The sequence below is a fragment of the Aquarana catesbeiana genome, linkage group LG02, assembly GCF_042186555.1.
Source record: "Aquarana catesbeiana isolate 2022-GZ linkage group LG02, ASM4218655v1, whole genome shotgun sequence".
NCBI classification, from domain to species: domain Eukaryota; kingdom Metazoa; phylum Chordata; class Amphibia; order Anura; family Ranidae; genus Aquarana; species Aquarana catesbeiana.
Window position 1 is genome coordinate 753,633,093 of NC_133325.1, and position 288,358 is coordinate 753,921,450.

The 288,358-nt window shown below is 43.9% G+C and overlaps 5 protein-coding genes across 10 annotated transcripts in view; 2 read left to right on the forward strand and 3 right to left on the reverse strand.

Annotated features, from left to right (window-relative positions):
* Positions 1–16,698: 16,698 nt before the first annotated feature.
* On the reverse strand, positions 16,699–23,119 carry DNAJC28 (DnaJ heat shock protein family (Hsp40) member C28). Its single transcript, XM_073617158.1, has 2 exons — positions 23,012–23,119; positions 16,699–17,856 (listed from the first exon to the last, which is right to left on the reverse strand). The coding sequence occupies exon 2, from the start codon at positions 17,828–17,830 to the stop codon at positions 16,721–16,723; it is 1,110 nt and encodes a 369-aa protein (XP_073473259.1). The 5' UTR covers positions 17,831–17,856; positions 23,012–23,119; the 3' UTR covers positions 16,699–16,720.
* Positions 23,120–26,915: 3,796 nt separating this feature from the next.
* LOC141127719 (trifunctional purine biosynthetic protein adenosine-3-like) lies at positions 26,916–96,058 on the forward strand. The gene is made up of 17 exons (XM_073614466.1): positions 26,916–27,060; positions 28,865–28,960; positions 30,550–30,724; positions 38,811–38,922; positions 41,602–41,656; positions 63,708–63,793; positions 63,879–64,017; positions 66,833–67,007; positions 67,114–67,190; positions 70,693–70,808; positions 72,981–73,179; positions 82,342–82,545; positions 84,795–84,926; positions 87,520–87,650; positions 88,370–88,511; positions 89,764–89,837; positions 95,873–96,058. Exons 1-17 carry the CDS (start codon positions 26,916–26,918, stop codon positions 96,056–96,058), a joined length of 2,244 nt encoding a protein of 747 aa, XP_073470567.1.
* Positions 96,059–97,292: 1,234 nt separating this feature from the next.
* Positions 97,293–171,567, reverse strand: GART (phosphoribosylglycinamide formyltransferase, phosphoribosylglycinamide synthetase, phosphoribosylaminoimidazole synthetase). Of its 2 annotated transcripts, none has more exons than XM_073617160.1 (22): positions 168,834–171,567; positions 148,835–148,981; positions 146,039–146,134; positions 145,707–145,881; positions 145,449–145,560; positions 143,691–143,759; positions 141,583–141,708; positions 141,401–141,488; positions 138,624–138,709; positions 137,603–137,771; positions 134,573–134,804; positions 127,890–127,984; positions 123,466–123,575; positions 120,128–120,326; positions 117,993–118,244; positions 116,078–116,230; positions 112,660–112,863; positions 110,134–110,283; positions 108,001–108,131; positions 104,330–104,471; positions 102,520–102,635; positions 97,293–100,214 (listed from the first exon to the last, which is right to left on the reverse strand). In XM_073617160.1, the coding sequence occupies exons 2-22, from the start codon at positions 148,977–148,979 to the stop codon at positions 100,011–100,013; spliced, it is 3,054 nt and encodes a 1,017-aa protein (XP_073473261.1). In that variant the 5' UTR covers positions 148,980–148,981; positions 168,834–171,567; the 3' UTR covers positions 97,293–100,010. The 2 variants fall into 2 exon arrangements, with proteins under 2 accessions (XP_073473261.1, XP_073473260.1); XM_073617159.1 differs by lacking the exon at positions 168,834–171,567 and adding an exon at positions 165,696–166,089.
* Positions 171,568–171,946: 379 nt separating this feature from the next.
* CRYZL1 (crystallin zeta like 1) lies at positions 171,947–233,593 on the reverse strand. The gene is made up of 14 exons (XM_073617161.1): positions 233,477–233,593; positions 228,848–228,919; positions 228,042–228,119; positions 219,819–219,891; positions 210,398–210,442; positions 207,383–207,451; positions 202,991–203,124; positions 191,940–192,051; positions 189,464–189,484; positions 184,547–184,645; positions 176,614–176,732; positions 175,642–175,754; positions 173,828–173,866; positions 171,947–172,807 (listed from the first exon to the last, which is right to left on the reverse strand). The coding sequence occupies exons 2-14, from the start codon at positions 228,911–228,913 to the stop codon at positions 172,708–172,710; spliced, it is 1,068 nt and encodes a 355-aa protein (XP_073473262.1). The 5' UTR covers positions 228,914–228,919; positions 233,477–233,593; the 3' UTR covers positions 171,947–172,707.
* A 15,333-nt stretch (positions 233,594–248,926) lies between these two features.
* The window catches only part of ITSN1 (intersectin 1), a 260,698-nt gene continuing 221,266 nt past the window's right edge, over positions 248,927–288,358 (forward strand). For 2 of the 5 annotated variants that reach the window (XM_073617162.1, XM_073617165.1), the window contains exon 1: positions 248,927–249,092. The gene's annotated coding sequence lies outside the window, so the exon portion shown is untranslated. Of the gene's footprint in view, positions 249,093–261,928; positions 262,070–288,358 lie in introns of all 5 variants that reach the window. The other 3 variants (XM_073617164.1, XM_073617166.1, XM_073617167.1) reach the window with 3 other exon arrangements.

Below are 288,358 nucleotides of genomic sequence, written 5' to 3' on the forward strand. Positions count from 1 at the left end.
GGTTGCCTGTCTTGAGTTAGAGGAGAACTAGGGCTGGAATTATTGCTCACATGTTTGGTTTCTCACGTATGCCTTCGCTTCTGCACACGAGTTCAGCGGGACGGGGCACGTAAAAATTTTTTTTTCTTATTTATTTTACTTTTTACTTTTTGTTTTAACATGGTTCTTTAAAAATAAAATAATAATTTGTGTCACAAGGGATGTAAACATCCCTTGTAATAGAAAAAAAGCATGACAGGACCTCTTAACCGCTTGCCGACCAGCTGCCGCCATTATACTGCGGCAGGTCGGCACGATCCAGCGAACCGTCATAGCTATACGTCGGTCCCTTTAAGCGGGATAGCAGGCGCACGTGCGCCCGCTGCTGATGACCGCCGGCCACGAGCGATTGCGGGCACGAGAGGCAGAACAGGGACATGTGTGTGTAAACACACACATCCCAGTTCTGTGAGGAGAGGGAGATTGTGAGTTCCTACGAGCTGGGAACCACGATCTCTCATCTCCTATAGTCACTCCCATCCCCCACAGTTAGAAAACACACCTAGGGAACACAGTTAACCCCTCGATCTCCCCCTAGTGTTAACCCCTTCCCTGCCAGTGACATTTATACAGTAATTAGTGCATTTTTATAGCACTGATTGCTGTATAATTGTCAATCAACCCAAAAATCTGTCAAATGTGTCCACCATAATGTCGCAGTCTCGATAAAAATTGCAGATCGCCGCCATTACTAGTAAAAAAAAAAAATAATAATAATAATGCCATAAATCTATCCCCTATTTTGTAAACACTATAACTTTTGCACAAACCAATCAATATACGCTTTTTGTGAATTTTATTACCAAAAATATGTAGAAGAATACATATCGGCCTAAACTGAGAAAAAAATTAGCTATTTATTACAGCAAAAAGTACAAAATATTGTGTTTTTTTCAAAATTGTTGCTCTTTTTTTGTTTATAGCGCCAAAAATAAAAACCACAGAGATGTTCAAATACCACCAAAAGAAAGCTCTATTTGTGGGAAAAAAAGGACGTCAATTTTGTTTGGGTACAACATCGCACAATTGTCAGTTAAAGCGACGCAGTGCCGAATTGCAAAAAAAAGTCCTGTTCATCGAGCAGCCAATTCTTCCGGGGCTGAAGTGGTTAAATATGAGATCTGGGGTCAAAAACACTTCAGATCTCCTATTTACACTAAAATGCAATTAAAAAAAAAAAAAAATGTCCCTTAAAGAGTTAAGTGACGTTTTGACGTTGCTTCCGCCCTGCCATGGTATGAAGCCAAGTGAGGGCCATCTTCCCCTCAGTCAGCTCCATACTACAGACCGAAAAGGATCCGATCGCCTCTGCCAGCCTCTCCAGTAAGGTTCGAAGGGCACCGGAGCACGGCGGAAGGGGGGCCCTCTCCCGCCACCAATAAAAGTGATCTCACAGCGAATCCGCCGCAAAGACCACTTTTATCTGAAAGCCGACCACCCGCTGAAGAAGAGGATACCGAGGTTATGGCAGCTGCCCCTTAATGGCCAGGCCATTTTTTGCGATACGGCACTGCATCACTTTGACAATTGGGCGGTCGTGCGACGCTGTACCCAAACAAAATGTATGTCTTTTTTTCCCACAAATAGAGCTTTCTTTTGGTGGTATTTGATCACCTCTGCGGTTTTTATTTTTTGCACTATAAACAAACAAAAAAAAAAAAAACGAAAATTTTGAAACAAAAACAATATTTTTTTACTTTTTGCTACAATAAATATCCAAAAAATAATAAAAAAAAACTAATTTCTTCATCAGTTTAGGCCAATATGTATTCTTCTATTGTACAGATTTTTGGTAAAAAAATAAAATTAAATTAAAAAATCGCAATAAAGGTATATTGATTGGTTTGCGCAAAAGTTATAGCGTCTACTAAATAGGGGATAGATTTATGGCATTTTTATTATAAATGTTTTTTTTACTAGTGATGGCGGTGATCTGCGATTTTTAGCGAGACTGCAGCATTGCGGCGAACAGACCGGACACTTTTGACACTTTTTTGGGACCAGTGACATTATTACAGTGATCAGTAGACATGTGCAATTCATTTAGTTCCAAATTCGTTTTTTAACAAACTTCAACAAATTTGTTAATTCGGAAATATCCGAAGTTCAGAATTTTTGAATTTCTGAATTTTTGCATTTTCGAATTCCAAAATTTGCAAATTGGGAAGTTCGAATTTTCAGATTTCTGAATTCCAAATTCTCGGATTTTCGAATTTCTGAATTTCCAAATTTTCTGAAATTTTAGAATTTTAGAATTTCCAAAAAAACAAAAAACGAACGAAACCGAAAAATTTTTCGGCAGTGCACATGTCTAGCGATCAGAGCTAAAAATAGCAAATGATCACTGTATAAATGTCACTGGCAGAGAAGGTGTTAACACTCTTAAAGGGAACCGTGTAACCGTATGGGGTTTCGTGCAGCGGTGTCATTGTGCCACAGTATATGTGCGTGAGTGTCAGAAACCATGAAATCAGACTGAGACAGAAGTACAGTTAAATGACACTTGTTTAGTAATAAAAGTAAAAAGAACAAACGTAGTCAAAACATAGCCAAATTTCAGTAACCGGAACGGATAATCAGCCAAGCCAGAAGTCAGGGATCAAAGTAGTGGAACAGCAAGCAAGATCTGGAGCCAGAAGGGATGTCAGCAAAGCCAGTCTTTAAACAGGAACACAGGAGATAGTTTCTTGTGATGTGACCAAGGTGAAGGCAGAGCTCCTCTGGACTGGACGGCTTAAGTAGGCAGGACTGACGAGCAGGATCATCAACAGCTGAGTAACTGTGGAGAGAGATGGGAGCTGGCAATTAGCCGACAGCTGAGCGGCCAGCTCAGAGAAGGAAGAACTGAGCCCAGCCCTGACAGTGAGCCTGTCGGGAACTGGTTAAATAAGGATATTAGCCAGTGCATCCCAATGGGAAATAAATTTAAAAGAGCTAATAAAAGTCCTGGGTGGCTTAACTCCAATGTAAAAATGCATATAAAAGCAAAGGAGAAGGCCTTCAAAAAATACAAGGCTGAGAGATCACCATCAGCATTCCAACTTTACAAAGAATGCAACAAGAAATGTAAGGGTGCAATCAGGGCAGCTAAGATAGAACACGAAAGACACATAGCGGTGGAGAGTAAAAAAAATCCCAATAATTTTTTTAAGGGCCAGTTCACACCATAGAAACGCAGTCCGGATGCGTTCCAGATGCTTTTCTGCATGCGTGTTTTTGATGTGTTCCAGTGCGTCTTTGATTCGTTCTTTGTTGCGTTTTTGATGCAGTCCAGCATTTTTTCCCCCTCTTTTTTTCCTAACCTTAAATAATGACATGTGTGTTCCAGTGCGTTTTTTGTGCATTTAGGTGCGTTCCAGTGCGTTTTTGATGCGTTTTACAGCATTCCAGTACAGTTTAGTCCAGCAAAAATGCAGCATGTTCTACTTTTTTTTTCTGGAACTGGAACGCACTGGAACTGCAAGCACTGGTGTGAACTATGCCATTGAAAACCATATAACCTACTTTCCATGTGTTTTTGATACAGAAAAAAAAACGCACTGGACTGCATGTGGTGTGAACTGGCCCTTTTTGAGACAATGCTTTGCCCCCAGCTCCTAGTTGTGCTCCTGCGTTTTCACCCTGTCACATGGCATCAGGAAAGTTGCCCTGAGAAATGCACATAGCCAGGAAATGGCAGCTAGGAATCTGCAGGAGACCAGCATCACTGAGATACAACAAAGAATTGTTGCAACAAAAAAAATATGTAAATTGTAAAGGAAATTATTTGTGATACGCATAGTTTTAGCAAACTAATGCTCCATTCCACTCCACATGCAGTCCAGTGCATTTTTTTTCTGCATCAAAAATGCATGGAAAGTAAGTTATATGGTTTTCAGTGGCTTAGTTCACACCAGTGCTTGCAGTTCCAGTGCGTTCCAGTTCCAGAAAAAAAAAGTAGAACATGCTGCATTTTACCTGTACTGGACTGTACTGGAATGCTGTAAAACGCATCAAAAACGCACTGGAACACACATGTCCTTATTTAAGGATAAGAAAAAAAAGAGGGGGCAAAAAAGTACTGGACTGCACCAAAAACGCGTCAAAAACCCATAAAGTACCATAAAGAATGATGAAGGGAATTTGGTTACTAAGGATGGAGAGATGGCGAAGGTATTACATTTATTCTTCTCCTCAGTCTTCACGAAATAATCGGGGGGGGGGGGGGCTTCAGTAACCAAGACTGCAATGTTTATCCTCATGACATGTGACAGGAAGCACCTCCATGACTAACAAAGGACAGAATTAGCAATAGACTTGAAAAACTTACATTAATAAGTCACCGGGACCAGATGGCTTGCACTTGAGGGTCCTTAAGGAACTCAGTCAAGTAATTGCCAGACCATTGTTCCTTATTTTTACGAACAGTCTACTGACTGGAATGGTAACGGCTGATTGTAGAAAAGCCAATGTAGCACCAATATTTAAAAAAGAGCCAAAATACATCCCTGGGAATTACAGACCAGTTAGCCTAACATCAATAGTATGTAAACTCTTGGAGGGGATGATAAGGGACTATATACAAGATTTTAGTAATAAGAATGATATCATTAGCAGTAATCAGCACGGATTCATGAAGAATTGTTCTTGCCAAACCAATCTATTAACCTTCTATGAGGAGGTGAGTTGCCATCTAGATAAAGGAAAGCCCGTAGACGTGGTGTATCTGGAATTTGCAAAAGCATTTGACACAGTTCCCCATAAACAACTACTGTACAAAATAAGGTCCGTTGGCATGGACCATAGGGCGAGTAATTGGATTGAAAACTGGCTACAAGGGCGAGTTCAGAGGGTGGTGATAAAAGGGGAGTACTCAGAATGGTCAGGGGTGGGTAGTGGGGTCACCCAGGGTTCTGTCCTGGGACAATCCTATTTAATTTGTTCATAAACGACCTGGAGGATGGGGTAAACAGCTCAATCTCTGTATTTGCGGACGATACTAAGCTAAGCAGAGCAATAACTTCTCCGCAGGATGTGGAAACCTTGCAAAAAGATCTGAACAAATTAATGGGGTGGGCAACTATATGGCAAAGGAGGTTTAATGTGGAAAAATGTAAAATAATGCATTTGGGTGGCAAAAATATGAATGCAATCTACTCTCTGGGGGGAGAACCTCTGGGAGAATCTAGGATGGAAAAGGACCTGGGGGTCCTAGTAGATGATAGGTTCAGCAATGGTATGCAATGCCAAGCTGCTGCTAACAAAGCAAACAGAATATTGTCATGCATTAAAAAAGGGATCAACTCCAGAGATAAAACGATAATTCTCCCGCTCTACAAGACTCTGGTCCGGCCGCACCTGGAGTATGCTGTCCAGTTCTGGGCACCAGTCCTCGTGAAGCATGTTCTGAAACTGAGTCCAGAGAAGGGCAACAAAGCTAATAAAGGGTCTGGAGGATATTAGTTATGAGGAAAGGTTGCGAGCACTGAACTTATTCTCTCTGGAGAAGAGACGCTTGAGAGGGGATATGATTTCAATGTACAAATACCATACTGGTGACCCCACAGTATGGATAAAACCTTTCTGCGAAAGGGAATTTAATAAGAGGCGGCCATTCACTAAAATTAGAAGAGAAAAGGTTTAACCTTAAACTACGTAGAGGGTTCTTTACTGTAAGAGCAGCAAGGATGCGGAATTCTCTTCCATAGGCTGTGGTCTAAGTGGGGGAGCATCAATAATTTCAAAAAACTATTAGATAAGCACCTGAACGACCACAACATACAGGGGTATACAATGTAATACTGACATAAAATTCACACATAGGTTGGACTTGATGGACTTGTGTCTTTTTTCAACCTCACCAACTATGTAACTATGAATATTCCAGTCAAGCTTCGGGAGGTATGTAAATGGCCTACAGCATGGGTGTTATTCAGCTTTAGTCAGAGCTGCAGAGTTTGTTTTTATCTACAGGCACCCCTTATTTGCACAGGCAGTTTTTTTGGTAAAGGTAAACTAACCTTTTAAAGCAGAACTTCAGTCCACCTACTAGTCTTTGCATGTGTGCAGGAAATCCTGCAGATGGCTGAGGAACCCTGGCGATCTCGTTGCATGCTGAGATGTTTCACAAGCCTCTTTCTGGACCCAAACCCTGCGGGACACCTGCGCACACAAAACCAGCCAGTAGGCTGAACAAAAAAAAAAAAACTGGGACATTGTATTCTGACAGCGGGGACTCCTGCACATACAATGATCAGCGACTGCAGCCAGCCGATCGAGAAATTTTTTCCAACAAGTCTGTTTTGACAGAAGTTGATCTAATGATGACTTCTATCAAGCAGGCATGTAAAAACATTGATACAAAATTGTCTGCTCCCTGATGAACCGGCTGAATTTTAATCCATCTATTGCTAGCTTTAGTCTTTAAATGAGTTGTTTATTTATGCAACTTGAGTCGCAAGGTGCTGTGTGCAGGCATCCCAGTCAAGTCTATGGGCAACACAGCCGCTCATAAAAAAATATGAGAGTTGCGCTAGTACATGTGCAATTATAAATATACAACCAAAGTGAACAAACTATAGTAATAGGTGCAAACACAAGTAAAGGCAGATAGCAACTGAATATGATCCACCAAAATGTCCCATCAAGGTGAGAAAGCTCAATGTAAATGGTAATGACTCCAGATAGCCCACAAGTAATATAGAAAAAGTCCAGGTGATGATTATTACTTAATCTGTGACTACAGAGGAGGATCCACCACCGAAAAATGGAAGGGGTTACTGCTTACCAAATGGCCATGACCCCCCACCACAGAGGATTACAGCTAGCAGGCAAACTTTAAACAGACAATGGGAGTTCCTATCGGCATCCACTAGAGGTCGTCACACCGTCAGCCACACCAGCAGAACTCATGGCAAGGATACACCATAGAATACAAAAGGGGAGCTCACATAGTGTAAAACCGTAGAGATTTATTTTTAAAATTGTATACATAAATGAACACTTACAAAACGTACGAAGATAAAATAGCCTAAAGTCCGGTTCTTGGCCACAGGAGCGCGGACAAACCCGTCCTCTTGGAAAGCAACACTGTTTGGGGGTGACGTCAGCGCGTCGTCTGGCTCCGCCAACACAGCCGCTCAGCCCAGTTTCACAGACATGGGGGGTAAGTGACCCTGAACATGTTACTGTCCGTCCCCGCACTCCACTGGAGCTGATCACTTTCCATTAGCTTCTTGCCTAGCCACAGTGGTCATGATGAAGTGCCAAAATCCTAATTGCTTCCAAATACTTACTAGCTATTGGAGATGAGCAAATGTACATTCGCTGCTCTCCCTGCACTCTACCTGGCAACATACTGTATGCCATGCTGGTCCTGGGGCCACAGGTGGGATAGCGGAAAACATGGCGGAGGAGTACGACGGGAGAGCAACCATTCAGGGGGTCCATGGAACAGCTGTTTATTTTTTACATTTCCACTATGTATCTTAGGAAATGATAGCAAAAGACTGTGTATTTCGAATTACTGTATTTATTGGCATATAACATGCACTTTCTCACCCTGAAAATCGGGTGCAAATAGTGTGTGTGTGTTATACGCCTATACTGCAATTTGGGCTGCCTAGGAGGGAACGGGGATAGGGGGGGACGAGCGCCGTCAGATTACATAGTGAGAATCTCCTTTACTCAGCAGCCTCTGTAATAGGAAGTCCCGTCTCCTGGGCCAGCATTGGACCACTGTTCTCGCGGGACTTTGTATTAAAGAGGACGCCAAGTAAACAGGAGATTCTCGCTGTATGTAATCTGACGGCACTCGTCCTGCCCCCTCCCTGTCCTCTGCGAGGCAGCAGTAACCTGAGGTGAGTCTGCAGATGGGCACCGATCAGGCTGCATTCATGGCAATGGTGAGGCTGCAGATGGGCATTGATCAAGCTGCATTAATAGGCAATTGTGAGGTTGTAGATGGGCATTGATCAGGCTGCATTCATGGCAATGGTGAGGCTGCAGATGGGCATTGATCAGGCTGCATTGATGGGCAATTGTGAGGCTGTAGATGGGCACTGATCAGGCTGCATTGATGGGCAATTGTGAGGCTGCAGATGGGCATTGATCAGGCTGCAGATGGGCAATGGTGAGGCTGCATTGATGGGCACTTATTTTGGACCTTATTTTGCTTAAAAATTCTTTATTTAAAATTTAACCACTTGCCGACCGCCGCACGACTATATACGTCGACAGAGCGGCACGGGCAGGCAAAAGGACTTACAGGTACGTCCTTGCCTGCCCGCGGGTGGGGGGTCCGATCGGACCCCCCCCCCGGTGCCTGCGGCGGTCGGCAAATCTCCCCCGGCGATCGGTGGTGAGGGGGAGGCCATCCATTCGTGGCCCCCCCCTCGCGATCGCTCCCAGCCAATGGGATCATTTCCCTGCCTCTGTATTGTACACAGAGGCAGAGGAAATGATGTCATCTCTCCTCGGCTCGGTATTTTCCGTTCCGGGCCGAGGAGAGAAGACTGCAATGTGAGTGCACAACACACACACACACAGTAGAACATGCCAGGCACACAAAACACCCCGATCCCCCCCCCGATCGCCCCCGATCCCCCCCCCAATCACCCCCCCCCGTCACAAACTGACACCAAGCAGGTTTTTGTTTTTTTTTTCTGATTACTGTATTGGTGTCAGTTTGTGACAGTTACAGTGTTAGGGCAGTGAGTGTTAGGCCCCCTTTAGGTCTAGGATACCCCCCTAACCCCCCCTAATAAAGTTTTAACCCCTTGATCACCCCCCGTCACCAGTGTCGCTAAGCGATCATTTTTCTGATCGCTGTATTAGTGTCGCTGGTGACGCTAGTTAGTGAGGTAAATATTTAGGTTCGCCGTCAGCGTTTTATAGCGACAGGGACCCCCATATACTACCTAATAAATGTTTTAACCCCTTGATTGCCCCCTAGTTAACCCTTTCACCACTGATCACTGTATAACCGTTACGGGTGACGCTGGTTAGTTTGTTTATTTTTTATAGTGTCAGGGCACCCGCCGTTTATTACCGAATAAAGATTTAGCCCCCTGATCGCCCGGCGGTGATATGCGTCACCCCAGGCAGCGTCAGATTAGCGCCAGTACTGCTAACACCCACGCATGCAGCATACGCCTCCCTTAGTGGTATAGTATCTGTACGGATCAATATCTGATCCGATCAGATCTGTACTAGCGTCCCCAGCAGTTTAGGGTTCCCAAAAACACAGTGTTAGCGGGATCAGCCCAGATACCTGCTAGCACCTGCGTTTTGCCCCTCCGCCCGGCTCGGCCCAGCCCACCCAAGTGCAGTATCGATCGATCACGGTCACTTACAAAACACTAAACGCATAACTGCAGCGTTCGCAGAGTCAGGCCTGATCCCTGCGATCGCTAACAGTTTTTTTGGTAGCGTTTTGGTGAAATGGCAAGCACCAGCCCCAGGCAGCGTCAGGTTAGTGCCAGTAGCGCTAACACCCACGCACCGTACACCTCCCTTAGTGGTATAGTATCTGAACGCATCAATATCTGATCAGATCTATACTAGCGTCCCCAGCAGTTTAGGATTCCCAAAAACGCAGTGTTAGCGGGATCAACCCAGATACCTGCTAGCACCTGCGTTTTGCCCCTCCGCCCGGCCCAGCCCAGCCCACCCAAGTGCAGTATCGATCGATCACTGTCACTTACAAAACACTAAACGCATAACTGCAGCGTTCGCAGAGTCAGGCCTGATCCCTGCGATCGCTAACAGTTTTTTTGGTAGCGTTTTGGTGAACTGGCAAGCACCAGCCCCAGGCAGCGTCAGGTTAGTGCCAGTACCGCTAACACCCACGCACGCACCGTACACTTACCTTAGTGGTATAGTATCTGAACTGATCAATATCTGATCTGACCCGATCAGATCTATACTGGCATCCCCAGCAGTTTAGGGTTCCCAAAAATGCAGTGTTAGTGGGATCAGCCCAGATACCTGCTAGCACCTGCGTTTTGCCCCTCCGCCCGGCCCAGCCCAGCCCACCCAAGTGCAGTATCGATCGATCACTGTCACTTACAAAACACTAAACGCATAACTGCAGTGTTCGCAGAGTCAGGCCTGATCCCTGCAATCGTTAACAGTTTTTTTGGTAGCGTTTTGGTGAACTGGCAAGCGCCAGCGGCCTAGTACACCCCGGTCGTAGTCAAACCAGCACTGCAGTAACACTTGGTGACGTGGCGAGTCCCATAAGTGCAGTTCAAGCTGGTGAGGTGGCAAGCACAAATAGTGTCCCGCTGCCACCAAGAAGACAAACACAGGCCCGTCGTGCCCATAATGCCCTTCCTGCTGCATTCGCCAATCCTAATTGGGAACCCACCACTTCTGCAGCGCCCGTACTTCCCCCATGCACATCCCCAACCAAATGCAGTCGGCTGCATGAGAGGCATTTTCTTTATGTCCTCCCGAGTACCCCTACCCAACGAACCCCCCCAAAAAAGATGTTGTGTCTTCAGCAAGCGCGGATATAGGCGTGACACCCGCTATTATTGTCCCTCCTGTCCTGACAATCCTGGTCTTTGCATTGGTGAATGTTTTGAACGCTACCATTCACTAGCTGAGTATTAGCGTAGGGTACAGCATTGCACAGACTAGGCACACTTTCACAGGGTCTCCCAAGATGCCATCGCATTTTGAGAGACCCGAACCTGGAACCGGTTACAGTTATAAAAGTTACAGTTACAAAAAAAGTGTAAAAAAAAAAAAGAAAAAACACAAACAAAAATATAAAATAAAAAATAATAGTTGTCGTTTTATTGTTCTCTCTCTATTCTCTCTCTCTCTATTCTCTCTATTGTTCTGCTCTTTTTTTACTGTATTCTATTCTGCAATGTTTTATTGTTATTATGTTTTATCATGTTTGCTTTTCAGGTATGCAATTTTTTATACTTTACCGTTTACTGTGCTTTATTGTTAACCATTTTTTTGTCTTCAGGTACAGCATTCACGACTTTGAGTGGTTATACCAGAATGATGCTTGCAGGTTTAGGTATCATCTTGGTATCATTCTTTTCAGCCAGCGGTCAGCTTTCATGTAAAAGCAATCCTAGCGGCTAATTAGCCTCTAGACTGCTTTTACAAGCAGTGGGAGAGAATGCCCCCCCCCCCCCATCGTCTTCCGTGTTTTTCTCTGGCTCTCCTGTCTCAACAGGGAACCTGAGAATGCAGCCGGTGATTCAGCCAGCTGACCATAGAGCTGATCAGAGACCAGAGTGGCTCCAAACATCTCTATGGCCTAAGAAACCGGAAGCTACAAGCATTTTATGACTTAGATTTCGCCGGATGTAAATAGCGCCATTGGGAAATTGGGGAAGCATTTTATCACACCGATCTTGGTGTGGTCAGATGCTTTGAGGGCAGAGGAGAAATCTAGGGTCTAATAGACCCCAATTTTTTCAAAAAAGAGTACCTGTCACTACCTATTGCTATCATAGGGGATATTTACATTCCCTGAGATAACAGTAAAAATGATTAAAAAAAAAAAAAATGAAAAGAACAGTTTTAAAATAAGATAAAAAAGCAAAAAAAAATAAAGAAAAAAAAAAAAAAAAAAAAAAAAAGCACCCCTGTCCCCCCTGCTCTCGCGCTAAGGCGAACACAAGCGTCGGTCTGGCGTCAAATGTAAACAGCAATTGCACCATGCATGTGAGGTATCACCGCGACGGTCAGATCGAGGGCAGTAATTTTAGCAGTAGACCTCCTCTGTAAATCTAAAGTGGTAACCTGTAAAGGCTTTTAAAGGCTTTTAAAAATGTATTTATTTTGTTGCCACTGCACGTTTGTGCGCAATTGTAAAGCATGTCATATTTGGTATCCATGTACTCGGCCTAAGATCATCTTTTTTATTTCATCAAACATTTGGGCAATATAGTGTGTTTTAGTGCATTAAAATGTAAAAAAGTGTGTTTTTTCCCCAAAAAATGCGTTTGAAAAATCGCTGCGCAAATACTGTGTGAAAAAAAAAAATTAAACACCCACCATTTTAATCTGTAGGGCATTTGCTTTAAAAAAATATATAATGTGTGGGGGTTCAAAGTAATTTTCTTGCAAAAAAAAATAATTTTTTCATGTAATCAAAAAGTGTCAGAAAGGGCTTTGTCTTCAAGTGGTTAGAAGAGTGGGTGATGTGTGACATAAGCTTCTAAATGTTGTGCATAAAATGCCAGGACAGTTCAAACCCCCCCCCAAATGACCCCATTTTGGAAAGTAGACACCCCAAGCTATTTGCTGAGAGGCATGTCGAGTCCATGGAATATTTTATATTGTGACACAAGTTGCGGGAAAGAGACAAATTTTTTTTTTTTTTTTTTTGCACAAAGTTGTCACTAAATGATATATTGCTCAAACATGCCATGGGAATATGTGAAATTACACCCCAAAATACATTCTGTTGCTTCTCCTGAGTACGGGGATACCACATGTGTGAGACTTTTTGGGAGCCTAGCCGCGTATGGGACCCCGAAAACCAAGCACCGCCTTCAGACTTTCTAAGGGCGTAAATTTTTGATTTCACTCTTCACTGCCTATCACAGTCTCGGAGGCCATGGAATGCCCAGGTGGCACAAACCCCCCCCAAATGACCCCATTTTGGAAAGTAGACACCCAAAGCTATTTGCTGAGCGGTATAGTGAGTATTTTGCAGACCTCACTTTTTGTCACAAAGTTTTGAAAATTAAAAAAAGAAAAAAAAATTTTTTTTTTTTGTCTTTCTTCATTTTCAAAAACAAATGAGAGCTGCAAAATACTCACCATGCCTCTCAGCAAATAGCTTGGGGTGTCTACTTTCCAAAATGGGGTCATTTGGGGGGGGTTTGTGCCACCTGGGCATTCCATGACCTCCGAAACTGTGATAGGCAGTGAAGAGTGAAATCAAAACTGTACACCCTTAGAAATCCTGAAGGCGGTGATTGGTTTTCGGGGTCCCGTACGCGGCTAGGCTCCTAAAAAGTCCCACACATGTGGTATCCCCGTACTCAAGAGAAGCAGCAGAATGTATTTTGGGGTGCAATTCCACATATGCCCATGACCTGTGTGAGCAATATATCATTTAGTGACAACTTTGTGCAAAAAAAAAATAAATAAATAAATAAATTGTCACTTTCCCGCAACTTGTGTCAAAATATAAAATATTCCATGGACTCAACATGCCTCTCAGCAAATAGCTTGGGGTGTCTACTTTCCAAAATGGGGTCATTTGGGGGGGGTTTGTGCCATCTGGGCATTTTATGGCCTTCAAAACTGTGATAGGTAGTGAGGAGTAAAATCAAAAATGTACGCCCTTAGAAATCCTGAAGGCAGTGATTGGTTTTCGGGGCCCCGTATGCGGCTAGGCTCCCAAAAAGTCCCACACATGTGGTATCCCCATACTCAGGAGAAGCAGCTTAATGTATTTTGGGGTGCAATTCCACATATGCCCATGGCCTGTGTGAGCAATATATCATTTAGTGACAACTTTTTGTAATTTTTTTTTTTTTTTTTTGTCATTATTCAATCACTTGGGACAAAAAAAATGAATATTCAATGGGCTCAACATGCCTCTCAGCAATTTCCTTGGGGTGTCTACTTTCCAAAATGGGGTCATTTGTGGGGGTTTTGTACTGCCCTGCCATTTTAGCACCTCAAGAAACGACATAGGCAGTCATAAATTAAAGGCTGTGTAAATTCCAGAAAATGTACCCTAGATTGTAGGCGCTATAACTTTTGCGCAAACCAATAAATATACACTTATTGACATTTTTTTTACCAAAGACATGTGGCCAAATACATTTTGGCCTAAATGTATGACTAAAATTGAGTTTATTGGATTTTTTTTAGAACAAAAAGTAGAAAATATCATTTTTTTTCAAAATTTTCGGTCTTTTTCCGTGTATAGCGCAAAAAATAAAAACGGCAGAGGTGATCAAATACCATCAAAAGAAAGCTCTATTTGTGGGAAGAAAAGGACGCAAATTTTGTTTGGTTACAGCATTGCATGACCGCGCAATTAGCAGTTAAAGCGACGCAGTGCCAAATTGTAAAAAGTGCTCTGGTCAGGAAGGGGGTAAATCCTTCCGGGGCTGAAGTGGTTAAGTTTTTTTCCTGAAACTTCCCTCCTAAAATAAAGGTGCGTGTTATATGCCGATAAATACGGGTATATAGAAGTTTTATTTTAAATTTAATAAGAGATTTTATAATGGCCTGTACATAACTCCAGGCAATTTAACAGCAGTGCCCCATTCTCATGATGCTACTGATTTTATGTCAGGATATTGCCAATAAAACATAAGCCTGAATGGTGTCACTGAATCTTGGTGAAGATGGTGGGAATGATAAATGATATTCTGAAAGATGTAGAGATGAACTCCAGACAGATATAGTATAAAACACACCAATGAATGCAATTATGTGCACTACATAAATATTAAATGTAGTTTTAATGAAACCAGTGTAAATAACTAAATTAGTCTTGGTATGAGTCTCCTGTAACTCTCTGTACAGCACTGCTCAGACTGGTAGAGGGAACACAGGCATAAATAGAGATTTACTAATACTAAAGCACTCAGAGTCTGGTGCAGCTGTGCATGGTAGCTTCTGTCTTCAGCTTGTTCAATTAAAGTTGTAAAGGCAGAAGGTTTATCTATGCATTAAGATTAAAAAAAAAACCTTCTGTGTGCAGCACCCCCCCTAATACTAACCTGAGCCCCATCTAGATTCAGCGATACTGCAGCAGTGTCTCAGCTGCCTGGGAGTCCCCTCCTCATTGGCTGAGACAGCAGCATGGTGTCATTGGCTTCCGCTGTGGTCAATCAAACTCAGTCAGCCAATGAGAAGAGAAAGGGCTGCTGCTGAATGGACACACGGAGCTGTGACTCGCCTCGGTTGCCCCCCATAGCAAGCTGCTTGCGGTGGGGGCACTCAACAGGAGGGAGGGGACCAGAATCACCAAAGAGGGACCCCAAAAGAGGATGATCTGGGCAGCACTGTGCAAAACCATTACACAGGGCAGATAAGTATCACATGTTTGTTATTTTTAACTAAAAAAAAAAACAACATTTTACAATCACTTTAAGCTTCGACAATAAAACATGGAAGCCGATTGGTTATTATGCAGAGCTGCACCAGATTCTGCACTCTCCAGTTTTAGTAAATCCCCCCATAGGATCTATTTACATTGTACACATGTGCAAATGTATACATGTGTACAGCATAAGTTACTGTCAAAATTAGACTGTTATCACAAATTATTCTAGTTTTGGTATACACAACTGAATGCTGTGAATAGGTCTATAGCATATAAGACTGCTGCGTTCAGATCCGTATATATTAGGGATCTGAATGCAGCTTATGCATGCCTGTGTGCCTGAGCCCTAACTGTTCAGCTGGGATGACTTTTGCTGGTCATGGTTCCCTGAGAAAAGATTGTTGCCTGCATGGCCGTATTCACTAGTTCCCCTTCCTGTCATCATAAAGTTGTACTAAACCCCAAAAAATGTATATATTGCAGCTTACCAATCATTGTGATGGCTGCATTTGTTTTTTCTATGCTTTTTTCTTTTCACCTGGTGATCCAGCTAGTAACACACCTCCTGTATTAGGGTGTCACCACACTGGATGGAGGAGCAACAGAGACACTTTTGGATAGCAAAGTTGCACTAACAGTGACTAACAAATTCAATCTGAACTCCAGATAAAAAGCTAACGTGTTTTGGCTATACAACCTTCCTCATAGCATCTAGGCTGTATAGCCAAAACGCGTTAGCTTTTTACACTGTATCCATATCATGTAGTCAATAAATAGTAACCAGAAGAGTATATCAGGTGGCCAGCTCTTTTTTTTTTGGTTTGGACTATTATATGAGTAATTGGACATCCCAGCTTGTGCACCGGTCTTGAGCTTGTGTATGATTCTTGTTTGTTAATTAGTTTGTCTCATCCCTCTAACTGCCACTTTTGTTGAAAAATAACAGACTTACAGGCCAAATCAACAGGCGAAATTAAAGGAAAAAAGCCTAAAAAAGAAAATGAATGCAGCCACCACTAGGAATAGGAATTGGTAAGCTGTAATGTATAAAAATGTTGTTTCTGTGTTTATTACAGCTTTAAAGTGATTGTAAAGGCTTGGTTTTTTTTTCCTATAAAAAAACAAAAATAAACATGTTATACTTACCTGCTCTGTTGCAGTGGATTTGCACAGAGCAGCCCAGATCCTCCTCTTCTCGGGTGCCTCTTCTGTGCTCCTGGCCCCTCCCTCCTGTTCAGTGCCCCCACAGCAAGCAGCTTGCTATGGGGGAACCTGAGCTGAGTCACAGCTCCGTGTTTCCATGCAGACACGGAGCTCCACCCCCTTTCTCCCCTGATTGGCTAGCTAACTTTGAAAGCAGCAGGAGCCAATGGCACCGCTGCTGTGTCTCAGCCAATCATGAAGGAGAATCTTGGACAGCAGAGACATTTGCGTACATAGAGAGACCTCAGGTAAGTGTTTGGGGGACTGCTGCACACAGAAGGCTTTTTATCTTAATGCATTAAGATAAAATACCTTCTACCTCTACAACCCCTTTAAGTATATGGATTCCTTTAAAAATGACCGGACTCTAAAGGCTAGCCCCTTAAGTTACCAAAATTGAGAGCTTAAAATGCAAAGCAACCTGAAGAGATTGTTAGACAGTTTTTATATTCATTTACTTTCTTTGTTAAATTGATTTATCCAATTTAATAAGATTTCCATAGGACTGGTTTGCTTAAAGTCCATGTCTTTCTTTGCTTTCATCTTAATGGCTGCTTCCATTTCCTCTTTTAGCACACAGTAGGCCTGCTCAGCTCGAGAAATTTCTTTATCGACGTTAAAGTGGATCATTTGTCTGCTCATGAGGGGCACAACCAGGTTAAAGTCATTCACTTTCTTGTTTAGCTTTGTTACATTTTCTCTGAAATTTTCACAGATTTCCATCCATTCCTTTTCCTTTGAATAAGTCATGGGCTCTCCTATTTTCTTACGAGAGGCTATTAAATCATTTCGAAGCTTATCAATCGTATCTCGTATCTCCTTTTGGAGAACGATCCATTCAGGCTGATAACCGTTATCTATCAGAATGCGGTTGAGATTGTGAGTCATCGGGTCAATATGTGGACACGTGGAAAACTTGGTAATGGGCTTTCCTTTGCCACTGAGGTTGTCAAAGTCTCCCTTTGCCATGGACTCTTGGATCAGGTCTTCTACCAAACGTTCTATGGCTTGAGTTACTTTCACCTTTTTATTCTGCCTAACGTCCTTTGCAACCATTGCGTTCTCAGCGTACTCCTGTTCATATTTTTTCTTTCGAAAATCCAGAACTTGGTCAGCTGCTCGGTCTACACGAAACTGGACGTACTGTCTCTGCCGCTGGCTAGGGGTGCCATAACCAACTCCTTCATAACTCAAGTAATGCCTATGCTGTGGTGTCTTGTACTCCGAGGTCTTCTCCTCATCATCTTCAAGGCCTTCTACTGTCTTTGACTTTTGAGCCAAGTGTGTCAGGAGGCTTTTGTAGGCTTCATCAATCTGCATGAACATGTTGGTGTTGGCAGTGATGGCACCGCTATCTGGATGATATTTCTTTGCCAAAAGCCTATAAGAGTGTCTAACTTCATCTGCGGAGGACCCTTCTGGAACATTTAGAAGTTGATAACAGTCCTTGATGCTCCTCTTGGGATTGTAGGTTGAATACATATAGACGGATGGGTTCCATGAACGTACAGAGAGTGGGTACTTTATATTTTGTGGCAAAAAGACCCGTACAAGTTTCATGATGGTAATTCTGTTCTTAAATAATCCTAAAATAATTTTAAAAAATAATTAGATTTGGGCTAAAGAGCTACAGAAAAGTATTTCTATCATTAACGATATTTGAACATAAGACATGTACAAGCTTACTAACATCATCAAGGTACACTAAGTATGCACTGCCTGAAAAATATTGAGTTTAGGTGTTTCCAGTGACTGTGGGTACTGTTAATGCTACAGCGTACAAAGACATTTTAGACAATTGTACTCTTCCAACCTTGTGGTAACTGTTTGTAGCCCTCTTCTGTTTTAGCATGACTGTGCCCCAGTCTACAAGGCCAGCTCCATAAAGACATGGCTGGATGATTTTGGTGTGGAGGAACTCAAGTGAGCTGCACATAGCCCTGACCTCAACCCTACTGAACACCACTGGGATGAATTGGAATGCTGACTGTGAGCCAGGTCCAACACTAGTACCTGCACTCACGAATGTCAAAAGGCTGAATGGGCACCAATTCCCACAGACATCCTCCAAAATCTTGTGGAAAGCCTTCCCAAAGGAATGGATGCTGTTATAGCCCCAACTGATGGAGAGTAATTCCATATTAAAGTAGTATCTATATGCTTAGGGTTTTTTTTAATTAAATGCATTCTATGCTAACGTGCATTCTATGTTATATATGCTGTGCCCAACACTTACAGTATCTCACAAAAGTGAGTACACCCCTCACATTTTTTGTAAATATTTTGTACAACATTTACAGTCCCCTCAAAATAACTCAACACACAGCCATTAATGTCTAAACCGCTGGCAACAAACATGAGTACACCCCTAAGTGAAAATGTCCAAATTGGGCCAATTAGCCATTTTCCCTCCCCGGTGTCATGTGACTCGTTAGTGTTACAAGGTCTCAGGTGTGAATGGGGATCAGGTGTGTTAAATTTAGTGTTATCGCTCTCACTCTCTCATACTGGTCACTGGAAGTTCAACATGGCACCTCATGGCAAAGAACTCTCTAAGAATCTAAGGATAAAAAAAAGAATTGTTGCTCTACATAAAGATGGCCTAGGTGGAGCTCCAGCTGTTGCAGAACTACAAGTCCCATGAGGCATAGCAAGACTCTGACAGCCACAAGCATGACACCCAGAGGCAGAGGCATGATGGGACTTGTAGTTTTGCAACAGCTGGAGGTCTGCTAATTGCATATCCCTGGCCTAGACTAAAAGAAGATTACCAAGATCCTGAAATTGAGCTGCAGCATGGTGGCCAAGACCATACAGCGCTTTAACAGGACAGGTTCCACTTAGAATAGGCCTCGCCATGGTCGACCAAAGAAGTTGAGTGCACGTGCTCAGTGTCATATCCAGAGGTTGTCTTTGGGAAATAGACGTATGAGTGCTGCCAGCATTGCTGACGAGTTTGAAGGGGTGGGGGCGTGGGGTCAGCCCATCAGTGCTCAGACCATACACCGCATACTGCATCAAATTGGTCTGCATGTCTGTCATGCCAGAAGGAAGCCTCTTCTAAAGATGAATCACAAGAAACCCCGCAGTTTGCTGAAGACAAGCAGACTAAGAACATGGATTACTGGAACCATGTCCTGTGGTCTGATGAGACCAAGATAAACTTATTTGGTTCAGATGGTGTCAAGCGTGTGTGACGGCAACCAGGTGAGGAGTACAAAGACAAGTGTGTCTTGCCTACAGTCAAGCATGGTGGTGGGAGTGTAATGGTCTGTGGCTGCATGAGTGCTGCCGGCACTGGGGAACTACAGTTCATTGAGGGAACCATTAATGCCAACATGTACTGTGACATACTGAAACAGAGCATGATCCCCTCCCTTCGGAGACTGGGCCGAAGGGCAGTATTCCAACATGATAACGACCCCAAACGCACCTCCAAGACAACTACTGCCTTGCTAAAGAAGCTGATGGTAGAGGTTATGCACTGGCCAAGCATCTCTCCAGACCTAAACCCTATTGAGCATCTGTGGGGCATCCTCAAACAGAAGGTGGAGGAGCCCAAGTTCTCCAACATCCACCAGCTCCGTGATGTTGTCATGGAGGAGTGGAAGAGGACTCCAGTGACAACCTGTGAAGCTCTGGTGAACTCCATGCCCAAGATGGTTTCCAGCAGTGCTGGAAAATAATGGTAGCCACACAAAATATTGACACTTTGGGCCCTTTTTGGACATTTTCACTTAGGGGTGTATTCACTTTTGTTGCCAGTGGCTAAGACATTAATGGCTGTGTATTAAGTTATTTTGAGGGGACAGCAAATTTACACTGTTATACAAGCTGTACACTCACTACTTTACATTGTAGCAAAGTGTAATTTCTTCAGTGTTGTCACATGAAAAGATATAATAAAATATTTACAAAAATGTGAGGGGTGTACTTACTTTTGTGAGATACTGTATGTATGTTCACCACTGCTGGCTCCAAATCGCACAGTGCCGCTTCCCCGAACTTCCGCTCGGGATCGCGCACTACAAGTTCCATGACTGCTTGCTCACCCATCATACTTCTCAAGCACACTCTAAACACAATAAATAATCTTGGCCGTATATGCATGTGCAGCCTTAGTAGCAGCACCCAAGCAGAAACACTGCTAAGGACCCCGGCCACAATGCTCTTGTGAGTCCTATACATAGCGCATACAAAATAAGAAAGAGTGGCTCCAGGGAGCCACCCTGGAAGTAGGAGTTATGGATACCAAACTTTACAATGTCTTCAACATTTAGTGATACAGCTCTGGTAATTACTACGGCAGTGAAACTGATCACATCATCTGTGCAAAATAATAGAAAGCCGTAAAACATGACCTGTTGGTGCGCCTTGAGGACTGCAGTTAAGAAACACTGTCCTAGTGAATACTTTATAACTGTGTGGGGGATCGCCTAACTGGAGGAAGAGAGAGATCTGTGTTGCTCATTAGCAGGAACACAAGATCTCTCTCTTCCTCAATGGCAGAACGGCGATCTGCCTTGTTTACATAGGCAGACCGCCGTTCTGCCTCTCCTTCGAATGATCAGCGGGTCCTGGCGCCCATCGTGGCCGCCGGACCCGCTGATTGGCTCCCGCTGTGTCCAATCCCAGCCCCAGCGGGTCACCGGCGGCACACACCTGCCCAAGACCCCCAAGGAGGAAACAACATACAGGTACGTCGTTTCGTGCAGCTGGGCCGCCCTGCCGCACGGTGCGGTGGGCAGTCTGGAAGCGGTTAATAAAAGCCTAAAAACAAAAAATGAAATACACCTGAAAAAAATACATGAATTGAGCTTTCCTGGCGCCAACATGGCAGCATACTACCACATGTATACTGCTATGTATTGGCACCAGAAAAGGAAAATTACGATAAGTATTTGATACAATTTTCCATTTTTTTTTCAGGTATTCAGGTTTTTTCAGGTATTTCCATTGAAGTCTGTAGGGCCAAAAACACAAAATTCTGCCTGAAAAGTAGCTCATCTACTTTTTTGAGTGACAGGCATCCAGCTACAGGAGACAGAATGCCAATATGTGAACAGGGGCTATAGAGAACAGCGGAATGTGGCTTGTTAAGCGTTTTGGAGCTTTGAGCATCAAGCTACAAAATGTTTAGGTGTGAATGGGGCCTTATATATATTTGATCAAAACATCTCCTTTGTAAAAGGATGCTATGGGTATCTACTATGGGTAGAACTATTAAGAACGTCCAATTGAAGGAAGCACTCACCACTAGGGATGAGCCGAACACCCCCCTGTTCGGTTCGCACCAGAAAATGCGAACAGGCAAAAAATTTGTTCAAACACGCAAACACCGTTAAAGTGTATGGGACACGAACATGAATAATCAAAAGTGCTAATTTCAAAGGCTTATATACAAGTTATTGTCATAAAAAGTGTTTGGGGACCTGGGTCCTGCCCCAGGGGACATGGATCAATGCTAAAAAGTTTTAAAAACGGACGTTTTTTCGGGAGCAGTGATTTTAATAATGCTTAAAGTGAAACAATAAAAGTGTAATATTCCTTTAAATTTCGTACCTGGGGGGTGTCTATACAGACGTTTTTAAAACTTTTTTTTGATCCATTGATCCATGTCCCCTGGGGCAGGACCCAGGTCCCCAAACACTTTTTATGACAATACCATGCATATAAGCCTTTAAAATTAGCACTTTTGATTTCTCCCATAGACTTTTAATGGGTGTTCTGCGGCTTTCGAATTTGCCGCGAACACCCCAAATTGTTCGCTGTTCGGAGAACTGGCGAACCGCCGATTCAAAGCTCATAGGAGCCCTACTCACCACCCAGATAAATTGTCCAACTTGCTGGAAAATCTTTGTGTGATCTGGCTGATGCTTCATGGTGTCAGGTCCCCAAACTAGGGAAGATTTCTCCCTAGCGCTCGTTCTTGGTAAGGCGTCTTTATGACCAACCTTAGCGATTGCTTTTGAACAGATTAAAGCCGCGTACACACGAGTGAAATGTCTGACAGAAAAAGTCCGACGGAAGCTTTTTGATCGTATATTCTGATCCTGTGTATGCCTCATCCGACTTTTTTTTTTTCAAAAATTCTGACGGACCTAGAAATAGAACATGTTCTAAATATATCCGACTGAACCAATTCCTAACAGGAAAACCGCTCGTCTGTATGCCATTCCGACAGGCCAAAAACAACGCATGCTGTGAAGCAAGTACGAGACGGAAGCTATTGGCTACTGGCTATTGAACTTCCTTTTTCTAGTCCCATCGTACGTGGTGTACGTCACCTCGTTCTGGACGGTCGGACTTTGGTGTGACCGTGTGTATGCAAAACAGCTTGAGCGGAATTCCGTCTGAGTTCCGTCGGAGAAGCCTTCGGAGTTTATTCCGACGGCAAAACCAGTCGCGTAAACGCAGCAAAAAAGTAAAAAGTTGCTAGCTGGTTGATCATCGTCACTGCACTTTGCAGAGTGCTCTGTACACTATTATCAAATGCATTTGCTGGCCACCGACTGTTGATTATTTAAGATTACCAGCATGGAGCGATGCGTAAATTCACGGCGCTATATTAGTACCTGTAATAAACAAATAAAAAGTCAGGTACATTTCAAAGGTGAGGACATGCAATGTAAGGGTACATCCAATGACAAGTCAGATCCAGGTCTGCACAGTAGTGACTGCACAAGTGTCTATATAATATCTGCAATTTCAGAGTGACAGTTTTTTACACTGTAAACTTACCGTGTAAGAGCAAAAATCATATGTGTGCCCCTTCCTTCGCTCTAGCAAGCTGACATGTTTGTTGTGCAGCAAGAGCTTCTGGGAAATGTGATCCTGTATTGTAATGTCACAGCGCCCTCTACTGATCTTTTTATAAAAATGCATCCTAGGCGTTTAGAAGTTATGTGATCAGGTCATGATGAAAACTACAAATCGATCAATAAATAAAATAAAATCTCACTTATTATTCCAACTTTTGAAATTTTTTTTTTTTTTATATTTCAATTTTTATTACATTTTTTTTACATTTAGGACAAACCATACAATACTGTACGAAAAGATATATAAAGCCAAATAAAAAAAGAGTAGACTGTATATATATACACTTTTATCTTTGCTCTTCTACCTTAAATCCCTTTTCTCAATGATATCATTCATCTAATAAACCCTTCTATACAATATTTAGAACCCACCATCCCCACCTTATCCAAACAATAAAAAAAAAAACAAAAAAGAAAAAAAAAACCCAAAACAAAACCCAACCAACCTAACCCCCCCCCCCCCCCCAAAAAAAATGAAAATGATTTGGATTGATGGCTGTGGGCAACACAGACAGTTAAAGTATAACTAAAGGCAAAACAGTTCTTTTTTTGGTCTTGCATAGAGAGAAAAGAGATTAGAACGCCTGTCAGTGTTTTACTGCTGTCTGTGTCCCCGTTAGGGAGATTCACCCTCTTTAGTTGTACAGTTTACAGTTACCATTGAAAGTAAAAGTAAAAAAAAAAGTCCTAAATGTTGGGTTGTCCCCAGAGAGGGGAAAACTTCCAGTAAGGACATTAGTTCATCCCCTCACTTTCGAGGGATTTTTTCTCACTTCCTGCTTTAACTATGTGAAATTTTGGGTTGTCACCAGAACAGGAATAGAGCACAACCCTGGTGACAACTCAGTTCCAGTTGGCTTTGGGACAGGAAGTGAAGGGAAATCTCCCCAATGGGACACAGGTAGCAAGAAAAGACTAACAGGGTTTATAGTCCTCTCTTACTCTATCCAAAATTTAAAAAATGCCCTTATTTCTACTTTAATTGGCTGATTAATTAATGGATGCTGACACATTCAATTGAGAATTAGTTACATTCTTTGTGTTTAGCATATCCTGCCATCCAAATGTATATTAACATATTTCCTAAGGTCTTTACGGTCAGTTTACTAAAGCGAATTTACCCTTAAAGTGCCTTATAGGCAAAATGTTATGTTTTAGATAGGGAATAGATAAAACCCCTATCAGGTTATTACATACTTTCCAACTTTTTGAGATGGGTACGAGGGGACTCCTATTAGTAAAAGTATGTAAGAATAGGGCACACCCTCTGCCACGCCCCCTTAAGACCCCTTTCACACTGAGGCAGTTTTCAGGCGTTTTAGCACTAAAAATAGCCCCTGTAAAGCACCTGAAAACTGCCTCCCCAGTGTGTAAGCCCGAGTGCTTTCACATTGGGGTGGTGCGCTTGCAGGATGGGATAAAAAGTCCTGCAAGCTGCGTCTTTGGGGCAGTGTGGGAGAGGTGTATATAGTGCTCCCACACCGCCCCTGCCCATTGGAATTAATGGGCACTGCCTGAAAAGCGCTTCGGAAACGCCGCATCACGGGCACTTTCAACCCCTTTTTAACATCTTCTTGGGGGTAAAAAGCGCCCCGCTACTGCCTGAAAAGCGGCTTCAGAGCGCCGCTATAACAGGGGTAAAGCTCCACTAACGCCGGCACCGCCCCAGTGTCAAAGTAGCTTTAAGGAGAATTAAACAAGACAAAAAAAAAAGTATAGTGAAACCCACAAGTGCTTTATTTACCACTACTATTACTTTATACTGGCTTTTGAAATTTACAAACGCAGAAATTTAGAAATTGAATGAAAGGTTTAGCACTGGGAAACAGGATTTTAAAGATACATAGTGCATTTTATATACAAATATACAGATCAGATCAAAACAAGGGACAGATTTGGAGGAAAGTGGGACAGAGGGACTTTGTTCTAAATCAGGGTCAGTCCCTTGAATTTGGGGACAGTTGGGAGCTATGTTATTGTTTGTTACCTATGTCTCTTCACTTTCTGTCCTGGACATCCAACAAAAATTAGAAAAAATCCTTATGCCGCGTACACACGAGCGGACTTTGACAGACTAGGTCCGGCGGACCGGACTCCGGCGGACAATTCGACCGTGTGTGGGCTCCAGCTGACTTTTTTTTCCAAAAGTCCGACGGACCTAGAAATGACTCGAGCCCGGTCAAAAAGTCCGCTCGTCTGTATGCTAGTTCGACGGACAAAAAACGACGCTAGGGCAGCTATTGGCTACTGGCTATGAACTTCCTTATTTTAGTCCGGTCGTACGTCATCACGTACGAATCCGTTGGACTTTGGTTGATCGTGTGTAGGCAAGTCCGTTCGTTCGAAAGTCCGTCGGAAGGTCCGTCCAAAAGTCCGCCGGACCAAGTCCGTCCAAAAGTCCGCCCGTGTGTACGCGGCATTAGAATTTAGGGGAATTCCCATCTTAGACATCTATCATTGTAACATTGTCCCCATTGGACGATTTACATTCACTTTTCGTTCTGTTGAAAACTGTAAAGTTTTTGATTTTCCATAACTTTCTATCTCAGTAAAAATGGTCACCGGGACAAAAAGAGGGGCCAATCTACCCAGCGGGGACACAGACAGCAATAATAACTTGATAGGGAATCTCAGCCTTCTCTACGCTATCCAATGCTTTTTTTGTTTTTTAATTGCCTTTACATACACTGCTGTTTTTCTTCTTGCCTGGCTACCATGACCCGGGGTGGGATGTAGTGGTCTGTATCTATTTCCTGTGTTTAGATATTAAGGCTTTGTCACTGTAAATTAACAATGATCACCTACAGGGAGTCCTAGCCTTTTCCCTGTAATTGTGGTTGTTCACAGTAACCTCCCCAAAGTAAGTATACAATGCCCATGAACCTAAACATGTCATTGCATGCTTCAGTGAATGTGTGTACAGTACTCCATCTGGCTGGGTTCTAATAAACTGATATCTTCCGTTCAATGATTTTTATTGTTTCCATAATGCGGGACACAACAATCCAAAACAGGAAACGCATTAAACAGGAAGTGCGTTGGTAAGGCACGCAGGCCAGTGACATATTACAGGTCAAAAACTAGCAGGTGTATGTAAGATAATACCGGCAAATTGAATAAACTGACATTGTATTGTTGTGGATTATGACACTTTGGACATCCTGGATCAGAATCATGGTTGGTCTTCATACTGTCCGCATTTACTTAATATGGGAATCAATTCTATGCATATAATAAATGTATCATATTGGTCTAATGTTATTCACTGCAGTCTTGCTCCTTGCTGTATCATAATGACCCAGTGTAAAGAATGTTTTTAAGGTTAAGGGTGGAGAGTCAGAGGGCTCATTAACACGTCAGGTTTATTCTTGTATACTCCACAACAGGCTTGTAAAGTCACTGTATAAATCCCTTCTTACACCCAACTAGGATGCATTGTAGAAGGTTCCATGGAGAGCCATAAATATCATATATTTACATATTTATGGCATGCAAAGCATATGAGACCACTGGAGGAGCTGACCTATTCTATGAGCCAATACTAGAGCATCAGATAAAGGACAATTCTTCCGAATCATTTACAGCAACACAGCAGGCAGACTCACTCTGAGACCTAGACTAGGGAATCCAAACTGAACGTAAGTAATTAATTCTATCTATCTATCTATCTATCTATCTATCTCATCTATCTATCTCATCTATTTTTCGTTGTTACTTTTTTCTTAAAAAAAAAAAAAAAATGGTATGGTGAAACTCCTTTGACACCAGGAATCACAGCACATGTAACAAAAGATGTGATTTATCTTCAGTTTTTTTCTAGCAACATGACTGACAGAGTCCTGGTGATTGGCAGCAGTCCCTGTGAGGAGAGCCTGTGCTGGAGTCTGGCTCAGTCCCCCCATATAAAACAGGTTCTCTTTGCTCCTGGAAAAGATAGTACACCAGACAGTGGGAAAGTATGTAAGTCAGGTAAGAAAGAATTCTAATTTGGATGCAAATCTGGAAATATTTTTACAGAATGCTAGCTTTTAAAGATTTCCAACCACTGAGGATAATTTATATACATGAAGCGGCCCATAATATTTGGCCCTCAGTCTTTTCATTTTTTCCCCGTCTTTTCTTTTTTTTCCTCCTTCTTTGTGTTTTTGTTAACCTTTGCCTTTTGTTTTTCCTTTGGCTTTGTTTTCACCTCCGAGCCTTTCCTTTGCTTTTTGTTTTCCTTATTTCCTTAATAGTTTCTTAATAATTTCCTTTTCTCCTTTGTTTTTTTTCTCTTATAATTTAATTTCCTTTCTTACTTTCCCCTTTTTCTATGCCTTTTGTTTGGATTTCCTGACTTCCTTTTCTAATTTTTAGCGGGCTCTCCTCTCCTCTCTTCCTCTTTCCTCTTCTCTTCTCCCCTCCCCCCCTTTCCTCTCCTCTCCTGTTCTCTCCTCTCCTTTGCTCTTCTCTCTTCCCCACTTCTCTGTTATTCCCTCCTGTCCTCTCCTTTGCTTTCCTCTGCTTGCCTGTGCTCTTCTCCCCTCTTCTCTGCTCTTCTCTCATCCCCTCTTCTCTGCTCTTCTCTTCTCCCCACTTCTCTGCTCTTCTCTCCTCTCCTTTGTTTTGTTTTCCTCCCCTCTTCTCTGTTCTTCTCTCCTCCCCTCTTCTCTGCTCTTCTCTGCTCTCCTCACCTGTCCTCTCCTTTGCTTTCCTCTCCCCACCTGTCCTCTCCTCCTCTCATCTCTGTCCCCCTCTCCCCTGGTCTCCTTACCTATCATTTTGTTTTTCCTTCCCTGTTCATTTTTTTATTTCCTTTAGGTTTGGTTCTCCTCTTCTCTGTTCTCCTCACCTACCTTTTTTTTTAATTTACCATTTCCTAATTCCTTTTTTTTTTATTTCCTTTGCCTTTTGTTTTCAATCCCCTTAATAATTTCAGTGTCTCCTTTGTTTTCTTTCCTATAATTTCCTGTCTTACTCACCTATTTTCTATGCCTTCTGTTTTCTTTTTCCTGACTTCCATTTCTCATTTTTAGGGGGCTCTACTCTCCTCTCTTCCTCTTTCCTCTCCTCCCCTCCCTTTCCTTTCCTCTCCTCCCTTCCCTTTCCCTTTCCTCTCCTCTCCACTCCTTTGCTCTTCTCTCCTTCCCCCTGCTCTGTTCTTCTCTCCTTTGCTTTGCTCTCCTCACCTGTCCTCTTCTCCCTTCTTCTCAGCTCTTCTCTCCTCCCCTCTTCTGTGTTCTTCTCTCCTACCCTCTTCTCTGCTCTTCTCTCCTGTCCTTTCCTTTGCTTTCCTCTTCTCACCTGTCCTCTCCTCCCCTCTTCTCTGCTCTCATCACCTGTCCTCTCCTTTTGCTTTCCCCTCCTCACCTGTCCTCTTCTCCCTTCTTTTCTGCTCTTCTCTCCTCCCCTCTTCTCTGTTCTTCTCTCCTCCCCTTTTCTCTCCTTTGCTTTCCTCTCCTCTCCTCACCTGTCCTCTCCACCCCTCATCTCTGTTCCCTTCTCCCCTGTTCTCCTTACCTATGTGTTTTCTTTTTCATTCCATGTTCCTTTTTTTATTTTCCTTAGGTTTGGTTCTCCTCTCCTCTGTTCTCCTCATCTATCTCTTTATTTTTTATTATTTAGCATTTTATAATTTCTTTTTTATTTCCTTTACCTTTTGTTTTTATTCCGCTCATTTCCTTAAAAAAATGTTTTCCTCTCATTGCTGCTATACTCAATACAGTGATCAGGATTATTTATAATATTATATACATTTATGTTTTCTGCATATTGTTCTGTCCATTCTCTGAAGCGGTGCTAACAAGTAACTGGCCACTGCTGAAGCAGTTCTGCAAGGACCACAATATCAGCCTTGTAGTGATCAGCCCCATTCCTCTTCTCACTGCCGGTAAGAGCTATTTTTTTCAGTTTTTCTGATAACCGTTTTATCAATCTTTCATGATGCATTTGATTTATGGTGAACCTTTACATTCCCCATACACTTTACCTATTTACATAAAACATTGAGGTATCACCATAAGTTTTTTCCTCACTTTCCCCCAAAATGCTCAGCATATGCAAAGCAAACGGTGCTGTTACTGTGATGCAAATTTCAACTTTTTTAGAAAGTCAACAGCCCAGAGGAAGAGCAAAGGTGTCTTTAAAAGGCTGGCTTCACTTTCTCTAGGCTGTGCAACAAGCAATATTGTAGCATCCACCCTTCTACTCCTCCACACAGGGCCGTCTTTTCGCATGGGCATGCTGGGCAGTTGCCCGGGGGCCCCACTTGCCTAGGGGGCCCCACCTGCCCAGCGACCCCAGCCAGGGCTGGACTAGCCCACCAGGATACTGGGAAATTTCCCGGTAGGCCGCCTGCCCTGGGGCCACTTTGAGTTGCGGCTGCAGCGCTCTTTCCCTTTCTCCTCCTCCTCCTGTGTATCACAGAGCTGGCTGGGTCTATGTTCGGCGGCCGCACTGTAACAAGGTCCCGCCCCCCTAGACCGACTTGTGTAATAGTAGATTGAATCAGTGTTCCACCTATCACACGAGCCGGTCTAGGGGGGGTGGGACCTTGTTACAGTGTGGCCGCCAAACACAGACCCAGCCAGCTCTGTAATACACAGGAGGAGATGCCCGCTGTGTGTATGGGTGTTACCAGGCAATGGTGAGTCTGTATTAATTGGCACAGTGATGCTGCATTCATGGGCACAGTGAGGGTGCAATTGTGGGCACAGTGAGACTGCATTCATGGGCACAGTGAGGCTGTAATGGTGGGCACAGTGAGGGTGCAATGGTGGGCACAGTGAGGGTGCAATGGTGGGCACAGTGAAGCTGCAATGGTGGACATAGTGAGGCTGTATTCACGGGCACAGTGAGGCTGCAATGGTGGGCACAGTGAGACTGCATTCATGGGCACATTGAGGCTGCAATGGTGGGCACAGTGAGGCTGCATTCACGGGCACAGTGAGGCTGCAATGGTGGGCACAGTGAGGCTGCAATGGTGGGCACAGTGAGGCTGCATTCATGGGCACAGTGAGGCTGCATTTTATGGGCACAGTGAGGCGGCATTCACAGGCACAGTGAGGCTGCATTCACATGCACAGTAAAGCTGCATTTGATGGGCAATCGTGCGTGATTGTGTAGACAGGGCCCCAGTGCACTGTATTGCCCGGGGGCTTATAATGCTCTTAAGATGGCACTGTCTCCACAGCTCCATTAGGCTGCAAAGAAATAGTCCTTTGTTAGCTCATGTTAGAGCTTATATGGCATGTTGAAAAGGTTGTTATACAGGGCTGAGACTCTCCTTGTCCCCATATGACAACTTTGTGAATTATTTTGGCAGCATAAGATGGACAAGAGTTTAACATTTTTGTTTTCCCTTGCTCCCTCCTACCATAGCCCTTGGGTAGAGATCCAATTTAGAATAATGTAATATTTGGATGAGTTGGGTGTAAGATGACTCAATCAGAACCTTTGTTCCTTGTTTTCATTCCGAAGGACTTGTGGATGATATATCAGCCTCTGGAGTGAAGTGTTTTGGTCCCACTGCAAAAGCAGCTCTGCTACAGGCCAACAAGAGTAACGCCAAATGCTTCATGCAACAATATGGAATCCCAACCGCAAGATGGAAGTCTTTTACCAACCCTCATGAAGCTTGTCATTTCATCACCTAGTAAGTCCAGACAAAATTAAAACTGCAACATCAGAACATGTGCTGGCATATTGTATCCAGCATGCAGATTTTACTACTATAATTTAATCCTGCATCCCACCAATTCAGCACTATGGAAACCATGAAAACACAGAGGATGATTCACCTTACTGGTTTCATTCTCCATACTTCTTTTTAAGAGTAAAAAATCCCGCTTGAAACCCAAACTTTTTTTTTTTAGCTTTGAAAGAGTAGGAAATAAGTTTGTAGGGACCCAACCATAAGCAGTCATATCCCTACTCTAAATTTAGTACTGCTAGGCTGTAGTCCGCCTTGGCCTGAATTGATAATTCTGCTTTCTGTTGGTTTTTCCCTAATCTGTGGTTCTTGTTTGTGTCTGCCTGTTTGGGGTTTGTCCCTGGCAACAGTGTAAGAGGATACAAAAAACAGAGTTTTGAATATATATATATATATATCCCCCTAGACAATCATGAGGAGGTTTATTGCCAGTGGTACATCCTGGGAGAGGGTTCTCAAAGCTCTCTTGCCTCCCAGGCTCTGCCTTGTGAGTGTGTGCTAGTTCCTCACCTCCCAGGCTTGCTGTTTGGAGAAGACCCGTGATTGAAAAAGTAGGCCCATGGCTGGTGCCTGAAGCTTGCATTGCCCTGCCAAAGGTGTTGCACGAGAGGAGTGAAGCTGGGCTGTAGACAGGAGAACCAGGGTGAACTTCTGCTGCAGACGGGTAGTCCAGAGCAGCTGCATACAAGCATACAATAGGAAGCCTGGTGGCTTCTCCAGTGAGTATAGCATGACAACAAGTCAGGGTAAATCTCTCTTAAGTGAGATAAAATCTCTCATTTGGGGATTTCTCTTCACCTCCTGTTCCCGATGACAACGAAAAAAAAATTGATTGTCCCATTGTTTTTTTTGTCTTGGTGATGGAAGTCATCAGGGAAAATAGAGAACATCAATCTCCCCAGTGGTTTCACAGAATTAAAAAAAAAAAAAAAAAAAAAACTTGACAAAGGCTCCAACCCTTTCATACTATCCAAAATTTAAAAAATAAGTTTTGGCTTTAGCTACACTCTATCTGCTCTGTGAAATTGAGAACACTGATGTAAAGAACTTGCCATCAGAGCTATAAGAAGCAGATCTTTAAGTACTTTAGAAGTACTTCAGCTTCTTGACATCTACTATAATATATATATATATATATATATTTATGGTCGGAGCCCTCCGTCCTGAGAGATATGAAGCACATAAACACGTCACAAGACTAACAACATAAAATAGACCTGAAGTGTGCCCTGGCCTGCTGTATGGTAAACCCAGATCTGCTGGGTGGTATGCCAGAGAAGGGCGCAAAAAGACTTGGTTAGGGAGGTAATGATTTAAGTTTACTGACATACTACAGGGCAAGCTTGCCAAAGGCTTGTGACATTTCTGTTTGTGGATTGGGAATGTATCGAGCGAAGCAAGCGAATTTCCACCTGTCCATCTTCTTGATGACGTGGTCCGGGACCCCGTTTCGTGAGGCTGCTGATGCTACTCCAATGCGAAAGAATTTCCAGAGAATTGTCCGGGGTCAAGGCCTAAGTTGGGCAAAAGATTTCTAACGTGTCTAGTGAACTGGTTGCTACTTAGAGGGCTAGTAGGGAACGGTAGTAATGGCTGCCCTCCGAGAGGTCGGGCAGATGAGCTAATAACTGGTCTAGAATGGCCACGGGGCACCAGGCGTTATGAGTCTGGGAAGTATGATATCTATACCGGGACCAGACAGTTGTGTTTCAGACGCCATGAGGTGCCGGATGAAGTAACTTTGGTGGCGTGTCAGGTGGAGTCTATGTAACATGTTACTGGGGCCAGTGACCGTGAATTCACTGGGGCATAAGAAACCGCAGAAAGCCAGGTAGATGGCTGCGTGAACGACCGGGCTGAAATTAACCCAAAGGGGAATGTGACAGGATGGTAGACCTGTCTCGGAATATGGCGCTGGTCGCAGGTAGGCGTTTACTGTTGATTTGGAGTTGTCTGTGACTACCGTGCAGTATAGACTTGACCGCATGGGCGGCAACCAAAGATGGTTTGGTAGGATTTTGTAAGGAGATGAAATGCTGGATGCCAGCTAAGTAGAGACTAATGGTATAGTGTGAAAATGCCAATTGTGTGTGGCAAGATGACATGAAGGCCAGGATGTGATGGAAATCTCCTGATACTGCCCCAGGGTTTGAGGCTAGGAACCTGTCATGGATTTTCCAGGCAGTACGGTAGGCCTTCAGGGCGTTGTGAGAAAATGATAGATTAATAAGGCGGGTAGCATTGTGAAGGTGTTTGTTTTAATCCGAGGTTAGCTACGACCAATGTGGGAGAAGAAACATGGTCGGGTCGGTTCCAGATCCCTGCGAAAGAATAACGCAAAGTTTAAAACGGGTAGTGCGTCGGCCAGAGTATTGCATTTGCCTGGGATGTAGATGCAGCGAACATTATTTGGTGCTGTGGGGATAGTTGCACCATCCTGCTTAGGAAGGCCATGATGGCCAGCGAGTTGAACCTGCTTTTATTTATAATACTAGCTGTGGCTTGGTTGTCTGTGGTAAACGACAGTGTTTGTCCTGCCCAGTTACTGCGCCAGACATGAGCTGCTGCAATAATGGGGTAGAGTTCAAACAAAGAAAAGGACTAACTGAAGCCGGGAATCGAAAGGATTTCTGATGGCCATGGCCCTTCAAACCAAAGATAGCCAAAAATTGACGCGAGGACCTGTGGAGGCTGCGGCGTCCGTGACTACCTGAGATGAAGAGGGAGATGCTAACGGAATGAACATTGACATACCATTCCAGTTGATGAGAAATTCATTCCATCTGGGCAGATCCGCTATTTCTGGCACGTCTAATTTAAGGATTTAGTCAGGAACTTGTACTTGGGAGAGAAACACTAGGAGGCGTGAGATAAGGGTCACCTCGAGTCTGGTTTTTTTTTGTGCTACTAAAAAAGATGAAGTGGGCTGTATGAGCGCCACTGAGTGTGCTTGCAGAGATTGCAAGGAGTATATGTTGAGATGCATGTTTGCAGCGATTGCAAATGGGTATATGCTGAGATGCATGTTTTTTTTTTTTTTAGCGATTGCAAGGAGTATATACTGAGATGTGTGTTTTTGCAGCGATTGCAAGGGGTATATACTGAGATGCGTGTTTTTTGCCGTGACTGCAAAAAATGGGTAAATGCTGAGATGCGTGTTTTGCAGCGATTGCAAGGAGTTTATACTGAGATGCGTGTTTTGCAGCAATTGCAAAAATGGGTATATGCTGAGACGCGTGTTTTGCAGTGATTGCAAGTGGGTAAACACTAAGATGTGTGTATTTGCAGCAATTGCGAGGAGTTTATACTGAGATGCATGTTTTGCAGTGATTGCAAACGGGTATGTGGTAAGTTGCGTGTATTTGTAGCAATTGCAAGGAGTTTGTACTGAGATGCATATTTTACAGAGATTGCAAAATGGGTATATGCTGAGATGCGTGTTTTGCAGCGATTGCAAGGAGTATATACTGAGATGCGTGTTTTTGCAACGATTGCAAGGAGTATATACTGAGATGCATGTTTTGCCGTGATTGCAAAAAATGGGTAAATGCTGAGATGCGTGTTTTGCAGCGTTTACAAGGAGTTTATACTGAGATGCGTGTTTTGCAGCGATTGCAAGTGGGTAAACACTAAGATGCGTGTATTTGCAGCAATTGCAAGGAGTTTATACTGAGATGCATGTTTTGCAGTGATTGCAAACGGGTATGTGGTAAGATGCGTGTATTTGTAGCGATTGCAAGGATTTTGTACTGAGATGCATATTTTACAGAGATTGCAAAATGGGTATATGCTGAGATGCGTGTTTTTTTTTTTTTGCAGCAAATGCAAGGAGTTATGATGAGATGCGTGTCTTGCAGTGATTGCAAGGAGTTATGATGAGATGCGTGTCTTGCGGCGATTGCAAGGAGTCATGATGAGATGCGTGTCTTGCGGCGATTGCAAGGAGTCATGATGAGATGCATGTCTTGCAGCGATTGCAAGGAGTCATGATGAGATGCGTGTCTTGCTGTGATTGCAAGGAGTTATGATGAGATGCGTGTCTTGCAGCGATTGCAAGGAGTCATGATGAGGTGCGTGTCTTGCAGCGATTGCAAGGAGTCATGATGAGGTGCGTGTCTTGCATCGATTGCAAGGAGTCATGATGAGATGCTTGTCTTGCAGCGATTGCAAGGAGTTATGATGAGATGCGTGTCTTGCAGCGATTGCAAGGAGTTATGATGAGATGCGTGTCTTGCAGCGATTGCAAGGAGTTATGATGAGATGCGTGTCTGTGAATGTTAATGCTTTAATACACGTAAGGCTGAAGATCTGAATCCTAAGATCCACTGTATTCATAAGCGCCGATGCAACTAGTTCAAACCGGGCTGAGGTGTAAGCACCGGTGGGGTTTATTTGTGAAAGATCAGTCGAAGAAGTTTTGTATTGCCAGGATCCGAATCGTTGTGCTGGTGCTGCGATTTGGACTCGGATCGGTCGGTGGAGTTGTACGGTTGGTGGAGTTCGTATTGCCGAGGATCCGAATCATTGCACTGATGCTGTGACTAGATTCGGATCGGTTGTGGATGTGAGATGACGAGGGGGCTTGTATGGATTGCTGGATCCGAATCGCTGAGCCGGTGCTGCGACTGGACTCGGATCGGTTGGTGATGCTTTGTATTGCAGAGGATCCGAATCATTGAGCCGGTGCTACGACTGGACTCGGATTGGGCGGTGGGGTTTGTAATGCCGAGAATTCTGCATCATTGAGCCGGTATGGGACTGGACTCGGATCGGTCGGTGAAAGTTGGGTTGGCAAGGATCCGAATCGTTGAGCCAGTGCTACGACTGGACTCGGATCGGTCAGTGACGCTTTGTATCGCAGAGGATCCGAATCATTGAGCCGGTGCTACGACTGGACTCGGATCGGTCGGTGAAAGTTGTATTTGGCAAGGATCTGAATCATTGAGCCGGTGCTACGACTGGACTCGGATTGGTCAGGGAAAGTTGGGTTGGCAAGGATCCAAATCGTTTAGCCAATGCTACAACTGGACTCGGATTGGACGGTGGGGTTTGTAATGCTGAGGATTCTGAATCATTGAGCCGGTATGCGACTGGACTCGGATCGGTCGGTGAAGTTGGGTTGGCAAGGATCCGAATCGTTGAGCTGGTGCTACAACTGGACTCGGATTGGACGGTGGGGTTTGTAATGCTGAGGATTCTGAATCATTGAGCCGGTATGCGACTGGACTCGGATCGGTCGGTGAAGTTGGGTTGGCAAGGATCCGAATCGTTGAGCTGGTGCTACGACTGGACTCGGATTGGACGGTGGGGTTTGTAATGCCAAGGATCTTTAATCATTGAGCCGGTATGCGACTGGACTCGGATCAGTTGGTGAAAGTTGGTTTGGGAAGGATCCGAATCGTTAAGCCGGTGCTACGACTGGACTCGGATTGGATGGTGGGGTTTGTAATGCTAAGGATCCGAATCGTTGAGCCGGTGTTACGACTGGACTCGGATCGGTCGGATGAAAGAAGCACACTGTTGGTGAGTGCTTGTGTATGCTGAGGATCCGAATCACTGAGCCGGTGTTGCGACTGGACTCGGATTGGTCGGATGAAAGAAGCACACTGTTGGTGAGTGCTTGTGTACGCTGAGGATCCGAATCATTGAGCCGGTGTTGCGACTGGACTCGGATCGGTCGGGTGAAAGAAGCACACTGTTGGTGAGTGCTTGTGTATGCTGAGGATCCGAATCATTGAGCCGGTTTTGCGACTGGACTCGGATCGGTTGGATGAAAGAAGCACACTGTTGGTGAGTGCTTGTGTATGCTGAGGATCCGAATCATTGAGCCGGTGTTGCGACTGGACTCGGATTGGTTGGTGATGTTTGTATTGCCAAGGATCCGAATCTTTAAGCCGGTGCTGCGGCTGGACTCGGATCGGTTGGTGGACTTCGTTTTGTAGAGGATCCGAATCTTTGCGCTGATTATGCGACTAGATTCAGATCGGTTGTGGATGTAAGGTGACGATGGGGCTTGTGTTCCGGATCCGAATCGTTGAGCCGGTGCTGCGACTGGACTCGGATCGGCTGACGGTGTTAGTGGTTGAAGGGGCTTGTGATTTGCTGAGGATCTAAATCATAGGGCCGATGTTGCGACTACATTCGTTGTAAGTGACTTGTTCCCGAAGGTGGCTTGTGCTTATTCATACGGTTCTTACCACCTAGTCGGTAAGATACCAGTGGTGCCGAGTGGAGGCTGTCATGAGTCGTAACATCGCGGATGCGACTGGGCTCGAATGAGGAACGGAGAAAGGCAGTAAGTACGGATGTGCGAATAACCGAGTAAGACCTACAAAGTTGTAGGTGGTTTACGAAGGGGAACATAAAGTAACGGTTCGGTAGCAGGAAAGCACAAGTGCTACCTGCGACAGTGAGTGTGGGACAATTGATGAAAACCTACGACCAATCTTGAAGGACATGCAGTGAGTTGGTAGAGTCGGCCTCTGCAATGCATCTGATATGAATCAGTTTGTAAAACGTATTAAATTAATCCGATATAAATCGGTAGTAAGGAGTATCTGATACAAATTGGTTGTAGAGTGTATGCCATCCCTTACTGTGAAACTGAACACCTATCAAGCACCCATCCCCCCAGGCTAATCAAGTGCAGAGAAGGCACCAGGTGGGCTCAACCACACCCCAATCAGCCACAGAAACCTATACAAACAATACATGCTGATCTTCTAATGAATGAGATGGCAACCCCATGGACCATGAATTTTATAACCAGTGAAGCCTATTGCGAGTGATATTGAGAACGACCTATAGTGACTGGAGGCTTGGGTCTACGAATGAATCGTATATTTGTCAGAAGGAACTTTACGAATGTACTATGCCTGTGCCGAATGATGTCGGGACATGAGCGACAACACTCCGGGGCAGGTTCTTTCACGAAAGGGGTGCAGGATAGGAAGCATAATAAACCGCAAGATTTTGCACATGACATGAAAGTTTGGATACTACCTGCGACCGTGAGTGGGAACCGCCGACGAAGACCACGAATGAAAAGCCGGAGTGCACCTGCGATTGAATGCACAGACTGCCGAACATGAGGTGAGCTGGGAAGAGTCAGCCCTGTGATGTGAACTACCGCGCACTGGAACCGACACAGACCATCCTGGGTGGTCTGGTTAAATACCCTCCAGGCTCCTCCCATAACTTCAGGCCAGTAAACCGGCCTTCCTATATATATATATATATATATATATATATATATATACAGTATCTCACAAAAGTGAGTACACCCCTCAAATTTTGTAAATATTTTATTATATTTTTCATGTGACAACACTGAAGAGATGACACTTTGCTACAATGTAAAGTAGTGAGTGTACAGCTTGTAACAGTGTAAATTTGTTGTCCCCTCAAAATAACTCAACACACAGCAATTCATTTCTAAACCGCTGGCAACAAAAGTGAGTACATTGTAGCAAAGTGTCATTTTTTCAGTGTTGTCACATGAAAAGATCTAAAAAAAAATTTACAAAAATGTGAGGGGTGTACTCACTTTTGTGAGATATTGTGCATATATACAGTATCATTTAATTTACTGACAAACACAAAGGGGCACAATTCCTCCCAATGACACCAACAATGGGGCAAATGTTCTTCCACTGACACCAAGAATGTGGCGCAATTCTTCTCTGACACCAAAGATGGGGCATTGTTTACTCCCACTGATGCCTGGACATATTTTACTCCCAATAGCCACTGTCCCCCAAAAAAGTGTAAAGGACAGTAAACAGGCCCTTTCTTTAGAATGTTTGGAGACAGGCAGAACTGTGGAAGGCCACTGATTTGTTGTCTTGGGTTTCTGTTCTTTGTCCATGGTTCTTTATCCTCTAACAAAAAGGTCAGTAGTGCATTATGTTGGCCAGAGATTGCCCAGGTGACTTTGCACTCTCACTTACTGTATGGGTACATCTTTGACTTAGATAATATGTACCGTACATTAATAAATGAATACTTATAGTTTGTTCTTATAATCAAGCACAGATTTTCCAGTGCTGGTGGTAAAGACCTGTGTTTTCACATCAGGCGAATGCTTGTATGTCACCCGGGATAAAGATGAAGCATGTAGAGCTGTCCAGCACCTCACAAAGGTAAGGTTCATTTTCAGCAAAGAAAACTAATGCAGCCATCATATCTAAGAATTGGTAAGCTGCAATATAAAAAATGTATGCTTTTAGGTTTAATACAGCTTTAATCAATACAGTAAAACCTTAGTTTGAGAGTAACTTGGTTTGAGAGCATTTTGCAAGACAAGCAAAATTTTTTAATAAATCTTGACTTGATATACAAGCGATGTCTTGATATACAAGTAGCGTCATATCACAACTGGGTATAAAAGAGAAGAGAGTCCTCTCTAATATGGTTACATTTAATGAAGGTACAACATTTAGAAACATATTGCTACACTTAGAGGCGCCTCTCTTCTCATTTATAATCTGTAGCTCCTGCCGGGTTTTGCTTCTAATCCCCTTGTGGAGGCTTCCATTTGTGGATGGACATTTTATGGTTACACAACCTATCACATTGCTATATTCTTTTTATAAATACTATAAACTGAAGGACCTATGAATAAATGGTTGTGGAATGAATCATTTGAGTTTCCATTATTTCTTATGGGGAAATTTGCTTTGATATACAAGTGCTTTGGATTACAAGCATGTTTCTGGAACGAATTATGCTCGCAATCCAAGGTTTTACTGTATATCATAATCATAGGAATTGTCTATGATACTTGGCACCATCTAATAGCCAAATGTGGTATCATGCAGTGCCTTGCAAAAGCATTCACCCCCTTGGCTTTTTATCTATTTTGTTACATTGCAGCCTTTAGTTAATCTGAATTATAGGTGATGGATCAGAACACAATAATCTAAGTTGGTGAAGTAAAATTAGAAAAATATATACATAAAACTATTTTTCAGAAATAAAAAACTGATAATTGGCATGTGCGTATGTATTCACCCCCTTTGTTATGAAGGCCATATAAAGCTCTGGTGCAACCAATTACCTTCAGAAGTCACATAATTAGTGAAATGATGTCCACCTGTGTGCAATCTAAGTGTCACATGATCTGTCATTACATATACACACCTTTTTGAAAGGCCCCAGAGGCTGCAACACCTAAGCAAGAGGCACCACTAACCAAACACTGCCATGAAGACCAAGGAACTCTCCAAACAAGTAAGGGACAATGTTGTTGAGAAGTACAAGTCAGGGTTAGGTTATAAAAATATCCAAGTCTTTGATAATCCCTAGGAGCACCATCAAATCTATCATAACCAAATGGAAAGAACATGGCACAACAGCAAACCTGCCAAGAGACGGCCCCACACCAAAACTCACCGACCGTGCAAGGAGGGCATTAATCAGAGAGGCAGCACAGAGACCTAAGGTAACCCTGGAGGAGCTGCAGAGTTCCACAGCAGAGACTGATGTATCTGTACATAGGATGACAATAAGCCGTACGCTTCTGAGTTGGGCTTTATGGCAGAGTGGCCAGAAGAAAGCCATTACTTTCAGCAAAAAACAAAATGGCACGTTTTTAATTTGTGAAAAGGCATGTGGGAGACTCCCAAAATGTATGGAGGAAGGTTCTCTGGTCTGATGAGACTAAAATTGAACTTTTTGGCCATCAAAGAAAACGCTATGTGTGGTGTAAACCAAACACATTACATCACCCAAAGAACACCATCCCCACAGTGAATTATGGTGGTGGCAGCATCATGCTGTGGAGAAAGCAGTTGGGACTGGGAAACTGGTCAGAGTTGAGGGAAAGATAAATGGTGCTAAATACAGGGATATTCTTGAGCAGAACCTGTACCACTCTGTGTGTGATTTGAGGCTAGGACAGAGGTTCACCTTCCAGCAGGACAATGACCCCAAACACACTGCTAAAGCAACACTTGAGTGGTTTAAGGGGAAACATGCAAATGTGTTGGAATGGCCTAGTCAAAGCCCAGACCTCAATCCAATAGAAAATCTGTGGTCAGACTTAAAGATTGCTGTTCACAAGCGCAAACCATCCAACTTGAAGGAGCTGAAGCAGTTTTGCAAGGACGAATGGGCAAAAATCCCAGTGGTAAGATGTGGCAACTTCATAGAGACTTATCCAAAGTAACTTTGAGCTGTGATAGCCGCAAAAGGTGGCTCCACAAAGTATTGACTTTAGGGGGGTAAATAGTTATGCACATTGACTTTTTCTGTTATTTTGTTCTATTTGTTGTTTGCTTCACAAAAAAAAAAAAATCTTCAAAGTTGTGGGCATGTTCTGTAAATTAAATGATGCAAATCCTCAAACAATCCATGTTAATTCCAAGTTGTGAGGCAACAAAACATGAAAAAATGCAAAGAGGTGTGAATACTTTTGCAAGGCACTGTATGTTTCAAATCACTAAAAAACATTCAAATGGCACTGGAAAAAGCCTAATAACATTTGGGGTTTTTTTGGGGTTTTTTTTGCACCATTTGCACTAAACAGATGTACATTTGCTTTCTCTGGGTGAATTGGTATGCAAATATTTTATAAATACTTCACTAAGTGTCCTCACATTTTATTAGGTTAAAACATTTATGGATCTGTTGCATAAGAGGGGCTTAGAGGAAAGCCATATACAGTATCTTGCCTCTAGCTATTAATTTGATTCCAGCTGACCTTTTTTCAGCTCGTAAAATAGGAAATTATTCTGACTGGATAACAGGGCAGAATAGACAGTGCTCTTTCAGACCAATTTAATGTGTCATTTAATTATGATTTTATGTCATTTTTCCAGGATTGGATACCTGGAGATTCTGCAGTGCCGTTAATTGTTGAAGAGTTTTTGCAAGGTGAAGAATTCTATGTAAGTCTCTAGAGAATATTTCTTCTACTTGTCTAAAGTTTCTCTATACTTTTAGGTGTGTGTGCTAAGGGACAGTTCATCTGTGAGCTGCCACTTAAGGATTTGGATGTAACACAGTTATTTGCACTCATTGAATTCTTCATTCTCCATACTAAATATTTGTAAAGCTGCCCATACATGGATCAAAATTTGGCTGGGTCAGTAGGTACCGGCCAAACTTTGGTCCATGTATGGCCGTTCTTGTTCATGAGAAGTTGATCTATTGATTGACTTCTCATAAACCGTCTTTTTGGAAATGTTTGCTTTCATCAGCGCATGCAGCCAATCAGCTGCAGCACTGATCAGTGTATTCTGACACTTTCAGAATACAACGACACAACAAGGATTCCTGCATCCACCTCAAATTTCTGGATGGGGGAATCAGTTAAGTTTTTACTCAACCATCTGACTGAATGAAAAAAACTGACCCATGTATGACCAGCTTAACATGTGAAGTTGGGCAGCATTTTACAAAGGCCATACCCTTACTAGCCCTGGCTAGGACACTATTTGCATGGAGTTTGCATATTTTCCCTGTGCCTACTTGGGTTTCCCCCAAGTTCCCTGGTTTCCTCCCAAACTCCAAACACATGCTGGTAGGTTAATTGCCTCCTTTCCAAATTGTCCTTAGTATGTGTATGTATGTGAGATGAGGACCTTAGATTGTAAGCTCTTTGAGGGCAGGGACTGTTGTGAATGTACAGTATGTAAAGCACTGTGTAAATGGTGAGCACTATATACTGTAAATACCTGTAACAAATACATTTTCATTAGAGACTTCTAAAAATAATTTTAGTTGAAAAAAAAAACAGGATAATTATTGTACATTATTAATTTGACATGTTATATTGGTTCATTAGCTATGGGATATCATCTACTTTCCCTTTCTAGTACTTAGCTGCCCCTACAGATTTTGTTTCTCTGCCTTTTTCCTTCAGAACTATAATTTCTTATACTAATTTATATACCCCAACATATTACAGTTAGCACCAAATAATCGCAGTGGCTTAGTGGTTAGCAGTTCTGCCTTGCTTCACTAGGGGCTTTGGTTCAAATCCCAACTAAGACGCTTGTAGGCAGGTGCCTACTTTGGGTAATATCTGGTTATGTTCTACATCATTTTGTCATCTACTGTATGGCCTTGTGCTGGTTATGTTTACTGTGTATTTTACTGCTAGGCTGCTCAGAAGTTAGGAAGGGGTTAAGGCCGCCAGCTCTCAGGTGTTCATGGGTCTGTCCCCTTGCGGTGGGCTATAAATACAAGGGAAGGCATCCTTACTGGGCCCTTGAATGAGGAACTACTGCATGGAGGACTACTGCCACATGTAACTCAGTTCTCTCTTTTGGGGCTCCTCCTTGGTGGGTACCCAGTTGGGGTACAGAAGGCTTATGGACTTTATTCTATGAACTTTGCACTATTTATAAGGTATGATGCTGGGCAGCCTAAAGTTAGGATGAACTAGAGAAATTTATGGAGGAAATCTCTAAAAGACTTTGTTTTACTGTGTGTGACTGAAAAAGTTTTAAGTAAACGTTCTGAGGTTCGCAAAATGGTGAAGTTACCTAAAAAGGGAATGCATGCATGGCGTATCAAAGAACAGGGCTAAGAATGGGGATGAAGAGAAGTCAGTGCAGATGCATTACAAAGGTCTAACCTGCAGTGGAAGGAGAAGTGTTTGTATTGCTGTTGCTGTTGCTAGGGGCAACCTGAGTAATGTTGGGCGTTTAAGCAGCCAGCCAGCAGGAAATCATTGGTGACATGGTAAGGTGACAGAAGGCCCTGGTAGTGAGGGGGTTTGCCTGCTTGGCTTCCTCTCTAGCGACCTGTGCCCCATATACAGGGAAAGGGCACCACAGGGTGTCCCATGTACCAAGCCTCAGAGGTCATGGAGGAGAAGTGGAGAGTGAGTGATAGGCCTTGGGGTGGAAAAGCTTGGGAATATGTGAAGTTACTTTTTTCTGTCAGGCAGAAGGCTTGTAATGTCACTGAGAGTGGTTGACATGTTGAGTTGTGCTGGTGGAGTCTGGTAAAGGCTCAGCAGTATCCACTCAGAAGTGTTGCAACAACTGGGAGAAGCTAAAGAGCAGCCAAACATGAGGTGTGCACAAAAAATAAGAAAAACATACAGAAAGGGGAAACTGTTCAAGTAAAACATGCTCGCCGCAAAGACAGAGTGCTCCTTAACAATGATCTCATGTGACAGCAGCTTCAGCCTGTAAGTGTAGGCATTAGCAACCACTATGAGTGGGTCACCACTTGGGCGTTAAGCTCCACCCACACACTATGCGCATGGAGTTTGCATGTTCTCCCCGTGCTTGCGTTCATTTCCCCCCACACTTCAAAAACTTGCTGGTAGGTTAATTAGCTCCTGTCTAGGGATGAGCTTCGTGTTCGAGTCGAACCCATGTTCGACTCGAACATCGGCTGTTCGATCGTTCGCCGAATTGCGAACGTTATGGGCCGTTCGCGCTAAATTCGTGTGGCGCGTCACGGCCCATAATTCACTGCGGCATCGCAGTGCATTGCTGGCTGATGATTGGCCAAGCATGCACTATGACCCGCATGCTTGGCCAATCACAGCGCTGTCAGTAGAGAGAGCTGTAATTGGCCAAAGCCAGGGTGGCTTTGGCCAATTACGGCTCAGGGCATTTAGTACACACCCCACACTATATAAGGCCGCCTGCACGGCGGCCCTGTGTAGTGTGTGTTCCGGTGTGCTGAGAGATAGAGAGAGAGAGAGACAGTGTCATTTGATTTGAGTTAGATAGATTAGGCAGAACAGTCAGTCAGTTAGCTGCACTTACAGTGTATTGTGTATATATATGCATCCCAGGTGTTGCATATATATATATACACTGTATTCAGTTTAGCTAGATCCGTTCCTGTTATCTTCTATCTAGACTATTTACATTTAATGCAGTGCGTCCTGCTCACAGTGTTCAGCTAGATCCGTTCCTGTTATCTTCTAGACTATTTACATTTAGTGCAGTGCGTCCTGCTCACAGTGTTCAGCTAGATCCGTTCCTGCTATTTACATTTAGTGCAGTGCGTCCTGCTCACAGTGTTCAGCTAGATCCGTTCCTGTTAAATTCCTACTGACCGGCAGGCTTGTCTGGTTACAGTATATAAAGCTACCTGAAGAAAATTACAGGTGTTCTATTTGATCCTATTAGTACCACGGTCAGGCAGCTAGACTATTTACATTTAGTACAGTGCGTCCTGCTCACAGTGTTCAGCTAGATCCGTTCCTGTTATCTTCCTACTGACAGGCAGGCTTGTCTGGTTACAGTATATAAAGCTACCTGAAGAAAATTACAGGTGTTCTATTTGATCCTATTAGTACCACGGTCAGGCAGCTAGACTATTTACATTTAGTACAGTGCGTCCTGCTCACAGTGTACAGCTAGATCCGTTCCTGTTATCTTCCTACTGACAGGCAGGCTTGTCTGGTTACAGTATATAAAGCTACCTGAAGAAAATTACAGGTGTTCTATTTGATCCTATTAGTACCACGGTCAGGCAGCTAGACTATTTACATTTAGTACAGTGCGTCCTGCTCACAGTGTACAGCTAGATCCGTTCCTGTTATCTTCCTACTGACAGGCAGGCTTGTCTGGTTACAGTATATAAAGCTACCTGAAGAAAATTACAGGTGTTCTATTTGATCCTATTAGTACCACGGTCAGGCAGCTAGACTATTTACATTTAGTACAGTGCGTCCTGCTCACAGTGTTCAGCTAGATCCGTTCCTGTTATCTTCCTACTGACAGGCAGGCTTGTCTGGTTACAGTATATAAAGCTACTTGAAGAAAATTACAGGTGTTCTATCCCAGCTTAGTGCAGCTACAGGCCATTAGTATGTCTGGAAGGCCAAGAAGGAGAGGCAGACAGTCACAAGCCAATAAGAGAGGGCAAGCAGGCTCTGTGTCTAGTGCTGGTCGTGGAGACGGTGCATCCTCATCAGCACGTGGCCATGGGACACGCTTGGCCTTTTTTTCGGCAGCTGGCCATGTTGAGCCGCAACATGCGGAAGACTTGGTCGAGTGGATGACCAAGCCGTCCTCATCCTCCTCATCCTCTCTCACCCATGCCCAGGGTGCTTTGTCTGGCAAAGCAGCGGCCTCTTCCCTCAGCTCAATGTCATCAGTGACTCCTTCCCTAGCTCCACCATGTCCTCATGAGGATTCCCTCGAACTGTTTGACCACAGTGTTGGGTACATGCTCCAGGAGGATGCCCAGCGTTTGGAAGGCTCTGATGACGATACTGAGCTCGATGAAGGCAGTAACATGAGCGCGGACAGAGGGGGTGCCCAAGAAGGACAGCAATCTGGCAGTCATGCTCCCCCTGCTGCAGCATACTGCCAGGTTTGCTCCAGTGATGAGGAGGGAGGGGATGATGAGGTCACTGACTCAACGTGGGTGCCTGATAGGAGAGAGGAGGAGGAGGAGGAGGAGGAGGAGGAGGAGGAGGAGGAGGAGGCGGCAGCACATCACCAACGAGGCAGGATGCCCTCCAGGGGCCAGCCTAAGGGCAACACATTGACTGCATCACACCCCAAAGCTCCACATGTGCAGGGCGCTGCAGTCTCTGCGCGTTATTCAAAAAGTTCTTTGGTGTGGGCCTTTTTTGAGACGAGTGCATCAGATCGCACCGCTGCTATTTGCAACATATGTCTCAAGCGTATCTCGCGTGGCCAAAATATCTCCCGCTTGGGTACCACATGCTTGACCAGACATATGTTGACCTGCCATGCAGTTCGTTGGCAAGCGTATCTAAAAGACCCACACCAAAGAACAAAGAGGATCTCTCCTTGCTCCTCATCAGCTGAGATTTCCAACCCCACTAGACCTTCAGTCCTCTCTGAGACCTGCAGTGAGAGGAATGAAGGTGTAGAATTAGGTGTGTCACAGCCAAGTACTTGTGGGCAATCTGCTTTTGGTACACCGACGTCAGATTGTACCAGGCAAATTTCCCTGCCCCAGCTGCTGCACCGCCGAAAGAAGTTTGCTCCCAGCCATCCACATGCCCAGCGGTTGAATGCTAGCTTGGCAAAATTGCTAGCACTTCAACTGCTGCCTTTTCAGTTGGTAGACTCTGCCCCCTTCCGTGAGTTTGTGGAATGTGCGGTTCCTCAGTGGCAGGTACCCAAACGCCACTTTTTCTCACGGAAGGCGATTCCGGCTCTCTACCGGCATGTGGAAGGCAATGTCCATGCCTCGCTGGACAGGGCGGTCAGCGGTAAGGTGCATATTACCGCTGACTCATGGTCCAGCAGGCATGGACAGGGACGTTACCTAAGTTTCACGGCGCATTGGGTGACTCTGCTGGCAGCTGGGAAGGATGCAGGACAAGGTGCAGTAGTGTTGGAGGTTGTTCTGCCACCACGCCTCCAAAATGCTGATTGTGACACACCTCTCTCCTCCACCCCCTCCTCTTCTTCTTCCTCCATGGCCTCTTCCTCGGAACCAGCGGTGCTCCGTAGGCGTTCAAGGGGCTACGCAAGTACGCAGGCCAAAAGATGCCATGCGGTGCTTGAGCTGGTGTGCTTGGGGGACAGGAGCCACACTGGGGCAGAGGTTCTGTCAGCTCTGCAGGGGCAGGTTCAGAGGTGGTTGACGCCACGCCAACTTAAGGCAGGAATGGTGGTTTGCGACAATGGCACCAACCTCCTCTCTGCCCTCCGACAGGGACAAATGACCCATGTGCCCTGTTTGGCTCACGTCCTTAACTTGGTGGTGCAGCGGTTCTTGGGCAGGTACCCGGGCTTACAGGATGTCCTGAGGCAGGCCAGGAAAGTCTGTGTGCATTTCCGCCGGTCATATAATGCCAGTGCTCGGCTGACGGACCTCCAAAAGGAGTTTAACCTGCCCAAGAACCGCCTAATCTGTGACATGCCCACCAGGTGGAACTCAACGTTGGCCATGCTGCAGCGGCTGCACACGCAGCAGAGGGCCATCAATGAGTACCTGTGCGACTATGGCACCAGGACAGGGTCAGGGGAGCTTGGTTTTTTTTCCCCACGCCAGTGGGCCATGATCAGGGATGCATGCACTGTCCTGTCACCATTCGAGGAGGCCACGAGGATGGTGAGCAGTGACAGTGCATGCATCAGTGACACTGTCCCCCTTGTCCACCTGTTGGAGCACACGCTGCGTGGAATAATGGACAGGGCACTTGAGGCAGAACAGAGGCAGGAAGAGGAGGACTTCCTTAGCTCTCAAGGCCCCCTTTATCCAGACAGTGTTCCTGCGTGCCCGCCGATCACACAGGAAGAGGACGAGGAGGAAGAGGAGGAGGAGGAAGATTGTGTCAGTATGGAGGTGGAGCCTGGCACTCAGCATCAGCAGCAGTCTTTAAGGGATCAGTCCCAAGAAACACATGGACTTGTACGTGGCTGGGAGGAGGTGGCTGCGGACCATGTCGTTCTTAGTGACCCAGAGGACTCCGGACCGAATGCCTCAGCAAACCTACGCTGCATGGCCTCCCTGATCCTGCAAAGCCTGCGTAAGGATCCTCGTATTCGTGGTATCAAGGAGAAGGACCAATACTGGCTGGCAACCCTCCTTGATCCACGTTACAAGGGTAAGGTTGCGGACCTTATCTTGCCATCGCAGAGGGAGCAGAGGATGAAACATCTTCGGGAGGCCTTGCAGAAAGGTCTGTGCAACGCGTTCCCAGAGACTGGGAGGTTACAAACTCCTGTTTCTGGACAACGTGTTGCTGAGGCTTCGGTCAGTCAAAGAAGGAGCGGTGGAGAAGGTGGCCGTCTGACCGATGCGTTCAGACAATTTTTTGGTCCGCAGCCCCAAGGTATGATCGGTTCCAGCAACCATCGCCAGCGTCTGTTTTACATGGTGCAGGAATACCTAGGGGCAAGATCAGACTTGGACACCTTTCCCACCGAAAATCCTCTGGGTTACTGGGTCTTGAGGATGGATCACTGGCCAGAGCTTGCACAGTATGCAATTGAGCTACTGGCCTGTCCTGCATCCAGCGTTCTTTCGGAACGCACATTCAGTGCTGCTGGAGGCGTGGTAACCGATCACAGGGTGCGTCTGTCCACCGACTCGGTCGATCGGCTGACCTTCATAAAAATGAATGAGTCTTGGATCACCACCAGCTACCAAGCACCTGATGCTGATGTAACCGAATAATTTTTTTTGAAATCTCAGATCCCTTCAAAGACTGCCTATGCTGATGCTGAGTGACTATCCCTGAGTAATTATCCTCTTCCTCCTCAATCATCACGCTGATAGCTTGTAAGAACATTTTTGGTTCTGGGCGCCACCACCAGTGCCTAAGGCACAATTTTTCAGCCCCTGTTTAACAGGGGCGTGTAATTACAATTTTTGATGTAATACTTTGCAGCAGGGCTCGTTCCTGCATTCCAACTAGAGTGTCTGTGAGGGGTTGCAGTGTTGTGGCACCAGCACCAGTGCCTAGGGCCCAATTTTTCTGCCCCTGTCTAACAGGGGCGTGTAATTACAATTTTTGATGCAATACTTTGCAGCAGGGCTCGTTCCTGCGTTCCAACTAGAGTGTCTGTGAGGGGTTGCAGTGTTGTGGCACCAGCACCAGTGCCTAAGGCCCAATTTTTCTGCCCCTGTCTAACAGGGGCGTGTAATTACAATTTTTGATGCAATACTTTGCAGCAGGGCTCGTTCCTGCGTTCCAACTAGAGTGTCTGTGAGGGGTTGCAGTGTTGTGGCACCAGCACCAGTGCCTAAGGCCCAATTTTTCTGCCCCTGTCTAACAGGGGCGTGTAATTACAATTTTTGAAGCAATAATTTGCAGCAGGGCTCGTTCCTGCGTTCCAACTAGAGTGTCTGTGAGGGGTTGCAGTGTTGTGGCACCAGCACCAGTGCCTAAGGCCTAATTTTTCAGCTCCTGTTCAACAGGGGCATGTAATTACAATTCTTGATCTAATATTTCACAGCAGGGCCCTGTGAGGGCTTACAGTGTTGTGGCCACAGCAACACCTAAGGCCCAAATTTCTGCTGAGTATATAGGGCAGGACCCTACTTTCAAACATCTAACTTACAAACGACTCCTACTTGCAAACGGAAGGAGACAACAGGAAGTGAGATGAAATCTACCCCTAGGAAGGGAAATTCTCTCCTGTAAGAGTTAATATGGGAAAACAATTTCTCCTTTCCACTGATGCTTTCCAATCCTTGTTCCACAAAAAAACCCAAATTTTCAAAAAACATTTTTCATTGGGACAAAAAAGTGAGGTGAAATCTTCTGAAGAGGAGGAAAGACAGCAAAACAAATGTCACAGGGGTGATAACCCTTCCCTATGTTTTCCAAAAAGCTTAGAAAAGATTTTTTGGCTGGAGCTAAACACGTTAAAAATGTTCAAAATTACAAACAGATTCTACTTAACAACAAACCTACAGTCCCTGTCTTGTTTGCACCGCCTGTATACTGCTGTTCAGAGTATATAGGGCCTGGTGGCCCCACACCTTTCCTTATTTTAATTTGGGTGCGGGGTTCCCCTTAATATCCATACAAGACCCAAAGGGCCTGGTAATGGACTGGGGGGTACCCATGCCGTTTGTCTCACTGATTTTCATCCATATTGCCATGACCCGACATGACATTAAACCCGCAAGCAGTTTTAAATGAGATTTTTTTCCTTTAAAAATGACATTTGGTGCAGGGACTGTTCTAAACATGGGAAACACGCGTCACTTTACAGGCATACTATAGACACCCCCCAGGTACGATATTTAAAGGAATATTTCACTTTTTTTTTTTTACTTTAAGCATCATTAAAATCACTGCTCCCGAAAAAACGGCCGTTTTTAAAAGTTTTTTTTGCATTGATACATGTCCCCTGGGGTAGGACCCGGGTCCCCAAACCCTTTTTAGGACAATACCATGCAAATTAGCCTTTAAAATGAGCACTTTTGATTTCGAACGTTCGAGTCCCATAGACGTCAATGGGGTTCTAACGTTCGTGCGAACTTTCGGTCCGTTCGCGGGTTCTGGTGCGAACCGAACCGGGGGGTGTTCGGCTCATCCCTACTCCTGTCTAAACTGGCCCTAATACAGTATGTGTATGCCTCTATGTATGGGAGATAGATTGTAAATTTCTTAAGGGCAACGGACTGATGTGCATGTAAAGTGCAGCATAAACTGTCAGCACTATATACATACATGCAATAAATAATCCATATCAGTCTCCATCCATGGAGAAATGTAGAATCTAATGTCCCAACCACAGCCATACACACACAACAGGGCCAGTTTGGATTAATTTACCAAGGCCAATTTACCTCCTGCTACGTTCTTTGGTTGGAGACCAACAGGCCAATTGACAGCAGAGCTCATGAAGGTGCAGGGAAAGCTTCATTCAGATTTTACTATACCTTTTCTGGTTCAGACCTTGGTTGTGACAAGCTGAAAAGGAGTGACCGCACACTCAAACTACATGTGAAATTTGTGTACCTGGCAGTTAGATGCATAAGAACACTATAAAATGTGTATTTTCAAAGAGTTGTACTTGTAAAAACCATAATGGGTAGGAGCAGATGTACCTGTAACTGTACAAGGCCCTCCTGGTATTTTGGGGGTCCATTTACAAAAAAAAAAAAAATAGGTTCTGATGACTGCTGGGACCCCTGTCTGTCATGTTGACTTGAACATTGCTATCTTCTACAACAGGGGAGAAGCGGGGGGATTCTTTGTGAAGTACAACCCCCCTGTTTGATTGGGGGGGCCCAAAAAATGTTCTTGCACAGAAGCTATGTCCAATACTGATAATGGAGTTAAATTAAATTATATTATATTTTTATTGCCACTTCAGCTATACTTAGTCCCTATTGAAATGTTATTTATTGTGTGATAGTAAGTATTTTTATTAATGTTCCTATAGTGCTTGGGAATCACTGATGGGAGTACACTCGCTCCTCTACCACCCGTGTACATTCAGAAACCTTCTGGAGATTCCCATAAAGTTCAGCTACTTTCATCTTCAGAAAATCCCACGGTGAGTTTGACAGGTCTACCCTCTGTCATAATAATATAAAATACGGATTAACATTTCCGCCTATACAAGTGTGAGGCTAATCAGGAGAAAAACAATCTGAGCTGTATTTTACCTGCCTGCTCTAGGCACACCTGAATGACAAATCCCTTTGTACAGCTACCTGCCTTGTGTTATGTGATTAGTAAAAATGACATTCTGAACATGCTTTTGAAGTTGTCTGCTTAATAAATAGAGCCACTTTTCAACCTTACTGGCTACCAAAAGGAAGTATAATTTTTTTTTTAGCTGTACAGATACTCCTTGTTTAACGACTTACCTGTTTAATGACCACTCGGACTTACTAACAGCTTTCCCCACCCGAACGACGTGCTACATCATTGTATTGTACAGTACAGTACAGAATTTTCCTTTGTGTTCTGTACTTATGCAAATTAAAACAACATTATTGAGCTGGAGTTTTGTGTTTAGACCTTTTTTTCACAATACAGTACAGTACAGTAGTTAAGAATGCTCATGTAGCGCCCACCCCATTCAGGTGGGTGCTTAGTGTGTTCTGTTATTAGTGATAGGTAAATTTGGCATAGGCCTGGTTGTTTATTTGTGGGTGGGAGTGTTAGAATAGAGGGGTGTGTGGCCACCTACACTCTGGCTCAAGGAGGTCCCCTCATCCTTCCAGTGGAAATGTTCTGGAAGGGAGGCAGGATTTGGTACTTGAGTGGCAGGCAGCTTATGTGGAGAGCTCTGGATCAATCATTAAATTGTATTGGCAGGGGCAGGACTCACATATAAGCTGGGGTCACATGCTTGGGGTGGAGATTCAGGAGTCAGGAGGAGTTGGAACCATGTAAAGAGTGCTGGAGGAGGAGGCTTGAAGGCCTAGGGGTTCAGAGACCCCAGTGCTGGATAGCAGGAGGAGTTCGGGAGTGCTGGAGGAGGAGGCTTGAAGGCCTGGGGGTTCAGAGACCCCAGCGCTGGATAGCAGGAGGAGTTCGGGAGTCTGGAGGAGGAGGCTTGAAGGCCTGGGGGTTCAGAGACCCCAGCGCTGGATAGCAGGAGCAGAGGTAGTCATGTAGACCAGAGGAGAAACCGGGCGTCCCAGCCGGGGATGTACCGGACCAGGAGGAGGAAATAGGAGTAAAGCGGATGGAGGAAACTGGGAATTGACTTTCTGTGAGTACCATGGACTGTTAATTGGGAGTGAGCAAAGGGAGTGCAACCCAGTGGTACTTATACGTAAACTTGCTATGAGTCCAAGGACCTAATGAGAAGTACTTTTCTGAACTGACAGGGGTTGATTGCAAGAGTCAAGGAACAAGGCGGTGGAGGGCTGGGACTTTGGAATCTTTTATCCCAGCATTATTCAGAGTGATGCTGGTCAGCGCAAAAAAAGGAAAGTACACAAGACCAGGGACAGGAATCAGAATTAATAGAGGCGTCTCATATCTTCTATCTACTTGTTTACCAACCCAAGTTCAATAATAAAGTTCTTTATAAAATATAAAGACTGTCTGGTGTTCTGAAGTTGCACGGGAAGGAAGATTGGGGGGTTATTGACATAAAGGTAATGAACAACTTTGCAGCTCCCAAGGTAGTGCGCTACACTTATAATAGTGGCTCCTCATTTAACGACCAATTCGTTTAACAACCTGGTCATTAAGTGAGGAGTACCTGTATAGAGTCTTCTGACTCCTCTCAGCTTACCCTAAAAACACCTCCCCTACTATTCTCTACTCAAATTTACTGTACTAACTACCTACAGATGTCAAGAGATAGAGAGAAGAGGGAAATACATTGTGACAAATGATTATTATTTGACAATCTGAGCTACTTCCTCTAACCCTACTGCTCTAGGTGCTGGCCCATGAGTTCCATAGGGTAAAAACAGCACTGGGACTGACATAAAAATAACTAAAAGATCAACTCCAGGCAAAACCTTTTTTTATGGTTTTAGATAAACATAATGTTGCCAAACAGAAAATTACACTGGGACTAATGCACCACAACCGTGAGCCAGTCGTTTGGCTCACGGTAACGGCACAGCCCTATTGACTTGAATTACCAAGTTTAATAGGTGGTGCCACCTATCATCTCAACCGCTCTCTCCAGCTGTATTATGGACTTTAGGTGGGTGGTAAGGGGGGAGGTGAAACTGTAGCTCAACCTTAGAAAGATTTCACTTCACTTCCTGTCCATATGAAAACCTGTTATAGCAGGACTGGGACAAGAGGACACAAGCAATAGTAAATACATCACAAAGGTTCCAATATGTAGCCAGGTGCTTGACTAGAGACAGAGAGCGGTTTAGGACACTGTGCTGCAGTGCTCTCTGTGCTCCCAACGGACTTCATTTGAATGGGTTAACACTACCTCGCCTCCATACATCTGGTGAAGCTGACAAGCAAGAGGAGCTCAAGAGACTTGTTGGTTGGCAATAACGGACTGTTGGACTACAGTTCCCAATGCAAGCCGAGTGGAGACAGAGGTGTGCACATCGCTGCTCCTGTGTGCTTGTTAAACTGTTACAAACCGACAGCTGTGTGCTGAGGACTAGGGATGAGCCGAACACCCCCCGGTTCGGTTCGCACCAGAACCCGCGAACGGACCGAAAGTTCGCACGAACGTTAGAACCCCATTGACGTCTATGGGACTCGAACGTTCGAAATCAAAAGTGCTCATTTTAAAGGCTAATTTGCATGGTATTGTCCTAAAAAGGGTTTGGGGACCCGGGTCCTACCCCAGGGGACATGTATCAATGCAAAAAAAACTTTTAAAAACGGCCGTTTTTTCGGGAGCAGTGATTTTAATGATGCTTAAAGTAAAAAAAAAAAAAGTGAAATATTCCTTTAAATATCGTACCTGGGGGGTGTCTATAGTATGCCTGTAAAGTGACGCGTGTTTCCCATGTTTAGAACAGTCCCTGCACCAAATGTCATTTTTAAAGGAAAAAATCTCATTTAAAACTGCTTGCGGGTTTAATGTCATGTCGGGTCATGGCAATATGGATGAAAATCAGTGAGACAAACGGCATGGGTACCCCCCAGTCCATTACCAGGCCCTTTGGGTCTTGTATGGATATTAAGGGGAACCCCGCACCCAAATTAAAATAAGGAAAGGTGTGGGGCCACCAGGCCCTATATACTCTGAACAGCAGTATACAGGCGGTGCAAACAAGACAGGGACTGTAGGTTTGTTGTTAAGTAGAATCTGTTTGTAATTTTGAACATTTTTAACGTGTTTAGCTCCAGCCAAAAAATCTTTTCTAAGCTTTTTGGAAAACATAGGGAAGGGTTATCACCCCTGTGACATTTGTTTTGCTGTCTTTCCTCCTCTTCAGAAGATTTCACCTCACTTTTTTGTCCCAATGAAAAATGTTTTTTGAAAATTTGGGTTTTTTTGTGGAACAAGGATTGGAAAGCATCAGTGGAAAGAAGAAATTGTTTTCCCATATTAACTCTTACAGGAGAGAATTTCCCTTCCTAGGGGTAGATTTCATCTCACTTCCTGTTGTCTCCTTCCGTTTGCAAGTAGGAGTCGTTTGTAAGTTAGATGTTTGAAAGTAGGGTCCTGCCCTATATACTCAGCAGAAATTTGGGCCTTAGGTGTTGCTGTGGCCACAACACTGTAAGCCCTCACAGGGCCCTGCTGTGAAATATTAGATCAAGAATTGTAATTACATGCCCCTGTTGAACAGGAGCTGAAAAATTAGGCCTTAGGCACTGGTGCTGGTGCCACAACACTGCAACCCCTCACAGACACTCTAGTTGGAACGCAGGAACGAGCCCTGCTGCAAAGTATTGCTTCAAAAATTGTAATTACACGCCCCTGTTAGACAGGGGCAGAAAAATTGGGCCTTAGGCACTGGTTCTGGTGCCACAACACTGCAACCCCTCACAGACACTCTAGTTGGAACGCAGGAACGAGCCCTGCTGCAAAGTATTGCATCAAAAATTGTAATTACACGCCCCTGTTAGACAGGGGCAGAAAAATTGGGCCTTAGGCACTGGTGCTGGTGCCACAACACTGCAACCCCTCACAGACACTCTAGTTGGAACGCAGGAACGAGCCCTGCTGCAAAGTATTGCATCAAAAATTGTAATTACACGCCCCTGTTAGACAGGGGCAGAAAAATTGGGCCTTAGGCACTGGTGCTGGTGCCACAACACTGCAACCCCTCACAGACACTCTAGTTGGAATGCAGGAACGAGCCCTGCTGCAAAGTATTACATCAAAAATTGTAATTACACGCCCCTGTTAAACAGGGGCTGAAAAATTGTGCCTTAGGCACTGGTGGTGGCGCCCAGAATCAAAAATGTTCTTACAAGCTATCAGCGTGATGATTGAGGAGGAAGAGGATAATTACTCAGGGATAGTCACTCAGCATCAGCATAGGCAGTCTTTGAAGGGATCTGAGATTTCAAAAAAAATTATTCGGTTACATCAGCATCAGGTGCTTGGTAGCTGGTGGTGATCCAAGACTCATTCATTTTTATGAAGGTCAGCCGATCGACCGAGTCGGTGGACAGACGCACCCTGTGATCGGTTACCACGCCTCCAGCAGCACTGAATGTGCGTTCCGAAAGAACGCTGGATGCAGGACAGGCCAGTAGCTCAATTGCATACTGTGCAAGCTCTGGCCAGTGATCCATCCTCAAGACCCAGTAACCCAGAGGATTTTCGGTGGGAAAGGTGTCCAAGTCTGATCTTGCCCCTAGGTATTCCTGCACCATGTAAAACAGACGCTGGCGATGGTTGCTGGAACCGATCATACCTTGGGGCTGCGGACCAAAAAATTGTCTGAACGCATCGGTCAGACGGCCACCTTCTCCACCGCTCCTTCTTTGACTGACCGAAGCCTCAGCAACACGTTGTCCAGAAACAGGAGTTTGTAACCTCCCAGTCTCTGGGAACGTGTTGCACAGACCTTTCTGCAAGGCCTCCCGAAGATGTTTCATCCTCTGCTCCCTCTGCGATGGCAAGATAAGGTCCGCAACCTTACCCTTGTAACGTGGATCAAGGAGGGTTACCAGCCAGTATTGGTCCTTCTCCTTGATACCACGAATACGAGGATCCTTACGCAGGCTTTGCAGGATCAGGGAGGCCATGCAGCGTAGGTTTGCTGAGGCATTCGGTCCGGAGTCCTCTGGGTCACTAAGAATGACATGGTCCGCAGCCACCTCCTCCCAGCCACGTACAAGTCCATGTGTTTCTTGGGACTGATCCCTTAAAGACTGCTGCTGATGCTGAGTGCCAGGCTCCACCTCCATACTGACACAATCTTCCTCCTCCTCCTCCTCCTCTTCCTCCTCGTCCTCTTCCTGTGTGATCGGCGGGCACGCAGGAACACTGTCTGGATAAAGGGGGCCTTGAGAGCTAAGGAAGTCCTCCTCTTCCTGCCTCTGTTCTGCCTCAAGTGCCCTGTCCATTATTCCACGCAGCGTGTGCTCCAACAGGTGGACAAGGGGGACAGTGTCACTGATTCATGCACTGTCACTGCTCACCATCCTCGTGGCCTCCTCGAATGGTGACAGGACAGTGCATGCATCCCTGATCATGGCCCACTGGCGTGGGGAAAAAAAACCAAGCTCCCCTGACCCTGTCCTGGTGCCATAGTCGCACAGGTACTCATTGATGGCCCTCTGCTGCGTGTGCAGCCGCTGCAGCATGGCCAACGTTGAGTTCCACCTGGTGGGCATGTCACAGATTAGGCGGTTCTTGGGCAGGTTAAACTCCTTTTGGAGGTCCGTCAGCCGAGCACTGGCATTATATGACCGGCGGAAATGCACACAGACTTTCCTGGCCTGCCTCAGGACATCCTGTAAGCCCGGGTACCTGCCCAAGAACCGCTGCACCACCAAGTTAAGGACGTGAGCCAAACAGGGCACATGGGTCATTTGTCCCTGTCGGAGGGCAGAGAGGAGGTTGGTGCCATTGTCGCAAACCACCATTCCTGCCTTAAGTTGGCGTGGCGTCAACCACCTCTGAACCTGCCCCTGCAGAGCTGACAGAACCTCTGCCCCAGTGTGGCTCCTGTCCCCCAAGCACACCAGCTCAAGCACCGCATGGCATCTTTTGGCCTGCGTACTTGCGTAGCCCCTTGAACGCCTACGGAGCACCGCTGGTTCCGAGGAAGAGGCCATGGAGGAAGAAGAAGAGGAGGGGGTGGAGGAGAGAGGTGTGTCACAATCAGCATTTTGGAGGCGTGGTGGCGGAACAACCTCCAACACTACTGCACCTTGTCCTGCATCCTTCCCAGCTGCCAGCAGAGTCACCCAATGCGCCGTGAAACTTAGGTAACGTCCCTGTCCATGCCTGCTGGACCATGAGTCAGCGGTAATATGCACCTTACCGCTGACCGCCCTGTCCAGCGAGGCATGGACATTGCCTTCCACATGCCGGTAGAGAGCCGGAATCGCCTTCCGTGAGAAAAAGTGGCGTTTGGGTACCTGCCACTGAGGAACCGCACATTCCACAAACTCACGGAAGGGGGCAGAGTCTACCAACTGAAAAGGCAGCAGTTGAAGTGCTAGCACTTTTGCCAAGCTAGCATTCAACCGCTGGGCATGTGGATGGCTGGGAGCAAACTTCTTTCGGCGGTGCAGCAGCTGGGGCAGGGAAATTTGCCTGGTACAATCTGACGTCGGTGTACCAAAAGCAGATTGCCCACAAGTACTTGGCTGTGACACACCTAATTCTACACCTTCATTCCTCTCACTGCAGGTCTCAGAGAGGACTGAAGGTCTAGTGGGGTTGGAAATCTCAGCTGATGAGGAGCAAGGAGAGATCCTCTTTGTTCTTTGGTGTGGGTCTTTTAGATACGCTTGCCAACGAACTGCATGGCAGGTCAACATATGTCTGGTCAAGCATGTGGTACCCAAGCGGGAGATGTTTTGGCCACGCGAGATACGCTTGAGACATATGTTGCAAATAGCAGCGGTGCGATCTGATGCACTCGTCTCAAAAAAGGCCCACACCAAAGAACTTTTTGAATAACGCGCAGAGACTGCAGCGCCCTGCACATGTGGAGCTTTGGGGTGTGATGCAGTCGATGTGCTGCCCTTAGGCTGGCCCCTAGAGGGCATCCTGCCTCGTTGGTGATGTGCCGCCGCCTCCTCCTCCTCCTCCTCCTCCTCCTCTCTCCTATCAGGCACCCACGTTGAGTCAGTGACCTCATCATCCCCTCCCTCCTCATCACTGGAGCAAACCTGGCAGTATGCTGCAGCAGGGGGAGCATGACTGCCAGATTGCTGTCCTTCTTGGGCACCCCCTCTGTCCGTGCTCATGTTACTGCCTTCATCGAGCTCAGTATCGTCATCAGAGCCTTCCAAACGCTGGGCATCCTCCTGGAGCATGTACCCAACACTGTGGTCAAACAGTTCGAGGGAATCCTCATGAGGACATGGTGGAGCTAGGGAAGGAGTCACTGATGACATTGAGCTGAGGGAAGAGGCCGCTGCTTTGCCAGACAAAGCACCCTGGGCATGGGTGAGAGAGGATGAGGAGGATGAGGACGGCTTGGTCATCCACTCGACCAAGTCTTCCGCATGTTGCGGCTCAACACGGCCAGCTGCCGAAAAAAAGGCCAAGCGTGTCCCATGGCCACGTGCTGATGAGGATGCACCGTCTCCACGACCAGCACTAGACACAGAGCCTGCTTGCCCTCTCTTATTGGCTTGTGACTGTCTGCCTCTCCTTCTTGGCCTTCCAGACATACTAATGGCCTGTAGCTGCACTAAGCTGGGATAGAACACCTGTAATTTTCTTCAGGTAGCTTTATATACTGTAACCAGACAAGCCTGCCTGTCAGTAGGAAGATAACAGGAACGGATCTAGCTGAACACTGTGAGCAGGACGCACTGTACTAAATGTAAATAGTCTAGCTGCCTGACCGTGGTACTAATAGGATCAAATAGAACACCTGTAATTTTCTTCAGGTAGCTTTATATACTGTAACCAGACAAGCCTGCCTGTCAGTAGGAAGATAACAGGAACGGATCTAGCTGTACACTGTGAGCAGGACGCACTGTACTAAATGTAAATAGTCTAGCTGCCTGACCGTGGTACTAATAGGATCAAATAGAACACCTGTAATTTTCTTCAGGTAGCTTTATATACTGTAACCAGACAAGCCTGCCTGTCAGTAGGAAGATAACAGGAACGGATCTAGCTGAACACTGTGAGCAGGACGCACTGCACTAAATGTAAATAGTCTAGAAGATAACAGGAACGGATCTAGCTGAACACTGTGAGCAGGACGCACTGCACTAAATGTAAATAGCAGGAACGGCTCTAGCTGAACACTGTGAGCAGGACGCACTGCACTAAATGTAAATAGCAGGAACGGATCTAGCTGAACACTGTGAGCAGGACGCACTGCACTAAATGTAAATAACAGGAACGGATCTAGCTGAACACTGTGAGCAGGACGCACTGCACTAAATGTAAATAGTCTAGAAGATAACAGGAACGGATCTAGCTGAACACTGTGAGCAGGACGCACTGCACTAAATGTAAATAGCAGGAACGGATATAGCTGAACACTGTGAGCAGGACGCACTGCACTAAATGTAAATAGCAGGAACGGATCTAGCTGAACACTGTGAGCAGGACGCACTGCACTAAATGTAAATAACAGGAACGGATCTAGCTGAACACTGTGAGCAGGACGCACTGCACTAAATGTAAATAGTCTAGAAGATAACAGGAACGGATCTAGCTGAACACTGTGAGCAGGACGCACTGCACTAAATGTAAATAGCAGGAACGGATCTAGCTGAACACTGTGAGCAGGACGCACTGCACTAAATGTAAATAGCAGGAACGGATCTAGCTGAACACTGTGAGCAGGACGCACTGCACTAAATGTAAATAGCAGGAACGGATCTAGCTGAACACTGTGAGCAGGACGCACTGCACTAAATGTAAATAACAGGAACGGATCTAGCTGAACACTGTGAGCAGGACGCACTGCACTAAATGTAAATAGCAGGAACGGATCTAGCTGAACACTGTGAGCAGGACGCACTGCACTAAATGTAAATAGCAGGAACGGATCTAGCTGAACACTGTGAGCAGGACGCACTGCACTAAATGTAAATTGCAGGAACGGATCTAGCTGAACACTGTGAGCAGGACGCACTGCACTAAATGTAAATAGTCTAGAAGATAACAGGAACGGATCTAGCTGAACACTGTGAGCAGGACGCACTGCACTAAATGTAAATAGCAGGAACGGATCTAGCTGAACACTGTGAGCAGGACGCACTGCATTAAATGTAAATAGTCTAGACAGAAGATAACAGGAACGGATCTAGCTAAACTGAATACAGTGTATATATATATGCAACACCTGGGATGCATATATATACACAATACACTGTAAGTGCAGCTAACTGACTGACTGTTCTGCCTAATCTATCTAACTCAAATCAAATGACACTGTCTCTCTCTCTATCTCTCAGCACACCGGAACACACACTACACAGGGCCGCCGTGCAGGCGGCCTTATATAGTGTGGGGTGTGTACTAAATCCCCTGAGCCATAATTGGCCAAAGCCACCCTGGCTTTGGCCAATTACAGCTCTCTCTACTGACGGCGCTGTGATTGGCCAAGCATGCGGGTCATAGTGCATGCTTGGCCAATCATCAGCCAGCAATTCACTGCGATGCCGCAGTGAATTATGGGCCGTGACGCGCCACACGAATTTGGCGCGAACGGCCCATATCGTTCGCAATTCGACGAACGATCGAACAGCCGATGTTCGAGTCGAACATGGGTTCGACTCGAACACGAAGCTCATCCCTACTGAGGACCAGAGTTGCTCCAGGCAGATCCAGAAGTGAGCTGACATCTAAACAGCGGAACCCCCTGTTGTGGGACTAGAGGACACTGCTGCCATTAACCTGTTGCTGCTAGCAGAGACTAAGCACATAGGGACTGGTCATCTAACTAGCAGTATTATTTACTGCATGCAGACTTAACTGGGACTGTACCCATGTACACCACCATAAAGATTGGGCCTCAATGCTAGCTGACTGAAGAACTAGGGCTAAAGACTGCTCACTCAGATAACTGCCTAACAAGTGCTTTCCCTATTGTCCATATTAAGTGGTACTTCTTTAGGGAGTCTTACATTTCATCTCTGCCTTTAAAATAGATTGCACTCTAAAGTAGATACAGCCTACTGTTTACAGAGGAGTTATTGCAGTATTGACTATCATTGCTATCAGTGGCGTCACTAGGGGGTGGCTTTTGGGGCTATAGCCCCGAATCTGGGGTCCATAGCCCTGAATCTCTGCAGGGGTCCCCAAGGGATGGGGAGGCTCTCTGGGGATCCTGATGTAAGGGGGGGGGGCTCTCTGGGGACCCTAATGTAAGTGGGGCTCTCTGGGAACCCTGATGTAAGTGGGGGGCTCTCTGGGGACCCTGATGCAAGGTGGAGGCTCTCTGGGGACTCTGATGTAAGGAGGAGGCTCTCTGGGGACCCTGATGTAAGGAGGAGGCTCTCTGGGGACCCTGATGTGAGGGCGGCTCTCTGGGGACCCTGATGTAAGTGGGGGGGCTCTCTGGGGATATATACACACACACGTATATTACTGTATATACATGTGTATGCCCGCCCAAGCGTATGACTTTCTTTAATACACTGCTATGGGCTCTAGCCCCAGATCTTTTGTAGACCTAGCAACACCCCTGATTGCTATTACTGTTTTTTAATGCCATTACATATTGCTGATTTCATGGATTACCAGGTTTACTCTAATTTAGCTTCATAGAACTCCATTTGATGCTGCTATAGCCTAGTGAACATATTTTCTAGTGAGCTGTGAGCGACCTAATACTTTACTTACTCATTTATGTGCATAGTGCTATTTACAGCAACCCGTGAGAATATATTAACCTGGTGTGTCAGTGGTGCTGAGGTTGTTCTCAGAGTCAAAGCAGAAGAACAGAGAACCCAATCTACCAATCGGCTCTTGCGGGAGTAGCACTACAATTTGTTTTGTTTTTTCTGTCTGTGTGCACACTGGAGAGATTTCCTATCACGTCCTGTCCTGGCAGTCATGGGGGAAAATTTCTCCAATGGTGTCACAGACCACATTAAAAACCTGACAGTTGTCCTATCCCTTCCACCCTCTGTCCAGAACTAATAAAAAAACCTTTGCCTGGAGTTGAGTCCACTTGCTTTCATCAGAGCTTTTCATAGTATGAAATAATTGATCATCTGAATGCAAAACTGCACACTGCTACCAGAGCCATAGGCTTTGATATTTTCTTAGTCTAGTCACGTTTTGCACCAGAAGTTTGCCTACAGAAGTTTAGTTGTGCACCAAGCTTGCTATAAGCTTGTGTAGTATATTTCAGAAGTCATAATTCATTATTCCTGTCATTGTTTTTTTTTTTTCAAATTCTCTCTAATGTTGATTGCTGCCTGAGAGATGTCAGAAGATGTTTTCAAAAACATTCATTGCAAAATTCTCAAGAAAGCAATCGATGGTCTGAGACAGGAGGGCTGGAGTTATATAGGTAAGCTCACATCATCATAAAGCTTGTCCAAGAAACACAGCACTGACATAACCGGAAATATGGCAGTGATGGAAGCATTTACTCACAACTAAATTGAAGTGAACCTGACCTAAACTGATTATATGGTAACAGCAGTGCTGAAAGGCAATACCTTGGGGCTGCAAGCACATTTCACAGAAAAATGACAAGGGGTGAGAGTTAATCTTACCTTTATTAGAAGTTGAATCTCCATGGACATCCTGGGCCTAAGATTGATGGGAACTCAACAGGGATCCAATTAAGGACCAACACAGACTCTTGAAAGCACCAACGTTGGGAACACTTTGGAACAACGTTTGGAACTCTTGCTTTTACCTTAAATGATCATGCCAGGTTAGGTGTACTTCAATAGACTATTATGGAAATGTGGGTAATATTTATTTTTTTACCCGTGGTATTTGAAAGTTAAATTTAATGACAATATTACTTATGTGACCAGGTCTCTTTGGTGCCAAAATTAAGATCACTGCACGTGGTCCAGTGGTGCTTGGATTTAGATGTACTTTTCAAGAGCTGGATAACCAGGTATTGTTTGGGGAATTTTCTGTACAGTGTGCCATCTATGAAGACCTGTCATTTCTACTCCTATTTTCTAATTATTCATTAACAGGTCATCTCTCCTTTGTTGAATTGTGATCTATATGAGGTGATTCAGAAAGCCACTGAAGGAAGTCTTTCCTCCTATTTACCTGTGTGGGGTCAGAGCACAAGTCTGTCTTATCCTTTCTTAAAGCAAAGAAATATACAGGGTAAGCTGGTTTCAAGAGTCACTTTACTACTTATACACATTCAGATATACAGTGCTGTGAAACATTGTTTGCTCCCTTCCTGATTTTTTATTTTTTTGCATATTTGTCACACTTAAATGATTAAGATCATCAAAAAAATGTTAATAATACACGAACATAACCTGAGTAAATACAAAATGCATTTTATTAAGGGAAAAAAGCTGTCCAAACCTGCCATGCCCAATATGAAAAAGTAATTGCCCTCTAAACCTAATAACTGGTTGTGCCACCCTTTGCGGCAACAACTGCAATCAAGCATATGTGATAACTAGCAATGAGTCTTTCACATCGCTGTGGAGGAATTTCGACCCACACTTCTTTGCAAATTAGTTTTAATTCAGCCACATTGGAGAGTTCTCGAGCATGAACGGCCTGTTTAAGATCATGCCACAGCATCTCAATTGGATTTAAGTCCAGACATGGACTTGGCCACCCCAAAACCTTTTTTTTTGTTTTTTAGATATTCAGAGATGGACTTGGTGGTCTATTTCAGATCATTGTCCTGCTGGATAAAACCAAGTGCGCTTGAGCTTGAGGTCAGGAACTGATGGCCGCACGTTCTCCTTCAGGCTTCTCTGGTATAGCATTGAATTAATGGTTCCATCAATTATGGCAATTCGTCCAGGTCCTGAAGCTTCATAGCAGCCCCAGACCGTCACACTACCACCACCATGTTTGACTGTTGGTATGATGTTCTTTTTATGAAATGCTGTGTTAGTTTTACGCCAAATGTAACGGGACGCTCACCTTCCAAAAAGTTCAACTTTTGCCTCATCAGTCCACAGAATGTTTGCCCAAAAGTCCTGGGGATAGTCAAGGTGTTTTTTGGCAAATGTGAGATGAGCCTTTGTGTTCTTTTTGGTCATCAGTGGTTTTTGCCTTGGAACTCTCCCATGGGTGCCATTTTTTCCCAGTCTCTTTCTTATTATTGAATCATGAACACTGACCATACCAAGTGAGTGAGACCTGTAAGGCCTGCAGTTCTTTAGTTGTTGTTCTGTTTTTTTTTTTAATGACCTCTTGGATGAGTCATCATTTTGCTCTTGGAGTAATTTTGGTAGGCTGGCCAGTCCTGGGAAGGTTCTGTTCCACTGTTCCACGTTTTCTCCATTTGTATATGGATAAAGGATAATGGCTCTCACCATTGTTCGCTGGAGACCCAAAGCCTTAGAAATGGCTTTGTAGCCATTTCCAGAGTGATACATGTAAATTACTTTGTTTCTCATCTGTTCTTGAATTTCTTCGGATCGTGGAATGATATGTTGCTTTTTGATACCTTTTAGCATGGTTCACTTTGTCAGACAGCTTCTATTTAAGTGATTTCTTGATTCAACAGGTCTGGCAATAATCAGGACTGGGTGTGGCAAGTATAATTTCACTCTGCTTTCCAAAAAATGTGGTTAATCAGAGTTCATACATGATTTAGCAAGGGGTGGAGAGTCAATTACTTTTTTTCACATAGGGTCAGGCTGGTTTGGACAGCTTTTTTCCTTAAAAAATGCATTTTGGATTTACTTGGGTTATCTTTGTGTAATACTAAAATTTGTTTGATGACCTGAATCATTTAAGTGTGATAAATATGCAAAAAATAAAAAAAATCAGGAAGGGGCCAATACTTTTTCACATCACTGTATGTCCTGTAAAAGGCCTTTTTATCAGCAACTCATATTTCAGATGGATAGATGTTGCTGATCTCATCCAATCATTTCTTGCATCCCTAATGAGCTCCAGCAGTGAGATCCCCCTCTGAAATTCCTGGGTCTGCCCCTTCCCTGGACCGTTCAAAATCAGCACTCTCCATAATGTAATATGAAAACTTTCTATATAGAAAGTTTTAATGATTGTTGGTGAATACATAGGAGTATTTAGCAGCTTCTAACACAGTATTATAGAGGATAGTGCAGGGGTATTTGTTTTCAGTCATAATGTAACATGTTGAATGTTGAATGCAGTGACTAGAGTGATATCTCCTGATAATAAACATGGCAGGGCTTAGAGGTGGAGAAATCACCTCTAGAGTCTCAGAGAAACTTAACATTAATTAATTCAATCACCAGCACCTAGCAAGGCTAACGTGTCCTTCAGATTAATACTTTTTCGTTTTGTATAGAATAAGAGAGGGTAAAACCTCTGCCTGGATTTTTTTTTAATTACTGTCTGTAGTCCCAGTGGTGATTTTTTTTTTTTCAGTTTCTTCACTGTCCTGATGACTACCGTCAGAAAAATGGAAAGTATAAGGAAATCTTCCAAACAGGGACAATGACAGCCATAAAACCCCCATAAAACTCTTAACCCATCCCATGCTAACCTAAAAAAAGTCCCATTTTGCTTCAGCTTGAGCTACTCGCTACTTCATATGCTCCAGCTCCACCCTTACTGCCAAGACCAGCTTTGCCAATATCACTACTTGTCATGTACTGCTATCAATGTTCCCAATCCTATGCCATGGTACTGTCAAATATCCTTCCTGGGTTTCAGTCTCTGGCTCTCTAAGTAGGGTTGATATGATGCAGACCTAAAGAGAGTGCATACTGACCACATAACCACCCCTATGCCTGCTCTTTCCTTGGTCATAAGGGACCCTTCTAAGTTAGAGAAGGCTACATATCTGCAGCTATTGGACTCGAAGAGTAGTGGAAGGAGGCTTCCAACACAACCATTTTCAAACATTCTCTTTATATTGGGAATCAACCATAACACAGGAGAGAAAACGACACAACACATATTGTTATGTGATATCATGAGTTTCTTTGTTTGGTGAAATCAATTCCCATAGCAAGACATCGAGATCCTGAGGAGTTTCTTGACATGACAAAGATGGGAAAGTGTGAGACCATTGAAGAAGCAGTCAGTTCTTCTAAAGAGGCAATGAGATCCGTTGTGGCATTTCCAGGGGCCATCTACAGCAAAGCTGATGGACCCTCAGACATAGACCATCAGCACACAGAACGGTATGCATATGTATGTTTTCACAATATGTACAGTATAGTCTATAATCAGGATTAGTAATTAAATCAAAGATTTTGATGTAATATGTTTTACTGTTTCACACAACAGGTCCAATCCTCAGATCCCAAATGAGACCCACGTAGCTGCTGATTCTGCTTCTCACCATGCAGAGATTGGATCTAAAGGTATCGTCTCTGGGCTGTGTTAATAATTGTAACACCTCCTAATGGAAATACAAATTGTTCCTAGTCATATTTTTTAGCAGTCTGTGTCCCAGAAAATCTGCCCTAATTTCTGGGCCCCTGTAGGATTGGGTTTATGACAAAAAGTTTACAGAAAACCAATAAACAAAGGGAGAATGGCAAAAGTTCTATAGAGATGTTGCAGCTTACCAGTCTGTAGATGTGTGTGGCTGCATTAGTTTTCTTTCTTTATTCTTCATTTTCATGCTTTTATTTTATTCTGACCAGATGACTAGTTTGTCTGCGTTCTGATCTGTGTGTTGGACCCAAACGAATGTGCGAATGTTCACTCTGGAATGCACTTTTGTGCAGATCTGTGCAGCCAGCTGCCTGTCATTGATTTGAACAGGCTGCTTGCGCGGGTCTGTATGCAACACCTGTGCATCCCGCACGGGTGTACGGATGGGTAATCCCGCGTGAATGAGGCCATACACTTCCTGTCCTGGGGTGACAGCACTCCCTTACTGTACTGTATCTACGGAGGAGATGCATTGTCGTCCTAGCTAGCACATGACTACAGAATACTTCCCCCCTCCTTTTTTCTATAGGATGGAGGTGTTCTGTAGTCCGAACACACTTTCTGATAACACTGCTTGGGATAACAATACAAACTACTGTACACACACACAGCACAGAAACAATAAAACAATTTTACTGGTATATTTAATAGACCCAAGTATATTGTTAGGTATTACAATTACTTTAAAAGGTTCAAAATCAACCCCAGCAGGGGTGTCGTTGGTGCCTGTGGGTGACGTTGTCGCCATGGGTCAGTGTTGGAAAGGCAACACGTTGAAGCGTATGAGTGCTCCTCTGTCCCGGAGATAACTCGGTGGAGGTGGTCCTCCGAGTTGCATTCTGGGAGAGGGTATTTATGGGACAGACGCCATGTTTTGGGGTTCGTTTTCGTTCCACCTGCTGGCCCTCCTGGCCGACAGGTATGTGCTAGGAGTACTACCTCATGGTCCTCCGACAGGGAGGCCCACGTTGCTGCAGCGTGTGGGTGGGCCCAGAAGCCTGTCTGGGGCCTACCACAGTGGCAAGGGAATGGTCCTGGGCTGTCTGTCCTATGGAAAGAAGCTGGACAACTGAGAAGATCCCAGGGGAGGACCCGTCATGGAAGGATCATGCAGAGTGCTGGTCTGGAGAGGGACCTGGTGACTCAGTTGGAGGACGCATCCTAAAGTAATACTACCGCATAGTACTGCCGGGTCGGCTTAAAGGTTCTAGTGCTGTGTTTGCTATCCATCGTAAACCATTACATCCTGTGGCAGAGGATCGTAGGGGTTTCTATTCCAATCAAGTCTGTGGCAGAGACTTTTGTTCGTGCTGGGTACTGGCTGCTAGGTTAGTGAGAGAAACCTATTCAGGTGGGCAAAGATTCAACACGTTTAAAGAGAGTACATTCACCTACAAGATTCCAATTCCTAATACTACACTAAGAAAAGGTATTTGAACTTCCCTGCAACTCTTCTTCTACCTCTTTCCTGCTACTTCCTTCAGTTACGTTTATTAAAGCATTGGAAAAGATACTCAAGTGTCCGGTGCCTACATTGTCTGGTACTAAACTCGACGGGACCCTAGACCCGGTTCTGGTGAAATTAAGGTAACGAAGGTGACGGTAACAGCCCGCTTTAAACCAGCAGCTCCACCGAGAGTTATTGCTACACATATTTGGATATATTTTTTGTTAATTGGGAAGAAACTAAATACCACATGGAGATGACTTTAAAGTTTGCTTCTACAAGAGACATATTAAGTATTCCATTGTTGGCTTACACAGAACATATAGACCATTTTATATAGACAGTTTCTATACTTTGTTCGATGTCTGCTTCCCACTTTTCCATAAAGGGTATGTTGGATGTAGTAGTACTAGTAGAGCTGCACGATTCTGGCCAAAATGAGAATCATGATTATTTTTGCTTAGAATAAAGATCACAATTCTCGTGGCGTAACATCATCTTTCACATTATACAAAAAAATTGGGCTAACTGTACTGTTTAGTTTTTTATTAATTCATTAAAGTGTGTTTTTTCCCAAACAAATTGCGTTTGAAAGACCGCTGCGCAAATCCAGTGTGATACAAAATATTGCAACAACCACCATTATATTCTATAGGGTCTCTGCTAAATATTAAACTTCCCTCATTTACAGACCTAAGTTCATTCCTTTGATCTAGAAGGACTAAGTGTTACAATATATCTCTTTATCTCCATCTAAGCGATGTTCTCATAAACTTGGCAGGCTGCCTGGATTTTTTTTTTTAGACAGCTGCCAGCTGAGAGCAGAGATCTCTGCATAGAATTGGGAAAATGATTTGTTAAGATTGCAAGGGGGGGAAGAATTGTGATCTGATTCTTTAACGATTAGTCGTGCAGCTCTAAGTAGTAGTAAGCTGAGTATATAGAAAGAAAATACTTCCTTTACATCTTGAAGTGAAGCACCAATATTTAAAAGATGTCATAGCCAGAGGCTCATAACTTGTGGGCCCCAATGCAAAAGTTGACCTGGGGCTCCCCCACAGATGCCAGGTGAAAGTGATGGGCTGGTATGTAAAAGAGGAAACTCAGAGGGCCCAGCCTGGTCCCGGGTGGAAGGCCCCACCCGGGACTTCCAGATTTTTTTACAAGTCCACCTCTTTCACAAAGGCAGTTTAGAGTGTGGCCTGCCTGCCCTCACCTAATGTGCAAGTGTGCATGGTTGAGCTGCACTAGGCAGGGGGTTGAGCAAAAAGTGCACTGCTGGGGGAAAGGGATTTCCTCGTTACCCCGTGTAGGTGAAACCAGAAACTTAGAGAGCCCAGGAAGGGCCTGGGCAGGCCCCTGGCCGACCTAGGCCCTCTGAGTTTACTGAATTACCTACACAGGGTGATGCAGCAAATGCTTTTCCCCAATGACACAGTGTAAAACCTAATGGGACAGGGAGCCCGCATGGGCCCCTTGGAACACAGGTTGGGTCGCCATTACGACCCCCTCATGCCTTGCCCATGATCGTGGCAGAAATCTGGAAGGAGAGCTTTATAAGCAGAAATTACTAGAGTAAATTGTAAACCTTATGTTATATTTAACAAACGTTTAGAGGGTAAATGGTCTTTTTTTGTTCTTGTTTATCGCTGCTCCGCAGTGAGGTGCTTTGTCGAACCCCTGTGAAAAAAAAGGTGAACCGTGAAATCACAGCACGAAAAAGGGCACAGAGGGTACAGAAATGGCCAAACCTCAAAAGGGCCTCTAACCCTGAACCCCTTGGGGTGCAAGACTCCTGACAGGGGCAAGGTACGGCATGGTCTACCTAGGCTGAAGCCAGGTGGGCCGGGCTCCTTAAGGACCTTCCTAAGCCAGTCCACCAAGTACTTGGAGAGGGTAAATGGCTGTCACCACTTTTGCTGCATGTCTGCCATCCCCAGATTAGATGTTTACTTCTTTCTTTCAATTTTCATCTTTAGCACTGATGAACATCTATCAGACAGGAAAGACTGTTTGTTCCTTTGAGGTGAACACAGCTCGGTATAAGGATCCAGTGTTCCTGTGCACCACCAACAGCACTGGGAATAAAATAAAGGTGAGCTGCTAGACTGGCCTGTATGGGGAGAGTCATTGATCTCAGTGCCTGGATGAGGTCATAGAAAGCCCAGGGCACAGTTCCCAAATTGTGCCCCCCCCCCCCCACACTTTCCATTCATGATGTGCGAACTTAGGGAATCTGCTTAGGGGGTGAACTTCCTGGCTTTCTCCTCACTGCTCCCAGTGCTGGGCTGACAAGAGTAGTGATGCTGCTGTCACTCCTCCTGTGTAAGTCTTGTAACAGAAGGGACTCAGCACAGTGTGCCCCCATCCCTGCAATAAGCCATTGCGCCTAGGGCAGCTGTCCCTTCCGCCCACCCCTTGTCCCGGCCCTGAGTGATCTTGTGCCGTTATAGGAGAGAGTGGGAGAGTTTTGCAGGGTGTTTAGACATCATGTTACTTGATTAACTCCATTTGTGCAAGCTCCACCTCTCTTATCATTAATTATATTAGTGAAAACTAATGTTAGAATGCGCTCTTGGTGGAAGCACACTGTCTGCTGTAGATGCAAGGTTACTTTTTTTTTTTTTTTACAGAAAAAAGGTTACTTTTTAAAGCCGAGCTCTGGTCCAAAAAAAAATTTTTTTGGACATATGCACTGGAAACCCAGTGATTCACTCCCATTGAATGCAGCTCACTAAGGGCTCATCTTGCATGACTGATAACAGACAAAGAAGAAGGGTGGAAACGCACACTGGCAAGCCGCCCAGTTTTAAATGTGACAGGAAAATATAAAGGCACAAATGAATGCAGGAATACCCTTCAATGTATTTTAAAATGTTACCTGGTACCAGCCTCTAATGCCGCGTACACACAAGCGGACTTTACGGCAGACTTTGCCCGGCGGACGGGATTTGGTGGGACAATTCGATCATGTGTGGGCTCCAGCGGACTTTGTTTTCTCAAAAGTTGGACGGACTTAGATTTGAAACATGTTTTAAATTAATCCGTCGAAATCGAGTCCGGTCGAAAAGTCCTCTTGTCTGTATGCTAGTTCGACGGACAAAAAGCCACGCTAGGGCAGCTATTGGCTACTGGCTATGAACTTCCTTATTTTAGTCCGGTCGTACGTCATCACATACGAATTCCACAGACTTTGGTGGATTGTGTGTAGGCAAGTCCGTTCATTCAGAAAGTCCGTCGTAAAGTACGTCGAAAAGTCCGCCGGGCAAAGTCTGCCGTAAAGTCCGTTCGTGTGTACGCGGCATTAGAGTCGCTGTACAACAGACTTTAGAGTGGGGGATAATAAAGTAGCAAAAAGAACCAATCAGGAGGCAAATCCAATTCAATTGTTGCTGACCCTCTGTTCTTGTGGATGCCTTTTATTCACCTCGAGCAGCTGCATTGTTTACAGTAAAAGAAGGAAAAAAGGTGCAAGAACAGTGTTCACATAAATCACATTATATTACTCAAATTCACAACCCCCTCACCCAAAACCCCATAGTAAAAATAAAAGTTAGGCATACACTGGTTAGACCTATTATCAGTAATTAAAACGGTTCTGCGGCCTGAAAAATTTACACTGCTGCATGTTCTGCAATAGCATAATTCTTTTAGAAAAACACCTGCCTGTGTGCTTTGTCTATTACATTTCGGTTGTTTCCCCTTAATTAATTAAAAATGTCCTGTAATTTCACACTGCTCTATTATCTGCAGTCTCTTCTCCTAAACGTGCACCATCACCGGCGCATGTGCACTCAATAGACGGCATGCCGTCCGCTGAGAGAGCTGTGCCGCAGCCATGACTGCCACGTGCTCTGCATACTAGCACATTATGTCATAACCCTGCGGGGGGACTAGTTTCTTTTTTTTAAACGTGGTTTACTATTGCTTTAGTTCTTAATGAGAGTTTGATGGAAACTGACCTGTGCTAGAGACAGGGACAGCCTTAGTGAACTCCTAGCCTTACTTAACTCCTTACTGCCCTTCAAAGTGAGCTTATTATCGCTCAATGAAAAAGCATGTGGCACTGCTAAAGCTACCTTGAAAAAGTATTTTTCTTTCAAACTAAAATCAAACCAGACTAATTGTAAAAAAAAAAATAATAATAATAATTTCAACTGCCCAATATGCTCTGCCAGTGTACACTGTTGCTGAGACTGTCTATGAAAACTGTACTGTAGCACACATTAATCGTGGACCAATCTCCATGTTTCTTGTCTGGCTCTAGGTAGCTCAGGCCTGTTCTCTGCACAGGTTGGCAGCTCAGGACTTGGTGACGGTGTGTATGAACGACCTCTTATCCCAAGGAGCGCAGACTCTCTTTTTTATGCCTTATTTTGCTTATGGCAAGCTACATTCAGAGGTGGCAGAATCTGTACTGGAAGGATTGTCTGAAGGGTGCAAAACAACTGGGAGCTCTATGTTAGGTAAAACATTTCTTTTATGTAAAAAGTGTATGTAAAGCTGGCTATATACTGATATATGCAGGCTATATAGTGTGCATGAATGAATCTCCCGCTGCAACTATTGCATTTTGACAGCTGGTTCTTTCGGCTGTCAAAATAATCAGGCAGCGGCTGCATCCAATTAGTTACATGCTGCTGTTCAGCCAAAATTTTCCAGCCAACTGGCAGGCCACCCACTGAGCATATGCAGGCAAGTGCAGTCTGCTGTCTCCACTGCAGATGGTGCTCAACCGCAGCTGCTAAGCAGAGGGAGAGGAGGTCATGAGGAAGATGGTATCTCTATAGTTTCCTGAGTCATTGGGGCAGCGATCTGATTGGATGCTGGCCACCCATGTGACTCTGGAGGTCATCTTGGTGTGGCAGAGTCTATTTAAGACCGTGACCCTTGGGTTTGGCAAGCATTCTTGAGAAGTGGCTAGAGTAGGAAAAGAGCACCTGGCTGTCAGGGAAAGTGATAGCGGCAGGGAAAGGTGCCAGACAAGTACAGACAGGCTAGGGACTTGCAATACTACTGTAACCTCCCCTTTGTGACTGAACCCGGCCAGGCTGCATTCCACCTTCTGAAGACAGATGCTGTCAGTGTATCTTTACCCACTGCCTCTCTGCCTTGAACTGAACTGTGAGTGCTTCCCTATCGGCGCTCTCCCGCTGGGGGTGTTTGTAGTTGGCATTCTCTGCCATACAAATTCTAAGTTTATCTGCAACTGGACTCTGTGTCTTCACTGCCGCCACCCCCACTGCACCTACCTACACACAGTGTATGACCAGCTTAAATGGTAACTCCAATTTCATGGGGAACAAAAATAGAAAAAATTAGATGTGTACAATTGCAGCACAAGTCAAATTCCAATGGAATATTATTAAAAATTACCTTTTATTTTCAATCTGCAATGTTGTAAATTTTTAAACGCATGCCAATCTGGAGGCAGACAGTACATACAGACAGTACATACAGACAAACAGCTATTTCTTCAGAATAACAAAAAGGAATCTGCAATAAAGTTTGTTAAAATCCTTACAATGTACATAGACCACCCAGAGGGCTTCACTGGCAAACTGCGCCCCCCATGATCCAGTGGTGGATTGTCCCTGACATCCCCACATCCAGAGCAAGTCTATGGAGCTTGCTCTGAGCTTAATAACAGTAGTTAACCGCTCAAGAATGCTAAAGTGCAGGGGTGCAGGAGATGCAGGGACGGGTCTTGTGCAGGAAGGATCAGAGGGTCATTTGCGCATATCTCTAGACAAAAATTAACAATTAACTCTTGCAGTGCAGACACAGCCCCACTACGAGGGAAAACTTTTTTTGCCTGGAGTTCAGCTTTAAGGAAATTCCCTTTACTTCCTGTGCTGCAGACACAACAAGGAAGTGAGAGAAAATCACTTCAAAGTGAGGTAAATCTCCGCTTAGACAGCTGTCACTGGAACAAATGTCCCCATTGGATGATTTCTCATCTCTTCCTGTTCAGGTGACAATTTTACATTTTCCCCACACTCAATCCCTGTTATAGTGGTCACAAGATAAAATAGAGAGGATGAATCTTCCCAACGAGGACACAGACAGCAATAAACCTGACAAAGGTCCCAACCCTTACCCACTCTATCCAAAATTAGAAAAAAAAAAGTTTTGGCTTTTATTTATGCTTAAAATTTGTCACATCATCTTGGTTACATCAATAAATTCACACGATTGTTTTCTTTTCAGAAAGAGCAATAGTACAGCAGTCAGTGATCTACCATGATGGATGCTACAGCCTGTCTGGATGTGCAATGGGTGTGGTAGAGAGAGAGTACCAACTACCGCGGCCAGAGCAGATGAGAGACGGTGATATGGTGATAGGAGTCCGCTCACCTGGTCTACACTGCAGCAACCTGGACCTTCTCAGGAAGACACTAGAGAAACATCTCTTACAATACACCTCTGCAGTGCCAATAAACAATGGAGCTGCTACTTGGGGTACTAAACATGGATGATCTTGTCTTAAGAAAGAGCTTCACTAAGCACTATGAAAACATATTTGTCAAACTGTACAATATGTTCCAAAAATGCCCCTATTTACCAGTCTTGGCCCCCTTAACTATGAAAGGTTTGTAGGTTTCGAAAAGGTACCTCTCAGGTCCGCTGTTGCCTAGAAAAGCTATCACTGCTGACTCTGCCTCATTAGGCTAGTTCCTCAGCATGGTAGTTGGTACTAAAGCAAGAACTACCCCACAAAAGGATTTGCAAAAGCATTTGACACCATTTGCCCCACAAATGCTTAATTTACAAACTAACATCTATAGATGTGGAGACAACGGTATGTACAAGAATAGGAAGCGGGGCAGACAACAGTAGTAAATTATTCAGCCACTAAATGGACTAGGGTGGAGGATGGTGTGTATGTAAAACCCACCAAAAAATAATCTTGGCATTGGTAAACCTGCAGAGTGCCATATTCTCTTGGCGGGGGGGGGGGGATATTTGGGGGTGAATCCAAAAACACAAATTGCTACAAAAAGCACCACAAGGATAAAGCACCTCTGAGGCTACTGTAGCAATTTTATTGATATATGGACATATGAAGTATAACAAAAATATCAAAAGTAACGTTGGTCACCCATGTCCCCAAGAGAAAATCTCCCTCACCCCACCTTATATCCAACCCCACTTCCCCAGCATCCTCCCAACAACCCCCATCCCACTTCAACGTCCCGGAGTCCCACCCTGCCCCTACTATCCCTCCTAAAACCTCTGTTCCCCCCTCCACTGATGGAATGCATCATCAGAGGTGGTGGGATTGGATGTGAGGCGGAGTGTGGTGGGGTGAGGGGAACCTCCCTTGGGGACATAGGTACATACCGTTACGTTTGATATTATGGTGGATGGTGTGCCCCAGGGTCCTGTCTTGGAGTCAAAGCTGTTTAAGTTGTATATAAATGATATAGAGTTTGGAGTCAGGAGTTTGGTTTTGATATTTGCAGATAACACCACATTATGCAAGAAACCAAGCAACAACCACCAAAGGATAATTTGGAGGATTTTTTAGGTACTATACAGTACATGTTAGTAAAGTCAATAACTATTAAAAATCCATTTGTCTTTTTGGTATTTTTGGTAAAAATAAAAAAAATGCAATAGTAATGTTGTTCCAGTACATACTGTATATGCATTTTTCATAGATCTATAGATCACATATCCTCTTGTATCAACCTTAGTTTGCATATAGCTACACAACATTATGATATATACTATATCAACACCTATCCATCAACCAAGCTGATAAGGGTTGACATAGTATATATCATGATGTTGTATAGATATAGGAAAACTAAGGTTAATGATTAGGAATTATATACGAGAGAATATGTGAGGTATATATTTATGATAAATACATATATATACTGGAACAGCATTAATATTGTATACTTTAAAATATTTATACAGTACTGTGCAAAAGTTTTAGGCAGGTGTGAAGAAATGCTGTAAAGTACAGCCGGCCATAAACGGTGCAAATTTCTTTCCTGCTGTGTAGGAGACTAAAAACTGAGTGAGGAACAGTCAAACTCTGCTACTAAGGTGAGGTTGTGGAAGACAGTTTCATGTCACAGTTCATACACCATGGCAAGACTGAGCACAGCAACAAGACACAAGGTAGTTATGCACAAAAAACATTGGAACCGGGGTTCAGAAAAAAATGGCAGCAGGTTCTCTGGACTGATGAGTCAAAATGTCAAATATTTGGCTGTAGCAGGAGGCAGTTAGTTCTGGAAGGGCTGGGGAGCGGTACAATAATGAGTGTCTGCAGACAACAGTGAAGCACGGTGGAGGTTCCTTGCAAGTCTGGGGCTGCATTTCTGCAAATGGCGTTGGAGATTTGGTCAGGATCAATGGTGTCCTCAATGCTGAGAAATACAGGCAGATTACAGGCACTTATCCATCATGTCATACCATCAGGGAGGTGTGTGATTGGCTCCAAATGTATTCTGCAGTAGGACAATGAGCCCAAACATACAGCCAATGTCATTAAAAACTATATTTAGCGTAAACAAGTACAAGGAATCCTGGAAGTGATGGTTTGGCCCCCACAAAGTTCTGGTCTAGACATCATTGCATCTGTCTGGGATTACACGAAGAGAGAGAAGGATTGGAGGCAGCCTACATCCACAGAAGACCTGTGGTTAGTTCTCCAAGATGTTTGGAACAACCTACCTGCCGAGTTCCTTCAAAAACTGTGTGCAAGTATACCTAGAAGAGTTGAGGCTGTTTTAAAGTAGTTGTAAACCCACTTTGAAAAAAAAAAAACTAACACCTGCAAGACAAAGGCATAATGAGCTTGTATGCATACCACACTACCTTATTATGTAATACTCACCTGAGATCGAAGCCCTCGCTGCAGTGCCCGTAAACAGCACCGGCCGGCGACATCACTCCTGGGGGTTACTTCCGGGTATAACGGCTCCATCGCTGTGATTGGTCGGAGCCACGATGACGTCACTCCCGCGCATGCGCGTGGTAACGGCACACCTATCTTATTATAGGCTTACTTGTAGCACAAAGTGGTCTGTAAGGGTTTACAACCACTTTAAGGGCAAAGGGTGGTCACACCAAATATTGATTTGATCTGGATTTTTTCTTCTGTTTACTTTCATTTTGTTAATTGATAAAAATAAATTAACACTTCTATTTATAAAAGCATCCATAATTTACAGCATTTTTTCACACCTGCCTAAAACTTTTGCACAATAGTGTATACATTTAGGATACAATATCCTAAATGTAGACAAATGGTTCTCAATAGTTTATTGACCTTAACCACTTGCTGACCCACCACAGTACATACACTGCGGCAGGGCGGCATGTGCAGGCACAATCACATACATGTATGTCATGTGCTTGACCGGGCCCAGTAATCATGTGATCACTATGCGATTATATGATCACAATGTCAACAAAGCTGTTATGAATGAATAAATTCATAATAGCTGTGTTTTCTATGCTATAATTGGTCTACAGCTAACACATGGTACCTGGGCCAATCACAGCACCCTGTACCATGTGATTGGCTTTGCCCACATTCATTGTGTGTCAGACAGAATGGGCAGTGAAGGCAAATGAGGACAGCATTTAAATCCTGACAGATGTTCTAGAGCAACCCTCAAAATTTCCACTCGCCTGCTCGCATTTGGCAAGTGGAAATTATCTGAGGGCAAGTGTGGAGCAGGGGTGGACTGGGCTGACAGTTTCCTGGCTGATTGCTTCTGGCAGAAGCAGTGCAGCCTTTCTTACAGGGCATCAGAGCGGCACTGGGGCAATTGCATTGCCTCCCTGCCCCCGGGCTCTGATGCCCTTTAAAAAAGGCCACACCACTTCTACCAGAAGTTATCAGCCAGGAAACTGTCAGGAGGAGAGCCGGCTGTATCACAGAGCGGGGATTTCCCGCTGTGACACAGCTTGGACATGAAGCGCTGGCCGCTACCAAACAGGACTGTCTCCTATAATAGACAGCACACTGATCTAACGCCAGTCCAAGAGGCGGGGCTTTGACAGTGGCTGGCTTTTCATTTCCAAGCTGTGTTACAGCGAGAGATCCCTGCTCTGTGTGATCCGACAGGCAATCCTCCCAATTCCTCCCTGCTGCATTGATGGGCACTGATAGGCTGCATTGATGGGCATTGATAAGGCAGCACTGATGGCCACTGATGAGGCAGCACTGATGGCTACTGATGAGGCAGCACTGATGGCCACTGATGAGGCAGCACTGAAATGCTGCACTAAGGCAGAACTGATATGCTGCACTCATGAGGTGGCACTGATATGCTGCACTGATGGGTACTGATATGCTTTATGTTAATATCGTTAAAGTTGTTGATGCTAATATTTTTTTTTTGTAACTTAATTCTGCATAAAACATTTAACAGTATAATTTCATGAGATAATTTACAAGGGCGTGTTTAGGGGCAGAATTAGGGCCAAGGTAGGGTGGGGCAATTGGTGGCGAATACCTCTTAAGGCCTGATTAGTATGTTGTGCTTATTAAGGAAAGTTTTCCTGCACAGTATTTATAATTAAGTAATTTTTAACGATGATATTTTTAAGATACAGATTCAATCTATTATAACCACAATCTAAAAATATGACATTTATTCACCAGACATGTAATCATACAAAATAGTTATATACATTGGTTGACATAAACAAACGTTACATAAAACATTAAATACTGATTGCGTTACATAAAATCTTGAATATCAATTTGAAACACCCGCTAAATGGGCGTGTAGTACCTTTGATGTGATACAACAGTGATAAACTTCCCTGTAGAATCAATAACCTTGTAAAATGACAATTAGACAGAACGTCTATATTTCACAAATTCAACCGTTACTATACTGCAGGTAAGTAAGTGGTTAACAGCGTGCAATAAAATTAGACGTTTGTCATGTCATAAAATGGAAACTATTCAAAATGAAAAATATATATATTGAAAATTGAATCTTTAGAGAAAAATCTACAAGGCGGTTATTGATTCGGGAGAAAAATTAACAATTGTATAATACTCAATAAATCAGTATTTAAGAGAACATCAATTGGATATAAGATAAAATCAACACAACATAATTACCCGTTCCAAAACGGCTATGGGTCTAAATTGCTGGTTACCAGAGTTTTTAGAATGGCTGCCGTGGCTTTCAAGATGGATACTCTTAAAGAGGAATTACTTCTTGTGACCTCCGAGTTCCAAAGCATAAGGTGTTCAGGAATCTCCATGAATGAAGAGTATGGGCAGATGCATGGTGTATGTGTCTGCATTTATGATTGATGGTAATCAGGTGTTTCTAAATGTTCTTGAGTCTGTGAGTGTATCTGAGTGTCCTTTCATGGCATCTTTCTTGCTTCTAAATACCATCTTAGACAATAAGATCATAAAAATTATAATAGCTCTGCCCAAAAGGTATGGCTTCTTTTTCATTGGCTAAAAAATATAATGATCTACTTTCCAGGGAGTTCAGTGAGTTTTAGGTAATATCACCTTCAACCACTAGGGTGTGTCTGATAGCAGAAAAATGTGTTCTGAACTATCTTTTAAATAAAATGTTCAATTTTCATGACATGTATTTGTTTGTATCTTGGTGAGAAGAATATATATCTTTAAGTATTCTGGTAACCGATCTAATATAAAATACGCTCGGTATAATTTTGATTAATCGCTATTACATAAAATGTTTCTATATATATTTATATCTATAAATGTATATCTATAAAAACTGGTCTATGAAAGACACATGATATATATATATTAATCAATATCACATAAAATGATTATCTATATGGATAAATGTATAATTCTGGTATATCCACTGAATATTTGTTTATCTAAAGACACATGCTATGTGTAAATTTTTATACAGTTATAATTGTGATTATATGTTTTTCATAATAGTAATTAGTTTCTTAAAACACTTCTACTTATAATCACAACTTTTATATTTTTACCTTATAACAAAGTTATTAGGTCAGCAGATACTAATTATAATCATCTCTGTGACCTACAATATCATACATAATTTGAATGACTTATAATCACCATATAGGTACTTTTAAAATATTTCTGACAAACTTCAAATCTTTTCCACCATGTGTTGAATTGAACTTTGAACAGTTTCAATGGATGTTCAGATAGTTTAGCTGTATACACAACTCCTAAAATCCAGCACAATGAGTTGTGTTTAGCCAAGGTTTATTCCTATGTGATAATAGTCCGAATAACCTTTTTGTCTCTATGGCTGTATTTGTCGCTTTTGTTTATTAACTAAAACCAGGTAAATATCTTTTGTTTCGTGAAGAGATACACTTTTGTCCAAAAATCTCTCTCTTACACAAGGATTGTATAACCTTAAAAGATGGTTGATGCATTAAGCCCTGCAAAGCATACGAGTTCACATATTTTGCTTTAAATGGTTCCAAGAGGGGAACAGTTCAACTATTGCACAATCACAGTTCATCCGTTCTGAGGCCTGCTTGAATTTTAACATTTCCGTCAGAATATAATAAACTTATTATTTCTTCTTCATAATTACAACAAGTAGCTCGGGACTTAAAATTTTGAACCCTGCTCTAGAGGTTTCTAGTTGCTTGGTGATTAGCATGACCGGCCTGACATTAGATTGACAAATTGTGTTGGCCCTGGAGCTATGCAGGCACAATCAAATAGAAGGTCAGCCACATCTCAAGGAACCCTTAGCAGCTTCTGGAGGAACCCCAGGGTTCCATAGAAACCTGGATGAGAATGGCTTGTCTACATTAAGTGGAGGCAGCCTTATGATTGCTTTCTGCAATATTGTTATGTATGCAGAATAGAATCCGGTGATGCTGGTGAGTCATAAGATACTATACTGAACTCTCACTTCTTTGTATAGGTGAAATAGTAATGGGCTCCACCTCAGTATACAGCCCCTCTCTACTCCAAGCTCTCCAGTCTGGCCACATCACAGCCTGTATACCAATGACGGAAGGAGGCCTAGTAGGAAGCATCCTACGATATCTACCAAAGTCCCTAGGAATTGTTATAGGTAAGCTGTCCCTATATGACAGATCGCATAAACTGGACTTTGTGTGTGTTTAAAGCCAAATTCATGCAAACATGATGTTTTATCAATAAGGGGGAAGGTGGATAATAGGTGGAAGGACTCAACTACTGTGGATGGTGGATGCTAAGTAGAACCACTCAACTACTATGGATGGTGAATGATAGGTGGAACCACTCAGCCACTTGTTACATCTTTAAATACCCCAACTGCAAAAATTTCCATCTCTGCCCAGCTGCTTCAGCCATTTTGAATGGGTTTGTATGCGCACAGGGATGAATGCCTGAAACACAGGCATTGGTCCCCAGGCGCATATTGTCCTAAAATTTTGTATCATTAGGTGTACCGTCAAGTCCCAGCAGCTATCAGCCGCTCATAGAGTTTGACAGGCTGCCGGCAGTGGGGCTGGACAAGACACCTGTACTCTGCACGCACAGCTAAACACCAGAGCCCCATGCACCAAGGCTAAACGGCCAATGTCCATGGGGCCTTAGGGTGGAATGACCCTTTAAGAATTTGCTTTCATGCTACCCTGGATCACTTTCTATACTATTTCAGATGCTCTATGCTGGAAGATCCCTCCAGTGTATTCCTGGCTGTACAAGGAGGGAGGTCTGTCAGAGAAGGAACTGGTGAGCAACTTCAGCTGTGGATTAGGAGCCATGATCATTGCGCAGAGGACCATGGCCCAGCAGATTCTAGTGGACATTCAGCAGGAAGAGGAGGCGTGGTTGGTGGGAGGTCTAATCCAGAATACCTCAGGTAATTTCAGGAAAAAAAAAACTTATCTGATATCAGCAGATATAGTCATCCTAGATAAACAGAAATGTCCAAGAGAGAACGATGGTAGACACTAGGGGCACTTTATAACAGCTATTAAAATACAATTATTGTGCTATAAAACTACAATATCACCAATAGCAGTGCCTTAATGCACATACGCTAATGTGTTGAGTTAAGGCAGCCCAGTCATTAAGGCATCACAATGGAAAAAAAAAAATGCATGATCCCTTTTTAAAAATGCAACTCACCACAATGAACTGTATATGTACTGTATGTTGCCAAGTGCGGTATTGTGCGTTCGTGTGCATTGGCACAAAGCAGAGGTGTGAACAGTGCCTAAGGTTCTAAGCAAGACAGACCTTATTAGGTAGACTTCTAGGATAAAAAAAAAAAAAAATCAGTAAAGAAGCCCCTTCTTAATCAACACCACCACAAAGGTACAAATTCACTCCCTGGTTATATCTTGCCTTGAGTATTGCAACTGTCTTCTTGTTCAGTACATCATGAATGCTGCTGCCAGACTCACCCGCCTTGTCTACTACAGTAGATATAAAAAGTATGCACACCCCTGTTAAAATGTCAGGTTTCTGTGATGTAAGAAACAAGACAAAGATAAATCATTTCAGAACTTTTTCCACCTTTAATGGGACCTATAAACTGTATAACTAATATGGTTGCATAAGTGTGCACACCCTTAAACTAATACTTTGTTGAAGCACCTTTTGATTTTATTACAGGACTGTCTTTTGGGGTATGAGTCTATAAGCATGGCACATCTTGACTTGGCAATATTTGCCCACTCTTCTTTGCAAAAACACTCAAAATCTGTCAAATTGCAAGAGCATCTCCTGTGCACAGCCCTCTTCAGATCACCCGACAGATTTTCAATTGGATTCAGGTCTGGACTCTGACTGGGCCATTCCAAAACTTTAATCCTCTTCTGGTGAAGCCATTCCTTTGTTGATTTGGATGTATGCTTTGGGTCATTGTCATGCTGAAAGATGAAGTTCCTCTTCATGTTCAGCTTTCTAGCAGAAGCCTGAAGGTTTTGTGCCAATATTGACTGGTGTTTGAAACTGTTCATAATTCCCTCTACCATCCCCTGTTCCAGCTAAAGAAAAACTGCCCCAAAGCATGATGCTGCCACCACCATGCTTAATTGTGGGTATTGTGTTCTTTTGGTGATGTGCAGTGTAGTTTTTGTGCCAAAGATATCTTTTGGAATTGTGGCCAAAAAGTTCAACCTTGGTTTCATCAGACCATAACACATTTTCCGACATGCTTTTGGGAGATGTGTTTTTACAAAATTTAGCGGGGCTTGGATGTTTTTCTTTGTAAGAAAAAGCTTCCGTCTTGCCACTCTACCCCATAGCCCAGACATATGAAGAATACAGGAGATTGTTGTCACATGTACCACACAGCCAGTACTTGCCAGATATTCCTACAGCTCCTTTAATGTTGCTGTAGGCCTCTTGGCAGCCTCCCTGACCAGTTTTCTTCTCGTCTTTTCATCAATTTTGGAGGGACATCTAGTTCTTTGTAATGTAACTGTTGTGACATATTATCTGCACTTGATGACGACTGTCCTCACCGTGTTCCATGATATATCTAATGCCCTGGAAATTCTTTTGTACCCTTCTCCTGACTGATACCTTTTAACAATGAGATCCCTCTGATGGGTTGGAAGCTCTCTGTGGACCATGGCTTTTGCTGTAGGATGCGACTGAGAAAATGTGAGGAAAGACCTACTAGAAGAGCTGAACTTTAAATGATGGTAGGTGTGTACTGACTCCTATTTAACATGAGTTTGAACATGATTGCTTAATTCTGAACACAGCTACATCCCGTTTTAAGAGAGTGCGCACACTCATGCAACCAGATTGTTTTTTATTTATACTCCCCCCCCCCCCCCCCTCTCTAAAAGATTTCAGTTTATTTTTCAATTTTTTACAGTTTATAGAACACATTCAAAGGTGTAAAAAGTTCTGAAATTATTTATTTTTGTCTCATTTCATTTTACATCACAGAAACCTGACATTTTAACAGGGGTGTGTAGACTTTTGATATCCACTGTACTCCTCTCTCCACAGAGGTATTCCTCACACTGTTAAAAGCTATATAAAAAATATGATTTAGATACATTTGGGATATGGGTTCCACTTACCAAACTTTATTATGATCAGAAGATAGACCTTTCTTTTTTTTATCATCATGTTTTTATTTTCAAGACTTCCCATGTGTCCGGGTCAGCCATCTTTTAGAAGCTTTGAAAATCAACACATTTCAGCTACTAAGAAATGTAATTTTGAAGAGAACACCTGCTAAGATCTCAAAGGCGGCCGTATTCATATCTAACACAGGTATGAAAGATTTCTTCATAAATTCTTTCTCCAGCCAAATTTATTTTGGGTAGAATGGAGTAGGTCTACAACTTTGGTCAGATTATAAATTCTATTTCCCTGTTAAAGATATTCCCTTCTTGCCATCGGTTTTGTATGACACCCTTCATCTGTTGGGAGACTTTTCCCTCACTTCCTGTCCTGTCTGACACTCATCAAATAGACAGGAAGTGAAGGTAATGAAACTAGAGGAAGGAAAGTAGTTAGCATTTCCAAGTAATCTCAGCAATAGAAGCCTCCGCATCATTCTGATTACACGTTTCCTAAAAGCCCATCCTAAACTGTATTTTCTTCATTACTATGCAAACTATAAGTTGTTTGAAAAAACAAAAAACAATTTAGATTTTTAGTTGTTTATCCAACTAACAAACATGTTATAAATATACCCTGCTATGCTCGATTGCTCTTCTTGGGTCCCCCATAGGTGCTCCTGGCACCTCTCCCCTGCCGAATGCTCCCACAGCAAGCAGCTTGCTATGGAGGCCATCAACACAAAGAACACAGCTTGGCCCTGCCCCCGCTCACTGGCTGTGATTGCTCCTGCTGCTGTCTCTGAGCCAATAAGGAAAGAGAGAGCCATTGCTCTTGTGCACATTGCTGGATCGAGATCGGGTTGAGATAAGCTATAAAAGGCGGGGGGGGGGGGGCTGCAGCACACAGAAGATTTTTTACCTTAATGCGGAGAATGCATTAAAGAGTAACTAAACCCAGGACCCTGCATTTCACTATATCTGGTCTCCCACAGTACATAGAGCATGGAAACGCAATTTTTTTTAAGTAACTATAAACTAAACGGAAGCCCCATAGTAACTCTATGGGTGACGTCACTCCCCATTTATTTACCAGCCGTTGTCGGCTGTGTCCTCTGCAAAGCTTCCCCTGCTGATCGGGTTGGATCGGCTTAAAAAAAAAAAAAAAAAAAAAAAAGGTATGTATACTATTTTTTTTCTTTATAGGGCTAGATAGGTTAATGTTAGATTGTACATGTCTAAAGATGCAGGGATTTTAGTTTCAGAGTGGACTTCTACTTTAACCACTTGCTGACCTGTACGTCGGTCTGTGCAAGGAGGAAAGTGGGCGCACGCCCGCTGCGTGCCGCGGGAGCGTGCCCACAGGTTCCGCGGACGAGATGTCAGCCAGCGACCCGCGATCGCAGTGTACAGAGGCAGAACGGGGGACTGCCTATGTAAACAAGGCGATTCTCCGTTCTGCCTAATGACATGTCAGATCTTCTGTTTCCAATCATCGGAAACAGTGATCTCTGTCATGTCCCAGTGAGCCCACCCCTCCTACAGTTAGAACACACTTAACCCCTTGATCGCCCCCTGGTGTTAACCCCTTCCCTGCCAGTGCAATTTTTACATTGATCAGTGCATTTTTTATAGCACTGATCAATGTAATAATGTCACTGGTCCCCAAAAAGTGTCATTTGGGGTCAGATTTGTCCGCCGCAATGTCTCAGTCCTGCTAAAAAGCGCAGATCCCCACCATTACCAGTAAAAACACGTAATTTGTAGACACAATAAGTTTTGTGCAAACCAATCAATATTATACGCCTATTGCGATTTTTGTTTTACCAAAAATACGTAGAAGACTATATATCGGCCTAAACTGATGAATAAAGTTGTTTTTTAATATTTTTTTTGGATATGTATTAAAGCAGAAAGTTTATAGCGCAAAAAATAAAAACTGCAAAAAGTGATCAAATACCACCAAAAGAATGCTCTATTTGTGGGTAAAAAAGGACGTAAATTTTGTTTGGGTACAGCATTGCACAACCGCGCAATTGTCAGCTAAAGCGACACAGTGTTGTGTTGTAAAAAATGACCTGGTCATTAAGGGAGCAAATCCTTCCGGGGCTGAAGTGGTTAAGGTAAAAAACTTTCAGGCTTTAGAACTACTTTAACCTAAACATAACTCCAGGCAGGCAAAACATAGGTGGGTCATTCACTCCTTTAACCATAACACAACTTCTTAAAAAGAAAAAAACTCCTAAAACCTTTAATCCAAGTTTAAAAAAAAAATAAAAAAAATAAAAAAAATAAAAGCTGTTACCTGTAAAGCCTTCCCATTACCTTACTAAATGGATAGCATAGCAACGGCTCAAAATTGTGGCACCAATGTCACTAATCCGTGGAGCCATTTTTTGGGATTGATATTGGTAGTCCCACAGGGTCAGTGCAGAACATTACTTAAGCATTCAACATGCTGACAATGCTACTGTGCTGTACTTGGCCGGCTTGGGTGCCTTTGGATCCTCCGCACATCAGTTCCAGTGTTGCAGAAATCCAGGTGAAAGAGGTGGTTTCATAGAGAAATAAAGACACTCCACAGAAAAAGAAGAGAAATAGCCGCATTTCATGTGTAGAATCTTTGTCCCTACAGCTTCACAATTCCCTAAGTTTTTTTTAATTACTACTGCCTTTATGATTTTGGGCGGGTACCATGTGATGAATGGTAATATATAGTGGGGATCAGTGTGTGGTCATGACTGGGGGTGGAATGAATTGTCACAAGCCCAAAGAAGATAAATGTAGCTGCTTTACTCTTTCAGGCATGAAGCTGAAGATCTTGATTGACACACTAAGGCAGCTTAACAGCAATACAAAGCTAGCCCTTGTTATCTCCAATAAGAGTGCCATAGAAGAGCTCCGGAAAGCTGTGGCTGCTGGGATTCCTACACGGGTAAGTGACCTTAAAGCTGATCTTTACCCATGACTAAATCGGTTCTCTGACTCCTCCCTTTAAAGCAGTTGGAATCCTTTCTTTCTTTAAAAATACCTTTTTTTAATCTTTATACTTTTTATGTCCGCCGATCATTACCAAGTGCAGAAGAAAAATCTAAATCAAAACAATATTTGGTGTGACTACCCTTTGCAGAATTTACATAGGATTTCTCAGCTCTGATAAGTAGGGGGCGGAGACCTGAAGTTACCTCATTGACAAAAGACTTGAGAGCTGATTGGGGCAAAGGAACACCCCCCTTCACACAGCACACAGGAACAGAGCTGAAGCTGTCAATCAGCTGGAGGTCCCTCCCTGACACAAATTTTTCTCTTGGTGTCAGGAAAACTTGTCAGAAGGGATTCATGCTGATAGCAGAGGAACGAAGCAGCGGACAGAATTGACACCTAGTGATCCTAATTGAGATAAGTACAGACTATAGATGGATATGTTTTGTTCATATTTCATCTCTGAGGTTTACAACCACTTTAATGTACAGCATTTTTTCACATCTACCTAAAACTTTTTCACAGTAGTGTATATGCAGATTAAACTTCAGTTTTACGTCAATTGGTTCTTTTTTTTTTTTTTTGTCCAGTTTAATAGAGAATACCTTTTCGATAACTAAACTGTTGATTTATTCTCAATTGTATCTTTGGTGCTTGTATTTATACATCTAGGTGATTGACCATACACTGTTCACATGTCATTCTGATTTTGAGAATACGATATGCAAAGTTCTGGATGAGTTCTCAATTGATGTGATCTGCCTGGCTGGCTTTGGACGAATGTTGTCAGAACACTTTCTTGAGAAGTGGAAAGGTACAGAATGCAACTATTGTACAAATTGCTAAAATATACAAGGAAAAATAAAATATGAAAACTGACATTTCAAACTGGAAAAATAACACCTTAAAAATTCCAAGTAAATGTGAAATAATGGAAGTGTATAAACAAGGCAGATACCAGGATCAAGTTAATGGTAAGAAATCTCTCCAAAGCTGGCCTTACACCTGAACATTTGGATGAGAAATTTTAAAAAATCGTTCATGCGACTATTTGATGGTTACTTCATGGACTCAAGTAATTTCGAAGGACTTTTCATTCAAACACTATGTCAATCTCTTAATTTTTGTTGAAAGATTTTACAAGTTTATGCTCATAAGACTAGTTAAGACTCATCAGAAAACCAATTCAAAGATTAGAAGTTAATTGGTTCCCAAATTGGACAAATATTTTCCATCCCTGTCCTTGTTTTATTTTTTGACTGCTCTGGTCGAAACCAATTGTTGAATGCTACCCTTTAACTAGAATCAAACAAACATTCTGAAAATGACAATTTACTAACATAATTCTTCAAGTGTAAGGCCAGTATTAGATTATTTTAGGCTTCTGAATTCTGATCAGTTTCACAAGACACATTACATTTAGAAAATTATAACAGTTATGTAAACCTTGCACAGTACCAGGTTTCAGAATTCATAAGTATATTACAAAACACAGAATATAAAACAAAAATAAGAGGCCTTCTAAATATTTATAGGGTAAATGGATAAACCAAATCAATAAAGTTGTACATTACCAAGGAAGCGGATAGCTCTAATTTACTTTATGTATGATCTAATATTTCTTGAACAGGAAACATTTTGAAGCTCCATACACAACATCCCCCATCACAGAAAGGGGAAGGGGCTTCTGGGAAGCTATACGGCTGCACCATCTCTTTCCTGCTGGTGGGTATTTTATATTTCATTAACGCCGCCTTTTAACTTAAAAATATGAAATAAAAATATTAATTCTTGTTAACTAAAAGTCTTTTTTCAAAGTGTGCAAGTTTGTTTTGTTTATACGGTATATACAGAAAAGGTCATACCTGTTCATAATGTAAGCACATCTGTATAGTTTGCTTCTCTCCCAATGAAAGTCTATGGTTAATACCTGTCTACAGACTTCAAAGTTCCACTTTGGGCTGCTGTAAAAATTTACCTATGCAGTATGTAGCCCCTGACCCTCCAATGTGTATTTTGAGTAGGGCGATAAAGATGAAAATATTTTTCTTTATTATACATCACAGGATACAGAGGATCTCATATTCATGACTACTTGGATTATGTGGAACCTGCAGGTGAACGACACAGGCCAAAAAAGGCAAGAATCGCCCTCCCAGTTCTACCAAGCCTTGCTTTGTGCTAGTGTTTGAAGGTGGTGGATACGTTTCCTTCAGTCTCTCTAAAGATCTTTTTTGCTGGGCTCTGTTACCCCTGATGGGGCAGAGGTGGAGCAATTGCTATGAACAAGAGGCCAATAGGCACTATATCCAGACCCCCTACTCAAGACCAAAGATCAACTAATGTCTGCTGGTCAGCACTGAACCCTGTGGGCAGTGATCTCCAGTGTACAGTGTACCCGGTGACCTCAGTGGCAGGGTGCTCTACAGGTAAGGGGCAGTGAGCCCCCTTAAGAGAAGTCAAGTCCCTAACGGCCTTCTGGGGTGCACCTGCTATGAGGGGTGAAGACTGGACCTGCTGGCCCTACAGCAGAAATGATGGCTATTCACATGGATGCTAGAAACTAGTGGTGCTGAAATTATTCACAGCATCAATGCATCACGATTCGGGTGTTCCCGATGTGGCATCGATGCATACGACTGGAAAAATCGTTTGGGGGGGGGGGGGGGGGGGGGGACGTCATCCGGACTTGACCCACTCCTCCGGGGAGAGCGCTCCGAGCATATAGTTGTTAAAATAACTCTTAATAAATCCCGTGTTACAATCCATTAAGTGCCCCACTGTATGTGCTTTTAAAAAAATATGGAACATACCGCATTTCTCAGTGTGTGTACACGCCGCTAATATGACTGCGCGGCCCGCCTCTCTCCTCTCACGTCTCTCCTGACATCAGCAGGGAATTCTCAGCCCCAACTGCCTCTCTTCTGATAGCTACAGTCAGCTGGCGGGAGAGAGGCAGGTCGGGCAGTTACATGAGCGACTTGTACACACACACTGAGAAATGCAGGATGTAGTTCCATATTTTTTTAAAAGCACATACAGTGGGGCACTTAATGGGTTGTAACAGATTTAATAAAACACAGTTATTTTAACAGCAGTAAGCAGAGTACATATGAGTTTGTGCTCTACTTACACGTCGTACATGCTCCGTGCTGACAGTTCCCTGGCTTCCCTGTTTGCACATTCCACTGTGTTAACTCCTAGTGTGCTGGAGGGTGCAAACGGGGGAAGCCCAGGGGAACTGACAGTACAGTGAACCTCACAGGACTGTTTGTCAGCTGTGGATTCTATCCCTCCTGACCTCCCAGCAGCAGTGTGTGTGAATGCCTGTACCCTGTAGTGCACTTTTTAAGTGAGCAAGATTATTTTTCATTCAAAGTGGAGTTCCAGTCGACTTTTTGTTTATTAAAAGTCAGCAGCTACAAAAAGTGTAGCTGCTGACTTTTAATAAACACACGCTCACCTGTCCCACGATCCAGCGACGTGGCCACTCAAACCCTCCACCTGTCCGTGGCGCTGGCAATCCTATTGTGGGCACCCGGCTGTGACAGCTTGCAGCTTCACAGCCGGGTGCGCATCTCACTGCGCTGTCCTGAATGGCCGGGCAATCTTGTGGGACGTGTCCCAGAAGATTACAGGGAGGGGCCACCCAGGCGGCCCGAGCAGAAGTGGGAGCTGGGTACCTGTCAAAACTAGGTACCCACTCCCCCCCCCCAAAAAAAAAAATTACATGCCAGTTGTGGCATGTAAGGGAGTCAGGACTCCTTAAAGCAGAAGTTTCACTTTTGGGTTGAACGCCACTTTAATATGTTTATACAGAAAGCACTATGACATCCCCAACTCTGGACTCCAGGAAGAGACCATCAAATCCCCAACCCTGTCATGTACAAAGCACAGGGGATCCTCTACCTCTGACATTTCTCACCTGCAGGACTCCATGATGACCACCTTAAACACCCTTCCTTTAATTCTTCCATCCTTCAGTCCCCCCTCACCACCACCATTTTTTATCTTTGACCTCTTCCATCCTTCTGTTCCTATCCATGTATTCCTCCATCTCTATACACTTCCATCCTTCAGTTCCTATCTCCAGACTCCTCCTGGCCTTCCATTCTCAATCCATGGATTCATCCATCCCCAGACTCTTCCATCCTTCCATCCCTCAGTTCCTATCCCTCCCTCATATCCTGGACTCTTCCATGTCCTTGTCCTGCTATATGCAGAGAGTGTCTTTTTTTTTTTTTTTTTTTTTTAAAGCAGATAAAATTTAAAAAATGGAGTTCTTCTAAATGCTTGAACTTCTTTTGATGGAAACCATCGTCAGGAATGGTGATGCAATGCAGAATCGATTTGAAGACCGGATAATCGTAATCGATTTAAAAACGCGAGACCAGTGAAGCTGCTTACCTCTACTAGAGACCAGCACTTCCAATGTAGTGGAAGATCCTGAAGTTGGATGCCAGCCTATTGGGCTGTGAAGGTTTTCTGGAAAACATCTTGGTTCAGGGAACGCGATTGTCCAAGAAGCAGAAGGTGCCAATCAACATCCTGCAGCTTTGGGCAATTCCACTAGCTCTCCTGCATTCATCTGTTTACCTTTGGGGGCTTCCTGTCAGGGTACAGTTGGATAGTGCCATGGCTGTCACATACATCAACGAAGGACAAGAAGTCAAGCAGAAGAAGTCAAGCAGAAGAAGTAGACCTGATTTTGTCTTGGGCAGAACTTCACTTTCCAATCTTCTCCCCTGTACACAATCCCAGAGTGTAAAGGCAGGCAGATTTTCTCAGCAGTGAGGAGCGGAATCTGGGAGGAATGGGCTCCTCACCCAGAAGTGTTCCCAGAGCTTTGTCTTCAGTTGGGGGGGAGGGGGGGTGTGACAGATGTAGACCTCTTGGTATCCAGATTCAGAGAACTGGACAGATTTATATCCAACACCAGGGGTCCTCAGGCATTTGCAGTAGACACCCTGGTGACTCATTGGGATGGGTTTACCTTGGTCTATTGAAAATAGGGGGGGGGGGGTGTATGTGGTGCTAACTCAGCTAATTTAAGAAATATCAATCAATAATAACTAAGGAGATCAATCCTATATAGAGTAGCACTAAGTAGTCGTGCTACACTAAAAAATAAATAATTCAACATACAGTGGAGATTGAAAAATTTAAGGGGGTCTGAATACTTTCCCTCTTTTTCCTCATTAATGTACACACAGCACACTATATTGACAGAAAAACACAGAATTGTTGACATTTTTGCAGATTTATTAAAAAAGAAAAAACTGAAATATCACATGGAGAGGATCTGCAAGGAGGAATGGCAGAGGATCCCCAAATCCAGGTGTGAAAAACTTGTTGCACCTTTCACAAAAAGACTCATGGCTGTATTAGATCAAAAAGGGGCTTCTACTAAATACTAAACAAAGGGTCTGAATACTTAGGACCATGCGATATTTCAGTTTTTCTTTTTTAATAAATCTGCAAAAATGTCAACAATTCTGTGTTTTTCTGTCAATATGGGGTGCTGTGTGTACATTAACGAGGGAAAAAAAAAATGAACTTAAATTTTAGCAAATGGCTGCAACATAACAAAGAGTGAAAAATTTAAGGGGGTCTAAATACTTTCCAGCCCCACTGTACATAATAACAAGACAATTGCAATGATTCTCACAGTGCAAATACTTGTAGTGAAAAAAATGCTTCAAAGTGATAAAATTGCAAAACATATATTCCAATGGCAAGAAAACTTCCCAGTGACAGTTCATATGAAAAGTGACAAAAATAAAAATTCAATGACAAAAAATTCCAAGTGCCAGTTCATATGGGAAAAAAAAAAGTGCATAAGTGCACAGTTTCCACTTCATCCAATTTATTTCACCATCTGATGTGCACCACTCATTTGCTCCAGCCTCTCACCTCAAAAGAAGACCCCTACAGGTCAAGTCAAGCCCCTATTTGGGTAGATGCTGGATCCTCAATGATCGATCCGCTCCCACGAATATCCGCAACAATCCCGGACCAAGGAGGGTTTGAGGCTCATCCAAGCAGACTGCGGATTAGGGAGGCACGTGCTGATGACTCCGGTGTCAGGGTTCTGCAGCCCTGCTACATGGGAGTCAGCACGGAAAGGGGAAGTTAGAAACTGGCAGGATCAGCTTTTTATTTATTTATTTTTTATTTATTAGGTGTCAGAGGGGGCCATATGACACAGCACTAGCACTGTGCTGTATAACATGCTTTAAGGGAACGGTATTTTTTTGGGGTTAACAAACACTTTAAATAGAAGCTGTCTGACAAATTGAAGCACTCTAAAGATATCTCAAAAAGCAACACCTTACTCAAGAACAGAGAAACAAAGTAATTGACATGCATCAGTCTAGAAAGGGTTATAAAGCTATTTCTAAGGCTTTGGGACTCTAGCAAACCACAGTGAGAGCCATTATCCACAAATAGAGTAAACTTAGAACAGGGGTGAACCTTCCCAGGAGTGGCCGGCCTACCAACCAAAAATACTTCAAGAGTACGACGACGACTCATCCAGGGGCTTCTAAAAGAACCCAGAACATCTAAAAAAATTGCAGGCCTCACATGCCTCAGTTAGGGTCAGTGTTTATGATTCAACAATAAGAGAGACTGGGCAAAAATGCAATCCATGGGAGAGATGAAAGCCACTGCTGACCAAAAGACACAAAGGCTCGTCACACATTTGCCAAAAAACATCTTGATAATCAAAGACTTTTGGGCAAATATTCTGTGGACTGAGGACGATGAGACAAAAGTTTAACATTTTGGCAGGTGTGCGTCCCATTACATCTGGCATAAAACTAGCATTTCATAAAAAGATCATCATACCAACAGTCACACATGGTGGCGGCAAGTTTGAGCCCGGGTTCACACCATAATACGCTGTGCACCGCACAGGAGCGCTGTGCGTCCCTGTTCACCGTTTCAGGGACGAATCAGGGCCGATTCTATGCCTGAATTCGGCCCTGAAACGCAGCCAAAGATGCACAGCGTTTTTGTGCAGTGTGCACCGCAGCCGCCCCGGAGATATGTGAACCGGCTCCATAGGGAGCCAGTCACATTCTCCTGCTATGCGAATTAGAGGTGCGGAAACGCACCTCTAATTCGCATAGGTGTGAACCCGGGCTGAAGGTCTGTGTCTGCTTTGCAGCTTCAGGACCTGGACGACTTGCCATAATTTATGGAACCATAAATTCTGTGCTCTACTAGAAAATCCTGAAGGAGACTGTCTGGCCATGAGTTTGTGACCTCAAGCTCAAGTGCACTTGGGTTATACAACAGGACAATAATCCAAAACACACCAGCAAGTCCAACTTTGAATGGCTAAAAAAAAAAACCCCAAAAAACAAAGTAAGGTTTTTGAGTGCCCTAGACTTAAATCCAATTGAGATGCTGTGGCATGGCCTTAAACAGGGTGTGACCAAATTTAAACAGTTCTGAGAACGGTGGGCCCAAATTCCTCCACAGCAATTGGAAAGACTCAGTGGGGTTGATTTACTAAAGGCAAAACCACTTTGCACTACAAGTGCACTTGGAAGTGCAGCGGCTGTGGATCTGAGGGGAAGATCTGAAATGAAAGGAAGCTCTGCTGATTTCAAGCATCCAATCATGTACAAGCAAAAATGCTGTTTTTTTTCCCTTGCATGCCCCCCTTAGATCTACAGCGACTGCACTTCCAAGTGCACTTGTAGTGCAAAGAGGATTTGCCTTTAGTAAAACCCCATTGCCAGTTATCGCAAAGGCTTGATTGCAGTTGTTGCCGCCAAGTGTGGCACAGTTATTAGGTTTAGGGGGCAATTACTTTTTCACAGCACTGTACAATGCAGGAACGGCAGTCTTGTATTGTACACAAGGAAGATAAGGGCCTGCCTAAATTCTGGGAATTTGGAAAGCAGGGACAAGCACTGGCTGCCAGTGGAGCCAGAAACAAGGTATTTGTACTTATTAAATCCCCTGACAAAACAAGCATTTAATCCATGCAGTGAGGGGAGCAGGATTACTGCATGTGTAAATGTTAAAGTAGCTGGGAAGTTGGGCTTTAAACACACCCTTGCATTCCATAAATTTGCATAGATGGCTTGGCAAGCCCAACAAGCTGATGACTATGAAGAGTAAATCTGATTTTACTTACAAGTCCACATATTGTATACACAGGGTGGCAGCTCCTCTCCTGGACCTACAGTCTTACAAGAGACAATCCTCGCAGACTCAGAGGTTCCCGTCACTGAGCACATAGAAGAAGCTGAACCAAGAGCTGTAGCCAAAGCCCTGCATCTAGTGTCCAGTGGAATATTACACTTAGGAGCCGACAACCACATATCCTGGAGGACTGAAGACTGAAAACAAGGTTGTATTGTGTATTAGTGCATTACAACTTTGCCTATTACCATATTGGACTAACAAGACTCAAGTTGTAGCAGGGTCTCTGCAAATGCCTTTTAGGCTCCATTCACATGATTTGTCATGCAATTCTGGACAGCAAATTCGCATGACAAGTCACAGTTCATCCTTTTCAATGGCACCCAAATTGGTGTAATTTAAAGTCACAGCAACTTTGACAAGGTGCCTGCACTACTTTGTGTGACTTCGACCTAGTGAGTGTAAAGTCGGAACAAAGACGCAACGAAAGCCGCTCCCAAGTTGCACTGGAAATCGTGCAAATTAGGAGTCGCACTAGAGCCTTACTGTTTGTGTATCTGTTTGGTTCAAGACACACTTGCGATCTCGACACTGGCAACAAATCACCAACAGGCTTGCTATAAAGTGCAGAGAAAATATACACTTGTTCTTATGCGTGTCCCCCTCTCTGGAAAATACTACAGAATAATAACACATGCCAGGCAAGAGCGCCACACCTTACTTATCCACCCAGAAAATGAGCAATTTGTGGAAACGCATATGAAATTTTCTGCGCTTTACATTAATCCTCTCAGTGGCAAGTTGTCACAAGCGCAGAATCACTTTGTGTACCATGGCCCTTCTGGTGGCAGTTGTCATCAAGTCATAAGACATATTGGGGGGTTATTTACGAAAGGCAAATCCACTTTGCACTGAAAGTGCAGTCGCTCTAAATCTAAGGGGTAGATCTGAAATGAGTGGAAGCTCTGCTGATTTTATCATCATATCATGTACAAGCTAAAATGCTGTTGTTGTTTTTTAATTTCCTTGCATGTCCCCCTCAGATCTACAGCAACTTTTCTTCCACTTTCAATGCTAAGTGGATTTTCCTTTAGTAAATAACCCCCATTGTGTTGATGGCTGTACTTTTTTGTATTTATTGCATAAGAAAAAAAAAAAAAAATTATCAAATTTTTGGGGGACCAAAGGTAAATGCAAAACCTTTTGCCAACAAACCTTTGCTGTAAGCTCCTGGGAATGTTGCATTTTGAATGTACCATGCAGTGTGTTTAGCTTATATATGCAAATCTGTGATTACTGGCATTAAATAAAATGTGTCATGATCCTAATACTAAATTGGCCTCACTTCAGCAGTTTTGGACTTCACATATCAAAACATATTATGAAGAAAACATGAAAGAAAAACAAACAAAAAAAACCCACAGACAAGATGTACCAAAGCTCATATGTACATTTTTATTATCACAGAAATTTACAAAACGTATGTACAGGTTACCAATAGCAAAATATGTATTGTACAAGAATGACACAGAATGTTCTACTTAACCACTTACCGACCGGCCACTGTATAATACGTCATTTCTTTAAAGATGAATATCTCAGTAACGGCAGCAGCTGCTGCCACAACCGAGGTATCCATCTTTAGGGCCGGCGGTTCTGTACACGATAATGGTGGTCTCTGCAAGGGGTTCGCCACGAGATCACCGTTATCGGCGGCGGGAGAGGTGCCACCCCCCCTCCCGCGCCCTCCGCCGCTTACCGGAGCCGTCGGTATCGGCGGAGGCGATCGGGTCCTTTCCCTTCCTCAGTATGGAGACGAGTGAGGCCAAGATGGCACCCACCCGTCTCCATACCATAGGACGGCTGGAGCGATGTCATTACGTCAGCTCCGCCCACTTCTCCTAAAGGCACATTTGTGTGTCTTTTTTTTGCATTAAATATGAGATCTGAGGACTTTTTGACCCCAGATCTCATATTTAAGAGGACCTGTCATGCTTTTTTTCTATTACAAGGGATGTTTACATTCCTTGTAATAGGAATAAAAGTGATCCAATTTTTTTTTTTTTTAACAGTGAAAAAATAAAATAAAGTAAAATAAATAAAAAAATTTTTTAAAGCGCCCTGTCCCGACGAGCTCGTGCACAGAACGAACGCATACGTGAGTAGCACCCGCATATGAAAACGGTGGTCAAAACACACATGTTGCCGCGACCGGTAGAGCGAGAGCAATAATTCTAGCCCTAGACCTCCTCTGTAACGCAAAACATGCAACCTGTAGAATTTTTTAAACGTCGCCTATGGAGGTTTTTAAAGGGTAAAAGTTTGACGCCATTCCACGAGCGGGCGCAATTTTGAAGCGTGACATGTTGGGTATCAATTTACTTGGCGTAACATTATATTTCACAATATAAAAAAAATTGGGCTAACTTTACTGTTGTCTTTTTTTTTATTCAAAAACATGGAGGCCACCTTTGCCGACTTTCTAATCTAAAGATGCTACCTGCTTGTTGTCATGCTTATCCTCTTTATTCAGGACATAGAAATTTAGCAAATTTTCTGATGTGCCTATTTGTAACAGTTCATTGACCCATGGTATTCAAGCCTGAGAATGTTTGTCTAGGGCCAGGCAACCAGTATTTAAAGCCCAGTTGAACTTCCAGTTTAAACTGGCTAAATACATTCCAGGTGCACCAAAAAAGAAGTGAAGGGTGTTCAATGCCTTACAGTTTGCCTGAGTAGAAAAGCCTGTCCCCTGCCAGCAGTTTCAGAAAAGCTGTTCTGCTGGGAGAAGACAGGCTTTTCCGGCTCGTGATCTATTTGCACAGGTTCAACAAACCCTCTTCTGAGTCAGAATTCTCCAATCAGCAGTGAGCATGAGTTTTGCTGAAATACAGAGCTATAGGTCTAACTCAGTAGGGAATCCCACTCTGCAGCTGACAGGGTACAGCCCTTTCTACTCAGACGGTGGCTGCTTTAGAAAGAAGAAAACGAAGATTAAATACCTTTTGCTTTGTTACACCTGGAATGTATTTAGCTGACCTAAACTGAAGGTTCAATTGGGTTTTAACAGCAACAATTCAGCATTAACACCCCCCCCCCCATAATTTCCTTTAGAGAGCGCTCCTGTAATGCACTGAGGGTCAGTGGGAGTGAATGAGTAGCGAGTTCTGTCTTCCCTGCCCCTTTTGCCATGGTATAGATGGGTATTTTAGGAAAAATATAGAATCTATGTTGTCATCTGTGATAAGTGATCCTACAATGGAATGTAGAAAAACCTTTTAAGCAGCAAAACTGTAAATGAGCGTTTTGAGGACAGTTGCCAAATAGGTCCTTAATGAGCGGGTGAAGCTTTAATAAAGAAGTGTATCCCTGGGTGGAAGGGAAAAACGAGCACAATAATACTAAAGCTGAGATATGCACAGGGATTCAAAGAGGAAAGCAAAAACAGATGTACAAAATAGATGTGCAAACATTTGGGAATTTACTTTTTAAAGTGTAATTAAACTCTCTCTCACACAACATTACCTATTTTACCATTAGTAAATAGGGAGTTGGTAAATTATATTTAATTGGTTTAATTTTTTTTTTTTTCTTCCAAGTTGCTTTCTGGTTTCCTGGCTAAGCACACCCTCACACCCTCCTGCCTGCATGCCTGAGCCAAGTGGCAGATTGATTCCAGGAAGTAAATCCTACATGAATCATCTGCCCTCTCTCAAGATGGCCGCAGCTTGAAAAGCTAGGGGGGTGTATTACAAAGTGATTTCTCAAAAAACAAAGCATGGAGACAAAATGGATATGGGAGTTTGCTTTGGCAGGTAACTAGTATTGTTAGAAGCAGGTTAAAATTAGCAGCCATTGGATTTCTCACAGTACAGGTTTCCTCCAAATGGATTGGTTGCTATGGGCAAGGATACTTTCTTTGCTCCAGTTTGCAAAACTGAGCGCCACTGATTGGAGGCCCATTTCAAGTACGGTCGCGTCATCTGAATGGATGACTGTCAGTGGGGTACTTGCTACACTGCATAATACACAAATCATCCATAGCATCCAATCAGAATACTGCAGTCAGCTCATTAAGAAGAGAACAGATGTGGGTTTGGTTGCTACTGTCACAGCGCTTTGCATTCCTTTACTAGAAGGTGGCTGGGAGCATCTAGTTTTTGTTGGCAGGAGTCCTGTCCCAGCAGATTTTGCCATCTGCTCCCAGCTTCACCACCCCGCTGGCCACAAGTTGCAAGGCTGCAGGAAAAGCTCGGTGCTCGGCCTTCTTAACCCTTTCAGACAAAGTCTCTTCTGTGTCCCCAAACTCCACTGGAACAGCCTCTTGAAAGACGATGGCCCCGGCATCAACTTCCTCCTATAAAACAGTCACAACACATATGGTAGCAGATTTATATGAACTCTACAAATGGAAGCACGGATTTCAGATGTTAAAGTGGTTGTAAAGCCTTCTGATTTTTCACCTTAACCACTTCCCGACCGGCTCACGTACATATACGTTGGCTCTCCTGCGCAAAACAACGTACAGGTACGTCGTGTCCTTTAAGAGCGCGCCCGATGCACGGCGGGGGACCCGATGTGCATGGCGGGCGGTCGCGATGACCGCCGGCCACCCGCGATCGCAGGCACGAGAGACAGAACGGAGATGTGTGAACACACAAATCCTGGTTCTGTCAGAAGAGAAGAGACAGATCGTGTGTTCCCATTAGTTAGGAACAGCGATATGTCTCCTCCTCTAGTCACTCCCATCCCCCCACAGTTAGAACACACACTGGAGGAAACACATTTAACCTCTTGATCGCCCCCAGTGTTTACCCCTTCCCTGCCAGTGACATTTACACAGTAATCAGTGGCTATTTTTAGCTCTGATCACTGTATAAATGTCAATGGTCTCAAAAAAAAGTGTCAAAAGTGTGCGATCTGTCCGCCGCAATGTCGCAGTCCCGAAAAAAAAAAAAAAAAAAAAAAAAAAGCTGATCGCCGCCATTACTAGTAAAAAAAATAAAATAAAAATGCCATAAATCTATCCCCGATTTCATAGACGCTATAACTTTTGTGCAAACCAATCAATATACGCTTATTGCAAATTTTTTTTACCATAAATATGTAGAAGAATATATATCGGCCTAAACCTAAGACGACATTTTTTGGGGGATATTAAATTATAGCAAAAACTAAATTTTTTTTTTCTTTTCAAAATTGTCACTTTTGTTGTTTATAGCACAAAAAACAACAACAACAAAAAAAAAAAACGCATTGGTGATCAAATACAACCAAAAGAAAGCTCTATTTGTGGGGAAAAAAAAGGCATCAATTTTGTTTGGGTACAACGTCGCACGACCGTGCAATTTTCAGTTAAAGCAACGCAGTGCCGTATCGCAAAAAATGCTCTGGTCATTAAGGGGGGTCAAACCTTTGGGGCTGAAGCGGTTAATGCATTCTATACATTAAGGTGAAAACCTTTGGGACAGCTCCCTGCCAGAACCATTGCACAGAGCATGCATATTTTAATATTAAAAAAAAAAAACAAAAAAAAAAAAACCAAAGGCCTTAATGTCAATTTAAAGGCCCAGTTGACCTTTCTGACCAGGTTTCATGTTACACCCAAATAAAGACCTCATACACATGGGCACTGAGGCCTATACACTGTGAATGGGCTGTTTGTTTTCTGCGTTCCTAGTCGGCAGGTGCTGTGGGAAGGGAGCCCATTTATGTCCACAAGAACACAGCAGCTTTAGGCTCCATTCACACTATAAGCTAAAAAAACAAAAACAAAACAAAAACCAAAAAACACGCTAGTGTGCATGGAGCCTCACTGACCCTGCTGCTTGTTCTGTGACAAGTGTGTGGGTGAATGGTCCCAAACGCACATTGTCTGCATTCAGTGCCGTTCATTCGCTTATCTGTCACATTAGGGCCACTGCATCCTCAAAGATCTGAATGAGCTGCCTGCATGCAGTACCTGCCAGCTAGGGATGCATAAACTGCCCAATAACAGTCCTGCGGTCTTCAGCATCCATGTAAACATAGCTTTAGGGTGCGGCATTAAACATGGTCACATTCCCAACTCCCTACCCTCAATCTGCCACCCCCACCTTCCACTAAACTGAATTGCAGGAGGTCACCACAGGCTTCGGTTTTAGCTTGAATTCAGCAAAGCTGTGTGTGCACCACCTACACAGCCATGTCTTTAATTCGCAATTGTTTCTGAATGGAAATACTACAAGTCCCATCTTCCACCACCAGGCACTGAGAATGCACTGTCACCATATTTCTAGTCCATTGTTTATTCCATCCATCCCTGTAAATTAAGCTCTTTATCTCTATGGACCTTGGTCTGGCATTTACAACAATGCAGGAATCTGTGCATTGAACCCACCACACACTGGATCATGGTTGCAATGCTCTGCTCTACAATGTAAACATTTTTATAAAATGCACATTCTTTGATTAATGTGGTTGCATTTGGATGATTGTAATGACTAAAACTGCACTAGAAGATCCAGTTCTATGGGTAACACAGAAATGTCATTTAGATTAGGCAGCCCAGGGCTGCTCTCCTACTTTTACCGTTACCAAATGAATAGTTTGTGTACCTACAATGAAAACTAGAATGATAATCTCAGAGTTCTACAAGGAAAACAGCAGAGCTAGAAACTTACTGCCACAAAATGAACCGTACATCCGGTGACTCGCACTCCCGCTTCCAAAACCAGCTTGTGTGCATGGGCTCCTTTAAATGATGGCAACAGCGATGGGTGGACATTAAGAATCTTCCCTGCAGTCATAGAACAGATTTATATTATTGATAGAATTTATAAACAGTAGCCACAATAAAATATACCAGATTATAATATACATACTGTAGATCAGAAGGTATATTGGATTTACAGTTTTAACGTAAAAAATAAAATCAGATAAAAATGATGCCATACATCCCAGGAAGAGAGAAGAGACAAGAGAGAAGAGAAGAGAAAGAAGAGGAGAAGGGAAGAGAGGGGGAGGAGAGGAGAGGGGGAGGAGAGGAGAGGAGAGGAGAAGGGAAGAGAGGGGGAGGAGAGGAGAGGAGAGGAGAAGGGAAGAGAGGGGGAGGAGAGGAGAGGAGAGGAGAGGAGAAGGGAAGAGAGGGGGAGGAGAGGAGAGGAGAAGGGAAGAGAGGGAGAGGAGAAGGGAAGAGAGGGGGAGGAGAGGAGAGGAGAAGGGAAGAGAGGGGGAGGAGAGGAGAGGAGAAGGGAAGAGAGGGGGAGGAGAGGAGAGGAGAAGGGAAGAGAGGGGGAGGAGAGGAGAAGGGAAGAGAGGGGGAGGAGAGGAGAGGAGAAGGGAAGAGAGGGGGAGGAGAGGAGAGGAGAAGGGAAGAGAGGGGGAGGAGAGGAGAGGAGAAGGGAAGAGAGGGGGAGGAGAGGAGAGGAGAAGGGAAGAGAGGGGGAAGAGAGGGGGAGGAGAGGAGAGGAGAGGAGAGGAGAGGAGAGGGGAAGAGAGGAGAGGAGAGGAGAGGAGAAGGGAAGAGAGGAGAGGAGAGGAGAGGAGAAGGGAAGAGAGGAGGAGGAGAGGAGAGGAGAAGGGAGGAGAGGAGAGGAGAGGAGAGGAGAGGAGAGGAGAGGAGAGGAGAGGAGAGGAGAGGAGAGGAGAGGAGAAGGGAAGGGAAGAGAGGGGGAGGAGAGGAGAGGAGAGGAGAGGAGAAGGGAAGAGAGGGGGAGGAGAGGAGAAGGGAAGAGAGGGGGAGGAGAGGAGAAGGGAAGAGAGAGGGGGAGGAGAGGAGAGAAGGGAAGAGAGGGGGAGGAGAGGGGAAGGGCAAGAGAGAAAGAGGTTTCTCTCAGCTATGCACACCCTCCAGCCTGCACGTCTGAGCTAAAAAGGCAGTTGGATTCCAGGAAACCCAAATGCTCAATGAACCATCTGCCCTTACTCAAGATGGCGGTGGCTAGAAATGCTAGAGGGTGTTTTTCAAAGTAATTTCTCAGCATGGAGACATAGATGAATGGGCAAGTTCTTTGAATATTACTTAAAATAGCCTTTTCAGTTTGGGGTGCAGAAAATAGAGTTTAGTTCTGCTTTAATTTTACAACGCAATGCATAAATTCCTCCTTCAGTTGTGGTAAAGTAGTCCTGCAACCAAATGAAACCTGACCCTGACCACTTTTTATTTACGCATATGCAAATTGGTCTCAAATCTGCCACAGTTGGCTGCTCAGGCACAGTGGTCACAAAGACAATGTAAACCTGTCAAAGAGAATTCCCAATTAGATTGATAAATATTTCCCCATGCATTTGGCAATAAACATCTCTACATTCCAACTCAGAAAGTTAAAGAACATACATAATGGGGTTGATTTACTAAAACCGGAGAGTACAAAATCTGGTGCAGCTCAGTAGAAAAAAACCAATCAGCTTCCAGGTTTTTTTTTTTTTTTGGTCAAAGCTTAATTGAACAAGTTGAAGTTAGAAGTGTAGGAATCAATATAAATCACTCACCACTCCACTTTCTGACGAAGGGTCCCGACAGAATCCTCATGAAGCCGGCCAGACACACAAACTGGATCGAGAATTCCTCAAGAACCTGGTCAATGGCGTTGTCAAATTGTTCCCGGCTACTATACTGCCTGTGGTCGATGACCTGAAGCGTGGAACAAATTTTGTGGACTGAGACTTCGTATGCTGCAATCTTAAAGCAGTCACATCAATCCTTTGCTTTAAACGGGAGGGCCAGTTCACACCACAAAAACGCGGTCGAGTTTCTGCGTGCATGTTTTTTGTGTGCTTCCGGATGCATTCCAGGTGCTTTTTTTCCCACTGTACTAGGGTCCAGTGCGTTTTTTGGTGCCGTTTACTGCGTTCCAGTACAGGAAAAATGCAGCATGTTCTACTTTTTTCTGGAGTGGAAAAGCCCTGGAACTCACTGCACCAATGTGAACTATGCCATTGTAAACCATATAACCTACTTTCCATGCGTTTTTGATGCAGAACAAAAATGCACTGGACTGCATGTGGTGTGAACTGGCCCTGAACCCCAGCCTAACCTCCAGTCTTGCCCAGTTGTACTGAAAATCTGCATTAGATCAGATATATCCCACCTCATTCCATGAAAGTGACTAGGTGTCCCAAGAGCCACACATCAAGTGAAGACCTGCTGTATAATAGTGAACGGCAGCCTCAGCCTGGACCCCTGCCAGGCCACGCCCAACGCGTTTCACTTCGCTCACAAGGCCATCTCCGTAAGCTCTGGTGGGTGGAGTGAAATGTGTTGGGGGCGTGGCCTGGCCTGACGTGCAGCTCCTGGGACACCCTTCACTTTCCACCATTGCATGGAGCATAGGCTAGCTCCCTTCCAGGCCAGCACTTAAAGTGGTGGGCACAGGACTTCTTTCCCATACAGCCTGACCGGCGCACACACATCCTTGGTTCCCACCTCATTTCCTGGCTGGAGGACATCCAGCATCATTCAACTCAAGAGCCCCCCGACCTCCATCCCCACTGACTGTCCTTGGCCCTCCCCTTTCATTCACTGGACTTCAGTTAATTTAATCATGAAGGCTGAGCATCATGTGTAGGTATTACCTAGGGTGGTCTGCAATTTTCAGGAAGTTACATGCAGCCCCTCTCACTAGCCATGATCATTGCACAGAGACCCACAGATAACATCACCAGGTCTAAAATAAAGGTATGCAATGAAAATGGAAGGTTCAGCACTTGGCTAATGGCAGATTACTGCAGGGAAATAGATGTGCCAGTCACCGTTCATAGAGTTGGTGGTCTGACTTTGTACAGATAAAGCACAAATTACTTATCCAGCTGAAGATCTTATCTATGGCTGATCACTCTCCTTAATGTACCATGATCTGTCACAGATCAGCCAATACTTCAATTAGAATAGTTGGTCAAAAGCTGCTTTCAAAAATATTTTATGACCCAATGGTGAATCTCTAACAATACGATTATAGATAGTTTCTTTCAATCCTGAGATTTCCCCAACAGAACTTTCTGCCGCTAGATGCCCTCAGGTTGATGGTCAGCACCCCCAGCCTGTGACTGGACAGTGAAAGGAGAAACAGCACAGTGATGAGCACATCTCTGTCAGTCACTCTGCTTTCTTGTCCTATCAGCATGCTTCTTGTCAGGGAATAAGCGGATTGGCTTCTTTACTGAATTTCCTTTCACACACACCAGCTCTGATGTACACGGGAGCCCTATCTGCTGTGAAGTTCTGCCCACAGGGCTAAACTTACCCACATTCAGCACGTGAATGATTTGTATTTGTGTATACACAAGTACCTGAATTTACAGGCACACTCATACAAAAAAAAAAAATGCACGTGCCTATAAAAAAACATATGCCCACATACAGTGAGTTTTTATAATTAATTTCCATGGGCACAAACTGTGCAGATCTGTGTACATAGGACCTTACAGCTTATATGTAAAAGTTTTAAAATTGCATTTCTTCCTCTTTTGTAGCTCTCAACCTAAAAAGAAATGCTTTGTACATGAAACATGTACCCACCCCACGTTCTCTGCTCACAGGATTTAATTGACAGCAGTGGGAGCCAATGGCTCCAGCTGTTGCCTCTGAGCAGAGAGCTGGGAGGGCCACTGCAGATGGAGATGGAGATGGAGAACAGGCTCAGGCAAGTATAAAAGGGGGTTGAATACAAACACTAGGACATTTACCTTAATGCAGAGAATGCATTAGGGTAAAACATGTCCAGGCTTTAGAACCACTTTCGGACCCCCGCACGCCGATATATGTCCTTACTTTGAAGGGGGATATCGTTGTTATGGCAGCATCTAGCTGCCATAACCCCGGTATCCTCTTGTTTGGCCGGTTTCCGATAATAGTAGTCTCTGTGGCGGATTCGCCGCTAAATCACTTTTATCAACGGCAGGAGAGGGTCCCCCCCCCCCCCCCCCCAGCTGCTCTCCGGTTACCTCCGCCGCTTACCGGAGTCATCGGCAGCGTCGATCAGATCTTCACCCTTGCTGGGCATGGAGACGAGTGAGGGGGAAGATGGCCCCCACCCGTCTCCATAACAATGCAGGGCGGTAGCGACCTCATAACGTCACTTCCGCCCATCGCTCTTGAAGAGCCATTTTTTTTTATGTAAGTGTAAATATGAGATCAGAGGTCTTTTTGACCCCAGATCTCATATTTAAGAGGTCCTGTCATGCTTTTTTTCTATTACAAGGAATGTAAACATCCCTTGTAATAGGAATAAAAGTGACTTTTTTTTTTAAAAAACTGTATTAAAAAAAAAATAAAAAAAAAAAATAAAAAAAGGTAAAATAAAAAAAATGTTTTAAATGCGCCCCGTCCCGCGCAGAAGCAAACGCATACATGAGTAGCGCCCGCATATGAAAACGATGTTCAAACCACACGTATGAGGTATCACCGCAATTGGTAGAGCGAGAGCAATAATTCTAGCCCTAGACCTCCTCTAACTTAAAACATGCAACCTGTAGATTTTTTTTTTTAAACGTCGCCTATAGAGACTTTCAAGGGTAAAAGTTTGTCGCCATTCCACGAGCGGGCACAATTTTGAAGCGTGACATGTTTGGTATCAATTTACGCGGCGTAACATTATCTTTCACAATATAAAAAAATACTGGGCCAACTTTACTGTTGTCTTATTTTTTAATTTAAAAAAAAAGTGTATTTTTCCAAAAAAAGTGCGCTTGTAAGACCACTGTGCAAATACGGTGTGACAAAGTATTGCAACGACCGCCATTTTAATCTCTAGGGTGTTAGGAAAAAAAAAAAGCATAATGTTTGGGGGGGTTCTAAGTAATTTTCTAGAAAAAAAAAAAATGTTTAACTTCTCAACATCTCAAAAAAAGGAGACTCAGTCCTTAAGTGGTTAATAGAAAGGAAAATTCACAAAATAAAAGTTGCACTTTTCACATATAGATTTTTTTTTTTTTTTTTTTTTTTTTTTTTTTTTTTAGACAAAAAGATGTTAATACTAGGGACATGTCCTGACATTCATCTGCTCACGGATTCTTATACATATTCTAATATAGTAAATGTAGTATTATTGGAGTAATTTTCAAAGTCAATGGCTTAGGAAACTATTTCTGATTGGTTGCTTTGGATTATACTTTCCACAGCCTCGCTGAGACAACATCACATGACAAGGGAGCCAGCCAATCACCTTTGTGGGAATACCGGCTGCCTCTGCCTTCTGCAGCCCCGCAACTCCGGCCTTGTTGGAGATCACCAGGGTAATGTGGGCGGCACTGGTGGGAGATTTGGTGCTTCTAATTATTGCCTCCATATTGGTACCTTTGGCAAGAAGAAAAAAAAAAAAAAAAGTCTAGATTAAATATACTTTATAATGCCTTTATTATACAAGTTAGCTTTTAGGTTTATAAAGAAGACTTAAAATTAAAGATGGAGTGCTAGAAATGCAGCTAGTGCGATATGGAAATGGTTCCAAGGTCCAGGTGTGCCAGTAGGCAAAGTTAATTCACTGCGGAGACCAGACCAGGGTTTAGGGGTTCTGGTCTGTATCAGTGTGGACAGCCAGCTGTAAAGAGCAGAAGCGACTCTGTGGATGTGGGTAAGAGAGAGAGAGAGAGAGGAGCGGCGCCACTCTGAGTGCAGTATGTCAGTTAAAATTCAACGTTTAATAAAAAGGAAGATCAACTCACATTTTGGTGAGATATAATGTGCATGGCATAAGTAGCTTGGGCTCCTGTAGTCCAGCAGGTCCCGGCGGCACCGGTGGTTCCCGAGGCTTAAAACTGTCACAAAACAAGCACATCAGCGGTGATGGACAGAAGGCGTGGTTCTTGCGTTTGGAGCATGCGTGCTCCTTTATCAGGCATGATGCCCGATAACGCATGCTTAACCACGCCTCCCATCCATCGCCGCTGACGTGCTCGTTGTGTGACCGTCTTCAGCCTCGGGAACCACCCGTGCTGCCGGGAACTGCTGACCACCACCGCTGACCAGTTGAACTACAGGAGCCCAAGCTACTTATGCCATGCACATCATCTCACCGCTCCTCTCTCACAAAGACTTAGCAAGTTTGGCAGCTTTGGGATGACTTTAAAAAGCAGTTTCTGCTGTGACGTCCACTGGCAGCTAATGGAACACAATCTGTACTTCATTAGCTTTAGTGGGGTGCAGCGACGACAACATGAAATCTAATAGAAACCCTGATGATTAAAGAGAGCAGGTCACACAAAATGTTACCGGATAGGAGGATTGTCAATCCCCCTATGTATGCACTATATACTAAAGTTTAAAAAAAAAAAAAAAAAAAGATCCAAGCACTTAAGAGCGAAAAAACAAAAAACAAAAACCTACACATGACAACTCACCCTTATGTATATTATGTTGCACCTAGGAGGCACATACATACAAGAATGGCAATTGCACCAACAAGTTACCGGTTACTGCACAAGCCAAAGTGACAGCTATTTTTCTAGGGCAACCATTTAGTGTTAACTCTAAACTGATTACCTGTAAGGACTTTAATTCATTGCCTTAGGACAATATAGTGTACCAAGGTTTGTGGTTTTCTCACAGGAGCGCAAAATTTAATGCTTGATGTGTTGGGAGTCAATTAACTCGGCGAAACCTCATCTTTTATCATTTTTTTTACAAATGTATCATCTTTTATAAGTTACCAAGAAATTGGGTAATCTTGTGTTTGTGTGCAATAAACTTAATATTGGTGTATTTATTTTTTTTACTGAAAGGGTGCTAAACCTCAAATATTATGTGATTTAAAAAATTAGAACTACCACCATTTTATTCCGCAGTTTCTCTTTCAGAAAATATGTTTAGGGGTTTTAACTAATCTTCAGGCCTAAAAAGGAGTTGTAAAGTCTCAAGGTTTTTCATCTCAATGTATTCAGGTGAAAAACCTTCTGTGCTGCAGCTGCCCCCCAGTGCCCCTCTTTTTCTTACCTGAACCCGACCATTTCAGCGATGAGGACGAGCAGAGCAGCTCCAGCTGCTGTCTCGGGTCCTCATTGGATAGATTGATAGCAGCCATTGGCTCCCGCTGCGGTCAATCAAAGCCAGTTACACGGGAGCCAGGAGTTCTGCTGTCTGCCAATGGATGCGGCAGGACTTGGGATCACGCCCGCACGGGTGCCCCAATGAAAAGCGGCTCTCCATGGGGGCACTCAATGAATAGGGGGAGCCAGGAGCGCCGCCAGGGGACCCCAGAAAAGGAGGATCGGGGCTGCTCTGTGCAAAACCCCTGCACAGAGCAGGCAAATATAAATAAATAAAAAAAATGTGAGCCTTCACAATCACTTTAAATGCTTACCGGTCCCAGAGATGAGAACAGCCACTCTGGTTCTTCCTTCAGTCCTCTGGTCCTGTCCATTACAGACAGATGGGATCACATACTTCTGCAGCTGTACATTTGTCCCAAGCAGAGCTGCCATCAGATTTCGGACTTCCACACCGCAAGAATCTATCAGAGACAGACAATAAGTCATTTTTTCAGGTACTCCTCACCCGGATATTAAACTACATCTAAAAATGATCACATAACTAAAGTGCCTTTTCTATTTAGTGCAAGTTGATGCGTAATTTTTTAATAACATTGCAAGCAGTCAGATTTTATATAATGCACCATTCTTCTCCTTAGATGTATTTTCTGCATGCAATTTTTTCAGGCCTATTTTCCTTTGCTGCTAAAAGTTCTCATGAAAGTTTTAGTCTTCCTTTTGCAAAAAGTTGGAAATGTAGCACTATTGAATCAGTGTGCATGTACATTTTTTGCAATGAAATCTGCAGAGAGTTGCACCCTCGATCAGTGCACTGTGAGAGCACCGAACAAGCTTTCAATCCCCCCCCCCCCCAGCCTCGGGTCTATGCAGAGGTTTGTTGTTTCACAGACATGCACACAGTTTAAGGGCTTGGCACGTTGGGAGTCCATTTACTCGGCGAAACCTCATCTTTTATACGTTTACCGAGAAATTGGGCAACATATTCTGTTTGTGTGCAAAAAAAAAAAAAAAATTATAATAATAAAAATAATAATAAATACTATACAGGAGCTACAGACGCTATAGAAAGTGCGGCTGGACTACAGAGTGGTGCGGCATCACTGCACTGCCGAGTCCAGCTGTCCCTCTCAAGCTTCGACAAATGGCTTTAATTATTCCCGAAATCACACCTGGCACCAGTCTCCAAAACAGACATTACTTGAGGGAGGAGGTAGGGATGGAAAAGGAAGGCAAAAGGGAGACCGCCAGTTGCATGGACACAAGCCCTGTGACCGGGCAGAGGAGGGAGGAGGAATACAAACCTAGTAAGCAGATGGGAAATGCAAGAATTTACTTCGAGCGATCCCGCACCTGGAGAACGCAATTGGAACTACTGTGCTGAAATCAAAGAACAAAATGCTTAATAAATAAGCACTCTGCGAGGTAATTGGGGGGGTTGTTTGGGTTTGGACAACGGTGTATGCGATTAAGCTTCCTAAATTTTGGTGAATCATGGTCTTAAAAACATAGACTTATGCCTCGTACACACGAGCGGATTTTCCGTCAGAAAAAACTTGGATGGTTTTTCCGATGGAATTCCGCTCAAGCTTGCCTTGCATACACACGGTCGCACAAAAGTTCTCTGAACTTTTGACCATCAAGAACGCGGTGACGCACAACACTACGACAAGCCGAGAAAATGAAGTTCAATGCTTCAGAGTATGCATCGAATTGTTTCCGAGCATGCGTAGGAATTTTGTGCGTCGGAATTTGTACAGACAATCGCATTTTCGGATAGGAACTTTTCCCCACCGAAAAATAGGAGAACATTCTCCCAATCTTTTGCTGGCTGGAATTTCGCCAGCAAAAGACTTATGGAGCATACACACGGTCGCATTTTCCGACAAAAAAGCTCTCATCGGAGTTTTGTTCGCAGAATTTCTGATCGTGTGTACCGGGCATAAGGCTTCCATGGATTACTAATGTTTCCACAAACCACAACAATGCGTGGCATACAGTGCACTGCATTATTCATTTTAAGCGGCACATCAACATACCTTGGCAACGTAACACATTGCACTTCCATCGTCTGCAATTTCTGGATTGTGGGGTTGGAAAAAATTCTGCATGTTTGCATTATGATGGGCCCTCCTCTGGTCTCTATGCCATTGGCATTCTAGACACAAGTGGAGAAAAAAAAACAAAAACCCGTGTTTGGCTCCAGTGCACCCCTGTGCCTGTAAGGAGGGGTGGGCTCCCTCCAGGCTCATCTGCCTATCCATTATAATTGCATGTGCTTCTACTGTGTTGGCCCTCATATTTAGAGTAAGGACTACAGAAAATACCGGGGTGTCTTGACGGGACTCTGTAGCTTAGGCATGTATTTGCAAATGTGTGCAAACTAAATCCCTGTTTTTACAGCATATTATTAGGATAAGTCGGTTGGTTGCAGACTGGTGAGTAAACGGAGCTGGAAAATTCTTTGGTTTGTTTTGCATGAGTTTCCCTTCCATGGTCTCCTTGCTGCAAAGGCCAGTCATAGGTGGGGCAGTGGCCATTTGTTTGTCCTGCGTTTGGCTAGCCCGTGCCTGGCAGGATGTGAAACATGGACTCTGCCTCCATGATGGAAGAGGAAGTTAACCTATTCTGTTCCAAGGAAGACAAACTCTCAATTCAGAATATACATAGTAGTGGACAGGTGGGCATATACAACATTTGTCTGGGTGTCAGGCACATAGCACCCTATAAGCGGCTTTTTTGCAAGGAAAGTGGTGTTACTGTAAACGGTTTTCAGTTGTTTTGACAGAGCTTCCTATTCTAAATACACCCTTGCTTTAACCACTCCGTAAATACAAGACCTGCAGGACGGGACGTCACTTCTCCGATGATCCAAGCATCCTCTGCAGGCTGGAGATCTCTCAGAACCTCCTCAGCTCGTGTTCTTTCCACTACCAAGATGGCGCCAATCCCACAGTTAAAGGTCCGACTCATCTCCTCCTCTGACAGACCCCCCTGCTTCTGCAGCCAGGAGAATATTTCCGGGAACTTCCAACAAAAGGCATCTGAAAAAAAAAAAAAAAAAAAAAAAAAAAAAAGTTACATGCATTAGCCAGAAACATGAACACCATGATAAATGGAGAAGTCTGAAACTGTTAGCTACTCCAAAATCACTCATTCAAGGAACTTCAAAAATATTTACCAATGTAATAAAAAAAAAAAAAAAAAAAAAAAAATATAGATAGATTTGAAGAAATAGTTTGTTTCACCATGTAATTGCAGAGCAATTCTACATGGGGGATTTGGTTCATTATAATCACATTATCACAAGTAAAAATTCTTATTGCAGGGGATGCCTAAAATTTTACTTCCATCTTCGTGCAACCTTCTGGGAAAACCAGTGGGCCAATTGCACAAGCAGGAAGTCACTTTTCTGGGAGTGTTCTTTACACTGATGTAGAGCTGCACGGTTCTTGCCAAAATGAGAATCACAATAGTTTTGCTTAGGATAAAAGATAACAATTCTCGCAGCGTAACATTATCTTTCACATTATACAAAAAAAAAAAAAAAAAAAAAATTGGACTAACTTTACTGTTTAGTTTTTTATTAAATTGATTAAAGTATGTACCCCCCCCCCCCCCCCAAAAAAAATGTGTTTAAAAAGACCGCTGCGCAAATAAAATATTGCAACTACCACCATTATATTCTCTAGGGTCTCTATTAAAAAAAGATAAATACATATACAGGGGGTCCCCGGGTTACAAACAAGTTAGGGACTGTAGGTTTGTTCTTAAGTTGAATCTGTTTGTAAGTCGGAACAGGTAAATTTTTTAAGTGTAGCTCCAGCCAAAAAAACTATTTTTAAGCTTTTTGGATAGCATAGGGAGAGGTTAACACCCCTGTAACATTTGTTTTGCTGTCTGTGCCCCTGTTCAGAAGATTTCCCCTCACTTTCTGTCCCAATGACAATTGGATTTTGAAAATTTTGGGTTGTTGTGGAAACAAGGATTGGTGACAAAGCATCAGGGGAGGTACCTTTTCCCCATAATAGCTCTTACAGGAGTGAATTTCCCTTCCTAGGGGTAGATTTCCTCTCACTTCCTGTTGTCTCCTTCCGTTTGTAAGTAGGAGTCGTTTGTAAGTCAGATGTTTGTAACTAGGGGACCGCCTGTACAAGGTTTGGGGGTTCTAAGTAATTTTCTAGAAAAAAAATAATCCCTAGTTCACACCAGTGCAGTCAGGTTCTGCACCGGTATGAACATACTTAGTATGAACAGATCGCTATCCTCACCCCTGACAGCACGGAGATCTGTCCGTTTACATTGACAGATCTCCGTTCTGTCTCTGTGTGGAGACATCGGGGTTGCCCGGCGGGCACATGCATCGGCTCTGGCTCCGTGCCCCATAGTGGTCAAAAAGCGAACCGACGTAAGGCAACGTCGTTTCGCCCAGGGGAGCCAACCTGCCACCCAAACTGCGGCGGCTGGTCGGGAAGGGGGTTAAAAAAACAAACCAAACACAACTAAAATTTTTATTTCACCTTAAAGTGGACCTTGAGGCTGCATTCACACCTGAGCATTTCAAAGTCGTGGGATTTTACCAATGTAGAAGGCAGAAAAACTCCTGTAATCTGCCCCACAGAAGCTCATGTTCTATTTTGAGCTTAGGGCATTTAAGGCGTTTTCCTTCAGGTGACAAAACGCTCAGATGTGAACAGGTGCCATTGAAATGAATGGGATTTTGCTTGTAGGGCGTTTTGAAGCCCGAGTCATTTTTTCATCTTTCCATCTATTAAATCTTCTGCCCTTGTTGTTTTAACTTTGGATAGTAAAACATTTTTTTTTTCTGCCTAGGCTTATGACATCATGCACAGCTCTCCCTCTCACTCAGAGTTTGCCAGCAAGGGATGGGGTATGAGTCATAAGAGGGACAATGAGAGCTGCAGAGCTGGAGGTGTGTCTGTAAATCCAGGAAGGGGACAGGCAACAGCTTCAGCTGCCCACAGTTAAAATGGATGCAGCCAGACTTAGTGGAGGGAGATTTTTGCAAAATATTTTGCAAGTACAGAATTACAGTATATATAAAATAATATGCAAAGGGGTTGGGAGGGAAGCTTCAGAATGGCAAAGATGTTTTTATTACAAATTATGTGAGCAGACTGCAGTTCCTCTAACATAACACACAAGACCACAACCATGTTAATGGTCCATAATATTATTAAATACACACACACACTCTATACGTGGCCTCTACCCCTGGAAGCTGGAAAATAACTCCAGTAATCTCAGCTTACAAAACATTCTCCAATTGGACCAGGTGAAGAGTGCAACATCACCTGCCTCTCTACCACATCCAATCAGAGAAGGTCTTCATTCATAAAACACAAAGCATTCTCTAAACAACACCTGTGCCGAGTAACCAACCTCCTACGTTCAGAATACAGCAAGGCAGTTGCCCAGCATGGGACCGGGAAGCAAGTGGAGATCACTGGAGTAGCCGTGTCCTGGGGCATCAGTTAGGTACATAGTCACCTTGGTCCAAATTGAACCAATAATATCCATCTCCATACCTGGAATTCATTCTAAATAACAGAGCTCCAAAACATCAACATGTCTTTTTTTTTATTGGTATGATTATGTACAGTCAGAAGCTGGGAGATGGTATTTGAGCAGACCACTGAAAAGAAAGCAACTGTAAGGCCCCTTTCACACTGGGGCGGTGGGGGCGTTGGCGGTAAAACAGCGCTATTTGTAGCACCGCTTTACCGTCGTTTTTGCGGCGGTATTCGGCCGCTAGCGGTGCGGTTTTAACCCCCGCTGGCGGCCGAAAAAGGGTTAAAACCGCTCGTATAGCGCGGCAATAGCCGCGCTGCCCCATTGATTTCAATGGGCAGGAGCGGTGAATACACCGCTCCAATAATGCAGCTTGCATGAGTTTTTTTCTTCTCCTGCCAGCGCACTGCTTCAGTGTGAAAGCCCTCGGGGCTTTCACACTGAACAAACAGCAGCGGCTGTTTTGGGTCGGTTTGCAGGCTGTATTTTTAGCGCAATAACGCCTGCAAACCGCCCCAGTGTGAAAGGGCTCTAAGATTCCAGGTGACATGTAAACCTCATTCAAGCCGAAGTGTCAAACACAAGAAAAGTAAATACACCTCCCCAGTTATTGTAACACAAGTTTGACTATTTAGCTGCTGCGTAAAATGCCACAATTGCAGTTGGATATACAATATATTGATATAAATTAACTGTTAGATTTAGTTGCCATTTTTTTCCTTTTACCTAAATTGACTCCGAGGGATGAAGGCAGGACCCTGGGAATGTTCTCCAACAGACCTCCCCCAGTGATGTGCGCATAGGCTTTCACATGGCCCGATTTTAAAATGGGTAAGAGGGTTTTGCTGTAGATTTTTGTTGGAGTCAGTAAAATCTCACCTGTTCGAGAAAAAAAAAAAACACAAATGTATATATTTCTTTATTATAAAAATACATTAAAAAAGGTTATAAAGACATGAAATCGTTTGTTAACACCCCCCCCCCCCCCAAAAAAAGGATCCTGTTCCCTTAAAGCATGTTATACAGCACAGTGCTTGTGCTGTGTCATTTGGCCCCCTGCAACACCTGGCTGATCCTGCCTGGCTATACCCTTCCCCCTGTATTCTGACACCGATATCATACGCTGTCCTGCTCTCCTGTGTCTCCTCTGTCCTCATCCCCCCCCCCCCCCCCCCCAGCTGCTGCGATCATATCTGCAGCTAAATCCTCCCATCCTCTCTACTTTAAGTGTGCCTGTGTAATGTAAAAAGTCTGCTGATCTGTACCTATATGACCGTGGCTCCTGGCGCCCTGCTGACTGTCGTCTCTCTCTCCTCTCTTCCCCCTCCTCCCTGGCTGACGTCAGCGGGAGTGCTCAGCCCCGCCCACTGGAACTGTGAGCCGAGAGAGAAGAGAGCTGACAAGTCAGCTGAGCGCCGGGAGCCGAGCTTATTATTAGGTACAATCCGGCATATTTTTTCCAATACACAGTAGGGGTGCAACGGATCGTCATCGATTCGTGATCCGATCCGCGGAAGTTGATCCGTACGGGACACCAGCGATCCGCGGAGCGCTCTGTGGCCTCGGCCATAGGAAAGGCCGCGGCATCAGCCTAGCTCCGGAGCGGCGGCCATCTTGGTACACCCGGCGGCCGTTTAGCATGTGATCGCTCCGTCAAATGACGGAGCGGTCACTTGTAACAAACCGGCGTCATGTCATGACGCCGGTTCCTCTCTCCCCTCTGTGTACTGATCTGTACAGTGGAGGGGAGAGATCGGATGGCAGCAGTGCCAATACTCTGCAATGCCCTGCCAATACTCTGCAATGCTCTGCTGCAATACCCTGCCAATACTCTGCAATACCCTGCTGCAATGCCCTGACAATACTCTGCAAAAGTCTGCCATACCCTGCCAATAGTCTGCCAATATACCCGCCAATACCCTGCAATACTCTGCCAATACGGAGATTGTGGATATTACAGTGGGGGAGATTTTTTTTTTTGTTGATCCGAAAATGATCTGAACCGTGACTCCTGATCCGAGGAACGATCCGAACCGTGAGTTTTTTGATCCGTTGCACCCCTAATACACAGGGACACTTATGGTACAGAGGGGATGGGAGGATTTGAAAGAAGTTAACCACTTTAAAGCGTTTGTTACCCCAACGTTTTATATTCCTGATATGTGCCTGCTGTATTATGTACCTGTAAAAAAAAAAAAAAAAAGTATTCTGTTCTGTGTGAAATTCCTGGCGTTCCTGACCTGCTAGTCCCTCTGCTTTCCTATTAATAACTGACCACACTGTGGTCAGTTCTCTAGCTATGCTGGGAACTCAGTGTGCTCTCCTCAAATGATTAGACTTGTCCTGACATGCCCCTGCTGCACAGCCATTCACTGGGAAGCTCGGTGTACTGCTGCTTCTCCTCCCCCAGCTTTTATGCAATAGAGAACAGAGGGAGTTTATAAAAAAAAAAAAAAAAAAAAAGTACTTAATGTATGGCCAGCTTTGGTATCCAAATTTCTTCCTTCACAAGAGGCTTCTGGCTGGATTATTTCATACTAGTGATCGGGTAACATTAAACTTCACAGAAGATCTGAAAGTTGTGTTAAATTTGCAAAAACAGTTATTACGCGGTTACTCCACTGATGCAGCGCACACTCACCAAGTGTCTGTGTCCCACAGCCAAAGGGGGCTGGAGAGGAGAAGTCCAGGCTAGACTTCTCCAGAATCTTCCTCACCAGACTGAAACCATTGCTGTGGACCCCGGAGGAAGCCACACCGATAACCAGATCCCCTGCCGTGATCCTGTCCAGTAACGGCAGCATGTGGCCCCTCTCCACAGCTCCTACAGCGAACCCAGCCAGGTCATACTCCCCCAGGGGGTACATGCCCGGCATCTCCGCTGTCTCGCCCCCTGCCAGGAGAACAGAACACATATTACACAACAACATTACCAAAATAAAAAAAAAAGGAGTATCAGTAAGTAAAAGGCAACACACAATAGATTTATCCAAATCTGATAAGGGTGTCTGTTTCTGCAGGATTTAGGCTTCATCGTATATCGCTCCTATATTAAAGCTTAACCAAAACCAGTGTTTGAAAGAGCAGGGGAAGGAAGGGTTAGAGCCTCTTCCAGTTTTCATTGCCGTGTCCCCACTGGGGAGACTTCCCATCACTTCCTGCCAGGGCAAGAAGCAATGGGAAATCCCTCTAATGGGGACACAGTCAAACTTTTGGCAAGGTTTTAGTTTTTGCCTATGCCTTCCAGTCTTTTGGATAACATAAAATCCCCACCCCCATCCTCAAAGTCATTTCTTACATGGGTGTCACAGGAAAGGTAGGGCAAATATCCACATAGATATATTACAACTAAAGACTGCAATGATGCACTGGACTTTGATTTACACCCATGAATTATTTTATTAGTACCAGACAAAATTTTTGTCTTTTGTTTCTCATAGGGCAAATATTCACAATGGGGTTACAGAATGATTTTAACCCTTTCCCACTCCAACATTAAAATGTGCTTGTACAGGTGGTGGAAAGCTTAAAGTGTTACTAAACCCACAACAGTAAAAATCTGTCTGTATATGCAGAATAGCATGCTTGTTATATTCACTGAGGAACTCAAGGGGTTAATCCTCTGCATTGTGTAAAAAGGCTCTTTGACACTATATGGACAGATCCTTCCCTTCTGCACTGTCTATCTTGGCAAGTCCATATAATATAGTGAGGGTAGCCATCCTGCACATGCTCAGTTTAGTCTTTATTGCTGGAGAGAACATTTCCCGTTTCAGTTGAACTGTTCAGGTCACATGATATGGACACACATGTGGGCGTGTATACAGGCTGTAGTGGAAATCTCCTCCTACCTGAAAAAACTGAGCTTTGGACAAAACTGTGCAGTTTATCATGTGACTGTGGTATACAGATCAGCAAAAAAATTATATAGTGGCAATATTTTAATGTAAAAAGATTTATAAGCGGTGAGCACTGTGGGGAGGTAGAGGAACTATTTTCATATCACTGGGTTTAGTAACGTTAGTATATGAATAGCCAAAGCTTGTTTTTCAGTTTTAAATAGAGTAGGGAGGCTTGGAAACCGGTCATTCTTCTTTTTTTTTTTTTCATTGCCGTCTGTATCCCAGCCTAGAAGACTAGCTCACTCTGATTGTTTTGGGCACAGAAACAAAATAAGCCTTAAGCTCAGGTCACACTGCCGCGACTTGGGATCCAACTTGTGAGACCCCAAGTCCCGTGACATCTGAAATCCCATATTGGCCAATGAGAGCTTTCTTAAAGTTAGCACTACTGAAGTCACTCCGACTTTAGAAAAGGTTTGTGTATTAATTCAAGGCGACTTCTATCCGACTTGGGCCCATAGGACTTTAATGGAAGTCGCCTTCAAGTCGAATTCTCATCTTAAAAAGGAGTTGTAAAGTCTCATGGTTTTTCACCTTCTGTGCTGCAAAAACCGCAGTGCATCAATGTGATAGCAGCCTTATAAAAGGCGACTCAGGACAGTAAAGGCTCGTTTACATTTGCGGTTTGGACGGAAAAAAAAAAAAAAAAAAAATCAAAGTTTGTTGTGGCCCGCAACCGCTTACCAAATCACTTAAATGGCCCACACTCTACAAAAAGTTGGAGCACCCCAGTTCTAGTGTATAGTGCAAATATAGGCCAATGTTATAGAGCCCTTTATTCCAAATTGTACATAAAAGCATGAGACATTACTTGTCTGAGGAGGAGGCACTGAAGAGTGTGAGAGTGCGTGTGCTTTTACAGAAGGATAGTTACCCAGAAGAGCACATCCAGCCATTTGGCAAGCCTTGGCGATACCAGAGACCACAGGGGCCGCCACAGACACATCCAGTGCCCCGCAGGCAAAGTAGTCCAAGAAGAACAGAGGTTCTGCCCCCTGCGCCAGGATGTCATTTACGCACATGGCCACTAGATCCTGTCCAATGGTGTCGTGTTTGTTACAGGCCTGTGCAATCTACAATAGGGAACAATAAGAGGGTAATTCCACTTTCATGGTGGAAAGAAAAAAAAAAAAAAAAAAATAGCAAATGAAAATAATATAGTATATAAAATTTTGACTCAAGTCATATTGCTATTGAATGATATCAAAAAGGGACATTTCTTTTTCAATCTGTAGCTCTGTAATTTTCTATAAAATGCAATAAAGCTACCTGGAGGTGTTCTGTACATAGAATGTATACAGAATGCCCTCTCACATTTTACTCCCCAATAGAAACTTCCCTCCAAAAAGGGATGCAGACCCCGCAATTTTCCTCAAGGGAGCCCTGCAAGTGCAGCAGCTGATTGAGAATTATGAAAACACTTCCCATTAGATTAACTTACCACATGGACACAGAGAAACCTACAGAGATTTCTTCAGAACAACAAAAAGGTACGAATCTGCAACAGTTTGTTAAAATCCTTGCAATGTACATAGATCACCCAGAGGGGAATGTTTTTTTTACTCAATAAGTTACTCTAACTAAAAATGATAAAAATAACATTTAAACAGCCTTTTCAATAGAAACATACATAGTCTAAATGCAACAACGAATTTCTTATGAAAATCAGTTACCAGAATTCACTAGTGAAGCCATGCGTTTAAAGAGAAGGGTGGCGTTAAACATGGAGGCTACCACTAAGACCTCTTCTAAATAGGTCAGCTGGCAATCATAATGATCCCCGAGCTTTTACTCAGCGACTCAGACCTTGAGTTCTATCATCAGTCCAAATATATGATAGGATACTAAAAAGTCCCCCCCCCCCCCTCCCCCCAATTTAAAAAATAACAAACATGTTATACTTACCTGTAAGAAAAAAGAATGTGTAGCGCATTGTATAAGTCCATATACATATAGGGAAGGAGCGATAATAAAGTTCTTCAGTAATGGAAACATCTTGTGATGGAATACACAAAGAATCCGGGTTGATAATATTCAAGGTGACTAAACCTCCAGCCAATCCAAACTCTTACCAAATCTGGACTGACCTCTGACGAAGTCCCATAGGACGCAACACGTACGGGAGGAGGCGCTATTACACAGACGTCACCCACAGCTGTCTCAAGCGCACTGCTGGTTTTTATATTGCTGTTAGTTTGTATCACTGATCAGCGTTTTATGTCACGGCTGCCTATGTGGTTTACATTGTCAAACTTTTATTAAATGGAACATACGGAGAACACCGAGTGTGTTTGTATTCCATTTTATATCGAATCCTGGGTCATCTGATATCACCGGTCTCACTCACCAATTGCATCTATCCCATCTGTAGACACAAGCTCATACGACCTTCTGTTAGTTCAGAGGTCCATCAGATCTGGTAAGAGTTTGGATTGGCTGGTGGAGGATTAGTCACCTTGAATATTGTCAACAGGATTCTTTGTGTATTCCTTCATGAGGAGTTTCCATTACTGAAGAACTTTATTATCGCTCCTTCCCTATATGTATATGGACTTATACAATGCGCTGCACTTATTCTTTTTTCTTACATTTGAGGTGTTGTGATTTGCCTTCAAGTGTTCAGCTTGCATTTGTTGCTAATTTTTAGTTCTGTGTGTGCTGATTGCTTTATATTATACTTACCTGCTTTATGTAGTGGTTTTGCACAGGGCAGACTGGATCCTCCACTTCTTGGGTCCGTCGCCAGCGCTCCTGGCCCCTCCCTCCTGACAAGTGCCCCCACAGCAAGCAGCTTGCTATGGGGGTACCCGAGCCAAGGCAATGTGTGTCCATTCAGACACGGAGCCGCGGTTTGGCCCCACCCCCTCTTTTTCTCAATGGCTCACTGACTGACAGCAGCAGGAGCCATACCGGTGAACTGCTGTCTCAGCCAATAAGGAGGGGAGTACCGGGTAACCGAGACTCTCCTAGAACATCACTGGATTGAGATGGGGCTCAGGAAAGTATTAGGGTGGCTGCTGCACACAGAAGGTTTTTTTTTTTATCTTCATGCAGGAGGATAAAAACCTTCTGAATTTAGAACCACGTTAATAATTGTTCTGAATCAGCGACTGAGGCAGGCCATCGACTATGCAATTTTCTTTGCTTCCACCACAGATGGAAGGAAAGAAAGTTGCTTGATTCCCCCATCAACACAGTTTCGCTTGCCCTATTCTGTTCTGCCAGTGGGGAGCCTTTCCTGCCAGCAGAACATGATTAGTGTTGCCAGCTATAGCCATTCAGGAAAAACCTGACAGACTGGTTGTACACAAGTTGATCGTTAGAGCAACGCGTGTACAACCAGGGTGACCCATACATGGATCAAAATCCATTTGGTCCCTGCTGAACTGGCCAAATATGACCAGCTTAAGATTGCTAACCTGGCAATTTAAGAAACTGATGATCTGCATACCCATCTAATTTTAAACTAGGGATGAGCACATCAATTTGTGGATTAGATTTGTAGAAAATGACTAAATACCCAAAATGTATTGAATATCCAAAAGAGCAGTTTACACAATACCACAACTACCCCATCACAAAACTGGACTTCACATTACAACCGAGTCATAAGGTACATTATGTGGCCAAGGGTATATGGACCCCCCTTCAAATTTATGGAGTTCAAGTGTTTCCCGTGAAGGGCATATGGTTATTGTTAAAAAGATACAAAAAAGACAATTTAGACAATTTAGACAATGGTGATCTTTCAACCTTGGGGGTAACTGTTTGGGGAAGTTTCTTTCCCGATTCAGCATGTGCTCCTGTGCACAAAGCCAGCTCCATAAGGACATGGTGTGGCGAGCCCTGTCACTGACCATACTGATGTGATGTGATGAAGTGGAAAGGTACCAGACCTCACAAATGACATTTTGGCTGAATGGGCCCATTCTGTAGTCTAGACACACCAGAAGTCAATGGAAAAACCTTTACCAGAAGAATGCAGGCTTATAAGAACCGTAAGAGGGAAGACGGCTCCATATTTATGACCATGGTTTTGGAATCTGAATTCCAACAAGCTCACACAGGTGTGATGGTCAAATGTTTCCAGGCTTTTGGCCACATAGTATATTTATTCCTCAACACCTCACTGATGCTACTGATTAAATTACTAGCAGCCATCTACTGTATGTCAGGCATTAATAAAAAATATTTTCTCTTGTTCTAAATTACCTTCAATTTTGTGCCAACACCATCTGTACCAGACACAAGAATAGGGTCGCTATATCCTGCTGCTTTAAGGTCAAATAATCCAGCAAAGCCTCCAAGCTCTGCATTGCATCCTGGAAAAATACTCAAATAAGTACAAAAATAATATACATCAACAACAACTGCAATGACGGGAGAACTGAAACCTGTAAAAGGCCCATTTATACTGCTGTGGTTCTGACACTTTCTATGAATGAATTCTGCACCATGCGTTTTCAGGTGGTTTCATATTAAAAAACATATTGAAAATCCCAGCAATCACTGTACTTCTGGCATGCTGCGGGTCTCATACAGGGAAGCAATCCTGTCATTTATCTGCCCCTCCTCACCTCTGGTCTATTCAGAAAATGCCTTGCATCTTGTAAACCAGTCACAAAACATAAGGCATCCTATAAATGGACGAGAGGAGGGGCGGATAAAAGACCTGCAGTTCCTATACCTGCAGCATTGCCTGAGGAATAGTGGTAACTGTATTTACCTGACATATTAGGATGGATGATAACTTTTACAGTGAGGGACAAAAAAAAAAAAAAAAAATAGTATTTGACCCGCTGCTGGTTTTGTACGTTTGCCCACAAAGAAATGATCAGTCTATAATTTTAATGGTAGGTTTATTTTAACAATGAGACACAGAACAACTAAAATAACAGTTATAAATTGATTTGCATTTCAATGAGTGAAATAAGTATTTGATCCCCTATCAGCAAGATTTCTGGCTCCCAGGTGTCTATACAGGAAATAAGCTGAGATTAGGAGCACTCTCAAAAGGGAGTGCTCCTAACCTCAGCTTGTTACCCGTATAAAAGACACCTGTCCACCGAAACATTAAGATTCCAATCTCTCCACCATGGCCAAGACCAAAGAGCTGTCCAAGGATGTCAGGGACAAGATTGAAGACCTACACAAGGCTGGAATGGGCTACAAGACCATCGCCAAGCAGCTTGGTGAGAGGGTGACAGCAGTTGGTGCTATTATTAGCAAATGGAAGAAAGACAAAATAACTGTCAGTCTCCCTCAGTCTGGGGGTCCATGCAAGATCTTACCTTGTGGAGTTTCAATGATCATCAGAACGGTGAGGAATCAGCTCAGAACTACACCAGAGAATGTCAATGATTTCAAGGCAGCTGGGACCATAGTCACCAAGAAAACAATTGGTAACACACTACGCCATGAAGGACTGACATCCTGCAATGCTAGCAAAGTCCCCCTGCTCAAGAAAGCACATGTACAGGCCCATCTGAAGTTTGCTAATGAACATCTGAATGATTCAGATGAGAACTGGGTGAAAGTGTTGTGGTCAGATAAGACCAAAATCGAGCCCTTTGGCATCAACTCAACTCACCGTGGGAGGAGGGAGGAGGAGGAATGCTGCCTATGACCCCAAGAAAACCACCCCCACCGTCAAACATGGCAATGGAAACATTATGCTTTGGGGGTGTTCTTTGCCAAGGGGACAGGACAACGGACAGGTGAGAACCTTCTTCCCTCAGTCAGGTCATTGAAAATGGGTCGTGGATGGGTATTCCAGCAGGACAATGACCCAAAACACAGCCAAGGCAACAAAGGAGTGGCTCAAGAAGCATATTAAAAAAGGGGTTGTAAACCTTCCTGTTTTTTCACCTTAATGCATCCTATCCTATGATGACCAGAAACAGCGTGTTTTCGCCACCTCATACGTCACTTCCGATCCGTGGTAAACGGCTTCCGGTTACGCCTTGCGTCTTACACGTTACGTCACACCCTCGTGACTTCCTCTGAGGAGACACGCTGTTTCTGGTCTTTGGCTTATCCTTCATTTGTTTGATGTAAGCATAATTTTATCTTTAATAAATTGGTCTTTTGTGGTAATACACCATTGGAGGCTATTCCTTTACATGTGGATCCGGATACAGGGCTGGAGGAGATATTCACCTATTGCATCAAGACTCCATCCCCTATCCAGATTGAGTGTGGGCTCCAACACCGATGTGATCGTCCTAGGAATGGTTCAAGGCATTTGATCCATGCCCTCAAGGTAAGAGCAATGGGAGCACAATGAAGGGATATCATTTGAACCACGATCACCACATTATTTTTCATCTGCTGGTGAAGACTCTTGAAAGTTTTACACATTGGAATTTTTTTATTTGAATGTTATTTAGGATTTTCACTGGATACATTGGGTGTTTTGCACTATCATTTTGAACTCTTTATGAGCATTCACTATATACATCCTTTTTGATGTTTAGAGCTTACACATGTATTGTGTTATGTATTGATCATTCTTATTCTGTTACACATGCGAGCACATTTTTTTGTAGATGAGTTTATGGGTGGAAAGTTTCATTATTGGTTGGTGACTTTGCCGCGCACACGATTTTCAACACCTTTCTCAACCATTCACTGCAATTGAGATTTATGCGCAAGATCACATATAAAATGTTATTATATACTTTCTATCCTATTTAGGCGACTAGTGATCACTGTATTGATTTTGCAGCATCTCCACGTTCTTTGTATATTATTTTTAATTTTGTATTCATTTCAGATTTATAGTAGCGCAGAGGTCCCGTATCTTTACTTCAAGTACGATATGCTTGTTTTGTTTTTTTAAATTTACTTTTACAGTCACTTTAAAAGGTCCTGGAGTGGCCTAGCCAGTCTCCAGACCTTAATCCCATAGAAAGTATGTGGCGGGAGCTGAAGGTTCGAGTTACCAAACGTCAGCCTCGAAACCTTAATGACTTGGAGAGGATCTGCAAAGAGGAGTGGGACAAAATCCCTCCTGAGATGTGTGCAAACCTGTTGGCCAACTACAAGTAACGTCTGACCTCCGATTGCCAACAAGGGTATGGCCACCAAGTCATGTTTTGCGAAGGGGTCAAATACTTATTTCCCTCATTAAAATGCAAATCAATTCATAACTTTTTTGAAATTCGTTTTTTGGGGATTTCTGGTTATTCTCTCTCTCTCACTGTTACAATAAACCCAGCATTAAAATTATAGACTGATAATTTGTCTGTGGGCAAACTTACAAAATCAGCAGGGGGGTGGGGGTCAAATACTTTTTTTTTCCCCTCACCGTATGGTCTAGAATAAGGGTCTCCAAACATTCTAAGCAATGGGACAGTTTACGGTCCTTCAGACTTTAGGGGTGCCAGACTATGGTCATTGGGAGTAGAAATTTTCCTGGGTGTCAGTGGAGTAAACAATGCATGTTTGATTCTGGGGGAAGGTATAACGCCCCATCATTGGGGTCAGTGGGAGGAATAGTGCCCGTTGTTGGATGTTAACAGCAGGCATTAAAGTGATTTTTTTTTCCCTCTATAAAAATAAAAGGACTTTACAATCATGTTATTCTTATCTGCCCTGTGCAGTGGATTTGCACAGAGCAGCCCGGATCCTCCTCCTCCTTTCAGGCCCCTCTTTTGTGCTCCTGACCCCTCCCTCCTGTTGAATGCCCCCACAGCAAACAACTATGGGGGCACCTGAGCCGAGCTGAAGCTCCATGTGCCCATTCAGACAAGGCGCTGTGGTTCGGCCCCGTCCCCTCTCTCTCCTGAGCTGGGGCTCAGGTAAGTATTAGGGGGGCTGCTGCACACAGAAGGCTTATCTTAATGCATTACAATAAAAAAAAAAAGCCTTTGACTTTACAACCCCTTTAAACCCCATTGTTGATGTCAGTGGGAGGTAATGTCTTGTATCAGTGGGAGGAAAGTGTCCTAAGGCCCAGATACAAGCAAGCAAAGGGCCTCACCTGGTCCCTGGGCTTCAGTTTGGAGACCACTGGTCTAGAACATCTACCCAGAGGTAACTTTTCACAATGAGGAATTTTTAAATGTGTTTGCGCCAATCTTTTATTCAATCCTTACATATGACCCTCCAATTGAAGCTCCACTTTCCACTTAAACCACACTGTGCAATTAACCAAGACCTTTCCTTCCTCTATAAGGTTTCAAGGTACAAGACTGATGTCACCCACCTATTGTCCAATGTTTAATTATTACTGGACTCTATATATTACTGGTTTAACCTTAAACTGTACTGTCAAAATGTTGAGATAAAACTAGAGGGGATTTGAAGGTAAATGTGGCTAATTCCCAGACCTACACTTTGACAATACAGACATTTATAGTTCCCAATTGACATTATTATGGAGATGTCATGCCTCTATAGGACATAACTAAACATTTCCTGTCTGACAAAAAGGTTCTTTGTCCTAGCAGACTTGTGACCAGTAGCAGGAACATCTAATCCAGCCTCTGCACTTCCTCCAGCTGCTTTAAATTGAGGAAACGCTCTCTTTAATTCACCCCTTTTACTATCTGCTCTGCAGAGATGGGAAGCCCAGGACACCCGGTCCACATACAACTCTACAATACTTAGTCAATTGTATTGTTCTGGCTTACCTGGTCTAGCAGTGGCAGCAGCAAAAGGCTTAATTCTCTGCACCAGACTGTTCCCAGTCTCTATGTCCACACCACTGTCTTTGTAAGTGAGGGGCCTGTCAGGACACAGGGAAAGATTAATACCCAAGAATCTAAAAATATAAAAAGGTGTAGTCACAGCCAAAAAAAAAAAAAAAAAAAAAAAAAAAAAAAAATCTACATTCACAGTAGAAAAGGTACATACAGAGCCTGTAACACATGCTAAAATGTTTATACAATTAGCAGGCTCTTTGACTCAGTCTGCTTTATCATATATGGGGGGAGCAATTTTTGTTTTGGTGAGACTGCAATTCTGCAGACTTATTTTGTCACTTTTTGGGGCCATGTTTGATATGTGCAAAAAGAGCTCACCCAAATAATTAAAAGTATAACATTTATTAAGAGTAATGACAAATACAGAAAATATGACAAGAATACTTAACTAAAGATGCTGTTTCACCACGGAGTCCCCCTGCTTTTACACAGCATGGCCGACCAGGTTCAGAAGCACGATTTGCAAGCTCTGGTGCATGACTAGCCTATTCCAGTTTGGGCTGTGGTATTTAGACTTGTGTATAAGGAATAAGAAAACCCCCAAGCCAAGTCCCTTTGCAATATGATCACTCAAGGACTTTGTCAGTTTACAAATCAAACGTTCCTATAAAAGAGGAGTCATTCACGATAACCAGAATATTAGAGGGTTTATTAGATATTTGTGAGGCCAATAATAATAAAGGAATATGCAATATGCAATTTCCCGATCAAGACTTCATGCTGCTATGAACCCGTTTTGCTCTTTGAACTAGTAATGAATATCAAATTGTTGGTGCCTATTCACCTAGCACTCCCTCTTGTAGGCCTTCAGCCATGCAGAGCAAGCTCCCCCAAACAAGAGGCCAGCTTCACTTCTCAACTGGCTGCAGTACAAAAGCATAAAGAAGAATTCCAGGCAATTACACAAGGATAATGAAGAATAGTTTAATAAGCTTTGAAAAAATATAGAACAAAAAAAAAAAAAAAAAAAAAAAACACCCACAGAGAGGGCATGTTGGCCCCACATGGTTTCAGCACCTCTGTAGTTCATAAGGCAGGCTCTGTGAAGATGTGTGACACAGCAGTGCTTATTCAGAGAACATTCAAATTATGAGATTATTCTCCAGTCAAGTTCCTCCACCCCAAGCTCGCTCATCCATGTCTTTATGGACCTTGCTTTGTGCAGGGGTCCAAATCATTTGGCGGAGGGGGGGGGGGGGGGGGGGGGGTGTATCAGAGGTTGGGCTTTGCCCCTTACTTCCAGTAAAGGGAACTCTTGAGGCATCAGCATACCAAGACATTTTGAACAATTTCATGTTCTCAACTATGTGGGAATAGTTTGGAGATGGCCCCTTCCTGTTCCAACATGACTGCGCACCAGTGTGCAAAGAAAGGTCTATAAAGACATGAATGAGCGAGTTTGGGGTGGAAGAACTTGACTGGCCTGCACACAGTCCTGACCTCAACCAGATAGAACACAGCAGAGAAGCCAGGCCTTCTCGTCCACAACAGTGTCTGACCTTACAAATGCGCTTCTGGAAGAATGGTCAAAAATTCCCATAAACACACTCCTAAACCTGGTGAACATTTTGAGCATAAATACCCTGCAAGGTGTCAGAAAAAAATACAACCACTAAAGGAGGTCCCTGAGTTACGAACTTCCGACTTGCGAACGACTCCTACTTACGGACGGGATTCGGCGTAGGTGGGCACGTCAGAAAACGACGTCTCTGCCGTTCTGCGCATGCGCTTCCGACCAAATAGGCAGTCCCTAACCCGTTCGTAACTCGGGGACTGTCTGTATCTTATTTTCCAGGGCCTCTGCCTTCAGAAAATATTGAATGTTTGGCGGTTCCAAGTAAACTTTCTAGCAAAAACTGCAGATTTTTCTACATATGTGAAAAATTTCAAAATTGCCCTGAGCAGCAGGTGGTTAAAGTTCTGGCACTTTTTTGGGGCATTTAATTGGAGAATATTAACTGGAGAATACAGCAAATCACTGTAAAATTTGTTGCATCTATAAAACACATTCACATCTTTCACCAACAACCATTCTTCAGTGTTGACTGGTTTCCTGTACTATCAAATCCTATTTTATAATGTTACATTTGTGAGAACACATTCATCTTACAGCTCACCTTCCAGTGTCAGATCTGGAAGTGTGCCCATTCTGCACTATGTAGGCATGCCATCCTGCTATCAAAATGTGTATCCCATATTGGCCATCTCCAGGAGAAAGAGGCCCTTCAGTATGTCAACCATGGCTCATCTGTTGCACTGTGATCTTCAGTTTTTTCCAGATTACAGGTGAAGTTTGTATGGAGGTGTCTCAAAGTGAAGGCCATTGTATATTCTAGGTTCAGAGCTTGTGCTTTTTCTGCACAAATTAAATTACCCCTTGAGGTGTAGATTCTTGTACTGCTACTGCTTTGATTTTTTTTCTTGGAGAGGTTGTAGAGCCCAAAACGAGGAATAAAAGCTGTGACTATGCAGTGCAATCCATTCACAATTTTGTGCTTTAATGGTGAAGGCCACTTTCTTGTACTTCTTGTGTAGGGTAATGACCAATGGCCTGCCAACCATAGACACGGAAATTCATGTATAGAAGCCATAGCAGATTGGCCCAGCTTTGCATTTTTTGTCCTTTTTACAGGAGGTCAAAAGCTGAAGTGAAAATTTACATAGATGGGGAGGGGGGTATGGCTGGGGGAGATGAGTAATAAGAGAAACTCCTCTTCAAATTTCAAAAGGAACCCCCCCCCACACTTTGGGATAATCCCAAGGCCCGACATAACACAAAATGTATGTATATTAAAACGTAGACACACCAAATGCATTTGTAGTGCTTTATTACAAAAAAAAAATTTGTAGACAATACAAAGTGTATGAATTGTTTTTAGCACAACAGCACTCCTTGAGATAAGACCACCCCCCACATAATAACACAACGCCAATATTGAAGAAAATTTAGCCCAACAGATGCAGAACTACACATTTTGATTTGTGATCAAAGTCTAAGCTGCATACCCCCAATGCTGCAATCTGCTGGTGCTGTGTGAATTAATACAAGCGGTGGACCGGTGACAGGCACTCACCAGGAGTGTAGACTACGCCTGCCCTTTCCACCCCTTCATTCATAGAGGCTCTACTATACCTTCCATCCATGGAACACTTAAAAATGGGAGGATGAGTGGATGGAAAGATCTGCTGAATTCATAAAGCACTTTTCATTCATAGAAGCTATAGTACAGCTGGCATTAATGGAGGAGGGGGCAGAAAGGGCAGTCATTCAGAACTCTTGATGAGTTTTGACCAAACTTAGGCTTTAATAGGTCTTCGGTTCAATTCCCTAAAAATGTTCAATTAAAACAAAAATGTGAAATAAAATTTATGAAACAAACATTTAACTGTTAAAAACCTTACATTTTTCCAAAGTTTGTTGATTTTGTATATTATTACACCTCCAATATAAAAAACAAAAAAACAGTAATTTCACACAGTAATCACTGAGAACTTAGTTTGACACTGACCATCAAAAATATCATTAAAACATCGACAGCACTCAAAATCTCCCGATTAAGGCCTGGTTCACACCTATGCATTTTTTGTAGTGCGTTTTCAGTTTTGCAGAAACACACTACAGTCCATTTAACATGGTTTCCTATGAGTCGTGTTCACATCTGTGCATTTTATGGAAAGGGCCAGGGACCAGCAGGTTGTTTTTGGTTCCATAGACTTCAGAGGATCAAAAAAGTGTATTGAAAAAATGCAAAATGCACCTGGAATATGCAAACTGCAACCTGCAACCGTGTGAACCAGGCCTAAGGGCCTGTGCTGATGGGAGGCAGTAGGTTAACTGTCTCAAGAAAAAAATATAAATGACACTGCGCTAACCCAATATATAAAAAGCAGCTACATTAAATATGACCAATATTATAAACACAAATAAAAATAAAATGTAGCGCTAATGATGACCAATGGTGAAAAACACCTCAGTGATAGTGGCCATTAGAAAAGGCGCATGGATGGAACACATGTGACATGATATAAAATAGTGAATAATAGGCAAGATACGATAATGTACAGCCATAAACCAAAAAACAGAAAGTCCCAGAGTAAACTGGGTATGAAATGTTGAACTGGTGAGGAAATCTTCTCCTCTGTATATCATTGATTGTACGATCGTGAACTGGAAACAGATAAAATACGCTTACCAGAGGGAGTAGATTCAGATGCCGGTGACACCGAATCAAACAGGCTCAGAGATCCTTAATGGACGATGGTTGGTCCCAGAAACCCCGGATCTCAGGGGGGATCTTTCCTCTGTAATCCAAATCGTGACTGCCGGTCCAAACGGCCGAGGGAGGGTCACAGCCACAGGAAAGTCTCCAGGGTATGAGTAGTTCCCAAAAAGATATATGAAACGCCAATAGTGCAGATCAAATGACGTATTTTTATTGGATATCACCAATAATCAACAAGCAATATAAAAAGCGTGATCACGTAAAAAACGATAAAATCGAGCGTAGGGAAGAGTAAGGCTCGCCCGACGCGTTTCGTCCACATGGACTTCAACTGCCCCAGTTGTGGTATTATAACAAAGTGGAAGCAACTGGGAACAGCAACTCAGCCACGAAGCGGTAGGCCACGTAAAAATGAGCGGGGGTCAGAGCAAGTTGAAGCTGACAGTGCGCAGAAGTCGCCAAGTGCCTGCAGAGTCAATAGCTACGGACCTCCAAACTTCGTGTGGCCTTCAAATTAGCACAATAGTGCGTAGAGAGCTTCATGGAATGAATTTTTATGGCCGAGCAGTTGCAGCCAAGCCTTAGATCAGCATGTGTAATGCAAAGCGTTGAATACAGTGGTGTAAAGCATGCCGCCACTGGACTCTAGAGCAGTGGAGACGTGTTCTCTGGAGTGACGAATCACGCGTCTTTTTGGCAGTCCGATAGACGTGTCTGGGTTTTGTGGTTGCCAGGAGATTGGTACTTGCCTGACTGCATTGTGCCAAGTGTAAAGTTTGGGGGGGGGGGTTATGGTGTGGGGTTGTTTTTCAGGTGCTGGGCTTGGCTCCTTCGTTCCAGAGAAGGGAACTCTTAAAGCGTCAGCATATCAAGACATTTTGGACATTTTAATGGTCCAGACTTTGTGGAAACTGCTCACCAGTGCACAAAGCAAAGTCCATAAAGACATATAAGCGAGTTTGGGGTGGACAGACTTGACTGACATGCACAGAGTCCTGACCTCAACCCGATAGAACACCTTTGGAATGAATTAGAGCAGAGACTGAGACAGGCATTCTCGATCAACATCAATGCCTGACCTCAAAAAAGTGCTTCTGGGAGAATAGTCAAACATTCCCATAGACACACTCCTAAACCTTGTGGACAGCCTCCCCAGAAGAGTTGAAGCGGTTATAGCTGCAAAGGGTGGACCAACTTTATATTGAACCCTACGGACTAAGACTGGGATGCCATTAAAGTTCATGTCCGTGCAAAGGCAGGTGTCCCAATACTTTTGGTAATATATAGTGTACATAATGCAGGCAACATACGAAACCAAAAACCTTACATGTTTTGTAGCCAACACCACAGCACTGGATGCAGTTGTTTTTGCAATAATCTTCAAACACTGATGCATCATTGGATTTGTAGCTTTTTCCTCTTTAATTTCTGGTACCGTGCTTTCAGTTCTGAGAACCTCTCCCTCCGCACAAACATCACAAAACTGATGCTTTATGTCAGCAAGGGGAAAGACAAGTGTAATAGGATGGGGACTTGTGGGCAGGTTGGTTTGTTAGTTATCCAGGCTGCAAGAAGGGGGGGGGGGGGTGTATGACAGGGTTAAACCTCGCTCTACATTTACCCCAGGCATTCCTGGGCTCTGCCCTCCACCCTGTGCAGTAAATAGGAAGCTCTCTCTCTCTATAGAGACTGTCTAGTAGTTGGTGCCCTAAAGCAATCGGGACCGAATCCATGGTACGGACACTCCAAGAACCTAACCATATGATACAGGAACGGACTTAAACTCACCAGTGTCCCCCTCTAAATGTTACATTCAGAAGACAAGGTGTGCACCGATCAGGGACTCTGCATATTGCTACACAGCTGCACAAGGTGTGTGGCTCACTTCTAAGTCGAGGTCCTGCCTTATTGTTGAACTTTACATGACCATGCCCGCACCTAGCCCCGGGCATTAGTAAGCATGTACATGGCAAAAAGGCAGCGCCCACAAACCGAATATCTACGACATTTCATTTTTATGGAACTCTACATCCCCCCCCAAGGGAGGGTAATAAGCACTTTGCCCCATTGGGAGATTACCTTTCACTTCCTGTCCCACAGCCAAAAACAGGAAGCGAGAGGAAATCCCTCGAAGACTCACGTAATTTGGTGTACCCCATTGTAAGATTTTCCCTCTTTCTGAGGGAAAAATTTCTGTTCTGGTGACAACCCAAAACAAGACAGAGGGTGAATTTTCCTAATGGGGACACCATTAGTAATAAAACCTGACAAGCGTTCTATCTTTACGCTACTGAAAAAAAAAAAAAAAAAAAAAAAAAAAAAAAAAATTTTTTTGGTTACACTTTAAAAGGGCTTTAAACCAAAGTTTCAATCTTCCTATACACACACCTGTTTTGCCCGAGATAAGCGATAGCTCGGTAACCAATGTCCTTTCTGTATATCGCATCCTTAAACTGTACAGTGGCTACTCCTTTGTTGGCTTCTTTCAGAGCAGATACCAAGTCGTTCTTGATGGCAGTGACAGTAAGAACCCGCCCGCCGCTGGTTACCACCTTTCCGTCCTTCAGCACGGTGCCAGCATGAAACACCTCCAGACCAAGCTCTTTGGCTTGAGAAAGCCCTAAAAAACAAACAAGGATATAAAGGATGATTTAGCACAACTAACACAAAAAGCTAAACCTAAAATGGGAACAGTGCCCACCGCAACCCAAAATAAATATTGCTATGGATAATATATGCAAACAGTTTGGAATAAAAAAAAAAAAAAAAAAAAAAAAAAAAAGCCTTTAGTCACATCAGTACATAAAGTGGACCTGGACCTCCTAAGCCCAGGAACGCGATATGAACCCCCCCCAATATATAAAGAAATAACATTTGTCAAACTTAAATGATTCACACCAGGAAACAAAATTTTATTACACAAAGATGACCCAAGTAAATTCAAAATTAAGTTTTTAAAGTGATGATTTCATTAAAAGAAAAAAAAAAACAAAAAAAAAACAAAAAAAAAAAACAAAAAAAACTGTCCAAACATGCCTGGCCCTATGTGAAAAGGTATTTGCCGCCTAAACCTAATTGCTGGTTGTGATCGTCTGCAATAATGGGCAATGAGTCTTTCACATCGCTGTGGAGGAATTTTGGCCCACTCTTTGAAGAATGGTTTTAATTCATCCACATTGGAGGATTTTCAAACATGAATGGCCTGTTTAAGGTCATGCCACAGCATCTCAATTTGGTTTAAGCCTGAACTTTGACTAGGACACTCCAAAACCATCTTTTTTTTGAGCCATTCAGAGTTAGACTTGCTAGTTAGATCATTGTCCTGCTACATAACTCAAGTGCACTTTAGCTTGAGGTCACAAACTGATGGCCAGACATTCTCCTTCAGGATTTTGTGGTAGAGCGCACAATTCTTGGTTCCATCAATTATGGAAAGTTGTCCAGGTCCTGCAGCCCCAGACCATTACACTACCACCAGGTTTGGCCGTTGGTGTGAGGTTTTTTTTTTATGAAATGCTGTTAGTTTTACGCCAGATGCAACGGGACACAGGCACACGTTCCAAAAAGTTAAACTTTTGTTGCACCAGTCCACAGAATGTTTGCCAAAAAGTCTTGGGGATATTTAGAATATTTTTTGGCAAATGTTAGATGAGCCGTTGTGTTTTTTTGGTCAGCAGTGGCTTAAGTCCTGGAACTCTCCCATGGATGCCATTTTTGCCCAGTCTCTTTCTTATTGTTGAATCATGAACACTTATCTTACCTGAGGCAAGTGAGGCCTGCAGTACTTTAGATGTTGTACTGGGTTCTTTTATGACCTCCTGGATGAGTTGTCCTTGTGCTCACTGTGGTTCGCTGGAGTCCCAAAAGCCTTAGAAATTGCTTTAGAACCTTTTCCAGACTGATACATTGCAATTAGGTTGTTCCTCATCAGTTCTTGGAATCTTGTAGTTTGCGGCATGACGCGTTGCTTTTTTAGATCTTTTAATGCGCTTCACTTTGTCAGTCAGCTTCTATTTAAGTGATTTCTTAATTCAACAGGTCTGGCAGTATTCGGGCCTGGGTGTGGCAAATTAAATTTAACTCTGCTTTCCAAAAAATGTGGTTAGTCACAGTTCATTCATGATTTAGCTAGAGGGAAGGGGCAATTACTTTTTCACATAGGGCCAGGCAGGTTTGGACAGCTTTCTTCGCCTTAATAAATTAATCATTTAAAAACTGCATTTTGTATTTACTCGGGCCATCTTCGAGTAATATTACATTTTTTTTGGTGATCTGAAATCAATAGGGATGGTGGCTACATGTGTTCTTTAGGCCCCCCCCCCTATTTTCAGCTGGTGATCCTATCAGTAACACACTGTCTTATGGTGTCCCCACTCTGGATAGGAGGAGCAATAAAGACACCTTGGGGGGGGTGGTAGTGTTATCAATCCCATATAAATCTGCTAGTCTAACAAATTAAAGTGAACCTCCAGGTAACAATTTTTAAGTAATTACAGCAGTTTTTTTTCCCTCCATTTGGAATAAACGTTTTACTTTAATGAATACAAGCAGATCATTGTAAGCACCCCTGTCAGCAGTAAATGGTTTGTCTTTTCCCTATAACTGCCACTTTTACTGGACAGTTTGGTCTTGTTCTCGAAGTTGAAAAACAAGACTAGCTGGCTGAATCAACAGGTGAAAATAAAATAAGAAAAAACATGCAAAAACTTTCAGAGGAGTTTGGGAGGCATAAGTGTTCAGTGGCAGAAAAAAAAAAACAAACAAAAAAAAAAAACAAACAAACAAAAACAAACCACACACACACACACACCACGCCTGCCAGTGCATCCAGGAGCAAAGGCAGTTTGGCTGTAAAAACGCAAAACATTTTTTACATAGGGAGCGTTTTTACTGTAAAAAATGCCCAAAAATGCTCATAAACGCTAGTCAAAAAAACAACAAAAAAACAAAAAAAAAAAAAAAACACATGGCTAAAAGCGCATTTTTACAGCTGCCTTTTCTAAACGTCCTTATCTTTTGGTGCTGTCAGAGTTAACAGCAGCCACTGTTACTGAGAAAAGTTGCACTGCTTCTGCCCCCTATGCCATAGACAGAACTGAATAGCAGGATCTCCACCGCCCAGCCACAGAATGCTATGCATCTTGAAAGAGCAGAGGTAGAAGGGGGCAGGCAAGCGGTGCAACGTTTCTCAGGAGCAGCAGCACAGGGTATTATATTGAGGTGCTGAAACTGAAGTTTAAACAGAAGCAGCCATCTGCAGGTAATGGGATATACACCATTACACATAATGTGTAAAATTCAGTTATAATTCGTATGAAGCTCCGGTGTGAAAAGTATCAGTGAAGCTGCCAAAGTCTGAGATACTGCATCAACATGACAATCACACAGGCCAATTAAAGAATTGATAAAAGATCTCACCTGTAATTTCCAGGCCTTTGGCATAGCTACCAGGATATCCCCCGCTAGCCATAACTACGGTAACAGCAGAATGGGCCTTCCGCCACACTGGCATAGAAGCGGCAAGGCGTCCATCTAGAGTGGCCTGGATAACTTCATACAAGTCACTCTGAAGAAGCGGCAGTATCACCTTGAAAAACACAGTTAAAAGAACTTTAAAACTTTTATTCCCATGTGAAATACACATGCAATGGCGAGAGATCACTTTCATGAGGAGTTGGATTTTAACATAAAGTGATTTACATTAGTCTCCTACCTCACTATAGCCAATATAATCTACATACCTCATCTTAACCCCATTCGTGCCCAAGAGGAAAACAAATCTTAATGCCCAAGCCCAATTTTGCAACTTTGACATGCATTAGTAAAACGGTACATATCACCACAACTGCTATGTGCATCAAGGTGGATTATACCTTGTTTTTTTTACAGGACAAGTTGGGCTTTCATTTGGTGGTAAATGGCAATAGATATCTCCAGCTTTTTATTGTTAATTATCTAAGTAAAACTAACTCAAAAAATAAATAAAAAGGGGTACAGGTTTTTTTGAAAAATGATAATAGTGTGACAGGTCAGGAATCAACTCAAGACGATGTGTAAGTTATCGATAACCCACAGTAGCCAGATCACCTTAGTTCACAGAAATTCAGATGATTTTGATGTTCTGATTAGTTACTAACTTTTACTGTAGTTGTAAATTAAAGCACCGCCATCCCTCAGAAGTTTGGCCCCCCTCCTCCTTCCTCCAGGCCAGTTAGAAAGAGCAGCGCGCTTCGCCTATGCACAGTAGGGAACTGGCTGTGAAGCTGAAAGGCTTTACTGCCGGGTTCCCTTACCATGAATGGCAATGGCAGCACCCGAGAGCCAATCCGAAAAACGGCTGGGGTACCAACATCGCGGGAACTCTGGACAGGTAAGCATCAGGGGCGTAACTCTTTAACTTTGCATTTCATGAATATGAGCACAAGGAGGTGTTACTCACCTGACATTCCGGATCTCCAAATCGGCAGTTAAACTCAAGCACCTTAGGTCCATCTTTAGTAAGCATAATACCAGCATAAAGAACACCTGAAAACAAATAAGACTTGTCATAACTGCAAATACAGCAAGACATCAGTTATTACAGTCAATAACAGTGTCTTTTATAACCTGCTCCGCCTAATACTTACCTTAAACCTGGTTTAGACAGGCTTCCTCTATTTTGTGCAACCAGTTCCCCAAAGTCTCTTCTCTTTAGCGATCTGATCGATGGTTGCACACAGATCTCATGACTTACAAGGAAGGACCAATAGTGGGAAAAAGAATTTGTAATGTATCTGGGCGTTAAATGGTCTTCTCCAGACAATTAAAGATACATATTTGCATTTAAATAATTTATTAGATAATAGAAAAAGACATATAAACCTAAAACAGTAGGGGGGCCAACAAACACGCCCCTACATTTAAAAACAATGGGGTATACACACACGTCAAACAGAGATGTTACATTGAAGTAGCCAACATGTTTTTGTGGTCTGTGTATCCGCTTCTTCATGGCTTGCTTGCTTCGTAACCAACTCAGAATCTTTAAGCCATCCAGGACATCCGGATTAAGGGGAGACCAAAAGTAACCCACATCGCAGGCAATGACCGCATAGCACAGAAAACACCCTCAATCACTGGTCTATTAATATAGATGCTCCTCACTTAGGATGAAAAATAGATAGGGCTCCATTAAAGGGATTAGTTCACTCCCTCCATATACATGGTAGATCCACAATCATCGGTTGGCAGTCCTATCCTAAGAAGTACTACAAGTATAGGTGTCACATGAGATCACCTATGTGGAGATCTAGGAAAATGAGTGTTGTCCTTCTGCGGAAACTGCCTATTGTGGGACAAGTCGGGGTCTCCTGAGGATCCCGCACATCAGCATAAGATCTTATGTGTTAGCCCCCTACTGTTTTACGTTTATATGTCTTTTTCTATTACCTAATATTCACATGCAAATATGTATCTTTAATTGTCTTGAGGAGACCATTTAAAACGCCCAGATCAATTAAAAATTCCTTTTCCCATTGTTTATAATGAGGGTTGGCACTCCATGACAAATATTATCCTAACTAAAGTACAGTATTTTTCAGACCACAAGAGCCACTTTTTTTCCCCAAGAAATATGTGGGAAAATGTCTCTGCGTCTTATGGTGCGAATATACGTCAGGCACCGCCCTCCGTCACCGCTGGCAGCGCACCCGTCACCGCTTCCCGCCAACCCCCCTCGCCGCCGCCAGCAATGCCCCCCGCCGGAAGAGACAGACATACAAGCACCCTGTGGGCGCCAGGTGATCTCCTGGCTGGGCCTGCCTGACACTGCTCCTGGAGACAGGATGGGATAACATCAGGTAAGGCTGCGTTTATGGCAATGGTCACCCTGCGTTTCATGGGCACTGCAAAATACTTTAGTACACCATTTGGTTCAAAATATTTTTTTTTCTTGTTTTCCTCCTGTAAAACCTAGGTGCGTCTTATGGAGCGAAAAATACGGTATATGGCCTGGACTATACATTTTTACTATAACGAAGGACCAATAGTACTGCATTGTACACATGGAACCGCCCACAACCCTGAGCACCCAAGGGAAGAGAAGAGTGCCATAAGATAAAAATATTACATCTTTGTCAGGAAAGCCATGCTCAAAGGAATGCCTGTGCACAGAAGGGTCCATAGAACTGTGCACAGCATTAGGACTCTGCATGCATCTACACAAGATAAAGGTTCATTGCCGAGTGGTCATCAGCCCATGCTGCTTATGACTTGGTCCTGTATTCATCTGTATCTTGACATGGCTTGCTGTTCCTGATCTTCTATTATTGACTCAGTCCAGTGCTGACTCTGGCTTGGCTCTAGACCAGAAACTGCCCGCTGCCAGCTAGTCTGCTTCAGCTCCGCATCTGCCGATATCAAGATATTCTGAAGCAAATCTTCTACAGGCACCCGTGCCACTCTGTGCCCTGTTATACCCAGTCATCATCCCAGGGGAAATAGGACAAGAGGTGTAAGGACAGCCCGCTCCTCAATGCGGCCTTAACCAGGTACGGGACAACCTTATTCTCCTACCCCCTAGACTTAAAGGACAAGTTCACCTTTGGAACATGTTCCAGCTCCTCCCTCCCCTCTCCACCACCACCCCCACCCTCCCTGTGACAAATTTTCTCCCCTCACCTGCTGACAGAATTCAAAAACATGGTCATGCGAGACTCCGCCCACACAGCGGTGTCAATCATTCAGAGTTATGTGAATGAATGAACGACAAAAGTACCATCAGCCTCCGCAGTCAACAGCTTGTAGTTCTCAATGAAGTGCGAGGACACTGGTGAGTGCTCTCATAGTTCATGGATTCTTCCTGTTATACAGTATCTGACTGACATACAATTGCTGAGTGTCTGCAGGAGCCTGACATTGCATCCGTCATCTGCAATTCTCGGGTGCAGTGCCTTACAAGCTGCATTCAAAAATAAATATATAAAATGCACATTTTTTTTTAATCTGCAAAGAGATTGGCATGCCTTTTTTTTGTAAAAGGTGAACTTCTGCTTTAACATGCATTTGAGCCCGATAGTAGGAGAGGGTGCACTGCAAGAGTATTTGTTTTTTTTTTTTTTTAAATAGAGTATAGCTTCTGGAATAGGTTATATCAAATGTTTTATTCATCAGTAGGAAACCATGCTTTCTGCCTTCTAAAAGTATCTAAATTACACTAAACTACTACACTGATCTTACCTATATATGGCGCTCCCTCATTCCGGATTCCATCTACAGATTTCTGCAGCACTGTATCCCGGATTTCCTCAAGCAATGCGTCCGATATCTGAAGTAACAAGAGTTAGATGATTTTATGCTATTCAATTAATGTTCATTTTGGAGCTAGTGCATGTTGTTGCAGAAGCATTTCCGGTCCATACCTGGGGTGTAGGGCAGTAAGCTCCCATCCCTCCTGTGTTAGGGCCTTGATCCCCATCCATTAATCTTTTATGATCCTGGGCTGGAGGCATGGGAGCAACAGTGACCCCATCTGTGAAACAGAGGCACTGCAACAGAATAACCAGCATTTTAGTTTCACAGTTACGAAGAATAATTATTTGTTTATTACAGGTATTTATATAGCACAGACAAATTAAGCATTAATATTATACATTCACATCAGCCAACGTCCTCAATGAGCTTACGAATCAAAGGTCCCCATCTCACATACTAGGGCCAGTTTAGACAGGAGTCAATCCACCCATTAGTAGGGCTTTGGAGTATGGGAGGAAACTATAGTATTCAGAGGAAATCTATGCAAGTACAATGAGGACATGCTGACTCAATGCAGATAGTGTCCAGACTGGGATTTGAGTCATGACCCCAGTACTGCAGGACAGATATGCTAACCACTAAATGATTGTGCTCCCCATTAATTACATTTACCATGCTTAAAGTGATTGTAAAGTTTTTTGGGTTTTTTTTGTTTTAAATAGAAAACCAAAAAGGTTTTTGCACAGATTGCCCCGATCCTCCTTTTCTGGGGTCCCCTGGCGCCTCCTCTTCATGGGGTGCCCCCATGAAGAGCAGATTTCCATGCGGGCATGCTCGAGTCCCGCTGCTGCGTCCATTGACACAGACAGCAGGACTCGGCCCTGCCCCCTCGTGTCACTGGATTTGATTGATAGCAGCGGGAGTCAATGTATCCAATGAAGGCCTAAGACAGCAGCTGGAGCTGCTGGGCTCGTGGCTGGAATGATTGGGTTAAGGTCAGAAAAAGGGGGACTCTCGGGGAGCAGCTGCAGCATAGGTTTTTCACCTTAATGCATTAAGGTGAAAAACCACGAGACTTTACAACTCCTTTAAGACACTCCAATTTTTCACACCCCAGTTGCAGTCTAATTGTACATTCCCCTGTCCTAACTATATGGTCATCTACAGCAGAGAGTTTCTCTACCAACTGCACTCCCACAGATTTGAATTCTCATATTTAAGATATAATGACTTCCCAGAAACTATTCAATTACACATCTTGGAGGTAGATGCAACAATCACACGACAGCATTAGTAGTTCACTGAAAGATTTTACTTGATACCGGAAATTACTCTTAGGCCTAGTGTACACAGGCGCCAAGGGCTGTACAAAGTAAAATTTGGGTGCATTTCCTTGCTGGGGCCTGATTTGCTGCATACAGCCACCCACAGAAATCAACGGCTGTACACTGCTCTGTGTCCAGGAGCATACGTCCGCATGCATGCATGCACATGTTTACATTACATACTAGTTAGAGATGCACCGAAACATCGGCGACCGAAATATATGGGCCGAAAATGGTGTTTGACATTTTGCAGATCGAGAAAAAGGCATGCGATTTGGCTGCAAATTTACTGTGTTTATGGTGCATTTTTCATGGTCATGTGACAAAAAAAAAAAAAAAAAAAAAAAAAAAACACAACCCTACATCAAAACCGTAACAGGGGGGCTTTATTGATAAAATTTCTGGTGCAGTTTTTTTAACGGCCCAAAAGTGCATGCATGCTTTTAACACCACAACAGAAAGAACCAGTGTGAAGACATACATAGAAATTAAAAGGGATGCATTGTTCTCATTTAAAATTAATGATATTAATTAAAATGTCGAATACACACACACACACACACACACACACACACACACACACACCCTGAATTTTCGGTTTGGATACCAAAATTTCCATTTGGTGCACCTTCAATACTGGTGTATACCTGCGTACAGCCATCTATTTTTATGGGCTGCTGTATGCAGCACCTATGGCTTAGGGGTGGAGAAATACAGTTGTACAGCCCCAGACGTTTATGTTTTGTAAGGCCTCATGCACCTAACCTGAATGCAAAGGTTTTCTACAGGCAGGATGGGCAGCACTGTAAATCAATGACTGCTATAGCTTCCTTCCAGCACCGGAGGTTCAGTCCCTGTGCTTTCTGAATGGAGTACACAGGCTCTGACATTGTATATTGCAGGGTGCTACAAAGAGAAATTAGCAAAAACAGACAACCTATGATACATACAGACACTTCTTCACCCTCCAGGAGCTCCTCCACTACAACAGTCTCCCCAGCTTCTCCAAATGCCTTGTCCTATAGGAATAAGCAGACAAAAAGTCAATCATAAGCAACAAATTTATACCACATTAATAGCAACACCATGAATGTGGAAATACACCACACTGCAATACAGTATATAGGTCCAACAACATAATGGGATAGATTTGATTTCTATAACCAGGCATAACATAGCTGATAATCTGTGAGGCTCATTAGGGAGGATCTAAACACCAATATCAACTGTGGAATTTTCTGGAGGAAGTAACTATTCGCAAAAGAATCAAAGCATTTTGGGAGAATGCTCAGGTGTTCGTGACAAAAAAGGGAACATGGCCAGCTCATTCAAACCATAACACTCATAAAACCTCAAAAAAGGGAAGAAAAAAAAAAAAAAAAGGGGGGGGGGGGGGGGCGGTGGGTAAGCACACAACACCACCATGTGCATTGATACATTTTCAGTAAATTTTTATGCATGTTGGGAGGCTCTTTGGTCCCCCCACCGCAATGTCACATGTTGCCTGGGAACAAAAATCAGGCAATGGCTCTATAGCCTGGTTTAGGAGAGAGAAATAAAAAAAAAAAAAAAAAGCAAGCAAACACACACCTCACGGGCCAGCACAAACCATTATCCACAAGCACTGTAATCTTTCTAAGAATACCATTGCAATACGTTACCCCAAGTAACAACAACAGGTGTCCACGATCATAAGTACATATGCAAGTGAAGTAATCTGAACAGATAAAACAATTATACAACAGGTCATTTACAGTAATGTGGGAAATATTTTTGTTCAATGAACACAGTTTTCATTTTCTTTCTATGGCAAAGCTAGGGATCCTTTAACTGAGAGTGTATGATGGGTTTGAAAAGTCAACCAAATTGAGTTATAAAGTTGCAGAAACGCATTGATAAGTTTATTGTGATAAAAGATTTGCTTCCGACCATACATCACAACTACGACTTATGGATACACCACAAGTTTGATTTCAGAGGCCTGCGCTAAGAACAACATGCTCATAAATCAATCATATTCTTTAGGTCCCAACCCTTTATCAACCCAAATTTGGACAATACAAGGTGGGACTTTCAATGTACCTCAAAAGATGAAATCAATAGAAAAGTAAAACACACAAACGCACACACACGTCATCAAAACAAATTCCAGGTTCATATAGTCATGATCTAACGCTTAAAATCGGCACATTTTGCGATTAGAAGTTGCTCCCCAAGGATCCACGCCGACAGATATTTGTTCCCTCATATGCAGTCTGAAAGAAAAATATTATCCAAAACCAAACCAGAACCAGTCTCCTAAATGTCCCTAAAGCAAACCTATGCCATTACAAACGGTTAATATAGGTCCAATCCAATGGACCAACCTAATGAAACTCATACATACTTCTCTCTATCACAACAGGACACACATCCAAGTTGATGGGGGGGTAGACAAAAGATACTTCAGAAGACAACCCATTAAATGATGGATAAACACACCAATTCATGTGATGCCTGTCCTGAACAGGGCACCATTTCTTCTGCACAGACAAGTGATGCCTGTATATTTTTTTAAAAGCCGATTTTTATTGGTCTCATCATTCCAAGTAAGAAAATTCACCATTATGATCACAATAAAGCCCTATTAACCATCAATGCTTGTATTCTTACCCCATTGGGGGGGGGGGGGGGCGGGAAGCGCTTGCATTAGAACATTCATTTCTTACCTGCATAATCTCATGAACAGCTTTACAAGCCTCTTCCTTGCTGCTGGCCACAACCACTCCCTTTCCAGCCGCCAGGCCACTTGCCTTGACCACCAAGGCCTGGAAGTCAGCGCTATAGAGACAGACAAGAGCAATAGGACCTCCAGTTAATTCTGCAGCCTTGGATGTATGAACAGGTTGAAATGAAAAGATTTTATTCTAGACTTTTGACAACTATGCAGAATTTTACCATTCCCCTTTGGGTACACTGATAACTACCTAGTGATAAAGTCACAAGCTGGTTTAGGGTCAGTGAAAGACTTCCACTTAGCTGTCGGAATGCCATGTCGGTCCATAAAATCTTTGGCAAAACTTTTACTGGCTTCCAGCTGAGCAGCCTTTGCGGTGGGACCAAAACATCTCACTCCAGCTGCCATCAAATCATCCACCAGACCTGAAGATTTAAAAAAAAAAAAAAAAAAAATTATATTATATTATATTATACTATACACACACTTTTATACAAGTAAAGAGGGGGTTCATTAAGTTCAATACGTGCAAATGCTAAAGGCTGCTAAAAAACAAAGCCTCTGCAGCATAAGAAGCATTACCTGCAGCTAAAGGAGCTTCTGGCCCGACAACCACCAAAGCAATGTTGTTGTTTTGGCAGAACTCTATAACCTTGGCATGGTCTCCAACCGGGACATCTGTAGTGACAAAGAGAGAATTAATCAGATGTTACCATCAGGCATAACCAGGACCAGGATAACAGAATTCCTATATTTTTAAAATAATAGAGAGATTGCTCTAAATCAAACAATGTGCATAAAAATAATTCAGTATTTTCAGAATTACTGTATGGTATACTTCAATAGGCCAAAAGCTTATCTTTGCCAATTTTAATTCTTTTCACCAAGGGTCACAAGGAAAACTGACTGGGCATGTGAGAGACACATGTTCTCTGAAGGATATGAAAAGCGAACCTAACTGCATTAGGGCTGAAAACAAACACTCTACTTATTCAATCCTGCCAGCCAGGAAGCATTGCTTGAAATTGGGAATCATGTGCTGGCATTATCTATAAAAAGAGGGGGGGGGGGAAGACTTACTCACTCAATTGACAGCAGTGAGCCAGTGAACATGAACAATTGGACATATAATTTTGGAAACTCATCCACCGATATCCCCATCACCCTCACAAAGAACTTGTCACAGTTGTTCCTCCTCAATAGATCTGATCATATACCATTGAAACTCATTAAATTTGCCCGACACCCTGTCCAAGGTATGGTCTAGGCACTCTTCTACATATACTTTGGAGACGCTAAAAATTGCATAGATACAAGCAGTCCCCAGGTTACAAACAAGATTCTGTAGGTTTGTTCTTAAAGTGGTGTTCCATCCCGGTATAACCCCAGAAAGCCGAGTACGCATATCTGCGTACGGTCGGCGGGAAGGGGTTAAAGTGGTGTTCCGGCCGAAATTATACTTTTTAAATAAAAATACCCCTATATTACACAAGCTTAATGTATTCTAGTAAAGTTAGTCTGTAAGCTAAGGTCTGTTTTGTTAGTTTATAGCAGTAGTTTGTTATTTTATAAACTTCCAGCAGGCCGTGGCCATCTTAAGTGAGGGCATCTGAAGCCAGACTGTATTTCTTCCTGGATCTCATCCTTGCAGATCTCGCACATGCTCAGTGCAGCACAAGCAGTGTAATAGGTTTCAGGTCAGGTTTCCATAGCAACGGCAGTTTCAAAGGAAGTTGCCGCCCCTTCCCAGAAGGCATTGCAAACAGGAAATGATGCGATGGGCCGCGGCCAGGGAGGAGGAAGTGAAAAATGAATACAGCAGATGCTGAGAAAAAAAAATTTAAAAATATCCAATTTGTTTACAGTGCAGAGTTTAGTGAGGGATGCTGAAGAGTTGTAAAAGTGGGTGGAACTCCACTTTAAGCAATTTCTGCCTCTCACATAAGTTCCCACTAACACCATTGATCTCTTTAAAAATCTGTAAGAGAATAACTTTTCCCAACGATCACAAGTATGAGACCCCTTTCATACATGCGGACCGTTTGTCAGTTATTTTATCCATCTGTAGAAAGATGAAAAACAGACATCAATGCATCTCAATGGAAAAACTGATCATTTTATATCGGTTTAAATCCACATCTGTCCACATGCTTTTTTCTTTTTTTAAACACAAATCAAAACCCTATTTTTGTTTGGTAAAAAAAAAAAAAAAAAAAAAAAAAAAAAAGAAGAAAAAGAAAAAAGACCGGCTTCCTCACTTGCCAGATTTAAAAATGGTAATTTCTGCCCCCCCCCCAGCTCTTTACTTCACAGCACTGAGAATGAGCGGCAGAGCACCCCCCCCCCCCCCCCAGACCACCTGTCACATATATGCCATCACAAGAAATAAAATAACATTTTTTAAATTATTATATTATATATAAAAAAAATTATTTAAGCCTCCCCACATACGCAGGCATATATGGCAATTGTGCTACCTGTTACATATCACCGCGCAAGCCAGGGAGAGATCAATAATTTTAGCACCAGAGCTCATGGGTAACACTAAAATGATGACCTATAGGGGCTTTTAAAGAATCACCTATGGAAAATATAGGATAGACATTTTTTCGCTGTTTCACAGGTGCACCCAGCTTCAACGCTTGAAATGCTGGGTATATACACATTTACTCTGCAACGTCATCATCTTTTATATGAACTATTGGGTTTGTGTGCCCTTAAGTTAACTTTAGTGCATTTTTAAATTTTGCATTTTATAAACAGTTGTGCTAAAGTCATGTGACATAAAAAATTAGAACTATCCCAAAATGTATTCTCTAAGGTGTCCGCTTTCAGAAAATATATAATGGTTGGGGGTTTTAAGTAATCTTCAGGCCTTTATTTTTTAATCATGTAAACCAAAAGTTTAAAATTGAAAAAATGGTTTCGGGACTCAGGTGGTTAAAGAGGAGCTGATGGAAGAGTGATTTGTGAGCAAAACTGAGAGTTAAAGAAATCGATGTGAGCATCTGTAGAATGCAAGCTCTGTTCAGCAAAAAAAAAAAAAAAAAAAAAAAAAAAAAGGGGGGGAAGGGGGAGGAGGGGTGCCGACAGGGCCACCCACAGCTCAAATTTTGACAGTTTTAGCAGAGATCAAAAGTCCAACCAGGTATGGTCCTTTAGCCACAAGCTGAACAGTCCACTCTCCCTATTCACGGATTTCCACTCTAGAATTTCATAGTGGGTGCTTTTTGAAGACCAGCTACACCATACACCATATTAGCCTTTAGGGAAAAAAACAAAAAAACCCTAGAAGCGTGAAAAAAAATAAATAAATAAATAAAAAAAAGGAGAGCTTTCAAATCACTATCAGCACTCTGTACTAGGCATGGTTCTTACCAGAATTTGTGATCTTCCCATTGGTAGCAGTACCCGCATTTCCTGGTGCCACAAGGACTTGTTTCACATGGTTAGACTGTGCCAGCTTCCAGGCTAAGGCATGCTCTCTAGCACCGCTGCCAATCACCAGAACCACTTCTGCCATCTCTGCAATGATAAAAACAGGTTAGAGAGATCTAGACTCTAGGCAGGCTAGGTTTTCCAGATCCAAGTACAGTGCATCCAGAAAGAATACACAGAAAAAAAAAAAAAAAAAAAAAAAAAAAAAAAAAAAAAAACCACACACAACAAATAAATCACAAGTACATAAGTATTCACAGCCTTTGCTCAATACTTTGTTGAAGCACATTTGCATCAATTACAGCCGCAAGTCTTTTCGAGTATGATGCCAAAAGCTTGGCACATCTATTTTGTTGGGCAGTTTCTCCCATTCTTCTTTGCAGGACCAATCAAGATCCATCAGGTTGTTGTCCCGTTGCCACACCTTTTTTATCTTGGCTGTGTGCTTAGGGTCAGTGTCCTATTGGAAGGTGAACCTTCGCCTGCCCCAGTCTGAGGTCCAGAGCACTCTGGAGCAGGTGTTCATCAAGGATGTCTCTGTACATTGCTGCATTCATCTTTCCCTCGATCCTGACTAGTCTCAGTTCCTGCCAGTGAAAAACATCCCCACAGCATGATGCTGCCACCACCATGCTTCACTGTAGGGATGGTATTGGCCAGTTGATGAGTGGTGCCTGGTTTCCTCCAGACATGACGGTGGTTGCCATTCAGGCCAAAGAGGTCACTATTTCAGACCAGAGAATTTGGTTTCTCATGGTTTAAGAGTCCTTTAGGTGCCTTTTGGCAAACTCCATGCGGGCTGTCATGTGCCTTTTACTGAGGGGTAGCTTCCGTCTGGCCACTCTACCATAGAGGCCTGATTGGTGGAGTGCTGCAGAGATGGTTGTTCTTCTGGAAGGTTCTCCTCTCGCCACAAAGAAATGCTGGAGCTCTGTCAAAGTGACCATCAGGTTTCTTGGTCACCTCCCCGACTAAGGCCTTTCTCCCCAGATCGCTCAGATTTGTTGGGCGGCCCGCTCTAGGAGTCCTGGTGGTTCCAAACTTCTTCCATTTATGGATGATGGAGGCCACTGTGCTCATTGGAACCTTCAATGCTGCAGATATTTTCTGTACCCTTTCCCCAGATCTGTGCCTCGATACAATCCCATCTCAGAGGTCTACAGAAATCCTTGGACTTCATGGCTTGGCTGGTGCTCTCATATGCACTAAGGCTCCTAGCACACTGGAGCTCAAAATGGCCATTTTTTGGAGTTTTATTTTTTTTTTAAAGCCCCTGTTTTTTGAACGCCATCGAGCAGTCCTGGAAACGCCAGACACCGGTAAAAGGTGTTAAACGAGGGTTAACGCTGTAAAAAGAGCGTTAGGCCTCGTTAGGCGTTTCCCTGCCTCTATTCTATGCCTCCTACGGGAGCCCATTGATTTGAATAGAAGTCGGATTATGATGATCCGACTTGCGTGCTGGGGATGAAGGGGAACCCCGCCAAAATGGGAAAAAAAAAAAAAAAAAAAAAAAAAAAAAAAATTGGCATGGGGTTCCCTTTGGTCTGGTATAGATTTTAAGGGGAACCCCCCACGCCGAAACAAACGGCGTGGGGGTCCCCCCCCCCAAAATCCATACTAGACTCTTATCTGAGCACGCATCCCGGCCGGTCTGGAAAGGGGGTGGGGACGAGCGAGCGTACCAGGCCACATGCCCTCAACATGGAGGGGTAGGCGCTTTTGGGCAGGGGTGGGGCTCTGCGCCCCCCCACCCCAAAGCACCTCGTCCCCATGTTGATGAGGACAAGGGCCTCTTTCCGACAACCCTGGCCATTGGTTGTTGGGTCTGCGGGCGGGGGCTTATCGGAATCTGGGAGCCCCCTTTATTAAGGGGGCTCACAGATCCCGGCCCCCCACCCTATGTGAATGAGTATGGGGTACATCGTAGGGCTGGGGGAAAAAAAAAAATCTATTTAAATCTTGAGTTGAGAGGTCAAATAGATTCAAAATTTAAGCAAATCGATTTTTTTAGATTTCTTTTTTTTCACCGCGCCGGTCCTGAGGCGCTGCGGGCATGAGTTTTTAGGCGAGTCCGCGGCTTCGGCCGGACGCCGCAGCCTCGCCTAAAAACTCATGCCCGCAGCGCCTCAGGACCAGCACTGACACTGGCCCGACCTGAGGAGCTGCAGGCAAGGAGTTTTTAGGTGAGGCCGCGGCTCTGGCCTAGTCCGCGAGGGCGGACGCCGCGGCCTCGCCTAAAATCTCATGCCCGCAGCGCCTCAGGACCAGCGCGGTTTCCAAAGAAAAAAAAAAAAAAAAAAAAAAAAAAAACCACACACACACCTCGATTCGAATCGTGAATCGAGTTTTTTTTTTTTTTTTTAAGAGAATCGAAGATTTTTTTTTAACAAAATCTCCCAGCCCTAGTACATCATACCCCTACCCATTCACCTGGGGGGGGGGGGGGGGGGGGGGAAACACACTACACAGGTTTTAAAGTAATTTATGAATTTATTAGGCAACCCTGGGGATCTCTTAGGATTTCTTTCCCCCTCTCTGTTCAGTTCTTCCTCTGCTGTCCGGTGTCTTCTGCTGGGCTTCTCCGCTATTTTCTGCTCTTTAGCTAGCTCTTGCCTGGTCTTCTGTCGTCTTCTTCCCTCTGCTCTTCTTCCGATGTTGACGCGACGCTCTCTCCCACTGTAATGCCGTGTGCACGGTTTGCATTGGCATGGGGCATGGTCACCGGGTGATGTGATCCCGCCCCTTATGACGTCACCACCCGGGGGATGATGGTACGTGACGTCATAAGGGGTGGGATCACCGGATGACAGCACCCGGTGACCACGCCCCATGTCGCGTCAACATCGGAAGAAGAGCAGAGGGAAGAAGACGGAGAAGACCGGGCAAGAGCTAGCAAAAGAGCGGGCTAAAGAGCAGGAGATAGCGGAGGAGCCCGGAAGACACTGGACAGCGGAAGAACCGAAGAGAGAGCGGAGAAGGGAGAAGAAAAGAAAATTATATCAGAAGAGACCCCCGGAGCTGCCTAATAAATTACTTTAAAACCTGTGTAGTGCGTTTTATTTTTGACACTTTTTTCCTAGTGAATGGGTACCCCAAACTCATTCACATAGGTTGGGGGGGGTGTGTGTCGGGATCTGTGGGCCCCCTTAATAAAAGGGGGCTCCCAGATTCCGATAAGCCCCCCGCCCGCAGACCCCGACAACCAATGGCAAGGGTTGTCAGGAAGAGGCCCTTGTCCTTATCAACATGGGGACAAGGTGCTTTTGGGGCGGGGGGGGGGGCTCTGCGCCCCCACCTCAGGCACCTACCCCCCCCATATGTTGAGGGTATGCGGTCTGGTACGGTTCAGGAGGGGGGCGCTCGCTCATCCCCACCCCCTTTCCAGACCAGCCGGGCTGCATGCTCGGATAAGGGTCTGGTATGGATTTTGGGGGACCCCCACGCCGTTTTTTTCGTCATAGGGGGTTCCCCTTAAAATCCATACCAGACCGAGTGGCCTGGTATCGTCTTGGGGGGGGGGAAACCCCACGCCAATTTTTTTTTCTTCATTTTGGCGGGGTTCCCCTTCATCCGCAGCACGCAAGTCGGATCATCATGACCCGAATTCTATTCAAAGCAATGGGCTCCCATGGGGAACCATTGATTTTGAATAGAGCCAGAGAAACGCAGCTAAAAGCTAGCACTGCTAAACGTGCATTGACGGCAATGCAAAACGCTGATAAAATCACGTTTTTAAAGCAGAGTTCTCCTGCCAGGAATCCGACGTTCAGAACGACTTTTTTCAGCGTCCTGTGTGCATGAAACCTTACATAGACAGGTGTGCGCCTTTCAAATCGCTTCCAATCAACTGAATTTACCACAGATGGACTCCAATCAAGTTGTAGAAACATCTCATGGATGATCAGTGGAAACACGATGCACCTGAACTAAATATTGGAGTGTCATGGCAAAGGCTGTGAATACTTATGAACATGTGATTTTTTCATTTTTAATAAAATTTGCAAAGATTTCAAACAAACTTTCACATTGTCATTATGGGGTATGGTTTGTAAAATTGAGGAAAATAATGAATTTAATCCATTTCGGAATAAGGCTGTAACACAACAAAAAAAGTGTGGAAAAAAGTGAAGCGCTGTGAATACTTTCCAGATGCACTGTATAAGCAAATGTCTAAAAGTACCTTCATGCAGGCAATTCCAATCACTATCAACTTTCCAGTCTAGTTTATCAAAACTGAAAAAGGATGGATGACCAAAATCTTCTTGCTGGTAGTTTGCCTCAATTTGTTTACACTTTTTTTGTGAAAAGCTTAGTGGAACTGAACAACGTCTGAAAGTTGTCATGCATCAGGTACAGCTCATCGTAGTTGGTCACATTCATATAGATTTGTTCTCTAATGTTGAAAGTGTTTTGCCACTTGTCCAAGTGGTTTCCTCAAACATTCATGAGGCTCAAGGCTACTTGGATGAAGGGGTGAAAAATTAAAGTCTAGATGAATGTGAACAACTACTACTAGCTACATTATACCATGACCTATAAAATTTGTGATCCACTACTACTAGCTATACCATAATATAGATGAATGTGACCAACTACTTGCTACACCGTGACTTAGAAAAACATGTCCAACTACTACTAGCTAGATCATGTGACCAACTACTACAGGGGTCTCCAAACTTTCTAAACAAATGGCCAGTTTATTGTCCAAAGACTTTAGGGGGGCCGGACTGTGTCCAGCGGGTGAGGAAATTTTCCTAGCATCGCTACTTTTAGTATTAGGAGGAGGAATAGTACCCCATCGTTGGCATCATTAGGAGGAACAGTATCCCATTGTTGGTGTCAGTTGGCAGAATAGCGTCTGGTATGAGTGGAAAGAATAGTTCCTTGACCTAGAGAAGTATGACCCACTACTTCTAACTATACCATGGTCTAAGTGAATGTGACCTACTATTACTACCTTCTATACCATAACCAAAATAAGTAAGTGTGACCTACTACTAGCAATACCATGCCCTAGATCAACGTGCCCAACTACAAATAGCATGTTAAACTCTACTACAAGCTATACATGATCTAGATATATAGGTGACCCACTACTAGCTTTGCCATGACCTAGATGTTTGTGACCAACTACTGCTAGCTATACCGTGACCTAGATGAGAATGACCCACTACTAGCCATTCCATGATGTAGATGTGTGTGACCAACTACTACTAACTATTACCATGATCAAGGTGAATTTGACTTACTATTACTACTAGCAATACCATGACCTAGATAAATGTGATCAAAATACAACTGGCTATACCATGATCTAAATAAATGAAGACACTAAACCAATTATTTATTTTTATTTCAGGTACTTATTTAGCGCCGTCAATTTACGCAGCGATATACATATACATTCACATCAGTCCCTACCCTCAAGGAGCTTACAATCTAAGGTCCCCATCTTACATTCATACTTACTAGGGACAATTTAGACAGGATCCTTTTAACCTACCGGCATGTCTTTGGAATGTGGGAGGAAACCGGAGTACCCGGAGGAAACTCACACAGGCACAGGGAGAACATGCAAACTCCATGGCAGGTAGTGTCATGGTTGGGATTCGAACCAGCGACCCTTCTTACTGCTAGGCGAAAGTGCTATCCACTACACCACTGTGCCGCCCAATTACAGAGCAAGTCCAGGTGAACTTTACCAACTACTACTATTGGACTTGGTTAAAAGTGAAGAAAGTTGCCCCTTTTACCAGAGTTAGGACATATGAGAGATCCTGTACCAAAGTTCCAAACTCCACACACTTGCCACAAGGGTATCTCAGTCTTACACCGAACCTTCTATTTACTTTAGATTGTGGGAAATATTGCAGTAGAAGTCAGACTCCCTCAGTTGTCTGCATCACACATTACAACATAGACGTCCTTGAGATAACAGCCTGGAAGGGGGTTTGGGTGACTGGTGCTAGCAATGCCTACCTACAACCAAAAACAGTGAACAGCAGACTTTGTACTACTCTGTCCATCACAGCAGAAAACTCCCATTTTCCCCCCTGAAAACTTATTGATTTAGGCCTACTACTTTCTGCTGATGTGTTTGCATGTAAATAGCAGTCGTTTTGTTCAAACAAAACAAATTCCTCTGCTAATCTTTATGCCAGGCCTGCAGTATCTTCTACTGGCAGAAAGTGTATTTAGACTTTGATCCCAGTGATAATCCCATAGATTCCTGTAGAATAAAATTTTTGGTTATGCTTTGCTGCTGAGCTTGCATGGCCTAGCTTTACATGCTCAATACTGGAAAGCTGCGCTGTACTACCAATGCAATTGTGAAATTCTTACTGCTATGAAGTTGTATTCTAAATACTGTTCTAGCTGATCTTCAAGTTTAACCACTTCAGGCCCAGCCCATTTTTTGTGATACGGCACTGTGTTACTTTAACTGACAATTGTGGTCGTGCAACGCTGTACCCGAATAAAATTAATGTCCTTTTTCCCCCACAAATAGAGCTTTTCTTTTGGCGATATTTGATCGCCTCTGCGGTTTTTATTTTTTGAGCTATAAAACAAAACAAAACAAAAAAAAAAAAAAAAAACAAAAAAACAAAAAAACAAGTGGCAAATTTTGAAGGAAAAAAAAAAAAAAGTAACCCCCCCCCCCCTCGAATTTCTTCATCAATTTAAGCCAATATGTATTCTGGTACATATTTTTGGTAAATAAAAATGCCAAGTGTTTGATTGGTTTGCACAAAAAGTTATCGCCTCTAAAAACTATGGGATATTTAGGTTTCTTTACTAGTAATGGTGGCGATCAGTGATTTTTAGCAGGACTGGGACATTGTGGCGGACGAATCAGATACCCGACACTTTTTTGGGACCCAGTGATCAGTGCTAAAAATATGCACTGTTACTGTACTAAAGACACTGCCAGGGAAGGGGTAAACACCAGGGGCGATCAAAGGGTTAAGTGTGTCCCTAAGAGGTGCTTGCTTACTGTGTGGGGGATGGACTGAGTAGGTGAACAGAGATCAGTCTTCCTGCCTAGCAGGAACACAAGATCACTGTGTTCGTCACTGTCAGGCAGATCGCAGTTCTGCCTCTGGGGAATGATCGGCGGCTCCCGGTCAAAGACACTGCGTCTGCCGCTGACTGGCTCCCCCTATGGCCAATCAGCACAGGTGTGCACCCCCGCTGTCTATTGCAGGAAATGACATACAGGTATATTGGGTAAAAGGTAATAACTAAATGTGCAAAAACCACACTAATAGATAAAATAGACAAGGAGCTGCCAACATAAAGTAGTGTACTCACATAACCCTAATAAACAAGTGTAATAAAATATGTAGCGCTGCCTCAGTCTCAGTGTGAGAAAATAAAAAGGATAGTGTAAAACCTAAATAAGATATCAAAAATATTCAATAAAGATATGTGCAAAAATGATATATAAATATACCAACAAATGTTTTCACTGTGTGCACAACTGCACTTTGTTGGTATATTTATATATCATTTTTGCACATATATCTTTATTGAATATTTTTGATATCTTATTTAGGTTTTATTTTTTCACACTGAGACTGAGGTAGTGCTACATATTTTATTACATACAGGTATATTGTTTCGCACAATAGAGCTGCCATATATCTGCGGTGGGCGGTCTTTAAGTAATTAAAGGGATTTTATCACCTTGCTTGTTCGGGACAAACAGACAGGTTCTCTTGAAAGACACCAGCCACACCACAGACATTTAGCACGCTCTCTTGCTTCTCAGTTGGTAAGTGGGTGTAATCCACATGTAATCTCAAGATGGATGCATGCAAAGGGTTGAAGATCTTCTCTCCTTCCCGAGGGGAGAAGTCCCCCACCCCCAGCAAAGAGGAAGAAGGCTGAAAAATTTGTATTCATTTAAATTCACGATATTAAATGAAAAAGGTCAAACAAAATACAATTTACAAAAGGATATTCTTTCCCATCCCCCCCCCCCCCCCCCAAGTCATCTTCCAGGATGGCCTACAGAGGGATAGGCTCCTCCCACCTAGCACAGGAAACACATGATCCACATAATCAAAGAACAGACACAGGCAGTAGCCCCTCAGTATGAGTTTCCTCCAGCCAGTCAGGAACAATTTTTGCTGTTTCACCAGGCCTACGTGCTAGGTGGGAGGGGCCTCCCGGCGGTCATATCCCTTAAACAGGGGCAGTACTCCTGGGGATAGGAATGTGCTCGTGTCAACCCTGGACCAGGTAAGCAGGTCTGGATGAAATTAAAGGAGAGGGGGTCCCTTCGTTTGGTGGTAGCCTCAGTGCAGGTACCTGTTGGTGGAGTCAGGCGGCGCCAGATCCACAGCGCCGCTCCAGCTATTCCACTCCACCATATAAAAAGGGTGGAGGCAAAGCATAGCGTCCGGTGACTATTCAGGTAAGCCAGCATGAAGAAAGCAGCCACCATAGAAGCAGGTCTGGAGGCGACATCAGCTGATGCCGGTCCTAAGGTAAGAAAACAGGGGGCTCGTTTGCCCTCCTCCTTTTGTGGTGGGGGCACGGGGGGGGGGGGGGTTCCTGCATCATGGCCTCAGTGATTAGCACCACCAGGTGTTTGCTTATATGTCCGTTACTTCAGGGGAAGTAATTAGGGCGGAAGTGTTATTTTTAATCAGCTTCAGGACAAGCCCCAAAGACAGCAAAGCAGAGGCACCTAGACAGTGGAAAGATCCATAAAAACATGTGTTTGAGAGGGAAGTGTCCAAAGTATCAAAGAGAAAAAAACAAAACAAAAAAAAAAAAAAAAAAAAAAAAAAAAACCCAGAACTTTCATTTGAGGATGCATGCTCTTTAAAGGACCCAATGGATAGAAAGGCCGAGGGGTATTTAAGGAAAGCTTGGGAGGCCTGCTCCCCTAACTTTAAGCCAACTCTAGCCACTACATGTGTGGCCCATACTCGATTTATGGCTGAAGCAGCCCCGTTCTCTTCTAGAGTCAGATACTCCCCTAAAAGATATGAGGCTATTCCAACCCTCAGCAAGGCAGTGGCCTATATAGCAGATACCTTCACGAGTCAGTGAAATTTTCTGCCAGATCTACAGCCTTAATCAATGAAGTTAAAAGGGCTATTTGGCTAAAGTTCTGGCAAGGAGATACAGTATCTTAGAGTAAGCCCTGTTCCCTTCCCAGGGGAATTGCTCTTTGACAAGGAGCTGGAGAGGTCAACGGACAAGAAGGAAAAAAAAAAAAAAAAAAAAAAAAAAAGAAGAAGAAGAGGGGAGGGCTTTTTCCCCAGAAAGCAGAAGAGAAATTTTCGTCCTCCCAGGGATCCAGTGGGAGGTCGAAGTGACCGCCCTCAGCAATACATGAATCTCCCATCTAAACAGAAGAAGAAGAGAAGTGCTGGCAGTATAGAGTGGCTTTCCATTTAACCCCCCCAGTCTAAAAAAAAAACTTCCCAGTGACTTGGCCGGCCAAGTGGGGAGAAGACTGGGTGCATTCCTCCCGCAACGGCAGGCTGCATCTTCCAACAACTTTAATCTGGAATTATTCAGTTTGGGCACAGGATAGTTATTGGATTGTCCGCCCCAGAGCTTTCATCATACGTTTCTACCAAGAGACGAGGAGAAAGCTACTTCAATGTCCTCACTCCTGCAGTAGATGTTAGAAGAGGAGAAGGTAATCAGCTACATCCCCCCAAGCCAAAGAGGGTGTGGATGTTATTCGCACACTTTTCTAGTACAAAAGTCATCGGGGAAGTTCCAACTCATTCTAAACCTCAAACAGGTGAATACGTTTGTCAAGTACAAGCGTTTCAAAATAGAATTGAATACATACATACTATCGCGCAGCCTTTCTGCATCATTTCTTTTTACAAAGTTACTCACTCTCTCTCTCTCGACCCAGCTCCAAAAGTACCATCTGACTTTCATAAATCCGAGGGGAATGTGATCCCTTTTTGCAGGGAGCCCAACAACGTGAAGGTGTCATTTAATAAAATAGACATCAGGAGATGTTTGATCGCTTACATTGAGCGCACCAAGAAATGACGAGTCTCCTCAAGCCTGTTTGTATTGTTCGCAGGCCGAAACAGGGGTAAAAAGCATCTAAAAATACCCTTGCAAGGTGGATGAAGTCGGCCATCACAGAGCCATACAATGCAGCATCCTTGACACCACCGTCTGGAGTAAATGCTCATTTAACCAGGGCAGTATCTTGGGCTGAAAGGGCTGGAGCATCCCCTCCAGATCTGCAAGGCAGCAACCTGGTTCACTTTCCCGACCTTTGTACAACATTACAGGCTGGATCTGCTGGTCAGCCAGGACCAGTCTTTTGGCAGGAAGGTTCTGCAGGCTGTGGTCCTGCCCTAATCATGTATTCCTATTTTGTCTTCGGTAAGACGTCCAGAATTTTCATTTTGGTGCACCATTAGAAGTCACAATTTTGGAAATTTATTCCCAGGCACTTGAACTGTCAGTGTCAATCTCATCCTACAGGCTGATCCACTGTTTTCTGCAACTGCATTCACTCTAGAAGTGGATGCAGATTCTGTACAGGACACAATCACATGTCAATATGACAGATCTGAATGCAAACAATGTGCGTTCAAATCCATGCACTCGCTCCTGCATGCTTGTAATTTTGACATGTACAGTGCCTTAAAAAAGTATTCCTACCCCTTGAAATTTTCTTGGATTGTGGACTCCTTGAGGGTAGGGACTGATGTGAGTGTGCAATGCATTTGTGGAGTGCTGCGTAAAATTGACGGTGCTAGAAGGGTACCTTAGATAAATATATAATAAAGGAGCATCTTAATGAGACACAATGTACAGGGACAATTGTAGACATGCACGCACCCACACTCACTCAGGTTGAACTGGTGTCTTTATTTAACCTTACTAACTATGCAACTGTCTCACTGCTTGTGATAAGTGCTCTGCAGTGCCGACTTCCTGGCGGGCTCTGCACGTGCGGATGCAAACACACCTGAGCTCATTCTTAAGGTGGCCATACACTATACAATTTTCCTGTTCAACTTTCCTTTAGATTTACCAAAACCATATAATATGAGGTCAAACCTAAACCCTTTCAATTTGTATGCAATCAGACAGGCCCTTGCACTACATAGTTGAAGGTAAATCTAAAGGAAATTGAATCAGAAAATTGTATAGTGTATGGCCAGCCTTACTAAAATCTAGTGGAACCAATTGCCTTCAGAAGTCACCTAATTAGTAAATAGAGTTCACCTGTGTGTAATTTAATCTCAGTATAAGTACAGCTGTTCTGTGAAGCCCTCGGGAGGTTTGTTAGAGAACCTTAGTGAACAGCATCATGAAAGCTAATGAATACACCAGGTATAAAGTTGTGGAGAAGTTTAAAGCCACAAATTTTTGGAGAACAAAGGCTATCAGCCTCACTGGGGGGGGGGGGGGGGGGCTGGGCGTAACAGAGACTGAACTGCCAAGGATTGGCAAAGGCGTCTATCCCCCTGGCCTGGTCCAGCGGATGGAGAAGAATTGTGCCACCTTCTTGTTGCCTTCTGAGGCAAAGAGGTCTACCTCCGGCTGACCCCAGCATAGCACAATCTCCTCGAACACCTCCCTGTTGAGGGACCACTCATCCTGACTTAAACGCTGATGGCTGAGAAAATCCGCCAGCGAATTCTGAGAGCCCTTCAGATGAATGGCTGACAATGAGGACAAGTTTACCTCGGCCCAACACAGAATCTTGTTTTCTATAGACTGCGGAGTAGGGCTTCTGGTCCCCCCCCTGCAAAATTGCAAGAAGTTCCCTCTGATTTGGAGGATTGACATGCTTCTACTGGCGACCAGGACTCCTGGGCTAAGATTACCTCATTGTGGGCACCCCAGCCAAATGCACTGGCATCGGTTGTTACCACTATGGCTGCAGGTCGGGTCCAGGACAGACCCTTGTCCAGATTGTAATGAGCCCGCCACCACAACGACCTCTTGACTCTGGATGATAGGGGCATAGCTTGATCTAGGCTCTGCTTCTTGCCATCCCAGTAACATAGCATAAGACTCTGCAAAGTGCGCTGATCAAGCCTTGTCCAGGCCACTGCTGGGAAACAGGACGTCATCAGACCCAGCACCCTCATGACTTCTCTGATCCGGCATACCTGATTGGATTGAAGCTGAGCTACTGCCCGATCCACTTTCTGGATCTTTTCCCTGGGGAGAAACATCCTCGACTCCACTGACAAGATCTTGTACCCCAAATACAGGACCTCCTGTACTGGGGTCAGCTGGAACTTGTCCTGGTTGATTAACCACCCGAGCGAAAGAAGGAAACTCTGAAGTGGTCCATTGTGGGAGGAACTCCCGCAGTCTCCCTCCCACTGGGATGCAGGAGTCACTGGGGCTTTGAGGAGGATTAAATAGGATTCCTCCTCTACCATGCCCCTTGTGGCCTGTCCGATGTTTCTTGGGGCGGCCTCTCGTTATGCCTGCTGCCTGGGACCTCGAAAAAAAGCTTTTACCTTCGATTTTCTTTTCCTGGAAATGCTTTTTTCCCTATCTTGAATGCGTTCCAGCGCCTCCTGGAGTCCAGGCCCAAACAGGTGGTCACCTGAAAAAGGGAACCCACAAAGCTTAAGCTTTGAGGCAGTGTCGTCTGTCCAGGCTTTTAGCCACACAGCCCTTCTAGCTGGGATTTACTAATGCAGCTGACCTAGCCGTCAATTTTACCGATTCCGCAGAGGCATCTGCCAAAAAAAAAAAAAAAAAAAAAAAAAAAAGAAGACTGCCTTGAATAGTAACGGAAATAACTTCAAAAGTTGTTGCCCCAGAGGTGCCACATGAAATGTGGGACTGTAATTGTGTTAGCCAACATTCCAGATTTCTGAACACGCAAGTAGCTGCAAGGGCTGGTTTCAGCCCAATTGACGAGGCATCCCAAGCCTTAAGCAGCAGGTCCCCTCTTTTGTCCATGGGATCTCTAAGAGACCCCAGGTCGTCAAAAGACAAATCTGTCTTTTTAGAGACTTTGGCTAACTGCGCATCAAGTTTGGGAATTTTATTCCAGGGATGAGAAGCATCTGCTTCAAAAGGGAACCTCCAGTTGAGGCTGCCTAAAAAGAATGGCCACTTTTCCAGCAACTCCCACTCGAGCAAAATCTATTCCAGAGATTTATGCACGGGGAATACCCTGTTCTTATGTGCACTAGACCCCTGGTACATAAGGTCGTGCTTAGAAAGCTGGACCTGCTCCTCACAAATTTCCAATGTGTCATAGATGGCCTTTAGAAGATCAATTTGTATCTGGACCCCCTGGAGGAATCCTCCTCCCAATCAGAGTCGGATTCTGAAGGCGCTTGAGAGGTGGCTAGCGATCTCAGTACCATTTCCCTATCCCCCTCATCCTCCTGACTAGGCTTGGATAAGTAAGGCATACTCACTGCCCTGGATAAGGATAAAGAGGGACCCTGCGTTTGATCCATCATTCCCTTGAAGGACTGGAATGTGGATGCAATCTCATCCTTGATGATGTCAGAATTTTATGACATGCTGCCACAGAATCATCCTTGACTAAACTGCTGACACACTCGGGGCAAAGTGGCTTTTCCCAATTGGCGCTTAACTTGGTCCCACATACGGCACATTTTTTCCTAGGCAGCTGCATCTGGGTCCTATCTTGTTTGACCTTGTTTGACAAACAAATCCCCCATTAGAATTGCAGCCCTGACCCACACCACCACCACGGTGTTTAGGATAAGTCTAGGAAGTGTCCAGCCCATCACCTGTGGCTCCCCACCCAGGGAGGGCTCTTTTAGGTCTAAAGGACCCCGACCCCCCAGTGTAAGCCATGGTCTACCCTCACCACGCTTACCCGAGAGGTGCCGGAGCCTGCTGAACCGAAGTCCACCTGTACCCTCCATGGTCCTTGGTGCTCACTGAGTCTCCCGGAGCCTTTTCTGCCGCTCCGAACGCCTGTACACACACCGCTGCGCCCAAGAGACTGGACAGTGTGTCGTGGAGCCCCGATGACGTGGTCCCACCGGAAGTACGCTCTCATCACTTTCTCCTGCTGGATCGCAGAAGCCCCACCCCCTCAAGCTGCATGGAAGAACCGGATAAGGCACCAGCATGGACAGCCGAGCGTCTCCCGCCGGCCAAGACACAGGTACCTAGCGGGGCATGGGAGGTAGGGTCTGCAGCAACACCAGGGTCCTGCTCTCCCTGAGCAAAGGCAGCGGTAGTTTACAGCGACCCTACTCCTCCCTGACAGGACAGAGGGGTGCTACAGGCAGAGGACAGTCCACACCAGGGGCTCTCCCAGGATGACCCTTGAGATATGGAGCTCCCCTTCGGTCCCCAACATGCTCCTTCCTGTCCGGCAGAAAGCACAAAAAAAAACTGAAGAGGGAGGCCTGGAGGACCACCTTTTAAACGAATTGGGTATACGCGTTTCCTGTCCCAGAGGTAGGAACCCTATGTCTTAGAGGCTGTCCTGGAAGACGAAAGGAGAAATCAATCTAAAGATTGATTTTTTTTTTTTTTTTTTTTTTTAAGATACATTAATAATTTATTCAGCATGACATGGAGGTTAGTTCTGGAGCACGAGGCTGCATTTTCTGCAATATTTAACTTTTTGTTAAACTCATTCAATGAATCCAAGCTCTGCAAGCTGAGATAACATGCACTGCATTGATACATTTACACAATTTCACAGTAACCATGAGATAAAAGAAAGTTCAGGCATATTCCTTTATCACATTGTTTTGCAAATATATGTACGCTACAAACTGTATGATTGAATCGGTTCCGATATTGCTGTTTTACTAACCCGACCGCTTATTATTGTAAATAGGAAACCTTCATTTTGTTTGCAAATGATAAAAACTCTAATTACCAGCAATAAGTCCTTACATTTAAAGAGCACCTGTCATTTCAGATCCATCATGGCAGAGCCCGTTAGCGGGCATTCACTCACCTGCTGCCGCCACATCCCTCACCTTGTTGTGTCACTGCCACATCACCAGCCGTCCTATTAAAGTGAATGGGACTGTCGGTGAGTCAACAGCGGGTCAGAGGAGGAGCCGCTGCAGAACAGATGACAGTTGCTTTTTAAAAATTATGATTTAAATCAAATCCACCCTGCATGGTACTGCAGCATAATAATATCTTAGACAGGCCCTAAACATTCCTCTTTTGCAGAGACCTTTGATAGTGACGGAGTCACTTTACTGGAATCCAGTGTTTAAAGAAATATGGCTACCATGGCTGCCCATGCCACGCTTATCCAATCACATCCTGCCTTCTGAATTAAAAGGATACCTAAAAAAATAAAATATATGGATCCTTGCACACAATACTGATGTATGAATGCCAGATCTTCCTGAAAGATCACTTAAACAGTATGGTCTGCACAATGTGTATGAACATGTGTAAAAGTGAATAGTAATGCCATTTTTTTTTTTTACTGATATAAAACGCATTGCCAAAATTACTGATATTTATGCACCTGTGTGTACAGGCCCATTGAAAGTAAGGGGCTGCATTCAGAATAAAAAAACCTCCATAACATAGGGAGGGGTTTGTGCAGTTCAGAGACAGTGGGAATGGACACCAGTTAGCACAAAAAGTTATCAGCTCATAACTGTTTTTCACATGCAATGTGGTGCATTTTTTTTGGAAATTTCTTTTCACTGATTTCAATTTATTTTCTTTACCAAGTTGCATTTACATACCTAGGAGAGTAGATTAAATCAGGACAGGGACAAACAATAGTGGGAAAAAAAATAAATAAATAATATCGGCTGATGATGGTTGAGTAAACCAGGATGGGGGGACAAAAAAAACAAAAAAACAAACAGGGGGGGGGGGTCCACTTGGGAGGGGGCAGATCGCGATGGGGGGGGGGGGGGGGGGGGGCGCAACGCTTGGAGGGGGTAGATTGCGAAGGAAGATGACACTCAGGGGAAGATCGTGACACAGGGGATGAGAGTTGGGTGTAATATCTCTCTCTCCCCCCAGGGGTGTTGCTAGGGGGTGGCTATTGGGACTATAGCCCCCAATCTGGGGCCCATAGCCCCGAGTCTCTTGCCCAGGGTCCCTGCCTAACCAGTGGGTTGAAGCTGTTGCACCAGGTGGGCTGGCTGCATGAGAGAGGCAAAGGAGAGAAGAGAAGCGAGCGAGCATAGATGACATCTCTCTCCACCCGCTCCACATCAGCGCTCTTCACAGCTAGGCCTCTTCAATTTGGGAGTGAGGTGCGGCGAGCAGCAGAGAGATAACATCATCTTTCACTGTACGCCACATTTGGTGGCACTGGCTGGCATGGCAAGTGACAACCCACATCTGGTGGCCGGTGACGTGGCAAGTGACAATCTGCAAATGGTGACAGACAACGGTGGCAAGTGACATGGTGCATCAGGTGGCAGGAGATGTGGCAAGTGACACGCTCAGGGCTCCCACTGATTCTGCAGTATGGTGAGTTGAACCACTTCATTATAGATTATAATGTAACAATAGAAATAATGCACTTCAATCACCCTGACACCATATCAATCATTATGCCATGATGATTGAAGTGCCAACACCAGCCATTTGCCCGTGATAAATGGCTTATCACTGGTCCCCCCCCCTTGCAGGCATGCAAAAAGGTTGGCGAGCGCTGCTATGGGCTCTAGCCCCAGATCTTTTCAGACCTAGCAACGCCCCTGTATATATCTATCAGGAAGGGGATGAGAGTAGGGAGGAATACTATATTAAATACTTCTGTGCAGAATGAAAGCTCTGCAGCAGAACAGGACTAGCAGAGCTCATCATATAATGGAGGAATGTTCTGCACACTTACCTTCTAGCTCTGCGTGTCCTTATGAGACAGTCCCTGTCCTCTTCTATCCCTGTGTACAGCCCACGTGTATCCTGATCTGACTGCTGCTCTCATTTATCTGCACAGAGCACAATGTACCACGTGACCTGAGCTGCACCGCCCCCTGCTGGCCGGATGTATGCTTTCCTATAATCTATATCACGCTTTGGTTATTACAAGTGTAATTTCTGGAGGTGAAGGACTTCGAGTCCCAGCAGGGAGGCATGACGGGAACTGTAGTTTTACAAAAGCTGTTCTGTATGGCGCTTCTGCAGGCAGTCCCAGCGACTCCCAGATCTAACCGGATCAATGCAAAGCATACTACAGCCAGGGAGACCCACGTGCAGTGCAGTGCTGCTCCCACTGTGATACCGCAGCGCCATCTGCTGGCCAGAGCGTGCGTTCCAGGTGTAACAACAAATTCGGCGACCCATCGTAGTTTGCTCCGGAAGTGACGTTCCGCTGACAAATTACGCACTGCGCATGCGTAAGTGCTCCATATGCGTTCCACAAGTTTTGCCACAATACCGACCAGTGAAAGCGTCAGATAATGTCACGGAAGTGACGTTATACACAATACAAACACAGGCGGGAGCGCGCACTGCTACAGTAGAATCAATGCTAATTTATATGGTCACATTACACACAATACAAACACAGCAGAAGTAATGCTGATTTATACCTTCACATTACACACAATGCTAATTTATACGTTCATGTTGGGGGGGGGGGGGATTTAATCCTGCTAAACACACACAATCTATAACAAATGAACATCTGATCGATGTTTTGCTGCAGTGGCTAGTGTTTGTAGTATATATGCAGCGAGACATCGATCAGATGTTCATTTGTTATAGATTGTGTGTGTTTAGCAGGATTAAATTGCACCCACCCTCAACATGAACGTATAAATTAGCATTGTGTGTAATGTGAAGGTATAAATCAGCATTGATTCTGCTGTAGCTGTGCGCGCTCCCGCCTCTGTGTTTGTATTGTTTGTAACGTCACTTCCGTGACATTATCTGATGCTTTTCACTAGTTGGTATTGTGGCAAAACTTGTGGAACGCATATGGAGTACTTACGCATGCGCAGTGCGTAATTTGTCAGCGGAACGTCACTTCCGGAGCAAACTGCGATGGGTCGCCGAATGTGTCATTACACCCCGTCATTTTCCGGGAACAGTGTGTTCCAGCTACATGGTGTAATAGGTTCACTAATAGGGAAGCCTATGGCGAATCCCCGGCCTCCTTTAGATGTGATATTTATAAACGCATTCCTGGGGCTCCTTTAGATGTGCAAAAAATAAAGAATAAAATAAAACTAGTAAAGCTTATAAATACATCCCGGGGCTCTGTTGGCACCTGGCGATTTGAAATGCATTTTATTTTTTCACATTCTTGTACATGTTTCCAAAATGCACCAAAAACATGCATCTCACTTGCGGTGCCTTTAATTGTAAATGGCAACGCAAATGCAAGAAGCAAACGTGCGATTTGCCGCATGCAAAAAAAAAAAAAAAAAAGACAAATGCAGCAAAAAGCGTAGTAAAAAAAAAAAAAAACTTGCAAATTGGAACGTGGCACAATGCTCTGGGCCTTATTTACATTTAGCGATTTTGAAACGCACTTTTTTTGCGTGTTTTTTACGCTGCACACATAGGGCAGTTTATTGATTTCAATGGGCTGCCGTATCTGCAACAAATGTGGCAAAGTATCTAAAGGAGGCTCCATTTACATCTGTACATGCTGAGAAGGTGTGGAGCAACATCAAGTGTAGTATTTGTTCTTATCAGTGTCACCCAAAAATAGTTCAGGGGCTACTTTGGGGCTTCCCTGAGGACGTTCACAACGAAACGTACGTAGGAGCAGTACGTGGTCACGTGATTCTTACCTACATCCGGCTCTCTGGTTGCTTCTCACGCCGGGTGGAACGCACGCCGTCCTTCGATGTGGTGCGACGGGTCTCTGATCTCAACCTTACCCTGACAAGCGAGCAGCCCCAGTGCCGGGTAGGCACCCACAAATGTAAGCAGCCATTTGGCGTTTTTAATGTATCTTGAGCATTTTAATAAAAGGTTTTACACTATGGAGACTTTGTTTGTTTCACATATACCCCATGTTTGAACGATTGGGACCGGAGGAGTTCTTTGCCTAACCATCATCCAGCTGTCTAGCCATCCATGTGAGCAGGCACGATCCTGCAAAAGCGCCAATGACTCTCTTTTTGATTAAAGGAGTCATTGGTATCTGGTAAGCAGATATCCATTTCTACTAGGTGTATTTTCCTTTTCTTCTTTTGGTGAAGGAACTTTTTATCTATCGACAGGAAGAAACTGGCTCACTTTGGAAGATATCACCATAACTTATAATTCATTATTCACTGCATACTGAGATAGTAAATCACTGTCACTGATACTATTACTGTTGGTTTTGTGTGTTATTATTCATGGTTTAATTTCACTATTAATTGTATATTCATATTTACCTTTCTCTTCTTATAAGATTAAGGTACACATTAAGCACAATTTATAAAATTTTGTATTGCAATAGTTTATTCATTATAGATAATTATTAGCGCCCCCTATTTATCTATCTACTTTGGGGCAACATGCGTCCCACATTGTGGGTTGCCGCGATTGCAGCACGTTTTATCGCGCACCGCGATTTGAGGTGTCATTCAAAGGATAGGCATCTTAAATGCGAGTTCCGCGTTTTGTCATTCACACATCAGCGCTGTCAAATCGTGGGCAGATCTGCCTGCAATTCAAAGCGCTGTAGTGTGAATGCAGCCTTAAGCCTCGTACACACGATCCGATTTGTTACCCTGAAAAATCTATATTTAAGATATTTCATATCTCATAGATATGAGGTGGGTTAAATAAGAGTTCTTTTCGACCAAGAGTGAAAGCTTCAAATATAATAACATTTATTAGGAAGCAGTTGAAAGTCTAGCTAATACACAATCATCTATATATCGTCTCACACCAAGGAAGAAAATATTAGGTTGAAATAAAGTATTTACATGAAGGAATACAGGGTATATTCCTCAATACAGTAATCTACACACATATTTAGTTACAAGTAAAAGGGCATTCCTTTCCCATAATTACCCATCCTTACCAAAGTTCCTTTCAGCTTGCTGGTCTATCAGAAAGAGAGTAATACCTCCCCCTTGGCTCTGAGTATATAAAACCAGGCTGATGTCTCATTGGTTGGCCTAGCTTGGATCATGATTGGAGGGCTTACTCCATAAGTCGGCCCCCTTTCATGCAAATCCTTGTGACTATGTTGGCCAATGTGTTATTTGCATTTCCCCAAGAAGTCAGGTCCAATGCATATCCCAGCATGGTACACTTTTAAAGGAGTAGGTGTAAAGCAATGGAATTGGCTCTCCATTGTTTGCATATACAAGCCTTGGCCCACATTCTCTGCTCTTAGCAAAAGCTTAAATGAAACCCTTTTTGCCCGGCTTTCATAGATGCCAGCTAAATGAAATATATTCATTATTACAATATTTTACAGTTATTAATGGAGATTTCCCATAAACTCATAAGGCAACAGATTGTTGGCAGGGCATTGTCTGTTGACAGACCTAAAATCTGACAGTTAGTACGCTCCTTCTGACAATTGTTGTCCAACGTTCGTCCAATAAATGTTGGATGACAAGCTAGCAAATTTTCATGGGACAATGGTTTGAGGTCAGATTTTCGTATCATCAGTACAGAAGTCCTTCACACAAAAGTCGAAAGTACAAACACGCATGCTCGGAATCAATGCTCACCAAACACGAAATTAGCAGAAGGGGCCCAAAGGGTGGTGCTCAAGAGCTGAAATTCCTCGTAGTACATCACTACGTTCGTGTTTGTTGGCCGACAATTGAGTACCGTTAGTATGCAAAACAAGTTCCTGGCACACACCCTTTGGACAAAAATCAGACGCTCGGTTGACCAACAATCGGATCGTGTGTACGAGGCTTTAGTGTGTTTACACATGAATGTTTTTTGTACACTTAACTGTTTTTGTTTTGCTTTTTCAGCACCACCACAAAAAAAAAAAAAAAAAAAAAAAAGGTGTGGAGCAACATGAATTTCTGCACGTGTTCCCAGAGCATGCAAAAATATGCATTGGGCTTGCAGTACCATTGTTTATGGCACCCCAAATGTGGAAAGTAAAAGTGCATTTTGTCACATGCCACAAAAGCAGCAAATCATGCCGTAAAAATGCACAAACTGGAATGCAGCAAAATACTCCATGAGCTACTTTGCCACGTTTTTTGTGAAATCAATGGGCTGCCCCATACGCGTCTTGTGAAAAATGTGCAAAAAATTGCATGTTTGAAAACTGCTAGATGTGAATGGGGTCAGAGCATTTTGGCAGATTACGGTTTGTGCTTTTTTTTTTACTGTCCTTTTTGCTGGATTTGTTGTGCGTTTTTGCATGTGCAAACTGTGCATTTGCTTCCCGCACGTGGAGTGCCATGTTGCAAAGCAATGTGCCCTGTATAGCAGTAAAAGCCAGACAGTGGTTCTAATCTTTCCCCACTGCAGTCCCAGCAACGCTCAGATCTAACCTCAGCAACACAAAGCAGTGAGCACACAGCGATAGCTGCACCTACCACAGCCAGGGGGACCCACACGTGGTGCAGTGTGTGCTGCTCCCCATGATACTGTAGCGTCATCTGCTTGCCGATGCAGGGTGTCTGGACTACAGCGCCATCTTCAGGAGGGGAAATGGTGTCTGAGATACAGCATCATCTGCTAGCCAGAGCAGGGTGCAACAAATCATTTACTCAGTAGGTCTCATTCAACTCCACAACGGCTGTGAAAGATGTTCTGGTAGGGGAGGGGGGCTGTACTAACATTGTATAGTTAGTACAGCAAGCTCCTCCTCTGGTTTATTTGGTTTTATGTCTTTGATATTAAGGTGCTCTTGACAACTCTGAGGAAGAGTATGAACCTTGAAACGTGCTGGACAGTCGGACTTAATATACGATACATTGACATTGCATATAGCCCTCTTGTTTGTTCGCAATAGGATTTATTAATTATGTGAATGTGTATACAGACAATATGTGTGTGGTGATGTTACTATTATGAATTACATGAGATGGAGTGTTTTAGCCTGTGCTTTTAATTTTTCATCCAATAAAGTTTATTCCATTTTTACTATTTTTGTGCCCTATAAAATCCCTTCCACATAATATACCAGTGGTCTCCAAACTGTGGCCGGGGGCCAGATGTGGCTCTGCTTGCTTTTTTCCAGCCCATGGGGCACTATTTTGATCCACTGATACCAGCAATAGGACATAATTCCCCCCCAATGAAGGGGCACAATTACTCCCAATGACACCAAAGATTGGGCACAGTTCCTCCTAATAACAATGGGGTGGACACGGGGGTATTTGGGTGGACAGTAGGGTGTACTGTAATGGGCAGGGGGGTTAGTGTATTGGATAGGGGAGTAGTTGGGTGGACAGGGGGTGGTTGGAAGAAATGAGGATGTGGGAGGGAGAACCACCAAAAATAGGGTACTTGTTTTGGAGGGGGGGGCAAATTACAGGAAATGTATTTATTAAGGAAAAGTTGGTTTTAAGTTAAAGTGTAAGTAAACCCCCCTATCGTTTTCAGTCAAGGAAGCTGCCATCTTTGCCTCCGTTTAATCTACAACTGCCATGATGCTGCACATTCGATCAGTTATGACACCAGCCCTTGGGTGGTTTGACAGTTTGGGTGAGAGCACAACCAATGGGAGCGTTACATTTCCGGTGTTTCGTCAGATTGGGCGACCCATCCGAATGTATAAGGGAAGTGACATTTTGTCGCCGCCATGTTGCTACACCCCACACTCCTCCACAGTAAGGATACAGTGAGAAGGGGACAAGTGGACATCTTGTTACACCCACCGGAGTCTTGCCTTTTACACTTATTTTTAACAGTAAACTGAGTTTATATAGTGAAATACACTACTTAGAACTCAATATGAATGTTTAGATGTTGAATTTTAAAAGCAGCGAACTTCTGTCAGATTAGCGAACCTGTGAGATCAGCAGGATTGCCCCTGCTTTTAAAATTCTAATTGTAAACAGTCAGACGAAGTTCTAAGTACTGTATTTCACTATATAACCTCAGTTTACTGTAAAACATAAATGTAAAATGCAAAACTCCGGTGGGTGTAACAAGATGTCCGCTTGCCCCCTTCTCAGTGTATCCTTACTCTGGAGGAGTGCAGGGTGTAGCAAGATGGTGGCGACAAAACGTCACTTCCGTTACACATTCTGACGGATCGCCTAATCTGATGAAACACCGGCGCGTGCCAGAAATGAAACTGTTTTATGGATGGGTTTACTTCCACTTTAAATACCAGGGAAATGTATACATCTCTTTGTAAGATTGCACATTCTATATACTGTAGAAGTCCAGTCCTGACTGGTGATTGGTCCATAGCTATTCACATATGCTGCATATCAATAGGAAAGGTCGCACCCTCCCACCAAAGCATTAAACTGCTGACCCATTACAGTTGCCTACTTCTACATTATTTCCCGAAATTCCTTGGATTTGCCAACATTGACCCAGTACTGCTTCTTTACCACATGGTGCTCAACTCTGATCTTCCCGAGGTCAGTGTCCTTATTTACCCCCCACAAAGAAATGCAATTATAATCTGAGTCCAACCATCTACGGAACATCCACACATAAGAGTCGCTGGAATTAAGGGTCCTGAGTATTTTAAGATGAAGGTTCAGACAGTGGCATTCCGGTCTTCCAAGACTTTGAGGGCCAACACAACAACATTACTTGATAAACACCAGACAATAGTAGATTGTATCTCAGATTGTGTAGGCTTCATGTGCAAAACTCCAACACCCTGTTTAGGGTTCCATTTCCTAGGTTGCTCAATCTGTGAAGTCTTCTACAGAGATTGGAAAGGCCATTCAGGAGACATAAAGCTGATCTGGGCCAGGAGTCATCCATCGTATGATCTTTACTGCCTCTTATAACTGGACAACCTGCCGCTTCTTCACTTCATTTTTCTGCACCATCTCCATTACCACTTTAGCTTCATACAATGGAATCAGTTCATCCAACTGAGGCCTAGAGGAGGAACATAAGGTTCAGTTACAGGAATGGCAACCTTCCTCCATTCAATGACAATGTCTCTGCTGCTCCCTATTGCAGCCGCCCATGATGAAATGTCATAAGCCTATAATTGCATCTTAGCATTATGTATTTTTGTGTGTTGTTAATTGACCTCTGGAAGATTTTACCCCCCTTCGAGACCAGGCCATTTTTTGCTATTCTGCACAGCGCTACTTTAACAGACAATTGCATGGTTATGGAACACTGTACACAAACAAAATGTATACAATTTCTTTTCACACAAATAGAGCTTTCTTTTGGTGGTATTTGATCACCACTTGGTCTTTTATTTTTTGCGATAAACTAAAATGGACAGTTTTTTTTTTGTTTACTTACTGCTATAAATCATATCCTAAAAAAAAAACAAAATAAAAAAAATCTCTTCTAAAATTTTGGCTAAAATATATTCTGCTTTATACCTTTCGTAAAGGAAAATCCCAATAAGTGTGTATTGATTGGTTATAGCGTCTACAAATCATGGGATATATACTGGAATTTTTATTTATTTACTTTTTTTATACTACTAATGGCAGTGATCAGAAACTTACAACGCAAATGCTATAGTGTAGCGGGGAGACTGACAAACTACCAGTGACAATAATACAGTGATCAGTGCTAATAATATGCACTGTCACTGTACTAATGACACTGGCTGGGAAAGATTTAACACCTAGGGCGATCGAAGGATTAAATGCATGTCTAACTAACGTAATGTGTGTAATATGTACTGCTTTTACTAAGGATCTTGTTTTTTTTTCCCAGGGAAAAAATAGCAAGATCCCCTGTCAGTGAACAGAGCGATCAACTATTGTCTGAGACCTGCAGATTGGCTTGTGGTGTGACGATGCACAGCCAGGCCGGTGGGCATGCGGATCACGTACTGGGTGCGCAATCTAGCGCAGGGAGGTGGCTTTGCCGCCGTACTAGTATGTTAGGCGGTTGGCAAGCGGATAATTTAATGCCTTAATGCCTTACCTGAATACTCCACATGACAGTTTGTCCACCACATCTTTGAGGATATGTGAGAAAGAAGTTAAGGGTGTATTCACTATAGTTAACCTCCAAGCAAACAGCTCAATACACATATGATATAAAAATATGGGATGGTTTACCTGCCAAAGTATTTGTATTTCTTTTCTCTACATCAGTTTCATTTGTATGGGTTGCTGTACCTATGGGAAAACACCAGGAAAAGGACACCTTTTCCAAAATCGCAGCCACAAGGAAACCACACAGTGCCATGTGGTTCCCAACAGAGGAAAATGCGCTGCAGTTTCCAGTGCATGGAATTAATGGCACCCCTGTGCATCTGTGAACCTGAAAGAAGCTTTGGGTCTCTGCTCAGTTTTTCAGAGCCCCTTTCATTGGATCTGGTTGTGGATGCAGACTGGATCGGAGTCTGTCCTGACTCCATACCTGATTTAAGAGCATAGGAAATATCTTAGACACTGCACACAAAGCCATATGTCATAAGGATAATAGCCACGCCACTAACACATTTTTGCCCCGCCCCCAGGGCTTAAAGGAGAGGTCCAGCCTGAGCTCGTTTGGCTGGACTTCTCCTATGGGTCACAGGAGTGCAATTCGTTTTGCACTCCTGTGACCCATTTTCAGTAGAGAGCGGTCTGAAGTCCGCTCTCTGCTGACGTCACCAGGATCAGTCCAGGCCCCGCGTCATCACATCAATAAAGTCTGGATCTGCCAGGTGCCTGGACTGACGCCTGTCTCAGCCTTTCAGCGAGCCACAGAGAATGAGACGGCCGCTCCCCGCCCCTCCACAGCTCAGAGCTCCAATGAGCATGGAGGAGGAGAGCTGCTGATTGACAGGCAGCAGCTCTCTGCTCGGGGATCTGTGAGAACAGCAATCAGCAATGTTCGATCGCTCAGTTCTCCGTGCGGAGGCGCCAGGGGACAGATGCAGCATTGGTCTGATGCTGCATCCACCTATGATGGGTAAAAAAAAAAAAAAAAAAATCCCATCCCATACTTCTTTTTTAATCATGGTGCTCACCCCTACGCGTCTGCTAACAGCAGTGCATTTTTGCAGCGGGTGCAGGAAAGCATGCGATTACACGCATTCTCGCACCCGCAGAAGTGTGAATCTAGCCTCACAGTAGATTACTGCACAGATCTGGAAGAAGCGCACCAAGGTTCAAAGAAGAATACATGTGACAAATGTATTTAGACAATATTTGCGTATCTTGGAGTTCGGCCTTTAAATGATTGTAAATGTAAAACTTTTTTTTTTTTTTTTAAATAAATACATTTATACTTTCCTACACAGAGCGGCCCCAAGCCTCCTATTTTTTGGGTCCCCTGCTGGCGCCCCTGGCTCCTTCTTCTGGTGAATGCCCCCATAAAAGCTGCTTTCTATGGGAGAACTTGGACAGGCGTGCTTCCGAGCCTCGCTGTCTGCGTCTATTGACACAGACAGCAGGACTCAGCCCCGCCCCCTGCTTCCTCGTCACTGGCTTTGATTTACAGCAGCGGGAGCCAATGGCTCCCTCTGCTTCAGCAAAGCCAGTGAGACCAGGAAGTGAGGGGAGAGAAGAGCTGCAGATGTGCACAGCGCTGGATCGAATGAGGGATCAGGTAAGTGTAAGGAGGGGACTGATGCCTAAACATTTTTTACCTTAATACAAGGAATGCATTACGGTAAAACATGTTTAGGCTTTAGAACCACTTTAATAACCAGCCAAAAAAGTCCAGCTTTTAAAAACTGGAAGAAGCTGGCCAGCAAATATTGGCTACTGTGAATTACTGCAAAGCAATCCTAGCCAGATCAGAAAAGGATATGCAGATATTTTCCTTGCTGTGCATTGGACAGGTTCCAGATCTCATCATTGAGAAAGGAAAGTGACGCCCCCTTCAGGTACAGGTTGTGGCTGTCAGGTGGGTCCAGCTGCAATACAAAGATCACTGAAAAACTAAATGACTTTTTGCCATAAATAAACACATATACACAATAACGGAATACATGAACACACATACTGTGGAGATTTAAAAAAAATAGTTCATGTAATTTGAAGGGACTAGTGCAGTTAAAAGAAAATAAAAAACAGTACTGACCCCCCCCCCCCAAGACTATGTAGCCAAAAAAAATATATACCTTTGCCCTGAAAAACTCTTTTCCAATGCCCAGGCTTTTTGACACTGGCACACAACAGAGCCAAATTTCTAGCTAAAAAAGGATGCTTCGAATCCGCCCATCATTCCATGAAGGTAGCCATACACTGTGCCAAATTTATTCAGTTTCGTTCAATTTTTCACTTAACTTTTATTGAAGGAGCCTGCTGGAAAAATGTTTTGGCGAGCTGCTGTTTGAGTATTTTAATAGGTGATGGAGCTGGCTGTCAGTGGGAGATTCATACATCTGCACTGTATAGCAAGGATGGAGGAATTCATTTTTCAGTCCCAATGAAAAAAAAAAAAAAAAAAACACACACTATAAAATCTATGGCCTTCACATCAGTCCCTACCCCTTTAAGGAGCTTACAATCTAAGGTCCCTAACTTGCATTCATACATACACATACTAGACAGGATCCAATTAACCTACCAGCAGGTCTTTGGAGTGTGGGTGGAAACCCACGCAGGCACAGGGAGAACATGCAAACTCCAGGCAGGTAGTGTCGTGGTTGGGATACGAATCAGCGACCCTTTTCACAAAGCTCTAATTTGACACTTATTTTAACCTGAGCCCAATGCAGCTTAAAAATTGTAATTACGAGGCCATTAGCATTTGGTCTAGTATCTGGGTACCTGGAGGTTGTGTTCTCTTGTCACCCAGTGTCCTCCGGCAGACAGGAGTGTGATGATGTCGTGTTTGTGAGGCTGAAGTTTTTGTTTTGCAATGTGGTCTTCTTTATTGTAAAGGATCACTAGGCACAAGAAAGGAACAGATCATCATTCACTACTTGTGTATGATACTGTTGTCACCGTAATATCTGGCAGTAAATTCAGTATGTATTTACCCAGCATTAAAGCTGATCACATGCACTCTCCCAATAAAAAAAAATAAAAAAACCCTCTAGCAATACACACCAAACTGAGCATGTGCAGTCTGACTCCATAGGCTCGGCTTTATCAGGAAATTATCAGGGGACAGTGGAAGGAGGGGAGGATCCATGCATACAAGATCAAACAGCCTTTTTACATAATGCGGAGGATTAACCCCTTAGGTTCCTCAGTGAGTATAAGATGCATGCTTTACTGCATATACAGACTGGATTTTACTGTTGAAGGTTTAGTAACACTTTATTTAAATCAGTACTTTTTGCTAGACAATTACTTAGAACCCCCAAACATTAAATATTTTTTTAGCAGAGACCCTAGAGAATAAAATGGCAATTTTTTTGGAAAAAATATACATAATCTATACCATTTTTTTTGTATAATATAAAGGTTGATGTTACGTCACGTAAATAGATACCCAACATGTCATACTTTAAAACTGTGCACGCTTGTGGAATGGCGCCAAACTGCGGTAGTTAAAAATCTCCTTAGGCGACGCTTTAAAAACCAGTTTAGAGTTAGAGGAGGTCTAGTGCTATAATTATCGCTCTCGCCCAGACGTTTGCGGCGATACCTCACATGTGTAATGCAAACACCGTTTACATATGTGGACGTGACCTACAAATGCATTCACTACTGCATGCGAGGACGGCGGGCTCTTTAAAAAAAAAAAAAAAAAAAAAAAAAGTACTAGTTACTTACCGGTAACTGTCTTTCTGGGAAATCTTCCAGGACGGCACACCTGAGAGATGAGAGGCTCCTCCCCACAGGAAACACAATCAATCAACAGCTGTTTTAAGTCCACACCCTTCCCCCTGATCCTCAGTTTGTAGAGAAGTAACTCCTGAACCTGGTTCACAAGGGAAATCATTCCTCATAGGCACTCACCTTCTAGTGTTCTAAAATTTTCCCTCCTCCAACGGGTGGGAAGTAGGCCTGCCGTCCTGGAAGATTTCCCAGAAAGACAGTTACCGGTAAGTAACTAGTACTTTTCTCAAGTCATCTTCCAGGACGGCACACCTGAGAGGATAATCAAGTACCTCAGGCCTACCTTAGAGTGGGACCACTGCAAGACTCTTGGCGAACCTCGGTTCTGCAGTAAGCTTTACCTTTACTCCATATGCTTGATGAAGGTATCTTAGCTGGATCATGCGGCTGATCTGCCGGTCTACTCCACCGGTGTCCCTGCCTTCTCTGTTTCGGATGCAGGATCTAGGTGGAGTGGGCTCTTAAAGATGGAATCAGAAAACATGTTAAACTTGTAGGTTATCAATGTTGCCTGTCACACATCTACCAACAATGGCCTATTCTGCCTATAGGTGCTGTTTAGAACCACTAAAAAGATTAATCGGAGACCTGTGTTGTAAGATAAGGACACTACATTGATCCATAAGGGGGCCTGTCTTAACACAACCCTGTCCAGGGAAATAAAACTGCCAAAAAAGGGGGGCCCCTGACAGACAACCCCTTTTTGTTCATTTTTAGCTTTACGTCAGCAAAGACTGAAGGGAAACCTACTTAAGGGAAATAGATTAACAAAAACTTAATCCCTGGGTTTAAGGCATGCCCAATCTATAGTTTTACTTACGCCTGAGAGCCTACTCAGGAGATTAACATCTATAGCAGGAGAAGAACACTCATATTGCTACATCTAGTTTTGCTAGAAGGGCAAAATGAAGGCCATGCACCGAGCTGTAACCTATTTGGTCGGGTATACATGTTTATACTTCATCTTCAGGCCATAAAACTCCTCTGAACCGAACTTCCTAAGTTCTTATTAAACAGGGCGATTCATTATCGCCTTCCTCCAGTGACCCATAACTCTACTGGGCTTCAACCCTAGGAAATGGCTCTGGCATCCCTGAATGTAAGGGGTCGAGGCTTTCTGACATGTGACATCTGCACCAGAACTCCTGGCCCTTTCACGGAAGAGAAGGCTGAAATACAAAAAGGCGATACATGTATTATTAATATCACAAATAAAAAAATCATAGATTGTGGACATAGCACAATAGATTTAGACAGAAAGGACACAAGCATAGACATCAATGTTGTGTATCTGAGTGTGACTAGCTGAACCAAAATATCAAATATGGGAAGAGACCCAAATCTGAACCTCACAGTCTGGTTTTCTGATGTGCGGCCAATATGTAAGCATTAAGACACAAACACACCTTAAATGCTGTGCATTTCTGAAGTGCAGCTAGCTAGGTCATAACTGGTAAATACAGAAAGGACGGGAACCCCCTTTTACAGTGGTGTTTTACTGATGTACAGCAAAACAAGGCTATAAAGAGAAGACAGAAAGACCCAAACTTCTATGTTGCGTATTTATGACGAACCACCAAGTACAGTTATAAGACAATCCTTCCTGTTATGCAGTTCTGTAGTGCAGTTACATAGAACCAACAGAGAAAGAACACAAGCAACCTACAGCATTGTGTTTTTCTGAAGTGCCATAAGGTAAGGCAATATGAAACAGAAAGCACCAACAAGCTTCAATGTTGAGTACTTCTGCTGTGCAGCAACATAAAAACTAACAAACAACAGACAGCCTTTACAGCTGCGATCTTTCTGGTCTACTGAAAAATAAGGCAATAACTCCACAATGAGTATTCCTGCAACATTGCAAAACCTGAACCAGAAGGGACAGATAAGCTTAGGGTTCCCACACCCGTGCGACCCAACCTGCCACTTGGGACTGCAAGACGCATGAGAAGTCATACTATGGCTTCCAAAGGGTATCATTCGTGACTGTGCGACTCCAGGTCGCAGCGTATCCAGCAGTCCCTGCTTACGGAACCACAGACCTCAAGATTACACAGGTCGCAGGAAAAGCAGTTTTCGGGTCGAACAAACAAGGGGTCCCCATGCTGTGGCTCCCTGGAGGAGTGCAGCCAACAAACCCCCTACTGTGTATACCTAAGAAACAGCAAGGAAGATCAATGAGAAACACCACTTACTGCTGTGCCTTTCTGATATACGGACGATAAGTCAGTAAATATAGGACATACAGGACACAAACAATGTTCAATCTTTGTGTATGTCTGATGTGTAGCATATACCAATACTGAGCAGAGATGTCATTACCCTCAATGTGTCTCCCTGCTGAGCAGCAAAAACAAATCAGAAAAAGACAAACAACCTTCACTGTTGTGTCCTTTCTGATATGCAGCCAATAAGGCAGTAAACCTTCAATTTTGTATGTGTCTGATGTGCAACAACAATCTTGAATAGAGATAGCACATCCATATTCAAGTGATTTGGCATGTGACTCAACATGTCAAATCGCATGCCTAAAATTGGCAGCCATTGCCGTTAATAGCACTGTCTGAATCAGCCCGGGCCACTTTGTGGTGCTGCACTGATTACCAATGGCAGTATGTGTACTACCCCTGGCACAGGTTCAATTTTGTATTTTCCAACAAAATCAGGACCATCCGTCATCACTGCTGCCTTTCTGATAAGCAACCAATAAGGCAGTAATACAGGACCCACAGACAGACCTCAATCTTGTATATCTCTGATGTGCAATAATATAACAGTTTTGAATAGAGATAGCACATCCATATTGAAGCGATTTGGCATGCGACTCACATGTCAAATCGCATGCCTAAAAGCGGCAGCTATTGCCGTTAATAGCACTGTCTGAATCAGCACGACGCCACCTTGTGGTGCTGTACCGATTACCAAAGGCAGTATATGTACTACCCCTGCCATCAATCTTTCCTGCTGCCTTTCTGATAAGCAACCAATAAGGCAGTAATACAGGACACAAAAACCCCACAGACAGACCCCAATCTTGTGTAGGTCTGATGTGCAGCAATATAACAATTATGAGCAGAAATGTCATCACCAGACTCAATGAGGTGCGTTTCTGGCGTGCGGCACAAAATCAGAAAGTACAGACCACCTTCCCTGTTGTATTTTCTGATCTGTAGCCAAACAAAGCAGTACCTTTAGGATATAAAAGGACACCCAACAAGCTTCAGCAGAGATGTCACAAATCTCAATGTGTACTTTAGTTGTGCCACCAAACACCCCAGCAAGGACAAACCTTCACTACTGAGGTCTACTGGTGAGCAGCCAAGAAGGAGTCATGGTGTATCCCTTTATGAAATAACCAAACAGGAGCAAATTTCATAGGCATAGCCTGGGCTGTAGATACTAATCCTTCACCACCAGTGAAGGAACCAATCCTAAAATGGTTGGACACCTTACTATAGTAGCTGTTGTCCTACCTTACCTCCGTAGATTGAGCAAACACTAGCCAGCTCATACACGGGTGGGGCTGATCAGTAACTAAAGTCTCAATGAGCCCAGCCCTAGAGACCAATATAAGACCTCTAAAAAGGGTGGTTACCAATTTAGCCTGGAGGTAAATAGCAATCATATAGCTCTTGCATATGTTTGCACAGAAAATCCTTAATCAAAGGATATAGGAAAAACGATTTATGGTAAATCGCTTTTAGATCTGTCACTGAGTGGACTGTAGCCCAAACCAACAAAAAGGTTTTCCTTACCCCCTGCATTAAAATATAACAACAATGTAAGAGTGGAGTGGGAGGTTGGAGCTTATGAAAAGTTACCCATAGCAAGCAACCCCCAAAAGGAGGATCTGTCACAAGGGAACCCCTACTGTGCCACACAGAAGCTTGGTCCCTGCCACATTGTTGAAAGCTAGGTCAGCTTTTAAGTATCTTGGAGCAACTTTAAGCAGATTCCTAGCAGCTGGGCTAATAGGGCCAGATAACCTAGTGCACCTGCTGAGCAAGGGAGCTTACTCCTGAATCCTTCAACCATTGCACCATTAATAACTTGTTCAGTGGTATACCTGGCCAGTAAGGAACTCTTTGTTCTACCAGGTCACCCTCTTTGCTGTATTCACTCCTACTAATGTACCACAACCGGGTATGTAGGGAGAGGCTGACAACCTACTGTTGTGATAACCACAGTGTCTCTGCTGTAAGAGGAAGCTGTGGCTGGTGGTTTTTAGCAGTAGCTTCTGGGCTATTTTGTTATGGAGACCCCAGGTCCTGCACCACTCAGTAAATACAGGTGGAAGGGGAAAAAATGCCTTACCTACCTCTTTCCCATCTGAGGTGGTTTAGGCACACTCGCTCCTCTGCACCACTTGTCCACCATACAGCATCTCTGATGTAGGAGGGAGCTGTGGCTGGTGTCTTTAGCAAAAGCTTCTGGGCTATTTGAATCCAGACCCCAGGGGAGATTATCTCAAATGCCCAGAAACCATCTGGCTGGGATTGGGGATTTTTGACTCACCGTTGTCGTCTTCCCCTTTTTCCACAGCCACCGGGCTTGCTTTTCTATCCTTATGGTCCACACGCAAGGAGGATAGCCGCCAAAGTGCCCCCCCCCCCCCCCACAACTGCTGTCCCTTTAGGGAGCTGCAAGGTTAGGCTGTGTCCTGCTCTGTCCAGTCAGTATATACACATGGGGGGGGGGGGGGGGGCAATGCCGTACGTTCCTCATTCCCATGAGGTGGTTTAGGCAGACATTCACCATAGTAAACTGGTGCCTCCTCGAAAGGAGGATGTGGGCGCCTGCTCCTGCTGACTCTCAGCCTTCCCTTCTGGGTAAGAACGCGGGTCGTTCAGGCAGTGCCCTCCCCAGCAGCCCACGCAAGCTACCAGGGACCCAGGAGTCCGGGGATACGATCCCCCTGGAAAGAACCGACGGCCAGCACCCCCGTCTGAACGGACGTCCGGACAGGTAAGGGGGGGAGACAGGATAAAGGCCCCTGAAGTTCTGGGGACACCACTGTACCCAGGGGCCTTCAGCTCTCAGGGGGGCTTTCCCAGTTTCTGCTGCCCCCCCCCGAGGAAAGGATAGGGGAACCCCCCAGGAAGGATAAATATATCCCACCAGACCCAGAGGCTTCCCAGGCATTTGGTCCGGCTCCCAGGGGGAGACCACCAGCCCCAGGCTTCGGTCATTTGGAAAAAAACAAACAGTTTTGCCGTGTAGGGAGAAACACAATCAAAAACTGAGGATCAGGGGGAAGGGTGTGGACTTAAAACAGCTGTTGATTGATTGTGTTTCCTGTGGGGAGGAGCCTCTCATCTCTCAGGTGTGCCGTCCTGGAAGATGACTTGAGAAATACATATTTTTTTTCATTTTTACACTGTCCCTTAAAAAAAAAAAAAAATGTGATCACTTTAATTGCTATTGCAAGGAATGTAAACACCCTTTGTGATAACAATACAGCATGATAGGTCCTCTTTATTGAGAGATCTGGGGTCTAAACCAAATATCTCCTCTACCCTTAAAAAGCAAAAAAATTATTTATTTAGCAAAAATTAAAAGGCAAAAATATTTGCTTAAAAAATAAATAAATAAAAACCATGTCAATGTTGCTCCGGTCCTCCCAAGGGCATAGAAAGGAGTGGTGGCCATCTTGCCATCGCTTATCTTATCTATGCAAAGACGCTGCCAGCGCCGAATGGTTCCCAGGCTCAGCCATCGGTAACCTTAGCCAGGGAACTACCAGGGGCGGTGCCCCCCGCTTCTAAAAGTAATGCCATGGCAAATCTGCCACTGGGATCATTTTTATCAGAAAGCCGGCCGCCTAAGGGAAAAAAAATTATACTGGGGTTATGGCATCTAGCTGCAGCCATAACCCCGGTATTTAATGATGTATATTCCCAGTTAGGCAGTCGGCAAGTGGCTAGTCAGCTCTCTTTTTTAACTTACAAAATTACTCTAAGACCCCTTTCACACTGAGACGTTTTTCATTCGCTTTTGGGCTAAAAATAGTGCCTGTAAAGTGCCTGAAAAATGGATCCCCTGCAGTTTCAGTGTGAAAGCCGGAGGGCTTTCACACTGAGGCGCTGCGCTGGCAGGACATTAAAAAAACTCCTGTAAGCCGCATCTTTGGAGCGGTGAAGGAGCGGTGTATACACCGCTCCTGCCCATTGAACTGAATGGGCACCACTGCTGAACTGCCGGCAAAGCGCAGCTGCAACGGCGCTTTGTGGGTCATTTTAACCTTTTTTCGGCAACTAGCGGGGGTTAAAAGCATCCCGCTAGCGGCTGAAAACCCCCACAAAAACGGTGGTAAAGCGCCGCTAAAAATAGTGTCGCTTTACCGCCGACACCCCAGTGTGAAAGGGCTCTTAGGCCTCATGTACACTGCTGCTGGTAAACGGACGTTTAGGAGCAGTTGGGCATTTTTTTTCAACTGCTCCTGAACTCTCCTCTATGTTATCTTATCAGTACATGTACACGGGGTCATTTATAGTCGTTTCTAGGCAGTTGAGTTTAGAGGCTTTTTTTGGAATGCAAAAAAATGGGTTGAGAAGCTGAGTTTAGAGGCATTTCAAGCGCTAAACGCGGCAACTTGTGTTTAGCCGTGTTTCATTTTTGGCTATTTTGAAAACAAATTTAAAAAAAATTTTTTTTTTTTTTTTTATTATTGTTTTTTTTTTTTAAATGCTTATAAAACGCAAATGTGGCAAAACGCAGCTAAACGCAGCATGTAAACACAGCGAAACGGACATTTTAAACGTGGGTTACTATCTGTCAACTTAAATCGTTCAGGAGAGGTTGTAAAAAACGTCCTGTCTACATCTGCCTACACGCAATAAATAAGTATTCACATGCAATTTTGAGTAAAATTTAAAAAAAAAAAAATTACTTTACTTTATAGTCTAAAACCAACCTCCAGCATCAAGAACAATGTTGACTCCCAGGCCTCCTGTCTCTTCTAAACATTTCTCTGCCAGGTCAATATTACTTTTAGATAAATCTATAACACGAGCTGGGGGCAAAGACAAAAAGGATGAAGTTACAGGAATTCTACATTTTCATAAAATATAAATTATAATATTACTACAATAACTTGTATCTGTTTGTAGCTCTGCTTTTGTGGACATACAAAGGTTTGCAGAAAATGTAGGGAGATTATCAGGCTTTGTAGGTGTTTAATAGGGGGATGAACATGCACTCCTGATTTTGGAAATTGTCTGATATTGTACGACAGGCACCATTTATTCATTCTCCTGCAGAGGAAAGATTTAAACAGACTGCATATTGTAAGGCCTCATGCACATAGGATGTTAAAATAACGTTATGAAAACGCCAGTATCTTTGCAGTGATTCTTTTCAGCTTTTTTCAACGTTTTTGCAATGGCGTTTTTGAGCGTTAGCGTTTTTTAGTGGGTTTTTTTTTCAAAGTTTCTTTTTTTTTTTCAATGGATCAAAAACGTTAAAAAACGTTGGTGAATGACGTTTTTGAGCGTTTTTGAGCGTTAGAGCGTTTTTACAGCTGAAAAACGTCTCTCAGAACCCACTGGTCCTGGTTTTTTTTTACAGCTTAAAAACGCCTATGCCATTTGCAGCTCAAAAACGCCTAGGTGGGCATGAAGCCATAGACTAACATAGACAGGCCTTTTTAAGCTGCAAAAAACGCTCAAAAAAGCGGCTGTAAAAACGTCCGTGTGCATGAGGCCTTAGGGTCAGAAGGCTACTTAAAGAGCAAACCAATTAAGACATAGGCTCAGGAGACATGGAAGCACCAATATATCATTGTAAACGATGAGTTGCAGGAGCTATCATGGGAAAGCCAACCCTACAATTATTATTATACAGGATTTACATAGCGTCAACAGTTTACGTAGTGCTTTACAATATAAAAAGGAGACAATAAAGTTATAATACAATAAAACACAAGAGGATTAAGAGGGCCCTGCTCAGAAGAGCTTACAATCTAATAGGGTGGGTCAGATAGTACAAAAGGTTGTAACTGTGGGGAATGAGCTGATGGAAGTGGTAAAAGATTAGTTGGAGACGTGATAGGCTTTCCTGAAGAGTTGAGTTTTCAGGGATCGCCTGAAGGTAGCAAGAGTAGGAGATAGCCGGACAGGTTGAGGTAGCGAGTCCCAGAGGATGGGAGAGGCTCTGGAGAAATCCTGGAGATGAGCATGGGAGGAGGAAAAGAGAGCTTGAGAGTAGGTGGTCTTGAGAAGAGTGGAGAGGACGATCTGGGTGATATTTGGAGAAAAGATTGGTGATGAAGCTCGGGGCAGAGTTGTGAATGGCTTTGTATGTTGTGGTTAGTATTTTGAATTTAATTCGCTGGGTGATTGGGAGCCAGTGTAGGGATTGGAGGAGAGGGGTGGCAGACACTGAGTGGTTGGTAAGGTGGATGAGTCTGGCAGCAACATTCATGATAGACTGAAGAGGGGATAGCCTATGGAGAGGAAGGCCAATGAGAAGAAGTTGCAATAGTCAAGGCGAGAGATAACAAGGGAGTGAATGAGAAGCTTGGTGGTTTCAATTGTTAAAAAGGGGCGAATTTTAGAGATGTTACGGAGGTGAATTCTACAAACTTTTGACGATTGGATTTGAGGCTGAAATGACAAGATAGAGTCTAGGATTACACCTAGTACCCTGGTGTGAGGGGAGGGACTGATGGTTGCATTGTTAAGCACAATGTCTTGTTTGACTTGCTATTGAATAGCACAAGGCTAGGAAAAAAAAAAAAAAATCAAAAAAAGCAACAGCAAGAACAAAAGGGATGTTGGTTATCTTATGGTAGTTATGCACAGCCGGATCCAGATCTTGAATGGGCCAAGTGGGGCATTCTTTTTGGTCAGGTTTTTTTTTTTTTTTTTTTTTTTAGGAAGCAGGGCCCGGAGAAGGGGTGGGCAAGAGGGACAGCTGCTCTGGACACTGTGATGTCATGATGCGAGGTGGGAGGGCGCCGTGAGAGGATGCTAGGAGTGGTAAATTAAGAGGATCTGTGTTGGGGGGGGGGGGTTGTGCTAGAAGAGGTGATATGGGGCGGCACAGTGGTGTAGTGGGTAGCACTTTCACCTAGCAGCAAAAAGGGTCGCTGGTTCGAATCCAGACCACAACACCATCTGCCTGGAATTTGCATGTTCTCCCTGTGCCTGCGTGGGTTTCCTCCAGGTACTCCGGTTTCCTCCCCATTCTAAACACATGCTGGTAGGTTAATCCTGAAACCTGTCTGAATTGGCCCTAGTATATGAATGTGAGTTAGGGACCTTAGATTGTAAGCTCCTTGAGGGTAGGGACTGAAGTGAATGTACAATGTATATGTAAAGCACTGCGTAAATTGACGGCACCTAAAATAAATATGGTCGGGGGGGGGGGGATTGTGCTAGTAGAGATGGTGGAATGAAATGGGGGGGGGGGTATTTGTGCTAGAAGGGGAAATTCAGGAGGGTTAGAGAGGGGAGATTTTAGGGGTAGAGGATTTGTGCTAGGAGGGGTGATTCTTTTTGTGTGTGTGTGTGTGTGGGGGGAGCAAAGATTTGTACTGGTAGGGTGATATAAGCAGGGGGTAGATTTGTACTGGAAGGAGGAGGGGGAGTTTATGCTAAGGGAGTAATCATGCAGATTAGTGATCAGTTTTGAGCACGTGGGGGATTTTCGCTGACACTTTCAATGCTCATGCAACTTTGGGGGGTTCACAATTTGTCACTTTTTGCCCTGGGCTCTAGATGACCTTGTCCCAGCACTGTTAGGAAGAGCTCACTACTACTCACCAAGATTTTCTAACATGTTGGAAAATCTCTGTGCAAATGGGCCTAATCCTTGCTTTAGCAAGGGAGGAAAGCGTTAAGCAAATATGTACTACCTATTCACCTCATTTCAAGGACAGACAGATGTCCCAATACGGTCAAGTGTAGCATTTTTATGGCACTGATGGTTGATAAAAAAAAAAAAAAAGCATTGTAAAATAAATCTGGAAATCAAAAATGAGCATCCGCGTGGTTTTGCTGCTAATTCTTCATGGTTCTAAATATGCACGGTGTTGGTTCTCCAGGTGGCTTGCAGCACCAGGCTCCCAGAACAAAGCGGACATATTCATGAGAGTCAGCTGGGAGGCAAGCCTTGGGATGGTCGGACTGTGCCTTCATTTTTGACTGACCTGGCAGATGTATGACCAACACCATTAAAACCAGGTTTTGTCCATATTACTTTATATGAACATACATCTGTTAAATTATTAAATCATTTGACAAAAGTTTACCCATTGCCTAATGCCCTGTACACAGGATCGGACATTCCGACAACAAAATCCATGGATTTTTTCCGACGGATGTTGGCTCAAACTTGTCTTGCATACACACGGTCGCACAAAGTTGTCGGAAAATCCGATTGTTCTGAGCGCAGTGACGTAAAACACATATGTCGGGACTATAAACGGGGCAGTAACCAATTGCTTTCGTAATTTATTCTCTTAGTTTAATTCTAAGCATGCGTGGCACTTTGTGCGCCGGATTTGTGTACACACGATCGGAATTTAACCGATCTGATTTTGTTGTCAGAAAATGTTATATCCTGCTCTCAAACTTTGTGTGTCGGAAATTCCGACGGAAAAAGTCCGATGGAGCCCACACACGATCGGAATTTCCGACAACACAATCCGATCGCACTTTTTCCGTCTGAAAATCCGACTGTGTGTACAGGGCATAGGAGTACCCTGAGGGTTGTCTAAAACTCGAAGGCCACCAGCAAGACCTGGTGCAAATGCCACTTATAGGCCTAATGCAGTACGTTAGCAACGTATATTGCTCATAAAACAACCCCAATCTGACCGCACTAACCATTATGAAATCAAAATTTTGTATAAAAAAAATTCTCTTGGCATATACTATATACAGAGGGTCATTAATGTACTGCAGCTGCTGGCTATTAACAATAGGACACGTACATGTCCTGGAGTCCAGTGATGTCGGCACCGCAGCTGATGTTTCCATCAGCTGTTGGGTGCTGCCGCCGCCATTGCGGGTAAGGGTAACCGGCAGTGTAGCCTTACAGGTTCACGCTGGGAACTCTACTGTGCATGCGCGAGGCCCCGCTCCTCTCTCCTACTGGCCCGGCGACAGGGAGAGGAGGAGGGAGATCCGCGGTGATGTCATGGACCGCGGCCCGGACTCCCGGAAGTGGGAACAGGTATCATGCCCTCCCCCTCCCCCCCCAAAAAGGTTCCAATTGTGGCACCGGAGGGGGAGAGGAGAGAAATGAGCAGAAGTTCCACTTTTGGGTGGAACTCCGCTTTAAAGCGGGGGTTCACCCACACCGCCAAAAAAAAAAAATATTAAAAGCCAGCAGCTACAAATACTGCAGCTGCTGACTTTTAATACATGCCCACTCACCTGTCCCAGGGTCCAGTGATGTCGGCAGGGGACGCCGAGAACCCGCTCGGTTCTCGGCAGCTGCCGCCGCCATCCTAGGTGAGGGAATCAGGAAGGGAAGCGTTGCGGCTTCACTTCCCGGTTCCCTACTGCGCATGCGCGAGTCGCGCTGCGCGTCCCTAGTGGTCCCCGCTCTCTCCTGGGAGCTGCGTGTTCTCAGCAGACAGCGCGGTGGGGACGGGAAGAGGCGTAGACTCCCATGGGAGTCTATGCCGGAAGTGGGTGCAAATACCTGTCTTAGACAGGTATCTGCACCCCCCTCCCCCCTGAAAGGTGCCAAATGTGACACCGGAGGGGGGGAGGGTTGCGAAAAGCGGAAGTTCCATTTTTGTGTGGAACTCCGCTTTAAGTTACACATATCGACTTATCGACTCATTTATGAAGAATCAGTAAAATAAAGAAAGACTTACCTACTGCGGGCTGTCGCACCCCTAAGAAAAGAAGCACGAATAGGAAAAAAAAAAAAAAAGAGTTAAACAAATAATTCCAGTTTATATCAGTGCTGCAATTGTACATTTATTAAACTGAACTCTGGAATTAGCAATTATTGTATTCTTCCTGCAATCTTGGTGTGCTTTGTGTATTCTTGGTGTGCTTTGTCTATTTCTTCCAGATCTGTGCAGTCATCCAGTGTGAGACTTTCCCTCTGTGTCGGAGCTTCCTGTAAGAAAGACCGCTCACTGCTACTCTCTCTCCTTGTGCTGGGTGACCGGTCTTGTCTCCGCCCCCTTCTGTCGTTTTCTGCAAGCAGCCTAAAGTGAATGGAGCTGCTGACCCCACCCCACAGCCCTGCACAATGATAATGTCATGGATATTTTTACAAGGTAATATCTGGGTTTGCAAAGGCAATTGGTGCACACATAGTGGATTTATATCTTTTTTCGTTATATAGGAACATATTTAAATAAGAGTTTTTTTGTCCAGAATTAAATTTCATCTAAAGCCAAAATATTTTTTAAAGATGTGGATAGGGTGAAGAGGGATCAAAATTTAAGTCAGGTCCCTTTTACTGTTTTGTGTTCCTGTTCGGGAGATTTAACACGTCTATTTGTCCGGGTCACCATTGTCATTGAGAGTAGTTGCCACCAGAACAGGATTAAAAAGGGAAATCTTTGAATTGGGGACACAGGCTCTGGAGACATCTGTCCAAGAGAGAATTTCTCTCATTTTGAAGAGTTTTCTTTAGATATGTGCAGAACGAAAAAATTTGTTTCGTTTCAATATTTACATAGATTTGTTTAGCTAAAGTCCTTTAATTTGTTTTTCGGAATTCGTTTCACTTAATCGAATCTAATCAAATTTTTAAAATTCAAATCAAATTGCAATCGAATTGAATTCCATTCAAAACCAAATCTATTTTATTCGAAATTTGAATTATGGAAGATGGTTATATTCTATTCCATTGTTTTTTCGATTCTATTTTTTAATTTACTATTCTATTCTTTTCTATTTTCGGAAAAAATGGTTATATTCTAATCTATTATTATATTTTCTATTCTATTCAAATTTATTCTATTCAAAATTTGAATTTCAGAAGATGGTTATATTCTATTCTATTTTTTTATCTATTCTGTTCTATTCCTTTATTTTCTATTTTATTCTGTTCTTTTATTTTCTATTCTATTTTGTTTTGGTCTACATTTTCACTAGTGCGACTTGTCATGCGACTTTGGACACAGCTACTTAATGCAGCTTTTGATGCGACTTTGATACAGAGAGTGTAAAGTTGCAGCAAAGCTGCATTTAAAGTCGCATTCTAAATTGCACGACTTTAGGGACACAATAATGGAAACCTAGACTTACTCTATTCTTTCTTTTCTATTTTTTTCTATGCTTTTATTTTGTATTCTGTTCTGTTTCACTCTATTCTACTCTTATATTTTCTATTATATTCTATCATAATATTTTCTATTCTATTCCTTTATTTTCCATTCTATTTTATTCTTTTTGGAAATACAAATTTGATTAGAAAAGTATTCAAATTCGTTTTGAAAACATCTCAAATTCGAATTTCATCCGAAATTTTGATTCATTATTTTGGATTCATTGAAAATTTGTTATTGTAATTGGGAAATTCTGATACATCCGAATTACAGAATAACGAAAAATTTGTCCGAATTCCAATTCAGAACGAAACGAACTGCACATGTCTAGTTTTCTACTCACTTCCTGTTGTGGCTATTGGACAGGAAGTAAAGGTAAATCTCCCCAATGAGACACAGACGACACCGGCAGGGGTTATAACCCTCTCATACTCTATTCAAAAAGAAAAAAAAAAAAAACGTTTTTGCTTTAAAGGGGTTGTAAAGGTATTTATTATTTTTTTTTAAATAACAAACATTTTATACTTCCCTCCACTGTGCAGCTCGTTTTGCACAGAGTGAGCGGCTGTCTCATCTCCTCCCCGCAAGAACTAAACACCTTCATGCGAGCTCCCTCCCTCCCGTGATACAGCCGGCGGCTATAGCCGCTGACTGTATCACTAGGCCCCGCCCCCGGCGCGCCGCGTCATTGGATGTGATTGACAGCAGCGCGAGCCAATGGCTGCGCTGCTTTCAATCTATCTACTCTAGCCAATCAACGGCCAGGCTGAGCGGCGAAGAGGAAATCGGGGGGCGAGCGCAGAAGGTGAACGGGCTCAGGTAAGTAAAATGGCGGGGCCGGTATTGGTATTGTCAGATGTTTTTTCACCTTAATGCATAGGATGCATTAAGGTGAAAAAACGTGAACCTTTACAACCCCTTTAATTATATACTGTAAAGAATTAATAACCAATTTTACATGTTGGAACTACTAATCTTCAGATCCATTTGAGAATGACCATTTTAGAAATGAGGTGTTCATTACTACCCATGAACTGTGTGATGTGCGTTTCATAGATCTCACCTACACCTGGTCTGAGCTTATCCAGGTACTGCTTGTCCTCCTCACTGTTGGCCGTTGCGATCACCGTGGCTCCGCTGTGATGGGAGAGCTGAATGGCCAGCGTGCCAATGGGCTATGAGAAAGAGCAAGAAGTTCATTACAGTATCTTTGGTCCTTCCCAACTCTGCTATACAAAATGGGCTAAACGTGCACTGCTGCCGACCAGCTGCAGTAATGGGACTGTATACACATACTATTTATCTGTCAATCTGCAGTAGATGACCAATGTGTAAAATCAAGGATGTTACCAGATATTAAAGCAGAACTAAACCCTCCTATCTTTTTCAGCCAAGGAAGCCTCCTTCTTAGTTTCTGTTGGAACTGCAAGTTCCATGGTGCTGCACATGTGGTCAGTTATGACACCAAGCCATTTCATAGGCTGACAGTTTGGTTGATAGCACAAGCATATGTTACAGTTAGCATTCCCTGTGGGGCGAAACACGTCAGGACGGGACCCAGCAGTGATGTCATCACGCTGGCTTGGTCCAGCGCCGTTATCTGTACTTCATATGCATCTTGCTTCTGCTCCTATGAGTATATGACATATACACTATACTACCAAAAGTATTGGGATGCCTGCCTTTACACGCACATTAAGTTTAATGGCATCCCAGTCTTAGTCCGTAGGGTTCAGTACTGAGTTGGCCCACCCTTTGCAGCTATAACAGCTTCAACTCTTCTGGGAAGGCTGTCCACAAGGTTTAGGAGTGTGTCTATGGGAATGTTTCACCATTCTTCCAGAAGCGCATTTGTGGGGTCAGGCAGTGATGTAGGATGAGAAGGCGTGGCTCGCAGTCTCCGCTCTAATTCATCCCAAAGGTGTTTTAATTGGGTTTAAGTCAGGACTCAGGGCACAAAGCAAGGTCCATTAATACATGGATGAGCGAGTTTGGGGTGGAGGAACTTGATTGGCCTGCACAGAGTTCTGACCTCAACCCGATAGAACACCTCTGGGATAAATTAGATAGATTAGATAAATTCTCGTCCAACATCAGTGCCTGACCTCACAAATGCGCTTCTGGAAGAATGGTCAAACATTCCCATAGACACACTCCTAAACCTTGTGGACAGCCTTCCCAGAAGAGTTGAAGCTGTTATAGCTGCAAAGGGTGGGCCAACTCAATATTGAACCCTACGGACTAAGACTGGGATGCCATTAAAATTCATGTGCGTGTAAAGGCAGGTGTCCCAATACTTTTGGTAATATAGTGTATTTTAATAAAACGGTTTTAATGTACTACACTATGGGGTCTCCTCTCCTTCCTCTTGCCGGAGATCAATCTGTATATTGCTGGAGGATCGTTAGAGAGTCTATTATCCTCCATGCTGGGAGTAACCTTGAGCCATTACATTGGACAATTGTATTTCAAGCTTGGTCAGACCTCTAATGCGGGGTCCTGGGCTCTGGTAAGGGAGTTGTGATGGTGTTGGTATTACAGTGGCTGGTGAAGGAGACTAACCCTGGATTTCACAAGTGGATATATTTGATTGATCTCACTATTGGGCTTTTATGAGGACTCTTCAAATTTTTGATAGAATTGTGGTTTGCATGCTTTATATAAACATAACGCAACGCATGATGGGTATATACTCACCAGCCACTTTATTAGGTACACCTGTTCAATTCCTTGGTAAAAGAAATTGCTAATCAGCCAATCACATGGCAGCAACTCAATGCATTTAGGCATCTAGATGTGGTGAAGACGACTTGCTGAAGTTCAAACCGAGCATCAGAATGTGGAAGAAAGGGGATTTAAGTGACTTTGAACATGGCCTGGTTGTTAGTGCCAGACAGGTCTGAGCATTTAAAAAATTGCTGATCTGCTGGTATTTTCACACACAACCGCCGCTCGGGTTTACGGAGAATAGTGGGAAAAAGACCAAATATCCAGTGAGCGGCAGTTGTGTGGACAAAAATGCCTTGTTGATGTCAGAGGTCAGAGGAGAATGGGCAGACTGGTTCGAGATGATAGAAAGGCAACTCAAATAACCACTCAACCACACCACATCAGGTGCCACTCCTGTCAGCTAAGAACAGGAAACTGAGGCTACATTTCGCACAGGCTCATCAAATTTGGACAATAGAAAATTGTAAAAACGTTCACTGGTCTGATGAGTCTTGATTTCAGCTGCGACATAAAGATGGTGGGGTCAGAATTTGGCATAAACATGAAAGCATGGATCCATCCTGCCTTGTATCACCGGCTCAGGCTGGTGGTGGTGTAATGGTGTGGGGGATATTTTCTTGGCACAATTTGGGCCCCTTAGTACCAATTGGGCATTGTTTAAACACCACGGCCTACCTTAATATTGTTGCTGGGGGGCGTGGTCCGGACATGGCCGAGTGAGGACGCGTTTACACAGAGCTCCCGGCTTCTCCTATCCCATCTTGGCTATCTTCGCTCTTTTTTCAGAAAATGCTCTCAGCTAAGAAGCGTACATATAGAAGGAACAAAAAGAAACCAAGCCTGGCACCTGGGACGCCCGCACTAGCAGACTTACAGAGACTCTTTGGCAGATCTCTCCCCGGCTCGCCAGACCTTAAAATGGCGGACCCCTATGCCTCCGGCTCGCAGACCCCAGACCTCATGGCGTCCTCGGCCTTCCTGGCGGGACCCTGCAGCCCAATGCTCCACTCCAGCCCCCCCTTCCTATCAGAAGCGAACCGGGAGGAGACCCCCCGCCAGCCCTTCATGATGGGAGCGGATGCCGAGCTGAAGGCTCTCCTCCGCGCATTACCGACCAGAGCGGACATCGAGGCCCTCGTTGGGAAGGTCGAGGCGGCACACAGGAAAGAGCTGAATGCAGAGAAGCAGGAGGTTCACTCTCTCTCCTCGCGGCTCTCTTCAGGCGAAACCTCCCTAGCGGCCCTGGAACAGAGAGTGACCTCTCTAGAATCGAGCCAAACAGACCACAACACCTCGGCGATAGAGTTACAGCTCAGAATGGAGGAAATGGAGGATAGGAGCCGTAGGAACAATCTGCGGCTCCGAGGCCTCCCAGAAGCTACGGGGCAAGCAGATCTCCAAGCCACAGTGACGGACATCTTCCGTAGGGTGGCGGGAGACCGCCTACCGGAGCAGGTCGAAATCGATCGCGTCCACAGGGCCCTGGGCCCCAGATCATCGGATCCGACCAGACCCAGAGACGTGATCTGCCGCCTACATCACTACACCCACAAGGAGATCATTGCACGTGGAGCCTGGGAAGCGGGAGATTTGGAATTCGATGGCGCGCACGTGAAACTACTTCCTGACATCTCTAGATCAACACTCATCCGTCGAGCCATTCTAAAGCCTCTGCTGGATCTGGCCCGACGCTGCAACGCCACTTACCGTTGGGGCTTCCCGCTGTCTGTCACCTTCATCAAGGAACAGAGATCCTTTCTCCTACGCTCCCCTGAATCCCTGCCTGCTGTGTTTGACTTCTTAGGCACAGATCCGATCGAGATCCCCAACTGGCTGGACTACCTACCTAGAGCACCCGGTCGGCCTACTACAATGAGACACCAGGCACCAAGACCGCAGAGAATACAGAGAAGTGGACGTCGCCCTCGATCTCTCTCCCAGGGGAGCCAGCGGGAAGCGTGAGTACACTCTTGCTTGTCACCTCTCCCCCACACCGCAGGAACGGTTACTTCTAGGCTTCACGGATGTTCTTAGGTGACCCCATCTTGCCATGGCCCCTGTTGTCATCCCCCCTTGAGAGACCCTCACAGACACCTTGCGCTTAGCCCCCATCCCATCAGGAACCAGGCCCTGATTAAGCTTTCTCCCCTTAACCCCCCGCACCACAGACCCCTCAGGCTCTGGCACGAACTCAAGATCCATCTCAGGGGCCGGAACGGGCTGATTGTGCTTGTCTCGACCCTCAGCCTTGGAGATACTTTTACCCATTCATCAGCCACGGTGGTCCCCCTGCATCTCCTCATTCCCCAAGGGGTGCATGATACCCTCCAGTACCACAGATACGGAACTGTCTGCAGCTGATGAACACAACTCTCCCTGGAAGAACTTGCCCGAAATACAGTTGCACTAGAGAATGACTCAACCGGACTAGCTCAGAACTTCCTTCCTTTGGGTCTACCCTGAACCGTGGCTTGTGAGCCAGTCGTGAGTTAACCTCTGCCCCACACTCACTAGCCTTTCTCTCCCTATGTTATGAGTTTAAAAACCTTTTTTCCTGTTGGTTATAGCTGTGTTTGGGGGGAGAGGAGGTCTTGTGGGGACTCATCAGTCTAAACGTATGTCTAGCATACACTAAGTGGGGGGTACACTCGAGGGGATATTTGAACTACTGGGGGAGATGCTTGACTGTGGGGGGGTGGGGGGATCACTTGGGCTACGTTATACTAAGGTACTCTGGAGGGGATGCCTCTCCTCCCCCCGCCGGTGTTCACAATCTCCAGTGAGACAGTCCAGACCTGCCGCTAGGTGCGTAGATTGGAGACTGGTTGAGGGAAGTCTGCTTCCGGCGGATCACCGACAAACCACAGAGAGTGGCCGCGGTGGAGGGGAGGAGACCCGTCTCTATCGTTTTTAGGAGTTGAGCCCTAGAGTTAGCCGGGGCATTTATCTTTTCCTCATTTGTTTTCCTTGTTTGATTATATTTTATAACTGTTTAATAGTGCTTCTGCAATGGACCAGGATGGGAGGGAGTCCCGGGACCTCACCCACGGGCAATATCCATCCACACCCCACGTAGGCCTTTGCATACACCTAGTTCTTTAGGGTGTTATGCATCATAAGTAAGCATTGTCTTACTGACTTAGACTTGCTAGGTGAGACGGCAACAGTGTGAGTAGTTGCTGCTCTTACACCTTCTACTTCTTCCCCCTCTCCTTCTATTCCCCCACCTTCTCCTCCTTCCCTTTATTATTTTTCCCCATAACTTTTGCTAATCTTTTCCCCCCACTCCCCAGGAGGACATGGCGGGGGATACCATTAAGGTGACATCCCTCAACGCTAAGGGGCTCAACACCCCGGAAAAAAGGCGCATGCTACTGCATGATCTTAAAAAATCATGTACAGACATTGCATTTGTGCAGGAGACCCATTTTAAAATGAATAAATCTCCTGCACTCCAGAATAGAACCTTCCCATATGCCTACCACTCCACGCACTGCGGCGCCAAATCGAGAGGTGCTTCGATCCTGGTCTCCCATAGGTTGCCTTGGCGTTTCCAGGAAATGCTGGCAGATCCAGAGGGTTGCTTCTTGTTCCTAAAGGGACAGATAGGGGAAGCCCAATTTACGCTGGCCACCCTGTATGCCCCCAATGAGCAACAGGCGACCTTTATCAGAAGCACAATTAGGAGGCTTATGGAGTACAGAGAAGGACAACTAATCCTGGGAGGTGATTTTAATGCACCACTAGACCCCTCGGTGGACACGTCCTCGGGCACCTCCTCCCTGTCACAGTCACACCGAAAATGCATTAGACAAGCCATGCATAACGCCCATCTACTTGATATCTGGAGGCTCCAGCACTCTGGAGAGAGGGACTATACCTTCTTTTCCCCCCCTCATAAGGTATACTCCAGAATAGACCTCTTCCTGGTGCCACATGACCAGTTACATCTGGTGGTTGCTTCCACAATTGGTCAGATCACATGGTCGGACCACGCGCCAATCCACCTCACGTACAACCTTACTGAGAGACCTTCACCTAGGTCTCTCTTCTGGCGACTAAATGAGAGCCTGTTGCAGATTCCGGAGGTGCTGGGAGACGTGTCCAATGCCATAGATGCATACTTTCAGGAAAATGATACCCAGGGTTGTGACCCTGGCATTTTATGGGAGGCTCACAAATGTGTATTGAGAGGCATACTTATTAAACACGGAGCCGCCATTAAAAAGAAGAGAAATCTACAGCTTACCGGGTTGCTCTCTGATCTGGCTATTATAGAATCCCAACATAAACAGCAGCCCTCCCAGAACCTGGAGACGAAGCTGGGGAATATACGAGCTCAAATTAATGATTTACTCCTTTATAAAGCAAAGGCTGCCTTGCAGTTCTGCCGCAAGCTGTCTTATGAGTCGGGAGAGAAATGTGGTAAGCTGTTAGCTAGATCGGTAAAGGAAACTAAAGCAGCCTCATACATCCCACAGATAACATTACCTGACGGCACAAAGGCCACCATCCCGAAACAAATTGCAAAGGGTTTCGAAACCTTCTACAATCTACCCACCCCCCCCCACTAGCTTAGTGGACATTGATAAATATGTATCGTCAGCCCAAATCCCCAAACTGCCGGTAGAAACTAAGACCCTGCTAGATGAACCAATCACACTGGAAGAGTTACAAACCGCAGTAAAATCCATGAAAATAGGTAAAGCACCAGGGCCGGATGGTTACACAATCCAGTACTATAAGACTTTTCTCACGACTTTAGGCCCAAGACTTGTGACATTCTTTAACACACTAGGGGTAAAATCCGCATTCCCAACTGAAACTCTCAAAGCTCATATCTCCTTAATCCACAAGGAGGGGAAAGACCCATGCTCATGTGGTAGCTACCGTCCCATCTCCCTTTTGAACGTCGACCTTAAAATATTTTCCAAAATCATAGCGAATAGGCTAGCAGCTCATCTCAACTCCCTGATCCATCTGGATCAAGTGGGGTTTATCCCATCCAGAGAAGCTAGGGATAATACCATTAAAGTCCTCAACCTTGTCCATACAGCAAAATCTAAGAAAATCCCCAGCATCTTTGTTAGTATAGATGCGGAGAAGGCCTTCGACAGGGTGCACTGGAACTACATGTTTTCGGTCCTCCGTCATGTCGGTCTGGGAGACAGAATGCTGAAATGGATTGGCAGCATTTACTCGACCCCATCAGCACAAGTAAAGGCCAATGTTATACTGTCTAACCCTTTCCCCATCAGAAATGGCACAAGACAGGGGTGCCCTTTGTCCCCCCTACTCTTTGCCCTCTCCCTGGAACCCTTCCTCTGTAAAATTAGGTCACACCCAGACATAGCAGGTCTCCAAGTGGGCAATACGAACTGCAAAATCTCAGCGTACGCTGATGATCTTCTGTTCTCCCTAACGAACCCTAGAATCTCACTCCCCAATCTAATGCGCGAATTCAAAATATATGGAGAGATCTCGAACCTAAAAATAAACTTTTCTAAGTCTGAGGCAATGGGAGTGTCGGTCCCCCATAACATCCTAATGGAGCTTCAATCGAACTTTAAATTTAAGTGGACCCCATCAGCTCTTAAATACTTGGGCACGCTTATCCCCCCCGACGTGACACAGACGTTTGACCTAAACTTCCCCCCATTACTGACAAAGACCCGGACTCTACTAGACAGATGGCACACAGGCTTTCACTCCTGGTTCGGGAGATGCAACCTACTCAAAATGAGTATCCTACCAAAATTCTTATACCTGATCCAAGCCTTACCGATCCACATCCCACCCTCCTTCTTCAGGCAGACCCACACACTCTTCACCAGATTCATTTGGGCACACAAAAGACCGCGTTTACGCCGCTCACAACTGATTCTACCCAAACACTGTGGAGGACTGGCAATGCCTGATATTCGTCGATACTATATGGCCTCGCACCTAGGACGCATCCTCGATTGGAGGAGAAATGGTGCCTCCAAACTGTGGGTACAACTGGAGCAATCACAGTCGGCGGTGCCTCTGGGAGGGGCACTGTGGTGTGTTGGCGACCTTCCAAGTTCTCTAAAAACCCACCCCCTTATAGGTACCACTCTGAGAAATAGCCACCAGGCAGTTGTACATGCAACTCTCACTTCCACGACATCGCCCCTTCTCCCCATCTTGGGCAACCCCAAATTCGAGCCGGGCATGCAAGCGGCGGAATTCATGCCTCTCAGAGAAAACGGCAAAGACTGTGCAATTAAGTTTCTTTGCGAAGGGAAGTGGCCAACCTTAGAGGATCTAGGTAACCCGGCAGGCCCGTACCGCCTAACTTTCTGGAAAGCCCTACAATTACACCACTTCCTCCACTCACTCCCAGAACCACACAATTTCGCTCGAGAATTAACGCCATTTGAGGTACTCTGTGCTGAGGACTCTCCATTGGCCCACATCTTATCACAAATGTACATATTACTAAACACACCAAAGACGCAACCTCACTTGACTTGCCTAACCAGGTGGGAAGAGGATCTAAAACGCACCTTCTCCCTCTCACAGAGGACCCGGATCATCTCCCTCTCCCTCAAGTCCTCTCTCTGCTCTAAAGTACAGGAATCCAACTTTAAACTGCTCACTAGGTGGTACATGACGCCATCTAGACTTAGAAAATGCTACCCGAATTCCTCTGGTTTGTGCTGGCGTTGCGAGGAGGGAGAGGGAACCCTGATCCATATCTTCTGGACCTGCCCCAAGATACAGACCTTCTGGAGCGAGGTTAGGCGAATTACACAAAAATTCACCGACTACGTAGTACCAGACGACCCCGCATTCTTCCTTTTCCACCTATCTCCGGTCCCCATTAAGACTTATAAAAAATCACTTGTCCGACATCTCCTTAATGCAGCAAAGGGTTGCATTCCCATTTTATGGAAGCAGACCTACCCCCCCCCCCCTTATAAAATCCTGGCTCCGGAGAGTAGAGGAAATTAAACAGATGGAGGACTTGATACTGACAGCACAACATAAGCAAGAGTTATTTAAGCAGACATGGGACATTTGGAACATGTTCATATTTTCGGATGAGGGTCAACAACTTCTGACCTGACCCCTTTGGCGGCGACCCCCCCTGACCGGAATTAATGGAGGCTACCATCCGCCGCCGTGTCCTCCTCCCCCCCCCCCTAAATCTCTCTCCCCCCCCCCCCCTTACTTCGCTCATTCTCCACCTGCCTCTTTCCATATCTTTTCTATACTCTATAAGTATTTTATTTTTATTTTTTTTATTTTTTATTTTTCTCCTCCCCCCCTTTTTTAATGGAAAGTGAAAAGTTAGGTGGGGTCCACCACTAACAGGAACTCCCACTTTGAACGGAGGACTGCCATAGAATATAACCTAATGGTAGCTATTGCATATGTATATAACCGTTATACTTGCATATCTACATTATACCAATCTGTATACCGCTCCTCTACGAATAATAGATGTACCATGGTTTGTTCCTCAAATGTAACAATTTGTATTGGTGGGTCCCCCGCCTATGTTTGGAGTGTAATAAACTTTATATTTGAGAATATTGTTGCTGACCATGTCCATCCCCTTATGACTACAGTGTACCCATCTTCTGATGGCTCCTTCCAGCAGGATAATGCTCCATGTCACAAAGATTCAATCATCTCACCACTGGTTTCTTGAAAATGACAATGACAATGAGGTCACTGTACTCCAATGGCCTCCACAGTCACCAGATCTCAATCCAATAGAGCACCTTTGGAATGTGGTGGAATGGGAGATTCACATCATGGATGTGCAACAACTATGTGATGCTATCATGTCACTATGGACCAAAATCTCTGAGGAATGTTTCCAACACCTTGTTGAATTTATGCCATGAAGAATTAAGTTCTGAAGGCAAAAGGGGGACCAACCCGGTACTGCCAAGGTGTACCTAATAAAGTGGCCGGTGAGTGTATATTAGTATTGATATCAGACTATTGGGATGTGTGTGAGTGCAGCTGTTTTTATTATTTTACTGAGCTGCACATTTTTGTTTCACATATATTCAGCAGTTTTTGGATTTTTAAGATATTTTGCTAAACATATCATAAGGAATTTTAGGGCAAGGCAGCAGCTGAGGAGTGGTGACATGACTCATTATATTCATCTGTTCATGAGGTCATATCTGACATGGTGTAAGTATATGTCCGACCATTTTTTTTAGGATTTGCATGGAGTAGGGCAGAATTACAACCCCTATTAAACCTTATTGCTATCGGGGGCTCCGTTAAAGAGATTTCCCCTTACTTACAATCACAGTGACAGCGACTTTCGTAGACAGGAAGTGAGGGAAAATCTCCAACAGTAACATAGGGAGAAACAAAATCACTTTTTTCTAGCAGAGCAGGGGAAGACTTTATCACTCCGTGTCCCTATTGCATGTTTCCCCTCTGGTCTGGTTAAACTGCTTTTACCATCACAGGAAGTTAAGAGACCATCTCCCTAATAGAACACCACATACCAATAAAGCCTGGAAGGGGTTCTATTCTTTCCCCAATCAATCGTAAAAAAAAAAAAATTTGGCTGCATATACACTTTAATTCCTTGACTCTGCACATTTGGCAGTCAGAAGAACACAGGATTACCAGAGCAGTACTGTCAGGAAAGGTTTCACCTGCTGGTGGCACAGTCGGACCTTTGACTTGCAGTACTGGTGTCCACCAGCGGGTGTCTCCTGGCAGTCTGGAACTGTCAGGAAAGGTTTCACCTGCTGGTGGCACTGTCCGATCCTTGGGCCGCAGTACTGGTGTCCACCAGTGAGTGTCTTCTGGCAGTGTGGAGCCGACATTATCTCCTGCGATCAGGCGTCACTTGAGGCTAATTGCAGGAGATGTGTACTTATACCCGGCAAGCACTCACACACTCGCCTTGGTATTGTCCTTGAGCCTTGACTTGTATCCTGTGATCCAGAGAACCCAAACCTGAACCTGTATTTGTACCTGTTCCTGTCCATCCTGTGTTCCTGTATTCCTGTACCCCTGCCCTGCAGCCTGATCCCTTCCACCTTCTCCCTGCCCTGTCTTGCTCCTTGCCCCCATCTGCTGATCTCCCGTTTATGACCCTGGCCTGGCTACGTTTACAATTCAGGTATTCCCCATCTATTGTATATACCTGTTTTGACTGTTGTTTGTGGGTTACTGTCTGGTTGTTGGATTGTTGTACACTGTTGTATTGGGGGGGGGGTTTATATCTATATTCACTTATCCTAATAAACTACATTATTTCACTTTACATGCGTTTGGATCCCTCTGTTACAGTTCACACAGTTCTGGTCACACCTGTCCATGAAAAGTACATGCTACCTGCAGTGATATGTTGTATAGAAGACTTATATTACATACACTTGCTCCGTCCATTACCAGCACAGATCTCCCCGGTGCCAGGTGTGCCAGTGAATGCAAGGCTGTATACACACACAGTCCATCCCGTATGGTGCCCGCAGCCTCTGCCCAGCTCACTTTCTCTGGTTTGTGAACTGAAAATATAAAAATGCACATAGTGTATGGTTATAATAAATGAGAAGCTTCTTCTCCGTCCCACATCTAAAATTCGAACAATGTATGGCCAACTTTAATCATCATTTTTGCACACATTCATGATACTTCTTTGATGATACTATAATGTGGATATCCCGGGAGTCTGCAGGCAGCACAAGCTATGTCATTCTTGCCTAGACAAGAACAGTGGAAGAATAGCTAGGAAGATAGCAAAAAAGGTGTAAAGAAATATGAGGGAAGATCCGCTTCAAGCGGTTTTTGGGGCTGCATGATTAGAATTTGTTTTTATTACCTCTAAGTTTTCTATTACAGGATTAATCTTAGGGATAGATCTATCTATAAAAAATTCTCTCTCTCAAGAAAGAGAAAGAGAGAGAGAGAGCTCCCTATTTACTGCACAGGGTGGAGGGCAGAGCCCAGGAATCCCTGGGGTAAATGTAGAGAGAGGTTTAACCCTGTCCACACCCAAGCAGAGGCCCAAGGTCACCCCCCCAGACTGGGGAGCTCCCTCAAAGGCTAAGGCAACCTGGCACTCCATCTCCAGCTTCCTTCCAAACTCCTCCTCCCCAGCTGGGCTGACCCTGAGTATTTAATGAGGCCTGCCCCCTGCCAATTCAGGCTGGGGATTGGTCAGGGCTCCTCAGAATACTCCAGGCAGCTCCACCTTTCCTCTCCTTTTCCAGAAGATTCCAGCATGTTCTGGAAAGACGTGGGAATGAATGAATGAATGAATGATTTATAAAGAGCTGCAAATGCGAACTGAATCGCCTCAAGGCGCTGGATGCATTCTCTGATGTCCACTTCTCAGAAAAGGAAGGTCTTTAGTTTTTTTCTGAAGGCCTGGTGGTTTTCTTCCATGCGGATGTTGGTATCCAGTGATGCTGCCTGTGAGTCACCCAGCTCTGCCTGAGTCACGCCCAACCCAGATCAAAACTGAAATTCACCTACACTACAAAAACCTAACCACTATAGAAACCTAGCAACACTAGAGGGTGCCATTGGCTCCCACTGCTGTCAATCACAGCCAGTGAGGAGGTAGTGGGGGTGCATGTCTTATGGACACACTGAGTGGGGCTCAGGAGCGAGAACACATAAGTGCTTCCATAGCAAGCTACCTAATAGAAGGGCACTCGGCTGGGGGGGGGATAAGCCAAGAGCTCTGGCGGGGAGGACTTGAGAAAAAAAATTGGATCGAGGCTGCTCTGTGCAAAATCACTGCACAGAGCAGGTAAGTATAACTTGTTTATTTTATTTCTTTTTTTAAAGTTTGTACCTTTAAAAATATCTTCACAGCATTACCCTCACAGGGGTCTCCAGCCAGAAAAAAAAAATATTTGCCAGCCTTCTTAGTCCCAGAACTACACACACTCACTACTTAGTCTCAGTCAGCTTTTTGACATATAGAATGCCTTCTTGGGCTGCACAAGCTCCTGCCTAATGATCCACTGTCTCTGAACATCCTTCAGGCAATGGCATGCTCAGATCTGGCCACATCTCCATGAGGCCAGGGTAGACACCCTCTCGGTGTCTTTCCCTACCCACATACGTTGCTCCCATGGCAGCTTATCTCCAGGGGTAAAGAGCCCTGAATCACAGCCAGCCCTTTGATTAGGAAGGCTGTGCACTCAGGATGATGGTCTTCTGGAAGCTGTGGACACAGGGCTAGAGGCCATTTCCCTCCCTAGACTCTTCCAAGACTCTGAACTCCAGAACCCAGTCCAGAATAAGCAATCCACAGCCCCTCAACCTGAACCAGTGAGATCCCTGTGTGACATATGCTCCAATTTCTACTGTGGCAAGGCATAGCACTGTCACAATATACAGTCTATGGTTCAATATTTGGTTCAACCACCACCTAAAATTCCAAAACTCTTCACCAAGTAAAAATCATCTCAAATAGGACAGATGCAGACACAAAACCTCACATGGAAGAAGACCCGCAGATCTGTATTACATTGACAGGATGTGCAGCATGTCACTCTGCAGAGCACCAAAAATGTATTTGTGCCGTAGCTGGGAAAGACTGATGACCTGGGCAGAAAGTCCAGGAAAGCCAGAACAGGACAGAGATGTGAAAAAAGGAAGTACAGGGTGTAACCACAGCACTAGATAAACAAGACATGGAACCACATGCAGGAAGGATGGTGTCCTGTTATTACTCAGAATAAGAGATGGAATACTGTAATATTAATGGAGATCATTAACACATAATACAAAAAGACATGATAAATTGCCTATTTTGGGAACAGAGCTGATATATGTGCCTGGCAGCTCCCCTCCAGTGAAGGTTTTAGAAGTATCCTGTGGGGCTCTCCATCTTTCCTGGTATTTACTATTTGCCTTCACTGGCTGGAATGAAACCATTAGGGTCCCAGATGGCAAGTTAGCATTGCTGGGGTAGAAGCGGCAGCTTTAGTACCTTAAGCTGGCCATACACTAATAGATTTTAGTTTGAAAACTTTTTTTTGCCCACATGGGCTTCGCTCCGGGAGACCTATGACATACCAGAAGGGGAGCTCTTCTGCCATCTCCAACTTCAGCATTAGCTCACCTCACTGCGCAGAACTTCTACGTACCCGTTCCAGAAAACTGCATTCAAGCATACCTGCTTGCACTCCCCGGGATCCCCAGGCCTCATCTCGGCACTCTATGCTTCTCTGAACAATCGTTCATCCCTTACTTTGCTCACCTATGTAGCTCAGTGGGAACGAGACTTGGCGACCGAAATAGACTTGGCGGACTGGAGTGGGGCCTGGTCTTCTGTGGCCAAAAGCTCATTTAACACAGCCACCTTGGAGGCGGCATATAAGGTGCTCCTACGTTGGTATTGGGTCCCTGCCGGCATCGCCAATGCCAACCCATCCTACAGTGACCGCTGCTTCCGGGGTTGTGGCCAACAGGGTGATGTCATTCATATATGGTGGAAACGTCCTAGACTAACTGGCTTCTGGTCCTGTGTATCCGGCCTCTTATTTACGTCGATTCTTCTGCCCATACCAAAACAAGCTAAGTTTGCCTTATTACACTGCCCAATTCCGGGCCTATTTGCCTATCAACGGAAGCTCGCCTCCTATCTGTTTCTGTCAGCCAAAAGAACAATTGCCCAAGCCTGGAAAAAAAAAATCTCTGTCCCCTTTCAGGGGGTGAGAGATCGCATGACCGCATTGATGCTTAAAGCGGACCTTCAGTCATTTTTTTTAAATTCCTATTTATTAAATCTTCTGCCCCTGTTGTTTTAACTTTGGATAGTAAAATATATATTTTTTTCTGCCAGTAAATACCTTATTCAGCCCACTTCCTGTTTGTCTGGTAAAAAGCCTAGGCTTATGACATCATGCACAGCTCTCGCTCTCACTTTTGTGGGAAGGGAGGGGGGGATGAATCATAAGAGGGCCAATGAGAGCTGCAGAGCTGGAGGTGTGCCTCTGTGTGTCTGTGTAAATCCAGGAAGTGAACAGGCAGCAGCTTCAGCCTTGCGGCTTCACAGCCTGCTGTGCATGCACGAGTGCACGGCACTTTCTGAACGGTCCAGTCATCTTCTGGGACACACTCAGGTCCCAGTAGGCAACGGGTTGGGGGGCGGAGGAGGGCACAATAAAACCGCTGAAGTGACATACCTCGCCGAGGAAACATAGGGCGGAAGTCCTGAGGAAAACATACCAAAAAGGTATGAAAAAATAAAAATAAAGACATTATTCAAAAACGAGGGGGGGGGGGGTGTTATTTTGTTTCAAACTGATTTCAATTTATGCCTGGAACTATGCTTTAAACCCACAAGTGTTTTTTTTTTTACTTTTCATTTTTTTACCACTACGATTCCTTTATACTGGCTTTTGAAATTTACAAATGCAGCAATTCAGAAATTGGCTGAAAAGCTTAGCACTGGGAAACCCTTTTTTAAAAAAATAATACAAAAAGTGTTTTTTTTTTAATACCACTTTATAGATCAGACCAAAACGATGGACAAAATGAGGAGCAAATAGGGACAGAGGGTCTTTGTTCCAAATCAGGGACAGTCCCCCCAAATCATGCCCAGTTGGGAGCTATGGCTGCAGGTGCCACAGCTGCCTGAATAGAATAGCTGGCAGCAGAGAGTCTTGCATCCACAGTGTTTTCTCTCTTTCTGAATGAGAGAAATCTAGTCATGTATGGCCATCTTAGAAGCAGTTCCTGTTTTTGGAAGACAGAAAGGCAAATGACCACTAAAATTAACATAAGTCAACAATCAGCACTCACCCAAATGATGTTCATGAACCCAGACGACTTCACAGAGACCAGACTCTTCAGAGTCAAGGGGTAAAATTCCTATTGGGCAAAGACACAACAGTAGTTAAACATGGGACACTTTTCTGAGGCTTTCTTTTGAGCTACACACAATAAAAGTAAAATAATGAGATAATAAGAAATAAAATGGATGAATGATGACTACCCAATATTAGGAACAATAATCATCTGGGAGCAACCTGAGGATGGACTGATAGTTGATGTGTGGGAAACTGGCTTTGAGCTGTCACAAGTTTGTGCTGGTCCATCCTGTCCGCATTGTACGCTAGCAACCATCCGTTGTCCCTTTATTATATGTTGGCAGTCTATGCAGAGGAGACACTGCTAATGATATTCTATGGACATGATGATGGCTTTTACATGAGCCGTGACTGGCTGGTCAATACTTTACCTTGTCTTTTATGACTACAAAGAGTTATAGCACTAAGACTGAATCTGAATGTGTATATTTTGATGAAAAAAAAAGAGCAAATATTTTAAGAGGTATTTGACATCTATGGCACTGTATCAAAATTCTAGTTATCCCTTATTGTGTATGCCAAATTGCTGCACTTCATATTTTGGGGTCATGGTATTTATACATAGTAGCCAGTGTGATGTCCGGACTTTGTAAGTGTGACAAAGACAGACGACGTTGTCTTGTTAATTTTGGGTTTTGGTGAAGAGTGCCATCTTTTTGACATGTGTAAAATAAACCTTGACAATGGACGCTATAAAAGGAGCCAGATCATGCATTTATCAACAGTGGCCCAACTGACAGCAGCACGACTTCCTGTAATACTGGACAATATCCTTCCCAGCAAATGGCACCCAATCAACCTTTCACTAGACTTGAGCATTGACTAGTGACTAAGTCTATGCAAATGCTGACATTCAGAAATAAACCTCTTACCTTAGAACGTCTACTGGCGATTGGGGTCATTGTCAAAAAGGTAACAATGACCCTGATGGAGTAATTTTATATTTCCTTTTTCATATGGCTCACCAATATATAAGAATACATCCTCAACCTGGTTACCTTAGATGACTTTATACTATAGGAATGTCATTACAAAACTGACCAAATGACCAAGCCCCTTCAGGCATGTGTGCGATCTTCCTTAAAGGGGTTGTAAAGGTTCACGTTTTTTCACCTTAATGCATTCTATGCATTAAGGTGAAAAAACATCCGACAATGCTGGCCCCCCCCCTCTTACTTACCTGAGCCCTCAAAAGTCCCGCGCTCGCTCCCGACATCTTCTTCGCCGCTCAGCCTCGCCGTTGATTGGTTAGAGTGGATGGATTGAAAGCAGTGCAGCCATTGGCTCGCGCTGCTGTCAATCACATCCAATGACGTGGCGCACCGGGGGGCGGGGCCGAGTGATACAGTCGGCGGCTATAGCCACCGGCCGTATCACGGGAGCGCACCCGCAAGAACTAAACACCATGCGAGAGAGCTCGCATGAAGGTGTTTAGGTCTTGCGGGGAGGAGCTGAGACAGCCGCCGAGGGAACCCAGAAGACCAGGTTCGGGCCACTCTGTGCAAAACGAGCTGCACAGTGGAGGTATAACATGTTTGTTATGTAAAAAAAAAATACCTTTACAACCCCTTTAAAGCTCAACTCCATCTTTTGGACATACTGGGCCAGCTTGGCCCAAAGGAACGATGTCTCTCACTAACATGTGAGGCTGCTGGATGTGTGGTATAAACTGTATGTAGCTGCAGCTACATACAGCATACAACACTGTGTTCCAGGTTTGTGCCAAGACTTCCAGTCTCATACCCGGAACACAGTAGAGTCTATCACAGCGGCGCTCAGTCATTCAGAGAAAGCTAAGTATTCTATCAAGGAATACAAGCTACCTCTGATTGGCTGAGTCAGAGGTTGTGACATCATCAGCCTGTTTGCGCCGAGACTTCCAGTCTCCTACCCAGAACACAGTAGAATATCACAGTGGCACCCATCCATTTAGAGAAAGTGGTGTATTCTATCAATGAATACAAAGCTTCCTCTGATTGGCTGAGTCAGAGAGGCAGGCTGATGATGTCACAACCTCTGACTCAGCCAATCAGAGGAAGCTTTGTATTCATTGATAGAATACACCATGTTCTCTAAATGGATGGGTGCCACTGTGATATTCTACTGTGTTCTGGGTAGGAGACTGGAAGTCTCGGCGCAAACCCGGAACACAGCGCCGTATGCTGTATGTAGCCGCAGCTACAGTACATACAGTTTATAACGCACATCCAAGCTGGTGGGAGGGGTGGGATTGATTTATCATTGCTACCAAGTGCTCTTGTTTATACTACAGCCAAAATTTGGAATAAGCTAATCTCTCAACAGAACTACGATAAGCAGGTGTCTATTTATTTATCTATTTCAGGTACCTATTATAGCACTGTCAATTTTACGCAGTGCTTTACATATACATAATAGAATCGGGTGGGACTCCTTGACGAAAGGCATCTATAGCCAATTATCTTGTTACAAATTTCCAATATTATTACATTTGTTATTGTTCTCTGTCATTTGTTAATTAAATGTTATATATAGTTTGAGTCTACCTGCAAGTGTTTGTGTGATCTTTTTTGCATATCTTGGAAAAACCCCAAAAACAAGGTATTACATAACCGTGATAAAACAGACCCCCAACACCTGAATACAGGATGATAAAATTAAAACAATAAGGATGCCCATAGACAGTTCGTGTTTTTTTTTGTTTATTTTTAACAGCCAGCAGATTTTCACATACACACATGAGAGGTGGATGGAGGCACTCCTCCACCGTCAGAACACACCGATTAGCAGCAAGCCACTGATCGAAAAAGTTTTCCAACAGTCCCGTTCGACAGAAGTCGATCATTAGATGGATCAAAATTCAGCCAGCCCTGCTCAACTAGACATTTCCATTCATCTATGGGCAGGTTAACTCTATAGGGCAAGGGCAAAATACAGAGATAGGTACAGTATGAGTATGTGCTCTTACCTACAGCCTCATCATCTGGGTGGAAGAAAGACACTTTGGATCCCACTTAAAAGAAAGAAAAAAAAAAATCAAGATCAAGAATTACAAGATTGCTTGGAAAAGCAGACAGACAATCAGTTATGTATTAATGCCCAACTCCAACCAACATTTTTTCACAAATGGATAGTGTGGAGAAGGATTAGAACCTCTTTCAGGCATTTCTTGCTGTCCATTGCAGAGTGATTTCTCAATGCTTTCCTTCCTGCTGACCACACAGAAAGTGAGAACATTTCCCCAACATTTACCGGAAAAAAAAAAAAGGGATCATCAAAAGAGATTTTAAATCCTTCCCCTTACTACTGAAAAATAAATAAAAGTATTTTCATTGCTGTCTGTGTTCTCAGTGCAAAAATCTGCCCTAAAGCTGGCCATACATTATACAATTTTCCTATTCAATTTCCTTTAGATCTATCTTCAACTGAAGTGCCTTGAAAAAGTATTCATACCCCTTGAAATTTTCCACATTTTGTCAAGTTACAACCTACAAAACGTAAATGTATTTTATTGGGATTTTATGTGATAGACCAACACAAAGTGGCACATAATTGTGAAGTGGAAGGGAACTGATAAATGGTTTTCAAAATTTTTTACAAATAAAAATCTGAAAAGTGTGGCGTGCATTTGTATTCAGCCCCCCTGAGTCAATACTTTGTAGAATCACCTTTCACTGCAATTACAGCTGCAAGTCTTTTGGGGGATGTCTCTACCAGCTTTGCACATCTAGAGTGAAATTTTTGCTCATTCTTCATTGCAAAATACCCCAAGCTCTGTCAGATTGGATGGAGAGCGTCCGTGAACAGCAATTTTCAATTCTTGGCACAGATTTTTAATTGAATTTAGGTCTGGACTTTGATAGGCCATTCTAACACATGAATATGCTTTAATCTAAACCATTCTATTGTAGCTCTGGCTGTATGTTTAGGGTTGTTGTCCTGCTAGAAGCAGAACCTCCATCCCAGGCTCAAGTCTTTTGTAGACTAACAGGTTTCCTTCTAAAGCCTCGTACACATGGTACGATTGTTGGCCAACCGAGCGTCTGATGTCAAAAGGGCGTGTGCCAGGATCTTGTCTTGCATACTAAACGATATACAATTGTTGTGCCACAAACACGAACATAGTGAGGTACTACGAGCAATTTCAGCTCTTGAGCACCACATTTTGGGCCCCTTCTGCTAATTTTGTGTTTGGTGAGCAGTGATTCCGAGCATGCGTGTTTGTACTTTTGACTTTTGTGTGATGGATTTGTGTACTGACCATACGAAAATCTGATGTCAAGCCATTGTACTAGCCTGTCAGCCAACATTTGTTGGCCGAAAACTGGACAACAATTGTCAAAAGGAGCACACTAACGGTAAGATTTTAGGACAACAGTCTGTCAACAGACAATCCCCTGCCAACAATCGTACCATGTGTACGAGGCTTAAGATTGCTCTGTATTTGGCTTTATTCATCTTCCCATCAACTCTGACTAATTTCCCTGTCCCTGCTGAAGAAAAGCATCCCCACAGCATGATGTTGCCGCCACCATGTTTTATGGTGGGGATGGTGTGCTCAGGGTGATGTGCAGTATTCGTTTTCTGCCACACATAGTGTTTTGCTTTTAGGCCAAAAAGCAAAATTTTGGTCTCATTTGATCAGAGCACCTTCTTCCAAATGTTTGCTGTGTCCCCCACATGGCTTCTCCCAAACTTCAAACGGGACTTCTTATGGCTTTCAACAATGGCTTTCTTCTTGTCACTCTTCCATAAAGACCAGATTTGTGGAATGCACAACTTAGTTCTCCTGTTGACAGATTCTCCCATCTGAGCTGTGGATCTCTGCAGCTCCTCCAGAGTTACCATGGGCCTCTTGACTGCTTCTCTGATTAATGCTCTCCTTGCCCGGCAGTTTAGGTCATGTCTTGGAAGGTTTGTAGTTGTGCAATACTCGTTCCATTTTCGGATGATGGATTGAACAGTGTGAGATGTTTCAAAGCTTGGGATATTTTCTATAACCTAACTCTGCTTTAAACTTCTCCACAACTTTATCCCTGACCTGTCTGGTGTGTTCCTTGGCCTTCATGATGCAGGGTTTCAGAGAACAGCTGTATTTATACTGAGATTAAATTACACAGAGGTGGACACTATTTACTAATTAGCTGACTTCTGAAGGCAATTGGTTCCAGTTAGTTAGATGTATAGGAATAAAGGGGTCTGAGTACAAATACACGCCACACTTTTCAAATTTTTTACAAATATCCGAAAACCATTTATTATTTTCCTTCCACTTCACAATTATGTGCCACTTTGTGTTGGTCTATCACATAAAATACATTTATGTTTTTGGTTGCAACATAACAAAATGTGGAAAATGTCAAAGGGGTATGAATACTTTAAGGCACTGTATGCAGTGCAAGGGCCTGCCTGATTGCTTACTAATTGAAAATATTTAGGTTTGAGGTCATAATATATGGTTTTGGTAAATTTATAGGAAAATTGTACAATGTATGGCCAGCCTGAATCCTGCCTTGTGATACCTCAGGAAGTGAGAGGAAATTTCTAAATGTGATGACAAATCCTTAATGTGTTATTGTCCCTGGAACAAAAGGTGACCGGAAATCTTCCAGTGGTGACAATTGTCTAAGAAGGCATTGCCCTCATTTTGGATACATTTTTTCTCACTTCCTGTTGGGTTTCTGCAACAGGCAGAAAAAGGAAACCTCCCCAACAGATATATTTTCATTTGTCTGTAATAAAACACTGTAGAAAATAGTTAAAATTCAATTTAAGGGCGTGGCCTAGCGCATGGAGACGTAGGTCGCACTTCACGGCGGCTCCCGGTCCCACGGATCTCCACGAGGTTCTAGCAGAGACATCCCGCCTCACACCGCTCCTCAACCGCACAGATGGGCAAGGGAAAGCCCAAGGATCACTCCAAGCCCACCGGCGATCGTACACAGAGCGATCTGGGCAGATTTGTGACCAGAGCGTCTGCGGCCTACAGCTCACAGGAACAGCCTAAGATGGCGCCGGCACCTCCGTCCCCCGCCCGCTCTGGGCCTTCAGACACCATGCAGGTACGCTCCAGGGCTCGCTCTGCCTCACTGGCTGATCTTGAGCCCACACTACAGAGCCAACACAGCCCGCACAGCCCGCACAGCCCCTACAATCAGTCGCAAGCCTCCCTGAACTCAGGGGACGGATGGGACTTAGAATCGCAGATGCGATCCCTCCATACATACATACGCTCGCTTCCAACAAAAGCCGATTTTGAGCATTACACCACCCGTATGGAAAAAGCATATAGGCAGGAGATTGCGGAGCTCAAAAGGGACATGGGAATCCGTATTGAAGACGTGGAAAACACCACAGAGGGCGTATGCACTACCCTGCATTCCCATGAAACAATCTTGAACTCTCACACTGTCCTAATCCAACAGCTCATGTACTACCAGGATGACATTGAAAACCGTAATAGACGGAACAATATTAGAATACGCGGCATCCCTGAAACCATCGAGCATAAAGACCTGGCAGGGGCTGTAACCTCTATCTTCAATCAAATACTTCAGCAACCCAAAGACACCCACATTGAACTAGATAGAGTACACAGGACCTCCGGCCCTCGCAATCCAGATTCAGCCTATGTCCGTGACACCCTATGTAGAGTGCACTTCTACAAGGTGAAAGAAAACATCATGCGAGAGGCAAGCACCCAGGACTCCATCAGGCTTAATGACACCCCCGTCATGTTACTCCCAGACCTCTCCCGCCAAACACTGGCCATGCGGCGCTCTCTGAAACCCCTCACTTCAATCTTGCAAGAGAGACAAATCAGATACCAATGGCGCTTTCCGTTCCAACTGCGAGTTCAACACGAGGGCAAGACGGCCATTTTCCGCACCTTAGGAGACTTACCGCGGTTCCTGAGCACCCTGGAACTTCCACAGGTTTCCATACCGGACTGGCCTCTCCCAACCACCACGCCTGGTCTTCCATTCAGCACACAATGGCAGAAGACCGGCAGGCAGAAGCGCCCCAGATCCTCGCCTCACAAATCACCAGAAGGCTGATGTTCCCTCCTGCAACAGGGTGATACCTGTCTCCATTCCACTTTTTTTTCCACCTCTCTCTCGCCTTGTCAGTGAGAGGCGGGTTTGTTGCTGGACTTCCAGACCCACCGACATTACATTTTTATGAACAATACGCACAAGTTTTTCTAAGTTCTTTTTTCTTTCAGTTTTCTGTTTCAGGTTACATAGCGCATCCTCTCATGCATAATAGTTGATACTGGTTGCTGGGGTCAGGGGGGAGGAAGGGGCTTAACTGTGACAAGGGAGGGATACACCTGTCTTAAAACTGTTGTTAACAAGTTCTAATTAACTATAATTATAAAGTTACACAAATGCCTTCCTTCCGCGCTGGGCTTTATCCTAATCCCCCTTGAAAACAGAAGGGTGGCCGTCCCCTTCCCCCCCCACGCCAACATGATCCCCTGTATGTTATCCAAGTACATGGAAGTTTTCCGTGCTTCATGAAGCACTTTGACAGCGGTTCGGAAGAAAGGCAGACGTGTTATATAAGGGCCATTACATTATGCCTATAGCTAGAGATGTTCGTGAGCGATGTCCCCAGTTTGTTCAGATATTATGTACGGTGGGGATCCCGGGGCCGGGGAGCGCTCTGTGCGCTTACCACGTTTACACCCCACTTAGGACCAACAGTGCGTATTATTGCACTGTTTACGTTATTTAGTGTTTTTTCTTTTTTCCTTTTTCTTTTTTTTCTTTCTTTTTTCTACTATCCAGTCAACATGCGTTTGCACCCATTGATTTCCCTCAGGCTACCACTCAGTGGTTTTAACCTTCTTTTCCACTTGTGTATGTCATGGTGGCTCTCTCTGTCTACATGGTGGATGTGTTTTGTTTCAACATGGTTGAGCTGGTTTATGTCCACCTTCTCTACTTTTCTAACTCCCTTCACCCCCACTCTTTTTTCCTACCTATCCTATGTCCCCCCTCCACCCTTACCCCTCTTCCCCCTGGCAAGGCAGGCCCTGGGTCACGTAGGGACCACTAGAATTCTGACGAGAGAGCTTAGGCGTGTTCCCACTCCATTACTCTCATGCCACTGCTAGATCACATTAACTTAGCCTCCTATAATTGCAGAGGTTTTAACACCCCTGAGAAAAGGAGCCAAGTGTTGTATCACTTCCATAAAGCCAAAACTCAAATCTTACTACTTCAAGAAACACACTTTAAGGGTTCGGCCGTTCCAACCTTAAACAACCCCCACTTCCACAAATGGTTCCATAGCACCAATCCACTTTCTAAATCCAAAGGAGTATCCATAGCTTTTCACAAATCCTTCCAACCAGAAGTATTAGATACCCTAATAGACCCCGATGGTCGCTTTATCTTTCTTAAACTAAAATCTAACCTTTCTATCTTCACAGTTGCTAATGTATACGGACCAAACCAAGACCAAGGGAGTTTCTTCTCCATGCTTATAGACAAACTAATCTCGTTTGGGGGCCCCTGTTTTATTGTAGGAGGAGACCTCAACGTGACCCTCACACCAGCCATGGACACCTCCTCGGGTAAGTCAGCTATACCACACTCCACTCTCACACATATCAAATCACTTATACATTCAGCCCAATTAGTGGATGTCTGGCGGACCCAGCATCCATTTGAGAGAGATTACAGCTGCTACTCGGTCGCCCACAACTCATATAGTCGCATTGACTATTTCCTAGTATCACAATCCCTACTTGATATCCCTATACAAACTTCCCTAGGTAACATTCTATGGTCTGATCATGCCCCTGCCCATTTAAGCTTAGCCCACCCACCCAAGGCACACAAAACTTTTACCTGGCGCTTAAATGACAACCTGCTAAAAGATAGCCTTTGTGTGACAGATACCCAACAGGCAATTAAAAACTTTATCCATGACCACCGTTCAGATGACACCAACCCCCTTACCAAGTGGGAGGCTCTGAAATGTGTGCTGCGGGGAATTTTCATCCAACATGGCGCACGATTAAAGAAGGCTAGATCGGCTGACATAGTCAAATTACTCTCATCTATCCACACTCTTGAAAGCACACATAAGAAAGACCTTTCGCATAATACCTTTGTGGACCTCTCCAATGCCCGCAGAGATTTACTCCGCATTCTAGATGCAAACACCCTTATAGCCAGAGACAAAGGTCGTAACCGCCACTACATGCTAGCTAATAAATGCGGACAGCACCTTGCTAAAGTCCTACACCCACGTCCCCCTCGGCACCCCATACCGTTTATCTGCAACACAAATCAGCAAAAGATCAGGACCCCTAAGGGCATAGCAGATGCTTTTCAAAACTATTATTCTCAACTCTATAACCTCCCTACCCAACCTCAACAATCCCCGCGACCAAACCCACAACTCCCAGACATGGAAAATTATATCTTAGAGACTGCCCTCCCACGAATAGATCCCCCCACTTCCACGGCTCTGGAGGAAGTCCTAACATCTTCAGACTTCCTTCTGGCGATTAAAGGATTAAAATCCGGTAAATGCCCAGGACCTGACGGCTTCACGCCCAGATTCTACAAATTATTTGCCCATTCACTAACCCCACTCCTCGCAGCGGCGTTTAACTACCTAGATGACGCTCATCCCCCCCCCAAATCCCTTCTGTCTGCCACTATCTCAGTAATACCTAAGCCCGGAAAGGACCCTTCCCAATGCACTAGTTATAGACCTATCTCCCTCCTAAACGTCGACGTTAAGCTTTTTGCCAAGATCCTGGCCAATCGCCTCTCACCCCTTCTACCCTCCATTATACATAAAGACCAAGTGGGCTTTGTCCCTGGTAGGGAGGCCAGGGACAATACCACAAAAACGATACACCTAATCTCTTATATCCGCAAACATAATCTAAAGGCCTGCATTCTCTCTTTTGACGCCGAAAAGGCGTTTGACCGGGTTAACTGGCAATTTCTACGCCTTTCTTTGAAACAGATTGGACTCGGCCCTTCATTTATATCCAAGGTGATGGCGCTTTATTCCCAGCCCACTGCCTCTGTACTGGTCAATGGTTCCACATCTGCCCCACTAGTGATATCCAATGGAACAAGGCAGGGTTGCCCACTGTCTCCCTTGCTCTTTGTTCTAGTGATGGAGCACTTGGCCAAGGCTATTAGGCAAAACAGTAACATCATGGGAATACCGACGCCATCATCGGAAGTAAAACTCTCACTTTATGCAGATGACCTCCTTGTCTACATCCAACAACCCCATACCTCACTACCCTCCTTAATGCAAGAGTTCCGTAGATTCGGGGACCTAAGTAATTTTAAGCTTAATATGTCTAAGACAGAAGCCCTTAACATATCCCTAACTCCCTCCACCCTTACACAACTGCGGACCAATTTCCCATTCCAGTGGGGCACAAAGGGTATCTCTTACCTTGGAGTCACCATCCCATCCAACCTAGCTGACCTTTACAATCTCAATTACCCCCCACTCCTATCCCGAATCCGGAAAGAATTAGAAACATGGAACCAGACCCCACTACCCTGGTTTGGCCGTATTAATACCTTAAAAATGGATACCCTCCCTAAACTTCTATACGTCTTCCAGACGATTCCGATACTTATCCCTCAGCGCTTCTTTGCCTCGCTGCGTTCTATGTCTATACGTTTTGTCTGGCAGCAAGGGATGTCTCGTATCAGGCATACCTTGCTGACATACCCAAAAAATCGGGGTGGGGTTGGCCTCCCAGACTTCGAAATGTACCACAGGGCTGCAGTCCTATCTCGGATTCTAGAGTGGTTCCCTCGCCCGTTCCCCAGGGCATCCACTGCCATAGAACAAGACCTCTCCACTTCTGACCTCCGAGCTCTGCTCTGGGGATATGGTCGAGGACTCTCCACCCTAACTAACTGCTCACCGTTAACAACTGCAGCATTACACCTGTGGTACAGAAAAGGATTATTACCAATACTATCTACTGATCCCTCACCACTTACTTCACTCTTTGATCATCCAGACCTTCCCCAGGGCATGGGCTCTAATCTAGTGGGCCCATACTCACGGGACACCTGGCCAACAGCCAACTCATTCATACACCCCAGCACAGGCGCACCGATTCTCCCGGGAGATAGTGGTAATTGGCTCACAGCCTTTCGCATCTCCTCCTTTTGCTCTGACCTGTTCTCCTCTACCCACACCCATAGACCTCTAACAGACTACGAGCGGCTGTGCTCTCTCTCGGAAACTCCCAGACATCTACTATCCACCACCTACAAATTATTACACTCACTGATCCACGAACAACTGCCACCTTACACGAGGAGATGGGCCTCAGACCTAGGCAAGGATTTTTCTCCAGATGACTGGCATAAGTCTTTTCACTTCACACACAAGTCCTCCATCTCTTGCCATATACAAGAGAAGAATTTTAAGCTCCTGGCGCGATGGTACAGAGACCCCCAATCGTTACACAATATTTTTCCCTCTACTGCCACGACCTGTTGGAGATGTGGAGATCCGGAGGGGAATTATCTCCACATATGGTGGAATTGCAACGCCATCCAACCATTCTGGTCACAGGTTTTTGCCGTATACAGTAGCCTCTATGATAAACCCACAACGCCCACACCAGAAACGGCGCTATTGTCTATGTTACCGGGTTCAATACCCTCCCAGAAACGATCCCTACTTCGTTTTTTCCTCTCTGCTGCTAGACAACTCATTCCACTTTACTGGAAAACTACCACTACCCCCCCACTATCCTCTTGGGTCTCCATTGTCAACGATATCATGCGAATGGAGGAGATGATTGCCACAGATAATGACACTTATGATAAATTTCAAACCATGTGGCTAATATGGATTGATTACGCCACCTCCAATGCTTTGAAAAATCTGCTAAAAACCTCCTGATTGAATAAATTCAACCCAGAGCTCCCATTGTGTTGCCCCAGGGCCTGCCAACCTGACCTGAACCCCCTACCCTTACCTTTCCTCTACCCTCCTTCCTCTCCTCTTCTCCTCTCTCTCTCTCTTCTTTCCAATACTCTCTCCTCCCCATATCGTTAATGACACAAGTAGCAAACGTTGAAATTAATGAACAGTCGTTGTATTATAGCATGGTATAAATGTTATTTATAGGATTGAATCTGAACCGAACTGGTGTACATTTATTCTTATATACCCCACCCCCTGTACTTACATGTTTGTGTACAGACAAATTATTTCCAACCATGCTAATCGTTATATACTATGTTTTGCCAATGTTAAATGGCTCTGTATAACCTTGCAAACTTAATAAAAATATATTTGACTCTAAAATTCAATTTAAAATGACAAAATAATTATAATATCCATGTTATGTGTCTGTCATTGCTCACCTTCTAGGATAAGGCCAGCTATTTCTCTTCCTACTGCTACAAACTCTCGCTCTGGATACAATTTTGAAATAAGCTAATATGGAGACAAAAGAAGAAGTTTTGAAGTCCACACTCTATGTACGATATAATGCACTAATATTATAGTGAATCTGTATTAACCACTTAAGGACCAAGCCTCTTTTTGAGATGTGTTGTTTACAAGTTAAAAACATTTTTTTTTGCTAGAAAATTACTTAGAACCTCCAAACAATATACATTTTTTTTTCTAACACCCTAGAGAATAAAATGGTGGTCGTTGCAATTCTTTCTGTCTCACCGTATTTGCGGAGCAGTCTTACAAGCGCACTTTTTTTTTTAAAAATACACTTTTTTGAATTAAAAAATAAGACAACAGTAAAGTTAGCCCAATTTTTTTTTATATTGTGAAAGACAATGTTACGCCGAGTAAATTGATACTCAACATGTCACACTTCAAACTTGCGCCCGCTCGTGAAATGGTGACAAACTTTTACCCTTAAGAATCTCCATAGGCGACATTTAAAAAAATTCTACAGGTTGCATGTTTTAAGTTACAGAGGAGGTCTAGGGCTAGAATTATTGCTCTTGCTCTACTGATCACGGTGATACCTCACATGTATCATTTGAACACCGTTTTCATATGCAGGCTCTACTCACGTATGCGTTCGCTTCTGCACGCAAGCTCGGCAGGGCGGAGCGCATTTACTGTCACTTTTATTCCTATCACAAGGAATGTAAATATCCCATGTAATAAAAAAAAAGCATGACAGGACCTCTTAAATATGAGATCTGGGGTCAAAAAGACTAAAATGCAATAAAAAAAAAAAAATGGCCCTCTAAGATCTATGGGCGGAAGTGACGTTTTGACGTCGCTTCCGCCCTGCAATGGAATGGAGACGGGTGGGGGCCATCTTCCCCCTCACTCGTCTCCATGCCCAGCAAGGGCGAAGATCCGATCGCATCTGCCGCTGCCGACAGCTCCTGTAAGCAAATCCGCCGCAGACACTACTCTTATCGGAAAGCGGACCGCCGGACGAACAAGAGGATACTGGGGTTATGGCAGCTAAATGCGATGACCCACTTCAAAGTAAGGACGTATATCGGCGTGTGGCGGTCCAGAAGTGGTTAAACCAACAGAAGAAATAATTTGCAGGATCCTTCAGGTGTCTTAACTTATCTATAGAGCACCATGGGAGCCACAAAATCGAGAGGTTATTATGCAAAACATACTTCAACTATATCTTTGAAATGTGTTTTTTTCTTTTTTTACCCAAATCTTTCAATACATAACAAAAAACAGAGAAGTGTTTCTAAGCCTAATAAATTAATATTTTCAGATTTTGATCTTTAAAAGGTGACCATACACTGCAATCAGTTATATCTGAAATAAATTAGATTTAGTGCAAGAGTTTTATTTCCTATGTTTTGAATTAATTGTTCAAGTGCATCTTCCTATTACCTATTTTGCCTAAATATCGAGTTGTACAGAGATTGGCCAATCAGATTGCATAGTGCATGACCATCTTAAGTGCCAAATTTGGAATGTAGATGAGCCATGACCCGCTTGTGTATTCCTAATGATATTCCTTGGGCATTATACAAGGCACATGAAAAAAAGACACCTTTTTTCAAGACGTCCTAGAGTGATCAGGAATCTTCAAACTACGGCTCTCCAGCTGTTGCAGAACTGCACATCCCATGAGGCATTGTAAAACTCTGACATTCACAGACATGACTAGGCATGATGGGAATTGTAGTTCCTGAACAACTGGAGGGCCTTAGTTTGAAGACCCCTGTGCTAGACCATTATTATGCTATATATATATATATATATATATATATATATATATATATATATATATATATATATATATATATATATATATATATATATATATACATACATACACACACACAATATACATTGGCCCGGAAGTGAATCTGTACACAGGAAGTAGGTGTGTTTGAGGCCAAATAATTTGGACATACACATGACCCACACAAACACCACCCCATGTTAATATGAATAAAAAGTTATCTTAAATTTGCAAATAAGGATCATCTTGTCCTCAGAGAACAGTGAGCGGGGCATGGCGGTGGGAAGAAATTAACAGCAGTACAAGCAACTTCCTGGAGGGGTGTGATGTAATTCCTGTGTGCTGGCCACCGCTTCCGGGAACCAGATATGCTCCACGGGTACATACCTCTGTGCACACAGCGGTCGCGCAACTAGCTGCAGGAACCCAATTTTTATGGAAATTAATAGTACAGCAGATGCAGATTTCCAGGACTGGACTAACAAATGTTTCTAGTGAAAGGCAACTGGTGTTTTCTATTAAACAAGGGTTAAATGGGCCATTGGCATGCATCACAATTGAAGGAATGTGTCTTTGCAAAGTTAAACTAAATTAAATCCTTTCTTATTTTTGCTTGGGGATAGAGTGCAGATGGATTAGAAGTCTTGTCAGTTTTTGGGGATGTCTGCATCCCCCCGGATAGAGTGAAGACACCTCCCAAATTTTGTCAGTTTCTCCTTCAAATTTTGTCACTTCCTGTCACATAGCCAAACAGGAAGTGAGGGTAAAACCCTACCAATGTCTTTCTTCGGGGACACACAGGTCAATCTAAATAGTTTCCCCATTAGGGAAATTGCACTCTAGCATTTTGCCGTGTACACCCCAATTTATTAGGTATCTTGGACTTTGGGGTTTATTTATACAAGGCAAATCCACTTTGCACTACAAGTGCACTTGGAAGTGCAGTTGCTGGAGATCCGAGGGGGACATGCAAGGAAAATAAAAAAACAGCATCTTTGCTTCTACATGATTGGATGATAAAATCACCAGTGCTTCCCCTCAGATTTACAGAGAGTATACTTGTATTGCAGAGTGGATTTGCCTTTAATAAACCCCAAAATACCTAATAATTTGGGGTGTACACAACAAAGTGCTAGAGTGCAATTTGCCTAATGGGGACCCTAGTTAGATTGACCTGTGTGTCCCCAAGGAAAGACATTGGTAGGGTTTTACCCTCACTTTCTGTTTGGCTATGTGACAGGAAGTGACGCCAATTTTCAGAAAAGGGACACAAAGCCCAACCTAAAAGACAAGCAGGGGTTCTAACACTCACTTGGTTTCCCTCAAATGCCCACAATTAGAATAGGATTGTCTTGAGCTAGATTTTAGCTCAGTACTCTAAATAAGTGCTTCTCAACCATGTCCTCAAGCACCCCCAATAGGCCATGTTTGCAGGTTTTCCTTCATCTTGCACAGGTGCTTTAAATCAGAGTCAATGGCTTGGTATTTTGGACAGCTATTTAGGCAAGATAAATTCCCAAAACATGTCCTGTCGGGGGTACTTGAGGACTGAGGCTGAGAACCACTGTGCTAAAATGGAAAATGCAATACTTACCGCTCTGTAATTTTCCTTTCGTGGTGCCTATCCATGGCAGAATACGCATGCATATGCTACCAAGAAGGCACCAGGAAAGTAGCTTTTAGACAAATCACACTTTTTTTTTGTTTTGCCATGCCAATCAGCCTAGTTAAGCTGCAGCTGGGAAATCTGTTGCATGAAAATTGTTTAGGGGGGGGGTAATGCATTACTTGGATTGAGCATGCATCTGCAAAACAAATTATTAACAAAACACATGAAACATAAACATTTGCTACAAATTTTATTGGTCAACAAAACAGGACTTGGAAAATAGCAAAGAAAGCAAAAAACACATGTATGTTAATTTGAGACACTAATGCCGCGTACACACGGTCGGACTTTTTGACCGGACTGGTCCAACGGATGCTGACGGACCAAATCCGGCGGACAATCCGACCGTGTGTGGTCTGCATTGAACTTCCGACGGACCGTTTCGGTCGGAAATCCGAAGTACTTTAGATTTGAAGCCTGCTTCAAATCTTTACGTCGTAACTCCGCCGGACTCAGTTCCTGACGGAAAGCCCGTTCGCCTGTATGCTGGTCCGACGGACCAGATACGACACAAGGGCAGGGTACTGCATCTCACGCTCGCTGCAATAGGAAAAACAAATTTTCCTATTGCGGCGAGCGCGGGGCATACCAGGCCCTTAGGTCTGGTATGGATTTTAAGGGGAACTCCCTACGCCGGCATGGGGTCCCCCCCAAAATCCATACCAGACCCCGATCCGAGCACGCAGCCCGGCCGGTCAGAAAGGGGGTGGGGTTGAGCGAGCGCCCCCCCTCCTGAACTGTACCAGGCCGCATGCCCTCAACATGGGGGGGTGGGTACTTTGGGGGAGAGGGCGCCCTGCAGCCCCTGCCACCCCAAAGCACCTTGTCCCCATGTTGATGAGGACAAGGGCCTCTTCCCGACAACCCTGGCTGTTGGTTGTCGGGGTCTGCGGGCGGGGGGGCTTATCGGAATCTGGGAGCCCCCTTTAATAAGGGGGCCCCCAGATCCCGACCCCCCACCCTATGTGAATGAGTATGGGGTACATGGTACACCTACCCATTCACCTGGGGGAAAAAGTGTCAAGAAAAAAAACACTACACGGGTTTTTAAAGCAATTAGACAGCTCCGGGGGTCGTCTTCCGACTTCGGGGGTCCCTCTGGCCTCTTCTCCAGGCATCCGGTTGGTTCTTCCCCGCTCTCTCTGGCCTCTGCTCCCGGTGTTCTAGTTCTTCTGCCGGCCCCTCCGCTATCTTCATGCCACTCTTTTGCTAGCGGTGGCCCGGACTTCTGCCTTCTTTTCTTCTTGTCTTCTTCCCATGTTGACACGACGCTCTCTCTGGCTGGAATGCTCTCTGAGCGCTCCTATGTGACCCCGCCCCCTTATGCCATCACAGTCCCTGGGCATGCTGGTACTGTGACGTTTTAGGGGGCGCGGTCAACATCACCCGGTGACCACGCCCCCTAAACCGCCACAGTCCCAGTATGCCCAGGGACTGTGACGGCATAAGGGGGCGGGGTCACCGCCTATATAAGTCACATCGGAGCACTCAGAGAGCATTCCAGCCGGAGAGAGCATCGTGTCAACATGGGAAGAAGAGAAGAAGACAAGAAGAGAAGAAGACAAGAAGGCAAGAAGGCAGAAGTCTGGGCCACCGCTAACAAAAGAGCGGCATGAAGATAGCGGAGGAGCCGGCAGAAGAACTAGAACACCGGGAGCAGAGGCCAGAGAGAGCGGTGAAGAACCAACCGGATGCCGGGAGAAGAGGCCGGAGGGACCCCCGAAGTCAGAAAAGAAGACCCCCGTAGCTGTCTAATAAATTACTTTAAAAATCTGTGTAGTGTTTTTTTCTTGACACTTTTTCCCCCGGGTGAATGGGTGGGGGTACCATGTACCCCATACTCATTCACATAGGGTGGGGGGGGTCGGGATCTGGGGGCCTCCTTATTAAAGGGGGCTCCCGGATTCCGATAAGCCCCCCGCCCTTGTCCTCATCAACAAAGTACCCACCCCCCCATGTTGAGGGCATGCGGCCTGGTACGGTTCAGGGGGGGGGCGCTTGCTCGTCCCCACCCCCTTTCCTGACCGGCCGGGCTGCGTGCTCAGATCAGGGTCTGGTATGGATTTGGGGGGGCCCCACCCTGTTTTTTCAGGGTAGGGGGTTCCCCTTAAAATCCATACCAGACCTAAGGGCCTGGTATGCTCTGCAACGGGGCTTGCAAGGTGTCAATCTCACCAAGATTGACTTCCTTTTCTAGTCCCGTCGTACCCGAGTCACGTTCAAAATGAATGGACTTGTCCGTGTGTGGGCAAGTCCGTTCATTCTGAAAGTCCGCCGTAACTCCGGTGAAAGTCCGTCAGGAAGACCGGCGGACCTAGTCAGCCGGAAAGTCCGGTCGTGTGTAGGCAAGTCCGTCCATTCAGAAAGTCCGGCGGTAGTCGGACCTAGTTTCCCAGAGAAGAATGTCGGACCTAGTTTCCCAGAAAGTCCGGTCATGTGTACGCGGCATAACAGAATATGGTTTTGAGGTCTGACCATTTTGCAGAGGAAATTAACATTTGATGGCTTAACAGTTCGGTTGAGAAATGACATAGTAGTGACTCTAATGCTGCGTACACACGATCGGATTTTCCGACAACAAATTTTCGATGTGAGCTTGTTGTCGGAAATTCCGACTGTGTGTAGGCTCCATTGGACATTTGTTGTCGGAATTTCCGACAACAAAATCTGTTGTCTGGATGTCAAATTCTGGATTTTAATTCCGATCGTGTGTACACAATTCCGACGCACAAAATTCCACTCTATTCCATGCTCGGAATCAAGCAGAAGAGCCGCACTGGCTATTGAACTTCATTTTTCTCAGCTCGTCGTATGTGTTGTACGTCACCTCGTTCTTGGCGATTGGAATTTCCAACAACATTTGTGCGACTGTGTGTATGCAACTCAAGTTTGAGCCAACATCCATCGGAAATAAAATCCAGGATTTTGTTGTCGGAATGTCCAATCGTCTGTACGCGGCATAACAGTTATTCAAGGCATTCCTTTGGTGGATTTAGTTCTACTTTAACCATTGTCCAAATCCTGCTATGTAATTGAAGGATCTTATTTTTAGCTATGGAGTTGCAAGGGGTCAGATGACAGGAAAGCATAGCTTTTCAAGTTTTAAAGTGGTTGTAAACTTTTACATACACCCAATGAAGTGACTTGTCTCAGGTGATAGAGATGAAACAAATCCTCCTACATAAGTTGTACATGTTTATCTTCAGTCCTCTTCTCTACATCTATTCAAAGTCCTGAATTTTTAAAGTTTGTCTGAGCATTCAGAAAAAAGGGGGCAGAGAGCTGAAGTCAAACTTTGCAGAGCTCAGTGAGGAGAGCTCCGAGAGCTCATGGTAGGGAAGGGACATACCGCCCTTTACACAGCACACAGGCACAGAGCTGAGTCTATCAGCTGGAAGTGCCTCCCTTGTCACTTTTTTTCAGGAAACTTGTCACAAGTGATTCATGCTGATAGCAGAGGAAAGAAGCAGCAGACAGAAGCGACACTTAGTGCTCTTAATTGCGACAAGTACACACTATAGAGGGATATGCTTTGTTCATATTTCATTTCTGAGGTTTACAACCACTTTAAGGAAAACCATTCTAAATAAACATGGTCACCTCTGTCATACCCTATGTCAAAGTAACAATAAAAGGCCTGTACACACGATACGAAAATCAGTTGGAAAAATTTGTACGAGCTGTCAGCCGATTTTCGGATCATTAGTACGGTGCTTTCAACAGCCGATTTCACTTTGTCATCAGACAAAAGCTGGATGTGCAGACTTTGACATTTTTGCCGGATGTGAACTCGTCCAATTTTCGCTTCATTAGTACGGTTTTCGTATGAAAAAAAAATGGTAAGAGCAAGACTACACATGCCCAGAAACGGAAGAATACACACAAAACTATTCAACACATTACATCACTTCTGACGTTGTATTTCGTCGTACTAATATTTTTGTATTGTGAATAACCTCTTCACTTTTGACATGAGACCAGTATACCACAAAAACGGACGTTTGGTCGTCCGAAAATCTAAGCGTGTGAATGAGGCTTTAGGCCCAGTTCACACTAATGCGAATTGGATGCGGTTTTAACCGCATCCAATTTGCATAAGATTTTAAAATATGTTCATTTGAATGAGGCTGGTTCACATTTGTGCGTTGCATTCGCACCCCGCATTGCCCAAAAAAGTGTGCGTTTTCTGGGCATTGTGGTGCGAATTGCAAGCACATTATCTTCTATGGGAACGCATCTGATTCGCAGATGCATTCCGCTGTGAACAGGATATAATCCTGACCTGATCCTGATGTAGACCTGACCTGATCCTGATCAAAAACTGACGTGAAACGCTGAACAACTACTTTGTCAATTAGTTTGAAAACGGAGCTTCAATTTGCACGGCACATGTGTGAACCCAGCATTAGACTCCTCAAACAACTGGAGGCGGGACCAGGCTACCTCCAGTTAACGATGGCCCAACACTTTACGCAATGCTTCTGGGTCTGAGCTGCATTGAGATGTGGGATTTTCATGAGGCAGAAGCCCGAGTAGCAAATCACTGCCTGCTGCTTAGTAGGTGGGCGGAGCTGGGAACACAGGTACAGGTCATAACACCAGATTTTCCAAGAGACATAACTCTTCTATGGATGATTCAGGTATTCAACCTACTAACATTTGTGCCAAACTGAACTCTCGTCTTAAGATAAACTGACTATTTCACTTCCAAGTAGTTACCTTTGTATTAATCGGACTCAAGGCACAAGCTTTCACTTGCAGCTTCACGTGATAATCACTGGGAGGAGAGCCTGGTTCCTGAATAAAATAAATAATAAAATAATGAACAGATAAACAGAACAGATCCCAGGACATAGGAAAGTAATGAAATTAAAAGCCAAACCCAGTTTAATAAAAAATAAAAAAAATAAAAAACGGTGCCCAAAGTCAAAATTAAAGAATTCTACTGGTGAATAAAACAGGTCACAGAACACCAAAACAGTTTAACAAACAAAAAAATAGTGCCTAGACAAAGTCAAAGTCTAAAAATAATACAGATAAAAAAAAAACTGAAATATAATGCGTCTAAAACCCGACTCCGGTGTTTACTGCAATACTCGCCTTCAGTCCAGAGCTGCCCCCCCATGACACAAGGTAGAGCCAGTTTTCCAAATTGAATGATGCCCACGGTCATTCAACCCATATACCTTCAGCCCAGGACATCAAGAACCCGGTATGTCATTCCTGGGCTTACAGGATAATGCTGCAGAGAGTGGCACCACATAATTATGTTGTGCCGCTATATGAAGCTTTCAGGACCCTCCCACTGGTGATGGAATAGGAGGAGGAGGAAGACCCATAATGTCACGTGACCAAACCAAGGACATTTGTCACAGCTAGGTCAGCAATGGTAACCCCTGTATTTCTCTTAGGAGACGTTAACTTTGGATGCCATGAGCATCATAAAACTTTTTTTGGACAGATTGGGCAGAGTAATTGGTTATGGCTGAAATCAAAAAAATAAAAAAAAATAAATAAAAAATTACCTTTTCTTGAAATATGAACTTCTCTTCATCTTGCACAGCAGATAATTGATAGTATAATCCCTTCATGATGACCTGTACACATAAGGAGAAGATTTGATTAAAAGGCCTATTTAGAACAGAGGAACACTGCTTATCCGCATTGGAAGATTTCCCCTCTATTAGTGTTCTGATGTCAATCCAAAATTTAGGATATTCTTTTACTTTCAATGCTAATGGTAAAACAGGGCAAAGAGAGGATGACTCTCGGGGGCACAGACAGCAATAAAAACCTAATAGGCATTCTAATCCATCACCGCTTAATCCAGTTTTGCCTTAAGTTATACAGTTATGCAGGTTTAGCTACTTACAAAGCATGTAGAGATCTGTAATTTTTATCATAAGTACGCTTCAACTGTGAGAGACGGAATCTAAAACAAAAATCCAGATAATCACATTGTATGATTTTAAATAATTAATTTGCATTTTATTGCATGACATAAGTATTTGATCACCTACCAACCAGTAAGAATTCCGGCTCTCACAGACCTGTTATTTTTTCTTTAAGAAGCCCTCCTCTTCTCCACTCATTACTTGTATTAACTGCACCTGTTTGAACTCGTTACCTGTATAAAAGACACCTGTCCACACACTCAAACAGACTCCAACCTCTCCACAATGGCCAAGACCAGAGAGCTGTGTAAGGACATCAGGGATAAAATTGTAGACCTGCACAAGGCTGGGACGGGCTACAGGACAATAGGCAAGCAGCTTGGTGAGAAGGCAACAACTGTTGGTGCAATTATTAGAAAATGGAATAAGTTAAAGATGATGTTAATCTCCCTCGGTCTGGGGCTCCATGCAAGATCTCACCTCGTGGGGCATCAATGATCATAAGGAAGGTGAGGGATCAGCCCAGAACTACATGGCAGGACCTGGTCAACCTGACCTGAAGAGTGCTGGGACCACAGTCTCAAAGAAAACCATTAGTAACACACTACGCGGTCATGGATTAAAATCCTGAAGCGCACGCAAGGTCCCCCTGCTCAAGCCAACACATGTCCAGGCCCGTCTGAATTTTGCCAATGACCATCTGGATGATCCAGAGGAGGAATGGGAGAAGGTCATGTGGTCTGATGAGACAAAAATGGAGCTTTTTGGTCTAAACTCCACTCTCAGTGTTTGGAGGAAGAAGAAGGATGAGTGCAACCCCAAGAACACCATCCCAACCATGAAGCATGGAGGTGGAAACATCATTCTTTGGGGCTGCTTTTCTGCAAAGGGGACAGGATGACTGCACCATATTGAGGGGAGGATGGATGGGGCCATGTATCGCAAGATCTTGGCCAACAACCTCCTTCTCCCAGTAAGAGCATTGAAGATGGGTAGTGGCTGGGTCTTCCAGCATGACAACGACCCAAAACATACAGCCAGGGCAACTAAGGTGTGGCTCCGTAAGAAGCATCTCAAGGTCCTGGAGTGGCCTAGCCAGTCTCCAGACCTGAACCCTGAACCCAATAGAAAATCTTTGGAGGGAGCTGAAAGTCCGTATTGCCCAGCGACAGCCCCGAAACCTGAAGGATCTGGAGAAGGTCTGTATGGAGCAGTGGGCCAAAATACCTGCTGCAGTGTGTTCAAACCTTGTCAAGAACTACAGGAAACGTATGATCTCTGTAATTGCAAACAAAGGTTTCTGTACCAAACATTAAGTTCTGCTTTTCTGATGTATCAAATACTTATGTCATGGAATAGAATGCAAATTCATTACTTAAAAATCATACAATGTGATTTTCTGGATTTTTGTTTTAGATTCATTCTCTCACAGTTGATGAGTACCTATGATAAAAATGACAGACCTCTACATACTTTGTAAGTAGGAAAACCTGCAAAATCAGCAGTGTATCAAATACGTGTTCTCCCCACTGTATTGCAGCCCAGCTCAATGCGCACCAATGCAGTAATGTGTGTTGAATTGCCAAAAATGTTGCATGCATAATTTTTGGTCTGGTGTGGTACAATTGGCCATTTGTCTCAAAATCTAATTTTAAAAGCAAACAAAATTTTGAAGTACTTCTGGATGACATTTGTCATGTCATCGATGTACTGAGAATTTCTGTACAAACGTTTGTACTTTTTACTAGTGTATGGCCAGCTTTAGGCCGGCCATACACGGAGCTAAACTCTTTCCTGCAACCTGAAATTCGCTTGATTCCCCCATCAACACAGACGGTGTTGATGCGGGAATCTCTCCTGTTGGGCCATTGTCTTCTCCCAGTGAGGGGGGCGTGGGTGAGTGGGGGAAGCCGTCCCTGCCTGGAGAAGACAATGATTATTGCTAGTGGCTATAGCAGTCGCTAGCAATAATGATAGGAAAAACCCGGCATGCTGGTTGTCCCCAAATCGAGCGATCAACTTGGTATATACAGTATGCCCATACATGGTTCAAATTTCGGCCAGCTCCGCAACACGTGGGGGTCCATCAATTCCCCCATCCATTCTAAACATAGGAGGATGGAGAAATTTCCACTGCTGGCTGTTGCATTCTGAAAGCAGGCATCCCTGGTGGTCAGAATATCTGAACAGAGGTTGCATTTAATTGGATGCAGACGCTGTTCACCCAACAATTTTCAGGCATGGCTCCTTAGATTTTCAAACTGAAGGATGTTGGTCGTTCGGAAGGGGGCAGACAGGGCCGCCCACAGCTTGAATTTCGACCCTGGCCAAAAAATTGTTGCGTGTGGCCAGCATAATTCTGTATGCCTAATGCAATCAAAAACCCCAGAGTTGCTCCTCTACTAAACCCTGATAGGATGGCTGTTGCTTGTAGTTCTTCAAAAATGCTAAAGAAATGTTATTACGGTAAAAGAGTAATTGTGTGCAGGAGAATTAGTACTTGTAACATATAAAATATTTTATCATCACTGCTACAACTATAACTTGTATCCCCAGAATTGCTCCCTAGTAAGGGATGAGCTCCGGAGTGTTAACACAGCCCACGTACAGAGCCCGCCAGGAAGTCGGCACTGCGCTAATCACGGGCAGTGAGACATTGTCCCGATGCGCGGCTGCAGAGATTGGGAAATGTCTCACTGTCTGTGATTAGCGCAGTGCAGTGCCGACTTCCTGGCGGGCTCTGCACGTCAGCTGTGTGAACACGCCGGAGCTCATTCTTACACCCTAGTGTACTGACAGCTCTCCTGCTGCCTGATCTTGATTTAGGAACACTATGGGGGAGATTTACTAAAACTGGAGAGTGCAAAATCTGGTGCAGCTCTGCATAGAAACCAATCAGCTTCCACGTTTTAGCCCCCCATTCACATCAGTATATGCGATAAGCAGGGCCGTCTTTAAGGCAGGGCAAAAGGGGCAGCTGCTCTGGGCCCTGTCATTGTTGTGGGGCCCAAAGCAGCTGGCTCATACTTGCCAACTATACCAGTTTAAATTCCCTTGTCTCTTGAAGTTTTAGTCCCTTGCTGTGTCCTGATATCTCAGTGTGAAGTGCTGGTACTAATGCTGACCAGCTCTGCCCTATTGTTGTGTACAGCTGAATCATCTGCAGACCCTGTGTTTACATGTAAATAGCCGACATTGGTATGTAAATACCAGCAGCATTCATATGTAAATAGCTGCATGCGGCGGCATAGATATGTAAATAAATTCAGCATTCATATGTATATCATACCCCCTGCAGTGAGGAGATGATGTGCTGTAACCTCTAGCAACCAATCAGTGAGCAGTATTACGGTACAGTAATCTCTAGCAACCAATCAACAAGCAGAAATCATGTGCTGTAACATCTAGCAACTAATCAGTGAGCCGTAATGTGTGGTGTAACCTCTAGCAACCAGTCAGTAAGCGATAATGATGCACTGTAACCCCTGGCAACCCCTCGCAATCTCAATCGCTGCCTGATCTGATACAGTAAACTGATTTTAAGTCTAGCTGCTATTTATTGTATGTCTCAGAGCAGGTGGAGAGCGAAATTGTATGTCGGGGGGGCTTGCCCAGGGTCCAATCAACATTAAAGACGGCCCTGGCGATATGACATGTCAAATCGCAGCCTATTGCCGGCAATGGCAACGTACGAATCGATGTGACGCTGACTTTGCGGCAGCACCGCACTGATTTCCGAAAGTAGTTCCTGCTGTACTTTTGGGGACTTCGAGGGGGGCGATTTCAATAGACATCTGTGCATGAACCCACATAGATGTCTTTCAGATCGCCCCTGAACTCGCACTGAAATGCGGCTTTGAAATCGCGCGAGTTCAGCTAAACTCGCACAATTTTCAAACCCGCGTTCAGTGTGAACGGGGGCTAATTGTCAAAGCGTAATTGAACATGCTGAAGTTAGAAGCTGATTGGCTGCCCTACACAGCTGCACCAGGATTTTGCAGTTTTAGTAAATCAACCCCCCTATAGGTTAACGTCAATGACACCTATTGTCACAGCTGACGCTACTACCTGCTACAGATAGAATTAGCTGGAGGGCCCCATCAACATTTGGCTATGGGGCCCCAGGATTCCTAGTTACACCCTTGGCTGGAGAAATGCAAAATATGCACAAAATGCAGAAATGAAAACTAGAAATGCTGCATCAGCAAGAGAAAAGAACACACAAACAGGAACCTTCGACAATCGCCCTTCCTACTGTACCTCTGTGACCCCCTGGGAGCCTCTCCTGTCTCTGCACTGCAATGAATGAGACCTTCCTGATTCTGCTGCCAGGCTGTGCAAGGAGGAGGGGGAGGAGCCACACAGGGGGCTGGGTCTCACATTAACCCATCGCTGTCACAACAGTAAATCTCTACTACGTTACTGCGAGGAACATCATTGCCAATATAAACATACACACACATATATATATATATATATATATATATTATACACATAGATAGATTGATTGATTAGAGCATACAGTCCCTAATTCACAAAGGACTCATGCTTAGGGCTCATGCACACGGGCACAAAAAACGTCACTTTTGGTGCTTTTTTTTTTTTTTTTTTTTTTTTTACAGACCTGGATGGAGAATTATACTTCTCTAAACACTATCAGACACATGCATGTCTAAATGCACAGAACTGCAAATTGTTTACGCACCATTACATGCGTTTTTTTTTTATGCTGGATGCAGCTCCAATGCAGAAAACAGCGTCTCAGTGGGCAGGACGGGTGTCAGTGCCCATCTGAATGAGCCCCTAAGTTTTTCACAATAAATATCACAAATAAAGCTAATGAATCACCTTGTGAGCATTTTCTGGGTGTTTACTCCGTGTTCCCATTGACTTGTATTATTAACGCCGACGCTGCCTGGAGCTTAGATCCCTTTCATACACTGGGGCAGATTTCAGGCACTTTTGCGCTGGAAATAGCCTCTGCTAAGCGCCTGAAAACCGCCTCTCATTTATTCAAGTGTGACTGGAGCAGTGCGCTTGCGGGACGTTCCGAAAAGTTGTGCAAGCAGCATCTTTGGGGTGGGTTAGGAGCGCTGTATTTAGCATTCCCAAAACGCCTTGCCCGTTGGAATGACTGGGAAGCACTTCCGAAGCGCTGGAACACGGGGGGGTTTTAACCCCTTTTTTGGTGTTAAAAGCACCCCGCTAGCGGCCAAAAAGCGCTGCTTAAACAGTGGTAAATCACTGATAAAACAAGCAGCACTTTACCGCGAACGCGGCCGCAGCCCCAGTGTGAAAGTGGGCTTAAACATGTTGTAGCGTCCATTATTTTCAACTAGTAAGTGATATTAAGCTAATTTCGATCCATCTATGGGCAGGCTGGTTATACTGAAGTCGATCTATTTTTTTTTTTTTTTTTTTTTTTTTTTCGATCACTGCCGATGGCTATAGAAGCTAACAGTAATCATTGTATTCTGATTGTATTCTGACTGCTTTGCAGTGCCACTTATTTTAAGGCTCGGTTCACACTCCTGCGACTTGGGATCCGACTTTGAGACCGAAACTCGCACAACATGTGAAGTGCCATGTATTTCTATGAGAGGCGTTCCAATTGACACTATTGAAGTCGCTGCAACTTCAGAAAAGGTCCTTGCACTACTTTGATCCGACTTTGACAGGGCTTCAATGCCAGAGAGTGTAAGGCCGGGTTCACACAAATGCGAATTGGATGTGGGTTTCCCCTCATGGAGGAGCCGGTTCACACGTGTCTGGGGCGGCCACGATCCAGATTAAAAAAGGGTCCGGTGCGTCTTTGGGTCTAGTTTCATACCTCCCAACAATTTTAGATGGGAATGAGTGAGGGGCACCTACTAACAAAATGTATATAGGCATAGGAAACACCCCCTGTCACACCCCCTTAAAGGAGAATTAAAAAAAAAAAGGTTAATTAAATCCACAAGGACTTTTTTTTACCACTACTATTTCTTTATATTGGCTTTTAAAAAATTACAAATCCAGCAATTTAGAAATTGGATGAAAGGTTTAGAACTGGGAAACACTTTTAGAAAGAAAAAAAAGTGCATTTTATATACAACGATAGAGATCAGACCAAAATGAGGGACAGAGGGACATTGCTCCAAATCAGGGACAGTCCCTTGAAATTAGGGACAGTTGGGAGCTATGTAGTTAAGGTGCGAATTCAGGGTAAAATGCGGACCTGAATCGCACCTGAACCGGTGTACAGGAACACACCGAACCCTAGGTACGAACCCACGGCTGCACATGAGTGAACCCAGCCTAAGGCCCCTTTCACACTTGCACGACCTGAAAGTCGCGTGACTTTGACGCGACTTGAAGCAATGCTTGTGTAATCTTGAGGTCTATGGACCTCAAGTCGCATCAAAGTCGGACCAAAGTAGTGGAGGGACTATTTTGAAGTCGCACAAATATGAACGGCACTCATTGGAAATCATGGGGTACGACTTGTCATGCGACTTTGCAGGTTCCAAGTCACAGGACAAGTCGCACAAGTGTAAAAGGGGCCTAAAAGTGTTATCAAAGTCACTTCAAAGTCGTATCAAAGTCAAACTCCACTGAAAATCGCGCAACTTTGGAGTCGGCTAGTGTGCACCGAGCCTGAAGGGTACACCAAACGAGCTAAGGTAACGTACATATGTTACATTCAGCACCGCAATGCACAGCATTGCACCATGCTGCAATGTGTTGTGTTGCAACATTTTTGGCACATCCAGTTTTCAGGATATTTTGGTGTGTTGGCAGTTCCTTCATTTTAACAAACTTTACAAGGCACTTTAATGGGTGACATTAGGCCCATGCAGTATGTATGAACCTACAGGCTGATTGCTGCGCTGTTGTTTGGCCGCAACGCAGGTGTACCCATGGTTTTTTGTGCTGTTAATCTGCAGTTTTCCGTAGAATTAGATTGTGTGTTTTTGGTGCATTTTATAAAAGCGCACCAAGGATGCAGCATGCAGGACTTGTGGTGCGCTTCCAGAAAATGCCCAAAAAAACAAGCAAGCTAAAAGAAAGTCAATAGGCAACCGTGGGTTAACAACACAAAATCATGGGTACATCTGCGCTGCAGCCAAACCACGATTCAAAACGCTTAGGTGTGAATGCAGCATCAGGCAACACTTCTCAAATGCTCTGTGCAGTTCGTTTCATTCCGAATAGAAATTTGGACAAATTTTTCGTTTTTTGGAAATTCGGATGTATCTGAATTTCCGAATTACAATACTACCGAATGTAAACGAATCTGAAATAACGAGAAAAAAAAATTCAGACGAAATTTGAATTTGAATCGTTTTGGAATACTTTTAGAATTCGAATCGTTTTCAAGTTTGACGTGTTCACTGAAAATCTTGCGAGCTACCAATAACTGATGTGTAGAAGCATTTATAACTGACGTGTAAAAACATAGAACACCATCCTGAAAAAATAAACTATATCAATGATGGAAATTATACTAAGATGTTCAGCTGCTGGCACCGATCACGCTCCCATAAGTTGTGTTTAAGGCCCGGTTCACACTTGTGCGATGCCAAACATCGCACAGGCATCGCATGTAATTCGCAGCGTACTGCCGTTCACATTACATGCGATGTCTGTGTGGTGCGATATCAGCCATAGAGATAGTATGGCTGATATCGCACTCGGTGCAAACACGCACAGGACCCTTTTTTCTGTTCGGACCAGAATCGGATCGCATGTGTGTTCACACATATGCGATCCGATTCGTGTTCGAACTGTCAGTTCGCAGTGTGATATGCAAGCTGAACTGGGGGTGTCGTTAACAATGTATTGACACTCCCCAGCGATTCGCATATGGCAGTGTGAACTGACATGCGAGTCGGTGCGATGCGGGAACACGCAGTGGATTCGCAGTGTTCTCGCATCGCACCAGTGTGAACCGGGCCTTAAGCGAAGTTCCACCCAAAAATGGAACTTCCGCTTTAAGTGATGGTGACCCTCTGACATGCTACATTTGGCATGTAATTTTTTTTTTGGTGGGGGATACCCTCTTTTTAGAGGCATCCAGCTCCCACTTCCTCCTCTGGCTCCGCGGAGCCGGAAGGAAGTTCACCTCTCCCCCCTCCCTCCATGCAATCTTCTGGGACACGTCACAGGTCCCAGAAGATTGCCCGGCCAATTGCAGAGCAGTTACAATGCTGGCGCCGCAGAGAGGAAGGGGGGGAAGGAGCGGGGCTTTGTTCCCCCGCATCGCTGGACCGTGGGACAGGTGAGTGTCTGATTATCAAAAGTCAGCAGCTACACGTTTTGTAGCTGCTGACTTTTAAATGGGTGGAACTCCGCTTTAAATAGATTAACAGAATTCAGTAATAGGCCACGCTGTGTAGTTAGTTACCTCAGTGAAAAAATATATATAATAATTTGTTGAGTGGATCTAAATTCCCTTAACATAAAAGTGCTCTTGTGACAATATATTGATTAATAATAAATATAATAATGATTAATAATTAATCAGTACTATTCATAAATTGCTAAAGTGCCAGTAACCATGTATTATAAATGGTTATATATTCTTTGATGCAATTCACAGTGACTTCACACGCATGTCCCCCCCCCCCCCCGTGTGATTGCACTCAACTCAGGGTTACAGTTGAACCATCTCTGGGCTCTAAGTTGTAAGGACTCTGCAGGTTCCCAGGTGTTCCAATGCTGTTATCCTCGAATCATATATAAAGAACAGATGGATAGTGTAATACCATTTTAAAACACTGTTTTTATTTAAAAAAAAATTTGTTCAGGGTACTCACACTTTTAAGGTGCTTCCAGAGCACCATACTACAACCAACAATGAATAAATCCCAATCCAATAGGAAGAAAACCCTAGTTTACAGCAACAGTACTCAAATTTCCTCTGAGCTGCCTCCTCCACCGTCCTGTCCTCTCCCCAACACGTGTCGACACAGGGATATAACGTGATTTCCTCAGGGGGAATCCTTTTCAAATTTGAATATGAAACGTTTTTGAATTCGAATGGTTTTACAATTTCCATAGAGAATGAAATACAATAGAAAATAAAGGAATAAAATAATAATATAAAAAATAATAGACTAGAAAAGAATATAACAGAAAATAAAAGACCAGAATATAATAGAGTAAAACAGAACAAAATAGAATAGGAAATAAAAGAACAGAATAGACTAGAATATAATAGAATAACATAGAAAGAATATAACCATCTTCTGAAATTCGAATTTCAAATAGAATAAATTTTAATTTGAATACATAAGAAAAAAAAAGAATAGAAAAGAATAGAAAAAAAGAATAGAATAGACTATAACAGAATAGAAAAGAATAGAATTAAAAAAACAATAGACTAGAAAGAATATAACCATTTACCAAAACTCAAATAGAATCAATTTGAATTTGAATAGAATAGAAAAGAATAGATTAGCATAAAATATAAAATGACAGAATAGTATAGAAAAAACAGAATAAAATAGAAAGAATATAACCATCTTCCAAAAATTCTAATTTCAAATAGAATAAATATAAATTTGAATAGATAGAATAGAAAATAATAGAATATACAAATAAAAAAATATAATGATAAAAAATAGAATAGATTTGAATAGAAAGAATATAACCATTTCCCAAAATTCAAATAGAATCAATTCTCATTTTAATAGAATAGAAAATAATAGATTAGAATAGGAAGATAGTTATTTTCATTCTATTCTGATGTTTTTTCTATACTATTGTGTTATTTTCTATTCTGTTCAACTCTATTCTTTTCTATTCTATTCAAATTTAAATTGCTTCTATTTGAATTTTGGAAAATGGTTATATTATTTCTTTTCGATTCTATTGTTTTTTTAATTCTATTCTTTTCTATTTTATTCAAATTTCAGAAGATGGTTATAATCTTTCTATTTTATTCTATTCTGTTCTTCTATTTTCTATACTATTTTGTTCTGTTTTGCTCAATAGAGTAAAACAGAATATTATATTCTTTTATTTTCTGTTATATGCTTTTCTATTTCTATTTTTTCATATTCTATTCCTTTTTTTGTATTCTATTTTATGCTCTTTGGAAATTGGAAAACGTTTTGAATTCGAAAACTTTTCGAAATTCGAAAACTATTCGCAATTGATTAGAAAACTTTTCAAATTGATCCAAATTAGAATTCAAAAGATTTGAGTCGATTCGAAAATGAATAAACAAAACAAATTCCAAAAACGAATGAAACTAATTTAACAAAACAAATTTGTGTAAAAAGCAAATCAGAACAGAATAAAATATTTTTTTTCGTTCTGCACGTCTAGCTAAAATGGGAAATAATCACTTTTGATGCTTTGCAACCGCACCGTATGCGCACTGTAAACGCCATAGGCGTGGTTATGGTGCATTTCAATAGAAGTGAGTGGAGGCAGTTGAAAAGCATCAAAGGTTGCCAAACTCTGCAGACAGCGTTACTTTTGCCTCACAGCTGCAGTGTAAAAACCTCCATCCGTTCCTAATTGTAACAATTTTGAGTGGAGTTGATAGGCGTTCAGGAAGCGTTACAAATGCAACCTAACCGCCTATTTTCATTGCCTGTGTGAAAGAGCCCAAATGCTGCAGGCAGTATTATGTTTGCCTCACCACTACACAAAAAAACGCTAACGCTGCAGTGTGAACGCCTCCATCCGCTCCCTATTTTAACAATTTCTAGTGGAATTGGTGACCCAGCCACCTATTTCAATGCCTGTTTGAAAGAGCCTTGTCCAAAAAAAAAAAACATCTCACAGGGCGTTTGAGGAGTGTTACCTGACACAACATGAATGCCTGTACAACACATCCAAAATGCTCGTTAATGCTATAGGTGCGATAAATCGCTTTAAGGCTGCTCTAGAATTCAAGGCTGCTGACAAACTGTATCATACAGTATCTCACAAAAGTGAGTACACCCCTCACATTTTTGTAAATATTTTCTTCTATCTTTTCATGTGACAACACTGAAGAAATGACACTTTGCTACAATGTAAAGTAGTGAGTGTACAGCTTGTATAACAGTGTAAATTTGCTGTCCCCTCAAAATAACTCAACACACAGCCATTAATGTCTAAACTGCTGGCAACAAAAGTGAGTACGCCCCTAAGTGAAAATGTCCCATTTGGGCCCATTTAGCCATTTTTCCTCCCCGGTGTCATGTGACTCGTTAGTGTTACAAGGTCTCAGGTGTGAATGGGGAGCAGATATGTTAGATTTGGTGTTATCGCTCTCACTCTCTCATACTGCTCACTAGAAGTTCAACATGGCACCTCATGGCAAAGAACTCTCTGAGGATCTGAAAAAAAAAGAATTGTTGCTCTACATAAAAATGGCCTAGGCTATAAGAAGATTGCCAAGACCCTGAAACTGAGCTGCAGCATGGTGGCCAAGACCATACAGCAGTTTAACAGGACAGGTTCCACTCGGAACAGGCCTCGCCATGGTCCACCAAAGAAGTTGAGTGCACATGCTCAGCATCATATCCAGAGGTTGTCTTTGGGAAATAGATGTATGAGTGCTGCCAGCATTGCTGCAGAGGTTGTAGGGGTGGGGGGTCAGCCTGTCAGTGCTCAGACCATACACTGCACACTGCATCAAATTGGTCTGCCTGGTTGTCATCCCAGAAGGAAGCCTCTTATAAAGATGATGCACAAGAAAGCCCGCAAACAGTTTGCTGAAGACAAGCAGACTAAGGACATGGATTACTGGAACCATGTCCTGTGGTCTGATGAGACCAAGATAAACTTATTTGGTTCAGATGGTGTCAAGCATGTGTGGCGGCAACCAGGTGAGGAGTACAAAGACAAGTGTGTCTTGCCTACAGTCAAGCATGGTGGTGGGAGTGTCATGGTCTGGTGCTGCATGAGTGCTGCCGGCACTGGGGAGCTACAGTTCATTGAGGGAACCATGAATGCCAACATGTACTGTGCCATACTGAAGCAGAGCATGATCCCCTCCCTTCGGTTACTGGGCCGCAGGGCAGTATTCCAACATGATAACGACCCCAAACACACCCCCAAGATGACCACTGCCTTGCTAAATAGGCTGAGAGTAAAGATGATGGACTAGCCAAGAACGTCTCCAGACCTAAACCCTATTGAGCATCTGTGGGGCATCCTCAAATGGAAGGTGGAGGAGCCCAAGGTCTCTAACATCCACCAGCTCCGTGATGTCGTCATGGAGGAGTGGAAGAGGACTTCAGTGGCAACCTGTGAAGCTCTGGTGAACTCCATGCCCAAGAGGCTTAAGGCAGTGATGGAAAATAATGGTGGCCATACAAAATAAGGACACTTTGAGCCCAATTTGGACATTTTCACTTAGGGGTGTACTCACTTTTGTTGCCAGCGGTTTAGACATTATTGGCTGTGTGTTGAGTTATTTTGAGGGGACAGCAAATTTACACTGTTATACAAGATGTACACTCACTACTTTACATTGTAGCAAAGTGTAATTTCTTCAGTGTTGTCACATGAAAAGATATAATAAAGTATTTACAAAAATGTAAGGGGTGTACTCACTTTTGTGAGATACTGTATATACAATACCTGGCTAATTCTCCCCCCCCCCCCCCCCCGCTGCATTAGTGATGTTCTCTTGCTTCCAGGTCTCGTGCTGAGCAGCCAGTCTAATGTATTGTGAATAGAGGTACACTCAATGGAAATTTTGGTACCGAAAATTGAAGATTGAAGATGCACTTGACCAAAAGTAAAAATGACAGTTTTTAAAAAATATATATATTTTAGTTTTAGCAATGGCTGAAGAGCTCTCATTGGACAGTGTGACGGAGGATGGACGAGATCAGCTTCTTTGTAAAGTTGAACACCAGGTTAAGCAAACATTGTCTGGATACAAGAGGCATGTTTACTCTTCCTTGAATCTTGAATCTTGATGTGCTTTGTGTATTTCTTCCACATCTGTGCAGTAATCCAGTGTGACTCCTGTTCACACCTATGCGTTTTTTTTGCAGTTTGCAGAAACACACAACAATCCATTAAACATAGTTTCCTATGGTACACATTCACATCTATGCGTTTTTCAGCCAATGCATTTTTGGAAAGGGCCAGGTACTTTTTTTTCCAGTGTTTTGCATGTAATAGACTTCAATGGACTTGCACCAGAAACACAAGTGTTACATTTGTGATGGGATTTTTGATGCGTGTTGTGTTTTTTTTTTTCCCTTTAAAAACACTGTATATAGCTGATTGCTAAGGAGCAGGCTGGGAAGCCAGCCGCTGTGTCCTTAACAACCAATGACTCATCAGCTGTCAGCAGGAATGTAAAACAAAGAATTGCCAAAAAAAAAAAAAAATCAGGAAAAAAAATGGTGGGCCCCCCAAGTCCATTCCAGGCCCTTCTGGTATGGATTTGGAGGGGACCTACCCATGCCACCTCAAAACACTTTGTCCCCATGTCGATCGGTCTATTCCCGACAACCCTGAGTGGTGGTTGTGGGGGTCTGCTGGCATAGGGCTTATCGTAATCTGGAAGCCCCGTTTAACAAGGGGGTCCCCAGATCCCGCCCCCCCATGTGAATGAGAATGGGGTACATTGCATCCCTACTTAGTCACCAAATGTCTTCTTCCTCTGGTTTTCCCCCTCTGGTTTCTTCTCCCTCTGCTATCTTCTCCCTCTGGTGATGTCTTCTTCCTCCGTGGCCGCTGACCTGCTAAAAATAAAAATAAAAAGTCGTCCTCTAACGCTGGCTCCCTCCATTGTGTCAGCTCAGCTGTCTGCCAGTTCATATATAGCCATAGGGTGTGGCTATCCGGTGATATCACCCGGAGAACCCACCCCTTGTGACGTCACATGAAAAGAAAGAAGAAAAGCCGATAACCGTCTTGTGTTAAAGGGACATCTGCACTGAAAATCAAGGCACTGATTATCAGTGTCCTGATTATAAGTGCAGTCCCAACAGTGCCCACCAGTGTTGCCAATCAGTGCCCATCAGTGCCTCCTCATTAGTGTCACCTATCAGTGCTCATCATTGCCACCTATCAGTGCCCATCAGTGCTGCCTATCAGTGCCCTTCAGCGCCGCTTATCATTGCCCATCAGTGCCACCTATCAGTGCCCATCAGTACTGCCTCATCAGTGAAGCCTATCAGCGCCCGTTAGTGCAGCCTATCAGTGCCCATCAGCGCAGCCTCATCAGCCCTCATCAGTGAAGGAGAAAAATATGTTGAACACTGATCCTAATGGGAGTGCTGATTGGAACTTTAAGTAAGCTGCTAGCAGGCTTCTGTAGGCTTTCAGCAAACTTCAAGAAGTGCTGAAGTTTGCTAGAAGCCTGTTTAAAGTGGCAATCAGCACTCCCATTAGGATCTACAGCATGTTCTACATTTACAAACTGGAGTGACATGGTACTGAATGTAGTTTTCATTTGGGGAAATCTATTCATTACAAAATTCAATGTTACAAGCACACAGAATCTTGAAATACTGAAAAACAACATTCGTCAAGCCATCGAATATACGAAGAATTTTCATATGTATGTTCATTTGAACATTCGTTGGAAGTTCTACCAGTGCATGGCCAGCTTAAAGCAGACCTTCAGTCATTTTTTCATCTTTCCATCTATTAAATCCTCTGACCTTGTTGTTTTACCTTTGGATAGTAAAACATTATTTTTTTTTATGCCAGTAAAAACCTTATACAGCCCACTTCCAGTTTCTTATCTGGAAAAAATGCCTAGGCTTATGACATCAGGCACAGCTCTCTCTCTCACTCATGTGAGAGTTTGTCAGGAAGGGAGGGGGGGATGAGTCATAAGAGGGCCAATGAGAGCTTCAGAGCTGGAGGTGTGCCTCTGTGTGTCTGCGTAAATCCAGGAAGTGGACAAGCAGCAGCTTCAGCTGCCCACAGTTAAAATGGTTGCAGCCAGACTCAGTGGAGGGAGATTTCTGCAGCATATTTGGCAAATACCGAATCACAGTATATATAAAATAATATGCAAAGTGGTTGGAGGGAAGCTTCAGAATGGCAAAGATGTTTTTATTACAAATTATTTGAGCAGACTGCAGTTCCTATTAAAATCATTGGCCTTCCTGCAAAATAGTACAACTATAAAAAAAAAAAAAAAAAAAAAAAACAGTACACAGAAAAAAGGTGGACACCTGAAAGCAGCTACTCTGTATCTTTTTACCAAATTGTAGTGTGAGTGTATTTGTATCAAACTATGACAAGGCCACATTGTCTCTGTAGCTAGTGACAGTGAGTATGAAGAAGAGAGGACACTGTGACTTGCAGGATTATTCAATAAAAAAACATAAAAAAAACAAATGAATTGCAGTAACCCATAGCCACCAATAGATTTTAAAAGTTTGAATCAGATCAGAGAAAGATAAATTCTGATTGGCTCCTTTGAGTTACATTATGAAGCATGTCATGTTGGAGGGTTTGCATAGGGCTTCTTTCACACTTGCAGTACTGCTTACTGCCCTCTGTAAAGAAATCTGAGGTGGATCGCTTTTCAGAGGGTGGCTTGGCAGCAGCTGACAGGCATTCAGGAGGCACTACTGCCGCCTCCTAAACATCTGCTTTTTTTTTTTAAAACTTTTATTTTTAAATCTTGGGACCGTGCCACAACTGTGAGCCGAGCGTTTGGCTCCCGATTGCGTTGTGGCCCCATTAATCTAGTGTGCATAGAGCAGTGCACATGCCTGTAACTAACCTGCATTGCTCATTCCAAACAAACGGAAGTGAGAGGGAAAAGGAGAGAAGTTCAGGAGCTCAGAGGGGACTTTACAAGAAGGTAGAAATTGCCAGTAAGAAACAATTTAATAAAATATAGATTATAGGGCCATTAAACCGAGACTGTAAGTGGCAGCCTGTCCATTAGAGACACCCGGGCGCCGCCCCCTCTATCCACAGCCGCCACGTCCTAATTAATGATATATGATCCTCGGCCGCTACCCCCTATTCATGCGTCTGGCCCCTTTCAGGACACGGTCACACAAAGTTGGTCGGAAATTCCCGAGCGTCAAGAACACGGTGACGTACAACACGTACGACGAGCCGAGAAAAATGAAGTTCAATGGCCAGTGCGGCTCTTCTGCTTGATTCTGAGCATGCGTGGCACTTTGTGCGTCGGAGTTGTGTACACGCGATTGGAATTTATGCGAACGGATTTTGTTGTCGGAAAATTTGAGAACCAGATCTCAAATTTTGTGCAAAGGAAATTCCGATGGAAACTGTTCGATGCTACACACAGTCGGAATTTCCGACAAAAGGCTCCCATCGAACATTTTCCGTCGGAAAATCCGACCGTGTGTACGGGGCAACAGCCTTTGTTTGATCTGCAGTCACCGTGGTGCTGCACATATAATCAGTTATGACACCAGCCATTTGATTGTTTGACAGTTTCTTTGACAGCACAAGCAAATATGACAGTTATCATTCGCTGCATACCTATAATGTAACTGATTAGGGAAACCATGAAATCGAGGGGTTTAGTTCCGCTCTAAGAACACATATTTAAATATATATATATTTTTTAAACCAGAGTTTAATGTAACTTTAACAGTTTGTCAAAACGGTTACATTCAGTGCATGTTGCGAATGATAATTGTCACAGTAGTTTGTGCTCCCAATTCAACTGTCAATCCCTCAGATGGATCCCTCAGGTGTTGCAACTGATCACATGGGCATTACCATGGCAACTTCAGATCAGAGTCTAAGATGGCAGCTTCCTTGGCTGTAAAGGATAAGAGGGTTTAGTTCTGCTTTAATGAGTCAGAGTGCCCTTCAAATTAAATAGCACTGCAAAGCAGTAATGGATCTTACGTCTATTACTGCACATTGCGGAAACACGCTTGTTACCCTGAATAGGAAGTGTAACTGGGACCTAATACTTATCTCTCTGTTGGGTGCTGAGTCAGATTTTTACTCTTTTGAAGAGCTACGGACATGGCTGCTATAATTTCAGGATGTGTCAGATGCCTGGTCCCCTGCTGGGCGCTGTGCTTTTTTTCTAATAGCTCCCCAGCAGGAGATTAGCTACTGAACACATCCAGACGTTTTGGGTATCAGTGGCACTGGTAGCTTTTCAATAAGAGCAAAGATTTGACCCACAGCTGGAAAGGTATCAGGGCTGCTTCACACCAGATGCTTTCCAGTGGGTTTTTAACCACTTGCCTACCGGCACTTTTACCCCCTTCCTGCCCAGGCCAATTTTCAGCTTTCAATGCTATTGCACTTTGAATGAAAATTGCGCGGTCATGCAACCCATATGACATTTTTATAATTCTTTTCACACAAATAGAGCTTTCTTTTGGTGGTATTCAATCACCACTTGTTTTTTTTTTTTTTTTTTGCTAAACAAATGAAAAAAGACTAACAATTTAGAAAAAAAAAACTTTTTTTTACGTTTCTGCTATAAAATTTAGCAAATAAGTAATTTTTCTCCTTCACTGATGGGTGCTGATGAGATTGCACTGATGAGGCTGCACTGATGCGGCACTGATGAAGCTGCACTGATGGGCGCTGATGAGGCTACACAGATATGTGGCACTGATAGGCAGCACTGATAAGCGGCACTGATAGGTGGCATTGATGGGCACTGACAAGCATCACCGATGGGCACTGATAGGCAGCACTTGTGGGCACTGACGGGCATCACTAATGGGCACTGACAGGCAGCACTGATGAGCATTGACAGGCATCACCGATAGGCACTGATAGGCAGCACTTGTGGGCACTGACGGGCATCACTAATGGGCACTGACAGGCAGCACTGATGAGCATTGACAGGCATCACTGATGGGAACTGATTGGCAGCACTTGTGGGCACTGACAGGCAGCACTGATGAGCATTGACAGGCATCACTGATGGGAACTGATTGGCAGCACTTGTGGGCACTGACAGGCAGCACTGATGAGCATTGACAGGCATCACTGATGGGAACTGATTGGCAGCACTTGTGGGCACTGACAGGCAGCACTGATGAGCATTGACAGGCATCACTGATGGGAACTGATTGGCACCACTAATGGGCACTGACAGGCAGCACTGATGAGCACTGACAGGCACTGATTGGTAGCACTTGTGGGTACTGTTGGGGCTGCACTGATCATCAGGACACTGATGATCAGTGTAGATGTCCCCTGTGTGGATTTGCCAATGATCAGCTTGCCTCTACTCGCGTGCTGTCAGCGTGAGGAGAGGACTGCCGATAGCCGTAAAAACGTGTTTACACTGTTAACAGCTGTTAATGGACACAGCTGGTCACATGGTAGAGAGCCGCCGTGATTGGCTCTTTACCCCGATCTATGATCAGCTGTATCTGAAGGACACAGCGATTGCAGGTCCCTGCTGATGCGTGCTGCAGGGGGTGTGGAGGCAGCGCGATCATGGGAGGACGTCAATAGGCACCCCCCACCCCGGCAATGTGGGCCCGCGCTGTAGCCATCTTTCTGCTATAGTTGGCATGGCCCTAGTTCACACCAGTACGGTCAGTTCCAACAAAAGTACAACCTGCTGCATTTTTTTTTCTCTTTTTGCCTGGAATACATCAAAGTGTGTGTAAACGCACCGGAATGCAGATTGTCCTAATGAAAATAAAAAAAGAGAAAAAATAATGAACAGGACTGCATTAAAAAGTATGCAAAAATGCATCAGAAACGCTGAAGTTGTGGTGTAGAGTAGACAAGCCCTGAGGCCTGTGATGTGGGAACATGTGGTAGGTAGGTAGGTGTAGGTGTGGTAGGTGCTGCTGTGCTGCAGCGACATTCCTTTTAATGGCACCCCAATGCACTAAGGCCTCATTTAGTCTTGCTTTGCCCTCTGAAGAGAAATCCTCATTCGGATCGCTCTCCAGAGAGCGTTTGACAGGCGGTGAGGAGATGTTGTATCGCCTCCTCACCGCCTGGTTTTACCCCCTGCAAGGCAACCGCCTGCATTGTGCGCAGTTGCGGCTCGGCCCCATTCACTTGAATTGATTTTTTGTTTAGCGAACGATAAACGAACCCTTTAACGCCTTCTTTTGCAGGGTGTCCGTGTTTTATGTACGTTTGCGGTGGTGATGGGACCACTTTAAACCATAACACATTCAAGGCCTTCTTGCTCACAATTAAATATTTCCTCACAGTCTGATTCTTAAGGCCTAATCAGGCAGAGACTAGTTTGTGACAGATATACTTTTATTTGGGATCTGCTGACAGGACTGGCCAGATTTGATTGCCTGCTCCTTTAAGTAACGGGCTGTGGAGTGACGTCACCAGCCCCGGGCGTTCTATTATCATTAACCCACCACTCCCTCACGTCACGTGTGAATCAAGCGCCCGCTGCTGCGGCGGCCATCTTGGTTCCTGGCAAACACAGTTTTCCTCCGAGCTGCCCTTTTCCCACCTTGGCCCGGCACAATGATTTAAAAAAAATCATCCCAGCTCGTACTTATGTTGCTTTCGCATACATAATAGAACGTAAACCAACGCTCCTTTTCTAAGGGAACCGGGAAGGGGGGAAAACGACTCTGATTCTTCTAGCGCGCTTTACGACACTGCACGTTGCCTATCCTGATGTGTAGCGGCGGGCGCTGTAAAACTCTCCTTCCCTGACTACAAATGGCCGCCAGTCGCAGACAGCCGCGTCTGCCTGATGACGTCACATCTCCTTGCCGCATCTACGCGAAGAATGCATCGAGCCGCCTTATAGGCGGGAGGGTGGGAAAGGGGGCGTGGCTGTCGGCGTGTCCGATTGGCCGGCCGCGGTGCGGCGTCAGTGAGTGGCTGGGAGGAGGCGCTGTGGGTGAGGGGCGCTCTGATTCTTCTACACACCAGAGCTGCCAGCGAGGGAGCGAGGCGGAGGGGGGAGATGTGTGACCGGAGCCGCCTGCCCTGAGACCGGGAGCGCTATGAGGTGAGGGAGGGGGGACCACTCCTTCTCATTGTGAGGGGGCGGAGCTCAGCATCCAGGGGTCACCTTATAACATGTCCTGCCTGAGTCTGCAGAGCGCTGTAACCCATAGCAACCCCCCTGACCTGGCTGCTGCAGGACTAGGCCAACACACACACACAGTGTCCGCTGTCAGAGCGCCCCCTACAGCGGGACAGTGAGCAGTAATGGGGGTCACCATCCGTATTCTCATCCAGAGGATGGAGGGGTCACCTATCCCATAATACAAGGAGGGGGCAGGTTTATTCTGCATAGTGCTGTCACCCATAGCAACCAGTCAGAGCCCATCCCCCTCACTACTGATTGAGTGTCACATATCATAGGATCTCTTATCTGGAGGGGGAATGATTGCTTCATCCTGTGACAGTGATGTATAGACTTATTCAGCAAGGTGTGGTTACCGACAGCAACCCGATGGGGCCAAAGTTCTGTAACCCATAACAACTAGTTGAGGTAGTTATGACTGGTTGCTATGGTTTACGGAACTTTGGTTATGACTGGTTACAATGGCACATAGGTTGTGACTGGTTGCCATGGGTTACAGCACATTATGACTGGTTGCTGTGGTCTTTAGCACATAGGTTGCCACGGATTACAGCACATAGGTTTTGACTGGTTGCCATAGGTTACAGCGCATGGGTTATGACTGGTTGCTATGGGTTACAGCACTGTTTTCTAAGCCATAGCAACCAGTTGTGACCTAGGTGCCATAAGCCATAGCAACGTGCGGTGACCTGTGTGCTGTAAGCCGTAGCAACGAGCGGTGACCTGGGTGCCATAAGCCGTAGCAACGTGCGGTGACCTGGGTGCCATAAGCCGTAGCAACGTGCGGTGACCTGGGTGCCATAAGCCGTAGCAACGTGCGGTGACCTGGGTGGCGTAAGCCATAGCAACGTGCGGTGACCTGGGTGGCGTAAGCCATAGCAACGTGCGGTGACCTGGGTGGCGTAAGCCATAGCAACGTGCGGTGACCTGGGTGGCGTAAGCCATAGCAACGTGCGGTGACCTGGGTGGCGTAAGCCGTAGCAACGTGCGGTGACCTGGGTGGCGTAAGCCGTAGCAACGTGCGGTGACCTGGGTGGCGTAAGCCGTAGCAACGTGTGGTGACCTGGGTGGCTTAAGCCGTAGCAACGTGTGGTGACCTGGGTGGCTTAAGCCATAGCAACGTGCGGTGACCTGGGTGCCGCGGGCCGTAGCATCAGGCAGTGACCTGGGTGCAGCAGGACATGGCAACCAGTCATATCTCATCTCCCTGACTGTACTGTTTCCTAATAAAGTATCCGCTATAGAATCTCTGTCTGGAAGGGGGAGGGGGGGTTGTGGAAGTGAGCACGTGTCATTTATAATGTTCTCATCTAGAGGGTTAGATCGCTGTATCCCGTAACAACGATAGACTTGTTCTGTGAAGTGCCATCACCTATGGCAACCAATCAGAAACTATAGGATCTCTATCTTGAGGAAATCTGACCAGTGGGAATGTTTACATGTAATTTTTTCATCTAGAATGACAGATGACAGCATCCTATGATAGGGATGTACAGACTTACTCTGCAAAGTGCTGTAACCTATGGCAACTATATATATATATATATATATATATATATATATTTGTCAGATCTATCTGCAGGGGTCATTGATCTGATGACCTGTGGAAATGATTGCACGTTGGGTGTAATAGTCTCATCTAGAAGGATAGATCGCTGTATCCTGTAACAGGGGTACAACCTTGTTCTGCAAAGTTCCATCCCCTATGGCAACCAATCAGAATCCATCTTCCGGAGTTCACTGTTTCCTAGTAAAGTGTCACACTTCGATCTCCATCTATGGGGAGAATGGCTGAGATGGCCAGTGAAAGATTACATGTTTTTTAAGATCTGTTCATCTACGAGGACGGATTACTTCTTCATGTGAATGGGATGTACATACTTATTCTGCAAAGTGCTGTAACCCATAACAACCAATCAGAGCCCATCTCTGACTGTCGTGTTTAATAAGAAATCCTGTGTTTGTCACTTTATATCTGGAGGGGGAATTGATATGATGTAAAGAAAAAAAATGGAACAAAGTAATGTCCCAAAGAAGAGCTACAAGGAAGATATCCTTATTCTTCGGGACTTTACTTTGTTACATTTTTTTTTTTTCTTTCTTCACATTTTGATTTATTTGATCTTTGGAGGTATCTCGTCTCACTGATGAATCGGTTATTATCATTAATACATGTTTCTAGTAAGCAACCTAGGAGAGCGGATTCCATGTTTGTTCTTAATCCATTTGAATTGAAATGATCATGGAAAGCACTGCGTAAACTGTTGGCGCTATATAAATCCTGTATAATAATAATAATCATGTCATGTGTAATATTCTCATTTAGAGGAATAGATCAATGTATCCTGTAACAAGGATACAGACTTGTTCTGCAAAGTGCCATCACCTATAGCAACCAATCAGAACTCATCTGATAATACTTCTTTCTACTATAGGATCTCTATCTAGAGGGAGAATTAATATGACAAGTGGAAGTGGTTAAATCATTTTCAATATTTTCATCTAGAAGGATAGATTGCTGCATCCTGTGACAGGGATGTACTGACATATTCTGCAAACTGCTGTAACCAATCGTAACCCAGCTCCCTGACTGTACTCTTTCCTAATAAAGTATCAAATTTCAGGATCTCCATCTGGCAGGGGTATTGATATGATGACCTGTGGAAACGATCACATCATTTGTAATATCCTCATCTATAGGGATAGATCACTGTATCCCAGAACAGGGATGGAGACTTGTTCTGCAAAGTGCAGTCACTGATGGCAACCAATCAGAACCCCTCTGATATTATTGTTTCCTAAAATAGGATCTCTATTTGGAGGGGGGATTGATGTGCCCAATGGAAATAGTTAAATGTATTATGTAATATTTGCATCTAGAAGGACAGATCACTGAATCCTGTGACAGAGATGTTCAGGCTTGGGGCCGGTTCACACATGTGCAGTATGTTTTTTTGCATTGTGTGTTAAGCGTATTTTACATTTGTTTTCGGTGTGCTGCCGTTGGAGTGTGGAGGATGTGCATTTTGATGAAAGCGCATCAAGGATGCAGCATGCAGGACTCTTTTTTTTTTTTTTTTTTTAATGCAGACCTAACGCACTTTTTGCTTTAACCCAGGTTTCTCTTGTGCTTAACTGGGATTTCCAGGACCAGTGAGCATTGGCAAATTGGTCCCCTACCTATACTGACCCCCAATGAAAAAAGAGCAACTTCTGCACTGACCACTAATGTTAGAGGACAATTATTACCGTCTGTTTCCTTTCTGTTATTCGATTCTTTTCACAATTTTTTTACTTAAAGTGGGGCTTCAGGCAGAAAATTTAGTCCTGCTAGATCACTTCAGGCTGTTGCAGGTATAGCTATGTACAACATTAAAAATAAGTGCCTATTAGAGCTGCACAATTGTTAAAAAATTGCGATCTCGATCTCTGTTGCAGAGTTTGCCGATTCTTTCATATAACAAGTGGAGAGACTTATCTGCTCACTCAGCTGTCAAAAGAAAACATTCGGGCATTCTGACAAATTTTTAATATGAAACATTGTAACTAACAGCTTCCTTCTTAGATCAAAGGGATACACTTCTGTTTGTAACGAAAAATCTGGGCAGTCTGCCAAGTTATTAATATGAAACATTGTAACTAAGGCTTCCTTCATAGATCAAAGATAGATCTGTTTGTAAAGAAAAAATCCAGGCAGTCTGCCAAGTTTTCAACAACGTGTAAATGCAGGAAGTTTAACCACTTCCCGACCGCCGCACGACTATGTACGTCCTAATTTTGAACGGGGATATCGTTGCTATGGCAGCAGTTAGCTGCCATAACCCCCGGTATCCCCGTTTTCGTGCGGCGGCCGGCTTTCAGATAAAAGTGGTCCCTGCGGTGGATTCGCCGCGAGATCACTTTTATCGGTGGCGGGAGAGGGGCCCCCCCCTCCCGCCGCGATCCGGTGCCCTCCGCCGCTTACCGGAGCCGTCGGTAGCGGCGGAGGCGATTGCGTCCTGCTCAGTGGTTTGTCTGGAGACGAGTGAGGCCAAGATGGCGCTCACTCGTTTCCATGACACTGCTGGGCGGAAGCGACGTCAAAACGTCACTTCCGTCCACGCCTCTTAAAGGCATATTTTTTCAAATGTCATTTTTCTAAATGACTTTTTTTTTTTTTTTTTTTTTTTTTTTTTATTGCATTTTAGTGTAAATGTGAGATCTGAGGTCTTTTTGACCCCAGATCTCATATTTAAGAGGTCCTGCCATGCTTTTTTCTATTACAAGGGATGTTTACATTCCTTGTAATAGGAATAAAAGTGACACAATTTTTTATTTTTTTTTAAACAGTGTAAAAATAAATAAAATATTGTAAAATAAATAATAAAAATAAAAAAAAAAAATTTTTTAAACCCCCCTGTCCCGACGAGCTCGCGCGCAGAAGCGAACGCATACGCGAGTAGCGCCCGCATATGAAAACGGTGGTCAAACCACACATGTGAGGTATCGCCGCGACCGGTAGAGCGAGAGCAATAATTCTAGCCCTAGACCTCCTCTGTAGCGCAAAATATGCAACCTGTAGAATTTTTTAAACGTCGCCTATGGAGATTTTTGAGGGTAAAAGTTTGACGCCATTCCACGAGCGGGCGCAATTTTCAAACATGACATGTTGGGTATCAATTTACTTGGCGTAACATTATATTTCACAATATAAAAAAAAATTGGGATAACTTTACTGTTTTAATTTTTTATTAAAAAAAGTGAATTTTTTCCAAAAAAAGTGCGCTTATAAGACCGCTGCGCAAATACGGTGCAAAAAAAAGTATTGCAATGACTGCCATTGTATTCTCTAGGGTGTTAGAAGAAAAACCATATATAATGTTCGGGGGTTCTAAGTAATTTTCTAGCAGAAAAACCTGTTTTAAACATGTAAACACCTAAAATCCAAAACGAGGCTGGTCCTTAAGTGGTTAAAGTCTAAATATTTTTCCTCTCACTTCTTTCTTAAGTTAAAATCCAATACTTTTTGCTAGAAAATTACTTGGAACCCCCAAATATATATATATTTTAGCAGAGACCCTATGGAATAAAATGGCAGTTGCTGCAATATTTGATGTCACACTGTATTTGCCCAGCGGTCTTTCAAATGCAATTTTTTTGGAAAAAAAATACACTTCAATGAATAAAAACAAAACAAAAATGAAAACGCTGCGAAAATCGTGATCTATCTTCTAAGCAAAGAAAATCGTGATTTCATTTTAGCCAGAATCGTGCAACTCTAGTGCCTATACTGTTTAAAATTCTGTGATATACAGTCTCGCCCCGGTCTAAACATGCTCAGTTGCTTTCCATTTTTAGGGACTGCTGAGGTTTTAGAGGCCGATCTGCTGACAGCCCTAAAGCCGAATTAAACCCTCCTATCCTTTGCAGCCAAGGAAGCTGCTTCTGTTTGACCTGCAACTGCCATGGTGCTGCACATGTGATCATTTATGACTCCAGCCGTTTGTTGGTTTTGACAATTTGAGGACACAATCAAATGTAACAGTTTGCATTTCCAGCATTCCAGGAATGTAACTGTTTTTGAAACCAGTAACTTGATGGGTTTAGTTCCGATTTATGATTTACTGCTGAGGCTTTGGGCTTCAGCAAAATGGCAGCCTCCAGCAAGAAGAAACAGTAGCAATGCTGAAAGCCATTTACAGCACACACACATTTTGGTAGCATAATTATTAATGTGGTATATATGTTCCTTGCTAAAGAACATTATTATTATTTTTTTTTTTTAATCAAGTTATGGGTAAAGTTCCGCTTTAAAATGTTATACAGAGCAGGGATCAGTAAATAAATGATCTGCCCAGGGGGTCAGATATGCTAGGTATGCTATCCAGGGTGGTTAACAATCAATGTTGGTGTGTTCTTTTTTTTTTTTTAAATCAGTTTTTATTTTTCATCAAATTTATTTTAATAAAATGCTTTTGGATTAAAACTAAAGACAGTTTTCTATTTAAGATAAATTAATAATTTAGTTATTCAGCATGAAATGGAGCTTAGTTGTATAGCATGAGGCTCTTTATTTTCTGCAATATTTAAATTTTTGGTAAACTCATTCAATGAATCCAAGCTCTGCCACCTAAGATAACATGGACTGCATTGATGCATTCACACAATTTCACAGTAACCATGAGATAAAACAAAGTTCAGGAATATTCCTTTATCCCATTGTTTTGCAAATCTATGTACACTACAAACTGTATAATTGAATCAGTTCTGATATCGCTGTTTTACTAACCTGATAGCTTATTATTCTAAATGGGAAACCTTCATTTTGTTTGCAAATATTTAAAGATTATAACTACCAACAAGAATGAGTCCTTACATTTAAAGAGCACCTGTCATTTCAGATCCATCATGGCAGAGCCTGCCACCTGCTGCCGCTGCATCCCTCGCCTTGTTGTATCACTGCCACATCACCAGCCATCCCATTAAAGTGAATGGGACTGTCGGAGTCAACAGCGGGTCAGAGCAGGAGCTGCTACTGGACAGAGATGACAGCTGCTCTTTAAAAATTATGATTTAAATCAAATCCACCCTGATGCTATCCATATTATATATTCTGATTGATATAGTGTGTGTGTGTGAGATATATATTATTTTCATTCTGTAATTTAGTTATTACTCTAATGTACCATCAAGTGTAGTTATAATTATTTTTAACAAGGATTTCCTGAAACCTGAACAATATTTAAAGGGTTTCTCTGGAGTAAAAAGGGGTTGTGAGCAGGGTGGATGTGATTTAAATCAACTCCATTTTAACCACTTCAGCCCCGGAAGGTTTTACCCCCTTCCTGACCAGAGCACTTTTTACAATTCGGCACTGCGTCGCTTTAACTGCTAATTGCGCGGTCATGCAATGCTGTACCCAAACGAAATTTGCGTCCTTTTCTTCCCACAAATAGAGCTTTCTTTTGATAGTATTTGATCACCTCTGCCGTTTTTATTTTTTGCGCTATACACGGAAAAAGACCGAAAATTTTGAAAAAAAATGATATTTTCTACTTTTTGTTCTAAAAAAAATCCAATAAACTCAATTTTAGTCATACATTTAGGCCAAAATGTATTCGGCCACATGTCTTTGGTAAAAAAAATGTCAATAAGTGTATATTTATTGGTTTGCGCAAAAGTTATAGCGTCTACAAACTAGGGTACATTTTCTGGAATTTACACAGCCTTTAATTTATGACTGCCTATGTCGTTTCTTGAGGTGCTAAAATGGCAGGGCAGTACAAAACCCCCCCAAATGACCCCATTTTGGAAAGTAGACACCCCAAGGAATTTGCTGAGAGGCATGTTGAGCCCATTGAATATTCATTTTTTTTGTCCCAAGTGATTGAACAATGACAAAAAAAAAAAAAAAAAAAAAAAATTACAAAAAGTTGTCACTAAATGATATATTGCTCACACAGGCCATGGGCATATGTGGAATTGCACCCCAAAATACATTTAGCTGCTTCTCCTGAGTATGGGGATACCACATGTGTGAGACTTTTTGGGAGCCTAGCCGCGTACGGGGCCCCGAAAACCAATCACTGCCTTCAGGATTTCTAAGGGCGTACATTTTTGATTTTACTCCTCACTACCTATCACAGTTTTGAAGGCCATAAAATGCCCAGATGACATAAAACCCCCCCAAATGACCCCATTTTGGAAAGTAGACACCCCAAGCTATTTGCTTTGAGGCATGTTGAGTCCATGGAATGTTTTATATTTTGACACAAGTTGCGGGAAAGTGACAAATTTTTTTTTTTTTTTTTTTTTTTTGCACAAAGTTGTCACTAAATGATATATTGCTCACACAGGCCATGGGCATATGTGGAATTGCACCCCAAAATACATTTAGCTGCTTCTCCTGAGTATGGGGATACCACATGTGTGGGACTTTTTGGGAGCCTAGCCGCGTACGGGGCCCCGAAAACCAAGCACCGCCTTCAGGATTTCTAAGGGCGTACATTTTTGATTTTACTCCTCACTGCCTATCACAGTTTCGGAGGCCATGGAATGCCCAGGTGGCACAAACCCCCCCCAAATGACCCCATTTTGGAAAGTAGACACCCCAAGCTATTTGCTGAGAGGCATGGTGAGTATTTTGCAGCTCTCATTTGTTTTTGAAAATAAAGAAAGACGAGAAAAAAAAATTTTTTTTTTTCTTTTTTCAATTTTCAAAACTTTGTGACAAAAAGTGAGGTCTGCAAAATACTCACTATACCTCTCATCAAATAGCTTGGGGTGTCTACTTTCCAAAATGGGGTCATTTGGGGGGTTTTTTTGCCACCTGGGCATTCCATGGCCTCCGAAACTGTGATAGGCAGTGAAGAGTGAAATCAAAAATTTACGGCCTTAGAAAGCCTGAAGGCGGTGCTTGGTTTTCGGGGTCCCGTACGCGGCTAGGCTCCCAAAAAGTCCCACACATGTGGTATCCCCGTACTCAGGAGAAGCAGCAGAAAGTATTTTGGGGTGTAATTTCACATATTCCCATGGCATGTTTGAGCAATATATCATTTAGTGACAACTTTGCGCAAAAAAAAATAAAAAAAATTAAAAATTGTCTCTTTCCCGCAACTTGTGTCACAATATAAATTATTCCATGGACTCAACATGACTCTCAGCAAATAGCTTGGGGTGTCTACTTTCCAAAATGGGGTCATTTGGGGGGGTTTTGAACTGTCCTGGCATTTTATGCACAACATCTAGAAGCTTATGTCACACATCACCCACACTTCTAACCACTTGAAGACAAAGCCCTTTCTGACACTTATTGTTTACATAAAAAAATAATTTTTTTTTGCAAGAAAATTACTTTGAACCCCCAAACATTATATATTTTTTTTAAAGCAAATGCCCTACAGATTAAAATGGTGGGTGTTTCATTTTTTTTTTTCACACAGTATTTGCGCAGCGATTTTTCAAACGCATTTTTTGGGGAAAAAACACACTTTTTTACATTTTAATGCACTAAAACACACTATATTGCCCAAATGTTTGATGAAATAAAAAAGATGATCTTAGGCCGAGTACATGGATACCAAACATGACATGCTTTAAAATTGCGCACAAACGTGCAGTGGCGACAAACTAAATACATTTTTAAAAGCCTTTAAAAGCCTTTACAGGTTACCACTTTAGATTTACAGAGGAGGTCTACTGCTAAACTTACTGCCCTCGATCTGACCTTTGCGGCGATACCTCACATGCATGGTGCAATTGCTGTTTACATTTGACGCCAGACCGACGCTTGCGTTCGCCTTAGCGCGAGAGCAGGGGGGACAGGGGTGCTTTTTTTTTTTTTTTTTTTTTTTCTTTATTATTATTATTTTTTTATCTTATTTTTAAACTGTTCCTTTCATTTTTTTTTTTTTTTTAATCATTTTTATTGTTATCTCAGGGAATGTAAATATCCCCTATCATAGCAATAGGTAGTGACAGGTACTCTTTTTTGCAAAAATTGGGGTCTATTAGACCCTAGATTTCTCCTCTGCCCTCAAAGCATCTGACCACACCAAGATCGGTGTGATAAAATGCTTTCCCAATTTCCCAATGGCGCTGTTTACATCCGGCGAAATCTAAGTCATAAAATGCTCGTAGCTTCCGGTTTCTTAGGCCATAGAGATGTTTGGAGCCACTCTGGTCTCTGATCAGCTCTATGGTCAGCTGGCTGAATCACCGGCTGCATTTTCAGGTTCCCTGTTGAGACAGGAGAGCCAGAGAAAAACACGGAAGACGTTGGGGGGGGGAGGGGCATTCCCTCCCACTGCTTGTAAAAGCAGTCTAGAGGCTAATTAGCCGCTAGGATTGCTTTTACATGAAAGCCGACCGCTGGCTGAAAAGAATGATACCAAGATGATACCTAAACCTGCAGGCATCATTCTGGTATAACCACTCAAAGTCGTGAATGGCGTACCTGAAGACAAAAAAATGGTTAACAATAAAGCACAGTAAACGGTAAGGTATAAAAAATTGCATACCTGAAAAGCAAACATGATAAAACATAATAACAATAAAACATTGCAGAATATAATACAGTAAAAAAGAACAGAACAATAGAGAGAGAGAATAGAGAGAGAAAGAACAATAAAACGACAACTATTTTTTTTTTATTTTATATTTTTGTATGTGTTTTTTTTTTTTTTTACACTTTTTTTTGTAACTAACTTTTATAACTGTAACCGGTTCCAGGTTCGGGTCTCTCAAAATGCGATGGCATCTTGGGAGACCCTGTGAAAGTGTGCCTAGTCTGTGCAATGCTGTACCCTACGCTAATACTCAGCTAGTGAATGGTAGCGTTCAAAACATTCACCAATGCAAAGACCAGGATTGTCAGGACAGGAGGGACAATAATAGCGGGTGTCACGCCTATATCCGCGTTTGCTGCAGACACGACATCTTTTTTGGGGGGTTCGTTGGGTAGGGGTACTCGGGAGGACATAAAGAAAATGCCTCTCATGCAGCCGACTGCATTTGGTTGGGGATGTGAATGGGGGAAGTACGGGCGCTGCAGAAGTGGTGGGTTCCCAATTAGGATTGGCGAATGCAGCAGGAAGGGCACTATGGGCACGACGGGCCTGTGTTCGTCTTCTTGGTGGCAGCGGGACACTACTTGTGCTTGCCACCTCACCAGCTTGAACTGCACTTATGGGACTCGCCACGTCACCAAGTGTTACTGCAGTGCTGGTTTGACTACGACCGGGCTGTACTAGGCCGCTGGTGCTTGCCAGTTCACCAAAACGCTACCAAAAAAACTGTTAGCGATCGCAAGGATCAGGCCTGACTCTGCGAACGCTGCAGTTATGCGTTTAGTGTTTTGTAAGTGACAGTGATCGATCGATACTGCACTTGGGTGGGCTGGGCTGGGCCGGGCGGAGGGGCAAAACGCAGGTGCTAGCAGGTATCTGGGCTGATCCCGCTAACACTGCGTTTGTGGGAACCCTAAACTGCTGGGGACGCTAGTATAGATCTGATCGGATCAGATATTGATCCGATCAGATACTATACCACTAAGGGAGGCGTATGCTGCGTGCGTGGGTGTTAGCGGTACTGGCGCTAACCTGACGCTGCCTGGGGCTGGTGCTTGCCAGTTCACCAAAACGCTACCAGAAAAACTGTTAGCGATCGCAGGGATCAGGCCTGACTCTGCGAACGCTGCAGTTATGTGTTTAGTGTTTTGTAAGTGTCAGTGATCGATCGATACTGCACTTGGGTGGGCTGGGCTGGGCCGGGCGGAGGGGCAAAACGCAGGTGCTAGCAGGTATCTGGGCTGATCCCGCTAACACTGCGTTTGTGGGAACCCTAAACTGCTGGGGACGCTAGTATAGATCTGATCAGATCAGATATTGATCCGATCAGATACTATACCACTAAGGGAGGTGTACGGTGCGTGCGTGGGTGTTAGCGGTACTGGCGCTAATCTGACGCTGCCTGGGGCTGGTGCTTGCCAGTTCACCAAAACGCTACCAAAAAAACTGTTAGCGATCGCAGGGATCAGGCCTGACTATGCGAACGCTGCAGTTATGCGTTTAGTGTTTTGTAAGTGACAGTGATCGATCGATACTGCACTTGGGTGGGCCGGGCGGAGGGGCAAAACGCAGGTGCTAGCGGGTATCTGGGCTGATCCCGCTAACACTGCGTTTTCGGGAACCCTAAACTGCTGGGGACGCTAGTATAGATCTGATCGGATCAGATATTGATCCGTACAGATACTATACCACTAAGGGAGGCGTATGCTGCGTGCGAGGGTGTTAGCGGTACTGGCGCTAATCTGACGCTGCCTGGGGCGACGCATATCACCGCCGGGCGATCAGGGGGCTAAACCTTTATTAGGTAATAAACGGCGGGTGCCCTGACACTATAAAAAATAAACAAACTAACCAGCGTCACCCGTAACACTTATATGGTGATCAGTGGTGAAAGGGTTAACTAGGGGGCAATCAAGGGGTTAAAACATTTATTAGATAGTATATGGGGGTCCCTGTCGCTATAAAACGCTGACGGCGAACCTAAATATTTACGTCTCTAACTAGCGTCACCAGCGACACTAATACAGCGATCAGAAAAATGATCGCTTAGTGACACTGGTGACAGGGGGTGATCAAGGGGTTAAAACTTTATTAGGGGGGGTTAGGGGGGTATCCTAGACCTAAAGGGGGGTAATATTCACTGCCCTAACACTGTAACTGTCACAAACTGACATTATGCAGTAATCAGAAAAAAAAAAAAAAAAAAAAAAAAAAATACTGCTAATGTCAGTTTGTGACGGGGGGGGGGGGTGATTGGGGGGGGATCGGGGGGCGATCGGGGGGGGATCGGGGGTGTAAGGTATGCCTGGCATGTTCTACTGTGTGTGTTTGTGTGTTGTGCACTTACATGTCTTCTCTCCTCGGCGCTGGGACGGAAACTGCCAGACCGAGGAGAGATGACATCACATCCTCTGCCTGTGTGAAACTATACACAGGCAGAGGAGGATTCCCATTGGCTGGGAGCGATCGCGAGGGGGGGGCCACGATCGGATGGTCTCCCCCTCGCCTCCCGACGCTCCCAGTCAGATGCCGACCGCCGATGGCACCGGGGGGGGGTCCGATCGGACCCCCCGCCCGCGGGAGGCAGATCACGTACAGGTACGTGATTCTGCCTGCCCGTGCCATTCTGCCGACGTATATATACGTTAGGCGGTCGGCAAGTGGTTAAATCATAATTTTTAAAAAACAACTGTCATCTCTGTCCCGCAGCGGCTCCTCCTCTGACCCGCTGTTGACTCACCGACAGTCCCATTCACTTTAATAGGATGGCTGGTGATGCGGCAGTGACACAACAAGGTGAGGGACGTGATAAACAAGAACTGATTCTGGTGAGGGACGTGGCGGCAGCAGGTGAGTGGATCCCCTCTAACAGGCTCTGCCATGATGGATCTGAAATGACAGGTGCTCTTTAAATGTAAGGATTTATTCTTGTTGGTAGTTATAATCTTTTAATATTTGCAAACAAAATGAAGGTTTCCTATTTAGAATAATAAGCTGTCAGGTTAGTAAAACAGCGATATCAGAACCAATTCAATCATACAGTTTGTAGTGTACATAGATTTGCAAAACAATGGTATTAAGGAATATTCCTGAACTTTGTTTTATCTCATGGCTACTGTGAAATTGTGTGAATGCATCAATGCAGTGCATGTTATTTCAGCTTGCAGAGCTTGGATTTATTGAATGAGTTTACCAAAAATGTAAATTTTGCAGAATATACAGCCTCATGCTACATAACTAATCTCAATTTCATGCTAAATAAACTAAATTATTAATGTATCTTAAATAGAAAACAAACTTCAGAAAGATTTTTACTTCAAAAGCATTTAATAAAAATAAATTTGATAAAAAATCAAAAAAATCTTTTTATTTTATTTATTTTTTTTTTTTTTTAGCCACCCTGGTTGTGAGTCTGATCTAGAGGGATAGATCACTGTATCCTGTGACTAGAATGTACAGGCTTACTCTGTAAAGTGCTGTAACACATGGCCCAGCTCCTTTTCCTAGTAATGTCAAACATGGTCTCTCTCTGTAAAAATGTATATGATGACCAGAGGAAATGACCTATCATTTGTAATATTCTCATCTAGAAGGATAGATCTCTGCATCCTGTGACGGGAATGTGCTGTAACCCATGACAACTGTTCTTCTCCTCTGGGCCCTCTTGTGATTCAGGTGGATGGTACATGGAGCTCAACATTCAGGCGTCGCCATATCATGTCCTGGCTGGGTCTGCAGAGTGCCGTGACCCATAGCAACCTTTGAGAACTCTTCTTCCCCGATTGACTGCTTCAGTACTGATAAAAAGCCAACAGAGTGCCAGCTGTCAGATCGCCTTTTGCAGGCCCGTGACGTGATGAGCAATGGGGTTCCTTATTTATATTGTTCTTATCTTGAGGATGGCTGGATGGAGAGGTCACTTTGTCCCGTGATACAAGGGGATGTACAGAAATCAGCTCCCTTGTCTGTTTCCCATTAGAGTGTCGGGTATGTGATCCCCATATGGAGGAGAGTGGATATCATGACCAGTAAAATAATTACAGATTATCTGCAGTGTATTCAGTTTAGGTCAGTCCGTCTTGGTGTATCCTGCAATATGTGTCAACCATGCCAGAAGTCGCTGACTTAAAGGCTGAGTTCACACTGGCATTAGGAGCAGGCGTTTGAGAGGCATTAAAAAGGCCCCTCAAACGCCCATGCACAAGATACAATAGACAGCATATAGTGCTGTTCACACTAATGGCTCGTACACACGATCCGAAAATCAGATGAAAAATACCGCTTTTGGCGCGATCGTATGATAATCAGATCGTTAGTACAGAGCTTTTGAGAGCCGATCACAACAATTCATCCGATTTATTATTCGATCGGACAAGTACAAATTTTCCTTGTACGATTTTCGTTTAGTCAGTACAGTTTCGTCCAAAAATACAATACAAATACATTACAACACATGACTTCACTTCTGATTTGTGTGTGTTTTTTTTTTTTTTTTTTTCTGTCGTATGAGAATTTTCGTGACTTTAGTAACCTATTCAATTTCTACTTGCGACTATTGAGCGAAAAAAGTCAGACGATCTGTCGCCCGATTTTCGGATCGTGTGTACGGGTCATAAGGCTGCTTTCACACTGGGGCGTGCATTGACGGTAAAATGCCGCTAGTTTTGGTGGCGCTATTTGTTTAACCCCCACTAGCGGTCGAATAAAGGGTTAAATGTGCCTGCGCAGCACCGCTGCCAAAGAGCTTTGCAGGCTCTTCGGCAGCGGTGCTCATTCATTACAATGGGGAGGAGCGGTGGAGGAGTGACGTATACCCTGTTCCTTCACCGCCCCAAAAATGCTGCTTGCAGGACTTTTTTTAACGTCCTCCCAGCACATCGCCCCAGTGTGAAAGCAGTCGGGCTCTCCCCCTGGGACTGCAGGGGAGGTGTTTTTCAGGCGCTATTTTTAGCCCACAAGCGCCTCAAAAACGTTGCAGTGTGAAAGGGGTCGAAGCGTTAGCGTTGCATCAAAATTGAAGCCTCGTGTTGAGTCAGAGGGTGTTTGAAAGGCTTCAATGCCTCCCATTCAAGTCTATGGCAACACCTCGCAAATGCTCTGGCAGGCAGTTGCGGGGCGGTAAGATTCGTTAATTTACTGTAATGGAATAGGCATTTGTGGAGCAGTTTTAACTCATTTAATACTTGTAAAATGCCTGTCTAATGCCCATACTAAAGCTCATTGATGCCTGTCTGACGCCCATACTAACACCATGTAAACGCTATCGGAGCATTTGAGCGTTAGAAATTTAGGCAAGTATGAACAAACCCAAAGTGGATAAGTGGATGTAAACCCACTCTCATCCCTTCTAAACTACTGCCATAGGGGTTATCTATAAGGATATACATGCCTCCTGTATGTATCTTTACCTGTCAAATGTCTCCCCTCTGTCTGTTATTAGACCCGAAAAACTGCAGATTCTGTGGGCGGGTCTGTTGTCTGGAGCTCAGTGGGTGGAGTCGTGATGTCAGTAGACTCCCCGCCCACCTCTACACTCCCCTTGTCAACATGCATTTTCTCTTGTGTAATTTTTTTTTTTTACACTGAACTTCTGCTATGATCTCTAACATCCAGTCACAACCCAGGAAGGTCACCACATGACTTCAGCATGCCCAATCATGCTGAGGTGTGGGACAGCCAATCCTGGGAGAGCTGGAGAAGAAAGGAGGAGGGGATCTAAAGTACATTGAATGTCTCTCTCAGGCTCCTGCATGAGATATGTAAATCCCCTGTCGCTCACAGCAAGGGGGTGAAATAGACTCCTATTTCTTTTTCTGTCCATTTTTTTTATCTCACTGAAAAAAGAGGACTGCTCAGAGCTGGATTAACTCTTCCTGGCAAGACGCACAGATGACATGGAATTCTATACTGTGCAAGCCTTAATACATTTTTTTTTTTTTTTTTTTTTTTTTTGGGTTTACATCTACTTTACTGTTGCCCTTAAATCTAAGCCGAACAGCGCGTTGTCGATGAGATTGTTATCTGCAAGGAGTTACGATAATCAGTGGAAATAAATATAGATAATTTGTAATGTTCTCAGTATAGATCACTTCATATTCTGAAAAGTGCATTGACTGCCAGTGACTTACAGCAACCAGAAATTGTCTTGCTATATTGACTGCTGCCTTATAAGAGTGTTGGCAATATACTTCCTATCCAAAAAGGGGGTGTTTATATGGTGACCTTTTGAAATGACTAAATTTTTGTGTGTTTAGGGGGGGTTTATTTATGTTTTTATTATAACATCCAGAGTGATGTTTGAGGCTTAGTTCACACCTGTGTGTTTTGGGAACATGCACAAAAAATGCGCTTTCCCCAGTGCAGGAAAACATGCTGCCCTTTTGCAAAGGGTTCATCAGTGCCATTCATTCTTAGTGGCACCCCCATGCGTCGTGTTAATGCACGCCAAAACACATGGTACTGCAGTAAATTGTTAAAGTGGGTCAGGCATTCCTTTCGACCATTTCTCACACACAGGGCAGCCTACTGAAATTAAAGTGGTTGTAACCCTTCCTAATAACCAAACTCTCTTAACAGAAAAAAATCAAGCTTAAAGAGGTTGTGACTTGTGATCCTTCTCTCCCCCCGCCCCCCCCCCTCTTCACAGTTTGACCAGCTTCCGAAATGCATGTTACGCGATAGCTGTTGGATGCACAATGGACCAGGTGTAGGCGGGGGGGGGGCGCTTGTTCAGCGTCGGTACATTTACATTACAGCCAGGAATGACTTTGCTGCCGAGCATCTGTGCTCATGCCAATTGAACACAATCAGACTCAAGTGTCACTCATCACATCTGTTACCAAGATGGCGCAAGATGTAAACTGACCACGGTAGTATGGATCGGCTGCCATACTACCGTGGTCGGTTTTACTTGTAGGAGGAGCGGCACAGGCAGGATCAACCAGGTATATTGGAGCATTGTCAGTAGGGCTGGGCATTTTCTAAAAAAAAAAAAAAAAAAAAATCTACGATTTTTTTTTTTTTTTTTTTTTTTTTTTTTAAACTCGATTCATGATTCGAATCGAGGTGTGTGTTTTTTTTTTTTTGCTTAAATTTTGAATCGATTTGACCTCTCTACTCAATTCAAGATTTAAATCGATTTTTTTTCCCAGCCCTAATTGTCAGGCAGAAAAACAAAATGGACACAAATCGCTTGTAAATCGCTTAAATAGACAATTCAATATTTTTTCATTTTAGCCTTAACCACTTCAGCCCCGGAAGAATTTACCCCCTTCCTGACCAGAGCACTTTTTGCGATTCGGCACTGCGTCGCTTTAACTGACAATTGCGCGGTCGTGCGACGTGGCTCCCAAACAAAATTGACGTCCTTTTTTTCCCACAAATAGAAATTTGAAAAAAACTAATTTTTTACTTTTTGCTATAATAAATATCCCCCAAAAATATATAAAAAAAACGTTTTTTTTCCTCAGTTTAGGCCGATACGTATTCTTCTACATATTTCTGGTAAAAAAAATCGCAATAAGCGATTATTGATCGGTTTGCGCAAAAGTTATAGCGTTTACAAAATAGGGGATAGTTTTATGGCATTTTTATTAATTTTTTTAAATGGCGGCGATCAGCGATTTTTTTTTTTTTTTTTTTTATCGTGACTGCGACATTATAGCGGACACATCGGACATTTTTTACACATTTTTGGGACCATTGTCATTTATACAGCAATCAGTGCTATAAAAATGCACTGATTCCTGTGTAAATGACACTGGCAGTGAAGGGGTTAACCACTAGGGGGCGGGGAGGGGTTAAAGCAGTACTAGGGGGTGTTTTATAACTGTCAGGGGGATGGGCTGTGTATGTGACGTCACTGATCTCTGCTCTGATGACAGGTAGCAGAGATCGAGTGACACTGTCACTAGGCAGAACGGGGAGATGCTGTTTACATCAGCATCTCCCCGTTCTTCCTCCCCGTGAGGCGATCGCGGGTATCCCCGCGGAGATCAAGTCCACGGGACCCGCGACCCAACTCACGGAGCTTGCAGCGGGCACACGCCGCCCGCTGGCCGTCTCTTAAAGGGCAACGTACAGGTATGTGATTTTTGCCTGTACGAGCCCTTCTGCCGCATTATATCTGCGTGAGGCGGTCGGCAAGCGGTTAACGAACATTTTTAATGAGATGCCCTAAGTGGGACGTGTGTAAATGCGCAAAAAAATGTGCACACTTCATACCTGTGAGGTTCAAGTGCAACCTGAAAAGGGGATCTGCAGGCAGTTCATGGCTGTTTGGAGGGGGCTGTACATAGCTTTCCGAACACAGCACCTTACCCATACCTTAGGTAATGCTCATATACAGTGGGTATAGAAAAGAATCACCCCCTTTAAAATCACATTTTGTTGCTTTGCAGCCTGAAATGAAGACTGTTTTTTGTTTTATCCAGCTGTTTTTACCAGTGCAACCTGTAACATCCAAGGAAAAGATATATAAAAGATATAACGCCAAGAAAAAAAAAAAAAAACAGAATCACTGCGTTGGAAAAAGGATCACCCCTGTTATGTCCTTATTTTGTCAAACCACACTTTAACCCCTTCAGATCTGTATAGCCGAATGACGACTACGGCGTGGACCTACTTTGCCGGGAGGCACTCAGCTGTCATCGGCTGAGTGAAAGGAACAGTATATATTTAAAAACATATAACTGATAGCAAAAATGTGCCTGTACCTAAAATCAAAATCACACATATAGTGAAAAAGTGAAATACAGTTATAGTGAATATATAAACGTGAAACTGTATATGGCAAAACATGCAACTTGAAGTCGCAAAAAATCGCACACATACAAATAAAGTTTTCAATTAAAGAAAAATGGAAAACGTGCTCTGAGACATAGAAATGTATGAGTGTGATCCACTGAAAGCACAAAAATCTATTATATATAGTATAAACACGATCGTGAATGGTATGGACCCTAAAGGTTGGTGAAAACGTGTTTTGAATAAAAACAGGAAGACCGTGTATCCACCGCCTATATGTTAACTCTGTCAAGCTAACACGAAATGTCACTTATTAACATAAAAAGGGAACCTAAATCACAGTGATAATGGAACAATGCAGTAAAGTGCCTATGATTCAAAAATAGATATCGGAGGCAGTGATACATAGGGATGTTTTAACATTTGGAGTCCATGTTAATATATGTAGAGTTCATACAGATATAGTAATAGTATTATTCTATCCAGATCTCTATAGTGCTTCTTGATATCGGACCAATATTCTAAATGATGCCTTCATATTTATACATAAATAGAGAGAGAGATGAGGTACTCTTACCAATGGTGGTGGACTCGCAGGCCATTAGCTGTGAGTCAAACGAGTTTGTACCATCATGCGGTGGATGTGGGTCCGGTCCAAATCAGTAGGATATTCCAACTTGAAGGAGAACACAGAACTGTACTCACCAAACGGAGTGCACTGAACCTGACTGCTCGACTCTTATGTTCGCCGTTTCTCCGTCCTGAACACACAGCCACCATAGGGACAGCATGGGATGTTCTCCATGTCACACCACACAGAAACCTTCATTTTTACTGAGGACTGTGGTCGGTAAGAGTCTCAGTCTCTCTCGATCGCTCTCTCTCGATCGCTCTCTCTCGATCTGTATGGACTCCATATGTTAAAACATCCCTATGTATCGCTGCCTCCGATATCTATTTTTGAATCATAGGCACTTTACTGCATTGTTCCATTATCACTGTGATTTAGGTTCCCTTTTTATGTTAAGTGACATTTTGTGTTAGCTTGACAGAGTTAACATATAACCGGTGGATACACGGTCTTCCTGTTTTTATTCAAACACGTTTTCACAAACCTTTAGGGTCCATACGATTCTGGGTTTCACGATCGTGTTTATAATAGATTTTTGTGCTCTTTCAGTGGATCACTCATACATTTCTATGTCTCAGAGCACATGTTTTCCATTTTTCTTTAATTGAAAACTTTATTTGTATGTGTGCGATTTTTTTTTTTTTTTTCCCCCAACTTGCCATATACATTTTACAGATTCACGTTTATATATTCACTATAACTGTATTTCACTTTTTCAATATATGTGTGATTTTGATTTTAGGTACAGGCACATTTTTGCTATCAGTTATATGTTTTTACATATATACTGTTCCTTTCACTCAGCCGATGACAGCTGATCATGTGATGTAAACAGAAGATCGTTAATCGCTTACAGCGTGAGGAGAAAAAAAAAGCCGATCACTGGCTTCTGTTGAAGGTACATCGGTCCTGAAGAGGTGTGCCTCAGCTGTGCCCACCAGTACTGCCTGCCAGTGCCCACGGTGCCACGAATCGGTGCCACCTAGCAGTGCTGCCTATCAGTGGTGCCAATCAGTGCCACCTACCAGTACCGCCTTATCAGTGCAGCCTATCGGTGCCCATCAGTGTAGCCTCATCAGCGTACATCAATGAAGGAGAAAAATTACTTGTTTGCAAAATGTATCAACAAAATATAAAACATTTTTTTGTATTTAAATTTCGGTCTTTTAATTTTTTTTTTTTTTTAACCAAAAATTTAAAAAAACCCAGAGGTGATCAAATACCACCAAAAGAAAGCTCTATTTGTGGGGAAAAAAATTATAAAAATTTAATCTGGGTACAGTGTTGTATGACCGTGCAATTGTCTTTCAAAGAGTGACAGCACTAAAAGCTGAAAATTGGTCTGGGTAGGAGGGGGTTTAGGTGCCCAGTGGCCCAGCAAGTGGTTAATTACAGGCTTTAGTCTATTGCTTTGTCTCTACTAACTTTGCACATCTAGACTTTGCAATATTTACCCACTCTTTTTTGCAGAACTGCTGACGTTCAGTTAAATTTGATGGTGATCGTTTGTGGACTGCATTCTTCAAGTCATTCCACAGATGAAATCTGGGCTCTGACTAGGTCATGCACAGACATTCACCTTTTTCTTTTTCAGCCACTGTGTGGTCGTTTTTGCTGTGTGCTTTGGGTCATTGTCATGTTGGAAGGTAAATCTTCTTCCCATTGACAAATTTCTGGCAGAGGGCACAAGATTTTCCTCAAGAATTTGATGGGTTTTTTTTTGCCCCACCCATTTTTCCTTCTATCCTGACAAGTGCTCCAGTTCCTGCCGCAAAGAAACACCCCTATAACAGGATATTACACCCCCCCCCCCCCCCATGCTTTACTGTAAGAAAAGTGTTATTTGGATGGTGAGCTGTTTCTGATTTTCGCCAGACCTATTGTTTGGTGTTGAGGCCAAATAATTCAATTTTAGTCTATGACTATAACACCTTTTTCCATGTGGCCTCAGAATCTTCAAGGTGCTCTACAGGACATATATACTGGTATATTTATGTGTGTGTATAGATAGATAGATATATATATATATATATATATATATATATATATATATATATATATATATATATATATATATATATATATATATATATATATATATATATAATTTGTTCCACACATACACCTATGAAGCATCAGCATTCTTGCACTCGATTGCTGAGACAGCTCTGTAAAGATCTCTTCTAAGCAAATTAGAAGTGTCAGAAGACATGTGACTTCAGGTTTCTGCACACCATGGCATGTATAGGGGCATGAGGAAGAACATCAGTTGTATAGATACTCAGATTAGGCATGGGAATAAAAAGCAAACTGCTGCTGATATAAAGTGCAGGTTCACCGACCTGCAGTGGCCTCCAATATACTCCTGACATGGCTAGCTGAAAGTCCTGTAGCTTGCCTGCAGTGATGGGCCAATAGGAATGTGTGGGGGCTTGGCGCCATGCTCTGATGCTGCAGAGAAGTGTCAGAAGTTTTCCTATCAGATCTGCTGGCATTCTGCCATGGCAGGAAGGTTTGGGTGGCTGTGGGTATATGCAGGTACCTCCTAGGGGTCTGCTCCTCATACCTGCAGCAGTTTTTTTTTTTTATCTCCTTCATAATGTTTTGTTTAACCTACCTGCATGTATTTTAAAATGAAAGGCAGTGTAAACACAAGAGAAACATGGAAGCTCTGTGCACAGTGTCTGGTATTGGGATTTATCATAGAGCACTTTTTTCCTGGCAGACAATCCTATATATATATATATATATATATATATATATATATATATATATATATATATATATATATATATATATATATATATATATATATATATATATATATATATTTTGCAGCAACAGCTGCATGTAAGGTGGATTTTCTATTGTGACAAAAGTGGACTGATGTAGAATAACCTATTGGTGCAGCTATGTGTAGTCTGTATTAGAAGAAAGGGTGAGAACAAATGGGGGGGGGTGTGCCTTTAAGGTGGGACCACCCTGTATCATTTTAAGGAAAACTGATTTAAAAGAAATTAAAATTACGTCAGGATTTAAAGCGCTTGTTAGCCCAATGTTTCATAATCCTGATATGTGTCTGTTGTGCTATGTACTTGTATGAGAAAGTATCCCGTTCTCTTTGTATTGCTTACACACAAAAAGTGTAGCTGCTGACTTTTAAGCAACAGCCACTCACCTGTCCCACGGTCCAGCAATGCGGCCACCAAAAGTCTCTGCTCTCTCCCTCTCCTCTTCGTGGTGCCGACATTGTGAGTGTGGGCGCCCGGCTGTGACAGTTTATGGCTTCACAGCCGGGGCGCACACTGCGCTCCGTCAATGACAAGGCAATGTTCTGGGACCTGTCACGTGTCCCAGAACACTGCCAGGAGGGGGGGCTGCCTAGGAATCGCCTAGGCGGTCGGAAGGAGGAAGTGGGACAGGAAGTCCCACTCCAAACCAGGTACCCAGCCCCCCCCCCCCCCCCCAAAAAAAATGACATGCCAATTGAGACATGTCAGGGGGTGAGGAGTACTTAAAGCGGAGGTTCCACTTTTTTGGGTGGAACTCCGTTTTAAAAACTCACCACACTAAGCAGGAGATCACATTGTGGTCAGTTCTCTAGCTGTGCTGGGAACTCCGTGTGCTCTCCTTCACTGATCAGACTTGTCCAGACACAACTCCCCTGCACAGCCATTCACTGGGAAGCTCAGTGTGCTGCTGCTGCTTGTCCTCCCCCCAGGTCTTATGCAGCTGAGAACAGGGGATATGTGATCATTTATAAAAAAAGGATAATAGAAATTAATATTTTATATCTATACAAAAATGTTTTGCCTTTCGTTTTTTATTTTAAACTGAATGGGTTGTTTTACAAGGTGATCGTTTACAATCACTTTAAGTAAACATGGAAAAGCTTATATGGTATCTTATCAATTTAGTTTTCTTCTACTTAAAACTGGATGTTAAGTCAAACTTTATAATCTATCCATTAGATTTATCTTCACTTCCTGTCCCTTTGACAATGGTTTCGCCATACAGGAAGTGAGGCATAGCTGAAACTTGGACAGGGGCTGAAATTAATCTAAATGGGGTTCATTTATAACCTTCTCGTGCTCTACTAAAAAAAAATAAATAAAAATGTTTTTTTTTTTTTGGTGCTACTGATGGCAGGAACACTCACCTTCCTCAATGTGCAATTATGGAGTTTAATTGCACTATAAAGTGGACTTTCCATACCCACCTCTATGTTACAGCATCAGTGTGATGCTGCAGCTGTCCCATGTTGGCTCTAAGCCCAAGAACTGAGTGATCACATGATGGCTGATCACTCACTTCTCAGCCACAGCTCTCTGCTCTGAGACTATCGGTCACCAGTCTCCCTTCTGCAACTCCAGTGCTCCCTGGGAAGGCAGTAAGCTCATCTGGCTCTCAGTGGTGTGATGAGAGGTGGAGGCAGCTGTATAAATCCTGACAATATTGTCTGGATCCTTGCAGATCCTGGAGCAGCTCTGCCACATCAGATCAGTGACTGTTAGTCACCAGTCTTAGCTCTGGGACTCAAGCGCTTACTGGAGGGCTGGGGAAGGGGGTAAGTCCACCTGGCTTTCAGCCATGTGCTGAGTGGCATAGCCAGCTGTCAATTAGGCAGTTGGATGGATTCTGACAATATTGTCGAGATCCTTTCAGAGCCTGGAGCAGCTCTGCCAAGTCAGCGAGCAACAGACCACTTTTAGCTGGCTCATATATGTATGGCCAAAAAAGCTTTGGCTATACAGTTGACCCCCGCGATGTCGCGGTTCAGAGTTTGCGCCCTCAGTCGATTCGCTGATATTTTTTTTTCCCAGCCTTGCATTCCTGCATCAGGGCGACCTGTCAGGCGACTTGCCAGCCTGACAAGTCGCGCTCCATGCAGTACTATGGAACCGTTCTAATAGTAGCAAATCAAGTCGCTCTGACTTAGAAAAAGGTTCCTGTTCTACTTGGGGGCAACTTCAGAGCAGCTTGCATTGACTTCTAGACAGAAGTCGTTTTGCAAGAGGCGCTGTACTGGGCGGCTTCAGAGTCGGGCGACTTTGAAGCCTCCCCTGTGTGAACCATTTATAGGCATTTTTTGTACCACATCCAAAATTTGCAGATTTTCACAATTCGAGGGTGCTCAAAGAACATAACCCCCACGAATTTTGGGGGTCAACTGTGCCTCTTTTTTTAGGTAACAGACAGCAAGGACTCCTTCATCATTGTCTGTTAATTAATGCCTCTACTTCCTCACTCGTTCAAGAATCCCCAAGCTTTTCTCCCTGTTCACTCGCAAGGTCTTCACATCTAGGCGCACCCCAATGTTAAGAGACAAAAAATGGGGAAATATGTATTGCAGAGATGTACTAAAATAGTTTTTTTTTCTTTCTTTTTTGTCTAGACATAACTTTAGTACAGTTATAAATTTTCATTTTCTAGCAGTCCCCTATTTGTTCCACATACCTGTTCACAAACCATGGGGGGTCTTTGCTGTGGAGCTGCTGAGAGCCTCACAGCTTCTCCATTGAAAGTATCTCATGTGCAATAGAATTTCCATTCGTTCCTCTGGGAAGTCCTTCTTCTTTTAAGGCCAACGACTGATGGCACTGCTACAACTGTTTGTACCGGTACAACCTGCTTCTTAAAGTGGGGTTCCACCCAAAAAAACAAAAATACATGAAAAATCCTAAAAAAAACCCCAAAAAACAAAAAAACATTTGGATATTTTTTTTTTTTTTTTTTAAACTTACCTCTAAATGCCTGTTGCTAGGGGGTCCCTCGTAGTCTGCCTCTTCCAGTGCCTGGGTTGGTGACATCACTTCCCCCTCGGCACAGGAAGGGCTCCGCTCTGCTCCCTCCCTCCTGTCAATCATCTGGGACCCATTACAGGTCCCAGGTGACTGAGAGGCCAATCACGGCGCGCGGCGCCGCTCGCGCATGCGCAGTGGGTGCCAGGCTGTGAAGCCACAACCCGGCGCCCACAGTTGCAATGCCGGTGCCGATGAACGGAGGGGGAGACGAGCGGATCCCCCGCATCGCTGGACCCTGGGACAGGTAAGTGTCCAATTAAAAGTCAGCAGCTGCAGTATTTGTAGCTGCTGACTTTTAATTTTTTTTTTTTTTTACTGGACCCCCTGGGTGGAACTCCTCTTTAACCTGCACAAATTCTATTTTGCTAAATATGTATCAATCTTAACACCTGTGTATATATAGAAGCAGACATTCCTGTTCTGGAGGGATAATGATCTTCAGCTGCTTTTGCTTGTTCTTCCACATTTCTTGGGTCAGCATGGCTGAATTTCTCCTGCCTACCATAATATAAAGCTATGAACCCTTAAAACTTGCCTCTTTGCCAAATTGGTATTCCTGCAGGTTACATTGCAAAATTTTCCCTGATCATTCTAGCTCTGGCTGTAACAAGGGACGGGTTTTGTGTATGGCAGTGGCACTGATTAGCTGTCTTGCCTGAGCAGCTAATTTTATACCTGTGTCCCCTTTAGGCTCGGTTCACATAGGGGCGACTTGTCAGGCGACCTAGTCGCCTGACAAGTCGCCTCCCGTTCTGTGCTACGGAACCGTTCTAATAGGAGCGACGCAAGTCGCTCCGACTTAGAAAAAGGTTCCTGTACTACTTTGGGGGCGACTTGGGGCGACTTGCATAGACTTCTATACAGAAGTCGTTTTGCAAGTCGCCTCGGAAGTCGTTTGCAGGTCGCCTCGCTGAGGCGACCTGCAAGTCGTGCCGCCCCTGTGTGAACCGGCACGTATAGACAGCCACTCTCCATGGCCAGGCCTTGAAGTATCTGATATCGGCTGATGGAACCCAGAGGTGGAGACCATGCAGCTAAGAGCTAAGTATTTCATGGCTTCTAGGAAACTGACTGCACTTGTGTGTACTAGAGCCATTGGAATACATGGCAAAACACTGCATGCATTTTTAATGCAGAAAAAAAGCGCACAGAACTGCATCTGGTGTGAACTAGCACTAAATGCTTGGATGCTTCTTGTCAGCCCATGAGCCGTGCAGCACATCCACCTGGCTCCTTATACTGCTCCTTCTCCTTTTGTGAGCTCTGCTGTACAGGGACTGCAGGAGGCAAATACTAAGTCATGGTCAGGTACTTATGCTGCTATCATTAGGAAAACTAAATAAACTTACATTACATGTATTCAAGAATTTCAGATATGGTATATTTTTACATAGTTGCATTGGTCCAGCTTGGAGCAGTGTAACTATGTACAGTATCTCACAAAAGTGAGTACACCCCTCACATTTTTCTAAATATTTTATTCTATCTTTTCATGTGATAACACTGAAGAAATTACACTTTGCTACAATGTAAAGTAGTGAGTGTATAGCTTGTATAACAGTGTAAATTTGCTGTCCCCTCAAAAATAACTCAACACACAGCCATTAATGTCTAAACCGCTGACAACAAAAGTGAGTACACCCCTAAGTAAAATTTTCCAAATTGGGCCCAATTGGCCGTTTTCCCTCCCCGGTGTCATGTGACTCGTTAGTGTTACAAGGTCTCAGGGGTGAATGGGGAGCAGGTGTGTTAAATTTTGGTGTTATCGCTCTCACTCTCTCATACTGGTCACTGGAAGTTCAACATGGCACCTCTTGGCAAAGAACTCTCTGAGGATCTGAAAAAAAAATTGTTGCTCTACATAAAGATGGCCTAGGCTATAACAAGATTGCCAAGACCCTGAAACTGAGCTGCAGCACGGTGGCCAAGACCATACATCGGTTTAATGGGACAGGTCCAACTCAGAACACATCTCACCATGGTCGACCAAAGAAGTTGAGTACATGTCCTCAGCGTCATATCCAGAAGTTGTCTTTGGAAAATAGAGGCATGAGTGCTGCCTGTATTGCTGCAGAGGTTGAAGGGGTGGGGGGTTCAGCCTGTCAGTGTTTAGACCATACGCTGCAGACTGAATTAAATTGGTCTGCATGGCTGTCGTCCCAGAAAGAAGCCTCCTCTAAAGATGATGCACAAAAAAGCCGGCAAACAGTTTGCTGAAGACAAGCAGACTAAGGACATGGATTACTGGAACCATGTCCTGTGGTCTGATGAGACCAAGATAAACTTATTTGGTTCAGACGGTGTAAAGCGCGTGTGGCAGCAACCAGGTGAGGAGTACAAAGACAAGTGTGTCTTGCCTACAGTCAAGCATGGTGGTGGGAGTGTCATGGTCTGTGGCTGCATGAGTGCTGCCGGCACTGGGGAACTACAGTTCATTGAGGGAACCATGAATGCCAACATGTACTGTGACATACTGAAGCAGAGCATGATCCCCTCCCTTCAGAGACTGGGCCGCAGGGCAGTATTCCAACATAACGACCCCAAAAACACCTCCAAGATGACCACTGCCTTGCTAAAGAAGCTGAGGGTAAAGGTGATGGACTGGCCAAGCATGTATCCAGACCTAAACCCTATTGAGCATCTGTGGGGTATCCTCAAACTGAAGGTGGAGGAGCACAAGGTCTCTAACATCCACCAGCTCTGTGATGTCATCATGGAGGAGTGGAAGAGGACTTCAGTGGCAACCTGTGAAGCTCTGGTGACCTCCATGCCCAAGAGGGTTAAGGCCGTGCTGGAAAATAATGGTGGCCACACAAAATAGACACTTTGGGCCCAATTTGGACATTTTCACTTACATTGTAGCAAAGTGTCATTTCTTCAGTGTTGTCACATGGAAAGATATAATATATTTACAAAATTGTGAGGGGTGTACTCACTTTTGTGAGATACTGTGTATTAGGGCTGGGAGATTTTCTTTTAAAAAAAAATCTTCGATTCTCTTAAAAAAAACTCGATTCACGATTCGAATCGAGGGTTTTTTTTTTTTTTTTGGGAACCGCGCCGGTCCCGAGGCGCTGCGGGCATGAGCTTTTAGGCGAGGCCGCGGCTTCGGCCTAGTCCGCAGCGTCCGGCCTAGCGGACTAGGCCAAAGCCGCGGCCTCACCTAAAAACTCCTTGCCCGCAGCTCTTCAGGCCCAGCGCGGTGTCCGCGCCGGTCTGGAGGCGCTGCGGGCATGAGTTTTTAGGCGAGGCCGCGGCTTCGGCCTAGTCCGCGGCGTCCGGCCTAGTCCGCGGCGTCCGGCCTAGTCCGCGGCGTCCGGCCGTAGCCGCGGACAAGGCCGAAGCCGCGGCCTCGCCTAAAAACTCATGCCCGCAGCGCCTCGGGACCGGCGCGGTGAAAAAAAAAAAATCTAAAAAAATCGATTTGCTTAAATTTTGAATCGATTTGACCTCTCAACTCGATTCAAGATTTAAATCGATTTTTTTCCCAGCCCTACTGTATATACCGTACCTGGCTGTACCTGGCTGTTCTCTTGCTTCCAGGTCTTGTGCTGAGCTGCCAGCCTGATGCATTGTGAACAGAGGTACACTGAATGGAAATTTTGGTACCGAAAATTAAAGATGCACTTGACCAAAAGTGAAAATGACAGTTTTTAAAAAATATATATATTTTTATTTATAATTGTATTTGACTTTTTTAAAATAACATCATGAGTTTAAATATGAATTTATTGTTGGACATTATCGGCACCTTTTCTGAATTAATGTAAAGCGCTTTCTGATTTGACAAGGTAGCGAAGCAGAAACGTCAACCTCAAACAGAGATGGGTCTCTAACTGCCTTTCGCCCGCCATATAGTAAAATGACAGTGGGCAGGATCACCGCTTTTTCTGGGGCAACTTCATATGACATCGCCCCAGTCACACTTCTCTTGCGCGGCTGTGGGGGCGCGCAGCGTGGTGAGCATGGACGCCCTGTGTCCCTGGGACGCAGCGCAACCCTGATCTTGGTAAAGAGCCGATGGCCCAGCCCGGTGCCACATATTGGTACCGCCTTATCGATGGCCGTCGGTGCCGCCGCCTCCTCGCACTTCAGTAAAGGAGAAAAATTATTTACAAAATTATCCTGACCGAAACATAGACACTTATTTTTTTTCCCCTAGTTTTTAGCAAAAAATAAGAAACCCAGTGGTGATTAAATACTACCAAAGGAAAGCTCTATTTGTGTGAAAAAAATGATAAAAATTTAATTTGGGTACAGTGTTGCATTGCTGCGCAATTGTCATTTAAATTGTGACGGCGCTGAAAGCTAAAAATTGGCCTGGGCAGGAAGAGGGTGAAAGTGCCCAGTACTGAGGTGGTTAAAGACGTTGAGAGACGAGGCTTGTACAGTGATAGTGATCTGCTACACATTTTAATTTCCCAGTTTTGCGTTGTCTTAAAGCCCTTAAAGGTTTCATTAGTGCTGGAAGGGTTAAAACCTTTGCTGTGTGGTTTGTGTTTTTTTTTTTTTTTTTTTTTTTAACATTGCTGCTTGTGTTTTCATTGGATCGATTTCCACTCACTTCCTGCTCCAGTGACCCTTTGCTCTCATTTCTAGGAGTTGTCACAAGGATTAAATGTGAGGGGCTGGACTTATGCTAGCTATTCTTGCTGCCTGAATGAGAGAAATCTAGTTATGTCCTAAACAGCCTGGATAGAGGAATCTGCACTGCTAGCCATGTCTGTGGCTGTCAGAGTACCCAAATTGTAACTGCATCTTATTGGATGCAGTCACCGTTAGGCTGACAATCTCCTGACTTCTTTGATTTTTCATTCATTGTTTGTCAAGCGTTTCAGCATTTTTGCTGATTCAGCAATTCAAGCCATATCTGGGCAGCTTTAGGCTCCATGCAGACTGGACGCTAAAGTGTTATAAAAACGCCAGTAGCTTTGCAGTGAGTCTTTCAACGTTTTGTAACGTTTATTAGCGGTTTTTAGCGTTTTTTTTTTTTTCCCCAATGGATCAAAAATGCTGGCGAGCCACGGTTTTGAGTGTTTGACGTTTATCAGCGTTTTGCGTTTTTTGAGGTCATAAACAGTCACTTTGAACACGATTTTCAGGCGTTCAGAAAAAAGCCCATAAACTCCACTGCTCATTAAAGCTGAAAAACGTCCATGTGTGCATGGACACATAGGATAACATAGAGTGGAGTTCATGGGCTTTTTAAAAAAACGCCCAAACTCCAATAAACTGCAGTTTATCAGCTCCAGTGTGCATGGAGCCTTAGAATTCTGATCTTTTAAAACCATACAGCGGCTGGTATATAAATATTTTTTTCCTGTCTTTGTTGTGAGATCTGACTATCTGTAGCCACTCCTAAGTTGGTCATAGTCACTAGACTAAGGTAGGACGTTAAGCAGTTTTTGCAGTGAAGTGGAACATTAGTCAGAAAATGTATTGATTCTCCCTCCGTGGCAGATGTGTGAACTTCAGCACTGTAGAGCTTCTTTCAGCTTTCCCTTCTAGCTTAACCACGACATACAATTAAAGTGGTTGTAAAGGCAGAAGGTTTTTTTATCTTAATGCAGTCTATGCATTAAGATTAAAAAATTGTGCAACCAAATACAATAATAATATATGTAAAAAAATATTTAAATACAATTTAACGTACGTGTGTGTGTGTGTGTGTGTGTGTGTGTGTGTGTGTGTGTGTGTGTGTGTGTGTGTGTGTGTGTGTGTGTGTGTATATTCAAGTCCATACTGTGCTCCAGTCATTGTTGATGTTGAACGCTCAGGATAAGGCTTGAAACTTCTGTTCAGAAAAAAGTGTTGAGAGGCCGCTTACCGGATAAAATGGATCTCAGATTATAGAGAACAAACTCGCTCAGCCAGGGATCATTCGACTTATGAATACCCCTCAATGCAGGTATCCCTTCCGATACGGCGGGCTCCTATATTCATATATTATTCCTCACGAATGCGATGGCAACTCTTAATAATAATCTCCAGCATTGGGATGTATCACAAAAAAAAAAAAAGAAGAGGCGTCATGGTGCAGTATTCCTGTTTTAAAAGATTTATTAAAAGCTTCACAGGCACTGGCATCCAAAGACAATGAAACAGCTTTTTTAAAACGGCTGCGGCTCAAGCCAGCCAGCTGGTGTGTGGTGACGTCAAGAACTGGGTGCTCCACCCGACGCGTTTCCTCGTACAAGGCATCGACTGGGAATGGAGGCTGAGACAGCAGCGTTTGCTCCTGCTGCTGTCAAAGACAGTGAGCCAATGAGGAGAGAGGGGCGGGGCCGCAGCTCCTTGTCTGAATGGACACAGGGAACTGTGGCTCAGGTTGGATGCCCTCATAGCAAGCTGCTTGCTATGGGGGCACTTAACAGGAGGGAGGGGCAAGGACCTGCGAAGAGGGACCCGAGAAGAGGAGGATCTGGGCTGCCCTGTGCAAAACCACTGCACAGAGCAGGTAAGTATGCCATGTTTGTTAAAAAAAAAAAATAATGAATAAACCTGAACTTTTACAATCACTTTAACAACTTCAGCTCCAGAAGATTTACCCCAACCACCCCCCTGTTCGTGACCAGACCATTTTTTGTGATGTGGCACTGCGTTATTTTAACTGACCTTTGCACGGTCGTGCGATGCTGTACCCAAATAAAATTGATGTCCTTTTTCTTCCTATAAATAGAGCTTTATTTTGGTTGTATTTGATCACCTCCTGAGTTTTGTTTATAGTGAAAAAAAAAAAAAAAAAACAGTTTTGAAAAAAATATTTTTTACTTTCTGCTATAAAACACATCCAATAAAAAAAAAAAATCTAATTTCTTCATCAATTTAGGCCAATATGTATTCTACTACACATTTTTGGTTAATAAAAATCCCAGTAAGCGCATATTGATTTTGTGCGAAAGTTTTATAGTGTCCACACGCTATGGGATATATTTATGGAATGTTATTTTTACTAGTGTTGGAGGTGATCAGCGACTTGTAGCGGGACTGCGATATTGCGTCGGACACTGACGACACTTTTTTGGGGACCAGTGACACTAATACAGTGATCAGTGCTAAAAATATGCACTGTCACTGTACTAATGACACTGGCTAGGAAGGCGTTAACATCAGGGGCTATAAAAGCGTTAACTGTGTGCCTAGCCAGTGTTTGTGTACTGTGTGGGAGGTGCGTTTACTGCTTTCCAGGAACACAGGATCCATGCCTTTCTTACTGACAGAGTGGCAATCTGCCTTGTTTACATAGGAAATGGTAAGAAAGCAGGAGTAGTTATGGCGCTGCCCTTATGGAGATAGAAAAGGATTTGTTTCCTTATAATGAACAATAGCTGCAGCGCCATAACTACTCCTACTTTCTTACCATTTTCTAATACATTCCACTTAGGTGGCATTGTATCTGTAGAGGCAGCAGCCATACCCATAGCAAAACACCTAACCATTGCGCGGATTTATTCCACACATCTATCATCTTGTTTACATAGGAAGTGACTGCTCTGGGCTTCAACAAAATGGCAGCCTCCAGTAAGAAGAAACAGCAGCAATGCTGAAGGCAATGTACAGCACACACACTCATTTTGGTATCCTAATTATTAATGTATGTTCCTTTTGTTAAAGAACATTAATTCTCAAACTGGTATTGGTAAAGTCTCGCTTTAATGTACTCTCTGTTGATAATCAACCATGGTGCTTCTGCTGAGAAGAATTTACAGACACCCCCCCATATCCAGCTTTACCATGATTCAATCAGTGGCAATCAACTGATTGCAGTTGAAGCCATGGACATGGTGATTGCTATATGGTCATCCTGAACCATGCAGTGTAGCAGATTATAAGGAAGTAACTGGATATTTGTGTCTAGTTTGTTACAGATAAATCAGAATATTACTAAGTGACGTGTTAAAGGGGTTGTAAACCCTCAGGGTTTTTCATCTTAATGTGCTCTATGCATTAAGGTGAAAAACCTGTGCTGCAGCTGCCCCCCAGAGCCCCCCTGAACCCGGTCTTCCAGCGACGGGGATGAACACACCAGCTCCAGCTGGTGTCTCAGGTCCTCATTGGACAGATTGATAACAGCAGGAGCCATTGGCTCCCGCTGCTGTCGGTCAAATCCAATGACCCGGGGGGGGGGGGGGGAGCGGTGGGACCTGCTGTCTGTATCAATAGACGAAGCAGCAGGACACGGGAGAGCGCCCGCACAAGTGCCCCCAGGCAAAGTGCTTCTTTGTAGGGGCACTCAGGAAGGGGAGGAGCCAAGAGCGCTGTGGAGGGACCCCAGAAGAGGGGGATCGGCGCCACTCTGTGCAAAACCCTTACGACCCCTTTAATTATCTGTTATCCAGTGTTAGGAGATATGTATCTATGTTAGAGCAGGGGTCTCCAAAATTTCTAAAAAGAGAGCCAGTTTACTGTCCTTCAGACTTTGGGGGGCTGGACTGTGGCCATTGGGAGTAGAAAAGGTCCAAACGCCAGTGGGGAAAAAGCAATGCCCCACCTTTGGTGTCCGTGGGAGGCATTATTCCCCATCGTTGGTGTCATTGTGAGGAATCCTGCCCCATCGTTGGTGTCATTGAGCTCAAGTGTTGGTGTCATTGTGAGGAATTGTGCCCCTTCACTGTTCTCAGTCGAGGAGCATTATGCCCCATTGTTGGTATCAGGGGATAAAATGATGCCCCAGGGTCTGGATAAATGCAAGCAAAGGGCCTTATCTGACACCCGAGCCACAGTTTGAAGACCACTGGTTTGGAGGAACAATTCCCTTGCTTATAACAGATATGTTTTTTATCTACACCAGGACATTGTGACCTTTCATAGGGAATAGAGGCGAATTGCAATGTCCAACAACAGGAAATGTACTGCATGCAAAACCTTATCTATGATGCTGCTTGTGAAATGTGGAAAGGAATAGGTCTTTTAAGAGAATCTGTAAAATTGGGTCTTAAAGCCGAAGTTTAACCACTTCAGCTCCGGAAGGTTTACCCCTCCCCCCCCCCCCCCCTGAGCAGGCCATTTTTTGTGATATGGCACTGCTTTACTTTACCTGACAATTGTGCGGTCGTGCGATGTTGTACCCAAATACAATTGATGTCCTTTTTCCCCTACATATAGAGCTTTCTTTTGCTGGTATTTGATCACCTCCTGCGGGTTTTTATTTTTTGCGCTATAAACAAAAATACAGACAATTTTGAAAAAAAAATGTTTTTTTCTTTTTGCTATAAAACATATCCAATGAGAAAAATGTAAAAACTAATTTCTTCATCAGTTTAGGTCAATATGTATTCTGCTACATGTTTTTGGTAGAAAAAAAATCCCAATAAGTGTATATTGATTGGTTTGCGCAAAAGTTATAGCGTCTACAAACTATGGGATTGCGGCGGACAAATCTGATACTGGCGCTTTTTGGGGACCAGTGACCCCAATACAGTGATCAGTGCTAAAAAAAAATGCACTTTCACTGTACTAATGACACTGGTAGGGAAGAGGTTAACATCAAGGGGGTTAAATGTGTTCCCTGGGAGTGCTTGTTAACTGTGTGTGGGGGGGATGCTTTGACTGGGGGAAGACAGAGATCCGTGTTCCTGCTTAGCAAAAACACAGGATCTCTGTCTTCCCTTGTCACAGAACAGCTACCTGTCTTCTTTACATAGGCAGACCACTGCTCTGCCTCTTTCTCGGAAACGACTGCCGGGTGCCGACGGACTTTGGGTCCGCCCAGGAACAGGTACAATTTATGTAGGAGGATTTGTATCACCTGAGGCCAGTCACTTCACTGGGTATATGTGAGGGTTTACAACCACTTGCTGCCCGCCGTATTGCAAAATGACAGTAGGCTATTTCCTCACTCGTTTTGGGATGACGGTGCCCCAGAACTGCCACTCGCCCGCGCCGTGTTCCGACCCCGATCACGGTAAGGAGCCGATGACGCGGCTCTTTGCCTATGCGATCGGCTGTTTCCAATCACAGCTGGTCACATGTAAAGAAGGAAGTGCCACTGACAGAGTGTGAGGCAAGGAGAGCCGATCAGCAGCATCTCCTCGCAGAGGAGATCTGTACAGGTAATCAGGCCACTGATCATCAGATCACCTGATTACAGTACGTCCCCAGCAGTGCCAATCAGTGATGCCAGTCAGTGGTGCCTATCAGTGCCCTACAGTACGGCACATCAGTTCCGCTTCATCAGCGCACATCGGTGAAGGAGAAAACTTATTTACAAAATTTAGCAAAAAAAATAAAAAAAATAAAAAACGCAGAGGTGATTTAATACCACCAAAAGAAAACTATTTGTGTGAAGAAAATTATAAAAATTTAATTTGGGTACATCGCTGCATGACCGCGCAACTGTTATTCAGTGTCGATTCACACCAGCGTGCTCTGCGAGATCGCATGTGATACGCACCACACTGCAGTGCAAATCACATGCGATGTCCGTGAGATGCGATTTCAGCCATACAGGTTGTATGGCTGACAGGTTGGATTTGATTTAAATCACTAGTAAAAAGTTTTGATTTAAATCAACTCGATTTAAATCATAATTTTTAAAGAGCAACTGTCTTCTCTGTCCCCAACCAGCTCCTCCTCTGACCTGCTAGTGACTCGCCGACAGTCCCATTCACTTTAACGGGACGGCTGGTGATGTGGCAGTGATACGACAAGGTGAGGAACGTGGCAGAAGCAGGTGAATGGATTCCCGCTAACAGGCGCTGCCATGATGGATCTGAATGACAGGTGCTCTTTAAATGTAAGGACTTATTTTTGCTGGTAGTTAGAATCTTTAATATTTGCAAACAAAGATTAAGGTTTCCTATTTAGAATAATAAGCTGTCAGGTTAGTAAAACAGCGATATCAGAACCGATTCATACAGTTTGTAGTGTACATAGATTGGGATAAAAGAATATTCCTGAACTCCAAAAGCATTTTATTAAAATAAATTTGATAAAAATCCCCCAAAAATTAGATTTTTTTTTGTTTTTTTTTTTATCATTGATTTTTATCCACCCTGATGGCTAAAATCGCATTGCATTCTGACCAACCTCGCACAGGACACGTTTCTTGGTCCGCACCCGTGCGATCTGATTCATGTCCGAACTGTCAGTGTGCAGTGCGATATACGAGCTGAAATGGGCGTGTCATTAGCAATGTATTGACACTCCCAGCAGTTCGCCTATGGCAGTGTGAACTGCTGTGCGAGTCGGGTGCGATGCGGGAACTCTCAGTGGATTCCCAGGTTCCCGCTGTGAACTGAGCCTTAAAGTGCGACAGCGCTGGAAGCTGAAAATTGGCCTGGGCAGGAAGGGGGTGTAAGTGCCCAGTAGGCAAGTGGTTAAATGTCTTCTCCCCATCCTCACTCTGTGATTGAGCAGTGAGAAGCAACAAATTCCTAGCTCATCCTTGTAAAACTGCTCTCTCCTCCTCTCAGCATGCTTCTTGCACTGCAAAACACCTAATTGGCTTCTTTGTACTCCTTATCCCACCCCCTCTCTGAGCTCTGCTGTACAGGGATTGTAGAGGCTGATACTAGGCCAAAGCAATTACACTGCTTGTGGTAATAAAATACATTTAATGATCTATTAATGAATAATATTTTATTTTTATGACGGTTGTCACTAGAGCAAGTGTCCCCATTAAAAGATTTTACTTGTATTTCTGTCTCAGTGACAGCATTTTGGATTTATTTTCCAGCTGTGTGTTTACCTGGAGTTTAGCTTTAACCTTTACCGGTATTTGCGCTATCACTGTCCATCTGATTCTTGTCAATAGACATTACAGGCTTGTGGTTCATCTGTTCTGTTAATACATAGATCTGGCCACCATGTAATGAAAATAGGTGGCATGCCCCTGATATGCCATAAGACAGTTTGTAACATGTTCTAGGCCAGTGATGGCGAACGTTGGCACTCCAGATGTGTTGGAACTACATTTCCTATGATGCTCATGTACTCAGCAGTGTTGTTGAGCATCATGGGAAATGTAGTTCCAAAACATCTGGGGGCCAAAGTTCGGCATCACTGCCCTAGGCTATTGCTAAACAATTGAATCCAATGTTTCTTAACCAGTATGCTGTTTGGGTTCCCCCCCAGTGTGCTGCAAGCACAGGACCCAATTTGCCCTGGAGCAGCATTATGAGTTGCTTTGGTGTTGGCAGTCTGGCCGCCAACACCATAACAACCAAAGGTGCTCTAGGGCAGGATGCACAGGGGCTGAGTTATTAAATCTGGTGCAGCTGTGCATGGCAGCCAATCAGCGTATTCACTTAACACCTTCCCGCCCAGCCTATAGCAGATTAACAGCCCGGGTGGCTGATTTCTCCTTCTGAGCCACACAGCGGAGCGATCTGTCACTGGCTGTGTCCACTGGACGCAGCTGATGACTGATCAGTGTACTGTGTGACCAATCACAGCAGATCACATGACAGTTGTAAACAATGGATGACTTCCTTTAATGCCATCCATTGTATACAGTTGTGTTGCTATCTGTGATTGGTCAATGTGATCACATGGTACAGACCGGGCCAATCATAGCCCATCTGTACCATGTGATTAGCTCTGGCTAATCGCAACAATACAAACTGAATCGTTTCATTCAGTAAAATGCTTGCTTATAGCTATGAAATTTACTTCTATAAGGAATCATAGTGTGTGTGTGTGTGTGTTAAAAAAAAAAAAAAAAAAATGTAATAGAAATGTTTTATTTTATTTTTTTCCCCGTACTGTCACCAGTCAGTATCCCTGGTCACCTCCACACATTTTAGATGACACTGTATTGCACTGGTGACAGTATGTGTATTTAAAAAAAAAAAAAAAAAAAAAAAAGGAATTTTTTTTTTCAACTACTTCCTGCCCATAGGACGTCTATGAACATCCCTGGGTTGAAGTAGTTATCCCGGGATGATCCCTGCACCTACAGGCATCATCCTAGTATGGATTTTTTCAGCCAGCGATTTCCTTTTCTAGCAGAAGTGATTCAAGTGGCTAAATGACCACTCAATCACTTCTGTGGGTGGCTGAAGGGGGAGCTCTGCAGCCGGAGGTGATGGCTGCACGGAACAGAGGGAGGAACCGATGTTGTTCCTCTCTCCCCTAATTGTATAATAGAAATGAAGAAAAATGCATTCTGTCTTTGTTTATTTAGAAAACAATAAAAAAACCCAGTGGTGTTTTAAATACCACCAAAAGCTCTAGTTGTGTGAACAAAATGATAAAAATATCATTTGGGTACAGTGTTGCATGACTGCGCTGTTGTCATTCAAAGTTCAACAGCGCTGGAAGCGGAAAATTGGCCTGGGAAGGAAGGGGGGTAAATGTGCCCGGTATTGAAGCGGTTAAAGTATTACTAAAGGCAAAACTTTCTTTTTGGTTTTGAAAAGAGGGGAGAGGGATGAGACCACTGTCAGTTTTTATTGCTGTCTGTGCCCTCATTAAGGAGATTCCTCTCCTTTCCTGTTTGGCTGTGGGACAGGAAGTGAAAGGAAATCTCTACAATGGGACACAGAGGGTGGGAAAAAAAAAGGAGTTATAGCCCTCTCTTGCTCTATCCAAAAAAAAAAAAAAAAATCTTTTTCCTATGGTTCTGCTTTAGGACAACCTGAAAGCTGATTGGAGCTGATTGGTTTCTTTGCAGAGCTGTACCAGATTTTGCACTCTCCAGTTTTAGTAAATCAACTCCACAGTGTCATTCATTGCTATGGTGTTAGCGTTGGCTGGCCTGCACTGTGGCAACACATGATGCTGATCCAGGACAGATGGCATAAAGGGCCAAAGCCAGCATTCAGGAGAGGGCAGAAGTTTGCCACCTCCAGACCTGGTCCACCTCCTGCCCACTGCATGCTGCTGGAGCCAAGAGGTAGGGCTCTGCAATGGGGGGGGGGGGGGAGAGACTGTGTGATGGGGAACTTTGAGATAGGGGGCCTCTGTGATTGGGCAACTCTAATGTAATGGGAGTACTTTGTGGTGATGGAGGAACTG

Bases quoted from the DNA above. Each gene is read 5' to 3' on its own strand.
- CRYZL1 (XM_073617161.1), bottom strand. From the start codon at position 228,913: ATGAAGGGATTATACTATCAATTATCTGCTGTGCAAGATGAAGAGAAG. The intron at 203,125-207,382 runs GTGAGTGCTGAT...TTATATTTTCAG, and splicing joins GGTTCATGAACATCATTTGG to TTCACAAACCAGAGAAAGTG. The intron at 173,867-175,641 runs TTTCTGATCTGG...CTCACATATCCT, and splicing joins GGAAAATATCTGCATATCCT to CAAAGATGTGGTGGACAAAC.
- LOC141127719 (XM_073614466.1), top strand. From the start codon at position 26,916: ATGACTGACAGAGTCCTGGTGATTGGCAGCAGTCCCTGTGAGGAGAGC. The intron at 67,191-70,692 runs GTATCGTCTCTG...TTTCATCTTTAG, and splicing joins TGCAGAGATTGGATCTAAAG to CACTGATGAACATCTATCAG. The intron at 70,809-72,980 runs GTGAGCTGCTAG...GTCTGGCTCTAG, and splicing joins GCACTGGGAATAAAATAAAG to GTAGCTCAGGCCTGTTCTCT.
- GART (XM_073617160.1), bottom strand. From the start codon at position 148,979: ATGGCAGAAGTGGTTCTGGTGATTGGCAGCGGTGCTAGAGAGCATGCC. The intron at 138,710-141,400 runs GTAAGATCAGTG...ATTTGTTTTCAG, and splicing joins TGAGGGAGCGCCATATATAG to GTGTTCTTTATGCTGGTATT. The intron at 137,772-138,623 runs GTGAGTAACACC...GTGTTTTTCAAG, and splicing joins TTGGAGATCCGGAATGTCAG to GTGATACTGCCGCTTCTTCA.
- DNAJC28 (XM_073617158.1), bottom strand. From the start codon at position 17,830: ATGAAACTTGTACGGGTCTTTTTGCCACAAAATATAAAGTACCCACTC.